This window comes from Sturnus vulgaris, chromosome 5 (genome assembly GCF_052056855.1).
Source record: "Sturnus vulgaris isolate bStuVul1 chromosome 5, bStuVul1.hap1, whole genome shotgun sequence".
Classification (NCBI taxonomy): Eukaryota; Metazoa; Chordata; class Aves; order Passeriformes; family Sturnidae; genus Sturnus; species Sturnus vulgaris.
Genome location: NC_142247.1, coordinates 41,317,318 through 41,605,675, shown reverse-complemented (window position 1 = coordinate 41,605,675; position 288,358 = coordinate 41,317,318). Strand labels below are relative to the sequence as shown.

The window sequence follows — 288,358 nt, the reverse complement described above, 5'->3', positions numbered from 1 at the left end:
TAATTAATGTTCTTTCACATCTTTACATAAAGCCAGACTCTGGCAGATGTGAGATAGATTATTACATGCAACATAAACAATATTTGGTCTTTTATCCTGACAGCCAGGAGCATACATCTCTGTACTTGAGCAAAAGGCCATTTCTAGCTCAGCAGAGGATGTAAACAACCCTGGTCACTAGTTGCACTCCAGGAACCCAGAGGAATACCTGGGCAATATTCCCACCAAACCCTGAAAGCCAAGCTAAGGGGGAGGCAAGGGGAAGCACAGCAGCAAGCCTGGAGCAGGATTTGGACTGAACAGCAGGATTCATCAGCAATGTTTGCTTTTGTGCAGGCTGAGGACTGCCAGCCCCTGCCCAGCTGAGCTCTTCAAGCTGTAGCTAGGAGACTGCCTCCAACACTCTAAAAATACATCCCCTGCACCAGTCAGTGACAGCCTGTTTGCAAGTGCTGGGGGTGACCTTGGATGTTGCTGGACGTGATTTCAGGAAAGCAGGGAGGTTGGCTGACAGCTGAGCCCAGGCACCCAGCAGCAGTGCACACTGGCCCACTCACAGTGTCCCACCTCAGCCAGGGCTGGCAGGCTTGGTCCCACTCATGCCACACACCACTGCCATCACACAGGTGCTGCTGACCCACCTGCCACCAGCAGACTGGTGACACCCTGTCCTGATGAGAGGCCACCTCTCCTCCTGGCCTCCAGTCAAGGGGGCAGAGAGATCGTGGCCCCATGCACCCACCTGTCAGGACAAGGAACGTGAGGCAGGACCTAAGGGCTCTTCCTCATAGGGAGAACAGAGGAGGGACACAAAGATGATCAGAGGGATGGAACACCTCTCCTATGAAGATGGGCTGAGAGAGTTGGGATTGTTCAGCCTGGAGAAGACTCTGGGGAAAACTTAGAGCAGCCTGAAAAGGGGTCTGTAAAAAAGATTGGGATACACATTTTAGTAGGGCCTATTGGCATAGGACACTGGGTAATGGTTTTAAACTAAAAGATGGTATATTCAGACTAGATATAAGGAACAAATTTTTTATGGTAAATGTGATGAAACACTGGCTCAGATTGTTAAGAGAGGCGGTGGTTGTCCCATCTCTGGAAACATCAAAGGTCAAGTTCAATGGAGCTCTGAGCAACCTGATCTTGTTCTAGATGTCTCTGGTCACTACAAAAAGGCTGGACTAGATGATATCTAAAGGTCCCTCCCAACCCAACCCATTGAACAATTCTATGAAAACTCACTTGGTACTAAACCAACATTTCCATAGAACCCTAGCTTTGCTCCTCATAAAGCCAGTCCCCAGTTCTCTTTTCTGAACTCTGGGTCACCTGGACTGAACACTGGGAGACCACAGGGGACATTCATCCCTGCCATCAGCACTGCCAGCACGCTTCAGGCAATGCAGGACCTCTGTCCTTCCATTAGAAGGCTGCAAACAGTGCCCTGGGAAGCCCTGGGGCAGCCATATGTCCCATTTTCAGACAGTTAAAATTGTGGTTGAATAGATGGCTGAAGCTGACATTTGTGTTCAAATTAACTTGCGCAAAGCAATATGGTGCTGGGAGTTGGACTGTGTGGTCAGGAGTTGGAAGATTGGTTCATCTGAGTCATCAGCCAGTGAGATGTGCCTTGCTCACACTGAAAACACAATTCTGGGGTGAAAACAGTGATAAAATGTACAGCAGAAGAGAAACGTCTTTTAATATCAATTCTCTGCTAGTGCTGCCATGCACATTGTGCCACGCAATGGAAAACCTAGAGTAAACAATTATGAGATTCTGCACAGAGATTTCACTGTCTCAAATTTCTGCAGATATCTGTGGCTTTTTCTAAATTCCCATGCGCATACCAAGAGCACACCTTTGCAACACAGGAATATTTGGTTTTGAGAACTGTGCTTTCATAGTTCAGCAGGAGCCTTGGGCAGAGAAGCTACGAGGAGCTCTGTGGGCTGCAAGAACAAAGGTACCTTTGATGAACTGGATCTCATGCATTTGCAGATTTATGATTAAACTTAGAAAAAATGCCATTTTCTTTAACTAGAAAAATCTATATCTCCTGGGTGTCGCTAGTATCTATGGAGATACTGCACAAAAAAAAAGCTATTCTAGTATTGGTTTAAGACATATTAGTTCAAAATAGCAGAGAAATACAAGCACCAATACTAGTTTAGTTGCTTGGAAATTAACAGATTTACCTACCACACTACTCTGGGCACATGGATGCATGGAGTCACACATGCACCTTCCCTTCCTTCTGTCTATCCTCATGATTTTCTTCTGTACTTAATTCTCTTTTGTATGTATTAGTATCAATAATTCTTAACATGTTACCTTACAGTAATCAATGGAAGTTTAACATCAATCTTTTTTAGCATTTCAGGTATTGCTACACCCTGGCATGAGTCTAGCAGAATTTGGGTGGGATCTGGGTTTGCAGGAGCACAAAAAACAAGCTTGCAAAGAGGGACTAGGTAATGGAATACCAGGTAATTATTTAAAAGATCACAGATTTATTTGAGACAGAGCACTGAAACAAGGGAGAGGCCTATTAGTGTTGTCTTCTCCTTTTTATTTTCCCTAATATCCTGATTCAAGCTGTTAATCATAAGAGCCTTATTAAAGTCACAGAAAATATAATAAAGGAAAAACAGAGGGACCTGATACAGCAGGAATTACCAGAAGTTTGAAAGGCCTGGTTGTTTTGCCTTTGAAATCTTGCAGATATGTTGAGTGCTCAAACCTGCTTCTGCAGCCAAGTTGTCATCCCCCATCCCGCAGTGGCTACCTTTATGATACTCCAGGTATGGCCCAGAAGTTTTGAGTTTCGCAAATGTCTTGCAGAACCTGGAGACAAAACTTAAAAAGAACACATTAGCTCTTGTAGACAGTTTAGCAGATGGCAGCATGACTGTTTACAGCAAATGGGATCGCCTGTTAATCAGGTATTCACTTGTGTCAAGGCTGGAGGCAGCATCCTTAGTTCAGAACCTTCTGACTGCACCAGCTCTGTGGCTAGCTTCTCCCTACTGATGAGTTCCTGTTTAAATATTGTATTCAAATGTATTGAAAATATTTCTTTAATTCTTTGTATTTGGGAATAAATAAAGAGTCCAAAAAGCACATTTGGATTTTATCTAGAAATCTAACTAGTTGGTACTTTCAGCCATTTTTTCCAGGGTGACAAATGCAGCTCCTCCTGCCCTTGCTGTCAGTGTTGAATTCAGTAGTCCTCCTTGTATGGTCAGGTCGACCAAGTTCAGCACCATTACAGAACCTGGTAATCAGCTTTGTGTTTGTGCAGCTGCTCAAGGTTTGTTCTCCAGCATTTTGGGGATCAGGCACTCTTCCACAATGAACTGTGAGTGCTAGCACCCTGTCCTTGTCAGGGAGGGTGGGAGGATGCTACATGCACACTCCTGAAGATGCACTTACCCAGCGGGCCGTGCACAGCTGCTGACACTAGTATGTGTGGTAATTATATCAAGACAGACATGACCAGCATCAACACCAGTCTTTTATTTAAAAACTTCCATGCCTTCTCTCCTCTCTGCAAGTTTCCTTCTTTCTTCTGCATGACTGGCTAACCCCAACCTCTGCCTATCCCAGCCGCCTAACCCAGTCTGTTCCTCACACATCATCATCTTACCTTATCTGTCCCTTGCATGACCACATGTCCCTTACCTCTCCCTTACCTCCTCACTCTTTTATAACACCCATCCTCATTGGGCAGGCAAGGCTGTTTCAACTCCTCGTAATCAGTAAAACTGTAATTCATTGGGAAAGATTGCCTTCTGCACTATCCTTAGAACTTATCTTCCCACAGGAATGTCAGGAAACCTGAAGGGTCACCTGGCATTATTGCACAAGTCTAACTGCAGAATACAGATGCAGAACAGCAGTTTCTCCAAATGCTCAGACAACATTTATAGCAGCACTGTATAGCATTTTCTTTTGTACACTCCATATTCATATCTGTGTACACTTGAAAGTGTATTTTAATGCATTATCTTTAGAATAAGTATCATAAAGACATATTAATTTAAAAACACAGTTTTTCATATATTGCTGATTCCTCCACTTTCTCATTCCTAAATTATTCACAGATATATATGTTTCTCACAGTCTTTTCTCTACTTTTTAATTTGAGCCCTTCCCATGCTGATGTCACTCCTGTTTTCTTTTTCTCTTTCGGCACTGTTCTCTGCTATCCAGCTGAAACACAAATCTTCCTCTTCCCAAATACTTTCAGAGCACTTTGTATTGTGGGCATGTTTGGAGGGTTTTGTGTTTTTTCTCAACGTATTCATAAGGAATCCTGAGTACACTCTGAGCTTCCTTGGTAACACTTATGAAAATCTGTGAAGCTGGTTGGGGTGGATCCATCCCAGGCAGTGGAGGGATTGCCTTTTCATCCACTCTGTGATGGAAAACCTGACATACATTGTAAAAGTAGTGACCCTTTCTGCAGCCATATGCCCATAAGCAGTATCTCCTTAAGGAAGAAAAGGCAAGGGCTGATCCAATGCAATTCCTGAACAGCTGGGCAATGCATTTTCTGTGAGTTCAGGGACTGAACACCCTTGGTAAATCTGGTAAATCACACTAATGTCTCCTAGGCAAACACTCTTCTTGTAAAGTTAAACACAAAACCAGCTTTCCTTTGACACACAGCACATATATTTTCAGTGTAATTTGTGAAATCCATAGTCATCCATGCCTCAAAGAAAGACTAAGAAGTCTTTGTAGGACAAACATTTGAGTGACCAGAATATTGTCTACACACTCTTAAAAAACAACAACGACAAACAAAAAAAACCAACAACAATCAAACAAAAATCAACAAAACAAACAAAAATTAAAACAAGCAATAAAAAAAATCCCCAAACAGACCCCAAAGAAAAGATAAACTAAAAAAACGCTCCAAACATTTAGGATGGACAAGCATCCAAATGATGCTTTTATTTACCCATATTAGATAAAACAACATTCAGGACAACAATGAATACCTTGCACTGCTAGTCCCCGCAGAGAAATCCACATTTCTCCTGGCAAGAGAGGCCCCACATCTATGTCTTGGGGATGTGATGGAAAGAGGGATATATTACACACCATGACAGCCACAGCGAAGTGGTGTTGGCCATGACTGATTAGGAAAGGAACTGTGTCATTCCTTATCTTGAATAACTTCTCTTATCTCACGTATATGCTGCTTTATTCTTGAAAAAAAACCAGTGGAGTTTGGCAGATGGGCTGGAATGCAGTTTGCTATCCTACTTCAAACAGCTGCAATTTCTCGTGGTCTAATTTTAACTGAATCACAGTCTGTGTTTGTAATTGAAACCAGTCATTTTACTTTTAGGATATCCTACCCTGTCAGGACTGAACATCTGCTATTATGACCTTAAAAATTATCTTCAAATCTATGTAAAAACCATCTTTTCCTGTGCCTGTAACTTTCCTTGTTACCATGTCTTTCCAGAAGAAACCACTGGTTTCCAATCCACAGCCTTACTCAAAAATATCTCAAACAATGCATAGATTTTTGATTCATATGGCTCTCCTTATTGCCAAATATTTGTATTACAAATCTGTACCATTTCATTAAAGGAATATGAGTAATTCAACAGGTTATCTCCAACATCTGTCATATGAAAAATTAATTGATGAACTCCCCCATATTTTTCGTGCTTTTCAGATACACAAGCCAAGTTCCAGCTCTCAAATTAGAGACATGCCAAACATAATTTAAGTGTGATCAGTGGTATGTACACAAGAATTTACACTTTCTTTTTTCCCACACTCTATTCATAACATTAAGTGATTGACTCAAAAACTCAGTTCACTGGCCTTCAGTTTCTCACTGGCTATTTATAAGGAGGCTCCAATAGGCGTTCAAGTTCTTCACCTCGACTAAAGATTGCAGATGGCTCTGTTGGTGTTTATGAAACACCAGTATATGATTTGGATGTTCTTGGAAGTAGCATGACCCAAATCATCATCAGCTTTTGCCTAAACAACCAGATTTTCAAAATGAAGTATTCTTTCTTTACTTTTAATAGCAAAAACTGCAAAATGTGGAAAAAAAATCCTAAAATACTCAAGTTGAAACTTTCAAGCTTAGGTGTTCGCCATGTACCTTCTCTTGTTAACATGCAATTTAGTACAAACCAAGAGTATTTGCACACAAAGTCCATGACAGCCTATATCTTTAAAACTGGTCATACCATTTTGGATTTATAGGTTATTTTTCAGGTACAGAACTTTCAAAGAGGGCAAGAAAAATACAAAATTAATAGAAAAGTAACAAAAATAATAAAAATCAACTATTGGGTAATTTGAAATTCTGTTGAATTCATGTTAGTTAATTAAAGTTAATTAAAATTGTGATAAAGACATTTAGCTGGCAAAGATTACTGTATGTTGTTCTACACTATACTTCTGGACAGAACTGTTCTCAAATAAAGCTAATGGTATTTAAATTAAGAACTTGTAGAAGCAGCAGGAACTTTAGGAAAAACAGCACATCGAATTTCCATTTGCACTTTTAATCACAGATTTCAGCAGAGTCCATGTAGTGACAATGATGTTACCCTGAGAAATTCTTACTAGAATTTAGAAAATCAGCAGTGCTTCAGTTAAAACACTTCAGTCAAAACAAAAACTGAAGTTTTACTTTGCTCACCACAGCAAGAAAGGGTTAGAAAAGCCCCAAGGAAAGTATATGTTTATTCATAAATCCAAATTATATTAACTGAAACAATTAAATGGTAGTTTAGAAGCACTAACTTCAAGCCAAAGTGCTACAATGGTGTTGCACTGCAAATTCATTAGCTGGCACTAGGCTTTGAATAATTGTGCTGAGGGGCCAGCCTTCGTCAATTAAAAATGATGTATGTCCCTTTGTCTGAATTACTGCTTGTTTTAGGCACAATCCATCCATCCAGAGGGAAACTTATCCATCTAGCTTTTGACAAGAGTCCGTAATCTGATTGGTCAGCTTCAGGCAGGAATGTTCAATAATTAAATAATAAGTAAATGTGTATTGATTGGTATAACCTTGGCTACATTTGTTGCCCTCTGCTGTGCTATGGTTAAAGGTGGGAAAGCCTTCTTATTATTCTTTTGGACATCTTTCACTCCCTGGCAGAGTACTCTAACATCCTCTGCTACCTGCTGCTTTCTTGGTAATTGAAATGGGCAAGGCTGCAATTAATGCTGTTTTTCAGCAGATACTGGAAAGTTGGGATTAAAATTTCTATCCGTTGCTGTCTTTCTACATGTTTATGTGGAGGGAAGGGCAGACAGACTTGCAGGTCTGGGTGTCACAGAACAAGCAGTGACACAAAAACGAATGGAGCATGAAATTAAATTTTAGAACTTGTGCAGTGTTTTCTACAACAGTGATAGTCAGGTAATGAAACTCCCCAGGTTCAAGATATCAAATGAATTCTACAACCCCACGTACTTAGCCCTGGAACTCAGCCAGGTAATGATTAAACCTGCCAAAAGAAGATCCAGGAGAATGTATTTAGATTCAACAAACGAGTCAGGGGTTGGAAGACATTTCAGACCTTGAAATAGACTGGAAATATCTTGTCCCAAAACAAAGAAGCATCATTCTTTACCAAAGAGATAGGAAGAGTATTTGCTGAGCAGAGAAAACTTCTGTTTAACACCATCAGTGGAGGAGCTTGAAGAGGGCTTTTGAAAAAAATGAATGGGCACTCATTTCAAAGTCCACACAATAATTTTGAAATTCTGGTTTGCATAAGTAAGACTGAGTGAGGACTTCTTTTTTCTTTCATCAAAAAAAACCAAAATACTTCCAAGAGCTTTTACACATCTCTCACTTTTACACTCTCTTCATTTTCCAGACAGTAAGGATGAATGCATTTCAGAAGCAGAAAGCTTTTAGTGTTTAAGTGGTCTTCTACGAGAATATTTAATAAAGCTGGAACTTTTCCCTTTTGCTCAGTTTCAGGTCAGGTAATCTTTTGCAGGAAAACTTCTAGTTCTGTGATCTAGTCAGGTACTTTTCAATAGACACAGAGCTTTCACTCTCTTGAACTTCTTTTTTAATTTATTTTTTACTAATGATAAACAGAACCCTTAAAGGCATCTTTATTAAATAAATTTTGACACTAATGTAAAAAGTTTAAAAGCAAGAAAATATAACAGAGCTAATCTGGGATAGAACACAGTTTTCTTGAATTAGTCATCTTGTTCATATGAAGTCTCAGGCTTTATTTGTTTAATCTGTTTGGACAAATTTTACCTCAAATAGCTGCAATGTTACTCCAGCAGGTAGTAAATCAAAACATTTTTCTTAATTCTCTTGTCTGACCACTCCTAGTCTGCTATTTATTCCTGCAACTGCAGTGATTAAATACACACATTGCCTAAAATCATGAAACTGAAATTTCACCCTTGTTTGTCATTACTGAAAATTGTAACAGTAAGTAGATTTAAAATAGTGACTTTTTCTCTTCATGCAGTTTCCAAAACATATCCAGCAAGCTTGCAGTGATGTAAAGCAATGCAAAATTAACTTGTGATCTGGATTCCCTCATATGCCATATTTACTGTCACCAGGGGATTAGATGCCAAAAAAAACTCAGTGAAATTTGTAGCATTTCAACACCACATAGCATGCATGTCAGTGAAATGAAAGGCCAGTGCATCCAGTGGTGCCACAGCTAAAAAAGCCTTCTGTGGCACACATTTCAATTCTCTGAAAGCCATGCCAAATGTTATAAAATGCTGAAACCCTTTGGTCAGATTTACCAAGCCATCCCCATTCAGAAGTGTTTTTGACAAGGGACACTATGAAAAAGGTAAACAAAATGCAGAGTTCTATACAGAACACAAGTGGCTAACTGTTGCCACTTCTGTTTCTTTTATACCTTTCCTGACTTGTTCAACATGCTAAGTAGGCTGGCACTGCCTGGATCTCTGAATGGATATGCTCCAGACATTGATCTGAAAACCTAAAATTTGACAAGGAAGGTTTCAAAATGGCAAAATGCTCCAAGTGTTAGAGTTTGGGTTTCGTAAATAGCTAGTTGAAACTGGAGTTTGACATCTCCTTGCTAATACTATTCTGAGGAAATGAGTGAGCCATCTGAATGATGCACATTGTTCCCTTAAACTAGTTATGGTTTTTTACTCATCTGGGTACATGTTCATATGTGCATTTCTGGCAGATGTGCTCAGAAGGGGTTGTCCATAAATGAAACATGGACTTTAGAGTCTGTGCTCTTCAGAGGAGGAACTGTGAATCCCTGAGGGATTGCAGAGCAGTATCTTTGAGCAAGAGCCTCTGACTAAAAGGATAAGGCTTCTGCAATAAAATTTTTTAAAAGTAATAAAGGAAAATTTACAGCGGTGACATGATTTAGAAGTTCTTTGGGAAAGGCGTAACTCTGCCTGCCAGAAAGTGCAAGCAGGTCCACATGGCACAGCACAGCCAAGCTTTGCAGCAAGGATAAACCCAGAGAAAGGAAGGGCGGTGTCTCCCAGCAGCACGTTAAAATAAGATCCTCTGAGCTGCAGATTTGTCCAGGAAGAAGGAGGTTTGGATTGTATCACATCCAAGTCTGTTATTGGTTTAATCCCTCACTGTCAGGACCCTGTCTCTGGCCATCTCTTCCTGGACAAGGTGGTGCTTCTCACCACTGCCAGCTCCTCACAGAACAAGGGGGATTCAGCCTCGCACTGTAAATCACATCCCCAGGCAGCTCCTTTTGCAGGCGTGCCTTGGGAGATAACGGGGTCTGGAAGCTGCACTGCCTTTCAGGAGCTCACCAGCCCACTGCCTGGCCTCTGCTGCTGAAAGAATTGCATTTGCAGCCATTAGTAGGGGAAGGACCTGGCATGGCTGGCAATGCCTGGGTCAAGGCTAATGGCTGCTCCATTTCAGCCCTTGCTGAAGGCTGAGATCCATGATGATGGCAGAGTGACCATCATGTACTTGTGTCAAGCAGAGGATATTTTGGTCTTAGCAATTGCAATAGCCAGTCTCCTCAGGGCTGGCTCTTTCTTCCATTCAGCTTCAAGGTTTTGCTTACTCAAAGAGAATATTTCCTGTTGTGGTGTTGCTTCAGACAGGAATTCCCTCATTTTGCCTTATCTGTATCCAAGCTATAGGGAGGTGGCAGACAGGGTCAGTCTGACATTTTTCAACACAAAACCTCTTGTTTTGATGACCCGTTTACATTCTCCGTGGATTCTTTGCCACCAGGACAATCATCTCTGCCATGTAGAGAGCAGGAACCCTCTGTGGAGACTGGCAGGCTTCACAATCGCTTCTGAATTAAGCCTCCTGACACCCTTGCTAAACACTGTTATCCCGCATCTTTGGAGGAACATTCAACCAGAAAGAGATTAAATAACTTCTCAAGGTCACATATCAAGTGTGTAACAAAGCTGGGAAAACAACATAAATTACTGCAAGTCACCATCCTTTGTCTCCATGAGCTTCCACCTTTTGTTGTTACTGTTATTATATATACTGTTAAGTACAGACAGTATTACAGCAGGCATGGTTCACAATGAGGAGCAGACACCATTGCCCCAAATATTGTGAAGGTGAAGGGATGGGCTTTGACTTGAAGAGGTTGAAATCCAAAAGCAAGCCTTTCAGTTCCTCATGTTACTGGGATCTTCTCAAGGTACAGCCTTGAAACTTTCACTGGACAGTCACTCAACATTTTAAAAGTGCAGGTGTCTGTGTAAGAAAAACTACATTGCCCTCTTAGGTAAGGATGCAGAGCTCCAGGAACATGAGGGGCACTGAATTTCAGCTCTTTTTCTGTCTTATATTGAAAAGTATTTAAAACAGACAGGATTTTTTCTGATTTCCTGCAAATGGACCTGAGAGGAAAAGTTACTGATTGCACTGACTGACCTACAAGAAGCAGCCCACAGCATGCTCAAAATTCAACTCAATAGCATTCCCTATACCAGCCAAGCCTGGCCTAACACCAGGATTACAATGTGTGGTGCTGCCAGGTTCAGGCCTGGCTGACTTTATAGATTGGTCACAGATTTCTCTTTAGTTATGAAACAGCTTCCAAACTTCAGATGTGAATGCAATGCGCTGACTCACTGCCAGGTATGTCATGCACAGGACAATAATGTCCAGGAAGTACAGGAATGTGGATTTATTTTTACACTTGTTTTTATTTAACACTTCTTAAATGCAACAGCAATTAGTTTCTGCTTTTTCAGTTCTTCCTTTTTCCTGAGCTACAGACTAAGTGATCAGACAATAAGTAACTCCAGGCACTGAATTTACAGGGAAATTGTTGCACTTCTCAGGTGGTTAAAGTCATTAACTCATACTTTATTACAGCAGCTGAGGCATGCAATAATCGGCCCCAAATGTACTGCTCTTTGGGTCTTAATGCTCAATTAATTTTCTGGAATCCACATCAAGAAACAAAGGAATGAAACCACAATACGAAGAAGCAAGGGAAGAGTTATTGTTTCCTTTATTCTTTAATTTCAGTCTTGGTTTATCAGAATTATAAATACTTCAACCAAACCCCATGCTGGTCAAGCCTCGCTGCCAGTCCAAATTGTTCTACTGTTTCTGTTGTCTCAAAGAGGATTAATTGCAGAGGGCAGCCATGTGGGTCAGACCAAAAGTCAATCGACTCCAGCATGAACCTCCAGAAGTGCCCAGCAGTGGATGCCCAGGAAATCTCCCACAGACAGGATAAGAAGAAAGTGAAGCTTTCTCTGGGATATTCCCAGTGTTTAGACTCTCTGTGAATGAGAGATGGTTTCATTCTAATAGCCCTCATTAGACTTGTATTCCATGAATCTAGCAAATCTTTTTTTGAACAGGTCTATTATATTATTGTCCACAGCATTCTGTGGCATGAAGACATATGAAATAATCTTTCAGGAAACACATCAAAAGATGAGTCCTTCATTTGTTCTGGATTTGGCAATTGCCATTTTTCCTTGACATCATGACTTTCCCTTCAGCTGTATATTACTGGGGCATAGCTGAGAAAAATGATATTATATTCATCCAGCCTCCAAAGATCAATAGCATTCCTTCTTGAAAAGTAAAAAATGCTGTTTTCGGGGTAAGAGTTATAAACATTTATTTACAGAAGGAAAATAAATAAAACAAAGCACACCCAAGCATTTTGCACAGGCTTACAGAAGAGGTTTTATGTCTGAAACACTTAACAGAAATCCTTTACCAACAAACTACACTTCAAAGCAGTGCAGGCATGAAGTTTCTGGACAAGGCTCAGCCTCCTTTACTAGAACAGCTGTAGAGGAATGTTATCCATGCAAGCTCAGGAAACAAATATGCAACTCTATATTCATGACCCAAGTGCAGTACTCCTGAATTTTCCTACTGCTTGCAAGGCCAAAGTGTGCCTTTCTGATTGTGTAGTTTGATCCCATGGCTATGAATCTTAAAACAGTACTACTGCCACCAAGCCCACATTTTCTTTTGGAGATAAAATACATATGCTAATTGAGAATTTAAGAACACTCTTGGGTGCCAGCAATCTGCAGTTGAGAGAGATAATGTTCTGTATTTTTTTTTTAAATAGACAAATAATTTAAAATAAAAATTATTAAAACAAATGGAAAAACAAGAAAGTCAGCATCAAATGTCATCATACAGTGGGAAGTGAATAAGGCAGGAAACAGGACATGATAATATCTATGGGAAAAGAAAGATTAATGACAAAAGATATTTAAGCATAATTAAAATAAAAGAGCTCCTAACAATGGTTTTAGTACAGAGGGCAGGAGTACTGAAACATTTCTGGCCTTCTGGTTGGGAGAAAGACAGATTTATATATATGATAAAATATTTTGCATACCATTATACCATTTCTAAAGAGGATGCTAGGCAGCAGATTCCAAATGAAGATTTAATAGCAACAAAATCAGACCATTCCCATGTAAGGATTTTAAAAGAGCCAGACAAGGATCTCTTTAGTATTCATCATCATTTCAGGAAAGTTTTGAAACACCCAGTAACTGCAGAGAATAAAAGGAAGCTGAGTTTGTGACAAAACATTAGAAGTGTAAGCAGACATCCTGAGCAATTACACTCTGAGCAGCCTGCTAGCAAAGGCAGTGGAATAGTTACTCTTGGTTTCTATTAATAACAAACTTTCAAAGGTAATAAAAGAAATGCCAATCAATATGCATTTGTGAAAAATACATTTTACCAAGTTAACCTGGGTACATTTTCACAGGATTACACATTTGGTCACATTTGGGTCACCTTTCACACATCATAGGTAGCTTAGTTTAGTATCAGCACCTGAGACAGACCTGAGCATGAGGACACGGCCCCTCCTAGGGAAAGCAGCGCACACTGTGGGAGCAGGGGCCAGGGGCAACATGCAGAGGGACAAGGGCTCCTCAAACCCTCTTCTGTCAGAGGGATGTGCCAATGGCCTACAAAAGCTGCTTAAAGATCATTAGAAAAAGCAAAAGGCCACCATTAGAGTACAAGTCAGAAGAAAGGTCCATCTAGCATAGTACCAGGTCCCCATGTGTTCATCCCAAGCCGGGCACAGTCTTCAATACAACTTTGTGAAGGGTATCGAGGGAAATCAATATTAAGACTATATTTGCAAATATGGTATCAGTTGCCCTAAGGTTTTTGTTCCTTTTAGTTCAGCACATACAGCTGATATTTGCACATGGTTAACAAATACTGATTAAACCTATAAACTCTCCTTTTGACCAGCTGCGAGAAAATGTTACGGTTTGTGTATCCCATGGTGAACAGCAAGGAACACTATTTAATGAGATCCAGTCTAAGCAGTTTCTGAAAAATTAATTCAGCAAATACAGTGCCAAATAAATATATATACCTGGTTTTTACACTGCTCGTGTACATAAAATGTGAGTTAACTGTGTTTATGTTGTAACATTGAAAATTTGCTTTTCATTTTCTACCCACTAGCAGATGACCAGTTTAGCAAATTATTCACTTACTATTTTCTAAAACATTCATTTGCTGTATTTATTCAACTCTTTGTTCATTGTTACTTTTCTAATAAAACGCAGTCTTTAAAATCTGGTTTTAAAATAAACCTTATTTCTCTAAAATGTGAAAAGCCTTTCATATTCGCAGTGAAGTAACCCATGGATATACCTTCACCATTTCCCTTCTTTCAGAAAGACTCATAATCTTTTTTATATAATTATACACGACAGAAGGAAAATTACACTTCAGGTGGCCAGTCTTATAAAAGTCTTCTGCAATAAAACAGGTTTTATTTTAGCAAATACTTGTATTTTCTAGATGTCACTAGTGATGCAAGTATTTCTCCTCCTTTAGTCCCTGGATGTTTTTACATCCATATTACAGAATAATGAGGATTTTGGACTGTTTCAGATGTGCAGAAGGAATGTATATAAGAGTCACTGGGCAGGATATGTCAGGTACACAGACAGGAGATTTAAGATGCAAGGCAATGCAACTTCAGCTGTTGATATCAATTGAGGAAGTATTATCCTAGGAAATGCAGGGCAATGAATCTATCAGCTGCTTCTGACACTCAGTTTCTCCCTCCATTTCCTGCTCACTCCCGCTCCGCTGACCTCCAAATCCCCTTGTTTCCTATCTTGCTGATTTCTTTTTCAGCATCCTCAGCACTGTTATCTTCAAGCATTCTGTTGCTGGCCCTCCTTCCTTATTTTCTTTGTGTTGTTTCTAAGAGACCAGTTCTCAGTGAGAGCCTAATAACTATTCTGTAAAGTAGGAGGCAGCAAAGGGTGAATGACTATAAGATATTAATAATTTAAATAAAAATCATGAAAAACATACATGTTGGACTGATTCCTGCAAATTCCCAAAGATAAAAATATCTTTACAACCACTTAGAATGAACTTTGTGGGAACAGCATTTTAGCAAAGACTGAAGAAATAAACTGTGCTTAAAAATGCAGATGGCTGAATTAATTTCTTCAACTCTTTTAGTAGTTAAAATAGCTACTGAAAAATTCAGATGTTGGAAGCTTTTATAAAGGCAGATCTTATTCCGTGGATATTTTGCATGACTCAAAATGGAACTGGCTAAAATGCTTTATATGTTAAGAACTTTTATTTTAAAATTTGGCCATTTTAAGGCAGAAATAACTTAGAAATTAAATACCTGGTGAAATCTTCACCCAATCTAAAACAAAGCTTAAACTTTGAGCAGGAACACTGCCCAGCTACAAAACGAAATAAACTCAATGTATGCCTGGCACTAACGACAAACACACTCTGTGTTGCTGAAATACAAAAGAATTCTGCAGATTTAAAAAGGACACAATTTGACATAGTTTACTGCCATAGCAACTGGTACCTAAACCTCATACAAATGGAAGAGATCAGCTGAACTGTTTAGTTCTTTTCATTTGAACAGTCACTGTCACTTTCCTTCATTGCAAGGACTCGATTGGGCTGGGATGTCTCCCATTTTTATGCTTCTTTTCTTAAACAGCAGCATAGAGATGTGCTGCTCCAAATGGGACATATGTGCTTACAAAGCCCAGAAATGTCCAGCAGGAGTGTGAAATGATGGCTGCTTTGCTGTATTCTGGCACTGACAGTGCAAGATAGAAATATTTCTTTATTTTCTTAGGAGCATTTTGAGACTGTTTAACAGATAATTTTATCCCGCCCTCTGGATAGTGCTTGAAGAGCTCCCCCCCCAAAAAAAAGCATAAAGTGCAGCCCACTTCCATCCATCATCAGTGCCCAAGGAAACCAATCTGTCCCCAAATCTGAGTTACAAGTGTCCCATCCCTCTACATCCTCCTTCTTCCCCCACACCAAAGTAGGGAAATATTTTGTGTCATGCCTGGTTTGCAAATATGGTCTCTAGGGCACAGCACAGCCCAGACGTGATGGACTGACAGGGTAGCTTCCTTTCAGCAGCCCCTACACTTGGGCATCCAGACAAATGTTGTGGCTGGGAAGTAGAAGAAAAGCTGTCTCTTGAAAAGGTGACTCAAACTTTTCTTAACCTTTCCAATAAATGAAAAATTAACTGCTCACAGTTCAAGCTGTGGCCAGAGCAATGTATGCATTTATTCAGTCTCATAGTAAGTATGCAACCAGACTGATGCACCATTTTTACCTCTTTCTTACCACATATTTGGTTTAGTTAAATGTCATAAACTTACTCTGAATTTTAGGAAGCATTGCTGTAGGAAAATAAGACATTCCAGCCTTGCACCTGCTCTGACTAGCAAACCTGCTAATCTGGGATCCAGCCTCTGAAGGGGGAAAATACCAAACTAATGAGGGAGAAAAGTGCAAGAACATTTTCTATTTCGCCAAGATGTTTTCTTTTCCTCTCAAAGATTGGTGTTCTAAGTTTCTCTTCAAATTTCCCCACTATTAAATCCTTCTAGTCCCATTTTTGTCCTTTTAGCACCTGAGTGCTAAGACCATGGTGTAGCTGTGTCCACAAATTCATTCCCTGTCATGTGAAAAAGTGCAGCTTCTTCTCAGCTTTAAACTTCTTGCTGCCTTCTCATGAAGTGTCCTGATTACGTTGCCTGGTGCAGCCAATCTTTCATACGCAGCAGACACATTCCCTATTTTCTCCTTCCTGAGTCAAGCCATTTTGCAGCACCAAGGGCTGCCCAGAAGCACAAGCAGCAGCTTCTCAGCTGACCACAGTTCTGAGGTGCCTCTGGTGCTGCTGCAACTTCTCTTCGAGAAGAGATGTCTCTAAAGTTTCCCCAAGGTCCATTTTCTCAACAGGAACTGGTCCTTTGTATGCATATGTTAGCCAGAAAACAGTTAAATAGTGCAGCAGAAGGAAGGAATTCCGCTTCTCCCCAGAAGAGGAGAAAAGGCAATGCTCTGCAGTGCGTGGACCCTGGGCCAAGGCTCTGAAATAGCCATTTCCAGGCTCTGAGAGCATTGACAGTAACTCAGGGTTCTCACAGAATATTCCCGGAAGAAGTATCCATTCACACTGAGAAAAGCATCTGATAAATGGGTATTTTCCAAATTAAATTTTTTTGCTTAGAGTCCACTACTTCTCTCTCTAAATTGTTCCAATATAATTTTAACCTGTTCGAACACTGGACCATGCCATGTGGTATCAGAGGCACTAGAATCAGGGATCATCAGCTATCTGTGGCTGAAAATCAGGAGTGTGTGAATTACTTAAGGAATTTTTATGAGATTTTGGGATTAATTAGGACTCCAAAACTCTACCTCTGTGATCAATTGCATTGGTAATTTGATTTAAATCTGGACCATAAAGATATACAATCTGAGGGGTCTTTTTAACTGAATCAGATAACTTTGAAAGAGAGTTTTACCTGGCTTTCACTTCAATTTTGAAAAACATTAAGAGAAGAAGTTGGATTTCTCTTGTTCCCTGGCTGATTGTCAATTGTTCTTTTTAAACATAAGGTAAATAAGGTATTTCTCAAATGAGTGACAATAGCAAGGGAGTGAAACGAGTCCAGCTAGCTGGCACTCACTGCCATCTGTTTGCTGTGTATGCTGACCGGTGACATTGAGTATCAACTATTAAAAGCTTTAAGCCATGTGTGGATAAATCCTGGATTTTGAACTGCAGACTAAGTGTTCTCTGTCCCTGTGCTCATGCTATAAGAAGTCTATTAGTACTTAAAATCAGGTTTGAATAGAAAATAGAAGAATCTCGATACAAATATTTGTACATTCGTTTCATATCACAGAAAAAAGTCTTTCTTAGTTTGATTCAGAAAGAGCTATCTTCACAAATCCAACAGCTCCTGTTTCTAGGAAATTCCTATTGACTAAGTCATGTGAACTTCTATTAGCATTAAGAAAGTTTCCAGAATTTTTCTCAGATTGGTCCATAACTTTAAACCCAGGTTGTCTCATGGGCAGACATCTTCTGGATGCTACTGTCAGTCACAAAGTCTTTGTAGAAATTGCCTCTCCTCACTATGGAAAGAGTGTGAGGAGAGACTATGCTAAGAATGTACTGAATGTAACTCTTGATTCTTGTGGCTGCAATTTGGTGGCTGGAAAGAATGAAGAGGAGCCATTAGCATGTGACCAGCCAGCTCTCCAGAGGCTATTGTCAAATGCTCTGGGAAACACAGCTTGGCAACCCTGCAACCCCCAATAAATCCCAAATCCCCAGTTTTCCCAAAGATCCTCATTTCAGAGCACAGCAAAGAGCTATGAGACATTCTTTTTTCATTTATATATTTACGTGTATTTCTGGGGTTTTTTTAATTATTTTTGTTTATGCAGTCATGCAGTACTACGGAACCGGTGTTGTTTAGTTAGTGCTGGGTATGGCTGCTGAGGGTTCTTAGTTGATGTGGTCAAGGCAGTCAGTCCCTAGAGTTCTTCAGTGAGGGATTCTCTCTCCTGTTTTCTCTGGCATCAATGTGTATTCTGCTCTATTTTACTCTTAAATACAGAGCCAGGCACAAGCCTACCTGCAGTGTAGTCACAGCAGGCGCAGTTCTGCCAGGAGTTCCTTTGTTGGGTTCTAAGAGACTGGCCATGTATTCCATAAGGGCTCAGGCCATCATCTGGGGCTGGGGCAAGGAAGACAAATCAGAGATATCTCCCTAGCTGAGTCTCAGGTGTGCAGCAGCACGCCTGGGAGGAGGCTCCTGCCTGATCTCCATTGCTATGAGAATGGTGGGGGACCACAGCTGCTGCAATGGTAGTGCCCCAGAGCTGGCAATGTGAGCGTATGAAGTGCGGACTATAAAAGTATTTCGTTTGACTAAAATGTCTAGAAAGCCTTGATCAGGGAGAAAGGTGAAGGAAGCTTCAAACTGTCATCCAGTCTCATTAAATTTGAGACCGGGCTGCAGACACATAGGAGGATGTCTGAGAGAGCAACGCCATATGTTTGCCTTTCTTTTATACTCTTCCCAAGCATACATTTTTCAGCAGACAAGTAGCCTACATGGGCCCCTGGTTGAACTCGCCATGGCCACTCATACCCCCATAGGAGGGGACACCACTATGGGAAGGTCTGCTAGGCAGCCCTCTGGTGCTCCATGTCCCTGTCTTCTGCAGCCCATCACCCTAAAGATCCTTTTGTTCCATGTATGCCTGGGTTTCATTTGAAAGGATCTCAGCTTTGGAGAGGCATGGTATGCAGGCCCATGTCCTTCCAGCATAGTGCCAGGACACAAGGAGGGACTGCTCAGGAGGGGGTCTCACACCACAGAGAAGCTGTAGTACAGACACAGATGCGGAAGCTGAGCAAATGATATCAATATGAGAAAGATCAGATTCTGGTTCCTAAAATTGCTTTCAGTTAATGTCAAACATATTGCCAAAGCATCTTACACAATTTCAATTATGTACTAAAAGAATCTGCATTGTGAAGTTAAAGTTTAATTATATTATCATTTACTCTGAGGAATGTTTGTGGTTTAATCACTGTTTATGTTTATTATCTTTTGGTTTACATTTTTTCCCACATTAATAGATCATAAGATACACTGCATCAAGATTTCACATTAAGGCAAGATACTAGTTTAACATTACATGATAACTCTTTCAAAGCCAAACAATTGTCAACCTTGTGCCACTGAAATAACTGTCTGTTCCAAATTAATGTCCCTGGAAACGATAGAATGTCCTCATGGTGAGGTGGCCTGTCAAATCAATAAACAAGGGCTGGGGTCAGCTGTCCTGCTGGTGCAACACTAATGGCTCCATGGAACTGTGCCAATGGGGATTTTGGACCTCCAAAAAACCACTCACAGGATGTTCATTATTTGATGATATGGAACATGCACATGCAGTGGACATGTAATGTCCTTCAAATAATCCACCTCAGAAAAATGACTTTGGGAGATTGGATACATACAGAAAGTATGTATGTTAACCCTATGAATGTGGTCCCAAGTGGCTGCAGGACTCTGCGGTGTAACCAGTAATTTCCATCACAAACCAGCCATGTAATTACAGTATAACTGCAGAACTAATGCTAATCTCACAACAGCTCGATTGTGCTTTGAGCCCTGATCGTGTTGTCAGATACCAGGTGCCTTCCCAGACTATCTAAAGGTCAGCCCTGACCTATAAATGTTGGAGCACATACGGAAGGTACTTGCACACGCTGGCATTCATGCATAAAGAAGGGGTAGTCAGCAGGAATTGGATCACCAGATAAGAGAGTCCTGCACTATTAGATCAAGACTTGGTTTATACACATTTATCAATAATGTCAATATCAATAATATCATTGTAGAAACTGCAGAAAAAGAATTGAAAGTGTCATGTAAAGTATTGTAGTCACAATATTTCACAATTTCTAAATGGTGAGTAAGTTATAAAAGAGAGGAAGAAAATGAAGACATTTCCTTCACTGCTTCCTACCTAGCTTATTTGTGAAAGACTTTTGATTTCAGATTACAATGTAGGTAGGACAAAATCTCCTCAAGATACTTTCAGACTACATGAACACCAGATTTCTCTTGGAGAAAATGTGTGTCATCCAGCGCACTCTCAAGTGGAGAAGAAAAATGCTGTACAGTCAGAGAAAATGTATAATCATAAAATAATACACACACTGCACTGTACTGAAATATAATACATAATAGAACAAGTATAAATATGCATATATTCATTAATATGCATGAACACAAAAGTACACATATGTGTCTCTTTTTCTGTACTTAACCCTACCCCATACCAACAAAAACATACATGAAGTTATCTTGAGCTTTAATACAGAGCATGCATTTATAAGGACTGCAGAATCTGGTCATATTAGAAGTAGTAATAATAATGTCAGAGTTTTCCCACATTCCTCAGATAAGTTACATGCTCAAACAATGTGTAGAAGGTTGTCATGTCTGCTACGACCTTACCAAAATCCACATAGCTTGATCAAATCTATATAGTGAATCCATATTTCCTTTTTTAAATTAAATGACAGACGTGCCCAGTAAAAACCATGAATTTGTGTGGAGACTTAAATCACTCATAAATGCAGACATTTCTGCAGTCACTGAATCACTTGCAAATAAATTCTGATTTCATTCTAATGCATTCTGCATACTGAAGGTTCCAGCAAATATTTTCTGTGACAAACTCTCAGCTGATGGGTGCTACTCAGCATTCACTGAGCACAGCTAGCAACCCAATGTTTAGCCCTCTCTTTGATTGGATAAGAAGGAGGACTTTGTCAACAAGAAAATAAGGAAGAATGATTAATTCTTTTCCCATATGAATTTTAAGACATTCAGAAACATTCATACTAAAATTCATGAGACTTTGGGGATTTATTCATACTGGGAAATGAATTTAAACTCATTTTTATAGAGACAGACTTGGCGCATCACAGACTAGTGACCAGCTCAATTCTTTCATGATTTTTAAGTCAAAATCCTTTCCTCTATTGTTTTTTATTTTTAGTATTTGGTGAGACCTTTTGGTAGTTATGTATGTATGTATGTATGTATGTATGTAATGTATGTATATGTACATGAGAAATACATTTCTATGCAAATAAAGAAGACCAGGAAAAATCATGCCAGGGATAGGAAATACCATAATGGTCATTTCCTTGGAAATTTGTAAGGGAGGGGATGATCTTGTGACCAATATTGCAGTCTTTTCTGGTACTCTGCCGCCTGAGCTTTCCTAAATGGAAAGCTGAAGTAACCGGAGAATGAATCAGACAAAACTTTAGCCATCCAAGATGGAGGCACCAGTTAGGCTGATCAGCTGGATGGTCCTTTGCACCCAGAGATGGCCCTTCCACAATGCAAGTCAGCCCAGCAGTCCCAGAAAGGGACAAAACCTATCTGGACTGTTTATCTCCATCTATGGGGAGATGGAACTGTGGGGCCAACTTAGGCAAATAGATTAGTGAGAAATTTAAATTTCATGTACTTCAGAATAAGTTAGATGAATCTCAGCCTTTTGTCTGAACTTGGGAAATTAACCAAGTAAAGTAAGGAAGTCATAAGAGATTCAATTGGGTTTTTTATTACACTCCACAAAGCTTCATATAAATGCTGGCTAAGGCATTTCTTTATACAGTACAATAACACGAACTGACATTGCTGGTTGCAATTTTTTTCTCCTTTCATTCTGCAGAGGCTGAACATGGAAAACAAGTCACTTGTTTTTGAGGGAGGAAAGCGTGAAAAATGTGTCTCTGTCTGCAACTGCAACCTTTTGCTTATTAATTCTCAAAGGACTCAAAGCAGAATCTCATGGAAGTTTAAAATCTGACAGTTTAAAAAAAAGGCAAGTCTTAAAACTTTTAAGGTAATAAATCATAGTCTTAAGATCGGCCATTTTTTAGAATGTCAGTTAAGATGAAAGAGCCTGAGAAGGAATAAAATACTTGGTCTTTTTTGATTATTCTTCTTCCTAATCATCATTCCTGTGTTTCTCTTTATTTTGCCTGCAGAAAATCTATTTCTCTCTGTGTAACTTACAGTTAAATTGCAGGGGGTTAAACCTTTCCACAGCTTTTTGCATGGAATATAGAAAAATTTTGGAATGGGCTGTTGTCCTAATGTACGACACTGAAAAACGACCTCACCTTTATCTCCTATTAGACAGGAGAAAGATGCATCAGATCACACATCTCTTACTCAAATCAGAGTATCATTCTACTAAAAATGCCTCTGTAATTACAGAAAAAGACCACTGAGGTTGCAAAGTACAAAATGCAGATACTAAAAAGTCCCAAAATTAAGGACCTCACTGGGACTTTGTTTCACATCAGATCCAAAGAACAATTTAACATTCCCAAACTGTGCAACTAAATGGATGTGGGCAACAGGAAAGCAAGACATAGTGATGTTTCTTCTGTAGCTTATGCGGTTAAGACTACATATATATATATATATATATTACTATTATTATTATTATTACTATTTTATCCACTTGGGACTTAATATTCAGCGTTTACTCTAGCCAGTAGATAGCTACCTGTGCACAGTGGGGGAGGAACTGTCATCACCTGGCTTATGATGAGAAAACAAGTGAATAGGTGAAGTACTGGACCAAGAGGGAATACAAGCTTAACTAACTCTGAAACTCTGCTGACCTGTGGGAGGGTCAGCTGGAGATGGAAGTGCAAAGCCACACCCTTGTCTTTGGAAAGCACACTGCACTGCTGAGCATGGAAGTACCATGCCACCAAAAAAGCAAGAAGTGAGAAGCAGCTTCAGGCAAGCCTGGCAGACTGGCCTCTCCAGGGAGTTAGGTGACACTTAGGGACCCTCTCCACCCACCTATCTGGGGCATGGTGTGAGAAACCAGACAGTTCACTCATGGACAGGCAGCTGGCCTGCCCAGCCTGCTGTCCTGCCTGCAGCAGTAAGGCAGTGGTCGTCAGCTGATGCCTGAGGAGGATTTGGAGAAGAGGGCAAGCCCATGCTTCCCCTGCTCCTGCCCCATCTTGTGATGTAATTGCTGCTGTCTTTGCGCCTGATAGCCCTTGATGGCTTTTCCTTCTGTGGCCTCCCCCTCTAGCATCATGAACAAAGCCAATCTCCTGCAGCAGCAGGGATATTTGTGCCTCTAAAGGGACCAGCAGGTCCAGAGTGAGGGGCCAGCCAGCAGCAGTGTGGGACAGGCTTTCTGCAGGGCTCCCAGCAACCAGGTGCCTCGGCTCCACTCCAGCCTGACAGAGGTGCCCAAAATAGCTAGACTCAGTCTGGCCTCAGGACTTTAATGTTCCTTTTATTGCTGAAGCAATAGCATAAAACATCTGAACAACAGTTTCAGAATGTAATCTAACACATTGTTTTGTTTGCATCTTTTTAAAATAAAATTACTAAGGTGTAAAGGCATTCCGTGAATTATGCTGGCTTTCATGTTCACTGGAATATGATGTTTGAATAAGAAAATTCAGAATAATAGTCTGCTGTGTCAGATACTATGTTCACACAGTTAATATAGTGTTATCTTATGATCTGAGAGAGGACATTGCCAGAGCAGACAATCCTTAGTTTGTTTTTTAATTAATCTCCTTAACTGTGAGCTATGCCATGGATGTTACAGATTAAGCAGAGATGTTCGTTCAGGATACTTTAGACATTCCATGGGGGTTCCGGAGACTCTCTCTCAGCAGCCACCTTCACAGGACACCAGGACACACTTGACTTCACAGGACATACTTGACTTGGTCCCTCTCATCACTCCTCCAGGAGCTCAAAGCAGATGGTGCAGATACCCCAGGGAAAGCTGGATTTTTCAAAATACTTCAGCTCCCACAAAACCTGAGTGCATTTAAAGTTTCATCACCTCATTTAGCTGCCTACATGGGAACTAGTGGGTGCTGAACTCTTTGGAAACACTTGCCCTGTGAAACGAGCCTCCAAGCGTTTTACATCACAGCTGACAGTGTCAGTGTTGACTTCTACATGTTGAGTAAGAAAGGTCCTGACATAATACACTGTAATGACTCCCTGTGCAGCCCTTTAAGGCTTTTATGTAAAGACATACTTAGACGTCTTAATAGCTCAGAGTTGTTACTTTTACTACTCATAGCTGTCTTACACATGTGGGTTTATATATTGATGCACGTCACTGTAGCTGCTAGGTGAACATATTCACGTAAGCCTTGGAATTTTTCTTGGAAAATTCACCAAAGCTTTTCCCCCTCCCTGTGAAATAAATTATGTCCATTTGATGAAGTGCTTTCTCTGGTATTCAGAAAAGGCCATTGCTATAAGAGTTATACAATTATCTGCCAAAAAATCAGTCGCAAACATATGCCTGTCTGTGTACCCACTATAGTAAGAGTTTTACAGTCTGGTAAACTAAGCACAAGTCTGCAGTTAAGTCTCAGGTTCTTTAATTAATCATTCTTTCTTTTCAGCTTTGGAGAGGTTTCTTCATCTAACTGTTGAATTCTTGGGAAAAAAAAGGAGTTTATGTCTGGAGCTGTATGGTAACAAGAGAACCTTTAAATTGCATGTACATTTTAGACAACACATGTACTTTACAAACACGCTCCATGTGGCTATGTTTAACAATTTAAAGTATATCACAATGAATGAACATTTAAAAGTAATCACATAAAGGACAGGGTAGACCTCTGGATTAATCACTACAACTTTTGGGTGGTCCAGGATATGCTTGTAAAATTTTATACTAAGCAAATTTAATCTTATGTAGAAAAATCATCTTTGCAGGATATTTCACCTCTGCATTCCTGGGTCTGCCTTTCTCCCTAGCAGAGCCAACATGGCCTCAGGCACTAGCAGGAGTTCAGCTCCTGGGAGTGGAACTGCTCTGCAGACCCTTCACGGCTGTAGGACCGACTGTGCAAGCATGTATTTGTTGGTAGATGATGGATTTTTCCACTGGTACTTGCCAGACTGAGAAACCAGACCAGCTCCTCTTCTTTCAAATGGATTCCTGATGCTTCTGAGACTTTGAGAAGGCCTGTATATTAATATGTTTGGCTTCATTTTTGGCAAAGCAGACTCTCTGAACTCAACTCTGGATGAATGCTTTTATCTTCCCTTACCCTCTAGCAATATGCAAATAGGAAAAATCACCTCTTACATTTGAAAAATAATTAAAAAGGTAGAATACTATCTAGCTAAATCTACTTTTTCAGATCTGGCATTTATTTCATTCTCTATTTATAAAAACTAGGTCACAATGTGTGTTCATTTCAAAGAAAAAAAATTTAAATATACTTTTCAAGCACAAATTAATGCTTCCCAATTATGCCTTCCTGTAGTGTTCAAAAAAAGTTTTTCAAAACAACAAATTTAGCATATACAAAATGAAAACATTTCTATTAAAAGAGAAAGGCTATCATAATTTGCTGACTAAAGCTGTAAAATTATCAGGTTAAAAGTAAAGTAAGGTTAAAAACAAAATAATAAGGCTAGCAGCATCTCTCAAAGGATAGATTTATTGGTTATGATCATAGCTATTACATCATTCACTGACAGTACTGGTTTTGCTACAAACGCGGAGCTATTAAAGCAACATTATATTTTTTTAAAAACAACTGTTCATGAACAAAGAATGAATGATGGGGGAAAAAATGCTTTTCTATAGAAGAATATGCTAATTGTCCTTGTTATAGATGTCTCTCTATCTATAGATGTCTTCTTTTCAAGCAATAGAATAATCCAAAATCAAAACTTGCTTGCCACTGATAGTAAATCTTCCAGGACCTTCTTCAGCTGGCAAGAGAGGAAAGAAGGAAAAGGCAAGATCTTTGTCTGTCTCTTTGGTGTGCTTCCCAGGTGTCATAAGCTGCATGTACAGTTCAGCACTCCAGCACTCCTTTCATACCAGCACAACAGCACTGGGATGGCAGAAAACACAATTTCCTCCAGATTATTATTAATTTTCCAGTGATCATAGAATTAAGAATAATAGAATGGTTTGGGTTTGAATAGACCTTAAAGATCATCTAGTTCCTAACTCCCTGCCATGGGCAGGGACAGTTTCCACTAGATTGGCTTGCTCGATCCCCATCCAACCTTGTCTTGAACATTTTTAGGGATGGGGCATCCACAACTTCTCTGGGCAGCCCATTCCAGTGCCTCACTACCCTCTGAGTAAATAATTTTTTCCTAGTGTCTAACCTAAACCTTCCATCTTTCAGCTTAAAGCTCTTCCCTCTTGCCCTATCACTGCACAGCTTTGTAATGTGTCAGGTCAGAGAAAAACTCTGAGCAGAGATCAATGAGAACTGTTTCCTTTACAATGCTTGATACAGCTGTGGTTTTCCTTAGGGCCCAAGGAAGGGGAGATATGCTGATTGCTACCAGCAGAAGTTCTTGTCACCTTCAGGAAAATACGAGTTTATTCTCTGTTCAGCTGAGCCCTCTTGGCTGGATGCAAACACAGGGAGAGGCAGTGACAGAACAAAGCATGCACACACCTCTGTTTGCTGTGGTCTGTGGCCAAATATGCACCAGCGTTTAGTTAACATCTGAAGGAAGGAGTGACTGTAACAAGACATCAGCTCTGGCATGCCTGTTGGTGGTCCTGCCAGACTGAGTCTTCACCCAGGAGTGGGTCCAGTGCAAAACTGCCCTGTGAGGGTCAAGGCTGCACAGAAATTGGAGGAAAACTTGGCCAAGAGACCAAGAGAGAAACTTGCACTGCTGCTGCTCATATTGACTTGACTGCATGGATAAAAAGCTTGCCCTTACAAATAAGCACATTAAAGCTTTTTTTTTTTTTTTTCTCTCTCGCTCTGTCTAGCTCCAATCCCATTGTCTTTTATCTGTCATGGTTTGACCCCAGATGGCAACTCAGTTCAATGCAGCCACTTGGTCAGCCCTCCCTCACCCCTGGTGGAACAGGGAGGAAAATCATAGGAGGAAAAAAAAACCCCACAAATGTTGAAATAGGAACAGTTTAGTAATTGAAACAAAGTAAAATAATATAATACTAATAATGGAAATAATAACAATAATTGTAATAAAAGGGGGAGAGAGCTAAACCCCAAGAAAAACATGTGATGCACAATACAATTACTCACCACCCATTGACTGAGGCTGGCACGTCACCAAGTAGCGACTGGCCCCCTCCAGACAGCTCTCCTCAGTTTATAAACTGGAAATGCCATTCTATGGCATGGAATACCCTTTTGGCCAGGTCAGATCAGCTGTCCTGGCCATGCTTTCCCAGCTTCTTGTGCAGTTCCTCCCTAGCAGAGCATGGGAAACTGGAAAGTCCTTGACTCGGGATGAGCATTACTTAGCAACAACCTAAACATCACTTGGTATCAGTATTACTCTCATTCTGAATCAAAACAAAGCATTCTACCAGCTACTAAGAAAAAAATTAATTTTATCTCAGATAAAACTAGGACATTATCACCAAAAAATGAAATAAAAAGAAAAAGAAAAATAAAATAAAATAAATAAGAAAAAAAATAAAAATTCAACTCAATATTAAAATGCTCTTCATTTCTCTGGCTAAGGAAGGTATTAAAAGAGGATAGATACTGAAGAAAACTGTTCCAGGCAACACTGCTGGTAGCACAGATGAAATCAGTGAGGTTTTCACACAGGAAAACCTGCTCCAGACTATCTTCATTTTGAGATAGCTCTGTGCAATTCATTTTCCAGCTCACATTCAACATGTAGCAAGACTAACAAGTCATCCTCTAATCCACTGGCTGCAGAGGATACCTCTGCATTTATGTCCACAGGCAATAATATAAGTATCAAATAAGTACAAACAAAGCTGGTGTTCCTGGCCCCTATTGTTTAGAGCTGGCAGCAGAAATAAAGCAATAAAACTGTTAATAAACATTTTGAAATACCTACTCAGTCACTCAGCTAAACCAGACCTCAACCCAGTATTTTTTGGAAACAGGAAAGAAACAGACACTTCATTTCTGTGCCTCAGCTACACATGAGCACAGCCCTTGTTTGCAAACCTGGCAGGCTCAGGCTTATGGACCTATGATGTGCAGAAAGCTGTTTCCATTCGCCCTCAGCAATACCTAATTGTGTGTCTTCTTTTGGCTTGTTCCACATTACACACAAGGAATGCTAAGACAAAAATGCAAAATGTCTGAGATATTGATGGAGAGGTGAGAACCCAGAAGACTTTTTCCCTCAGCCTGGAAGATTTTTTCAGGAAAGTAAATTCTCCGAGAACTGACATAATTTAGGATCTATTGCAGCTGTAATTGCAGATTAAATTGTTTTCACCAAATACAGGGTAAACTGGATCAGGCTTCATTTAAGATGATCTACAGATATTTATTTGGGCTTTGCCTCTCCTTTGCAATGGAATCATCCCTAATAATCACTCTCTAGAGGATCCAAGCCCCACTGATCAAGGGACTGTACACACAATAAAAAGACTGTCTAAGGGAGTTTAGTCTATCTAATGTACTGACAATCAGAGAATCAGCTGAATGCCAGCTGTATTTACTTAGCTGTTTTTTTCTATCTTAAATATACACAATATGTGGAATTTCTTTTAATATCAGCTGAATATTGGTTAAAAATTGACCTAATAAATAAAATGGTTAAAATATATTACAAATACATTCATTCACTGATTTTGTCCACTGGTTATTTAAAATAATAGTGCATGATTAAAAATTGTTTTGGCTAAACTGAAATATCAGTTGTCCCAACCATTAAAATGTCCTGGCTGTGCTCCTAGGTGATGACAGTACTATATTTAGTCACTGAGTACCACCAGCTGTCTTGCTAACAGAAGTCTGGCATTTTCCTTAATTGAGAGATGCAGTATGTGTGAAATGATACCACTCACACTCACTCATGATAATACTAGCATGACCTAGTTGAAAGCATTTGATTTTTTTTACTTCTTTGTTCAGAAGAATAACAGTTGGTTCAGTAAAATGTTAAAAACTGAAACCTATCCAAGGGTTTATACGGAATTCTCTGCAGATTATGATCTAGAAACCTCATTTTTCTGAGTCCCCTGGCAGAGAAGGGCAGGTGAGGGGGGTGAAATGGAAAATATAGCCTTCAATATTTGACAATTACCTTCCCAGTCACCCATATTTTGCAAGTCTGGGTGATGTTTTCTTGGGTTTTTTCCTGGCTGGACACTGGGGAAGAGCTAGGTCAGAGTGTTACATTCTGGTGGACATTTCTGTCAGCCTTCTAATTTTACAAGCAGTGGTATAGGTGGACATGGATGATGGCTTTTGTTGCTGTATAGTTAGACTGTCCCAAAAATTTATTTGTGAATTCTGATTTGAATTCCTAGAGCGTAAATTTCAGAGATGAGCCAGTGGTCCTTTTCGCCACTCTCATTCCAAACTGTATTTCTCAGTAGATAGGACAAACACCAGGTCAGAAAGGTAACTAAATGCACTGCTTCCCAGGAGAGCTCCTTGGCATTGGGGGAGGGTAACATGGGTCATTTATTCTCTCTTGTTGAAATGCTTCCACTCACATTTATAAACATCCACTGAAGCAGCAACCAAAAATCTGAAGTTCCCTTCGTCAAATGACCCAGTCATCAACTTAGAGAGATGTATATTATTTTTTTTATCCAGTAAGTATTTAACTTTTCATTGTTAAGTGGTCCAGGCAAAACAGAAGAGCCATGAGACCCCTGCCTCAGCACACACTGCAGTTTAGCACTTGTGGTATTTTCTGAGCGGGTCAACCTGAGGTTAAAATTCCTGCAGTTGACCAGACGAAAAGGGAATTGGACCCAAGGTTTCCCACATATGATATGAATGTCCAGCGTGGACTGGGATCTAGGGCATGGGAGGAAGGAACAGCTTTAATACCAGTTTCTCTGGATTACCTCATTCCTCTTGTGAATCTGGCCCTTGGGTTATTTTTATGAAGTCCCAAAGTGAAACCAAATGATTCAAGGTGAATTAAATGTTGTAAGCAGTCCAGAACTGCTTTTTTTTTTTGATTCAGTGAAAATGTTGAAAATCCTTGTCTGGGGGAGCAGTCATCTACAACAGTCAAAAAGGATGGAAGAATGGTTGTTGAGCAGGAAACATTCTCATTTCATTGTGCCTGCTCCTGAAGGGTCAGCTGGAGCACCATCCTTACTGAGAGTGTGATGGCTTGTGAATGGGCAAAAAAAATATTTAATAGTATTTGCAGGCACTGCAGGCAGGTGAGGAGGCCAATCCTGAGCCAGAGATTCAGACATGAATTCAGTTCCCAGCTGGGTCACAGAACTTCTGTGCAGCCTCAGGTGAGTTTTTACTCCCTGGATGTGCAAATGTAAATTCTTGTAGCTCTGTAGGGTTCTCTGCTTCAGTGGACCAGTTATACCAGCTGGAGATCTTGGCACTGACACCTCATGGCCTTTGGTATAATAAGGTGAATAATGCTTTCCTAGATCTTAAGACCAGAGACTAATGATAAAGTCACTAATGAGTCTCATGTGTGCCTATTGTGATAGGCTCACAAAGGCCTAAAAAGCCAGAATGAGTAAAACAAATAACATGGGAATGCATTAACAGCAATTTACTGTATGCTACACAACAATTTGCTGTATATCATTTTACACGGTGATCGTAGGCTTTAAAATCTTTAAATACAGGATGTTTTCCTGTTCTCACACACTCGATGCTTCCTTCAAATGGGGAACTTCTGGTGCATATGACAGATCAGTCATTCACATATTCATCGTCCTGTCAATTTTAAGGAATGAAATTGTGAGTTTTTGCTTTAGAGGTGATTAAGAAGACAGCTGAACCCACGTGGCTTAGCAAAACCATGTAGTTGGTCAGAATTTCTCACCATGTGAAATGTACTTGAAAATTGAGATTTTAATTAAAAATTGAAAGTGTTCTTACCTGACATCACTGGATGGTCACTGAGCAACAGAAGAATGCAAATGAGTTCTGACCTGCTTCAGCAGTGGTTAACAAGCCAAAGGAGATTACAAGGTTTCACAGAAAGCCCAAAGAGCTGAAGAGGAAATGTACAGTGTTTCCCAGCCTGTCAATAAGTAAAGATCATCAGATCTGTTTTTCTGCTCCACGCTTTTATCTGCCTGGGGAAAAAATATGAAAGGGATGAGCAGGCTCTCAGTGACCGTTTAATTACCTTGCTTTTCACAAAATCATGAAACAGAAGTGTTTTGTTTTTCATTGCAATTCACAGCTTCTGCACACTAAATGCCTACAGATTCCTGCAGAGAGCTAATTCTGGTGTGCAGGCTGCAGCAGGTAAACAAAGTATATCTTAATGAACCGCCAAGTAATAACATGAGGGAGCTTTTTAACATGGCTTTACTTTCATTACTCATGCTATACTCCATGAGTGCTCCTATAATCTCTAAGCCCTGAAAAAAGTTTGTCCCTGTGATTCCTGACGTAACATGACTAGGAGGCACAAACCTGACCATAATTTAGCACGGCTGAGTCACATGCCTTTACAAAAAGGCTAGGTTAAATTTTTAAAATTTTTTGGTAAAAGAGGGAAAGCAAAAAAGCTGAAGATCTACATTAGATCTACAAAGATGTTTGGTTTCAGGGTGGCATTTTAGTAACAGCACTGTCTCTTCTAAGAGTAGCTGCTCAGAGTAGAGGCATCCAGTTCTATCTGCTATACAAACTTGATCTGAGAAATAGGTCCTTTCCAGAATATTTTAAGATCTCAAAATAAAATGTGACAAAATAAAAAACTGGTGCAAGCAAAGAGGTCCTGGAAGGGAAAGAGATCAGGGAAAAAGGAAGGTCCTATAACAGGACAGTTTGGCTTACTGCAACCTGGGCACGCACTCTTTTAAGAAGAGAAACAAGGGATCTCAGTAACATCAGTAAATGTAGGTGTAGAAGAAGAGATCGCAAGAGACCTGATAAGTCTGATAAGTCACAGTTGTACTAATTACCAAAGACGAGGAATAGCCTTGCCCTTAATGGGTCACAGCTGTGACTAATAAAGATAAGTGTGATAAAAGGGGTGGGTTGGCTGGTCAGGGGGATCTTAGAGGACGAGGAGCTTGAGGAGTCCCGAGGAAGAAAGAATGAGCTAGAGAGACACAAAGAAAAATGAAAGAAGGAAGAGAGTTGCTGCAGTAAAAGATCTGCTGTGAGGTCAGTCTGGGTCTGATGGAGTCAGAGGCTGCTGTTGGAGCCTGCAGTCACAGCTGAGCTGGGTGAAAGCTGTGTTCAGTCTGCAAACCAATACTTGCAGCCATGGTCCAGCAGGAAATAGCCACAGCCAGAGTCTGCAGCTGGACCCTGCAGTAGGAGCTTGCTGTAGTCAGAGTCAGGATGGCAGAGCTATAAAGAAGAATCAACCAGGAGCCTTTTCACGTTGAATGAAGTCTGTGTCTTGGATCATTTCTGCCCCTAATGAGAGGTCTGCTGCAACAAGTAAGCACCTCCCATCAGCCAGCACTTTAGCATGGACAGCGTGGTAATAAGGGGTTTTGAAATCAGCCTAACAGACAAGATAGAATCTCAGTGTCATGGAATGGTTGGGGCTGAAGGGGATCTCGGGGGGGGATCATCTGGTCCAATCCCCCATGCATAGGTAGGGACACCTAAAGCAGGTTGCTCACGATGATGTCCTGAGCAAAAGATAACTTTTGAGTATGTCCAAGGATGGAGACTCCATAACATCCTAGGGCAACCTGTGCCAGTGCTCAGTCACCATCACAGTGAAAAAATGTCTTCTGATGTTCAGAGGAAACCTCCCATGTTTCAGTTTGTGCCCATTGCCTCTGTTCCTCTCACCAGGCAACCAGCAATAAGTAGGATGTTCTCTAGAAAACAGTTTTCACTCATAGTCTGCAAGACTCCAGGTTTCTGTGTTCATAAAGCATGCGATAGATGACTTGATAAAATTCTTACCAGATTATTCACAAAACACAGCATTTAAGAAACAACAGGTCTGCTGCTGACACTAAATTGAAGACCTTTCTTGAAAAACAAACAAATTCAGCCATGTTTTTATTCAGTATCTTACTACCTCATAGTAAGCCGGGGGCTGCGTGTTCCATTTGAAATTGCTTTGCTTCTTAGCATTTCTATCAGGGTTGCTAATAATGCTACATTATTACTTCATATGCTTCAGCATAATTGTTCTCTTTTATAAATCAGTACTTTATTATTGCTCCAGAAATCTCTAAGCTTTCATTTTGAGCATATTAAAATCATTAGTGTAATTAACATTAAAAGAAAATGCCAAGTAGCCAATATAAGTTCTCTGATGTTGCAAACACTGAAAACAACAGCTTTGTTATGTGACCTACACTCACTCATCTCAATGCAATATTAATAATGGAATATTAATTACAAGCAGAAGGCTACTTCTTACATCAACATTTTAGTCTATTTTAGAGGTCACTATTGTGAGAACATCACCTGCAATAGCAGTTGCTTGCTGTTGTCATTGATGCTGTAGATCTCAATTATTCTTTGCTAAGGCATAAATTATTTACCAGAAGGAGAATGCTCTCTAGATTCTGCACTAAAGAAATCTGCTGCCTTCTATTCCCAAAAATCACAACCAGGTTATGTATATCTGTCTCTCAACACAGTGGTTCTCTGAAGTCCACTTCCACTGTGCATCCACAGTACAAAATTGGCCAAATGACCAATAGCTCATTTAGCATTGATTATATTGTTTCAAGTGATGGTACTTAGCTCACTCCTGTCCAGCTGCTTTCACCTGGCCCTGGATTATTTGCTGACTCAAAATGGTCTGTTTCTTAATAAGTATTGCAAATGATTGCTAGCAATCAAAGTAGACCTCCACAGCAGAACATCTGTATTATGTTCTTGACACAGAAACCAGATGTCCAATACCACATACTAATGGAGAAAACTGAGGTTGTGGTTTTTCTTCCCTTATGTGAAGACCTAGCTTAAAAAAAACAAATATCTGATGGAATTTTCTCAGGAACCTTCTAGAACTGACAAGCTATCAGGAGTACTGCTTAGGCAATGCAAAGCCCACAAGGGTATGTCTGCAGTATCTGAACTTGCCTAAAATGCCTTAAGGACTTGAAAATATTTCAAGAATTGAATACCTTTAAAGACCTGAATCTTAACACTGGAAGCTACATTTCCGAAGGGTGCAATTTGTGAGGTGATTGTTGTCCAACTCAAAGGGCCACAAACTACAAAAGATGAAGGTTTTTGATGCCTTTGGGGTCAGGACACAAAGTAATTCGGGAACTTCAAGGTTAAGCAGCACCTTACCATCTTCTATTTATTCCATGTCTTCAAGCTTCAGAAACCCAGCTGTGAAGGGCCTCAGATTGGGAAATAGGGGAGCAGCAGGAAAAGTGGAAGTGAAAAAAAATTACTGTTTGGCAAGGTCCTCCATCACATCAGAAATTGGACAGCTGAATGTAATGAACGATGCCAGAAATTGCTTTGAGCCTGCATCTTTGCCAAACATGGTGACTGTGCAAAGAGACCAGCCACATTTCTGTGAGGTGTGGACTTATAGGGACTCTGGTAACACATCTTAATGACCAAGGCTGGAAACTTTTGCAGGAAAGCCAAGGTTGGAAGTTCTGTGTGAATCTGAGGGTGTTAAGCCCTCCTAACTAAAGGTAATTGGGAGAAGCAAGTGGGCTCCTCCCCTTTTCCATATTCTGCCATGAGGTGAAAACAGGCCAGTTTCAAGCTAGACATTTTTTCTGACTTTGCTCTTTCATGACTAAACTAAGCACAAATGGGAAAGCATAAAAAAATCACATGACAGATTAGACTCAATAACTGAAGCAGAAATCAGAAAAATAAATAAATCTGAAAATACAGAAGGATCCAGCTATAAAAGTGTATGTCTCTTTTGCATTGTTCATTTTTCACTTCTGTATGTAAATTGCATTGGGATGTCTTCAATATTTTCCATGCCCATTTGTCTTATGATATTTTCCTGTTCATGCCTCTTTTTTCCTCTCTGAGACTTTTCTAGCACTGTGGTTGGAGAGTGCAGCTGGGATACAGCTGTGTGCTGTCCAGCTTTGATGAGCTATAAATGTTTTCCCTTGTGCTAACGTTATGACATTCCCTACTGCTTTGGTTTCTTGAATGCTGATGCTTAAAAGGCAGATTTGAAAACCCCAAAACTGCTCTCTTTAGCCAGCAATTGCTCTCTCTTTGTATCAGCAGTTTCTAATTAAACACACTAGAAGACCTAAAGATCATTAAAGGTGCACTCAGGGTGTCTAAGAATAGCAACACAATGCAGGTGTTGTTCCCTCAGTTCAAAATGGACTGGTCAGTCCCCTCATTGTTTAGCAATTGTGCTAAATGTCATATAAAAGCCTGACCCTAACTGCTAATACTTATGGTCAGCCAAATAAATTCTTTCAAACTTTCACAGTGGAAAAAACTTTCTATTTTATGATTTTATAACCCTGTCATTAGCAATCTTTGAAACAGCATTCCACCCCCAGGTTGCATTCTGTGGTTATGAACTTCATTTGATCACTGCCCCATCAATTTGACATTAACTGCTACAATTTACAACTGCTCTGGCTTTCCCTCTATTATTGCTGTACCTCTGCAAGTGCAAAAAACTGCTGCCCAGGGGAAGTCTGAAAGAATGCAATGTCTTGTTAAAACCTGAAAGGCAGCAGGGGTGGGGGAACAGCCTGCTAGAAGAGGAAAACCAAAGGTTGATAATGAATAATGCTTCATTCTCCGCTTGAACACGGGTGACCTGGCATGTAGACCACAGCAAAGTAGTGAATAATTCACTGAGAGAGTCATAGACCCCCTGGCAGACCACAGCATTGCTTTGTCTCACAAATATGTTCTCCCACAGAACAAGGCTTGACAGGATGTTTCAGTCTACAAATGTTTAAACAAAGGCGGGTGTGACAGGGTATGCAAGGGGAGCACTGTGCATGGAGCAGGCCTGCATGTGTGGATGTTTCCCCACTAGGGATTGATAATTCCCTGAGCATAAAGGTGATGGAGAGAAGAATGGCTCCGATGGAGATGAGACACACAGCTCATGTCCACTTTCTAACCCAGACGAGAAACCAACTGCACTCTCAAAGAGCGATATTTAAGCAGCATTAACTCTCTGAGCTGAAGAACTAGGAGCATTAATATTTTGAGCAGCAGCTGGAATCCAGGCTGATTTCCTGACCTCTGTGCTCATAAAAGGAAAATCATCCAAAGGAACCACTGGGGCTGGAATATGGTTCCAGTTTCCATGTGAATTTCTTTCTTTGCTTTTGTGGGTTTCTCAGCCTGAGAGACACATCTGAGGCCAGGTTTGTTTCTGGTTCAGTTTGTAAATGTTCATGTTGCTGAACACTATTCAGTTTCTGCCTCCTGTCTCTGAGCCCAAGGCTGTGAATGTGGGCCTGGGTCCTGGGGGCTGTGCCAGGGACGGAAAAGTGAAGCTAAAACCCCCAAATCCCACCACTGCATTGCATTACTGTTGTGTTTGGGAGCAAAGCTAGCAGGCGCTTTTTGTTAACTTGGATATCAAACTGTTTATAGAAGCTAACATTTTAACAGTTTTAGCCATTTGTCTAGCTTTTCCATCTTTGTAGCCAGAAATAGGCTAATCTTATGGAATATCTGAAGTTTAAATTGTTTGATCTGAGGGGCTACTGAGTGAGTCACTTTATATCCATATCCTCTCATGTTACCTTACACTAAAAAAGACCTTTTGATTTAATTGTGGTCATTTCCTGCATATAAGGTAGTTAATGTCTAGCCAGTGCTCTTTTCTCTTATCCTGACACACTGAGATAGTCTCAGGCTCTGTAATTTGCCAAAATATCAAATAATTATTCCTGCACTCTTCTTCCTGATTATCTTCCCATGTTACACAACCTTCTATAGATCTTTTTTTCTATCATACCAGGCAGTGCCTTATTCTCTCACCTGGTGAAGGATTTGTCTGGTCTGTCAGCTCATGTGACAGGAGGAGGATGTCCAGATGCTAAAACTTCAGTTTGGGACCATGTGCTTTCGGCATGGGGCGGTGAAGCAGAGGACAAGAGTGCCAATGACCTGGTGACTGCTGTACCTGCCTCAGGAAGTCACTGACAGAAAAAATACTTCAGGTTGTCACCATGCTTCAGAAACGAGCAGGGTGCAATCACCAGTGCATGGGCAGGGAATGCAGGGACCAAATGCAGGACTCTCATGCTGTGCATGGAGCCTCCAAAGGAAGGAAATATCATGTTCTGTGTGAGATGTCTTTCAGTTTCCTTCCCTCTTGGCACTTTTTCTTCAGCCTCACTGGTACTGACTGATACTCAACTATGACTCAGTTCCACTCAGCATCAAACCACAGAGGAAAAGAGACACTGATGTTGTGATTCTATGTCAAAAACTTTCTGACTTTTCTCTTTATAGATCACAGGCTGGGAAAAGTGTGACAACTCATTCTGAAAATCACTTTTCCAATCCATGCAGTTTTGCTCATGCTTGAAGAGTCTCTTTACTGGAATGCTCAGAATAACCTGGTTTAACAACTAATGAGAAAATAATTCCAATTGTTTTTCAAAATAGTTGATTTTCTCGCTGTACTCCAGATCTGTATAAAAATTTAATTTTTACTAACGAAGCCATTTTGGTGTAAGTGACTGCAGAAAGATGACTATTCCACCTTTTTTATGGTGCTTTTAACTTTCACATCAGACTGGTTCTTTCCTACTTAGCAAAGCCATAAATGCTCTGTAATAGCTGATATCTTTATTGCAGATTCTCAGAATTATTTAGTCACCTGTTTTTACTGGTTCAAATGTATTTGAAAAGCTACACCTAATATTTACAAGCTTCCAGTGTAATCTTTTTATTTTTCCAACCATCAAAGTCATATGGTCTCCTGCAAATTAGCTTATGGAACGCCACTTTCTTAGTGTCTTTTTCATTATTTCCATCTATTATATAGTACTCTCAAGCTGAAAATAAACTTTAAAAGCACACAACTAAAGAATCTTTGTTTATTATTTGGAAAAGTTTGGATGAATTTCCTTTGGCCAGATTTTACTGACTATGACCGGAGAACTAAATGTTCCTGTTGTTTCCAGTAAATACGCTTTAAAATACAATTTTCTGACTTGTGGATGAAGCAGAAAATAAAGCTATTGGTATCAAATGACGCCTCATATTTTTCCATTTGATGGATGCCTGGCAACTTCTATGAGAATATTGTCTGAGAACAGACTTACTTATTGTAAAGCTTCCAAACAACAGGATTCACAGATGGGATGCTGCCCCTCACTGTCTCCTGTTTTCCTGCTTTCTAGGGGGCCTGATTGAGCTTCCAGGTCCCAGTGGCATCCAGGGGAGCCTGGAGCACTTTCAGCCTCTGAGAAGTCACTCAGGGCCTTCAGGGGAATGAGTCCATCATTTTCAAGGATGGCTTAGACAATCTGAATGCACCACAGATGTAAGAGAGCCGCAATGCCATTTCAAGCAGGGATGCTCTGATAGTCACTGCACAATGCCTCCTGCAGCTTCTAATAAGTGTCCCACCTCGTTCAAGAGAGACCATTACCAATATAGGACAATTCCAACAGTTACTACACTGCTATTTCAATCTGCTTCTTTATCAAGGTGTTGCCCTTGCCCTTTTGGCATCGCTCGTTATTACCAACCTGTTAATGAGACTTTATGTACTGACAGTACAGATCAGGTACTGTTCCCATGGTGAGAACTGAGAAGAGTTTCCTTCTCCAATTACACCTTAGAAACAGGACAGACAGAATCTAACCTTTTGCCCTATAAAAATTGCATGTTGTTCTGAAAGTCAAAATGCAAATTACTCATTGATTTTGTTACCATGTCTAAGGGAAGAGGAAAATAGTAGGCAAAATAGGAGTCTTCTATTTTTACCTCTGTGTCTAGTTGATTGCATGTCATTCTTCTCACACAGAACTAAATATCTTAAATGCAAATAGCCAGAGGTTTTTGTACATTTTTTCCGTTTCCACAGCTGTTCATTACAGAGCTCAACAACAGCTGACAGCAGGTGAATGTGTGGATGATGGGCCATGGATATATCCTGTTATATAGAATGAATAAACCATTAAATTATCTTGTTTCTTGATATGCCTAAATGCAAGGTGCACCTTCAAGCAAAGCAACATTAAATTCTGTATAGCAAATCCCTCTTGTATTTTGCAGCACATAAGTCATGCAAATTTTATGCTATAATCTTTTAAGCAATTATAACCTCCATTTATTTTTAATGATATAGTGTATCCTTTGCTTTTAGTTCTAGACAATTGAAATAAGGATGCATGAACCTGGAATACTAGACTACTTGTATCTGGTTCATTTTGTAATCTATATTTGGTGTTTTATATAACTTGTTTGACCTGGGTAGAAATGAGGGACAATGTATCTTCCCTTTTTGAGAATCAGTATCTTTGAAATTCACTAATATGTTAATTTAGCTGTATGTCTGTATGCCATTGCTGTCATAGGAATTGAGAATGATTTGGAGTGTTATTTTAGAGGGAATGCATATTGCATGTATATAATATATATGCATGCATACAAAGTAGACATAAATTGTATGTTTTAAGCAAAAGGAATTAAAATGAGAAAGAAATTATAAAATTATTCCCAAATCATCATCTCAAAAAAATAACCACAAAGTTTTGGCCACTTTTTGATTTAGAAATCAGATGCTGGATTTGGAAGTGTCTCTCTTCAATTAAAGGTTTATATTTTCTATATAAATATTACTTCAGATATAGCTCTGCTCTCCATTTGCTCAAGAAGGGATTTCTTTTCCCATGGCTCTGGGAATGAAGGACCTCCAGCTCTTTCCATGACACACCATCCACACAGACATGCTCTCCTCCAGCCCAAAGGCTATTTGACCCGATCCACAAGACCATGGGTTTTTGGAAGGTCAGATGTACCAGAGCATTCTTCTGTATGAGGAAGAATTAAGGAGGAGAAGTATAGGACCAGACTGGGCTGGTGAGTTCATCTGAGGGATGGTGTTGCTGCACAGCTATTACTCTACCTCCAAATGTGAGGCTTGGGAAAAAAAGTGACCAAAGACGATTAAAATGTTAATCATCTCTGCTCTTGTGCTTTCTTGCTTACTCTCCCCACCTTGCTAACACAATAGAGGTTTTCTCTGGATTCCAAAAGCTGGGAAGAAGCCTTGAACCTTCAGAGACCAGCACTGCATTATACACTCCAGGAAACACAGGTGAAGACATTTGTCTTGGATTAGTAACACCTGCATCTGTAAGATTTGCATGAGCGGTGTGCAAAACTGCACAAATGAGCAGTTCCAATAGCACTAAAGGTCGGGCAGAGGAGACAGTATTTGATATAATTAGGATTTTTCACATTCCTTCCTTTTATACAAGCAGAAAGCAGTGTGAATTTCTTCTTCCATTCAGTAAGCTCAGGTAGAGCAAGATTTACTAAAATCAAAACTATAAGGCATATGACTTACAAGCTTTAGTCAACCTGAGATATCTTATCCTACCAGCCCACAAGAAAGTCAGACTCAAACCCTCCATAGCCTTCTATTGTATTTTGTGTGGAATAGGTTGCATTGTACAGCTGGCCTAATGCTTTTTCTTTGCAGCCAACTGTGGACTAAAAGAAGGAGAGATATTTAGTTAAATTTAATCCTTTTCTGCCAGCTCCTGGAAGTATGTTGTGTGCTCTGTATTTGGAGTTTTCTTTCTTTAGAAAATTCCTCTGTAACCAGTTTCCAGAGAACACTTTTTTCCTGTCATACTGCTGCCATTTGGCCCTGTTCTGCTTTCAGAGACTGCTGTATCATTTCTCTTAAATACTTGAAATCCATGAAAAAGTGTGATGCAGTTATCTGCAGAATTGTCACAGGTTTAGAGGAGTGGGTTTTGCCACTAGCAGAATTAAAGAAGCCTGGCAACAGAAGCATATAAAAGATGGTAATAAGAAGATAAGGAGACAAAGAGCAAAAATAAAAAGTTGCATGTTGGCTACAAAAGCACAAACTAGATAAAGATTTATATATTAAAACATACTTTAGTAACATTTGGAGAAGTTGCATAATAATGAAAAGCAGATAGAGAACTGTCTAGCTATGTACAATAGCTAGATTTGTGCATGTAAAACTATCATAAAAAATGAACATTGAAATAAACCCAGATGAACAGACCAGAAAACAAAGAGCAGCCCTGTCAACATACCAAGTTGCAGTAAGATTAATATGTGGTGCAAGTGTTGTTCCCAATGTATCTATTTGCATTCATCCATCATCTCCCTCCATGAAGCCAACATGAGCTTGTGGCCTTTTTGCTGCCTAAGGCAGCCTGGTGTATATGTGCTTGGGAGTAAATAAAGATTATTTGTCCAGTCCTCTAACCAACAGTGCTCACATGTTGTTAGCCAGTAGAGCATCTTTCTGTCCCCTTACTGAGGATACCCTGGCTTTCTCCTGTTCTCACATTTACCCCAACTATGCAGTGCTATTCAAAAATATGGTCTTTCAGAGTCTCACACTAAAATTGGTGTGAAAACCTGGACACTTCTAAAGTCAGGAAGTATTTAGACACTTATTTTAAAACTGTGAAAGGCATCATATTAACTGTAGAGGAAGCTTAAGTGTCTAGCTCAAGCTAGGCACCCACTTGTTAACATTAAGTGAATTTGGTGCTTAGAAAGATGCATCCAAAGCCCACTGCATATACAAGTAGCTGCTACAGTCCAGCTGAACCAGTCCATAGCTCAAATTGGACCAACAACTGAAAACCGCCATAGGCCCACCAGAAGTTTCTTTCTCTCCAGCACATGCTGGTTGTACTTTGAAATTAGCTCAGATTAACTTGCTCTCTTCTTTTTAATAAGAACAGTAGCTCATAGGGATACTTTCACAAGCCCTTACACACAGCATTAGCATCAGCTCCCAATTCCCCTGTCTGTGTATACAGAGCCCATAGCATGCCCCATGTTCACAGCAGAGATGAGGAAGAAGTGGGAATTCTCAGAGTCCTGTCCCTGTGTGGTGCCATCTTTTTCCTCCCTCCCCAGATTTCCTCTGGTGTCATCTCTGAGGTCATTACTAGCACAGAGTGGGGCCAACACATATCTCACAGGAATGTTGTGGGTGTTAATTAATAAATGCTCATAAAATGCTTGGAAACCTTCAGGCTGAAAAATGTATTAAAACTTTCGTAGAAATATTGTTCTTATTTTCTGTATCCAGATAGTATGTCTCCTGAGGTTTCTGCAATCTGAAAGTAGGTCAAAACTTGGCTCTTAATAAGTTGAATTGGGAACTCTGAAATTTTCCTCCAGACACAATTTTGTACTACTTAAATTAAGAAACATGAGGCTCTCTTCCCTGTACCCAGATTCTGCTGTACAACAGCTGAGGACAGCAATGAAGAGATCAGCAGACGGGCTTCTCTCACCCAGCCAAGGTGCATTTGCAAGTGAAATGTTGACCTCAAAGAGTCAACCAACCCCATGCTAACATGCAACTTGGTTTCCATGAACTTATAGGTTTTTAGGTTTTGGCTCCCCCAAAAAAGTCATCCATGCAGCATATCATTTAGAGCATGAAATGCTTCCTTTTGGAGGAGCCATGTGGATGCACACATTTGTTTCATGTCATTTAACCAGGTAGAACGTGGGCTGTTAAAATTCTCAGTGTGTACCAACTGGAATGCTGTTAACCCCTACAAGAAATACACGGCATTGCGCTTTTCATTTCCACTCTGTAGGAACAGACACGGCTGAGACACAGGGTGTTTCCTGAGGTTAATGATAACCTGAGGTTAATGGTTTCTGGCTGAACTTTAGGCCCTTGGCTTCCCCTAACCTGTCATTAATCCCCAGGAAATGCCTGAAACCAAGCGTATTATTTAAATCTGGCAGCAATTAATTTATCTCTGGACCTTACAGATGCTCATATTAAATTAAAAAGAGGATGATTTATGGAGAGCACCAATAATGTCCAGATCTAGGCAAAGATAGATGTTACCCTTAATATTTAAAATTCAGGTTTCCTTTTTCACTGAGTCATTGACTATCAGCTGTATAAAAGGTTTTATTTAATTATTCTATCAAATAGGATCTTTTCCTTAATTATTCCTTTTAAAAAACACTTTATCTTGTATATTCTGCCAGCTGCATCAAGATTTTATCTCTTTCCCTCTTTGGGAGTGTTTCATGAACATTGTTCACTGTTGCTTTGAATCAGAAAATAAATGTATTTTTAGCAACTTAGTTTAAAAAGAAGCAATCAGAAGAAATGCAGTGGCATATGTAAGAAACCAGAATTATTTTCTCATTCAGCAGTAGACCTATAAGTCTCAGACAAAATAACAGCCGTGGTTTCTACGTATTTCTTCGTATTAAGATAAACACCAAAACACAAAAACACAGTATAAGGTTGTTGGTTTCTACAGAGCCAGAAGGTAAAGCTTTACATGGGTTTCTATTTTGTTTATCTCTAGATTTTAGGCTGAGGCTGCCAACAGTGTGCACACTCTCTGTTAAGGCTTCTGAAGCCTTACCAGAGCTCTCAGTGATGTGGTTTGGCAATACTGGTACTACTAAATCACCATCAGAGGCGTCAGTGCAGTTGGCTCCATAATTGCAAACAACAGCCATAAATCCATTGAAACTAATCCATGTACCAACTGAAATGAAATCCTTAATCTCATCTCCTTTCTGTTTTTCAGCTTTCACTTTCAAGTCTTATCACAGTATAGTGCCATTAGCTCTACAGATAAAATGGGGTCTTTCAGACTCCTCAAAATCTGAAATTCTGCTGTAAAAACAGCTTAAGAAAAATAGACCTTCTGAGTTAAAGGTGACCTTCAAGGGGAAAAAATCAGTTGTGGATTTTTTCCTTCTTTGCAGAGAATTCATTCAGTAATATGTTTCATGAAAAAATGGTTTCTGAAATACCACAGTTTATGCTTTAATATTTCTGTAAACTGATTAAACCAATTCCCTACAGAAAAATTACTGCCTGTATTGCAGTATGAGCTCTACTGATATACAGGATTATTCCACTCTTAGAGAACAAGAGGAACAATCTCATATGTGTATATGTGGTCACACATCTGGCTTTGTGCAGCATTAGTACTCCCTTTCCTGAAATCAATCTCTGCTGAATATTTTTTTCCTTAACAGCCTCTTCTCACATGTTGGTTCTGCTGCCTCTCAGCAGTTTCTCGTATAACCCACCCGTGGAGAAGAAGACGGGGCAGGTGAAGTGGTTGTGTTATTCTGGTAAGGCTCCTCCTTGCCAAGGAGGGTCTCAGCCTCAGCACTGCCCTCCCGGGAGCAGCCCCTGCCCCTGCTAACGCCAGTCTGTACATGCAGAGAGGACACTTGCACTGCTGTACACATCTGGCCATGAATACTGCCACGAACGTTTTTGTGAGAAATGGAAGACTTCAGCCTTCTCCAGCAACGTGTGGCTCCTTCATGTTTGAAGAAAATTATCTTTCTCAGGATTCAGTTCAGAAAGTATTTTTTAACCCCCTCTTTTCTACAAGCTTAGCTTCATATGGCAGAACTTCAGCATCTCTTTTTGTTACAACATTTTGTCTTCATTTTGAAAATACAACCATATGTGTTCCAGCTACAGGTGTTGCCCTGTTTCATAACAACTCATTAAAACAGATGGTCATTTTCTAAGTTCATTTTCTAATGGCTAAGAAGGGATTACAGAAATATGTCTATAAAATATTAGTCAGAGAAGAGCAGGGCAGTTTATGTCGCAGCTGTACCTGCCCCCTTCCTGCAGTCATGTGTCCATTTCTTCTAGCATGCAATCAAGCAGCTATGGAGATTCATCAGTGCACTGGAGCCTCCTGTTCCAGCTGGTACAAGTAATTTTGGACTTTTTGCCTTGAAGTAATAAAAACATTTTAATCATGACAGAATAACTGAAGTTTACACAAATTTTAATGAGCTAAAGAAAATATATTTTGAATGTTCCTCTAAACACTTAGGATCCAAACTGTATCCTACATAATTTAGGAAGGATTTGCTATGCACTTCACTAAACTTTACAGTGAAAGATAAGAGTGTGTTATCATGCACACTTTGTGGAAATCTTTGTGGCAAGAGTCAGATTCAGTGATGTTTACATGCTGCTTGGCAAATAAATGCTATTCCAAGGAAAAAGAAGCCAGCTATCAATACACAGCCACATTTCTTATGGTTTCCTGATTTTCTGCCTTTTGGTATACCTAAATCCTCTAAATATGAGCTACTGAATCAGCATTTTGTATGCTCAGATGTAATTAAAGCTGTTCAGAGGACATGGATTCCATTTTGCTCTGAATTTCAAGGTTTCAGAATTTGTTTTCACTATTCAGAGGAATGAAAATAACCTTAAACATTTTTGCAAATGGAAATTGTTATGAAATATCTGTTTCTAGATATAAAACCTGATCTTTTCGACTCAAGTTCTTCCTCCTCTGGCTGTAAGTGACAAGGGAACCCCAGGCAAAAACTTTCTCAAGAAATGTTTGTCAAAACTGATATGTTGATACAACATTTTGGCTTTGATGAAGTGACATATTTTATTTCACTGAAAATATTCTGACCAGCTCCAGATGGGATTGACTTATTTAAGCTAAGAAAATGATTAATTGTGAGAGTCTGAATAACCCAATAAAATAATAGAGTAATGCATGGGGGAGTCTAAATAAGCTAATAAAATAACAGAATAAGCAGTATTCTTCAAACCAACATCATTGGATCTGAACCCCTGTCTTTATGTCTGAGATAAACTCATAAAGCATAAATATAAATAGTAGATTTAAATAGTAGAAAGTATGTTTATGTCTATCCAATATAGACTCCTGGATAATATTGGCCTTTTCCTTTAGAATCCTGAAGCCATAAGAAAGTAAGGTCTGAATCCAGCATTCACCTGTGCTGAAGAACTAATATACAGAGAAGACATCTGGGAAAAATTGTGAAATGTGTTTCTAACATTTTTTATTAGAGGAGAGTCTAAAACTTACCCAGATATTCTTTTACTATTAGGATATGCTGATAATTGAAAATGTTTTCCTACAATGTAATATACATTCTCCTGATGAAGCCTCAGATAATTAGTTTAAGCAAACATTTAGAGGATCATCAATCCACTTAGAGGATAATCAATAATTGTAGCAGTTCCAGGTGTATATCAAATATGGTAAAACTTCACAAGGTCCTCACTTGTAATTAATTTTTCTTAAGTAAATAGAATATTTACTGACATTTCCCAACTACCTGTGTTTTCTGCACTTTTTAACTTTTAGAAAAGAGCAAATCAATAAATTTTATTCAATGATTTCTGAATCATCTTCATATTATTCATTTCAATACATAACCATATATTCAAGTATTTGAGTAGTATGTTCTATATCAGCTACAGCTACTACACCACATCTAGTAAGGGGCCTCAGCCTCCTTTTCCACAAGAGAAGAGTAGTCGAATTGTCCACCAGTTCCCCACTCATACTGTCATAATGATGTCTGGATTGAAGCAGAGCTCTGATCACCAGAATATGCCATGAAAGCCTTGACACAGCCACCAGATGCAGAAAACGTAGGGTGGCTGACTCCTCTCGAACTTCACACTTATCAGGGATTGGAAATCCCTGCCTGAACTAGAGCTTTGAGTGTTGGCCGTGGAATTTCCCGAGCCATCTGACAAAGTGCAGGCATCACATCAATAGCTCCTGCCAAGCCAGAGCAGTGATCCAAATACCTTTCTCCCTTAGTGTGTCAAGAAGATTGGTGTGCTATCAGCTCAAGCTAGAATTAAATCATAGAGATAATTTCGCTGTGAATAGGAAAGAGGCGCTAAATAATGATTTGCTTTGTTTTCAGAACCAGGGAAGACCAAGACTTGCCACATTGATTTTCAATGAAAATGTGACTGCCTAAGCAAGGCTCTATGACTGTTGATCAAAGAAGAAAACTTTAAAAATCAATTTGGGATGTTTGCCTAATTAATATAATTGCAGTATCTATTGGATCCAGAATTAAGGCAATTTGGGTGGGGTTCGAGTGCCAATAGGGAACAAAGCCCAATTCCTAGTCTTGTCTCTTGGGATCAGGCAGGCCAAGCCCACATAGACCAGGAAATCTAACTCACACTATTTTCCTTTCAAGAAAATTCCTGGGGCCAATGGAAATATATGAGGTTTTATATCAGGTCATTAAATTGTCATGCTTTGTCCTTTGATTTAATTAAAATCTTCTTAGTTATTCAGACTTCTGTGCTGCAAGCAGAAATGTAAATGAATGATAAGATGAATGGTTTAATATAACATCTACAACTCTGTATTTCTTCCTACCTGAGAAGTTAAAATTTGATAATGTATTTCTAACTCCATACAATCATCACTTCTCAGTGTTCAGAGTAACTGCTTGTGCTAGAAAACTAGAAAATATGTTATAGTTTCTATGTTACAAATACTAAAAAAAATTATCTTCTCTTTTTCTATCCAACAAATGCTTAAAATTCTGTGAAGGAACTGAACAACATCATACAGACTATTTTGATGTTTTCCTATTTTGACTAAATAAGTACACAATTGGATTGATATAGACCATAATTTAATATCTTCAAATTTTATTCCTTTGTTGAATAGGAAAAGCACTTATTCCCATGACTATAACCTATTTTTTAATATAGAACTAATGATTTATTATAGATGTCTCTCAGGAAGAAAAATGAGCTTCTTCTACATTCTTCTGATGACTTCAGTGATGTAATTATATATTTTATTTTATTTTCACTGATACCACTAAGTTCTAAAGTCTAAGAAAAATGTGTATTCCTCAATACCACTGGAAACATTCAATACATTATTTGCATTCTGCATAGTTGCATTGTCCATACGTATTCTGTTTTAAAAATCTCTGCTTAGTGTAAATGGCAAATTACTCCATTACTTTCAAAGTATTTTACTCTTCTAGACATAACATCTGCAATTCAATTAAATGTTTCATTTATTTTCTTCCCGTCATTCCAGGGTATAGACCTTGATTCCGTTAATCCAGTGTTGATGCTTGCTGTGGAAAGGACATTTTGAAACTCTTTAAAATAATGCAATACTTAACAAATGAGAAGAAAACAGAGTGTTTTGACTTAGGAAAAGCTGCTATGGGATCATACCAGTGATTGCTTCATAACCACAGCTTTGCCCTGGCAGGAAATTAGAGTAGATCATACATGCTGGATTTCTCTGAGGGCACTGAAATGCTTTGTTTCTGTTCCAGCTTCAACTAAGAAAAGAATTAACAGTTCTACAGATTAAAATTCTGTGAACAGGCCCTGTTCTTCACCTGCTTTTTAGATAATATTGCAATAATTTCTGCAAGAACAAGTCATAACTTTCAAACGGGGATTTGCAGGAAGAGAACTCACATGGATTACTTTGGAGTAGATCAATACTAGACAACCTGCAAAAATAGCAAATATTTTTACAGATAGGATAAGAAATGCCTACTTGTCCCAGATAAATGCATTTGCAGGCTATTCTGCATTGCACTGACTTTTGTAAGACCTTTTCACTATGGTATCTGAGCACATCTAGGTATAATTGAGTGAAAGCATTAATAACTTTTTTGCATTTTCTTTCATTCTCTATAATTTTTTCCTTGTAGGGACAGTAGAGGACATTTATCTGCTTAGGTCCATTCACTTATTTTGTGTCCTGCACTTGCATGAGCCCAGTTACTTTGGAAAGTCAATCCACTGTCTCCAAGGATGTCCCTCTGCTCCACGAGGTCATATTGAGGTGCTTGGCTGCCACTCACCACTCCGCTGGGACATTCCTGGGGGTGTCACCCTGCGGCTGATGGAGAGTGCAGGGGAGGGTGGGGCACAGCTGGCAGCCCCGGGGGCCTCTCCTGTGGGAGGTTTCCCAGTGCTTCTCTGGTCACCCCCTCCGTGCTGCTGCTTGCTGCCTTCCCTGGGGACCCTCAGTTCCTTTTTTGAGGGATCTCGAAGGCTGACTAAACACTGGTCTTTGTCTTATATCAAGAAGACTGAATTTTGGAACTCACTATCTGTATATCTGCCCACACCCAGACTCCCTCACCAAGCTAAACTCGGACACAGAGTGAGTTAGAAGAGTTCTGCACCCCAAAATTGTGTCCTTTGTTTGGAGTATGTGCTCCTTTCTCAGCCTCATCTTTTTCCTTCTCCTTACTTACGTCATACTTTTAGCTTGCTAGACCACTGCACTTTATGCTCAATCTACAAAAGACAAATTACTCAACCAAATAGCACACAGAGGAGACAGCTTATGACAATAGCATCAAGTGTTGATACTCAGGGATTATTACTTTATAATAGAAGCTAGAAGCTAGAACAAATTGTTTTTTGTGAAAGGAAGTCTGCTTTCTCAAATGCATGAAGTTTATATAATAGTCAGAAAATGGCCAGTTCAGCAGATTTTATACGCATAAATATTATATGTAATATTTTATGTATAAATGTTCCAAGTTTACTCCAGTGTAAAGCTTTCCTTTAAAGAGTAATTCTCACCCCATAATTCACTTTTATGATTTTCTTAGGGCTTTAAGTGTAAAAGCTCAATCTGGTTTTGTTTTATCCTTCCTCAAAAGAAAAAAAAAAAAGGAAAGAAAAGCACAGAACAAGTTAATTTTTACATTGAATCTGCCAAAGGCATGTTGTCACATATGAAGCTAAACATGTCACTTTTGCAAACACATGCGTATACACATGTGCACATCCAGATACACAATGACTTTTTAAGACTCAATGACAATAGAAATAGTTTCATGTGGAAAAAGGGAGGCCCTGACCAGAGCTGTTGACTGCAGCAGGCTGTGCTCATTCTTGGGCTCCTCTCCAAACCTCCCTCCAGCCCTCCTGTTTCACATCTAGTGTAAAGATATTTCTCTCCCCCAGACAGTTTCTCACAAATCTGAAACTTGGGCTTTCTGCCAGATGCTGGATCTTAGGCTGAGTCTTTTTCTTTACTGTGACCCTTTCCATGTCCTGTCCCTTCCCTTTGGTCTCAGAGAGCAGCAGCAGACAGCAATACTCAGGTTCTTTCTTTGTCCTCTTTCTCTCCTGCCCTGTATGAACAGAGGAGAGCACTGATTCCTGCTCAGCCATGGGCACAGATTCTCAGGTGTTTTAATAAGACCTCAAAAGAGATGATTTGATGAAGCTGAGGAAATCACATGTGTTTGGGCTGGAGTGTTATCAGTTTTGAACCACCATGGCTTCATAAGGGGAAAGTTTATCTGCTTATCAAGCCAGATTTCCTTTTATGACAAGGTAACCCACCTAATTGTTGATGATGTTGAAACCAATTGATGTAATCTTTTTAGAATTCGGCAAAGTTTTGGATAGTGTCTCTCACAAGATCCTTCTGAACAAAATGTGTAGCACACGGCTGAATAAACACATCATGTAATGGGTGAGCAACTGGCTCACAGGTTGGGCCCAGAGGGTTAAGAGAGACCTCAACAAATGAGAGGGCTAGGCAATCACAAAACATATGAAGTTCAACAAGGGAAAGTGCCAGATTCTGCATCTGGGACAAGGCACCCAGATGTATGGACAGGCTGGGGAATGAGAGGCTGAGAAACAATGCCATGGAAAGAGGCATGGGGGTCGAGGGAAAGCTGAGTATGAATCAGCAGTGCCCTGGGGCCCTAGGGAAGCAGTCACAGCACCAAACCTGACAGAGTCCAAGAAGCATTGGGAAAACACTCTGAGGCACATGGTGTGATTTTTGGGAGTGCTGCTGTGAAGGGCCAGGAGTTGGACTCGATGATCCTTGTGGGTTCCTTCCAACTCAGCTCATTCTGTGATTCTGTAATTCGTCAAAGTCAAGGATGATGCTGGAGGGGTGTCTGCTTTTTCAATCTCCTTCTTTATTTGACAACAGTTCAACTTTCAGACATACCATGTAACCACACTCTTTTTGCCCCAAAATATTCTATTTAAGACAGAAATTATGGCCAGTATATTCTAGAATCTAAATTATAACTGCCAGAATTACAAAACCAAAGCCATGTGTGGTTTGCTTTACCAGAACTGACTCCCTTAGGATCTGAAATCCTAATACATTTTCTCCCTATGTGGACTGTGCTGTACTTGGGAGTTGCAAGGATTCCCTTTGCATTCCACTTCATATTTTAACACTTTTTAACTCGTGTACTTGCTGCATGGAAATGTTTTTACCATGAGGATGCCCTATAAAAGTGTTTAAATCTCCTGCTCATCCACACAGGAGTTACAGCACAAGTAATGGCAAAGACACTCTACTGCCAGTATCTCCTGAGTCACTACCATATTATTTCTATGGAAATTTCATAAGGATGATGCTTAGTGAAGTAATACTGTAGGGTCAGACACTAATGTGGACACTAATGGTTCCAAGGTTTATGGCATAGTACATGGAGCAACTTACAGGATTCCTGATGCTCTTGAGTAGCTTACAGTTTTTGCTGTGAATATTCCTCAGTTATTTTACCATTGTTTTTAACAACCACATTTTTAGAGATGGCTCCTGTTGTGTAAAAGTTCATTTTCTAAGATAACAGATTTTTCCAGTCAAAGGAGATATATCCAACTCATTGGGGCAGTTCATTCAGACCAGAAATGAGAAATAAGAATTGGTCTCACAGGATTGCAGAAGATTGCTCAACTCACTTAGTCGTGCTTATCCATGGTGTTCCCATGCTGTTTTACTTTTCAAGCGAAAGAATTACACTCCCCAAGGCAAAAGATGGGTGCAGTTTCAGAGATAGTTTAGTCCAGGAGCTACTCTTCACTGTGATAAGCTTGGTTCCCAGCAAACCATGTGGTACATGCTCACACATAGGCATTCAACTGATACTCTCAGTATCAATACTCTCAAAAAAACACCAACCTGCAACATTACCTCATGTTTCATGCACCTTACACTGAAAATTTACTAGCAAAAATAGACATTTATGTATACACAACTGCACACACACATACACACTTTATGGTCACAGAGATGCTACTGGTACTTCTATGCACTCAGCAGCTCTGCTACAGAGAAACTTTCTCAAAAGGGTGCAAGGCAGATTACTCTATCTGTACTGTTTAGGCACTCTTTGGTCTCATCCTTCACTATTCTTGTTGTACTGGAAGAGACATCTTTCCTTGATGTGATATCACTCATTTAACAATTTTTGCATAACTGCTACATGAGGTGAGTATGATCCTGTAAAGGAAAACATACAAAGAGCACAGCAAAGGAAGATAACCATATTTGCACAAGCATTTTAAATTTGGCATTTCCTATCCTATGAGTGACTTCAACGTAGATTTTGTATTGTGCTTTACTGTGAAAATTCTCATCCTTATTGTAAGGATATTTTTCCACTACAAATCACAGAAAGCTTGATTTGAAGTGCTCCAAAATGGGAGCTCACCATCCTTACATCTCTAACGCTTTTTGGATCCAAGCCCAAATTGACTAGTTTAATGTGTCACCATAACAACTGCTGAGCACTTCAGTTTAAGCATATTTTCTCTACTCTTTAGTTCAAAGAACCAGTAGCTGAGCCATAGATTTTGCACTCTTATTCTGAAACAGGCTCAAGCAGAGCAAGACAACATTTTCAACTGTTTGTCCTTGACACACAATCGACCACAGGACACGTTTCCTTGGCCCCAAGGGGTAAAGCCATTGAAGAACAAACTTTAAATGCATTATTATTGTTGTGTGATCAGAAGAAATTAATACTTCTGACAAAATGCTGGTTTTTATTTAGTTAACATTTTTCAAATATTTCATTTCCATTCCAAGCAAATCTTGACTCAACATAAATATATCTAAGCAACAGATTTCACACATCAATACTTTCAAGTAGATTTACTTATTTAGTGAGCACACAGATTTTCAGATGAGCTTTAAAGTGTTGGTTTCTTTACAAAAAAATTCCTTTACTGGAATCAAATACTGGAAAATGCTTGATAACAAAAATTTTACCTAAAAGAGCTCATAGTAGTTAAAGTAACAGACATGTTTCATCTCTGAAGCATCTACACTTAGCAGGATTCTTAGTTTTAGAAATATTAAAATAAAAGGTATATGTTTAAAAACCAAGATTTTTTCATATATAAAAGATATGAAAATAGTCATAAACTTCCATAACAGATTTCCTATAGAACTCTCTTTGCTTTACTCACCTGTTGGGGCTGCAGACAGCAGACACTGAGACACATGTGGAGACCAAGCTTCTACTTGCTTCTGCAGCTCAGGTATTGAACTATGCAAATAATGTTGGAACAATGTGAAGAAAAAAAGTCTCAAATATACATGATGCAACATAATTTGGAAGAGGTTTCCAGCTTTGTCAGACATAAACATCAGGATTAATGTAATGAAGGAGGCAGTTCTGCCCTAGCCGTAGTGCTATGCACACGTGAATAGCTACACGTGTCAGAAGGTTGGGATGCAAGACAAAACATTGGCCAATATCAAACAAAAGCAAATGTGTATCACACCCTTGGTTTTACACCACTCCTTTTGAGTGGCTGCATAACGTGAATACTTTCTTATTTTCACGTTAGAGATGTCCCTGGTGGTATAAAAAGCCAGAATAACATTCTGAGTGCTGGAATCACAAATTCAAATATCAGGTGTAGATACCAGTCAGTGTACTTCTTAAGGATGCTCTCTAGCATGCTGTGAATGGATATGATGTAGACCAGCTCAAGGCAAATCCTTCTCTGGTCTTTCTACAGTTGGAAGCACAACTGAACACATGTGGGACAGATTATGGATAGATGAGTCTATAAAGACCCAAAAAAAAAGAAGAGCATTAAGGAAAATAAGGTCCTCTGAATTCAAGAAACTATATTTGGATCACTACAGTCACCAAAGCACTGCAGAAGTCAGACTAATTTGTCATCTAGAAAACCACAAAAGCTAGATCTGTCAAATAAATGTGAACCTCCACCAGCCCCTATCCTGTTCCAAGGCTAGAAATAGCGTTTGATTAAGTAGCTGAGAAAATTAATTAATTTAAAAGTAATAAAGCAGCTTGCAATAGCAGTGTTCTATCTCAAGACTGTCTAGATCTAGAATTTATTTACACGTGTATGGATCATTCATTGCCATTTTTCAGGGTTAAGACACAAACTTCCAAACAACACACGGTAGCATATTCACAAGCATTTTCTCAGACAGATGAAATTTCTCAGCTCTTGATTTTGAAAAAGCAAATAGATTTCTAGAGTCTTTAATGGTGAACCTAAACTCAGTTTCAGAATGAATGTTATCATGTGCCTACACTACCCAGACAGAGGTGTCTGGTTGTGCCACTAACACTCATTTATCTCCACATTTTGGTATTATTACCTACTGACTTATGGAGAAGAAAGCTCACATGTTATTGTTCCAAAAAACATAGATTTATTGGCAATTCAATAAGAAAGATTTCATCTCAAATGCAGTTCTCTTGTAAATTAGTTGAAAATATAGGACAAGTTTGTCTGGATGAGGCAGAGATTAAATCATCGGAACATGTTGAAGAATGCTCTACAGATCTTTAGAAATTCTGGCAAAATTTCCATAGAGTTAATAGATTGTTGTCTTCTCCATAACTAAGCAGGATAAAACAATGCAAGGAAAACCAATCCAATTTCAAAATAGGACACTCCAGGTAATCTTTTCTAACAATCTAACTACAAATTCCTGCCCTGCATCTGATTCCATATTCATAAAATAGTTTCCCTCATTGCACAGGATGTTATGAGGCTGTCCACTCTAAACAGTGTGATTGGTTCAGTAGCACAACAGTGGAGTCATCCAAAATCCTAAAATAAACAACAAAAAAGAAGATGAAGTCTATGAAATCCATTCTTCCATGAGAGAAACAAAGTTCTTAAGGAAGGATTGCTATTAATTGGGAACAGAGGAGGACACACCCTGTTTCTGAGGAGAAAAATACATGGCTTAAGCTGTATATGCGTTGTTTGCCCTCAGTGTGCCAAGGACCATTCACTACTCACTGCCCTCAGCCCACGGTCCATATTATTCATCAGGATAACCATAAATTACAACCCCAGACTAAACACCTTCCACAGCTGCTGAAAGACAAATTCAGCATCTTGTGTGTTATTGTTGATGTTTGTGGTTAATATGCAGGGAAGCACAGGGCATAATAGGGAAATTTTTCCTACTATGCCCTATTCCCACAGCCTTCTTCAAATTTTCTTTAAATCCCAGGCATGAATTTCTTTCATTATGGAAAATATATGCTTAATTTAAGGCCCAAAACTGAAATACTGCTTACAGTAATGCTTTCTTGAGTCTTATTAACTTATGAACTTTTGGTGGAATGCCCAACACTCGGAGCAGCTTTTCTGTTATTTTCCAAGCTACATCAAAGTGTTTGTCTCAAGGGCCTAAGGGTTTTTTTATCATTTTTAGTGAGGGAAAGTCTCAAGAATAATTTTCTAATGTTAGTCATGTCAGCTATAATTGCATCTCTCTCTTTTTTCTAAGCTTAGCCGTCCTTGTATACTTAACACAGAAGGGAAGCATTACTCCAGCTCTAGACAAGTGATGTACAGGTTACCTGATGTGTTGTTCCTTCTAGCAGACTTGTGAGTCAGAAGAGGGCCTCATCCACACGGTGGGAATCTATACCCAAAACTGCTTCTATTTCAATGACTCAGGATATTACACAAAGGTCTCAGCAGACTTCAGGTGAACTGCAAGGCAGTGCAACAAGTACAACAAAAGCTTTTGCTTACAACACCTATCATTCCTATATACACTAGATCTGCATCCATGAACAGCATGTATAAATCCAAATAATGGTGTCTAGCTAGCAGCATTCACAGCTAAAGATGAATCATAGACAATATGGATTATTCATGTGTGCATGCTTGGACAGTGACAGACCTTCCTTCTTCTCCTATAAAGCCCATTTGTATAAACAGTACATTTTGCCCCTGAACTACATGAAGTGAGGCCTGCAAAGAAAACACATTGCTGATGGGATGGGAAATGCTTAGATTAGCTTATTTTACAGATTACAACCTCTACTTCAGCATATACTGGACAATATTTAGGTGCTTAATATCCATACATGTCCTGAACCATGCAGGGCAAAATTCATTTAATAACAATCTCTGACCTGTGAAAAGAGTCACAAGCTTCCCCTGATGCCTGAAGAAGCAGCTGCAGTGTCAGTCAGTCAGAGATGCAGGAGCATCAGCAAGCCCCCCTGCCTTGGTGCCGATGAAGTTGGACTACCATGCACACGGCTGAGCAACACGAAGGTCCGTGCTCAGATTCAGCTCCTGCTCACACCCTGAGCTAGCAGCTGCTGTATATTTTGCCACTGTGTTTTGCCTCACCAGTTTCTGGAAAACTTGAGAGCAGGATGGCAGATTTTAATTCTTTCTACCCTTTATCCTTTTCCCTGCTGGAAGCAAAACTCTTTTGTGTTATCCTTTTCAGACGCCTTGCACGGCTACTGATACAGTAACTTCAAGCCACAGCATCACATAATGGTGCCAGGAGTCCTAAACATTTATTGCCTCAGTAGGACACTGAAAACCAACACGGCAAACCAGCAGCTCTCCTTTCAGCAAACAAATATCCTGAATTTGCTTCCCAGGGATCAGAGCTTCTCATCCTCCAGCGTCTGCTTCTTACAGAAGAAAACTACCTACATCTATAAACTCCAGAGATCTGCTTGACTAGAAGTGGTCCTTAAGAGCAACCTGGAGTGGACCTAAGTCCACAATATGATTGCTTTATGTTGCTATGTGAGATAAAGTCACAGTAACCTTCTAATGCAATTCCAAGATTAGGGGCAAATTTGTGTTAGCAATAATCACTATGGGCATGGATCTGCAAAGAGCAGCCAGGCTTGCTTTTTAATACATACACGAAATGGACATAGACATATGCTTGAGAGGACAGAAAGAAGAAATGGAATAATGTCTTGCTTGTTTTTTTCCTGTGGAGCAAGGAGTGGGGGGATTAATCAACATGTCTGGAGCATGGATGAAGACCTCGGCTCCCGTGGAACAGGGAGAGAACCAGCCAGAGTGTGCAGCCCTGTGCTGAGGCAGCTGCATGCCACTGTCCCCTGCTGCCCTGGAAACCTGCACAAGAAAATCCAGAGATGTCATCTCTCGAGCCTCCCTTGTGTACCTGGCAATTTGCTCATGGATGGAGGAGCTGAGATTAGCTGTTCCTGACTTTTCCCCAGGCTGAGCCTCCTGCACAACGCTCAACAGCAACACAACACCAAATCAGTCCTCTCAGCTCTGACACTACCCAGACTGGGTAAGCTTTAAGTCTCAGGCTGAGCTTTGCAGTTTACAGATAGTTCTTTTAGTATGTGCTGGGTGATTTTATGCTATGTGTAGTGTATTGTAATTTACTATACATATCCTCCTTGTCACTGCAGCTTCAAAGAAACAAACTTCTTATTTAAAAGGAATAAATTCATTTCGGATACAGGCAACCTTAAGTGACCCCAAAGGCAGAGACAGGTAACAAAGACAAGACGTAACTTTGAGCATGTTAATGGTGAGTTTTGGTGGGAATTTTGCCAGAGCTGGGATATGAGGAACTGGCTGCAAAGAATTTCTGGAAGCACAACTCTCTCAGAAAATAGAACCTATTGAACTTTTCCTAATTAGCAATCAGGCTCCTTTCATTCATCTGAATTACAAACATCAGCAAGAGAGGGAGGGGAAAATCCACACTGATGCTTTACATCAATTAATTCTAACAGAATGTCAGAGTTTTTATATTATTAAACCTCCTATATAATTATACCTCTTTCAGTTGTTTGTTAGGTATGTAAAGTTATCCCTTTTTTTCCTGTATCACTTGTTTAATTTCTTTCAAAATTTTAGCTGTCATTAAATAATTCTTTTTTTTCTTTCTTTTTTTTTTAAATGTAACGGTCCTTTGGTTCTGATTAGCCATATTTCATTGCTAACATTGATCTAACATCAGCAGCAATGCAGGACCAGACTCTGGTCTCCTTACTCACAATAGCCAAAAGTTGTGTGAACCTCTGCTGACTTCAGTGTAACCTCTTGTGTATCTGTTCACCAGTGGAAGAGCTTCACAATCTGGCATGTGCTGCTCTGTTGGTCACTGGCACACTGAAACTTCTAAGTTCAGCCAGCTTTCAAAAAAATAGTGACTTATCGTTATTCTGGCATTGATTTAAATCTTGACAGTCTTGTAAATAAGCACAGGTAAAATAAAAATATTCCTGTTTGTCCCATTTTATAGACTAGAAAAGGTGCACAGAGGGATGATGCACCACATCTAAAACTTGTTTTATATGTATTTTAGAAATAAGATGGAAAGTGACTGCAGCACTCAGTACTGTGGCTCATGGGCCATAAGACAGATTGTCAGGAGACTACTGTCTGCAGCTCCTGGGCTCATGCCTTCTGAGGCCAGGATGAAATCCAGACCTAAGTTGTTCCTATCTATTATTTGTGTATTTATAGGGTGTCAGTCGCTGAAGTACTGAAATGCCAGACTAGCCCAAGGCCACAAATTCAGCATCCAACTGGAATTCAGATCTCAGGGATTCCTCTGTCCCACTCCCATGCTCTGTTGCCTCCTCTGTGCCACATAGAAATAAACATAAAAATAAAGTTCAGGCCACCTTTATCTCCAGGACTATTTAATTTCATATAATAGATACAAGAACACCATCACTGCTGCCAGAAAATGTTTATCCATTTTGGCCACATTTCTATAGGAATTTTACGATGCAAAAGTGCAGTGCTGCAATCACATAAATTAGGAGACTTATTTCAGTACTGTGATAATAAGCCAAGGCGTTCCCCTTGCTTGGAGCACACATGAAGGAGTAAGAGAAACAGTGGTGATAGAAAATAGATGTTAACATTCAGTCATATCTCCAGTGTGCTCAGCAAAGTGCTTGTTCATTGTCTTAATTCACTCTCACGTTCTTTTTTGCCCTGTTCAAGACCACAGAAAAAAAATGCAACAGGAAAACAGTGAGGCACTGCAAGAAAGGATCAGTTGCTTTTCAAAAATTCTTTTGTTGCCTTAACTTATTATTTTTTTCTAGTAATAAAAATCATGTTATGAGCAGGGAAGGTGACCTTTTATACAAGTTTTGCAAGCTACAGGGACTTGGGTACCTCAAATCTAAATCTGCTGAGGAATCTAGAGAAGTTAACTCCTTTATTCTCCTCTTGCCTAAACCAAGTCAAATCAAAGAGAACAGAACATTTCACCTAATGAAACATATCTGACTGTATCTGAGTTAGTTTTCCAGTTAACAGTTAGTTCCCTTCACTGTTAACAGAAAGAAACAGGCAACTCAGCTAAGGAAGGCCAGGTAAATCTTACTGTACTTCTTTTTCTTCAGTAGTTATGTGGGAGTTTGTTGGCCACCTTAAACATGGCTATTTGTACTAGGGTCCTATGAAACAAATCCCAGATTGAGTCACCACAGTTTAATCAGCTTCATCTTTATTGTTTCTGGATGATGAAAAGTTAAACACAAGGCATGAACTGTATAACCATTTATTTCATCTGCTTGAAAAAAATATTGTAGCTTATCATTTCCCTGTTCTCTCTGAATGACTCAACCCTAAGGGCCCAACTCACTAGGTACCACTGAACTACAACTTCTCTTTAAGGAGTAAGAAACAAGAGCCAAAGACTTGAGCTCACAGAGCTTCTCTGTCCTCCTGTCTTATAACTTCTCTCTGTATTCTTCTCTCTCACCTCAGCTCTCATCACCATCTACAACTTTTAGCAGCTGGTGGCCATGATAAAGCAGGTCAGCTGCTGAAATTCTTCAGATAGCTTTTGACAGTCAATTTGGATCAACAGTCTACAGGAATAGCGCATTTCTGAAAGCCACACTCATTTTATACATGAGTGCAAATGGCTAATGTTCAAATATGTCAAACGGCTCAGGATTAAGTGTACTGGAAAGTATGAATTTAATTTCCTCTGTTTAAGAATTAGGAGAGAAGCTTGTTTTTAAATTTCCCAGTTGCAAAATAGTCATCTCGTTTTATTTCAGGGTTGTTCTCTGTGAGGTGGGGTGGTTGGTACCAGGTACAGCACTAATTCAAAAACATGCTTAAGCACACACAGTTTTAAACAAGCAAGTAGCCCTAATGAAGTAAAGAAATTAATATTGCACCTTCCTTCAGTAGTCAAGACCTGAAAGTCTGAAAAAATAATTTCTATTTTCATCCCCACAGGAAAAGCAATAGAAAAACATTTATTTTTTTAAAACCTATTCATGCCGTAACTAATGGCTTGACTTTGGACTGTGGCATTGCCTTGATAAACGTTCTTTCCAAGGCACTTCTTAGTTTACTCCGGACCAGGGAGAAAGTGAGCAAGTGAGAAGGATTGACACAAGGTTGTGTCTGAGGCCAGATTACCCAGAGGCAGAAAGTGGCAGGCAGCCTTCCTTGGGACCCTGTTCCAGTGACAAAGTATGTCTTTTCATTAGAGAAAAGCTGCTTTCAAAGGCATCATAGCAACTCCTGAAGGACATTCTGACATTCAATACGGGACAGAGAGTTACTGTTTAACACTGACATACTGTTTATTAGATAAACATTACATTTAAGTAGCAAGAAAACACATGAAACTATTGCAAAAGTTAATGTATTTTCTTTGCTTCAGCTTTTGTCTTTCATGCTATTTTTCTTGAAGAAAGAGTTTAGAATTGAAGAAAAGGTTCAAAAAGCAACAGTTGTATAAACCAAAATTTACTTCCTCAGTAATACTGTGTATTCACCAAACTGTTCCATCACTGCTTTCAATGTTTATTCCTGAGTAATAGTCTTCTTTTTCACAACTCAAGGATCTTCTCAGTGGTTCAGAAAGAAAGTAAAAACTTCTCTGTGTGTGACAACAATCTGCTGCCACAGCAGTGAATGTCATCCTACATGCAACCTTTCAGGCTAAATTCTGCTCTTAATTGTACTTGATTCCTTGATTGCTGTTGGCTTGCATACTTTTACAGGAATTTAAGAGAGAGATCTCTTGCACAACTATTATGAGTACAGCTCTGCTCCTATGCTAATCTTACTTCACTGGTCCCAACCAAGTTGCTCCTGATTTATATTAATTTACCAGAGATCAAGTTCAAGCATGAAAATCATCAGGATGTTATAGACCTTTATTCAAAATAAAAATATCTTTTCTCATTAATCAGGAAAGGCTATGGAAAAAGTAAAGAAGTGGCTTTACATTTTGTTGATATGTGAGAACATTTGTCCAAGTACTAAATCCCCCTTTAAAGAGAAATAACGTGCTAAAGCTTTAAAAGGAGTCCAAGCAGAGGATTAATTGAGGAGATAGATTTCAGTTCTCCCCACCCTGGTTTATTAGGCTTTTTCTCAACTGGATTTTGGGGAGTTTGGTCTTTTAGACGATTTATTCTTAAGAAGAAATTGATTTATTATGAGGATTTTCCATTGAACTCAATGGACATTCTGTGCTGCCTTGTTTCTTGCTTTTTGTGGGGTTTTGGTTTTGGTTTGGGGGTTGGGGTTGGCCTATTTTCTAGCAAATATGAATCTGTTAGGGTTTACACTCTGCCTCTACTATTGAGATATTATTGTACCACAATACCAGCTCTTATTTTCAGGTTGCTTGGCATTGAGAACTTGCTGATACACTGCTGTGATTTAGAACTGCTGTGTTAGCTGAGGAGACTAGAGTTAGGTCAAACCTGAGAACAAAATACCTCCCAGAACAAATGTAGCATTTGACCAAAGACCAAATCCTGGTTTGGTTTTGGGTCATAAAGGTGCAAGCCCCTCATCAATCAAGTTATTTTTTGAACTGATCTTATTCCAGGACATTAACTCTTAAGAGCCCCAGGAGCCAAAACAGAGAGGAAATTGCTCCTTTTAACAGAGGATGCTCTTGTAACTGCAGCACCGCGACACACCGACAAAGGCGGCTGTGTCCGTGTTCCAGGAGCCAGCTCTGCTCAGGGGCCTGCACTGACTGTGGTCGTGTTACGGGTGGGGACACGCACTCAGAGGAAGCTATTTCTCCTATTTCTCCTTGTTGCTCTAACCTCCTGCTGTTGGAATCCCTGGCACAGAGCAGGGATGCAGCTTTAGTGCAGCTCCGCAAGCAGATTGGGTCTGTTCCGCCTGCACCAGTGTAACTCGGAGCAGGCAGACTCGCCAGGCCAGACCCTTGGCTGCATTCACAGACCACACACCAGCAGGCTTAGCCTCACAGCAGCTAGTCACAGCTCCAGCTGCTCAGAAACCAGGAGGTGAGGGCTCCTGGATTTTTAACAGCACGGCTTTTAACTGTGAAAATGCTCTTCCGGGTTTATTTAAGCCACAAGAGATGAGAATGGCCGGCAGGGGATCAGCTCCCCTGGACAGTATTCGAGGCCAGGTTGGATGGGGGTTTTAGCGACCTGGCCTAGTGCATGGTGCTTCTGCCCATAGCAGGGGGGTAGGAACTAGATCTTTAAGGCTTTTTCCAACCCAAACCATTCTGTGATTCTCTGAAGAGTATCTCAGGCACGCCTCTTTCTCTCTAGGAACAGATATGTCCATACCATGGCCAGAAATTGCTGACTCTGTGATGCAAAGCACATGATCTGGCTCCCGTACTACATTTCCTGTCAAAGCTGTACCTAGAATTTATGAAACTCTGGTGATTTTTTTTCCCCTCTGTTCTGTTTTAGATCAGGCTGAGAATACATCTGAGCATTCAAAGATTTTTAATATTATCTTTTTCTGGCTAAACAGATGTAATGTTTTATTATTTTCCCACACTTCAGGCTTTCCAAAATGTTCTGCTCTTATACGTATAAATGTAGAGGAGGAGAGAAAATGGGTAATTATATCTCCTATCCTTTCTTATCAAAGCTGCGTGTTGGAAGAGAGAGAGAAACTGAGAAAAAAAATGAGAATAAAATTTATTGCAGACATTTCTTAGCTGAATGTCTTCCAACTAAGCTTCCTCTCCCAAATTTTATAATTTTGAAGATGGTGTATGATATATCATATATACAAGGATTTAAATGTGGGGGGTTTTGCAGTTCAAGAAAATAATGTTTTCCGTCTAACTCAAACACCAGGGGAAAAAAGTGTTTTCAGTGATATCTCCTAAAACTACATCTGCATTGTGATTGTATAGAGATTTTTAAATGCCTGGTCTGTCTATAGAAACCAGCTGAGGAAAAAATCCAAACCCTGTTACTACAGGAATCTGAAGGAGAGCACAATTAGTAGGTGTTCTCACTTGCTCTCCAAACACTGTAGCATGTGCTTCTTTCCCCAGGACATATATTAGTGCTCAAAGGAGCATTTGCCTGTCACATTATACCCTGGAGCTTTGAATCAGTATTTGCCACCTCCTGTCAACCTCAAGCACTTAAAAGTCGTGACTCCTACCCTAGGCCAATGTATGATGATCTCCCAAATATGTGGATGCTTTTTTCTGACTCTCGTTTTTCATTAGAAAGTTCGGATCTTATTTTTAGATCATATCTTTCCTTGCCATATATCCATGTAGTGTTTACAGCACTGCCAGATCCAAAATATTGAGAATATTGAGAAGTACTTTTGGAAGTTCTTTACAAGACTCCCACTTGGGAGTCATAGCTGTAGTCAGCTCACCATGGTTTTGTTTGGGAGTATGTCTCCCTCACTTCCACACACGTTCAGGGATATTCATTCCCACATCTACAACTTAACTTTCCAATCAGCTCAACCCAGAGAGCAAAAGCAGACGCACACTCTCCAGTTATAGATCAGTTCAGCCCCCAGACTCACATCTGTTTCTTGACCTAGCATCACCCCTGCTCCTTTTGCAGCACTGGAGGCATCTCATGGGGTCAGTCTAGGGAGGGTTTTGTCCCTTCCCATCCTTTTTGACCTGGAGAGGGAGATGCCTTCTTCTGAGATAGTAAGATGAGGTGGGAGTGGACAGCAAGGCCCACAGTCCTTCTGAACTGCTGGGTTAATGTGGGGTTCTCCTTCCACATTCCCAAAGAAAATTCTGCCTGCTCATGCACAAGTGGGAATGAGTTCTTTTTGCTATCCCCAGCAGCTCTGCTGTCTTCCCTGTGGCTGCTGGGGACATGGCAGAGGCAGCCAAGTGAGGACTGCAAAGCATGCCAGGACTGCAACCTGTCACTCACCCGCCTGGGACCTCAGTGTTTGCTGCACATGCTCTTAATACCAAGTCCTAAAATGGGACAGTGCTATTTCTTTCCTCCTGTCCCTTAAGAGTCCCAGTCAGGCTGGTTATAGTCAACCATGCCTGCAGGAAAGATGAGATGTTGTGTCTAAAGCTGCTTTCCAGTGACTTCTTTTATTTCTTCAACTAGAAATTTCCTGGGACTCCATTTCATAAAATATCCAGTTTACCACATTTCTTATTACTTTTAGTGACCAAGCTGTACTTAAACATGCAGCTATCAGTTACACTCACATTTCAACACTCCAGTAGGAAAATTGGCTAATCAATCACTCACATGAGAGACAAGCTTCTGGTTTGGCCTCAGTTTCTGAGGCAGATTTTTGCAGTTCTTAGCATAAATTGTCATTATACTATTCAGTTATAACCAGCTATTGGAGTTACCACTAGTACTAGTGAGAAAATGAGGAAATCCTAATGCAAAACAATGTTTTTTCACCCTGCATATAGGCATAGAGCATGCATTAAATTCCTTGAATGGAAACTGTACGGAATGACATTGGTGTTACGAGTTAAGACAAGCCACAGGGTTCATATGAAAGATCATGTATATCATGGGAATTCAGGTTTGAAGTGAATGTTGGCTTTGGGTTTGAAGTAAACATGGGGTTAGACTTTTCACATTTCCCAATGCACCCTTCCTCCTCTACATCTATTTTATGGTGATCTGTTTGCTTTCTGAAACTACAGCACTGCACAGGTAAGAAAGAAAAATGGTTAGCTGTTTATGAGTATAAATTCTACCGAGTCAATGTGATGAAGCACAATGAATACTTCCACACAACATAAAGTATCTTTAAAAATAGGTTCTTACAAGTAAGACTGAAGAGGAAATATCTGAGGAAGAGTGTTGTTGCATCCCAAATCATTATACTTTAGTCTCTGGGAAGTTATGAAAAACATGTAGGCAGAGGAGGTTCCCATAAGATTTAGAAGAAAGAATATAGAACATATGGAATCAGATTGAAACACTCAGCAGAATTAGTAAGCCTAACAATATAGAGACAGCTGCCTGGAAAATGGCAGGGAGAGGAAATAGTGAAGGTTTTCTATGAACTATGATGGTTAAAAAGTTTGCTATTGCTGAATTGAGTAGCAATTGGACAAGATAGGATGTTGTTGAGAAACTCAGGAGGCTCTGGTTACTCATTTTGTGTTGGAGGTTAATCTTTATATATCTTCTTCAATCACGTGGTCCTAGGGGCTGGATTAACAGCCTTACATCTTTCATTACTACTATACTTGTCAAAGGAATTGTATTTAAATTATTTATATTTTTTCATTTTTAAAACTCCTCTTAAAGGACCCCTCTGTGACTTGGATCTTGCATGCAGGACTTGAAGACTTGCATGCATCTCAGAGTTTCAGGGCGAGAGTCATGGAGAGCAGAGCTCTCTGTAATATTGATATATAACAGGGAATCAGTCAAAGGAATTGAGTGAAGTACACCACCTCCAACAATATCCACAATGGGACTGATTTCAATGTTTGTGTCAAGATTTATCTTCACTGTTTGATATTTCCCTCTTGAATGTATTTACTAGCACACTCTCTCACCCTCCACTACACCTTCTGCAAGCCTGCTGCATTGAAGAAGTATAATTTTGCACACTGATAGTAACTCGGCCTCTCAAAGGCACAAAGACAACTTTTTCCATATGAATTGGGAGGGAAGGCAGGTAAAGAAAGCAATGTCAGCAAATGTATAGCAGTGAAGAGAGTGGTATAGTCTCTACTAGATTCTGTTTTCCAAGAAAAATTCTGCTTTTAGAGTAAAGCAGCCACTTTCCACTGACCTCAGCAAAAGTCATGGGTGAGTGTCTGAGGGTGGAGTTTGTCCCCTTGACATTTTTGTGAATCAAGGAGAAACTAGTTATATCAGGATTTCCAGGTCCAACCAGTACACCAAACATACCCATTACTTCATATACATTTAATACACGTTCACCCTCACAGTATCCTGCACCTTGTATTTCACTTTTGTTTGTGAAACAAAATAAAAAAGGAGGATGTTTCTCGTGTAATACATTTCTGTGAATAATAAATCAAACTCTAAAGAGATCATAAATTTTGCTTATAGGAGTCAGATTGATAAAAACCTTGGTGGTTGATAAAACCTTTTGTGGACACAGTGTTGCACCCCGCATTTTTGAATGCTCTCTTCCTGAAGAGGAACGTGATAAACAAGTACCCTGGCCCCCAACAAGGGAATAAGGGAGGCGAAAGCCCTTCACTGCTGCTGTCAAAGCTGTATCACCACCCAAGAACTCTGTGCCCTGTTTCTCCAGTACAGTTTTCAAGTAATTCTTCTGCAAGGTAGGAGACATCCATTTTAGCCCTTAAGCTGTGAATGGAGCAGAGTCTTGAGTACTCAGGTTACTGTTCTGGTGACCAGACTGATGTATGAAATATGGGAATCACACTCTCCACCATCGATTATGTGAATCTGAGCCTAAACTTCTTACAATTGGTATGCACACTCTTGATTTTCCAAGCCAGGACCACCTTTTAGGAAGTACCAATACAGGTACAAATTTTCAAAAGAGAGTGCTCTCCTCACTGTCATGGCCTTGTCTACAGTGTCTTTGACCAAGTCTTAAATTCAAAAATATATTAATTAGAAAAGAAAATACTTTCACTTAATGAAGGCAATTTCTTCTCTCCGCCTCTTAGAATCTGTTTTCATTTTGTGTGTATTTTAGCTACATTTGACAAATCATGAGCTAGAGGTCAGTGAGATTTTGCTATGGTTTGACATTGCTTTGACAAGTACTGACTAATCCTGACAGATATCCCACTGATTACATTTCAAGTTTTGCCACTGAATCAAAGAATAGAGACTTTGTAAGGTATCTCTGTGAGTGAGCAAATTTCTCAGATTAGGACAGTGAGAAGAATGAAAGGGATCTGAGCTAACAGGCACAAGAAAATACTGTTTTCTAAGTATGAAGGAAATGTACTGAAAGATTTTACAAAATGTTTTTATTCTGTATTTTTCGTACCAAATTTTAAGCACATTGGCTCAAATGTTTTCCTTTGATGAAAATAAACAATGCCGTATTACAGAGAATCTCAAAACAATCTTCTGGGTTCAAATTGAAAGAGGGTAAATTTAGGTTAGTATATGCAAGAACTTCTTTACAGTGAGGGTGGTGAGACACACGTTGCCCATCCCTGTAAGTGTTCATGACCAGTTTAGATGGGGCATTGAGTAACCTGGTCTAGTGGGACATGTCCCTGCCCATGGTAGGGGGAGTGGAACTGGATACCTTTGAGGTTCCTTCCAACCCAAACCGTGCTATGATTCTATAATGTGAAGAGTACAGTCAGTCCTGAGAAATTTTCTTCCCAATTAGCACATAAAACTGGCTAATTCAGTAATTCAGTGTGGTTTGCCAAATCCTGCTTTGCTGACCCCTTTGTTCTGACTTTCTGGAGTTTCCATTATATCACATTTAACTATGTAAAAGGAAAGCAAAGAAATCTAAGGCATATTTAACTGATAGATCAGGTGGCTTGACATATTTTCACGTCAGCTTTGACAAATAGATAGGCAGAGCCTGAGAAAATTACATCTCCAAATGAACAAGGATGCCTTTTTATATCCAGTACCTCAGCTTACTTAACTGTTGACATCTCAGAAAGGCAACTAACATACAATGAACCTTACAGGATGGAGAATGAAAAAGTACAAAAATTTGGCAATGCTCCCCTCTGACTAGATCTAGATCTAGAGAGAGATTTAGTGTTAAAGGGAGCTGTCACGGTGATAGCAAATTGTGTTGTGACACTCCATGGAAGAGAGGAAAACTGAAATACGGATTAGTGCTTAATTACCAAAAACTGTGGGAAAAACCATCAAGTGTTCAAATTTTGTAGACATTTCTGATTTTTAGAAATGCTGCCCACTCATTATTCTCTTTCCCTTCTGTTGGAATTCTGGCTCTTACCCATCTCCAAAGTGCATCCTTTGAGTAATATACTCGTGGCTTTTATGTTTCTGTGAACTCCTGTGTTACCAAGCTTTTGAACTCAAATATTTTCTGGAAATGCATTTCAAAATAATTTCAAATTGCTAAAGAAAGCAGAATCCTAAATTTGTCTATATACACACTAGCAGCATAGTGTCTTCAGCCAGTGAGTAAATAAAAATAATGTAATATTGCCTGATACATGAGAATACAAATAGTTTAAATAAAGAACATCAAATTCTGAAAACAAGATATGCATTTAAAACACAGAAAGCAGATTTGTTACATGGTTTCAATAATATAAATCTTAGGATTTTTAAATTTTGTTCGAGGTCTGGTTTTTTTCACATCTATTTTTCAAAGTAAATTTCAACAAATTGTGAAAATAATTGATTTGTTGATACTAAAAGACACAATAAAATGCATTTTGTCTGAAAGAGAAGTAATTACCATTTCTGCCTCACTGCACAGGTCTAGCTAAAATGCTATTTAAATCTGATTGAATTCTGTTTGTCCTTTTCATTTTCCAAACCAATGGCCATTTAGGTAATGGAATACATTTGCCCATGTGCATGTATGTCACCTGCAAACTCTGCATTTATGGCTCCGAAATGGTTGTTATAATGCATGTCGTTGAGGCAAAAAGACCTTAAAAACTGTGAGACAGCTCATATCTAAATCATAGTCCTAATCATAACAGAAAGTGTATTCCCAGTACTTGAATTTCAAATCTACCTATATATTTGTGGTCTGTGTATCAGGGTACTCATCCTATCAGCATCAAAACAATGTCATGTGAGGTTATTATTCGAAACTAATAGCTGCATTCAGTTACATAGGCTGAATAATGATAACTTCCAGAGAAGAGTTCATCTCTGGTGTTAAATATCCTCTGATTTTATCAATCCTTGTGAAGTATTTATCTTTTAATTTGAAAAAGGAGCATAATCTGGTACATTAGTGACCTCTCAGTTTACTTCTTTGGGTAGAAGACGATTTCATTCCTTTCACTTTAGCACAATGATCAAAAAATCCTGCATACTTGAAGAAAGTTTCGACATCTGCTGAGGGCTGCTCTCAAGGTCAGACTTCACTTTATCTGAGTCCAGCTGACTGACAAGTTATTTTATTAACAGTGGTTATATTTAAGACTAATGCTGAGGTTTTTATTGCTTCTTGGAGAATCTTTTTTCTAGGTATGTTGCATTACTGAACACAAAAGGATACTTTCCATTAAATTAAATGTCCAACAAGTCAGTTCCTTCATTCATGGAAATAACAAATCAATTAGTAAATTTAAAAATCCACACGACTTGTAAAATAAATCCTTACCGCAATTCAAATCCATGCTCATTTTTGCACTTATAATGAAAAACACAAATTAGGCTAAAGATAAATTTAGCACAGGAATTAAATGTTTGTTTTTAAGAATGTGCTTTATGTTTTGCAACTGTTGCATTGGTCACATAATAATGGAGGAAATTAAAATCTGCATTAGATTACTTCTGCATTAGACAGAAGTAATGCATGGGAAAAATAGAAAATATTTCAGGCATCAAATGTCATGTCTGTCCCCATACATGAATAGGTTCTTTCAGATTACACTTTTGTACAATCATTACTCAGTTCCTCAATCAGGCTACTCACATTTTAATTTCAATTTGATTTAATTGCAAGAATTGTAATTTCAAAAGAAATTATCAGTACAGAATCCAGTAGTTTTTTATCTTAATTACAGCTTACTTTTCATGTCATCTATTCTTCTCTAAGAATAATGAATAATTGAGTACAAGATTTGCCACAATTATTTGATGAAAAATCAATGGTATTCAATCATTTTGTTTAGAGATTGTACTTTGCAATTTACATTTGAGTAAAAGATTAAGATCTCTGCATAGTTAAATAACGAAGTACTTTTAAATAATATTAAAACTGTAATACAGTGAAACAAAAGTTAATCAAGTTAGGGTTGTGATTTACACTTTTGCCATTATAGAGAAGGAAAAGGACAAGTAGTGTGGCATATTATCCCTAACTTCTAACACCCTGGCTTCCCAAAGTGCCATTTTTAAGCAAATTGAATTTATTAAGAACAAAAGATACTTTAAATAATAATTGTTATTTATCTAAAATAATATTTATTGCCTTCTGTGAAACACTTTTGGTTTTTTTCTGTGTAGCACCTACAAAACTGGATCAATCTTAAAAAAAGTTTAATCATCAAGTGTCTTACTGCACAAGGGATTGGACATGTGCTCTCAAAGATATTTTATCTCTCAAAGGAAGAACAACAGAAGGTTGTCATTGTCTCCTGTTCAAACACAAACACCTCCATGCAGTGAAAGGGGAAAACGCTGTGAAAAATCCATTGTAGTCCCATGCAGAGAGGAGACTGGTGGGATATGCAAAGAACCAGTGGGTTTCTGAGTATTCTTTCAAAACTAGAGAAATGCAGGGAATTCTGCCATTGTTTCTTGAATGCAACCAGATTCATCTGAGACCACTCACAAGGCAGAATACAATCATCCATGGCTGGAATAGTTACAGAAATGTTGGGATGTTTTCCAAGAGCTGCTCCAAACCTCACTGTAGCTCACAGGACTGACTCCAGCTCTGGCAGAAGGGAGCAAAGCACTGCAGCAGATCTTGGAAACAGGACTGGCATTACTTATATGTATTGTAAACTAAACGTTGCTTTTTTCATCTCAGACAAATTGCCCATTTTCTCCTAATCCACAGGAAACAACTCAGCTAGAAGAACCAATGGAATAGTCTGTGATCAAAGGCAGGGCATGAAGCCTTCATATGAGGATAACAGTTTAGCCCAGGAAGGACATAAAGAGTTAAACATCCAGGGAAGGTGCCTGTGAAAGAAATCCATAAGAAATGTTTTTGTAGCTGGCCATGCAAGGATTCAGCTGGCTTTTAAACAGAGATTAGGCAGGACTATACAGCTGAAAAAGTTATGGAGCCATAGGATAAGGCCAAAACAAACAAAACAGACAAAAATCAGCAGGAGAGATCTTATACAAAAATGAAGGACTATTGCAAAAATAAATCAAAAAAAGGAGATACAGTAAACTGGAACAATACTTGAACTGGAAAGCCTGAGTAGTCATTCCCTCTCCGAAACGCATGCCCTCCTGCTTTGTCCTGACCCTGTGGCAGGATGCAATTCCCTCCGTCCTTGCATGCTTCACCCAAGTTTACATGGGAAATCAAACCTGGACATTGTGATGGGACTCATAGTACTCCTCAGTCTATCCCTGCTTCAACTCACCAGTGACCAGGTTTCCAACTACCCTGCAAAACTGCACTCAGAGAAGGTTTGGTGTAGATTTTTAGGTTCATGCAGATACAGAAGACAAAAGTGGTACATCTGCCAAGGTTAAGGGGAAAACAACTCTCTTAATGTCAATTTGAAAACAACTCCAGAGTTTTCAAGACTAGGGCTTTTTTAACCCAATTTTATACAACTGATAAAGAACATATTGCTGGGTACAAGCCAAAGAAAAGAGTTGGGTTTATAGGAATCAGCATTTGCAAGCTGATGCCTAATTGCTTTGGCCAGTCCACATTACTTGATTCCCGTTAAAGTGTCCCAAAACCAGCAAAACACCTAACACAGAGTTTGAACAAGCTGCTCTTGTTAATATTAATAATTTATGTGCTTCCATACAGTTTTTTTTCTAAAAAACTCTGCATAAAGATTAACTAAGCCTCATATGACCAATGTGGTGTAAGACAGTTTTATTCTTAGAAGGCAAACTGGGAAACTGAGGCATTTCTACTACTGTTTAGAGACATATATATGAAAGGAATGGCCATTATATCCATTATGATGTCCCTTCCTGAAGAAAGACTTAGTAATAGAAAGAGAAAGAAAAAATCCAATGTACAGTGTCATAAAAAGCAAGCAGCAGAAATTAAAGCACCATTTCTCTCCCAAAATCCCCAAATGAAGTGGGTCTATGCTAAAAAAAAAAAAAAAAAGCTAAACCAAAACAAAACCGTACAATTGGAACTTGCATGACATTCAAATCTTGCCCCCAGTTTAACAAAAAATTTGTTTTAATACACAGGAAACCCATCACAGACATCTGAGGGGTGGCCAAAAGTCAGTGTAAAGATTGCTATGTTTCACTCAAAACTCTCCATCTCTGGGCATGGCCTTTTTCTCTTCCCCATACTTAAATGGCTTTAGTAATTAGACAACGTAGTCAGACCTGTATTGGCTGAATCCAACAGCTCTAGATCACAGGATCAGGGTTGGAAGGCACCTCTGAGTGCCGTCTGGTCCAGCCACCTCTTCCAGGCCAGCCTCAAAGCTACATCAGTGCTAGATTACAAGTTTGTTACACAAGGAGCAACTCGTGTTTGCTTACCTGCAGTTGCAGCTGCAACTCTGTATGTACAGTTTCCATATGTAAACACGGGATACTTTAAAGATAATAAGAAATATTTAAAGTATTCACTGGAAGAAGTAGGATTGGAAAAGAAGGTCTGATGGATTGCTCTAGGCATTTCCTTCCAGGGTACCTGTATGAATCTCTACAGAGACTTTCCTCCTACTTCAAAATCACAGAAAAACGTCTCATACCTCACATTTTAAAATTCGGACCTCCTGCAAAGTGGGCCAAAACCTACATTCCTCACATGAAATTAATGATAACTGTCAGCAATACTTTTTACAGAAAAATTCTAAATATAGAACATATTTTAGAAAATATTTTTCATAAAGTGGGCCACAGTCTCATGGAATTTGGGGTTTCTACTGTGTTACAGTACCAAAGGTGAGACTCAAGCCCCCTTTAAACTTGCTGATAAGCAGTTTATTTTTTTTCTTGCATAGATATTTTTGAAATTTTTAACAGAATTTTAAGATATACAAATAGATATTCTGGGCCTTTTTTATGTGTAAGCTTTCCTTATACCATCTTGCAACCTACTCCAGCAGCAGACAAGACCCCATCCTCAAATTATCCACACTTCAAGTGAATGAAAAGTGCATGCAATTAAAACCTGTGAACAGCACCTGAGGAGAGAATGCAACAAAAGCACAAGTGTGCAAGAATGCAGCCAAGTAGCTCCCACAGAAAGTGAAAAAAAATTAATGGAAATATTATTGTCCCTTCCTCACTAATTGCATTTGCAGGTTGCAATTTTTCATCTTTCCTGCTGTTTGCAGTAGGTGTGTTTTCTCTTGGATACAAAGTCCTGCAGGTCCAAAGAGAAAAGTGTCTGTACTGTTTCAGGAATTACAGTTGGTAACTTGGACATGCTTTATTTCCATGTTGTGAAAAACAGAGCAGGTTATAACACTTTCTAAACAGCCATGATGGATTTGCATTGCAGACATGGCCTTAGAATGGGTAAATTACATTACTGTAGCAAACTTCCCAGGCTACCCATATGGTTAAGTAGAAACTGGGAGTTTATAGCTTAATTAGAGGCACTTGTAAGTGAGGATCAGATAAACAGATATACAACTTAAAAGAGTGCATTGGCCATAAATTCTTTCATTCCAGATTCAGATCTGCTAATATATGACTTCAAACACCTTTGACAAGGTTATTTAAAAGCCAAGCAATCTTATTTCCTATGTCTTTGGAACATGAAGTGGGAAGAAGTAAATGACAGAAATCATGCAGTGCTGCCAGCAGAACCTAAGAGTATTTAGATCTTTGTGATAAGTGATATAGAAATGCTTGAATAGGTGGCAGGGAAAAACACAAGACAAAGGACAAACAGCTCTAAGGCAGCAGATGGCTCCTTTGCCGTATTTGCCACTCTTTTATTCTCATTCCTTTTACAATTAATTTTACATTATTATATAATGTTATATTATATATTTTACAATATATTTAATTTTTTTCACACTCCTGCTTCATCTTCTGTGTTTTTTTCTTAAATTAAAGGAGAAATACAAATTTATTCTGATGCAAAGAGTGAGAGAGGCTGACTCTTCTGAGATTTCCCCTGTCTGTACAAGCGTCTATTCTTTTTTTCTGAAAACTTCCATGATGTAATTTGGAAATATTTATTTTCAGACTTGGTTAACATTTAAAAGGAATTGAAAAATTAACATTTAAAAAATTGAAAAATTAAGATTTAAAAGAGCACCCAGGGCTTGAATTGCAGTGGAAGCTTATAAGGTGAGAAGTAGTTTTAATAAGTTTTTCGTAAGTTGTAGCTTATGGTTGTAGTCTGAAGTTGTTTCTTGTGAGTTTTCATTTTTTCAGACGGAGAAAGATGATTTTGACCAGACTGGAATGCAGATAAACTTATTCTGCTAACAGAGGAAAGCCAAATGTGCTTCAAAACACTAAGAAAACTCTCATTTTCATTTCCTCATGTAATTCCTTATTTACAGAATCAAGAGAGACACAGCTTTAATATAAAGCAACTTTAGAGTTTCCAAACACATTTGTTTCACCAAGTGGGGGGAGAGTTTGTGACTGCCTAGAAGTCACTCCGGCAAAATGACTCTCGCTTTCCAATTTACACCTATAGAAGTATAACATTGAGTTAAATGCCATGTTACTCATCCTTTGATGTTTCCATGGAGGGTTTAAACACTGAGACCACTAGAGAACCAGGAGCTCAATCCACGTTGCTTAAAGAGTATTAGGTGCGAGTAACAGGATCAAGGGCTGCAGACTCCAGCAGCTTAACAGATACCAAAAGCGCCGGTAACGACAAAAGGAAAGGGACTTATACGTGTGCCTGGCTACTTCATTGTCTCTTAAATGCCGATCGCCTTCGTTTTGCCGGCTCTTCAGTGTTGAGACCGCAGCCGCTTCTGCCTTGGGGCGCGCCCAGCCCCGCCATCCCCCTGAGGCGGCTGCGGGCCCCGCACCGCCTTTTCTCCAGCAGTGCCCGGGTGCCAGCCAGACTGTGCGCAGCCCACCGGGAACACGGTGGACCTCAAACCCAGCCGGAACGAGCTCCATCGCACCCCTCTGCACAGACCAGCGGGAGAAGTTTTTAATTAACTTTTCCCATCCCGCTCCCTCGGCGAGAGCTGCTGCTTCAGAGCTCCGTCTGACCGAGAGAAAGGGAGCTTAGAACCCGCCCGTGCCCCGCCTGCTCCCCGGCCTTCCAGGGCCCACTCCGCGCTCCCCACACGCTCTGCCGAGCCCCCCGAGCTCTTCCCGGCCGCGCCCCCCGCGCGCCGCCGGCGGGCCCCGCCCTGAGCCCCGCCCCGCCGGGCCCCGCGCGCCGCCGGCCGCACTTCGATTGGCGGGCGCGGTGGGCGGCAGCCAATGGGCGCGGGGGAGCGCGGCCGGCGCCGTCCCGGGCGCGGGGAGGCTGAGTCCCATTAGGGCGGGGAGCGCGCCGGGGTTTGGGCAGTCGCGGAGGGGCGGCTGAGTAGGCTCCGGGCTGTCGTTCCGCGACGCTGCCGGAGATGAGCGTCTCCTGTCGGCGCTGACTCCGTGGGACAGAGCCGGGTATCGGCCTCCCCTATCGTCTGTGTGACGGACCACACCGCCTCCCGGGAATACATCGCCGTGGTCCGGCCGCGCTGCGGGGAAGGTAAGTGGAGGCTCCTCGGGGTGACGACTGACGGGCACCCTGCGGCGGCGCGGCGAAACGCCCGGCGGGTTTGGCGGAGCGCCGTCCGCAGCCGGCACCGTGCCACTGGCGGCGGAGCGCTTGCCGCGGTGCGGCGGGGGTCCTGCGCCCTGCCCGGGGCTTGCGTCGCCGGGCCGGTGAGGAGCCGTCCGAGCCTGGAGCCGGCGTTCGTCAGCGCCGCTGGCGCTGCGCCGTCCTGTGCGGAGTTGTCGGACGGGGCTGCGGGCTTGGGAGACCGGGTGAGGCAGTGGGGAGCGCAGGGTGTCCCGCCGAGCCCCGCGGCGGCTGTCGGGGAAAGGCGTCGCGGCGCCGCCGCCGTGCCAGCTCGCTGCGCCCGGCGAGGCGAGCGGCGCGCCGCGGTCGCCGGTCTGAGTGAGGGTCCAGATGCGGGAGCTCAGCTGTTGCCTGTCAGTGCGTGACAACTGGCCCCTTCCAGGCAGCCGCCGCCCTCTCCCTTTTCCTGAGCGAAGCGTCCGCCTCTGGGCGCCCTCCTGCCCCGAGCGGGGACCCCGGCGGGGTGGGAGCCCCGGTCTGCCATCCCGGCAGCACCTTCCGCACTGCCCGCTTTAACTGTGGGGTAATCCCCACACCCACCCCTGCAGCCACGCACCTCGCTGAAAGTATGTGTGTGTGCTTTCCTCTCGTAAAGAAGAGAGCTCTGGAAGGGCGATGGACCGTCCGCGAGTCCCTGCTCCCAGAATATTTATGCTCACCGCGGGATTTCAAACTCCAGCAGCCACCATTTATCAGTCGGTCGGGCTGGGCTGAGTCCAGACGCCTTCGCTGTGGTCCGAGCCCGGGGCGGCTGGGTCTGGCCTTTGACAGGAATCTCTCACTGTACCCCAGCGGGGGTGGCCCAGGGAGCCAAAATAAAGCACCCGCCAGTACCAGTGTTTCTAAATGCTGTCAGCTGGAGAGTGAGGAAACGCAGCGGGGAGTATTTTACAGGCTCTCTGAGAAGTGTTTATACAGCGAAATTTAATGGTTAACAATGCGTATTCCCAACAAGCTAAAACCTAAAAAATTGCACAAATGAATTGCTAGTGTTATTGTGGTGAAATTCCCTGCGATCATTGTTTAGCTGGTAACTGAGATTTTTAAACTATGTTTTGCACAGCAAACTCTAAAGTACTGAGATTTTTCTAGCAGATGGAGTTTTCTCCCCTTTAGCTGTAGTTCTTACTATTTCTAGGGGGAATTAGGGTAATTTGTACTATTTTTTTGCAAGACAGGTATATCACAACGGCCAGGTTTTCACGCCAAGCTGTGAGTAGGTCAGAATGAGTGTGGACAGGGAGTGGAAAGGCGATGGATGGAGAGAGCCGTTACTCTGATGCAGTGACAGATCCTTTCATTTCTCCCTGCAGAGCCCCGGATGAGCCGGGCTGCTGCAGTTCTGCCAACAGCACAGTTAATTGTGTCCTGTAAATCAAGGTCCATGGAGCTGCTCTCTTTCTGTACAACAAAAGGTTTTGTAATGAGTAAGCCCAGATCAGTCATATAAAAATTTTAACGTCAACTGGGCAAGGTGTGTGTGTGTGTAAGGACCTTACAGGGTTAATAGCTAAACTATTAAGATTGGAGTCAGATGTGGGTAAAAGCAACAGGAGAGTCTGGTTTTTCCTAATATCCTGTAGTATGATAACTCTCAAAAAGGTAATTGTTTAAAAAAATCTGTTTCAATTTAAGATTTATTAAGCAAGGAGAAACTTATGTAAACATAAGAATCCCTTTCTTGTTTGGAAAAGCAAGAAATGGCTAGAAATGTCATCTGAACTTAAAGGCTACAAACTATGTGTGGATTTTCTTGCATATGTGCAAGAATGTTATTAATCTCATTTTCAGCTAGCTTATTCTATGTCTTAGGGGGACTGGGGTGTTTAACTCAGGCCTTTGGCAAAATGGCTTCTGTGCTTTTAGGGTTTGTTTGTTTTGGTTTTTTTTTTTCCTAGAAAATGAGTTATTTCTAGCATTTAAGAAGACTTTAAAATATAAGAACAAGAGATAGCAAGTGCCTAAGTGCCTTCCAAAGAAGGAGAAATGGAGGGGGTGGGAGGGAGAGTCAAATTTTACTTACATATGCTATAAGTTGAGAATGTAAATTTGTATATAAGGAGAAGATCTGAAGAATGACTTGGCACACTAATGACCTGGCCATTTGGAACTTCAAGAGTTTGGTCTGTCTCCCCCTATGGTTATAATAAGAGATTAAATGCATTTGGCATATTTAATTAATTAGCATATGAAAATAGGATGACTTTTTTACTTTGTCATTGTTTTCCCATGAAACTTTTCTATGCTAATGAATGTCTACGTTTTACGAGTAATTTAAATGGCTTTGCTTCATATTATGCTTTTGCAGATTGGTTTGACCCTTTCTAATGCTGAAAGCCTTTGTGTCATAGCCTAAAAGTCCTTCCCCTTTGTCGTATGAATCTTACATAATAAATACGTTGCCAATTATTGCTATACACAGCTTCTAACAGAGCAGACTGAAAGTTGCTGTTAAATTTAAAGCCTCTATTTGCTTGGGTGCTGTGTCTTATGCATTCCAGAGTTAATTGGATGTGCAGTGACGAATTTCATTTAAAACAAACAAACATACTGGGTTGTGTTTCTGTTTTCTGTGACTGTTATCCTAAAGTAAAAAGATCCCTACTGCTGGGGTATAAAACCATGCTCTGAAACATTAGTTTTTATTTTTTAATAGTTGAGAAATATCACTTGTGTTTCTGGGAAGACTGTTGCATGATAAGAATATTGCACTAAGAATGCTGGATTGAGATGGGTCCCTAGTGACCAAGTGGCTTATATCAATATTCAGTTTACCCCCTTGTATTAGGCCTTAAGCTTTAGTTTGGCTAGCAGTGGTTTTTGCTTATGCTGTTTAAACAGAAGTAAACTTGAGGTTAGCTCTAGCCATTAGTTTATGCTTGGTGTAAGCCATGCAAGCTTAGGTCCTGCTCCTGGAAGTGTTTACAGAAAAGAGTAGCTTTTACTTGTGTGCTTAAATTGTTTGGATTAGGAGTTGTATAATGGGAAGAACCAGCTTGAAAGGATACAGCGCAGCTATTGCTCATCTTTTCCTCCTCCCACCTTATGGCTGAAGAATGATGGGAAGAAACATGTTTTGCAAGTAATAGCACACTGAAGTCGTGGCATTTCTGGCAGAAATTCCCAGATAGACTATCAGATCAGTTCGCCGAAATTGCATGCTTTTTTCAGAAACAGCTCTTTGGCTGCTGGTTCATTGACAGAAGATATTTCCAGCTACTGAAGAAAATTTCACAGGGGGTCTGCTACAACTCTTCCTCTGTGTATTTGTATTTTACGTATTTATAATAGTCACAAAATACATTATATATTTTTAGCAGAACTAAAAGAGCATTTGACTTCTCAGCACAAACTGACAATACTCCTCAAGCATGTTCTTGTGCAAGGAGGGTTTTTTAATTGTACAAAATGAGTGAAGTGCTCATATGCGAGAGGTAAGAGCCAACACAAACACTTCGAGTATTTTTAAAATGTCTGTAAATGACAGTTTTTTTGCTAGTTTACCTTTTCTTGGAACACTGCCTGGAAGGCTTCTTAAAGTTCTTAAATATGACTGTAAGGTTGCTGAGTTGCTCTTCAAGATCATTATGAACCTATCAAGCCCAATGTTTTGCTAGCTAGTAAACCTGGTGTAGATGGTCTCTCAGGTAGGCCTTTCATTTCCGGTGGATTGCACATCAACAAATGCTGGAACTGTGTAATTTCAGTTGTTCTGTACCAACGTCATGTACTCCTGTCTAAGGTCTGTATTTGAAACATTGATTTATAGCACCTGATAGCTCTTGTTGTTCTGTCTTGTGTACTTCTTTCTTTCATTTTCTCTCTCTTCCCCTTTCTCCCGTCCTTAAGATATGAGAGTGTGCTTATAGGTTTTTATCTATAACAGATATAACAAGTTTTATTCAGTTTCCCCCCCTTTTATCTAAGGACAGATCCCATAGTTCACAATTACAGTCTTTGACTTTAGTAAGAATTTTTTTAAACGTTTCCAGTTACACACAATATTAGCTTCGTGGAGTGGTTGCATGCAAAAAAAAAGCATTTTCAAATGCCATCCAAATACTAAGATATAATTGCTTGCATTTATTTAAAATAACTTTGTTTCCTGTGATGTTTTTGTAACCACCTTTTTGAGCTTGTTGCCTTGTAATCTTGCATCAAGTAACCCCAGACTTAATATTACATGATTCCAGAGGTAGCCTTCTCTGTCGGCAGCATGCCAAATCCTGTCTAATGTCTGTGTTAATGTTGTGTATGTGAAAACTGACTTCTCTGTGGGTTGGAACACTGATTTGTATAATTGCAACCAGCATGATTAAAAATCTGCTGTCAGTGTCATGATGCTTATAATAAAACTTAGATTTTAATTATTTTTTTTTTAAGCAGGGTGGTGTTATTCCCTTAAATTTTCTTTGAGGGTCTTCGTTGTCCAAATATCTTTATTTCTGAATGTGTTTGAGTGTATAAAAAAGAAGGTAATAACATGTATGCAGTTACAAATATAATAATGTAGGCCTTAGATTGTGCGGTATCGTAGGACTGCACCCTCTTGTTTTGTAGGAAAGCTGCATCTTCTCTCACTGAAAGGACCGATGTAAAAGACTTGTCTCTGAATCTTTAAACGTATCTAGACAACTGCTTCTATGCTGTTGCCCAAAGCACACATCCCTTCTGTGATCCCTGCTGGAGCCATGTAACCCAGCTCTGGCACAGGCTGTAATTGTTCAGCTTTACCTGTTTTGCTGTTCCCTGATCTGGTCCTTAGCAAAGTATTCCTGTGACAGTGGTAGTGCTGGCTCAGCAGGAGGCACTGCCAAGGCACCCAGGCACTCTTGCTCAACCCGTTGAGCACTTGGACTTTTCGGACACTGCCCTCACCCATGGCCCATTTGGGTAGCAACAAAGACACACAATAACCATGGCACAAATTGAAAACCATCTTGTGCTTTCAGGTGTGGATCAACTTGTCTAACAGCAGTAAAACCTGACTTGTTTTCAAGTATGTTAAAAATTAGTGCATAATTAGTGAAGCTACTTTTTAAAGATCTCTTTTTGTAATCAAGCGTTAATCACCCAGAAGTTCAGAAGTGTTTATGTAAAGAAATTGCATGTGTTTGTGTGCATACTTTAGGATTAATACATTTTTACTTTATTTCAGACTCTTTGCAGGAATTGGTATTTTCATATAAAAATAAAAGCATCACATGCTGAGATGACTATTCAAAATACGAATATTTTTATACTTTAAAATTAATTTTATGGAGGCGCTAAAGAAATGTCTGAACCTTGCATATTTGCATCTCTGTATCCAGACTGCTAAATAAATTATGCTAGGTCTAGAACCTTACTGGTGAATTGCAGATGTCTTTTGTAAAAGTATACATATGGCTTTCCAAGAGCTTTGAACTGTTTCCTCTTGCTTTGCTCATCAGAAAGATGGTATGGATAAGGTCATTGTGAGACGGCATTTTTCCAGTCTTGTTTGCAAAGCATAGTGGATCTGTGTGGTAAATATTGAGTTTTCATTCATCCTCGGGCTGAAATGAGCTCATTCTGTGCATATGGAATATGAAAAAAATATATACAAAGGATATGTTTATATTTAATAAAATTAATAGCATAAAGCAAGCGCAAAGAGCCTTACAACCCTAAACAGCTTGGCAAGGCCAACAGCCAGCAAATGTCTTAGAGTACTGCCAAACATGTAGAAAGCAAACCAGGCTCTCATCTGTTACGAGGTACCAAAAAACTTCCAGCCTCATAAGGATGTTGTTTACTCAGGATGCAGCTTTGTTCTGTTCTCTCAGCAGCTCGGGGTAGGTTTGGATTTCAGCAGGTATTTGCTAGGAAGTGTACCACTACTATTCGGGGGAAATGTGGCTGACTAAAAAAACAAGCAGTTGTGTTACAGCAGTTCTCCACAGACAGATCCCAGAGTCTGGGTCCCTTTTTACAGGGTGTTGGCCTCTCCTTGGGAGGCTCTGGGAAAGGAAGCACTGTACCATAGTAAGGCTGGAGAGAAGGTGTGCAGGGTAAGAGGGAGACCTATGTATTGCTGTTGTTCTCAACCATGACCTGCCAAAAAGCTGTAGAAGCACTCTCAGCAAAGGATGCTGCAGAGTAGATTACTGAGCTCAGTGGTTTCTTTAGCTGTCTGTGAATCCAGTAAATGCCAGCCTTTCATACAGCCCATCTGCTTGGATAGTAATTCACAGGGGATTTCAGGTGTTGTGAAGCTGAAGTTCAGTGGTCCAGGCTAATACCCCATTTTGTTCTCAATATATGATTTTCCAGTTATATTAAACTGTTGATTTCATGCAAGAAAAGTTTGCATGTTTTTAGAGTAGCTGTTAATATACTGAAATTGAACAATGCACGTATTTGATTGAACTGAAGTGACCACAGTGATAAATAGGCACCTGTTTCATTGCTACAGATTTATTGCTTTTCAGATTTCTTTGCAAAATGTCCCCCAATGCTTAGACCTCTATCGTCTAGTTCTCAGTCTGCCCCCTTTTAGGCTGTAATTTTGGAATATTACTTTTTTTAATGTTTCCTTGTCTGTCTTGTATTGTGCTATAGCTGTTTATAAACATTTCTGACCTATTAGTGGATGTCTTATTAGCCTGGAGCTGATGCTGTCAAGAGGTACTGATAGTATGATGGCTCTTTGACAAAGGTGAAAGTGGCTTTAGGTATTTCTACTTAGTGGCTTTATTCTAGGAACTGGGATGATACCAAGCTCCTGTTCATTTACAACTTTTTTTTTTTTTTTTTTGCTTTGATGTATAAGTCAGTGGTCAACATCTAAATCCTAAGTGAAAACAAAGTTGGATATTCAAGGACATATTTGTTCTTGGGTCTCTTTCCACCTTCTGAGGGCCTCTGGAAGGAGACTTAAGCTTTGAAAGAACGTGTCTCATGAAGATCAGCAAGTACACCTTCAGTTATGCAACATTTTTTTCTGCCAATGGAAGGCATCCTCCTTTGTGCCATTCTCTGCATTTAGCTTCATCCTGCATTCTTGTGTACTAAATCAGCTGATATCTAATACAATTTTGAGTAGATAATGTAGAATTGTTTTTAAAAGGAAACTGTTGGCACCCTGTCCTGCTGGAGTGCTGGGGGGTGACTTAAATCTGCTGTGTGAGCACAGGGGTTGCGCACATGAGTGAAAGTGGGGAAAAAGCATTTCCAAACAGTTACAGTACTATTCTACCAATGTTGGACTCTGAAAAAATATGAATTACTTCAATCTTGCATTTCTACGGTATATAAAACAATGAATTAAGTCTGTATTCCCTCTGTAAAACACTCAAGCTGTTTCCCTTGCATTTTCACATAGTTGTGCAGGTGTACCTCAAAATAGGTTGAAAATATTTCGGGGTTTTTTTGCTTTTTTGTTTTAAGTGAGCTTCCCAAATCAGCCCAATCAGTACAGAACAGTACAAGGATTGTTTGTGCACAGTGGGGTGGTGAAAGAGGAGCTTCCTAACCACATGCTGCTACCAAGAAAAAAAGAAAAGCCTAAAAATATAGGCTATAAAACTATAGCTTCTGTTCTGCTATACCTCCAAACCATGAAATTATTTTTGTCGCCCGTGTCACATATAGGACTTTGTCTGACTTGAATTCCAGTCTCAAGTGTTACTCTTTCTAACCACTGTAATATTAGTTGTCCAGATGAATCTGAAGAGTTTTGGAAGATCATCTGCTTGGGCTTGCGTATAAGTGATCATTGGGCATGGTTTCTGGTGATGCAAATACGTCAGATCTCTGCTTTCTAGGAAGAGTCTGTGTCTTCCACAAACAAAATTGCATGCTCCTCATTTTATAGAATAACTGTAGGAAAATATAAATCAATGCTGTCTGTCTGAAAAAAATGCAACTTTTCTCTAAACCTTTTTTGGTTTTTTTAGAAGCCTGTATACTTACTGGGCTTCTGACTTAATATCGGTACCAAGTCTTTAAACACACACAAAAAAAAAAAAACAACCAAAACCCTTGGGTAAGCTGCAAGTTCTCTTCTTCCCCACCCCCAGCTAGAGCCTCTTTGCCTGCCTTTGCTTGTGTACTCTATCGGTTTCACAGTTCATATACTTGTGTTTTTTTTAAATCTCCCCCTGCACTCTGGTGGGAAACATGTCTGCTGTTTCCTTTCAAGCACACAAGGCTTGATTCTCCTCTCACAATAGCATAAATTGTGAAGAACTCCACTTGAAATCAATGGAAGTAAAGACATGTAAAATGGGGTGAGAGAAGAGCCCAGCCTCTGGTTTCTATTTTTAAGTGAATCTGGTTAACCTAAAATTGTTCAATATGCCACTGTGACTTCAGTTTGTAGATATCAGTTACTATGCTTGTTACTTTTTGTACATAATGTTTCATATTCATGTATAATACATCACAGCTAGTACCCTTAATCAGGACACACGTCTTTAATTTAATACCTTGGTACTACTACGTCAATTTTGGTACATAATAAGTAATATGTATGGTGAAGTACTTACCTTACTAGATTCAGATCCTGCAAAAATTCTGGAGTATAGCTGTGTTCCTATGCAGGCCCCAAAGGAAACAAGGCTGGATTGGCTCTATCTCTACAACTTAAACTTTCTTTGTGGTTTTCCCTTGCTTCAGTAGTTCTAATCTGTGAATCTTGTTCCTCGTTATCCAGGTTCAAAATACTAATTCTATATAAACAATACTTTCTCAGTTACTGCTGGTTTTTTGTGCTTGTGAAGTGTTCCACTCCATTCTTACATTTTGTACATGCTTAAGAACATATTATAACTTAAATTTTTCTCCGAACAGTGAAGTACTTTGCAAGCAACTTGGAATATCTGCATACAATTTCTTCTGTTGCCCAAGTTTCGGTGGTTGTTCACATTTGTTTATTTTTTGGCAATGGATTACGGTCCTTAATATACCATCAGTAGTCAAATAACTGAATGAGATTATACAGCAGTGCTCTAAAAACTGTTCATGGTAGCTGTGATCTGTATATGTGTGGATACCTTTGAGAACAGTCACCTCATTCATTAACCAGTGCAACAGACTCCAACTTTACCTCTGTTTAGTTTTTGAAATTAATGCAACCTTCTCTGCCTAACTGAAACCTTGCTTTGACTGCCTCTTTCTATAGTTTAAAAAATGCCCATTAAATAATTGGCTCTTGTAATGTATTCAGACTTGGAGCAAATTTATTGGCTTATTTGAATTTTTGTTTTCTGCTTGAATAGCAAATAACAGGTGTCCACAGGAGTGTATCTTTAAATCTGGAGTAGACTTCGTATATCCCTTTAATTTTATCTCCAGTTTTATTATGATATGGGTAAATACCCTGTGGTGTTTAGCTGCTGAGCTTCTCCCTTCCATTGCAGTCCACCAGCCCCCCAAAAAGTCAAGAGGTTGCCTAGCTAGTTATGTGGTGGCCTTATGTATCAGGGACAGCAGATGTCACAGAAGTTAGCTGTGCTGCGCTGGGTTGGAGTGATGAAGATCTCAGCATTAGTGTGGCTTCCTGGGCACAGAAGCAGTGTGGAACTGGCTTCTGATCCCTTGACTACAGTTATTAAATCCAGTAGTAAATTCTTCCTTGTCCTGATAGGTTTTGCATGACTTTTCCCTGACCACGGGGAAAATGATTTATCATAGTAAGTTAATTTTAGCTTTAACTATGGTTTTTTTGAAGTGTAGCTGTCAGACAGTGAGGTGGCATGGTAGAGACAAAGAAATGGTGTGAGCTGCTGTAGTCGTGGGCAGTGGTGCTTGTCTACAACTGATGTGAGGAGTGGTGAGGGCAGAGAAAAGTGATAGCAATACGTGTGCTTGTCAATTAAATATGCTTTTCCTAGCTAGAAGCTGGATGCTTCTCAGCTTTGTTAGATAGGGCTGTCCTTGTGGGTTGGGGAACTGACAGCCTTCCAAGTGCAGAGATGTGCAAGTGATCTTCCTGGTGGCAGGCTTTACTCATGTTTATCCTTACGTTTTTAAGACTCATTCTGTTATACCATTTTGGAGGCATTTTTAAGCTCTTCTGAAAGTTACAGTTGTGGAGGCTGCAATGCATGTCTGGAACAGAAACTGCTTTTGGTAGTATTTTGAAAGCGTGAGATCTGGTGTGCAAAAGTAATTTTGGGGTATAAGGGAAGCAAAAGGTGATGTGGTTAGAATATGAGACTCTGTAGGAAAATTAATCTTTAATACGGATTGGTATATACAGCAAGCTTGCAGAAAGACTGGAATCTTATGAAGCACCTTACCAGGTTTATGGATGATGTGATTTCTATTGGAAAAGATATGGGAATAGAAGAGTGTGCTTCTGGCTCTGTCACTAGTTGTAGTGGTTAACAACAAATCAAAGATAATAGTGTGTAATCAAGTTGATGGCTTAAAGGCTCTGAAGAAACTTAAGACTTTCTGCCTGTTGTGAAACTGGTGATGTAAGACTTGACCTCAGGAAATGGAGATGGTTTTGGGGATCCAGAGCTTGAATCTGTTTATAGGTACTTTTGAAGAGTTGTCACCACAAAATACAATGCAATGCTTCTGCAAGACAGAAATCTGTTCTGGAAGCAGTAATAAACCCAGGGTAAGCCTTAAAAATCAGTCCTTGTAAATAATTGCAATCTTGATTTGTATGTAAGTATGCTAAATGCTATGACTACTGTATAGCTTGCTACCTATTCCAGGCATCTTTAAAACCTATCTTTTTGCACAGAGAAGTTTTCTGACAAGAGGCCTCAGATGGATGCTTGGCACCTATGTCTTTCGTGGCAGAAAACAAAAATGTATGGGATCAGAAGTCTCAGTAGATTAATCCTTCTATTCACTTACAGGTCCATGTTGTGGCATACACTATAAGAATGTGTTTAAAGCTCTAAGAATATTTGTGTGTTAAGGACGGAACTGTGTGTGGTGGGGAAGTAAAGCAATATTCTAAGTAATGCCAGCAGGGTTTAAGTTTTTTATCTCTGTCCTGTTTAAGGAAAGTAAAAATGACTAAAAATTGGTGTGCTGTGGAAGACTTCATAGAAAATATCTATTTCTTGACATCCTTCCAAAAGTTCTATTTAAAGACAGTTTTGTAACACTGGTGTCTTAGCAGCATTCTGGTAGCCTCAGTTTTCTTTCCTATGGAACAGTTCCAGCTCTCACTGTCAAATTAGCCTGTTGTGTGATACCTTATGAAACAAAGTAGATATCAGGTGGACACACTGCAACGCTTATGTCTGAATTTGACCCCAGTCTGCACACAGTTTGGTACAGCTAATGGATTTTGTCCTTTAGAGACAATTGGGAAAGCACCTGACCATGTATGCACATGCTACACCCGTACCACCATAGATGTACACCAGGCACACTGATATGGAAGCCTGAGATCCACATCTCCAAAGCTGAAATGTTTGTGTTTGTTAGGTTCTTTACCAGCATGGAGGGCAAAGCATACCAACCTGAGGTGCACATGGTTATCAAGTCAGTGCTGTGACAGCTTTCTGCAGGACAAATGCTTGAGAAAAGTCACCTTGAAAACGTACAGATGAAATATATGCAGAATTAATGTACAATCCTGGACACCTTCATTTAAACACTAAAATATGGGCCTTGGGTTCTAACTGCACTTCTGGCTCTGCAAAGAAAACCAGACTGGTCTGATAGTGCCTGCCTCACCTCTCTTGTAGCTGGTGACTCCAGGGAAAAGTAGGGTGTTGCAGCTGGGAGGGTAGCAGCTACGGCTGGTCAGGCAACCACCAAGTTCAGATTCAAAGGTGGCAGAAGATGTACTAGTTAACTGGTGGGATGTGGAAGGCTCAGCTGTTGGTTTTAGGGTCTGGCTGCTATTAATGTCCAGTGTGGGCCTCATAGTTCCGGTGGAAAAAAGGCCGTATGCTGTTATCTCCTTCCCAGGGGGAAGTGCAGTGGAGTTGCAACCATGAGGTTGGTGTTGACTTGTGATGGTGGCATAATGTAGAGCTGAACAAAAAGTTGATGAATTGTTGAGAGGCACCTTAAAAATTATCTTGTTCCAAACCCCTGCCATGGGGCAGGGACATCTCCCACTGGACCAGCTGCTCAAAGGCCACTCCATACAGGCCTGGACCATTTTTGGGGATGAGGCATCCGTGGCTTTTCTGGGCAACTTGTTCTGGTGTCTCAGTAACTTCACAATAATGGCTTTCTTCCTGATACTTAATCTAAAGCTACCCTTGTTCATTCCAAATCCAATACTGCTTGTCCTATCACTGCATGCCCTGGTAGGAAGTCCCTTTCAGCTTGCTTGTAGGCACTGGAAGGCTGGTGCAAGGTTTCCCTCAAGGCTTCTCTGTTCCAGGCTGAATAATCCCAGTGCTCTCAGCCTGTCTTCATAGAAGAGGTGCTCTAGGCCTCTCATCTTCCTGGCCTTCCTCTGGACTCTCTCCAAGAGGTCCATGTCCTTTCAGTGCTGAGGACCCTGGAGCTGGATGCAGCGTTCCAGGTGGGTCTCACCAGAGTGGAGCAGGGGGCAGAATCGCCTCCCCTCGCCCTGCTGCCCCCACTGCTTTCATGCAGCCCAGGACACGTTTGGCTTTCTGGGCTGGGAGTGGCCATTGCCAGGTCACGTTGAGCTTCTCAACACACCCAAGACCTTCTCTTCAGGCCTGCTCTCAGTCCATTCTCTGCCCAGCCTGAACTGTGCTTGGGATTGCCCTGACCCAGGACCTTGCACTTGGCCTTGTTGAGCTTCATGAGGTTTCCACAGACCCACCCCTCAAGCCTGTGAAGGTCCCTCTGGGTGTCATCCCTTCCCTCCAGCATGTTGACCACAGCACACAGCAAACCTGCCGAGGTGCCTCCGATGGCAGTGTCCGTGTCAGTGACACAGATGTGACACAGCGCCTGTCCCAGCTCCCAGCACTGACCCCTGAGCAGGACCGGCCCATCCCGCTCCCAGCGCCCGGCTGTGCCCCGCCCGCGCCCACCAGATGGCGCCCGTGCTCCGGGCCGCGGCGGCTCCGGGCCCTCAATCCCCGCGCCGGCGATTCCCGGGAGATGATGCTAGCTAGCATTGCCGGGTGCGAGTCAGGGAGATCGCTCGTGCTTTTCTTCCTATGCTTGTGGCACTGGGAGCGCATTTGCCTGGCTGTGTTTTCAAGGCTGATATTTCAGTGGCTGGTTCGCAGCGACACCAAAAGCAAAGCTTTTAAATTTCTCTCCAGTTGCTTTATATGAGTGATGTTTAAATGATTTTATAGGACAGAAAGCAACCTGTCCATGCAGAAAACCCAGAGAATTGGCTGTTTTTTCTGTTCCTCTGCTTGCTTTGTCTCTGTTAATTTGCCGGTGTTCGAAATCATACTGAAACCCCAAGCAGAAGGGAACAAGCCTGAAGGTTCCAGCCCATATGCTAAAAGATCTGCATAGACGTTCATCTTGTGGCATGACATGCTGCTTCATGTTTTCTGTCAAGAGGAGATGGACATGACTTTCTAGGTAGAGCTGGAGAACAGGGATGCAGCCCCTCTGGTTGCCCCACATGGCTGGAGGGTATGGCAGGAGCCTGTCAGGCTGTGGCACTCCATGCTTGGGGAATGAGCTCTTCCTCACCAGGTTTTCGCTCTCCAGAAGACCCTCTGGCAGGGCAAGGATGTGTGTTGCCTGTTGTTGTGGTGCAGCTCCATAAGCGTGCAAGTGGTCCGAGCATGTAGGTGGAGGCAGGAGCCTTCTCCACAAACACCAGAGACAACAGAAGAAAGCCAAGCGTTTGATGTGTTCTCTAGGCCCCTGGTAAGCTGACCAAACTAGTTTAACCAGGCCCAGAGGCAGAAGAGGTAGGAAGAAACGGGCTCTGCTGGAGAGCCAAAGGAGCACTTCCTTATCAGCCTCATTCCTGGGGAGCTTTTGTGCTGAAGTGAGCCTGTCCTGAAGGTACAGGAGTGAGATAGGCCTGTCTGAGACTGAAGGACAAATGTGTTTTCTTATTAATTGTGAGGAGGCTTTCCGGAGTCAGTAACTGTTGGTTCTTCTCTTGAAAGAAGGATGCGCAGGTGCTAAATTCAAGTCTGCAGAGTAATCCTGCTTGGGATGCAGCCTGTCACTGCCACTACATCCCACTAATGGCCGAACCTGAGGAGGTCACTGAGACTTCAGATGGACTGGGCCTTCAAACAACAGTATCCATATCTTTCTGTGGAAGCAGGGTGACATCAAATAAGGAAGGGATGTTACTCACCTGAGAAACAAGAAAGGCAGCCTGTGCAGCCTGTAGGCAAATGTGTGGATCAAAGCTGTCAAGCACCCTGAGCTATGTGTGTGGTGAGCTCCTCCACCTTGGTTAAGCTAGTCTAATAGCAAAATGGATGAAATATTCAGTATTGAGAATATCTTCTGCAGAAAAGAAATGGGGAGGAATTGCTGGCACTGCAGAACTTTGGCATCTGGCCAACTTGACCAAAGTAGTCTTTAAAAATAAGATGGTGGTTTCTCAAAATTTTAGGCATATGGTTTGAGAGTTTTGAGCTGAATCCTTGTAAACATTATCCTGTTAACATGAAATGTTTGTAGTTTTATGGACTTTCTGATGGGGCTGTGAGACAGCTGCTAATAGTGAATCACCTGAATGGCAGATGTTGAAGTCATTCTCAAATAGACCAGAAGGCTTTTTTTTTTTTTTTCCCCTAATCTTCTACAAATACTGATTAGTGCTACAACAAACAAGACCTGTCTCCTTTTGTACCCATCTTCCCACAGGAGAAAGAAAACATTCTTTCAGGAGTGGTGGGTTTTTTGGTTTTTTTTTTCTTCTTTTGATTGCTTGATTTCAGTCTTGGGAAAGGAAACCCTTGGTGGTAAATAATTGCTTTAGGAACTAGCAGGATTGGTTTAAATGAAAGTGCATTGTTCAGCAATTCATTACTTAATTGTACAATGGACTTTCTCAGCACTGCTTCCTGGTATTCATCCAAGTCCTTCAGCTCTGATACCTGTAAACAATTAGCATTCTCCCACATGGCACACAAACACTTGATCAGTGTTAAACTGCTGCCACACACAAATATCCCATTAACCCTCCTGAAGGAATCTTCCTATCCTCCTGCTGCCTTTCTCTTCCATGTTTTTTCCTCCCAGTTACTGACGTATTCAATTTATATACAGATTCTAAATATGGCTGTTTATATATGTGATGCTGTTGTCTTCTCTGTCCTAAGAGCTGTAATTGCACAAAAAATATCAGATTTTAATTGTTTATCTCTAGTAGTCCTCTAATGTTCACACCTGCTTTTCAGTTCATTATAGCAGTAAGCTGCTGATGGGAACATGATATTCCCCTCTCTCATACTGGAAAAAATGAAGTGGTTCCTGGGCCTTTTGTGCAGCTCGTTTTATTTAAGGCTGTCCTCCTCTTGGGTTTGAACAGATTACAATGCTGGTTACCTCTTGACTGGCCAAAAGCACAATACGTGGAAGCAAGAAGTACTGTAAAATGTACATTACCCACCGTGTAGCTTGGCCATTGGGTGACATGGAGTTCGACCAGTGGTGCTGAATCTCTTATAAGGTATTGAAATGGATTGAAAATCAACTTGTAATGAAAGACTCTTAAAAGTACATTTCTGAATCACAGGACCTACTGGTACGGAATACAAAGAAATGAACAAAGTCTGGGAGCTACTTCTTAGCCACTGGTGAAGGGAAAATAAGTAAAAACAACCTCCTAGCTGAAGAGTAGAAGTGGTTGACTCTTATGTGCTTCTACAAAATAGAAAGTGTCCTAAACAACAGCTTTCTTTGACTGAAACATTATCCAGCCCTGATGCTAGTTTTATTGTGGATGATGAGGCATGAAAATTGCCATAGAAAAGTTCTGTGCTGCAGTGCTGCTTTGAAAAAGAACCAAGCCCCAAATTTGTGAATGTTATTGTGTTAGCTTCCAGTTTTCATCAGATAACGCACAGCCTGAATGATACGCTTACAAAAACCTTTTTTTAAATATATTGAAGTAATAGAAAGTGTAGTGGCATCTGAGATGCCAGTCCTTTGAACATCAGTTGCAGTTGAAGCACTTCGGGGTTCAATGTGTGATGCTTGTAATTCTCTTGGTCTTCAGCAAACTCTGCAAGAAACGGACTTCAAGGATCAAAGTTACCCATATTTTACACCAAAAGATTGTGAATAAGAACTAGCTAGCAATTTACTCATCAGCAGTCAATAAAGACCTTCAGAACAAGGGAGAAATAGAACTAGCTCTTTTTTAAGAGCTTTTTTTCTTATAATGACTAAGGCTTTGTAATAACTATGCTTTGCACTTGAAAGTAGAGATACTTTTATTTGAAATTTGGAATATGCAATTCTTACTGCAAGTACTACCTGTATGTTTTGTCTGACTGACCATTTCTTATTAATTATGAAGCTAGAAGTAGATTGGGTTGATAAGGTATAACCCTGAAGCTGCTTCCTGTACATGATCCTTAGTGTTCTTTAAATTCTTTCCTTATCACATTCTAATCATGTCTGGCATCATGACACATGCCTTCAGGGGATGACAGGCTGTGGTCCTGTGGGATTTTTGTTTAAATCTTCTAGTGTAAATTGTAGGAAGCTTCTATTGCCTAGGTAACACTTTCAGCTTGTGGACAGCATGCTGTCTGTACCCTGGCATGTAAAGACTAGTACAGGAATACAAAACATTGACGTCACAGGCAACAGTCTGAAGTTGACATTCCAAGGTTCAATGTTTGTGCTGTGACCAGAACAAGCTAAGATTTGGCAGGATTGTTAGCTCAAGGAAAGCCTAGTGAAGTAAATAAAATTCTCAGTGTTGCTTCAGTCTTAAAAAAATCCCTCTAAAAGGTAGACATCTCTTGCCTTTTGCTGAAGCCTGTAGTAATTATCATAGAAATTTCTTGAAATAAGACAAAATGCACTGAAAAACAAGTGCAGAGTGTTTTTGTTTTTTCTGGAAGCTCAAGTAAGTTCACTGAAGGGCTGATATTTCATCAGTGAATACTGCTGTTTGCTGTCTCCACGCAGCACCTCTTTTCATCATAAAACTATTCTAATGAAAACCTGAAATCTCCTATCTCTTACTGTAGAATGTGTAGCTCTGGTGCCACTAGCTGGGTGGGTTTTTTAAGTTTTGGGGGTTTTTTTTAAATAGAACTGAATTCATTTCATGGGCCAAGTTTGTGAATTTCTTCTGTAAAGCCACCATGTGGTGCATTGGGGTAGCATCTGAACAAAATGCTTCACCAGAGGTATATAGTATCACTGGGGAACCTATCTCATAAAGCAAAATGAAGATCTAAAACACTGAAAAAGACCATCCTCTGTAGCATGTCCAGCTCACAGTTTCTTAACTCTTCTAAGCTGATGTTTCATGAAGGCAACTCTTGGGCATTAATTCATCCTGTACAAAAATAATCAGTTAACAGTTCTGTGCTGCTGCTGCCAGGTTTTGGGAAGCTTTTCCTTTCAGACCAAAACAACGTTTAATCAACCATCTGTACACAAACAAGGCAAAAAATGTCACTTCAGGGGTTTTTTTAAGTGTTCATACTCAATTTAGAGTTAATGCTTAAGCTGTATCTGTTCATCTGACTTTTTTTGCTTATTCAATAAAATGTTACTGCACTATTGCTATGGAATACCTTAAGTTGGAATAGTGACATCTGGCAAATATTGATTACTTTGTCAGATTTACATAAGATTGTTTATTCTATCAAAAGCACATTTTTTCATCCATACTTTCAATTTTTAAAAAATGAAGAATGTCAAGTTATTTGTTTTTATCAGCAGAGTCTGTCAGGAGGACATTTAGAAAATTACACTTCTTATATAACAAGTTTCATTTCCGTTTAAAGTATTACATATGTTCTTTCCTATTACTGGTGAACTTGGTCTATGCGTGGGTCTACTCTTCTCTCCCACGCAGTGTCTTGAGTCCTTGATGATTAGAGTGTGAATAGAGAAGGAAAATTGTACTCAGGGGAACACAGGAAGAATGCAAGAGGTAAAGAATCTGGAGAGACAGAAAAAAGGAAGTAATTACCATCTCTTTTTCAAACAGTTCCTCCTTTCATTTGACTAGTAAGAAGCTCATAGTGACCCACTCTAGCTGGTAATGAAATTGCAGTATAGCTCTGACCTGAGTGGGAGTTATTAACTTAAAATAATAACTTAAGTAGAGTGTTGTACTCATCAGGAGACAAAGTTATTATATGAACAGTGCATGCACATTTCTACCACCTACTAGTTTGCTTAGAACAGCAAATATAAGGACATCATGCTCAAAAATGTAAAAAATTCATTTTAATGGAGAATGACAGTGCTGTAGTGCTTCAAGTATGTTCTCACCAAACTAAAGCAGCCACCACATTAGGTGGGAGAGTTTAGTGATGGTTGTAAAACATTAGTCTTCACACCCACAGACCACTGGAAAACTCAGGCTTGTCAATCATCAATCATGCTTGTGTCAGGTCAAATGAATGCAAATCCTGTGAGAGAACTGGTGCAGTTACTGTGTTACCCATGTAGGAGGAAATACAGGTGTACAAATTTCTAAAATCATTCTGGTTGGAAACAGCCTCTGAAGGTCAGTTGATCTAATCTTCTTTCCAAGCAGGGTCAGATGAATTCAGACCACACTGTATCAATGCAGCATTTGGATTTCTGCAGCGTGGAGTGGGTCTCTTAATAAATAAACCAGTAATTCTGAGAATTGTATTTTCATAAATCAGAATGTCTTTAGTAAATCACATCTTCCAAGTGGAAGAGTGGGGATAATAGAAAAACACAAGTTTTTCCTGTGTGTACAGTTATTCTTTGAAGCTGCTGTACTGCATCATGATCAGTTGCAGATTATGTTGACCTGTTTGGCTGGCTTCATTCTTGGATGCCTGGTTTCTGTAGTAGCTGGCTTCAGGGTGACTTAGTGGCACTTGAGTTACTATTTCCTCCAGTGCTGTTAGGTGAGATTAAGTTTCAAGTAACCACTAAGTTGGTTTTCTTTTAAAATGCCTTTTAAATTATTAATTTTGAATCACTAATCATATTAATGAAATATAGACTTTGTGTTGCTGTTTAGGGACGTGATATAAGCAATAGGCCTTTGGGCTTTGTTGTGTTAAAGCATCTTGCTTGTTATGTGGGACAGCAGACCCTACTCATTCATGGCCCATGAATGGTCAGGGATTTGTTCTTGAAATGTTTACAAGAGCTTTGGGAAATTCTTCAGAAACAACTGCTTGTGAGTATACCAGTCCAGGGTACTTCTGGAGGAATACATAAATAAAAGGCAATTAAGATTTTCATATTTTAAATCAATGTGGTATCGAATAAGGTTGATAAACTGGTCATTCTGGATGAGTAGCAATCTTACAGCAGAGCTTGGACCTCTGAGTTTGTTTTGTTTTCATATTCAGTACGTTTGCATTGTGCTCCCTTGTAAGTAGCCAAACTTGCATGGTTTTGGACTCTTTCAGACAAAATTTTTATGAGTGTGGATTCCTTCCAGGTAATTTGGTAGTAAAGGAAAAGTTTGATAAGTCATAGTTGTAATTAAAAGAACAACTCTGCATTTTTGGGTGCCCAAAGATATGTTTAATGATTTAGTAGAAATTGGATTTGGGTTGGAGATTGTTGTGGAGGCTGTCATTTGATTCCTGTTGGTTTTCTGGGCATCTGAGGACCTCTGAGGATGTTTAGGGAACCCTTTGAGGTATCTGAGCATAACAAGCTTATTGCCAGTGGGTGCCAGTGGCACTGGTATGTGAGTTGACCATGCAGGAAAAGCATGTCTTTCTAAGGAATTGCACTGCTCTGCACTGATGCTCAGATTCACACTCTAAAGGGACCGTTATATTTTGGTTTTTTTTATGGTACTGTCTTCCATGTTAGTCTGTTACTGTTCAGTCAGTCTGCAGTGTTCTATGTACGTAAGTAAACCTTCTTTATTCTTTATGTAAGCTGGTGATCATTCTTAATTCTGTTTGTATAAAGTATTCAGATACTTCAGCCATAGACATTCATATATCATGCTCTAAACCTCCTGTTGTCTTTGCTAATACAAACAGCTACTTCCTACCCAACAGAAATTTGTCTTGTGTTCTCCCTTGCCTACCCCAGTGTGCAAATGCAAAAGAAGAGAAAAGTTAAGGGTGTCCTGCTGAATGTGACACTGAAATCACCCAGCATGGATACAGCAATAATGGTTTGAGAACAGCAAAGGGAAAAATGGTCACCGAGGGCCTGGATCCACTGGCTTAGAGCACTATTTATTTTGTGATAGACTGTGGGATGGAATGAATTCCAATTAAAAACAAACAAAAATTTGTATGTAACTAATTGTGTTTGGTTTTTAGTTTAACATCAGTCTTCTGAGTCTTTCTCTAGGTTACTGTAACTTATTTTGGTTTGTGGTTATTTGGTTAGTGTTTTGGTGTGGGGTTTTTCATTTGGTTTGAAGCATCAGGAAAAGAATCCAAAACTTGAGTTCTCATTTTTCAGATGAAGGGGTCTGTGTGTCACAGTTTTGTCATAGAGATCCTCATGCTGATAAGGAGAGCAGTGATAAGAGATTTAAGAATGCTTTACAGTAATTGTCAACCTCTAAACATCTCTGGAACTTGCCAGTTCTTGAATGCTAACTTTATTCTGCAGTGTAATTATGCTATATGCTTTTGTAAACATCTCCTGATATTCTGTTTTTAGTTTGATTGTTTGGTCTCCATTGCACCCATGAAGAAGGCTTAACAAAAAAAAAAAAAAAATGAAACGAGCAAACCCAAACAAAAACACCAGGCATTTTTAATGCATTTCTTCTGTGTGTTTACTTCTCTGCCTTTAATGAGGACTTCAGAGGTCCCACATTTAAGGGCTTGTAGAGGAGTGCTGTGCCAGATTCTGTGATGCTTCTTCATTAAGTTTTACATCAGTAAATGGATTTTGGTGTTGCCAGAGATGAGTTCCTTGAGGAGAGGAAATCTTAGAGTATTAAAGTTAATTTACTGTTATTTTAGAGATTGTACATTGACATGAGTGTCTATTTTTATAGATATCAGCTTTGTGATCTAATGATTAAGTTACCAAAAATAATCATACAGTAAGTTCAACGTTTTTAAATTGTGATCACAACTAAATCTTTTAAATATTGCTGCAGAGAGCAAACTTTTGATTGTAGTATGTTATTGTGAGTATCAAAAATTGATGATAATAAACTTCACAAATTTTTGAACTAAGGAGTGATTAAGCTTGATCCATGCAAGTTTGTGGCTATGAAATATTTACCAAAATTTGTTGGTTTGTTATATTCTAGCCATAGGGAAGGGGGATCCTGAGTGCAGCTATGTGCTAAGTAGGCCACATCATGCTTTAGCAAAGAAGACAAGAATACAATGTACAGAAATAAGTTCATTTGAGGTGTCACCTACAGTTAAGTGATAAATTGATGTTAAAACTCTACGTTGCCAGCAATCTTTGCTGTGCTAACTGTGGTTAAATTTTCTTGTATATTCTTGTAAATGTAGATCTTAAAAGAAAAAAAGTATCAGAACAATTAATGTAATTAAAAAAACCACAGAACATGTCATGCATCTTCACACAGCCCATTGAGCTGTTACATGGTCTCTTCTACTGTTATGCTATGTGCAGAAAGTCTGGATGTTTAAAGAAACTGATTGGACAAAAGAGAGCAGGCAAGAAGTGGAAAATAAAGTTGTCAGATCCTCCAGCTGCAGTAAAAAGCAAACTCAAATGCTAGTTGCTGAGGTTTCTACAGCACTTGGCTAATAATGCATTATCTTGCTGTCTTCTTGACTTTGAGCAGCTATTGTGCTAAAGTCTGGGTCCTGGCTGTCAAAGTCTTTCCCACTTTGTGTCCAGGAATGGCTGGAGCTCTGAGGGAACAGATTGTCTGGCTCTTTTTTTCTTTTTTTTTTTTTTTTTTAGCCAACCTTGCTTCCAATCTGGTCTGAATGCAATCAGTTATCTGTAGATAGCAAGCAGTGACTGACTATGAATAATGTCTGTGTTACTTAGAAGTGACATCTGTGACTTGCCAGACTGCCTACGTGAAATGCCTCCAATGATCTTGCTGTTGCTCTTGCACCCATGTAGGAGGGGACAGCAGCCTTAGTGCAGGACCAGACTGCTCTGCTTCACTCTGACCTAGATCATGCACTGCTCTAGCCCGAGTTCCCAAATCCTGGTGTATGTGATCCACTTTGAAATGGCACCAAGGCTGGAGCAGGATCACATGCCACTTCTGTTGTTGATGGCTGTGCCCTCTTTTGCTGTTGTACAAGTGGTAGTACACAGGAAGAACAGGACTTCAGAAACTCTTGTGTTCTGACACTTCAGAACATTTCATTTTCTGGAAGAGCTTATGTATTGAGCTTGGCTCATGAGAATTTTGCAGAGAAAGTGGAATTTTCACTTCAAGGGTCAAAACATAAATCTTTTGAAAGTGATAATATGAACAGAGATCAACCTGGTGGTAGCCGAAGAGTATATTTTAAGAGACTTCTAAGCTTCATCTGCCTCTAAGAAGGGAACAGAAGGGTATTTGCTCAACTGTAATTAAAACTAGAATCTAAAGGCTTTAGTTCCTCTGAGGTGCAGGTGTACCTAGTGCAGTATAGAAGTCTGATTCAAAGGGCTGCAGTGCCAACTGCTTGCACTTACAGCCTGGAGAAGATGACAGATTGCTCTTGCTGCCATGGTAAGTTCTTTACCCCGCTATATTTCATGGTGCTATTAGGCTTCAGCCAAGTGTTCATGGCATCTTTCCCTATCTGCCCTGTAGTGTGTGCAGCATTTGTTCTGTTTATGTTTACAGGCGGATCAGTGTTTGCAGCCATTCAGAAGATACGGAAATACCCTTTATAGGGAAGAAAACTAACAAAGACAGTTAATTTTTTTATCAGTAACCTCTCACATCTGTTAGCTGTTCTGAGTGTTGATTTAACAAGGAATCCAGAGATATGCATAAGTGCAGAAGAAGGCTTGTTTGTCATGCTCACATCTTTCTTCCTGGTTGGTACAAAGAGGAAAATGACTCTCACGTATAAGCTGTAACATGTTGTGCAGACAAGTGGTTTTAGAACAAGTTCCAATAGTGAATTCTGTCTAAGGAGCAATAGTTCCAGTTTTGAAACCTACTGAAGCAAATGATTGAATGCTGTCTGAGAGTGTTATTATTTTGAGTTGGACTTTGATTGTTGTGGGTCACTACCAACGCAGGATGTTCTAAGATTTTTTTAAAAGCAAATTCACAAACACAAGATACTAAGAAACTCCATTAGGGTTAAACTCATCAACACCAAGTAAGGGTTTTTTTAACCTTTTTATCTCAGTTCCTGTTGAGTTGTGTGTAATTAAAATACCTTATAATTTGGGTCATGTTAACTTAATCCTGAACAAGATCTCCAAAGCATAACTATTACTTGTTTGTATCAATTGATGGTGAAAAGTTAAGGTAACTGAGTTTAATTATGCCTAAGAAAATCAGACAGGGTTGCAGGTTAGGATGCCTCACAGTTCTGACCAAGTTTTTGTGTGATTTGTCTCCTGGACCCTGGATGTTCTTTGGGACTTCTGTTATGGACAGATGAATAAAGCTTTGCTGCTGTGTCACTATTTCTCAAGCCAGCAGGAGAGGCTTTGGGCTTGCTGTTAACTTTACATCTATACTCTCCAAAAACCTGATATCAAACAGGATGAGTTGTTCTCCATCATCTGTGTATTTATTGACTGGCTGATGCGAGGAACTATGGTATGCAGATATGAAGACTATCCTTTGAAACCAACCCTTGAATCGGCACACAGGTCTTCTCTTGCAGCAGATGAGTAACTTGTTCACACATGTTAAGGTGTGAATTTACAGAAGTTCTGTTTCCTGTCTAGCCAGGAGATGGCTCTGTGTAGCCATTCCCAAAGCACATGAAGATTTCTGAAGCTAGAGATAATTGGTATTCTTTGGGAGAAGTGCTTTTAAAATTGGCATTTTATACATCTGTTTCATGAGTTGCAGGATAACTGTAGGGAAAAGCTTGAATGGGAAGGAATTCTGAACGCAATTACAGTAAGAAAAATGGATGTATACTGACATGCTTGCCTGTAATTGGAGATCTGTTTGTAGAAGGTCAAGATAAAGGCCTTATAATAACCAGAACATGGCTAAAATAGCCTGCCAAGCAGTCACAGCGTTGTCTGGCTGCTGCAAACACAACCTTTGGGCTGAAGTACAAGCAGATGTGAAGCATGGTTTTCTTATTTCTTAACAGTTGTTGTTACACCTAGTAGCTGCTTCCACTGATCTTAAAATAAAGTAACAATGGTGCATGCTGAGTGGCCTCATGCTGTTAAGCCACTGATATTTCAGCCCATGTCAGTCACAGGAAGAAATGGGAAGGCTACTGACGCAGTCTCTGGTACTTAGTGGTCTAGTACAAGATTGGGGGACTCAAGAAGTTTGAAAAAACAGACTGTTTTACTAAATTGAAACACCAAGGCAAATACTTAGGAACACCATCAAGAGCAGTCGTCCTCTGCTGCAAAAAGCAAGGAAAGCGCATGTTGAGAGTCTTATGTGCTGCACTGAGGGAAATAGCATATGAAGGAAGTGTTATATGTACATAGATCTTATGGTTAAAGAACTCAGGTAAAGGAGCAGATGCAGTGTGAACATGAGCTGTATTTTTGACCTATTAATGCAGGTGGTGAGGATCATAATTAATACTTTTGTATCGTCTAAATGTGCACAAGTGAATCCTTGATGATTAGGTCATGTGGAGTAACTACTGAGTATCTTGTCTACTGATGTAGCTTCTTAGGTCAAAGAAAACAGGAGTGTTTTTTTTTATGGGTAGTAGGTTATTAACAGTTGGTTTTTTCTTAAAGTCAAATTAAAACCGAGTATTTGGGTAGTATAAAGCTCGCTATTGTTTTTGTGGTGTCTTCTGTTACATTGCAGATGACTGGTTGAATTTAGACACACGTTGATAAATGTATAGACTATTCACCAAACATAGATCTCTTAAGGTAGAAGATTTTAGTCTAGTTGTACTTTCTGCTGGTAACAAACGTTGTTAAGACTTTATATAAGCAAACATTACTGAAAAGGAGGAAACTGCAATTTCCATCTAGTAAATATTAGAACGTTTGACATTATTGTCCCAACTTCTAGACAGCTAAACTGCTCTGTGAGTTTTCACTATGATTGGTTTTGTTTCAGCTGGGAGAAATAAGAATGTATTTGCTTTTCTTTTCCCTCGTGGTTTTGTTGGAAATGAGTAGTTTTTGGGCACCCAAGGCTGACTTGTTTGGATGTGTTGTTTTTGGGGTTTCTTTACCTGATATTTATAGAATAATGCTCAAGTATTTCTGACCAGTTACAAAATCTGTATGGCTGAATGGTCTTGTGTAAGTGTTTTGCAGTGTGACAACATATGAAAAGCTAATCAGTAGAGGGAGCTCTGTGGAAGATCAGTGTTTTTTACTTTCTGGGGTCCAAGCTCTGCAAGGCAAGACAAGAAAAGGTTTGGTTGATTTGCTATAAAATACCACTGGCTGTTTACTTGAGACACTGGTGTAAACTGATCTAAATGCATTTCTATACAAAAAGTATAACTGCGGTTATCCTTTTTCAGATATTCATGAAGTCAAAGGCCTGATCATAGAAAAGTTAATTTTGAGATGCAGATCCCAACTTGGGCTGTACTTATTTTGAGCAACAAGTTGCAAAAGAGAATGAAAAGCACTCGTTTTTTAAGCCCTTGAGTGTCTGTGAGGCTCCTCAGTATAGGGAACGTCCTTGTCTTAATTTTTCAGAGCTGATTCACAACTGTACAAACACCCACTAAGAAAATAATTGTACTTGATTTTTCCCTCACGCTCTTTAATCCTTGTACTTTTTTTCACTCTAAAGTAGGATGACTTGACAACTGCCTCATGGACAGCTGAGACATCTTTATTACCACTCATCTTGGAGAAGGGTGGAACAAGGCAGGTGGGGAAGGAATATTTACTACAATAGTGTAAAAAGAAGTTATTCCAAACTCTAGGTACATCTAAGATCAAGAGGATCTAGAAAGCAGACTTGAGCTTTTCGTGATTTTGATTTACTTTTTCTGCATCTTCTAAATCTATGAGAATTAATGTGAGGTTTTTAGTGCAGCACTATGAAATAGAAGGTTTGCATTAGTAAGCTCTTCACTTCTGATGCACAACAGCTGGTTGTTGAAGATGTAATTTTGCAAAAGTTAAAATAAGTGATTTAAGAAAGAAGCTTTTGCTTGTAACTTATGTATGCATGTAATTAGTAGGTTTAAACTTTTCCATCTTCATGATTGTTCTTTTGCATTACATAAGTCTTCAAGAACAGGTTTAATTACCTAATTAAGGCTATGGTTATTATTTCCTGTGGAACATTTTAATTACAAATAAAATCTGAGGTGAAGTGTCTAAGTTGAAGGAGAAGGTTTGTTCTGAAATTTTACAGCCATTTATGCTGGTGTAACTTAGTAAATGTTTCCATATGAAACCTAGGGAGTGGGAACACTTATTTACATATATCCACCCACAAGAGCAATTCCTCTAAAGGTAGCCTGCAGAAGACATTTTTGAAGGTGCTCTCAAGACACCTTTGCTTTGTACCTCGAAGTAGGAGGCCTAGAAATGGTTGCAGCTAAGTGGTATATATTCTTAAATAATTGTTTCTTGTACATGTGCTGGATTCGTTACCTACGTCTTGATGGACTGGTGGTCAGGTTCTTCACAGCATGTGTTTTTGAAGGTTTGCAAGGTACAGGACAACAAGTGGAATTTCTTCAAAATTTACATCCCTGAAGTATTAGAGGGTGTTACTTAGTTCTTTGATGACTAAAAAGAAATTTTCTATTTAATACATCAGATTTTTCTTTGTGATGAGAAGACATTAGAGAAAATACCTACTTAGACTTTAAGTCCTGAATGCTCAAAAATAGTGATCTTTTGAATTAAATGTTGAAACTTGGAAGCAGATTGACTAAACTCTTATTTGTTTCTTCAGATTTTATTCTTTCCAAGAAGGCATTTTATGTGAGAAGATACTCTCTTCTCTATCCCTCAACTGTCAAGAAAATGCAAGCCAAAACCTCTATTCTTCCAGCTATTTTTTCTACAAAAGCAACAAAAAGCAGATAACCCTACGTGTATGGCAATGGCTCAAGAACTAATGCTTGTACAATTACCTGAGTTTTCTGTTAGCAAAGACCTGAAGCTTTAGTGTGAAAATTATCTGCAAGTAAGAAAGACTTACTTGGAAAAAGACACTATAAAGATCAAGTCCACAGACTTCTTTTGTGGAGGAAGCCACGTTCTCCTTTCTACAGGAAAGAAAGTGAAACAGATGGACCAAGTGGTTTGGCAGAAGCAGAAAGTTTTATTGTTGGAAAGGATTAGAGTTTAGGAATTTTGGTTTAGTGGCTTGCACACACCCTTCTGACTAACTACTTATTAAATTTTTTTTAATAAGGATGTGGTTTGAGATGCCGAATTTCTTGAGGGGTTTTGTTGAGAGGTAGGGGAGGTAGTCTTTCTTGACAGTTTAATTCATATGTGCTTAATGCTGTGCACTGGAAGTGCAGCACAGACAAGGCTCCAAAGATGAGCTCCAGAAATCTCTCTCTTGCTGGGGAAAAAATATCCATGATTTGTTTGCCCTAGTGAAGTGAAATGTGGCCACAGATACGTGCTTCCATTCAGGTTTTCCAGTGACTGGAAGAGTCGTGCTGGAAACAAACCAGATTTTCATGCCACTTCTCAGAACAAGTGTAAGCCTCTTTTGGGACTGGCGAGTGAGAGAGGTTAACCTATTTCTTTTCTGTTGGTGAAGCTTTATGAAATGTACTGTGGATGGTTCTTGTTCCCAGTGGATTTCTTTCTCCTTCAGCAATCCATGTCTGGCTCAGGGCCCTGGAGTGCAGCAAACCAGGTAGATGGAAGAGATGTGTCTCCTGGCTGTTAGCCTAGTGCTTTAGATGGCTTTACACAAACTAAAGCAAAGCTATTCAGGCTCTAGCCATAGAATGAAATTAAGGAAAAAATCCCCAGCAATTTCAGGCTTGTTAAGCTTGTTGGGGATTTCAAGTTAACATATTTCAGGGCAAATGCCTCTTGTACCCACACAAATAATTAAGAAAGTTCTGAAGTCAGTTTGCATTAATTACTCTGGAAACAAATTTTACTGAATACAAAATGAATTATTCCACTATAAGATAAATGGAGGTACTTCTTAGAATAAACTACTTTGCATCTTTTAGCTGTCAGCGTGCTCTTTAAATTGTGCTATTACTTGCTTGTATCAACCTGTCTACTGTTGTGTCCTTAAGTGCTCTGGAATCATCTTGCTTGCTTATAGCCTTGCCAGTGTGTGTGTATACATACATATGCACACATGTAGTGTGTATCATGTTTGTAAGTACAGCTAGAGCCTGCAGCCCAGCCTGTCTTCGTTGTAGCTCACAATCTCCGGGCTCTGCTTCCCTGTTGTCTTGGTTCAAGATCTTTCCCTCCCTGCCCTTCAGAGTCCTGTTCTGAGAATAGCAGCGAAAATGTTGAGAGAGGGAGGGAATGTCTGGATCAGTACTGCAGTGAAGTTGTCAAAACTGAGGTGGCCCTGAGGAGAGAAATCCCAAGGCCTGTATTGTGTCACTTCAGATCGTAAGACAGATGATGGGGCAGCTCCTCCTTTTTGCTAAGCAAACTACCCATGGATATTTTTGCCATCAGAAAATAGTTGAAACCTGAAGCCCCATTAAGATCTTAAGCAGAAAAAAATCTGATGCAAAATCCAGTCATAGTGCTGGGACATCATTATTCCTGGGCAGAGGAATGAGCAGGAGAGGAGTGTAAAGCAGAGTGCATTCTGCACTGAGCAGATCGTCCTCTCTAACTGTGGCTTTAATGGCTTTCTGGCTTGCTCTTCTGAAAACTCTGCTTTTTCAGGAAAGGCAGCTCTACACCTGCAGTGTCTTTGCTGCAAGGGCAACCTCTGGAAGTGCAGATGCTGTTACTGAGCCTGACAGTTCCTGCTGTCCCTTTCCTCTTCCCTGAGATCTCCTGGCACTGCTGTAGCCTGGTGACCAAGATCCAGTCTCAAACAGCCTCCAGTGCATAGTCATTCCTCTCATCCCAATACTCTTCCCTCCCTGTAAGCAGTTCCAGTGATTTATGTGACTTAGTGGAAGTTGTCTTCTCTTACCCTTCCCTTCCCTGACCTGCACAGCAGTGCCTTGTGTTTTGGCCTAAGGCTATGGGCCTCCCTAAGCAGCTTTCCTCCCAATTTCTGAGTCCCACTCAATCTGCTGCATTGGTGTTGGCCATTTCTCAACATTGCCATTGTGACTATGCTGCTTATTTATCCCATGGGACATTGTTAAAATAAAGCTTCAGTGTAATTTTCAGGCTATTTGGTAGATGAGTGCTGTTTGTACCTCAGCTGTCATAGTTTCACTGATATTCAGAGATTTAACTGAAAGTAACAATCTTTTCTGCGTTCTGTCAAGTCCTATCTGAAACTTGCCTTTAAACAGCTTTGCACTTAGAACGTTTTTCTTTGGAGTATTTTTTTTTTCCCTTCATGAGCATCTATTTCCATATCCAGACTGTTGGTTTTTGCACTCCTGTTCACCTGAATCACCCCTTCTGCTCCTGGGTATTACAGCTCCTAGTTAGGATGGGAGATGAGAATGGGGAAGGAGATTGGTTCTTAAACGTCTTCCCGTCCTTCAGCTGGCAGGAAGAGGGTGATTCATCCTGTCAGCTTTCACTTGGAGCATTTCTAGACCCCAGATGTATGTTCTCAGCATTCCCAGATTGGCTCTACTTCCTTGGAAGCAGAAGCTATGGGGGAATGCAAGAGACTTCCAATTATAGCGACACAAGAGCTATGTAAATGCAGCTATATCATTGCTGGGCCAAGCTGGGTATCCAGCTGCACTGCATCGTGTGGCTTTATGAGCCTGTGTCTCCAGCAGCTCATGAGTCTCTGTTTCTGATCTGTTTCTGGGTGTCAGCACGCACGTCTTTGCAGATGTGTGAGCCCAGGGGTCTAGCCCGAGACAGCTGTAATTCTTTATCTTACCATTTCCAAGCACTGACTCTTGAGCTGTGATTGGCAGGGAGCCCAGCAGCCATATGGTAAAGGACGTATTGCCCAATGCTGAATTCTCTTCACTGACTCCATTTGGAGTCATATCTTAAGTTTTGAGCCCTCCAAACTTTTGGATGGACTAGACTGTTCTTCCTCTCTGGAGCACTCTGACCGGAAGCAAGTGAGCAATTGTGATCCTTAAACTCGGGTGTAGCCCCGTCCAGGTTCTTGCACTGCCCAAGGTGTATCCTTTCAATAAATACCTGTTTTATTCTTTTTGCTCTGTCTAGTCTCTGTTCCATGTCGGCCTTTCCAGGCATCACTACAAAGGAGAATTTTAATTTTTTCTTACCAACCCCATGAAATGAACTCTCCAGCAGGATTTTTCCTAGGGAGGTATGTTTAGAACGTGATAAACAGCATGAGCAAACCCAAAAGGGTGGTGGAGTGACTTAAGACATAATAGCATTAATGATGAGATCAGATCTTCTAGATCAGTAGTAACTATTTCAGAAAACCTAGTCCATCAGTTTCTGATAAAACTTTACATACTGAATCTTGCTTTCTTTGACTCCCAGGGCTGTCCTGGGTTGCTTGTGTGCTACACTATAAAGTTAGACATGTTGTGTTTTTAATAAATTCTTATTCCTGTATCTCGGTCTAATGAAGAGATGTTTCAGGATAAGATGAACATTGCAAAACCTTATTTCAGTGCTTATTTTTCCTCAAATTATGTTACAAAATGACAGGTTGCACAGCAGCAAAAGCAGGGTTGTCAAGGGAAGCCATCTAGATATTAACTGATTAAATTTTAACTAAGCTTTTCATGATAGAGCTATTTTTGTCAGTCAGGTCCCTGCTTATGTATGCATTTGAAGAGTGGCATTAAATTAACTGTTCTCCTTGAGTTAAAACGTACAAAGGCATTTTAGCCTGCTGTTCCATAGTTTTCTACTATAAAATTTGCAAAAATCAGTGCAGAATGGCATGATTGTTGAATCTGCTATAAACTATTTTTTTAAATAAATGTGTGCCATATAGGTAGTAGAAATTCATGTCTTATTGCTAAACTTGAAATCTTAACTCTGCCCTTTTTTCTTCCTGTAAAGCCTACTAAATGTTGTTAGATACCTGAGGATCATGGATCATTTTTCAGTAATATTGGCTTCAGATTTCTTCTAAAGGGAGAAATTAATATGCTGAATCTAATTACTAATAGAATAAAATACCTGGATGGTCCCTGGCAACCACTGGAGTAATAAAATTCTTCTCTGGGCACAGGTTTAGAGCATCCTCTGTCAAGAGTACTGTACATGACTTGATGTTGAAATGCTTTCTATTTCAGCGTGTACACCTAAAGCAGTGTGTTTACAGAGGCATAAAAGCTTTGTCTGTACAGATGCTCAAGTTTGAGGTCTAAAGAAAGTGAGCAGCTCCAGCAACTCCATGCTAGTTGTGTAAGCAGACCAGTACACACCTGGAAGACTCGGGCACAACTGCTTGGTTTAAACTTTTGAGGGAATCTTTTCTGAATGTATTTGATAGAAACAAGCATAGAGATTACTAGCATAAATATTTAAAACATCTACTAAATTCCTCCAATTTTGTCTTCTCTAAAAAGCAAGTTCTTGTTGAAAAGATTGCTCATTCTAGAAAGAAGGCAAGTACTAAATGTTTATAGATAAAAGACCACTTAAGATCAGAGAACTGTGTGTTTTGCTGTACTTCAGTGACTAATTGAAAGGTAGTGCATTAGAAGGGAGGTGGGAGGCAGAGGACAAAAGAAAGGAAGAGAAAGACTACAGTGTGCAAGTCACAACCACAAACTGCTACTTTGCTGCCGCGGGCATGGAAGGAGAGGGCACATGAGTGTACATTAGCTAAGATGGAACAAAGCCGTGAGACAAAACTCTTTATAACTTGTGTGTTACCACACCTCAGCCTGTCAGCTGTGGAGGTTAGGGTTTTATTTTGCTTTGTTCAGTTTTACTAAAACTAAAACGTTGCCCTGTGTTGTCGTTGTGCCCTGCGAGGTGTCATATATTGGCATAAACTGCTCTTGCAGCTTTGCTGCTGGGACAGGTGGAAAGTATGTGGGTCTCTGCTGGTATAGTGTATCTTAGTGCATGTGATAATAAAATAGTGTTTGCATGTGTTCTTTGTAATCATGCTTGCAGAAGCTGATATGGGACATCTAAGTGAAAGGGCTTTTTCCCATTAGAAAGGAAGTATAGTAACTGGAAAAAGGATAATTCCTTCAGTGAAGATTGAATCTAACCCTTATCTGAGTTTAAACTGCTCTTAAGAATTAAAATTTAATTTAGTCAGGGGTTTTTTTTTGTGATATCAACAGGCATATTTTAGAGGAGATTACCTTGGTTTGCTGTGGGTCACAATAGGTTTTACTCCTATGTGTAAATTGTGGCCTGTTGATCAGACAGGAAACGTTTCGGGTTGAAAGCTTCCTGTCATGTCCTCATTCATATGAAAATGAAGCTTCTTGCTGTTACAATCCTTTCTGCCACATCTTCTTACCTGTGTCCCAAGGGTTGCAAGCTAACAGGTTGAAGGAACTGCACTGCAGACATTCGAAAGAGACTGCAGCACTCTTTGCAAAGGATGCTGCTCTATCCAGGCAGATGGTTAGCCTGAAAAAAACAAGGCTAGGACTCAGGGCTGTTGCTCCAAAGAAAGTGGGGAGAGAGTTAAGTGAAAAGGAATTTTAAAAATATGAATGATGTGCATACTTCTTGTGCTCAGAGCAGCAGACCTTTACTTAAAAAACATGGTTTATGTGTGAAGGAAGGTCACACTGAAGGAAGATGGAATACTGGGAAAGGTCTGAAGCAAGTCATCCAAGATCTCGATACAGGTATGTGCATCCAGTGCTGATGCAAACTGGCAGGTGTGGGATGACCACAAATGCACCCTAACAAGCGTGACCTACATCACATGATCCTGTGATAATTAGAGAGTGACCACGCTGACTGTGCCCAGTCTCCTCACTGTATAGCAAGCTAGAAAACAAACAAATCCAATGTCTCTTTAATCATCCAAGGGAGTACCGGCTGTCCTGCCTATATAGAGCCTGCTTAAAATGAATCCAGGTTGGTATGTCAGACATCAGCTAATCAACAGATCTGCTCTTGCAAGTGTCTGCTCTGCTAAGTCCTCCTCAGTAATTCTACTGTCTGCATGTTTACTCCTGTGGGAAGGAAAGTTGGAGGTTTGTGGGATATACACAAGTCCTGCTGGACCTGCTGCAGCAGATTCACTGAGCCTTATCTTGTGGTAGCCCTATTTCTCTCTTGGCCGGGTATGGGCTTCTCTGTACCTAAGAAAACAAGGGGACCTACTTTGGGTATAGAGGCATGTGATGGATTTGCTGCATTTCACATGACTTATTTTATTATCTGTTTTTCATTTGCTTAGTAAGGGCTCTGACCTCTACATGAAAAAGTCTGTTGGATAGTGATGGCATAGAGAACTTGGCAAAATCAAAGCATTTACAACCTCTGTATCTTTGAAGTGCCTGTTTAATAGTGCCATTGTCATGCCAGTTGGAGGCAACACTTCTCTCTGCAATTGAAAGGCTCAGCAGAGCTAGCTGATAAGCACTGGTGCCCTGCTGGGAAATTGACCCTTTGAACTGGGAAGAATCTCTGCAGATAAGCAAGTAATGGAATTTTTACCAGGTCTTGCTTTTTATTGTAGCTTGTTGAGAATTATCAGGTTTTCTATGTAGCAAAGAAGCTACATAGCTTTCTATGTGTTTTCTCTCTAGTCTAGTAGGTGAGTGAGTAATATAATATTCACTAGCTAAAGATGCTGCTTCCAGTTGCTTGGAAGGAATAGCCATGCCATGGTGTCTCAGAAAAGAAACAATCACAGTATAACTTAAATAACACACATATGTTGATTTAAGAGCCAAACTTGCTGAGCATCCTAACTCCCAAGGGAAAGGAGAGAAGTTTTAAGGATACTCTTAGGATCTTCATAGACCAGATGTAAAGTTTTTCCACTGTTTCCTTTTTTTAAAGCCAGTAAGTTTGTTAAATAAACTTCAGTTTTAATTTCGCAATAGAAATAAATTAAATTAAATAAATTCCTCTACGTTAAACCTCAAAGAAACATTTGTTTCAACAACATAACAATGCTTGAGAGCAAAGCGCTGTTAAACACTGAGCTTTTTCTGTGCGGGTGAGAATCTGCTTTCATTTAAAACAGGGATCGAGCTTTTCAAGTCTTCTCTTTCTAAGCCATAAAACGGAACCATTAGACTTCTTGTCTCAAATCCCAGTAACAAAAAAGCAATGAGAAAGAAACTAAAATTCAGACTTGACTTGGTTTTGAGTCATGTTGTGTCCCTGTCCTGAACTCTTGATATTTCCAGTCTGACCACTCCAGGAAAGCCCAGCATGGGTCTTGTGGAAGAGTTGCTGTCTCTGGAGTGTTTGAGTCGGCTTTGCACGTTCTGAACTGGGACGTTGCCTGTTCAGCCCACGCAATCTGTTTGGCAAAGCAGCCATTTCTGGGAGCCTACACATCCAATACAGATGGTTTGAGTTGTGACGTTTGAGACAATAGCAGAGAAGATATGACTCTATTAAAGATGTCAATTTGCACAAATCCATCTCGTGGATGACCTACAGATCAGAAGAAAGCTCTAAGGGAGAATATAGCAAAGCGAAGTGAGAAGCTGCTGCCATTGCAGTGGGGGGGTGGGATGTGTTGCTCTGAGTACAAATTAATCAAGTTCAGGCTGACATTCCTTCGTGTCAGGTTTCCCCTTTCTTCTCCCTAAGACACTGCTGCAGTGGAAAACCTTTCTCTCCGAGTAGTTTTATACCACTTAATTGCTCTTTAAAATGTGCTTTATTCCTTACTAATGATGTAGCACTGCTGTGCTATATTAATGAATTTGTAATTTAAAGAAGGGGGGCAGGGGCTGACATATGGCAAATACATGCTTTAGTTCTGGTAAGCACATGATTTTGAAGATAAACAAAGCTGTTTCCTTATCCTCAGCATGTACTTCTTTTGTTTTGCTGATAATGAGAAAAAATTAATAGTGTTAAACTTGATTGAAAACAGCAGAATCTTCTGAAATTACTATCTGTGTGAATGACATTGAAAGTCCCTTTGCTTTTTTGCATTTACTCTAGGGTTCTTTTGTAAGTGTGATATCCATTAAAAATCATCCAAACCTTAAAAAGGAGTTTCAAATTTCTTTAATTTTTTTTTCAGTCTAGTAACAATGGTGTCTCTGCATTTGCTTCTCAAATGTATATAACTAAAAGCTATTTTTATTAAAAATTGGATCTATCAAAAAGTTTCCAAATGATGGAAGAGTTTCTGAAAGTATTTTATAACATAGATGTTTTGCATTGAAGTTTATAACTACTTCCAGCACTCAGGCTGGAGTAAATCATAGTTCCAAAATTTATTTTTATAAGGACGTGTTTAAAAGACATGTAGATGCCGCACTTGGGGGACATGGTTTAGTGGTAGACTTGGCAGAGTTAACTGTTGGACTTGATGATTTTAAAGGTGTTTTCCAATCTAAATGATTCTGTTATTCTAAGGAAACTTATATAAGCCTAAAAACTGTGGGAAGGCAGCAGCTACACTGCTATTTCACATTTTTAACTATGTTCATTAAAGTCAGTGGAAGATTTCTCAAAAGCCAACACTGTTTTCTATCTGGGCAGTGTTTCATTTAGCAGTAACTGATCCTCTGACCCTGGGACCAGATGCTAGACTGTCCAAACTGCCCAGTTTCCCTGCACTGTGCACTGCAGCACACATGCACAGCCCTTTTCACAGACATTGCTCTTTAGTGGATTGTCTTTTTTCACATTCAGTATGTCTGAAATAGTCAGCAGGGAGCTGAGTGGGTGTTGCATGTGTTGGGGTACTACATGAAAGCATGGGCTCAAAGACTCTTTGAGGTGGCACTGGAGGTCTGTGGAGGGAGGGAGGATGGAGAAACCCAAGCCCAACCTTGTCCTGGCCCACATGGTAGGAACAGTCCATGGCCTTTCCTGTATGCTACTCACTGTGCCCAGCAGTGCTAGTTACTCAAAAACTACCCCATGAAGCATACCACCAGTGAAAGGGTGTGAGTGACTGCAGGCTGGGGCTCGCACTTAGGCTCTGTTCCTGTTTAATTTTACTAGTGTGGAGATGGTTGGAGTGTCCTGTCCTTTAAAGGAGGGCCAAGGTTCTTGAAGTGCTGGTATTTGGGGTACCGAGGGTATTTGACACTGTGCAGGCTGCAGCTGCATGAAAAGCTCATGGCTTGTGTCTCACTGGTCCTCCCAGACCATGCTCTGACATAAATGTTCTCCAGAGCCTCCGGGGCTGTGGGCTGAAGGCTTTCAGCACTGTTCTCAGCAGAAGTGCACAGTGTGACCTCCTCACCCAGTCTGCCACTGTGGCTTCCCTTTTAGTGATTGCCTGTCTCCAGGGAGACAGTGGGCCAGGAGTCCCCAGAACATCACTCTGCACCTACAAGATACAGGTGCAGTTAGTTTATTCTGCATATGCAGTACATGAGAAGTTAATTTAAGGTGTAAGAAAAGGAGTGGGGTTGAAGAAATGTTATGATGGGTCCCTTCCTGAGATGGAACTGTGATCAGTAGTCTGTCCAGAAAAAAAGTTTGGCACTGCTGCCTTGCAGTAGTGTTGCAGAGGTAGCATCATCTCTATTTTCTGGAGCATTCTAGCAGCAGGTCTCATTGAGTTTACTGGGAGAGAGGCAGGTGCCATCAAAAATAGGAACTACTTTATAAAAATCTCTGGTATAACCTAAGTCTGTTCTCAGTTTCTAAAATAACACCCCTTTTAATATAAAGCCCGCCTCTGAAGTGCCTTCTCTCTGCCAAATCTGGAAAATGTCTTTGTGCCCTTGAGTTGTGGGAGGAAAAAAGAAGAGAGCATGCAATTTGGGGTCATCCTGTGATCTTTTTCTCTCCTTTATCTTTTGAAATAGAGAAGTGATCTATCCCTTCTTAGCTGTTCCTATGGACTGAGCTGTAAGTGTAAATTTTTTTTTAATCCCTTGTTTTTTATGCTATTATGTTCTCCTACAAATTGACTGTATTGTGAACAGCACAGTGGATTATTTTATGTTTCTTCACAATTCTGATTAATTATGTCTGATTTCTTCAAACACCTCTCACACAAGGGTTTTAGCTCTGCTCTTTGAAGCAGATGTACACCTATGATGGCAATTAGATAAACTCCAGGGACTGAACTTGGTGTGCTCCCCCTAGAGGGTTTCTCCTCAGGGTCCATAAGCAAGAGCCCTCCATGCAGATCAAAACATGTTATTTAGCTGGAAAAGTGGATTCTGTTGCTGCAGTGGTCTTCTAGATAAAAGATGTGCATTTTCCTGTAAAGATGATACCTTTATTAATCAAAGGGCAAAGTTCCAGTCATTCAGAACAAACTATGCTAATTGTTGCCAGTATTTCATGTATGCTCCTTTGCAGCTGAGTTGAGGCAGCTGTGCTTTCAACATTCTTGTATTGTTACCCCTTATGGTGAAGCATGTTTTCTTGTAACATAACCAGAGTTTGAACAGTGTGACATTAATTTCTCCATTGTTGTGAAAAGCTTTTATTTGCCTTCATTTAACTGCATCAAAGTAGCAAAATGTTGATGATACAGTGATGCACTATTTTACAGTATTGTCAAAGCAGCATTCATATAAGTAACGAATCTGTGCAAGAAAAGGGTGGTATCAGCCCATCTTTCAGATGAGGAAAGCTGATAAAGAATGCTGGTGATGTATTAGTAGTCACAGGAAGTCAATACTTACCTTGATCTGTATTTGAGGAGTTGGGTTTATAAAGGGCACTCTGTTTTCATAGCTGTTATGTCTTCCTTTAAATGTTCTGTATGGGTCTAATACAGAAACTTCATTCTGTCTCACCGATCAGAATTGCAAGTGTAATACATGAATATCTTCCTGTACTACTATTTGGGTATAGTTGCTGCTGCTTGGGATAACTAAGAAAATGTACAGTTCTGCCTCGGGTAGTCAGTATTGTTCCAAAACGAATGCCCACTGTTCAACAGATTCAGTCTTTCCCAGGGCAACCTATGTGCTTAATTATTGCCTTGGTGTTTAGAGCAGAGTCTGGCTTTTTAACCGTGGGGTTTGCTTTGGGTTCTCATTAAATGTTGTATGCTGTAGTGTGACACACAATATGCCCTGCAGTGCGTCATGTGCTGTGATGCTAATCAACATTCAATACCAAAGGAGGAGAGCAGCTGCTCCACAGTCAGCATGTCTGAACACTCCTGCACTCAGCAGGGTATCACTTAATTCGTGCTAATGGATAAAAAACTGGCCTCATAACACTTGTGTAAATGAGGCTAATGATCAGGGAAAAAATGCAAACTAGCTTTCATTTATTCATAGAGATACGTGTAATTAGAGGTAATAGCTAGATCCAAAAACTTGCTCTCCAGCGTTTATTTGTTGATAATACAAAATGTGAATGACTTGTTCCACTGTTTCTCTCTCATGAAGTTATTAACTTCACACAGGACTTGAAAAATGTATGCTCTTAAATTCTCATTGAGAGAGTTACAAGACTTAATGGGAAAAAGCTACAGATAATTGCATCTCATAAACTTACCTCAGTCATTTTCAGTATGGTAACGGATTTCTATTGTAAATCCACTGCTGGCGGGATCACCATATTGCTTCAGGTTTTTGACCTTTTTCCCATTAGCCTCACTGTCTTCTGTAGATTAGAGAAATCAAGAGGAGGCAGCTTGTCCATTGCAGTGATGGCAGCTGAGTAATAAGGTTGTAATTAGGTGAAAAAGTCTTATTTTAGCATCTAAGCTGTAGTGTACCCTCTAGAATGCCCTCTTCTATTTCCTCAGCATTGTTCATTTTCCTCATTCAGGAAGTCTGATATTCCCCTCACAGGTGTGTTGTCCCAGTGGCACCACTGATGCTGTTTGTTCATACACGTCTTGAAGGATCAATCAGTCGCATTGTGACATAGTCTAATGGTATCAAGCAGAAGTTGATCTACCTGAAATTTTAATAAGTCATCATCTAGTTGGATTTGCTAAGAAGTGCTGAGTGCATGCTTCTCACCCTGTTCTACACGCTGGTTTTGACTGCAGATTTCCCCAAGTGTAATCTTACCTGTGTGATGTTCAGGGAAGAAGTAAATCCAGCCTTAATCTAATTTACAGGAGGAAGCTGATCAACACTTGAGGCTCTGTGGTCCCAGCACAGAGCCAGTCTGGGTTTATGTGGGCATTCCTTATTTTCTGTAGCCTAATGTTGTGCAAACCAGCTACATAAAATTCCACGAGAGTGGGTTTTGCTCCTGCTAAGCAGGACCCTCTCCAGATCTTTGCACAGTAACTAAGTCATGAAAAGTTTTAGGTTTTTTTACCTTAGCAGTACACCAAGAATTGATCGAGGAAGGACATTTTTAATTCAGCTGTATAATGGCACCATGTTGGTTGTCAGTATTCTCCATTCTTGATTCATCCATTTCTTAATGAAACTGTAGCTAATTTAACTAGATGGTCTTTTCAAACCTTTTATCTTTTTTTCTTTTTTTCTTTTCTTTGATGTGCCCATCAGGCACATCTATTAAGTTCCTCTTTCTGTGCATGGAGCTTACACAGCAGTCTGAAGGTGTGTGTGGGATATTTGCTGATGAAAGCAAATCATCCAAACCTAAAAAGTGATTCTTGCCCAAATCCCCACACTGCTCTTTGTTGGAAAAAGTGGTTCTTGCTCTAAAACTTAGTGGTAGGTTGAGAGTAGCTTCAGAAGACTCACTCTTGTTATCAGGTGGAAGTGAAGTCCAGGCTAGCTGTCAGTTGCATTTACAAAAACAATATTATTATCACTGACTCATTAGTTCTGCATAACAGAGAAGCATTATGAAGGAGTACCACTGATGAGAAAGTAGCTGTTGACTGAGGAGGGAGGGATGGGTGTCTAACACAAAAATCCAAAGATTACATTAAGCTGGAGAGTCACTTATATGTGGCTGTTGTGAAACATTGATTCTCATCTTTCCTCTGCTTACTGATTGTCTGAGAGTTGATCTTGTCCTAGCAATAATTTTTGTAGACAAGGAAGAAACTTGGGAAAATATGAAAGTATAAAGCAACTAAATTGTTGAAAACTTAAAATAATACTCAACATAAATTAATGTTCTCAAGACTTTTTAAACAGACTGTATATGTGATGCATACCATTTTTCAGATCTCTAAAAATGCCATGTCTTGACAAATAATCTGTGATGCATATCTGAAGTCATATCAAGCAGTTCTGATATTCACAGGTTTTACTTAACCAAAAACCTGGTTTGTTGAAATTTGAGTTCATATTGCTATTTTAAATACATGTTTTCAAAACCTATTTAAAAAAAATAAAAAATATTATGTAGTGGAAGGGTTCCATTCTTTTCTCCTGTCTCCTGCTGAAAGTAGTTGAACTTTTTTAAGAAACCACAGAATTTCAGAAATTAATCTTGAACTATCTTTGTGCAAGTGGCCTGACACTTAAGATGAGCTCAGCCTCTATTGGAACTGGTAGTAGTGGTCAAATGGTTCACTTTAAAATGGCTGAATATAAATATATTCTAATATTCAAAAAAATGGGGGCGAAAGTTGTCAGTTCTAGAAGCATGCATTGCCTATGGCCATAGATTGCATTAACACTTACTTCCATTGAATTCTGGTACTATTTCAAAGCTAGGCATTATTATTTCAAGGCTGTGCACCCGAAGGAGTTCATCCTCCTGGGCAAGCTGTTAAAAAAAGCCAGGACATGCTGGCAAGCCCAGGTGGGTGTAGCTTAAAGCTCAGAAGCTGCCAACTGAGTACCAGGTGTCAGGTTTTGTCAAGCAGTTGCTGTTTCAGCAGCTGACAGTACCATGAGGGCTTAGGGATCAATGGATGTTGCACAAAGGTCACCTGTGTCAAGGGTACCAGTTGAATGTCTTGAAACAATTTCATTTGTATTGTTTGCTTCATACATAAGAATTTTCCATACCATAAATAATAAAAAAATATTTTGCTCCTAAAATGGCCTTATATATTCTTAAGAGTCCATAAACATTTCTGTAAACACAGTTAAGGAAATACATATATGTTGGAGGCTCTAGAATTTTCTATAGTAACGTTGTGTTGATGAGATGAAGCTTGATATTTACGGGGTTTAAACTGATTTTCCCTGTTGTAGTTAAAATTTATTGTCTTACCACTTGGTGTGGAAAAGATAATGACTTCTAGCTAAGAAACATAATTAACTGGATTTCTACTTGAATGTTTGTTTAACTACAATCTTCAATATTTTCCTACAGAACAAATAGATCTAACTTGCATCTTGAACAGAACTGCCTGCCCACTTGGCCTTTAGATTCCAGTGCAATGGAGATGAAGAGAAGGAAAGGGGGCACTTTTACATTTCCAACCACCCAATCCTAAGCATCTAGCTCTGTGGAGAAGAGAATGCTATTTCATAGTATCTTCATAAAACCATAGAATGGTTTGGGTTGGAAGGAACCTTAAAGATCATCTAGCTCCAAACCCCTGCTGTGGGCAGGGATACCTTCCACTAGGCCAGGTTGCTGAAAGCCCCATCCAGCCTGGCCTTGAACACTCTCAGGGATGGGGTATATCAAGCCATTATTTGTATGCCACTGTCCAGCCAATTCCTTATCCTTTCAAATGCCTGTGGATGGTGACACTGCTAGGCCTGAGGTTTCTATTGAACTAGCACTTCTTGCCTAATCTTTCTGCTCAGTTTATATATGAGTATCCATAATCACAAGGATATTTGGCATGCACCTGGGAAAAGTGCTCTTGAAGCCATCTTCCTGACTGCCTTTTGATGTGGTTTGGATGTGTCAGTGTAGTTACGATAGCTAGCTGCTGATCAGGAGTGGGACCATCCCTCTTGGTGTTCTTCCCGTTCCACTTCTAACAAAACTGGCCTCAACTCATCCTGCAATAAGCTAGTTCTGGGAACTAAACCAGAAGAGAAAAACTAATCATGCTTAGAGGAAAAAAAATTTAAAAGAAAGAAGCAAAAGTGGGGGGAGAAAAAAAAAGTATGTAGCCTCCAGATCAGCATTCTTCACTCCGTTAAGCAGAAAGCCTCTTTGGGGTTCCCAAAAACTGTGCTCGGTTGTATCATTGCCCCCTGGCCCCCAGGAAAAGAAACAGCAAGCTTCAACATCCATGTTTACCCCGCTTTGTCATACAGTTAGATTCATGTCAGTGAGGGGAAGTTTGTACTAAGGGCAAAAGCCCCTTAACACTGATTTTTATTTTCCCAGGCATGTAAGTGGGGGATGGTTTGTTGCCCATTTTGGAGTAGTGGGTTGCATTACAGTATTTCCATTGCAAAACAAGAGATTGGATTTGTTTTTACCAAAATGCCAGCATATGGAGTTTCACAGTGCATTTAGGAAAGACATAGGAATGAAACCTTTGTGGCTCTCATTGAAGGAACTTCAGTTAGGTGGATGACTTTTTTTTATATTCTCTTTTTTTTTCCTTCCTTTTTTTTTTTTTTTTTTTTTTTTTCTTCCAGGGCTGGAGAGAATAAGAGGAAGGGGGAGAGACAAGTATCATGTCTATTTTAAGGCAGCAATTCTAAGGCTTTGCAAAACTGTGTGTCAGTTCTGGAGTCAGGATTTTCATTTGGATGCTGCCTAGCCCACTCCAAGCCTTAAGTGTGAGGAAAAAGAAACCTTCTACAAATCAAACTACAGTAACAGTAGTGGCAGACTAGATAGAAGTGCAGCAAACCTCTGGTGAGGTAGAAGCCTGCCCAACTTTGGTTGCTGAGTAATAGAGGACTGTTCTCAGGCTCACCTGGCTCAGATGATTTATTTAGCCATTGATCTTTCTATGCAAAATACTGAAATACTTAGCATATTTTGGTGATGCCTTTTCATAGAGTTTCATGGTCTTCAGTCTTGGCAGCTCATCAATCAGGTACTGTCTCTTGCAGCTGCTGTACTAAGGATAGCTAATAAAGGTGCAGTGCATCTCATGATCCACCTGACATTTTTGCATCCTTCTTGCATCACTATCTGCCTTGAGGTTGACCTGTAACATTAATTTGGTAAAATAAACTATTAATCTAAGCATTGTCTTCTCCCTTGTAGTGTGCCATGCATATAGCTGGTGGAAAATGGCAGTGTAGAACTGTGCAGGATATCTATTTCAGTGGCAGCTGGATTTCCCTTCTGCAGATTTTAACCAAGAGGAGGTTATCACAAACCTTTGCATATCTTATCTTTGGCTTCAAATTCAGTTTTGTTTTCTCTGGATATAATGCTTCAGGAGCAATGGTAATCCTCCATGTCAAATTTTGCCTTTACCTAAAGTCAGTCACTTGTGTTTTTTCTGAAGGTCAGACTATTGAAAAGCATTGCCAGCAACAGGGAAGACTGAGTGTAACTGGAGCATCACTCACACAACAAAATTGCACTCAAAAAATGTTTTAAATTTGTTTTGAAACACTAGTTCAAATATTTGCTTAAATTATTAGCTTATAATATTACTACTGTATTATTTTTATTATTATAGTATTACTAGTATTTTTACATGGGTGGCACCTCCTCGGTTAAATGTCCCTTTGTCTGCAGGTATGAATGTTGACCACAGTAGAAGATTCACTGAGTTCATACCATTTCCTTTTATAATCTAAATCAATTTTCAAACAAATTTAGATAAATTGGAGGAGTTCTTCAGACTACAAGGCCTGGGAACACAGCTTGACACAGAAGATGACATCATTCACCATCCACACAGGCTTTGGCACAATACTTGATTGAAATTCCCTCAATAAGCAAACAGTGCATTAGCACAGGCTCTGCAACACCTTCCCCATTGCATAATGGTGTTTGTGCTGGGGTGTTATTAAAAACCCAGGCAGTGACTCCACCTTTGTCAGCCTCTGCTACTGGCAAAGCATTGCAGGCATCATTGCAATGCCCTTTGTTGTGCCTTGTGCAGCCTGGGAACAGGGCACTGACCATCCCAGTGTGCTGGTGTGGTAGGGGAGCCCCACTCACACCCCACAGCTGGTAGTTGCAGTGGTGCTGTGGGCACCTGGGAGTTTACCTGTGCCCTGTGTGACTGTGGGCTGCGCTGAGCCAATTATGATAAAATCAAGATTGCTGTCTTCGGAGGAGCCTGTGGGGTTAAGAGTTTCCAGATGCAGCAACAGACCTGTTAGTTCAGGAGCAAGTCCTAGCCCGATCTGACAAGGAAGGGCATTTTAATGAAATTTTAATTCTTTGCTGCTGAAGCAAAGTAGGATCGTGGTTTTAGAATGTGTGTTGGTCTTCACCTCTGAGAGCATTAAGAAAAGGAAATAAATAAACCTCCCTTAGTCAAGCATTTCCAACACACAGCAGCTTATGCCAGCCAGTCCTCAGGCCATTTATAGCTGGTGCAGCTCTCCAAAGCAAGCAGTAGGCACTGTTGCCCACCTTGATGCCTGACTTCTTGATGCCTCAGCAGATCTATGTACCATTGGCAGGTGAAAATAAAAATGAGCTGGTAGTAGTAGTAGTAGTGCTACTTGACTGTCTCCTGATCTGTTACCGATGTTAGTATTTGCATTGCCTGTATTGACTTACTGAGGCAGGCAGAGAGAGGGCAGGCTGTTAGAATGACAGAGAATGCAGCAAAGAGTGGAAACCAAGCACCACTTCCTTTTAATCCCTGTATCTCTTTGCTGCAGATAATCTCTGGTGTTTTACACGTATGTCTCTTTCAGAGGTGCTTTTCTCCGGATTTTAAATGCTATCTAAATGTTATTTTTAAACATTATTTAAAGATTGGCAAAGAGTCAGACTTTGGAGCCTTGAGAAGTCATAAGATGCTGCCTCCACGCCCTTTCTCTGCAACCTCAAAAAAGAAAATAAGGAAGACACCAGTCAGTGGCACAGTTCAGAGGCCTCAATGCATTGGTAACACCCCTGTTTTGCCTCTGCTCCCAGCAGCACATGGTGATCCACTGCTGGTGCCAAACTCCTCAATTTGAGGGGGCGGGCAGGAGGAAGCAGGATTGAACAGGGAGAAGTTTCACCTATGGCTGTAGGCGTGGAGTGGCACAGAAAGGGGTGGCCTTTGCCTGGTGGCCCATTGTAGTCCTTCAAGGTTCTTGCTTTGCTTCAAGGATGTGCCATGTGTCCAGGTGTCTACCAGGTGTGACCGTGTATAGTGATAGATGGGAACAGTTTGCACAATTTCTATGAAGGCATACTTCCACACTCATAACCTGGGAGAGGAAACCTAGGGCTAGGTTCAGCAAGATGTTTAAGTATCTAGAGGTGTAGGTGAATGTCCATCAGGGTTTCTGAATACACCAAGGCAAACACACTTTACTTAAAGTGCCCTTGGAGGTCAGGCCATTTTTACACACCAGCTAAGCAAGTGTGCATAAACAGCTAGTTTTTCCAGAAGAGAGAGGGAGAGGCTGGCAATTCCATCTCCACAATGGTCCAGCTTCACAGGAATCAGTCATGGTTTTTCCTTGTGCTAACAGTGGCAGGTCTAGGGAATTAGACCAGTATTCTTCAGGTTTTCTAGCAGATCATCTCAGATCATGATGAAGCTGCTTCCCTTATTCTGGCCTTTTTGCTCCCTAGGGGCATAGACCCAGGGCCACTGGAGGTGGAAAGGACCTTGGTGCTGTAAATACATCCTAGAGTTCCCTGTGCTGTAGCCTTCAGCCAGGACTATATATGGTCGAGTCAACATCGTTCCTAAAACTCCTGAAGGGCATAACTGCCTGCATCAGACATTGCTTTGATTTGTGCATAACCAATGCTTGGGGAGTAGTTGTAATTCCTGCTCCATGGACTCCTCTTGTGCTGTCAGATACATGGAAAACCTTTCCTGCTTTATTTAAAAATGCATAACCTGGCTTATTTTTGGGAGTTTTATCATTGATTTCTCTGAAATAATTACTACTGAAATTTTGTTGTTTTTTGTCTTAGTTTCCATTCCCTTTTCTGCATGCTTTCACTTTTCATAGCTGAATTGTGTCTTTTTATTTTAAATGAACACATGGGATGACAATTAGAAGTCTTGGGATGGAGATGGTGATCATTAAAGAGTGGTGATGTAGATGGTGAACTCGTCTGTTTATCCACAGAACTGAATGAGGCTTGAGAGGTGTGTGTTGTGCCGCTCTCCTACCTGGAGAAGCTGCCTCTGAAGAGGCACAAGAGGTTAATTCGTCTTCTGCTGCTTGGTCTCTCTTCTGTGATTGCCAACAAAGGTAGCAATTACCAGTGTTATCTCAGGGGATGTTCCCTGATCTGGGTAATTTGGAACTGGGAAATCACACTGACGACTCAGCAAATTTCTTACAGGCCAGATCAGTAGTACAAGAAAGTTGTTAACCTGGACTAAATTTGTGCTAATATTAGGGCAAAAGGTTCCATATCCACTACAGGTCCTTGAAGTATTTGGTTGTTTGAAGGATCAGCTCTACCCAGACACAGTCAAGAATGCTGTACATGCTGTAAAGAGCAAGACAGTTTGTGCCTGTATTTTTGGCTTTCTTTTATTTTTTTAAGGCAACTTCTGTGGCACAGTTTGTACTTCACATAATGAGTATGTATGCTGTCATATTTGTTGTGTGAAAATAAAGAAGAAATCATAGCAACACGTTCTTATGGAAGCAACTGAAATCAAAGGAGATAGTAGTTCAGGAATGACTTTCACAATTTGCAAATGCCTAAGGGGAGTTATGATAGCTGTTTCTTTAGCCTGACATTCAAGGGTACCATAGTGTTTGAGCACTGAAACACAGCAGTCTGAGGTTAAAAAAAAAAAAAGGAAAATAATGTACTGTAAAATAATTGACTACCTGAAATAATTTAACGGGGGCTGTAAATGGATTTAACAGAAGTTGTAGAGGGTTTTTCACGGCTGGTACTTCTAAATCAATATAAAATGTTTTGTTCATGCAGACAAGAAATGTAGGAAAATCTTACGACCACATTAGTTCAGAGTACAAGATCATAATGGCTGGTTTTGGCCTGGTAATGTGTAAGTGCATTGTCCAGAACAATATAGTAGTTTCTGTACTCAAGTCACAAAAGTCCAGGAAAATAAAAGCCATGTAGCCAATCGTCTGACACTTCAGTGTCAAGGAAAACGTTAGGAAAATGGAGGACAGCTTGATTTTCCAGCAAAGTAAATGAACCTGTCGTCTTTGGCTTCGGTAGACTCATGATCATGAAACTTTGGAAACTTATCTGCAGCCATTGAACTGGTTGTGCTGCAGAAGTTCCCAAAGGAGATTCCCGTTTTTGCAGTTTGCTGTGCAGAGGTGTTAAGCCCTCAGTGTGGGGAGCTGCTGAGAAAAATGTCAGGCACTTCTGGAAAAGGAGTAGACAATATATGCAAATCGTTGGTATTTATTCAGTCATGTAGTGGGGGAGAATAAACATTATTCCTGACATTTCCATTTTTGATTAATGATGAATGGAGCTGGCAGATGTTCAGCTGGCCGCCAGATGGGGTCTGCTCAGTCCAACAAACAGAATAGGAACAGTCTGGGTCTGGTAAAGCCAGCATTGACAAAAGCTCTGACAAAATCTTTAGTTCATCCAAATAATACGCCAATTTTGACCTCTAAACGACTAAGCTGTATAAGAATAGAGGTAGTACAACCAGCGAAACTGCTTATGGAAGTGAAATGGGGTGTGGAAGGATGGGAGCTGGTTAGTTTGCTGGAGTTTAGCAGGTTTTTCCCTGCCGCAGGAGCCACAGACTGCGGCTTTGATTCCCCGTGGCTGGAGCCGCGCGGGGCTTTCTGCATTTACCCACGGTTCCAGATCGTGTCTCTGGGCACATCTCCTCGGCTGGTGGTGGGGACGACTGGATGTTAGCCCAGGATGGGCTGTACCTCTCGGGATCAGATAGCCCGGCGGTGGTCCTGGTCCCTCTGCCGGCCTGGCTGCCTGCCCCTAGCGATGGAGAATCAGCCCGCGGGAGTTGTGGAAGCTTCTCCCGGCTTACCGTGAGACTGGCGTGTGCCCAGCCCCCGGGGAGGGGGTGATAGGGCTGAGGACAGGACGCTGCTCCGAGCACCTCAGCCCGCACCTGGACCCGTCAGGGCCAGCTTCCTTCAGCGCACTGCCGGCAAAGCCATTCAAATTTACAGAAGTGAATTTAAACCCATGCAAATTCGGTTCCTGGGGGAAGCGCTAAGTGTCTGAGAAGTGCCCCGTGGCCATCCCGCACGGCGGCCCGGGTAGATAAGCCGCCCCCGGCGGGGAGCTCGGTCTGGGATGCGAGGGCGCTGGGTGGCCGCTGCCCCTCGCAGCGCTGGGGCGCGTCGGGGCCGTATGTGCAGCCGCTCTGAGCCCGAGATGCAGTGCGAATAAATTCCCTTTGATAATGACTTCCCTAGGGAGACAAAGAGCGGGAGGGAAGAGGAAATTTGACCGCGGTGTTCACGGTTACATTGGCGGTGCCGGGAGGAAGCCGTCTGCCTGCCTTTGAAGCCGAACCACCCGCCTCTCGGGGCTTTTTATGCCTACGGGGGTGGGGGAAGTGGTAAAAGCGGGGACTGGCAGCCTGTTAGAAAATGCCCAAGTGCTACTTCTCTGTGCATAAGCTGGGGCTCGGACGCCTCTTTCCCACTTGGAATGTGCCAAGGGAGGCACTGATGGACGGCTGCTCTCTGAGATCCTCGACTTCAGATACGGTTCATTATTTTTATTATATTTTTATTATTCATGTACAGAGACATAGAACAAATGTCTTCCCGTCCTGAACCGAGTCCTTCCCGTCCGGGTGTGCGGGGCGGCGGTGGCCGGGCCGGGTCGGGTCAGCCCGGGGCGGCCGGAGCGCGTCCAGGGTGGGGTGGGAAATCTATTTTGGACGTAAACACGAACAAAAGCAGTGTCGCCAAACCGTGTGTCCGTCGTGTCCTGAGCGCAGAATTTATTGCTTCTGCAGGCGGTCGGTCCCCTGGGTGGGCAGGAGGCCGGGACGGCGACCCTTCCTGCCTCGGGGGCGGTGGCAGGACACGCTCTCCCTTCCCACGCTCCTTTCCTCGCCTTGGGCACCACTTTGAACGAAGATCGCTGGTGGCAGAGATTCCTCCCGCCGCCTGACGGAGGAGCGGTGAGGGGCACGGGGGTTGGTCGGGGGTCCCCCGGGGAGCAGCGGGGGGCTGTGGTGCCGGGCAGGGGCGAGTTCGGGGAGGAGCGCGGGGAGGCTGCTCCCTCCCCGGGCCCGGGACGGGGGGCGGCGCAGGGACCGCTCCCGCTGCGCTCCCAGCAGGCAGGACGGGGAAAGGAAGCGGCGGCGTCGCCGGGCAGGGACAGGGCTGGAGGAGCCCTCGGCGGGGCCGTGCCTGGCTCTGGCCGCTGCTCCGGGCCTGCCGGGACCGGAGGCAGCCGCGGGGAGCTGCCGGCGCCGGCCCGGCTGTGCGGGTCTGTGCAGCCCCGGGCGCGGGGTCGGGTCTGCAGCCGGCATCGCCTCTCCTGCGCCAGCCTGGCCGCTGGTTCGGTGCCGCACAGAGGTAATTTGCGGTAACTTATATCCGCTCTCCCTCCGGCTGCTCCGCCGGAGGGGCAGGGTAGACGGGTGGCTGCCGGTGCCTTTGCGCATCCGGCTCTAGAGCGTGGGGACCCGGGGGACTGGGGGTGCCTCTGACCTCCCTTAACGTCTCTGAAACTTGGTCAGGATGGAAAACCTCCCACCTGTCCTTCAGGGATCTCTGCCTGCTGAGGAAGGTACTGTCCCGGCTCCTCCGAGGTGGGGGCGCAGGGCTGTCAAGGGTGCACGGGGCTAGGCGCATAAGTTTTTTACTTCCCTATTTTTTTACAATTCCTGTCTTGTGACTTATTGAACACTTTCTTCAAGTGTTTTCTCTGGAAACTTGTCTCAAATGAGGGCTGTGAGCCCTAACAAAGAAGGGTGTTGTTCGACAGCCAACAGGTGATGGGGTGAAACCTGAGTATATGTGTACATTGGAGTAAAGTCTGGCTGCTGTTGAAAATAGAATTTTAAAAATCAATGGGAGGCTGTAAAAGGCAAGATTTCCTTCTTTCTAAATTTGTACACCCTCTTAAGGAGGGGGGGGAGCATCCATGAGAATACCTCTTTCTCGGCTGGAGGTTTGGGTCTTGCCTCACTGCAGTGTGATTGAGTTTCCATCAGGGATGTGCAGAGCCAAGGATAACACGACCGAATCAGATGTGTTGGCATGGGGCGATGCTTTGTTACAGGGCTTCCTTCTTTTGCTAAATGCAGGTAGCCTGCCTTTGCAGTATGGCTCGTCAAAAGAAAATACTCTGAAAAGGATCGTCTGACTTCCAGTTGGAAGAGTGATCTTTGTGCTAGGATGCTAGAGGAAGAAAGCAGTTAACTCCTCTGTTGGTCCTTGTATATTGGCTAACAAAAAGGAAAATAGTTCTTCTAGGGTCCATTTAGAGGTCTTTTGAATGAACAAGTGGTCTGCCTCTATTCCTTCTCGACTGCTCTGGGTAGTTCCTTCCTCAAAAGGACCTAGCAGCTGTGTGCTGATGCAGATTCGCCTTATCAGTTCTGGATCCGGATTTGCCACACAAGAGAGCTATAGAGCTCACTGTAGATGTGTTATTTGTACTGGAGTTAGGGATGAGACTTCCTCATCATGTGCGTAATGCATATTATAAATAGGCTTTGAATTATTAATAGTTATTTTATGGTGGTTTATTGCTGTTATATTGTGCTCTTCCTCTTCTAATGTAGTTATCTCGCACCAGAGATTAAATAAGCAGGTGAATGGGCTGACCATGCTAATCTTAGGTCGTTGAGCCTTCATTGTGAATGGATGCATGTGATATGCATCTTGTATCCCCTATAGCCTTGTTAACAAGCCTTCTAACAAAAAAGTTGTTAAAACAATTTGCCCTGCAGGACAGAGTAAAACAGCAGGGGGTGGGCAAGGAGATGTTTGTCTAACTTTGCTTACAAATCATGACCTTTTCTATCTGGTCGGGGGAACATAATCAGTGAGCTGGAAATCCTAGCATGGGGATAACCTTCATATGGGCTTCAGCAACAGCTTTGTTCTAAGTTTGATATCCTAGTATTTTGTGTACCCATAGCTTTGTAATTAGGAGTGTAGTTTGTCTTTGCCTCTAAGGAATTTGTCATACGACTGCTTTAATTCATCAGTGGAAAAAACACAGTAACTACTTTTCTTTTCAAATCAAATTTAGCTGTGTAACTCAATTATGTTACTCATAGTTGTCAACCTGCCAGTGAAAAACCTCCTTGTAGGCTATAAAGCCTTTTTTGAGGGGCAGTATTTGAACAGAGCTGAAACCTCAATATGCTCCATGGACTTTAGGAAAGCAAAGCAAAGCAACACATCCTTGTCGTGTTTTGTAGGTGTCATGGCAGGAATAGAAAGACCACCTTTCTAGTCATCCCTTGGAAAGCACTTATTTTTTCAGCTGTTGTTTATATTCATTTGAATCCTCCTTAGGATGTAATCATTTTAAACAGATCACTTTGAAGAATGAGTGAGGCTGGGGGGCAGGGAGGAAGAACCCTGTAGTTTTAAAATGCAAACCAAATTGCACTTGAACAGGAGAGGAAGAAGAACTCCTAAACAAGCAATTGCTAAAATAGTTCTTCAGATAGCCTGTTGTTAAGATAGGCTAGATTAGAAACCTTGTTCTGAGCAACCCCACAGTATTTGTGATGTGGTGTATTGTCAATCATTTTATAGCCAGCTTCACATTCGCCCTATGGGAGCGTTTTTCTTTTAAAATGAATGTCCTTTGAGCTGTCCTAATCTCAGTTCATTGAGGTTTGTGGACCTTGCTTTGAACGTTTCTAATCACCTTATCTGGTGAGGAGAACCACGATTGTAAAGTTGCATTTTACATTTGGAGGTAAGATGTATTTTTCTTTTATTCTCTATCAGCCAAACTTTCAAACTGGCCTGTATGACTGGAAAGTGGGCCTGTGGGTCTGTGGTTTCCTCTTGTTGGAGCTGGTGTGTGTGCTGTCTGAAATAGATGTGTCAGAGGGGGCCCAGGCAGAACCAGTCTCTGCAGAAAAGCAGCCTTGTCTCTCTCTCACCAGTGCCTTGTCTTCCTTAGGAATTCGGCAACACTCCTACACTTAGGCACCTTTGCTGTGCTTAAGATCCTGACGTTGCCCTGTGCTGCTTTGTTCATTGTGGGAGTAGGATGTAGCCTTAGTGTTCAGAATACTCAGAAAAGTTAGTAAGTCATCATGCATTCAGATTTTGGGTTGTTTCGTTGTCTTTCAAGAGAAGTTGGAGAAGTTAATCTTGTATCTTGTGGAGAGAGGGTTTTGAACAATCAATATAAAGTAATTACTCAGTAACCTGGTGTGCTTGTAAGTGTTGGGTATTGTGAGAAAAGGCAGGAGTACACTCTGCACAAGTGCCCAGGCACTGCCAGAGCTGTTTCTCGCCTAAGTTATGTTTCAAATCTGCTTCCTGTGGGATATGGTTGAGGTCGTGCTGCCTAATGAAATATTGTCAAAGATGTTTAACCTACTGACTCCTTTTATTCCTGGGATATTGGGCAGGAGTCAGTTCTTGAAAAGGGACCATTTGTCCAATACAAGTTCTTGCAATGCCCTAAGAATTGGAAATACCTGCTTAGGTGTCAGTGAGCGACACATTATTGCAAACCAGGCATCTGCCCCTTTCTAAAAGGAATGATAAAATAGTTCATCTGCTGCTAAGGACATCTTGGAAGGAATTCAGCTTCTCAATGATACTCCTAGTGACTTTAAGAATTACTTGGATATAGATGATGTGTGATACAAGATGCCAAACTGAGCATCCCTATCCATCAGCAACAGTGAACACTTGTATTTTTTTCCTAGCGTGATTTCCTAACTGCATCACATTATTCCTCTGTCCCTCCTTCCTCGCACCTCAGTTTTATAAACAAAAACATACCTGATTCATGACTTTACTTCCACCAGTACGTGGGAAGGGGAAACAATTCTGTATTCCTTGTCTTACCATTTGTTTCTGAGTTCAACTAATTCAAGGGATACAGTATGTACCAGGCAGCCTGTCTTTCTATTTTGCATATATAGAATTGAGGTTTTAGGATTGAGTTTGGTTATACTTACCTTCTTTGAGAAAGATTGTAATATGGCAATGTTAAGCTCAGAAACTGTTGTGCTAACCTTTAGTTGTTCAACTTGATTAGGATTTCAGACATGTGCCTGACAGCTCATCAGCTTTCCAGAAATAGCCTGTTCTCAGAGGGGAAGTTAGCAGGTTTGCTTGCCCCATCAACTATTAAATTAATCTTCTACTACAGTGCAGCTGTGAAGCGTGCTGGCATCTTAGCAGTGCACCAAAAATAGTGTGTCTGTTTTTGAATCAGAAGTTTTTGAAGTAGAGTTAAACAACTTAATTTTTTGGAGCACTGGCCCAGTGGAAGAGTTAAGTAATCCCATCTCTTTTTAAGGGCTATGGGAATGTATAGACGTATTGAAAATAGGGCTAGATAAGGCTATATATTGGATATTATAATTTCTCTGAGTTTGTTGCTTTTGGATGCATATGGTCACTTTTTATGGAGCAAGTTTGGGTTTATGTGCTGAATTATCAGAACTGAGCACTAGCCAGTGTCTCATGCTTGAAGGAGAAACTCCTGTTGAGTAATCAGCAGAATATTTAGGTAAGCAGTCTTAAATCTTCTACCTTAAATCTTCATCCAGGGGGAACTTATTTTCTCTAAAATAGTGGTGATGAAACTGGAAATGTAACATATGACCCACCAGAAGTTTTTAGCTTGCTCTTCTAATTAGACCCACCAGCAAGGTTTATGTCAAAGAGATTAAAATTTTCTACAGCTTGGATGTAGCACTGACAAAATTGGATCTGTGTTTAGATTAACAGGATGAAAGAATGTCCTAAAACAGGGAAGGCACAGCTCATGTGTAACGTGGTACTGTAAAAGCAGGCTTGTCCCTACCTCAAGTGGTCAAGGTATCTGTTGTGTTAGAACAAATCCTCTGTGATTTTGGTTATCTGTATTTCATTGAAATGCCTTGTATGAATTTCCTGAGAACTTCTGCTAGAATTAATACAAGACCTATATCTTCTTAATCTTTTTACTGCAGACTGCTATGGATCTTGGTGAGAGCCTTCTTTGCCAGTTATGACTCAAAACAATCCCACTGATATTAAGCTTTGCAGGCTTCATGAATCAACAAAATCATCTCCCTGTAGGGTTTTAAATTGACAGAACAATCATGATGTATTTTACAGAGACTAATCTGGCATAATTGGATTTCAGATATTTAACAGGACCAACGCCCTTCCGCTCCCATACAGCTCAACCAAATTTCTCAGAGGAATTCAGCAGATGCTTTCTGCTTGTGCCTGCCTTGTGAACAACAGGATGCTACTTGAACAACTGTCTTTCTCCAATAATTTCTTTAGCTTTTGACAAGTGTTTGTCACGTCTTTTGTTTCACTAGGTTAGTGGTAGTAATAACTTCAGGAAGAGCTTGTCATTCCTATTGTTAGTATCTGCTCAATGAGTCTTTCCTAGATTTACTTAAATATATATCCTGTGATGTGAAACAAGTAGAACTGTAAAAGGTGACAAGTGTTAGTACTGAAATACGTTGTCGTTGCCAGAAGTGGTAATCTGTGCCTAGGTTTCTGGGTTTTTTTTTCTTCAATAGTTTCATTTTTATAACTTTTTTGAACACTTTTGAATTGCTTGTAGCAAGTTGTAACCAACCAACACTAATTTATTGTTCTGGGCAGCACAAAGAATACTAAACTGTTGTAAGATCATTTATACTGATAATTAGTTGTTCATGTTCAAGTCTATTAAAGCTCTATTAATCTTTTTCTCCAGATCACTGCTTGATGAGCTGCAGCTGAAATATTTAACACTTCACACTTATGCCATTGGAGATGGAGCCCAAAGCCAACAACCTCGTTTATGGGTGTCAGCGGAGCTCAACCTCTGACGATGACTCTGGCTGTGCCTTGGAGGAATATGCCTGGGTCCCCCCAGGCCTCAGACCAGAGCAGGTAGCAACCATCTTTCTGCATTTTAAAAATAAGCCTTGTAAGGACTGTCTGAGGGAGTGATCTGATGCCTCTGTAAGTCTAATTAAATTCTTATAATGTATAAAACTTTAATTCATGGAGAACTTTTCACTTCTTTTTTGTTTCCTGTCCAATGAGGCTGTGTGTAGGGAGCTTAAAGCTCTCAACCCTGAGGAATTTTATGTGCCAAAAAAGTTCCTGGTCAAGGTTTTTTAAAAAGTATGTGCTGCAGAGGTATATATTGCCAAGTAAAAGCAGCATAGAAGTTTGCTTTTTTTTTGGAAAGAAGTTATTAGGTTAAGTTAAAGCTCATGGCATACCTCATGACATTGTGCTCCCTGGCCAAGTATTTGATTGCACTTGTATGACTCTTTAAATAATTAGGCGTTTGACATTTAGAACATGGATGGTTCAGCAGTGCATATAAACCAAAGCGTTCAGTCATTGTGACAGGTAATAATGTATTTTACGCTTGTTTAAATAGTTGTATGGCTGCCATTTGTTCATGGCAGGATTTCTCTTGTCGGTGTCTGGAGCTGACACTTGTAGGTTGGTTGGGCTGTCCTTTCCCCTCTCTTCAGTCCCCCTTTTTTTGTGTAACATCACATGGCAATGGGAATGGAATAAAAGTGAAATTATTGATGACCAAGTTGCTATAGGAATTGCAGAATGAACTGCTTATGGTATCCGTTCATGGTGTTTATGGTATTGCAACTGCGCTGAAGCTGTGTACTCAGTAATACTCAGAACTAAAGACTTCAGTGTTAAATGGCCAGGATGGCTTTGCAACATCTCCTAAAGGAGGCAGAGCAATCCCGGCAAGCTTATACAGTCCATAGTTTAAAAGAGTGCAGATGTCTCTTTTTTTGCAATGCAGAGATTTTCTTAATCATGAGTAAAGTAACAAGTCAGTAGGAATGGCAATTAACAGGCTATTTTTAGGGCAACTCTTTTTTATCACTTACTTAAGTATCTGTAAGAATCCTGATGAATCAGACCTTAAGGCAAACGATGAGCTAACATTCTGCCAGAACAATTAAATGCCCTAAAACATCCTCATAATCCCAGCTAGCCCAAACTCAATAAAGATGGGAGGGTTTTTTCCCCCAGGATTGCTTATTTTCAGAACAGTGCAATAAGCTTGAGAAAAGGACATAAACTATTTTTAAAACTTCACTTCTTGCTGCATGTTATCTTTTTCTGGAGCATCCTGAAATATAGTCAGTAGCAAGTGGGCTTACAGTAGACTTCATTTCTTTAAATTTTGGTTAAATGAAGACCAAGTCATGTTTTGTACAACCTGTCTCACAATTTCGATTGCTTCCTGACTTAAATGACTGATTAATGCCTTTTTTTCATCTGTCTTGCACAGTAATAAGCTGTTGACCTGAGCATTATTTAAATCTGTATGGCAAGTAATATTTTTGCCAATAGTCAGCTCTTACAGCCCCAGGCCTCGTGACAAGCTGGAAACTGCATAGGAAAAACAATAAATCTGTAGCTGTTCCACAAAAATATTTTTTGCCATTGGGCTTTGTTGTAGTGTTCATTACAGCTTTCCTGTCATAATATTCTTCTGAAGAAAAAAAAAAAAAGAGTGAAGACTGATACAAAAACATTCATCCCATGGAAATTTCCTGGTTAATTTGCATCTGATTGAAATGTGACTGGATCCAGCCTTCTCCCAAGGGAAGGATGTTTCCACCTTCTTACCAAAGCCCACATGGAAGCAATGAAAGCTGATGCTTCGGGTGAACCTGATCAGCAGGAGACTACAAAACAGCTTTTGTCTCAACAATGTGTAAAATGCAGAGAGCAAATTAAAGTTGTTTATGTAGTGGCTGTTTTCTGGAAAGCTTCATGCCTTGTGTGGTAAATTGCAGAGGGAAACTTAGAATTTCCATGGAGTTGTTGACCAGCCCTGAAGGGGGTGGGAATAATGAGAACATTAAATGTGCATAATTTATGATACCCCCCCTAATTGTAGCTGCAAATTGCATTCCAGAAAAGCAATTCAGCATCTGGGTGCTAGTTTTATCAGAGAATTCAGGTTTGCTGAGCTGGTTCATCTGGGTCTTGTATTTTCAGCACAAACCCTGTCACAGTCTAATGTAGCGTGACCTCTTCTTCCTTTGTAAATGAGACCTGAGATAAAACAGTAGCCAAAGGACACTGGCAGTGCTTGGGGCCTGGGTGTCCTGGGTCTGAACTCTGCATTTCTCTTGGTCAGGTCCAGCTGTATTTTGCCTGCTTGCCAGAGGAGAAGGTCCCTTACGTTAACAGCCCTGGAGAGAAACACCGGATTAAACAACTTCTCTACCAGCTGCCACCCCACGATAACGAGGTAAATACAGAATTTAGGATGAACCGTCAGGGCTTGGGTCTCCCTGGTAGCTTTTCCGTGGAGAATTACCTGCCTGTGTATTTATTACAAGCCCAAACCATGGCCTGCAGTGGCATCTGAGCTATAAAGCAGCACGGTGTGTACACTGAGTCCATTGTTCAGCTGTCCACTTGGCTTGTGTGCAGATAAGAGCTGTCTGGAAGGACACTGCCTTTGCTTGTTAGGGAGGCTGGTGTCACTGCAATAAACTTAACACAAGTTAGTTTTATAGTGTTTGCAGCCACCCACCAATTACCAGGAACCTACAAATTCCTGGAATTGCATTGTGGTGCACAAAAAGGATGCTTTGTGATAGTAAAAGGCTTGCATCTCAGTTATGCGGTGTAATTTAGAGTAGAAGTGGAAATAACAAACAAGCTCTTTGTAAGGAAAGGGGCGGGGGTGTCAGTACTTAAGGTCTTGTGTATACTGCAACACTTAGTCGTGGGCACTTAACCATAAATCTAAAGGACAATGTTATGGCTGGTTTAGGTTCATTCCGTTATTTTAGGTTAGCAGCAGATTATGAGTTAGCTTCTAAAAATCTTGCCTAAACAACTCCTCAGTTTAGCATGGTGGGTTTTTCCTGTAATGAAAAAAAATCTCTCTCCATACATTTTTGCGTTATGCCTTATTACCTAAATATTAAGATGGCAGAGAAGGCAAGCAGGAAAAGTTTAATGATGATTGGCAGCATGCCTGATAAATTCCGTATATGCACTTAGTTACTCATCTGTTACATTAAAAGCTCAGTCTCTAATATAAGTTCTCCTGTGTTTTCTCACTGGAAGGTGAGATACTGCCAGTCGTTAAGTGAAGAGGAAAAGAAGGAGCTGCAGATGTTCAGTTCTCAGCGCAAAAAGGAGGCACTGGGACGAGGCACGATTAAACTCCTCTCCAGAGCAGTGATGCACGCTGTTTGTGAGCAGGTAACACGCTGGTGCCATAAGCCAGCTACAGGGCTGAATTATGTACAACTACAGTATCTCTATATTAATATTTAAACTTACCTCTGTCTGTGTCTGAAACAACAACAAAAGATTATTTTTGAAACTGCATGGAGGAAGAAAGAAAGTAGTGCTTGCTTAAGCAAAATGTAACCTTTGATATTACTGGGAATGAGCTGAGTCTTTGATGTATTCCCTACTCAATAAAAAAACCCTAATGCTGACTCATACTAAAGTAATGACAAATAGAAAGCAGACATACTTTAAAATGTTATTTTGTAGAAAATAAACTTATATTCACAGAAGGTTCACTGAGATGCAGTTCATCTAGACCAAAACTGATCATATCTTTTTCCTCTTGTCAGAATTTTGGAATAAAATCTCATATTTGGTTTGGTATTTTAACTTAGAATAAGCTACTAGTTTTGGATGGGAAGTGTATTCACTATCTGGGTTTGTTCCTAGTGTGGTACAAAAGTAAATGGCGGTGAAGTTGCAGTTTTTGCCTCAAGAGCTGGGCCTGGTGTGTGCTGGCATCCCTCCTGTTTTGTGTGCTTCACATGCAACGAGCTTCTTGTTGACCTTATCTACTTCTACCAAGATGGAAAAATTCACTGTGGCAGACACCACGCTGAACTTCTCAAACCTCGATGTTCAGCCTGTGATGAGGTAAATAATTAATATTTTACAGCCAAGCTACAAGTCCTGTTGTTCTGTTGACAAACTGCATCATTTTGGAAATTCCTGTCTCCAGTCCTAACTCAACTAGGAAGTCAGGACTCTGCTGCATAGATGTGTTGGAAAACTGAGAGATATTTAATTTCTTGTCAAACTGGAAATATTACAAGCAATAAGATGGTATTTAGAAAGCAAACACCTGTTTGTGTTTAAAAATTAACATTCTCGAATATTACAAAATACTATCCTTATAGAAGCTTCCTTAAAGCTTGAGTTCCTAGGTTCCTTTATTTTTTGGCTTTAAAATGTACTGTTTTTCTTTATTTTTGTTGTGGGAGATTGTTGTTTCTATCTTTGTATTCAAAAGGGAGCAAAATAAAAATAAATTTTGGATGTGAACTGCAGAGTTAGGATATTTTTTATGCACTAACTCCCAACGTGAGATTTTTGCCACTTAACTAAAAGTATCCTTTTTATCTCTGAAAAGATAATTTTTGCTGATGAATGTACAGAAGCTGAAGGTCGCCACTGGCACATGAAGCACTTCTGTTGCCTCGAGTGTGAAACAATCCTGGGTGGACAGAGGTACATCATGAAGGACGGGCGGCCGTTCTGCTGTAACTGCTTTGAATCTCTCTATGCAGAATACTGTGAGACCTGTGGGGAACACATTGGTAAGTGTGTCCTTTTCAAGCATTAAACTTACAGATTAAGGGAAAACCAAATGATGAAATGATTTCACATTTCAGAAGTATGAATTCTGCAAGTAATTTTTTAGAGAGATCCAGAGCGTTGCTTTTTCTGTCTTCCCAGGTGTTGACCATGCTCAGATGACCTATGATGGACAGCACTGGCATGCCACAGAAACTTGCTTTTCTTGTGCTCAGTGCAAGACCTCTTTGCTTGGCTGCCCATTCCTTCCAAAGCAAGGGCAGATTTACTGTTCAAAGACCTGCAGTCTGGGAGAGGATGTTCACGCCTCCGACTCTTCTGATTCTGCATTTCAGTCTGCTCGATCAAGAGATTCCAGGAGAAGTGTCCGTATGGGAAAAAGCAGCCGGTCAGCTGACCAGTGCCGCCAGTCTCTCCTCCTGTCACCAGCCCTCAATTACAAATTTCCTGGCCTTTCAGACAATGCTGATGATACTCTCTCTCGTAAGCTGGATGATTTAAGCCTTTCAAGGGAAGAGGCGGGCTTTGTTAATGAAGACTTCTGGAAAGGAAGAGTAGAGCAAGAAATGCCTGAAGACCCTGAAGAATGGGCTGAACATGAAGACTACATGACTCAACTTCTTCTGAAGTTTGGTGATAAAAGCCTCTTCCAGCAACCCACTGAAGTAGACATTAGATCAAGTGAACATTGGATTTCTGATAGCATGGTCAAGAGCAAGTTGGACTTGAAAAAAAATAATCCAAGCTTAGCAAGTAAGAAGTATCAATCAGACATGTACTGGGCCCAGTCACAAGATGGTTTGGGAGACTCTGCATATGGCAGCCACCCAGGCCCTGCCAGCAGCAGGAAAATCCAGGAGCTAGACTTGGAACATGGGGCCTCAGGATACAAACATGACCAAACACCATGGTATGGAGGTTCACTTGAATGTTTGTCTGACCTGAAACAGCAAGAACAAAGTGTTCGAGACTCAATGGATTCCTTGGCTTTGTCTAACATAACAGGTAATGGGGAAATAAATGAATGGCTTTGATGGAGAGGTCAGCAAAAGCATGTGCATTGGAGTATTTTGAAGGAAAATTTTTCATTTCAGTGATTTCTAAAAAGCTTTAGTATCAAGAGATGCATGTAAAGTAGGCAGCAGCTTTTATCAAGCACATAATCCTTTGCAGGGTATGTTTCTGCTACTTAAATCCTATTAGATTCTTCTCCTTTGCTTTTGAATTCTGAACACAAACCACTGCTTTAAGCAAATTACTATTTTTCCATACCTTATGTATAAGAAGTTGCATTATATATTAGGATGATATTAAAGATAATCTACAAAACACTTCAGATAACTTCCTGATATGCTTGTAAAAATATGTAGGAAATCTGAAAGGATGGTAGCCTTCTTAGCCTTAGGCAATTAGGTTTATGAGGTTATTTTTCCCCCTTGACTAAAGGGAAACTGATAATCCACTTTTGTGAACCTCCTCATCAAACATGACTGAAATTACCCAAAGGGATAAAGCGTGTGCTAACCTTCCTTTCTTATTTCTGCACAAAAAGCCCAAACCTGGCAGTTAAGACCCATTTCAAAAGTTGTCCAATCCTCGTCTCCTTTCCGTTCCTCGTGTAACCCCAATTACTGCAGCTGCCTGCCTAGGTGAGGCCCTGGCCAAGCAGCAGTGAAGGAGCTGAGGAGGGGAGCTTGGTTCAGGGGGCATGGGAGGAGGGGGCACTGCAGGTACTGCACCTGGGACCATCACAGCACACGTGACACTGTTGTTGTGGGAATGAAGGGTCAGTGGACACAAAGGTAGAGGACAGCAGGCCAGCTTCCTTTTGATCACTTTTTGAGAGTAAGGATCCTTCTTTGCAAGGCGGTAAGCTCAGCTTCCCTGCTGCAACAGCTGGAACATGAATTTGGCAGTAGTAGAAATGTGAAATATTTCAGCCTTAAGAATGGCAAGCACAGACTGCAGAAAAATTTTAAGTAATCCTTTTTTCTTAAAAGGCATACCTGTATGTATGTTTCAAAATTTTCGACCCATTGAACTTCTGCTCGTGATGTCCTCATGATGGCTAATTCTTTGGTCATCAGAGCTAATACTTAAATGTATTAAGTCAAAACAAAGCTTATTCTACTATGAAGGGAGTCTTTTTTGGTAATAGTTAAAAAAACACTTGATGACAAGAAATGTTTCATATTTTATTATAATACTTTTCTCTTTGGTATTCCTCTCATTTTCTTTTTCCTCCTTTCTCCATTCCCACCACAGGGGCTTCAATGGATGGAGAAGGCAAGCCACGGCCATCTCTCTACTCTTTGCAAACTTTCCAAGAACTAGAGGTGGAGGACTGTGAGAAGATGAGCAACATGGGAACTCTGAATTCTTCAATGCTCCATCGGAGCACTGAGTCCTTGAAGAGTCTGAGCTCAGAGTTGTGTCAGGAAAAAGTGTTGCCAGAGGAAAAGCCAGTGCATGTGCCTGTACTGAGACGATCTAAATCCCAGTCTAGACCACAACAAGTGAAGTTTTCAGATGATGTTATTGATAATGGAAGTTATGAGAATCTTGAAATACGTCAGCCCCCAATGAGTGAAAGGACTCGTAGGCGTGTTTACCATTTCGAAGAGCGTGGAAATCGGCCTCACCATCGCAGAAGAAGCAGGAAGTCTCGTTCAGATAACGCACTTAATCTGGCCACAGAAAGAAGATGCTCTCCAAGAGATAGATTTCGTTATTATTCCCCTCAGGATCATGAAAAATTTATTCAGAATAGAAGCTCACGTGAGCTTCGGGCCTATATTCAAAACGCGGAGCTGTATGGACCATATGCCCATACCAGGTCTGACTATGCACTGCGGAATCAGGTGGTTGATAAGTTTTTTGGATTGTATGGTGAGGAAGATGACTCCTGGTGTTCAACTTCATCCTCATCATCTGATTCTGAAGAGGAAGGATATTTTCTAGGACAGCCAATTCCACAGCCACGGTCACTGAGATACCCATACTATACAGATGATCTTTCTGGTCCAACTACTGCATTATCTAGTTCTCAGTTTGGACAGAGGACAACCAAATCAAAGAAGAAGAGGGGACACAAAGGAAAAAATTGTATTATATCTTAATTAATTACTAGTATTTCTTAATTGGGAGGACCAGTCAATTCTGTAGCTACAGTTTGAACCACATCTTTTTATATTAATAACTGTACTTAGGCAAGTTGCTAAAGTTCATAATGCTTTGACTGTAAATGATAACCGTGCCAGAGTTTACATTGCAAAAGTAACATTCAGAAATGTCACCACGCCAAATGATCTACTCAGATACTGCTAGGTTTACATACTATGTTTCAGCTGTCAAAATACTGTTACTGCAGTTCCTAATACAGACTTTTTGTAGACATTTTATTTGATGCTCACTATACACCTACGCTGAATTATCTGAGAGAGGATTCAACAAAGATGAATAAATAAAAATACCAGTCCTGTGCTTTAGCTATAGACACACAGGGTGATCTTTGAGTTCTTCCTCTTGCTGCCAAGAAAAAGAAGGCTCTATACTGTGCCCTTTCTTCATTGATAAAGCTCACTCTTCCTCATTCAGGTTTCCATACAAAAACTGGATTCTTTCATTTGGGAAAATGCTCCTTAAGAAAGCAAAAATCATAATGTGGGAGCTGAAATGCTTAAAGCCTTGATGTATCCTAAAGCAGCAGTGAATGTTTTGTACATTTAACTTCCATGGTTTTTCCTCTACAATTTTTTTGAGAACGTGTGAGGTGATTGGTTTTGGTTTGGGTTTTTTTCATGCCTGTTTAAAGGAAGATATTAATTCAGCTTCTGGAACTGGATTTACCAATGAGTGGTGATGTTTTTTCTGCCATGCCCCCCACTCCTCAGCAGCAAGAGAGGTACAACTGCTGGAGCCCTTTGCTCAGGCATGTAACCCCATTTAAGTCAGTGGCTCTACTTACGTAACAAATATTTTCATATGGGCTTAAAGGATTAGGCTCCAGAATTGTGTCTTTTCACATGCATTATCCAGGTTTTAAAATGTATTAGCTGCAATTCTAAGACAAAAAAATATTGATATTTATAATGTAGTATTTCATAGGCTTAAATGTATTCATAATTTAACAGTGCAAATACTAATGTACATATTGTACAGTTAAAATTTTAAAATCTGAGTATTTTTATATCCCTGAATTTGAAGAAGTTTGTTACAATATCAAACTAGATTTGTTAGGGGTTTAACAGCAGTGTTATGAATGAAATATTGCTTGTATTTTAGTCAGGGGGTTTAAGTTGAAAAATGTTCAGTGCAAAACAGCTTAATTTTGTCTACTAGGTATTAAAAGCTCTATATGCATGGTGGGGCTATGTAAATAATCTCTCTGGCCCTCTTAATCTTGCAAGTATAATTTATGGGTCAAGCAAAATGTAAACTAAATATAAATGTAAAAACCACACAAGCTTGGAATATATCATTACAACCAGTATGCAACTCCTGTGGATGTGGATTTTTTTTATTATTGTTCTCCCTTCTTCCCCAAAAATAATTTCTGAAGTTTGCTTACCTAAAGGAAGAGAGATACTGAGTGGTTCTAGAAGTCAAGCTGGCAAAAACTGTAAAGCAGGAGGTAATCACAGTAGTTGCCTTGAACTCAGATATGGAGCAGGAGCTATTTTAAGTTGTAATAAACTTCCACTGTTTAAGTAAACGGCAGGAATTTCTTACCAGTGATATCCACTAATGATGATGGTAAATGTTAAAGCCATTGGCTTTCTGATCACCTGAAGAAAGGAAACTAATGAAATAATAGATGCTTCTTACCTAAAAGCCTGTCAAATGGAACTAAGCTTGCCCTTCTTGAGGATAGAGCAGCTATGGAAACAAAAGCAGCTAGAAGTAAGGGAGGGAATGAACACAAGCACTGGTTTACACCAAAGAAAATTAGGCTATTGCTAAGGGTAATCAGACTAGCAGTTACTTGAATTTTTCAGGGTAAAATGAGCAGCAGATCCTTTTCTCCCAGAGGTGGTTTCACCCTACAGGTCACTTTGCTCGTACCCATAGGTCTTGTGGAGGTGAAAGCTGATCAAATCCATGCCTGGTCCTCATGGGGTGCTTCCATCTGGCTGCTGCAGGGCTCAGGCAGCCGTGTGCCTGCTGGGCTCAAGTATGTTACAGCCACCAGACTGGTGGGGCTTATGGGGCTGCAGATGCTGAGTTGTTCATAACCTTCCCCAGGATGCTCCAACAATGATTAGGAGCGTCCATTCTCACCTGCATTTCCAAAACCAGGATCCTCAGAAACAAAATGTTATGCCAGTAACTCTGTGTCCTGTGTTGGACCAAGTAACTGTCTCATGGAGAAATGTCGCCACAAGTGGTTCTGATGCTACACCATCTCCTGAGATGCAGCAGATGTACTCTCCCAAACTGCAGGACCTTATGGAATATTACAGTTCTAGATTGTTAATTTTTTTTTAAAGTTTAAAGATTACTATACAACTTTATTTTCCTTCAGCTTGACATAAACAATATTGTACTATTTTTGACAGCTTCTTATGAGAAATATTTCTAATTTCTAGTATTTCTCCACCTTGAAGAGAATCGTAGTATGGGATATAGTGTCTGTGACCAGCACAAGGCTCAGATACAGTCACAAAAGTGCTAAAGTGTGGTTTGTGTTATTGGAAGTAGTACCTATATTCCTAGTGGAGCATATACCCTGGTGGGCACCTAACCCTGACACAGCTGCTTACTCACTATTCCCCAGTGAGATGGGGGAGACAATAAAAATATGAAAAATAAAATAACTTACTGGCTGAGTTAGACCATTTAATAGATAAAAACAAGCAAAAAACCCCAAACAGAAACCCCTGAAGTGATACCAAAAAACCCCCTAGCTCAGCACTAGCCAATTAATACCCAGCCTGTCCTTGAACAGCAGCAGTCCTGGAAAACTCCTTGCCCCCATCCCTAGTTTTAGATGCCCCTATCACCTGTGGTCAGCTGGGGTCAGCTGTCCTATGTTCCCTCCCAACATCCCGTGTACTGCCAGCCTCCTCACTGGTGGGGTGGGCTGAGAGGCAGAAGAAGCCTTGACCTCTGGGTAAGCTCTGCTCAGCAACAACTGAAACATCCCAGTGTTATCACCATGTTTCCAGGAAAAACCTGAAGCACAAGCACCACTGCACCAGCCACTATGAAGAACATTTAAGTCCATCCCAGCCACACCCAGTACAATCTTCATGACAGTAAAAAGTACTAAGGCAAAACTTTATCCTCATCAAAATTGAAAATCCTTGCAGACGAGAGAGTGACAAGGGTTTGGTCCTTCTCTGATACCTGGCATTCCCTTCTTTCATATCAGTAGTGGTTTTGTTGATGATTTTCACCTTTACTGCTTACATTGTCACTCAGAGCTGCCAACTTGCCCAAGTGAGATTACAGACATAACCACTTCAGTCTCGGCAGACAGCAATGAATTTCCACCTTCTTTTTAATTTTTAAGGGTATCTGCAACATTAACAAGTGCTAGGAGTAATTTCTGTTTTCAGGAGCTCTGAAGGTGACAAATTAAATTTGTCCAGCACAGCACGTTTCCTTTCCCCAGTGCTCTTCCAGAGCCTCACTGAGGCCCACTAGACCAATTTTTTTTACACGATGTGAAACTAATCCAAAATACATACTTGTAAAGCAAGCAAGACTAAAAGCCGTGTTTCTTCCTTAAGTTAAGGAACTGCCATAGTATATTTTACTTTTATCAGCTGAAAGCATATATCAGAAAAGGTTAAATGCAAACATTCAACACAATGCCAAATATTAGATGGAAAATCAATTACTTATCACTTAAAATGTGAATTAAACTTGTCACAGAAATAGCACTTATAAAAACTCAAAAGACTCCCTAGTTCACAAGTAAAGTTTAATCAATGAAAAAAAGATTAAATAAATGATTAGGCATAGTGAACGGGGTTACCTCAGGCTGGCAGCTGGTCACCAGTGGGATTCCACGGGGCTTAATTTTAAGGCCAGTGCTCGTTAATGGAGAGAGACATTTGCTGACGGTACTAAATTGAGAGGAGCTGTGAACTCCCTCAAGAGTAGAGAAGTCCTGCAGAGAGACCTGAACAGACTAAGGACCTGGGGGACAATGACCAGCTGCATGGAGTTTAACAAGGACAAGTGCCAGATTCTCCACCTGGGACAGGACAGTCCTGATTATCCTAAAACTTGGGGAATGAGGAGTTGGATATCAGCCCTGCAGAAAGAAAGTTGGGGGTCCCAGGTGATAGCAAATTATACAGGAATCAGCAATGCCCTGGCAGCCAGGAGGGCCACTCCTGTCCTGTAGGGCATCAGGTGCAGCATCACCAGCTGGGCAAGGGAGGGGATTGTCCCACTCTGCTCTGCACTGAGAGGCCTCACCTCGAGTGCTGGGGGCAGTTTTGGGTGCCACAATATAAGGATATAAATCTACTTGTGTGCCCAGAGTATGGTGATCAAGGTGGTGAAAGGAGGAACCTGGATGAAACTGAGGAGTGACCTCACTGCATTCTACAGCTTCCTCAAAGTGGGCAGCAGAGGGGCAGGCAATGAATTCTCTTGTGACGCGGACTCAAGGAAATGGAATGAAGCTGCACTGGGGAAGTTCAGATTGGACTTGAGAAGGTGGTTAGTCATTGGAACAGGCTCCCTAGGGAAGTGATAGAGCCCCAAGCCTGCCAGAGAAGCATCTACACAATGCTTCCAGTGGTTCCAAGAGGAGCAGGGAGTTGGACTCAAGCAACACTGCAGGTCCCTTCCAACTTGAGATATTCTATGATATTCTATGTAAACTTAGGTCTTACTTTACAGAAAAGCACTTGAAAACTTGGATACTTTTATAATAGTAAACTTAATCAGGCTTCTAATAAAGGAAACTCCAAACAAATTGTACAGTAACAACGGAGATTTTTAATAAAAAATATATTACACACAATTTTATTATTTTTCCATTAGCATTTCTAACCCAAAGTAGAAGCTCCGATGTAACATCCTGAAGGCTCTCAGTCCTGTAGGCAAGTAGTGAAATGTTGTAGTTATGCTTCTGCATCTCAGAAGACTTTGATCTCAGTAAAGCAGGTTGTTGCCAGAAGGGGTGGGCCATGTCTCACTACTATGTTAACAGCTTGCCTCTCTTCCCCTCTCTCCCAACCCAAATTAGTATCCTGTAGGATCCATGAGCTGATTCCCACTCACTGTGCAGCCCACACAATCTCAGGTGCTAACAAGGGTAGTTGCAGGTCATCTCCCTGGAGTAATGTGAACTCTTGGAAAACAAGAAAAGCTAACTGCAAAACTCCCCTTACTGACATGAGGGGGGTCATGTCATTAACCAGGCATCTCAGGAATCTGATGCAATACATATTTAATATACCATATCAAGATCTGCATGTGTAAGATGCTGTAATACATACAGTACCTTGTACATGCAAAATCATTGCTACTGCATTTGTGTTTCTGCACACCATTCTGATGAAATCTGGAAATAGTGAGCTTAGTTATAAGTCCTTTTACACAGTTTCCCACGTTCTAGATGCAAATGTATACAAAACGATCATGCTTATATGTACCTCTTTACGATTATGACTCAAATTATCCCTTTCCTAAAATGTTCATATAAAACTAGTACCTCAATAAATGTATTCATCAGAATTCCAGTGAATCCTAAATATTTTTCACTGGGAACCTCTTGGCTTTCCTCGACCACTGTTCCCAAGTTGTTCTATCAGGTAAAATGTGGTGCCAGACACTAACCAGAATCACCTAGGTTTGAAATGATAATGAATTTGAAGACTTAGGGATAAACTTTGTATTATACCTAATCCAAAGCAACCTGGTTTTACTGGAGAGATGGTCCTGCTCACTTTCCTTGCTCATCCTTGACACCCCAATTCCTGCTCCTTTTTGAAACTGGAAATAAAGATTACACACAGCCTCCTTATTGTTAAAACTGATGGATGAAAATGCTTGAGAAGTTGTAAAGTGGAGAGAAGGACAGAGTAGAAAAAGCAACCTTTCCCTGCTCAGTGGCTGCCTACAGCTACATTCTGTACAGTGTAGTCAAAAACAGGGCAAACACTACCAAAAAATTGAATCCATCCTACATAATAATACTGTGTACTAGTAATGTGTCATGATATGGAAAACACCAACATTTTAAAGGCATTTGTAAAACCTGCAATTAGAACAAAAATACAACACTTCTTACATCAAGTGGTCAATTGCTCTGGCAGGTAGAGATTAGAGATAACCCCTAATGTAATTTTACAAATTAATCTGAATTTTTAAATTAAACCAGAATAAATAATTTAAATCATAATTGTGACCAATTTTGCAAGTTTTCTCTTCCTGCAGTACGTATGATAATAAGACATATTTGTGCATAACATGAGGAATGAGAGTGGCTTCATGGAATTTTAATAAAAAAGACAATGTTTCAAGTTACACTTATAAGCATCAAAACGTAAGTGTACAGACATCAGACTGACCATTTTTTCCAAAGTAACTGTGTAAGGTTTCAAAAACAGCTCATTGCTTTACAGCATTTTTGAAAAGAACATCCTTTCAAAGGAATATATGTCAACAAGAACAGGTAGGATGAATACAATTGTGGAGACCACAGAGGACAAGGAACAGCCACCTGAGCTATTTTACAAAGGAGCAGAGGCCTTGGGTTCAAACCTTGAACAAGAGCTCCTCTTTCCCCACAAAAAGCAGATTTATGTACTATGCCAGACACAATGCAGGGGATCTAAAAGCATATTTTTGTCCTTAGTATGCGCCCTCTTTGAAGGACTCTGAAACATCTTGGTTGGCAGCATCGTACTGAGCAATGAAATGTTTGAGTTCTTCAATGCATCGCTCACCTATTTCATGCAAATTCTGCCGCAGGGCAAACTGAATGGACTTCTCTAATGATGGATCTTTATCAATGAGCATCTTCACTACCATGCCAAAGGTTTCACAGTCTTGTCTGTAGACCTAGAAACAACACATTTTAGAAAATTAATAAATGCAAAATTCTTTACATTAGCACACCAACAGCCCTTATGGAGTTAGATCCAAATGTAACAAAGGATATTGGATTTAACACGAGTTTCAGCTGTAAAACTTACTGGCCATTTCCTCTCTTCTGACCTGTGCTAATAAAAATATAACTAGCTCAGCACTATCTGGATACAAAAAAAAACTTTCATGGGATGAAATACCATAATAGAGAAATGAAGTTTCCGTTGCAGCAATATTTAATAAGTAATAGTAGAGCAAAGTACAAATGCTAAACCAGATTTTCTTTTTGTTTCAATATATTTAAAATTAAACTGTGAAATGCCTAGCAATCTCAATCTTCATACAAAGTATCAATTTTTCAAATACTTTATATACAAGTTGTGTTTAAATAATTTCATCAAATTTTGTTTGTTTGTTGGATATCTGTTTCTTGTAGAAGTCCTTGAAAATTATTACTTTAATTAGTTTGGATGCATTGGTGATTCAATCACTAAGGATTAAAGAAGTCCTGGCAGTGGTTTACCTGAACCCATCTGACCTTCTCCCACAAAGAATGAAGAGTTTGCAAGTCAGTCACGCACCACATTTGAGATGAAGTTAAGTTTTCATCATCACTGCAACTGTTTTTCAGCAACAAACATATGGACCATGCTCTTATGCAGTTTTCAAAGCAAGTCAGTGACATTTAAATTTTTTTCCCAGATTCCAGCTAAGTTTATTAATCTGAACACCCAGCAAAAAAGGAACTTCTCAAAGTCTTCCAACTGCCAGATGCAGCTCATTTTCAAAGCTCTTAGGCCAATTTCCCTTTAGAAAATACATTAAGCTTTTTGACTGAAGATAAATAAGTTTTCTATCTCCATACATCTTTTTTTGAGGAAAGAAAGGTAAAAAGGTGATATTCTTCCAATTATAATTATCTTTTGGTATTGTCTGCTTGTCTTAGAACTTGTTTTTTACAGGGATGTGTAACCCTTTCCTTTCACATTTATCTGTATTGTCGACAGAAACGATACAACTGCATGTAACAATTCCCCTTTACTAAAAACAAAAGGAAAAAAAAACAAACAAAACACACCCATCCTTCTCCCAGTGAAAACCTACCTAAGAACCCATTCATAAGAACTAGTTCGAGGTCAGCTCAAGCATCTTCATGTCAGAAAAAACAGCAGAAAACTGCAACATTCTGTTCAAAACTAAACTATTCTTAGAAACACAATGATTATCATGATACTTTAATGAAGACAATTCTCAAATGCTTAATAGCATAGTCTAGGAAAACAGTTTACAACAGACCCACTTTTCAAATACTGGTTGGCAAATAAAAGAGAACTTTTTGGAAGGAACTAATCTTCAGTGGAGAGTAACAAGTCAAAAAGAAGAGTGTAGCTCAAACAGAGCTCGAGCTAAACATTTTTAAGTGTGGAAATGCACATGGCATTTTTTCAGAGACAAGTTTGTTTCCTGCTTTGTAGTTCTTTGGTAGTAAATAACAGCACAAAACCCAGACTCTGAGCTCGTGCTCCACAGCAAGTAAAACATGGTAAAAGAACTTCAAACAGAGAAAATCTGCATTACTTTTTTCTCTCTTCCTAATGAAAAACTCAAAGAGCTGCATGGGGAGGCACCCAAGGCTACAACTGAAGGAAATGCTCTACTTTTCACAGGCCTGCAAACTAATGGCAGACCTAATGCCATTAGGCAAACTAATGCTACCTGCTACTTCTCCCACACACCACAAAGAATTAACCCCAGATTAAACTGTCTGACTCTTACCATTTACATACTAGCTTGATCTAAGCACATTTTTCTTCCAAACTTTCACAAAAGACTTGGAGGAGAATCAAGAGAGCCCTTGTCATTGCTGAATCTGAAGTCAGAAGTCACTTTGCCGTCACAACAATCTGGAAACTAAACACCTTCATCCAAGAGATGAACGTTTTCAACACTTTGTAACAGAAGACTTTAAAAAAATAGAATTTATTTAAATTAGGGGAAGAGGGCAAAGATGGAGCAGGAGGGCACTTTTAATAACAAAAAAAGGAAACAGCTCAGGTCCTCTAACAATAATTGAGCAATTTTCTCTCAACAAGCTTTCTGCCCCAGCTGCTAATTCTGATCCTCCTGGTACAATCTGCCTCCTTCACAATTGTGCTGATAAATCTATTTGTATAGCTGCAATGTAAATTGCATCACTGAGGTGCTCCCTTTTAAAATTACTTCCCCCCAATTAATGTGATTCAGTGATTCAGTTCTAAAACCAGATGCATCAGCACAACTGAAAGAACTGTGAGCCATGGTCTTAAAGTGAAAACTTCACAAACCAGTTTACATGGCACAATTACCAACTTTCAGAGATATGTTACTATGCTTTACAGAAGGAAATGGAGATTATCAATCACAAGAATATCAATACAGAATATGCTAATTAATTACAGCTTAATGGTACAATCAACTATTTGAAAAATTTGTGAAAGCACTGAAAACTGTTGAAAGAGGAGGAACAGTGGCATGACATTAATATCTATCTTTAGACAGAATAAAAGGCGGCTATTTCTGAAAAATGAGAATGTGATGTTTGAGGAAGAAAAAGAAAACTGCAGAAAAGATTCCAACTATGCAAAAAAAGCTCTCTGATGGAGAAAAATCCTGGAAGAACTTGTGACCCAACAACATATGAAAATAACCCTATCTTTAAAATTCCAGCTGATACTGATTTTGAGCTCAGACAAAAGGAAAGCTCATCTGTAAACATCTGGAACTAAAAACTGAAAATGATTCCATGTGTGGAGAGAGAAGAAATAACATTTTTAAAATTAAAAACAAGAAAGGGAATGATACCAATGACATGATTATTCTGTCTGACATATAAATCAAATAATCCTGAAAACAGCTAGAGCCACAGGGTGATCATTTACCAAGGCCCTAGCATACATTCATTCTCTGACCTAAGCTACAGCACCAGTATAATGGAAATAGCATGTAAAACTTTAGTAAGAAAATGAAGAAGTAGAAACAGCTGTTCTACTTCCAAATACGTAAATATAATTTTATATATACACACTGTATATATCTAGATAGATAGATGCATTCTTGCTTCTCCTATGTATGGCAAGTATTTGAGCTGAATTTCTTTGAAGTGTTTTCCAAAATCAACACATCTGGCATCTGTGAGGTCACAGGATCACAAATATGCATACTTTTTTATTATTCTCATGGAATTTTAGAATGTTACATGATAAGGGCATAGAGATTCTGGCTGAGATCAGCCCTTTGTTGTGCCATTCTCCATCTAAGTACTTGATGCAAATATAAAGTTGTGATGCATCTGCATGCAATATGGTAGTGAACAAACCTCATTTATTTGAGAAAGCTATACCAAAATTTGCACTTAGAACTGTTTAAATATAGCTAAAAGACATTTATTCCAGACCTAGTTAGAGAAATGGAGATGTCAGTCATCCAGGTTGGAGGCAATCAAGCCCTAGAACTCCCCAGCAGAATGAAACTTTTGAGAACTCCCTCATCTACATCTATGCCAAGTTTTCACAGTGAACTTCAAAGTGCCATCAACACTGTCTTGAATTACATACTGTCTTGTATGACACTGACATGGAAAAAATTACAGATACCACACACTCTCTTCTTCCAGCTCAGCTGTGGAATGTTAACCTCTGAACAGGAAGAAAGAGGAGAAGAAGCAAGTACATGGGGACTGCTCGTGTCTTTAACTGCTATACCCCTTGATAATCTAAAAATGGTCTTGGCTTAAACCAAAGAAAAACATATTGAATGCCTTTGCTGATGGGTGAAATTACACATGGCTAGGGAATACTTTGACAACATGCCTACTACTCACTGATGAAGTCCATATAATTTTCTGATTAGCACAGCACATTGTTTTTCTTCAAAACTGTTCCAGAGCCGCATATACACTTTGTGCAAAAGAGCTGTTGGACAATATAAACAGTAATGACAATGCAAACTAGAATTTAGGATGTCCTCCCCTGCAAAAAACTACAGGTGCAGAAGAATCATAAGAGCAATCTTGATCTCAAAATCTTGCATACCTGGCCAGCTTTATTTCAACAGCAAGAGCAATTTCAACCCATGCACCAAGTTTCCCCTGCTTAGCTCCACAGTCTGTGCAAAGATTGGGTTTTTTTAACTTCTCAAGGTGACTCAGAACAGCTAAAACCACAGTATCTATTCCAAACAGGCTTTAAGGAAAAGAGAAATAAGAGAAGTTCTCTGATAATTGGAATGACTCTCTTCAAGACTGGTCCCACCAGGATACAAAAGTTAGCCTCTGTATGTCTCATGTCCACAGCTAGTAGAAAGTAGAACTGAGTAGCAAATGGGAGATGCAAATTTCTCCTGACTCAAAAAGGACTCAAGTGAATCTCCACTTCTCATTTCTGGGAGAACTGTTTTAATGGATGGGCTTTATTTTATATGCAGGTATTAAAACACTTTCCTCTCCAAATACAGTTTTGAATGAATATGACACTGTGGCAGTTGTTTTGAATGCTCTTGGCTTCATGCACACATGAAAGCCTCTTAAATAGAATTCATCCAGAGAGTTGCATATACCAGGCTTGAGCAGCTATATGCAGGAGATGGGCAAACTCCAGTGCAAAAGGGGGTACTTCTGCTCACAAAGACAAGCAGGACCAGCAAATATGATAAAGACCACATCCATTATGTAGATATGATGATTTAGCAAGTGAAATTGATGCCCATGAATTAATCTGTAATTTCCAACACCTTGCTCTTTTTCCTCACAGCCTTTCCTGGACTTTTTGGAATACTTTTAGCATTCCATACATTTCAAGATTCATATAACACTCTCTCGCCTCCACCAGAAAACTCCTTCAGATCAACACAATGCAAGTCTAGATTCTCTGAGCAGCTCTGCACCACAGCCCACCATCAGTGCCTGTGAGTCAGTACTCACCTTCAGAGATGTCTGTTCTCAGCTCCTCATCCAAAGGCCAAAGACCCCCAAGGCTCAGTTAACACAGGGGAAAGATCTAGGGTTGTGCCTCACAAACCACGTTAAATAGCCTGCAACCTTTAGATACTCACTTTGAGAAGACCTAACATGCCCAGCAATCACAATCTTGCATCTGTGATTCAGGCAAGTACTCATTTAATATATCATCTTTCAGAAGACAGAAGCTTTTCAATTACTATAGGCTTATTTCCCACAAGTATCAAATATTCCATGCAAGGAAGAAAGCAGCAAAATGCTCACTGGTAGTTGTTTGATTTCTCACTGAAAGGCAGAGGAGAATCAATGTGCAGAGCACAAGTACAGCACCAATTTGAAAGCCATACCGTGTCCATTCCAGACACTCCATGAGCAAACTGCTGGAAATTTCCCTCACTTCAATGATGCCCCAGGGCCCCCCTACAGCAGACAGAGATAACAGCTTTTGTTCCTTCACCTAAACTATCATAGCTGGTTTGGTATAGCCCTCTGGTGGTATAAACCAGCTTCTTATTTCATCTCCTCAGCAGACCTAAAATAAGTCTGACAAACCACTCTTCTATTAACCAAGCAATGTCTATGCCAGATTTTCCCAGCGTGGGTGAGACAGACTAAGAGGTACAATTTTTCTTCTACTCCTAACTAAAAACAATACTGAATTTTTCTGAAATGTAGACCTAACTCCAGGCTGATTGCATATGCAGTCAAATTTGCATTTTAATTGTGCATGTAAGCTTAAGCAAATTGGGAAACTACTAAACATTGAATTGCCACTATCACAGCTTTTTCCTTGTCAATGGCAACTTTTAAAAGGAATTATTACCTCTCCCCAAATCTCTTCTTTTTAATTTATTTTTATGTTATCTTGGATTTTTTTTAACCATGTACATTAGATTTCATTAATTTTCCAAAAATTTACTCTTCCAAACTAGAATAAGTTAATCCTCTACTGAAAGAGTATACAGAAATTTTCATCTCTGCAGTGGCAATGTAACTGTACTGTTACGTTTATGAGTACAAAATAGAAGTTTATAGCTCCATAGTGCAAAGAATGCTCAGAACTTGCAGATAATTTTCATGAGCAAGACATTTAAAACTGATTTTTAACCAAGATGAACTATTTTTACAGCTACAAAAAACTAAATCAACATAGAACAAATTCAATGCTTGGTTATGATAGCATAGCGTTAACAATGGCATATAATTTTTAATCATAAAATATCAAGAAGTGTACTCTATTCCTTTCTTAAAAACACACTAACACTAGTCTTGCCTTGTATTTTGTAATATTTTCTGCACCCATTAACCAATGTGTTTATAGACCAATTAGATACTCATTGAAATGCAAATTGGGGGAAACAAGTTATTTAATCTATTGTGTAATAATGAATAATTTAATGTTTATTTGCTTCTTACTGAAGATATGCAAAATATTAAAGTTATTTGCTGTTAAATGTAATTCTGCCTCCCTTTCCAATGAAACTTTCAAGTTCCTTTTTAGGAAGTTCAATAGATTTAATCAACGTTTAGAATGAACACCCACCATTTTTGGCATCTAAATATCTGACTGAAAAGCCCCTTGTGTGGAAGAGATGTCGATAGAGCCCTCACTTTAAAAGTGATAGGAATTCAGATTTGAACTCCACTTTGTCCTCAAGGACAAGGATTGGCAATAGGTGGGGGCAGCAGGTGAGCAAAGTGCAGCAGGGGTAGGTGCTGGGAGCCATAGTCTTTCTTTTCAGCTGGTTTACAGCACTTTGCTTCCAGGTCACAGCATCATTCATCTCTTGGACTAAACTAATCTGCTAGAGGACATGCATTCTAAAGCATGCCACCAGAAGGCTTCCCCCCCTTCATTTAAAAGTAGAATTCGAGTTTGAAAAGAGATGGAAAGGGCTCTGTAAAACTGAGGGGTGGGTATCTGTGTCAACAGTGACCACTCTGCTGAGTTTACAAATACATTTTCAAGGCTGAAAATCCTGAAGGGTTGGCTTGGGTCCTGAGACACAACCCCGGTCTTTTACATGCACTGGGCAGAAAACATGCGGGCACAATTATTTACTGTGTGAATCCTTCACCTGCAGTTTAAGATCAAGACACCAGCTAGATACCACTTTGCTTCATACCATGCCTCTCTTGACACCTGTGCAATTACAGCAATTACCACAGGGTTTGAATGGAGTGGAGCCCAGCACTGCTCAGGAAAGCCCACGGCCAGTCCAGCATTCCATGGCTGCCCACGAGGCCACCTGTGCCCATGGCTTCTGCCGTGCAGGGCTCAGCCCCTCGGCTGCCATCATACCTCTGATCATCTCTGCAGAGAGCCTGCACACCGCCTCAGCTCCCTTCTTCTTCCCCTCACCATCCAAACAAAAAGTTACACGCTTTTGTGCATTTGCTCAATGCTTATAGAGCAATCTAAAAATGAACATACAGCTTTTGTATGACACTGTTAAGGAGACCTAAAGAATACTGTAATTAAAAAGCAATAAAAAGTGAAGTCCCTTAGCAAGTACAGTACCTGTTTACAGCTGAGGTTACCCAAGGACAGATCTGCAGAGCTGCATAATTCAGAACAGTCGTAGCAAAAGTTGGTACTATTTAGAAAACAGAGTTTTCATTTATGAAAATTTACAAATTCCAAATAGTTACTCATTGCTTTAAAACTACTACACACAAGTTTTCAACAAGAAGCAAGAATTGATTTTAAATATATTGTTAGGCAATCCATGTGTTTACTTAACTTTTTTTAATACTGTGATGGAGGATTAGACACAAACTTTAAACACATGTTTAAATGAACAAGAACCGGTACACAACAGAAATGGACATGATGATACACTTCATTTAATGTTACATTTTGGCAAGAACAAGTGTATTATTTCTTCTTCAAGAAATGTCTTGCTCAGTCAAGCAGAAGTAGCTCCCATGTGGGCAAGCAAGGACTATTATGTTACATGGTTTTACTGGAGATAATTCTTTACTAAACCAATCAGACCACATAATAACAGCATTTTAACACCAACTACAGGCCCTTGGAGACCAGTTTGTGTGTGGCCTAGATTTCACAGGCTTCTTTACAACAGATGTGTTGGATGAGGGTAGAGTTACTTCATTACCTTGTGTGTTCCTTAGGTAAAATAGCAATAGAAGTTTAAATTCTGCCTCTTACATATTCTTCTTATAGAAAGTGTGTGCCTTGTGCAAGGAGATGATAAATATGAAATCAAAATATCCATTGCAATCACAATTGATCAGTTTCTAAATCTCACTGGAAGTAATGGTGATCTCTTGAAGATGTGACAATGACAACTTTTCAGCTCATGTATAAGAATATGCAGCTGTATGTTTAAGAATGCCAAGGTACAAACAACTGTGCAGCCAAGTCCAAAAGTTGTAAAAGGACAACTACTTGTATATTTAATAATTTCTCTTTGTTCTATAATAATATGCAAACACAGAAACTGTATTTTTGTAGGAGCATAAATGAAAACAAAGTCCTAAAAACTCTCCTCTCCAACAGATGCTAGAAAACTCCCATTGGTTGAAATGCACCAGTTCAGGATTAAACAGGAAATAATCAGCTTTCTGCCAAAGGAAGGGCCTCACCCTACAACTTTTTATTTATAAAATACTGAATTGATGGAAAGCCACTTCCTAAATCTGATCCACAGTAAAGTTATTGCTCCATCCAAAACAGGAAGGGTGAAGTTTGTCTACAAAAGACTCTATGTTAAGTGTCCTGTTAAAAATGCTTTAAATAATTTACAGTTACGTCCACTGACCATAAAGGAAAGTGATAATCATTTAAGCTTCAGCAGAATGGGCTGTATATTAAGAGCAATAATAATATGACAAAATCTTTCTTGTCATAAAACCAGACAAATATTTTGTATTAAATGTACAGCAGTTCAATATCCACACAGATTGACTGTTGAAGTCAAGATCAAAAATGATGCACTTGATTTTTCCGAAAACTGACTTGTGATGACTTAGTTCTCCCTCAGCAGATGTCATCCCACTTCCAATTTCAACAAATATCCTCAGCTACAAATATTCTCACATTCAACAACATCCTGCATTAAGTGGGCTCATTTTTGTTAATGGGAAGACAGCATTTCATCCTGAGGTGTGGACTGCCTGAATTTTCTCCAATTGCATAATGAAAATAAGCAGTTATGGAAAAAAACAACAACAACAAAATCCTTTCGTTACAATTAAGAGCAATTCTGAGCAGTTTAGCAGCACAATTATCTGGCAGCAGCATTGCTAATACAAATTCAAAGCTGGTGGATCTACGAGTTTAAGAACTAGTCCTTACAAGAGAAGATTTCCTCCCCATCACTATATAAAGAGCAACTTAGGTTTTTTTTCTTTAATGGTTAAAAATATGCTAAAGCAAGTTTGAAATTGCATGCCAAAGGGTAGATTTTTTCATCACATATGCAGCATAAAGAAAATATTACACAAAACAAGTAAACTACTGTATGTAATGGACAGCTTTTCAGAAAAGCAAAGCAACAGCTGCAAGAAAAACAATTACTTCGATTACCAACATTTTATGGCTTAGTTTATGTTAAACCTTACTGCTTCTGAAGGTTTAGAATTACTTCACACATTATATTAGCCTCACAAATCAGTTTTATTAGCGCCTCAATAATTAATCAAATTTTTTCCAAGTCACTGTCCTGCCTTTACCCTTGAAATAGTCACTCAATACTTTAAGTACTCATTTCAAATCTAAAACCAAATAAACGAAAAAGTAAATTATTTTGGAAGACTTCTGTAATCTTTCCTTAGGTTGTGGATAGATATATTTTTCCATATGGAGCTGTGAGGACTGAAAAGGCTATTCCCCCTTTCCAGCTGTCAGCATCCCTATGCCAGAAACCATCACCCCACTTGTTTGTGTGAGCCAGTGATATAGAGGACTACTCCTAAAAAGAATCCTTAGGCACAACCAGTCTGATTAGGTCACATGCTAGGACATCAGTTGGGCTGCAGGGAGGAATCACCTGTGCTGGGTGAGGAAATGATGAGCAGCTATGAAACACATCTAAAAAGGACATTTATCTATAGCTTTACACTAGTGCATCCATCTTGAGCTAATCTGGAAACACTCACAGAACTTCCACCTAGCCCAGACAGACAAAGCACACTGGATCTGTGTTTAAATGTTTGCATATCTTAGTATGTAACTTCGATCAAATACAAAATATATAAACAGAGCATGAAGCTGGCACAATGGCTGGGGTTGGAGCAGGTCAAAGAACCCGTATGACGAAGCCTCATTTCTAATTACAAATATGTTTATTTCTTCTGTGTTTTTAGCATTCAACACATAAACTATCTCTCTTTCTAAATCTGTTCCCACAATTCTAGTTATTTCCACATCAATTTGGAAGCAGAAATCTGATCCAAAAATCGGTAAAAACAGAAAGTATGTCTCTCCCGAAAGAGAAAGCCACAAGGAGTAGAGATTGTCTTTTATGGTTAGTAAATGATATGTCTTAGGGCAGCAATTACCAACTGTGGTTCCAAGGGAATGTAGTACAAGTTCTGCATTTACTGAGTAAATGTATCACTGACTGTATCCCACAGTACTTGGAATTAATTATTCGGTAAGTTTGGGTTATAGTCATAAGTAATACTGAAGAATCACAGATATTAGCTGGTTCCAAATAGCTTGGAAATCACTGGTCTTTTTCATTGTGAAAAACAAGCCAATTTTGTACTTCAAAACATCTTCTAAGAACACTGGCTTTCTACAGTCTCTTTTCAAGCTCTTCTTAATGAGATAGTTACACAAGGCTGCAGCATTTCAGCACAAGAACTGTTACCTATCAAACTCACTAAAGGAATGTCTGCCCTATTCAATCCAGTGTCACTGAACATTTTCCAGAAGTTGTCTGATGGGATGGGTGAATTGACAGAGGACTGATTGGGAGCAAACTTGGCAAGATATGTGAACATGCTTATGACTTTCTGAAGTGTTTGCCTGTCTTCAGATTCTGGCATACACTGAAAAGCTTTGATTCTTTTTGAGTCTGGCTTCAGTCTGTCCTTATAAAAAAGAGAAGAAACTGGGATCATCAAATACTATTCTGTACTGGGGTTTCTTTTTGAGAGCTTTAGCTCTGTATTCTTCAGACAGCTTAGAGCAGGTTTCTATGATCCCTGACACCTACAAATTTTGGTAGCAGCATGATGCAACAAATCCACCAAGTCAAAAAGTAACAGAGATATTTCCAGTACTCAAGAGATAAAACTCAGAATCGCAGAATCATTAAGGTTGACTTGTAAGACATTTAAGATTAAATCCAGCTGTAAACATAACACTGTCAAGTGCACCACTAAACCTTGTTCCTAAGTGCCACATCTACATATCTTTCAAATACCCCCACAGACAGCGATTCCACCACTCTACTGGGCACCCTGTTCCAATGTTTGACAACTGTTTTGGCGAATTTTTCCTAGTATCAAATCCAAACCTCCTCTGGTGCAACTTGGGGCCATCTCCTCTTGTCCTGTCACTTGCTACCTGTGAGAAGAGACTGATCCCCACCTGGCTACAACTTCCTTTCAGGTGTTTGTAGAGTGATAAGGTCTCCTCGAGCCTCCTTTTCGCCAAGAGAAACATCCCTAGCTCCTTCAGCTGCTGCTCGTAAGAACTGAGTTTCAGCCCCTTCAGCAGCTCTGTTGCCCTTCTCCAGACAAGCTCCAGCACCTCAATGTCCTTCTTGTAGTGAGGGGCCCAGAACTGGACACAGGATTCACCTCACCAGTGCCCAGTACAGGACAATCACTGCCCTGGTCGTGCCAGACACTCTAATGCTGACACAAGGATACAAGCAGTCTAGCCTCAGTCTTCTTGGATTTATTTCATGAAATAGCCTATTTACTCCAATTATAAACAGGGAGGCTGATTATGGTACCAGTATTTGTTTACTAGTAACAACAGTAAAGCATCAGGTAAATTAACAAGTCAATGAAAAAAAAATAGCTAGAACAAACTAGTGGCTGCCCTCAAACTCTGTCAGCTTCCTGCAGGTAACAGATTTGTTGAGTATCACCAGCAGCATTATGAATTATGGTCACTCCAGAGATACAGCAAATTCTGCCTCTGGGCAATACTCAAATGTGTAGAACTTCACTTTGGTAAATCACAGACAACTGAAGAAGGTATGGGGGACTTGTTTAACTAAACACTTCATCAAATTTCAAATTACTACCACCATGTTGATCATTTAAAGGGATCCCCAAACAATTAGAAAATCTGGCAAAAATCTGCAAAGATACTTATTTTGCCATTTTAACCTTACCTTTAGACAGACATAGGATATAGTGTGAATAGTTTCAAATAACCTACTTTACAGTGACACCAAACAAAGTTGGTCAATTTCAAACAGCTAAAACTGGGGGAAAGAGTAAGGTAATAAGGAGGTAATACAAAAGATCTAATCTAGATAATGAAACTGGAAACCACTGAACTACAAATGAAAATATTTATTGAATAAAATGTACTGTTACAACATAAATATTTTATGCCTAATCTCTAAACACAATAATAGCTGCTGCTGATAAAGTCTACTGATGCTGGATTGATACAGTGTGTTTTGGATGAGAACAGCATGGAAAGAGAGCAGTGAAGTCTCTTTTGATAAGCAGAACTAAACAGTTTACTGCCTAAGATAAAGACAGGTTGCTAAAGGTCAAACACTTTAATGCAATAGCCAAAAGAAACAGTACCATACCATTTACCTTTTAACCTTACTTCATTCAAAATTACCACATGTTCTCAAAGATACAGAATACACCGAGGTTATTCATATAAACATATCCTGAAAAATAAGGCATTCCTTCCTTCACACAGCCTTCCAGAACTTTAAAAAAAAACCCAACCAAAACCAAACAAAAACAACGAAAAACCACAAAACAACAAAACAGAAACACCCCCCCAATAACACCAAAAAAAACCAGACAACTAAAAAATCCCAACTAAAGACAACTAACCAAACAAAAAAAGAAAGAAAAAAAAAAGAAAAAAAAAAAACACGAAAAAAAAAAATCCCGAACAGCTCATGCTAATAAAGACTGAACTATACTGTCTGGAATCAAAATTAAATTAGGAAAAAATGTTTAATTATTTAGAACAGAGCAAGCTAAATTAAATAAAAAACAATAATAAAAATGAATGACATTTTCACATTTAAATTAGAAAGTCCAGTGGGCTTGTTGTTCCTTCAAATCACATAAAGGCATAAACATCGCAAATTTCTATTATTAAATCAGCTGGTAAGGAATTTTGCTATTTCAAGGATAAGTACACAAAGAATTGATTTACATTCTAAACAAATAATTATTTATTTTATTTATGTATTTAAGAGTACGATGGACTGTGTAAAATAGTAACAGCAACTGTTCATGGGAAAAAAAAGTTGCCTTCTCTAGGGTAAGGCAACATCTTACACTCTTGATAAAGAAACTACAACTAACACTTTCCATTTGTTGGCTGCAATGCACCTAGACCTGATTTTAGAACTATTGCTTAGTTTTAGCATCATGAGTTTACTCTCTTTATATTACTTTAACTTAGTAATAATATTTTTCACGTGTTTACCTCTTTTCTTTGTTCTCCTTAGTTCATCAATTCTCAGCAAGCTGCACTGTGGACAAAGCCAAATCACTCTTCCTGCTCCAAAGACTCTGCAGTTGGCCAATAAATACCTAACAAAGGAAGCACTACTATCTCTGACTACCTTCACTTCTCTCACAATTTTATCTGAGAACTCCCTGACCCCTTAGCAAGTATTTACTCAAGCTCTCATATAACCCTAGCACCCTGAAAAATGAAAAATTCATTGAAAAATATTTTAAATCATTTGAATTATATGAACTTCTTTGTATCACCTTGTGACAGAAATGCATTTACATTTCCTGCATTTCTACCAAACAGGAAGTATAAACTAAAGGCATGTTCCATAACTGCATGGAAATATTATCTAAAGAATGGAAACACAGCCCACTGTGTACCTACATGTACATATATTATGTACACATGCACACATGTTCTTTCAGAGCTCTAATGTAAAATGTAATACAACAGCTTTAAGGAATACAGTAAAAAACTGCTTGCTCACTAGTTACACCTACCTGCTGAGTTATACATAGTGAAATAAATTGCAAACATACCAGGGGAAATTATCCTTACACCCATGAAACCTTACCTGACACCAGACACTGAGTATTCATACTCAGGTAACATGCTAAATGTCCTTGCCTCTTTTAAAATCTTAGTTGAGCCACAACAGACAAAACCAAGCTCAGCACTTTATCCCCAACAAACCCCTGCATATCTCAATATACTTCTCAGAAATATGCACATATGTTTTGTTAGGAATAGCTAGAACTACCTTTACAGTAGATGAGGCCTTTCTCTTTGAGAGATCACTGCTCTGGCTGGTTACTGCGACATGAATAACACCTACAAACATTAAAAAGCTTCAGAGCCAGCTCAATATAATGATACATGCTTTTCTGGGCAGCAAAAAGTCCATCCATCTTAAAGCAGAAAGGAACATTCCTAACATACAGGGTTTTTTAGTAACTTATCTGGGTCATGAGACACCAGATAATTGCTTGCTTATCTCTGCTTCTGATTTTAGCAAAAATATAGTTGCAAGAAATCGCCGTCCACATCAACATAAGAAAAATGAAAACTGTATAGTGAGCTCTAGTGATGCCTAAGAGTAAATTTGACAAAAAAAAAAGAAAATAATTTAAAAAAAATTGCCAGGGCAATTCTGAGTTATGGTTAGACCTACATGTGGGTAAGCAGATTAATAATTTCATTTAAAAACTCATTTTTACATTAAATTACATTACATTTACATCCTAGTTGATGACAAATACAGTAAAGTGAACCAAACAGAAAACAGAACAGCAGTGAATGGCAAGTTTATCGAATTTCTTAGTAAGCAGTTTCAGGTACTTGATGCAGGAACGCTGCATTTCCTGCCTCACAATTGTAGCTTCCTGCAGACGCCTCGAGGGCATCCAGAGAGGAAGACACCAAGCTGGAAGCACCTGACTGCTCCCCACTTGTTTCTGGCACCAGAAATAGCAGCAGGTTTTCTTGCATGATGTAGCGTCTCCACCCTCCAGCCAGGGAGAAACTCCACCGTATTTGCCCATGGGCTTTAGAGCTTCTGTGGAACTAATTCCCATCTCCACCCATGTTCCCCATCTCATTCCTTCCCCCACCCTCTTGGCTGCAGTTCCTGATCTTGGAAAACATCTCTTTTTTTTTTTTTTTTAACTGTAAGTCCAGTCCCACCCTTGTTCACTGCTTCCCACACTCAGTTACTAACCCTACCTCTCCCATCACCATAAATCCTTTCATCTCTTCCAGTTATCCTCCACCCTACAATTTCAAGGTCACCTCATTCCTCAGCTAGAAATAGTTCCAAGAACGTAGGGGCCTGCTTGTTTCACAATAAATCAAAGTCTGGCTCCAAGAGGCCAGGTGAAAGGGGCTCTTCTGAGGGTGTCTAGCAATGCACTAGTGCTTCCAAGTGAGTTAATTCTCAAAACTGTGAAGAACCAATCCTGTCAATGTTTGAAGATGGTGAGGTGTCTTAAAGGAAGATTACAGTTCTGGTCATGGCAGCTTTAGAAACAGAACAAAAATTTTTTAAGTTTTATCTTCCTCGTGATAAGAATAAAGAGTTACTATGCAAATACCATCAAAGACTACAGCTTTCTATAGATTTCTGCCTGTTGATGAAATAACTGTGTCTAGAACAGTACTTTCAGAATATTGAATGTTCAGAAACAGTTGTGGCTTGACACACAACACAGGGTGGCTACTCCCTTGTAGCAGTAGGCACATTTAAGGAAGCACACTGTGCTTAAGAGACTAGTTAAATAAGCATCTGCAGATGTATCTTTCTTTTTCTTGATCTGATTCATGGTCAGGCCCCACCAAGACTACTGTGCCAGCACAGGGAACGGTACAATACAGGGATGAAATTCCTCAAACTATGGTTGCCACCAAATTCTGCAATGTGCAGCTGAGGTCTGCACTGCTACAGGTTGGTTTTAACTGCAGCATTTGCTTAAGGGGACTTCTTGATGTATAATGGGATGTAATCATAATATAGTCTCCACTGGAACTCATACAGTTTCTGTTACTGCCTATTTTCATAAAGCTTGTAACAACTAATCATCTTGGTTTATGCCTAAATTGAATTTAGTTGAAATCAGACAATAGAGTAGAAAGATACACAGCACAGATACCGAGATTGCACAAGATAGTTTCTCCAGGAAGCCAAGTGAAGAAGAAACATAATAAAATGGGCAAATTTCCAGCTGGAGGTAATCACTGAAAAGCTTGTGTCAGCATATCCTAATCTATTTATGATTTTGTGTTTAAAAATGCTTATGTGGATTTTTATTATTATTATTTAGGTAGCATGTGACCAAAAACGTTAATATAACAATTATTTATTATACTACGGTGGTGAACTGCTTGTGAGGTGTGTAATTATGGTCAAGTAAGCACACACAGTACCCATGCAAGTAGAACATTTCATGTTGCAATGAAATCAAGTATTTAAGATATCTGAAGTAAAAAGAAGGGGAAAGATTGCTAACAAGAAATTAAACCTTGGAGAAACAATATCAAACCCATCTATTACAGGTTATTAGTGTCATTCAGAGCAGAACCTGAATTTCAATAGTTCACAAAATTAATGTATGAACACTTCTTCTCAAGAAGCATGAGAAGGTAAAGAACGAGGAACAACCCACTCAATTTTGTCAGTATTCTCTTTGTGTTTTTTTCAATTCAGGCTGACTCTATTAGCCTTTCCAAGTCAAAGCAGCCAGGTAAAACAGGCACACCATAAACTTTGTCCTCTGGGGAATCTTGGCCCTTGTTTTTGTGCGTTATTTTGTAAAGCATGCAATTGGGATATCCATACAAATGGACGTCCAGACAACCACTGAAGACTTAAGTCACCACACCAACGCAAATAAGAATCAAACAAAGCAGGAAAGTGATCTTTTGTGGGTCAGCAACAAATGGTGATGTGCATTAGTCATTTATACCACAAGATAAAAATCTAATGTTTTCATAATCTTAACTCAAAGAAGCAGCACACGCAAAACAAACTTATGCAACTATAGATTTTTTCCCCACATAATTTAGGAAATTAAACTTTAGAAAAGTTCCCAATTCTGATGCCTTTTAGAACTATAATATTACCTTGTATTTTAAAGGTCAGATAAAATGAATAGGCATAGCTTACCCATATTTAAACATATGTGAACATATGGAACAACTGCCAAAAGAAAGAACACATCAGGCTAAGTGAGACACTGAGATACAGCACATAAATTTAAGAACCAGGTGACAAACACAACTTGTCACTAAAGTGTCTTTGGTCACGATGATCCTATATTTATACATGAGTCAGTGTTGTATATAAATCAGATTACAACTGGATTAGAAGATTAAACTACAAGCACCAGGAAAGCCGTCATCTACAAAACAAGTTTCTGTTGCATACATAACAGTCTGTAAAAGACACAAAAAAACCCAGAAAACTGTAGATTCACACTTCAGGTTTTCCCTACCTAGAGGTTTTGTGTGTGACACTCTTCTGTTGATGTCTATTTCAAACTCCTGAGGCCTGAAAGTGCCTGTCAGTGCAGGAGAAATGGAAACCAGCTTCCATGCCAAAGATCAAGTCCTTCCAGTCACCCACCTTTCTGCCACTGCCTTTCATCTGCCACTTTCCATGGGTTTTTACATGTTTGCCATCATCCCATCATCACATATGAAACTTTTCTTCATGACATTGTTCTCTGTTTGCCATATATATATGTATATCTCGTTTTAAGCACCACTTGGACTCCTGCATCCTCTCTAAGTCTTTCAGAAGATCAATGCTCAGACTGTATCAGGAACACTATAGAGCTAATACATAATCAGTGTTTGGGGGGTAGAGATGCTACACAGTAGTTCTTTGAGCTTGGGCTATTTCTGGGGGAATTAAAATTTCAGGATCTAATTGCTAGGTACACAGAACTGATTCTGTTCTTATTCTGTTTCAATCCAGGAAGCAGCAAGTTTCCCTAGATACCACGCTGAAGAGACAGTAGGTTGTAAGAATAAAAATACTTAAAACTTTAATCCTCAGTGCATTGAGCTACTAAGAGATAAAATTATCTTTAATCCTTAAAACAGTTAAAAAATAAAAAAACACCACTGCTAACCTACTTCTTAAATCCACCAATGCCCTTCTGTTAAAGTAAGAATAAGCTGGAGACCAAGTTGGAGAGAAGGATCTATCCTCTGAATTAAATCCAAGTTATTGAAACCAACAACAAAAGCCCACCATCAAAAAAAAACCCGCAAGAAGCAAACCCAAACAAAAAACCCAACCCACAAAACCAATAACCCACACTCCCACAGAAACTACTGCCTTTATCAAGGTTCAGACAATTCCTTTCTGGTTTTATCCTTCATCATTCCCAGGAGGTTTGCCAATGTCAATTCTGCTTATCCTTCCAAGCATCTCAACTTTCGACAGTTTTTTCAGTAGGCAATTTCTCAAAATTAATTCCTAATTATATATCAAGGCCCACACATTTTTAGTGAGTTTCTTCTCTTCCTAACACCTTTTCCAATCCTGTTGACACTCATCATCTCTTGAAACTAATCCTTCTTCTTTCCAGCCCACTCACTGTTGTAGTTTCCAAGTCTTTTATCTTGCTTTCGCTCTTTGGGTTTCTCACAACAGAACTAAAAATTTTAAGTCAAACAATCACTACCAGCCTGTGATTGAAAAAATGCTATTTAATGAATAACTCCTTAGATTTTCACTTTATCTGACTAAGAAGTCGATCATGTCTTTCAGACTTGAACAATCTTTTTTCACATTTCTTTTGGTTTCAACCAAGTCCAGCAATTTCATCAAGTACCTAATTACTAGCCCTCTCCCATTTAAGTCTTCCAGAGATCTGCCACCAAATTGTAACACCCATAAACAATGTCCTTTAAGAATGTCTGTAAGCAAACAATCCTCTGAGATCTTGCAGTCTGCAGTGCTGCTTGATCACATAATGAAGTGCCACTACATCCTAAACTCTGCATTTGTCAACAGACTGAACAGCCAGCACTTGGCAACTTCAAAATAATGTGATCAGCACAGGCCTAAAACTGTTTACATGAAAACACATAAGGCAAACATGATCTTCAGTAAATGAGGGTGAAAGCTAAAGGTGAGTTATATTTAATTCAAACCTCTAAAAAATACCCCATTATTGGATAAATGCATAAATTTCTGGTATTAAATTCTCTCAAAAGTATTTCCCTATGAGCGCTCCATATTAAATAATATTCACATTTTATCAGCTTTCCAATGAAAAAAGCTTCTGGCAAAAATCTAAAATGTGGTAATATATTTCCTTATTAAACCATACCTTCAGGTGGTGAGTAAAATTAGTTGCACTGCTTTTGCATATGCAGCAGTTTGTAATTACAAACAGAGCAGTGCACACCAAATAACCCATTAATGTCCATAGGAAGGGAACAGAATACAGCTGAACAAATGGAACATGCAGGATTACAACTTCTAAAGCATGGTAACCCAAACACAAGAAAAGGAAAGCAGCCAAAGTTTTCATGTCCTCTTACGAGTATCCTGCTTTAAATAAATTATTTGTAAGAAGAATAAAACATACAATGAAGAAACTCACCAAAAGCTTTTATATTCTCCATCTTGTAGTTTCACAAACATGAAAAAACTAATTTCTAACAAATAGGTCATATTTGTAAAATCGAAAGACCCCAGCACAAAAAAAAAACCAAAACCCAAAAAAAAGAAAAAAAAAAAAACACAAAAAACCCAAACAACAACAACAAAACACCTTACAGCAAGCGTGAAATCTAGAGATCAAATAAGCATTACAATGTGACTGATTTGATTTTGTAACGGTAAAAAGGAAATGTAGAATAAATTCTAAAAGATAGCAGAAAAATTAGCAGATCAGAATTAATATGAAAGAAAAGGTGTCTAAGAACATGCAGAAAGAAATAAATCACTTGACGTTTATACATAAGGAGAGGGATACTTATACAAGGAAACTAAGAAACCACATAGGTAGATGATATAATTAAGTAAAAGAGTTATCATCTTTTTTTCTGAGAAGCTTAAGGCAAAATAACAAAACCTGACAAATGTTTTCCTGATTAGGAAAAAATAAATTAACACACTTAAATATAAGTTGTAATCAAGTAAAATAAACATAAGCTCAGAGAAGGCATGATACATACTATGCTACCAACCAAATTAGACTGATGATGATGAGTCCATTATTAAAGCCTTGTCATTGTGTATTAAGTACAGAAGGTTTGAAGGACAACAGCAAAGCTAGGAAGGAGTGAGACTCTACAGCCTCCCCATCTTTTACTCTTATCTGGCCTGTTACTCTTGTCTGGTCAACTCCCGTCAGAAACAAAGCATGTCTGACCTCATCCACAACCAGAAATAATCCTTTAATGTGTTTTTAGCTTCTGTTCCAGTTTCTTCAGCTTCTTAATTTAACTCACCTACTTCTTAACTTATATTTTAATTAGGGGATTTTTCTAACCTAGATAATTTTGCCTGAAATGAGTAACAGCACAAGCAGACCAACAAGCTAATCTAAGGAAATGGTAACCAGTTTCCCTGGCTCAGCTGAAGTGAGCTTTTCAGAAGAAAAGGTGCATCCAAGGCCAGCTCTGACATCCTCCTTCATTCCTTCCTGGTTTCCCACTACTCCAATTTATTAATTTACTTATTTTACTAAAACTGTTAGAACTTAAGACATCTAATCTGTCACATCCAAGCCTTACAGAACTTTTCCAGTGCATTTACCATGAGCTTATCCCTAGCCAAGATGCAGAAGCTACTTCGTGTTTACATCCTCTTTCAGTTTTATACTGTTGAAGAACTGCAAAAGAGTTTTGCTTGAAGCAAAACAAAACTAGCAAAGGACACAGGAGAGGTTGGGGGCAGGGAGGAAGGCATACAGTAAACTCCCATACACTACACAAAATGTAACTATTCTATTATGACAGAAATGCCTGTATAGTTTTCTTCACGTTTTGTTGATATTAAAACCAAATTTTTTTAACAAAGTCCTTTCAATGAAAAGTATGACTTTGTGAGAGGTCAGTCTTCTCTCAGAGCATCATCTCCAGAGTCCCATTAACAATTGTTAAGTATACACAAAGACAATTCAGTTATTGCTATATAGATCTCACCAGAGCAAGAGCTATGATAAAGAAGGGGAACAAGAAACGGTTCTTCTCAAACTACACACACACACCCTGTAACTGCTAAAACCTGTTTTTGTTTCTTAATTGTAACTTCTGGGTCAGAGATGTCAGTAATTTACCTAAAAAAGAAAAGGAGTTAGACAGCAGATCTGGAAACAGAATTTGGACAGTCTGGATGTAGCCACACCCCCATTTTTCCTTCTTTCTATGTATCATAGCTATGAAGTTTCAAACACAAGCTTTAGAATGATCTCTGATTTTCAGCACCTTCCAGCAAGAAGGCTGTCCGATTAGGGTAACAGTTCATTAATTCTACTGAGGACTCTTAACAAGCAGTATTAATTTAGAATGTCAACTAAAGAAGCAAACTAAATGCTTAAACATTGAAGAATATTGTTCTGCTGAACATTTTAAAATACTGGTGAACTGAAAGCATACAGTCAGCTAGTGATTCCATTAAGAATAAAAAAGCATTCATGAATGTATTAATTCCTGTACTTACTTAATTCCTTAGATGCCAGAACTCTGCGGTACTAGCCAAATTGAGACAGAAACTCACAGGTTTGATTTTTTTTGCCAGAATCAAGGAGGGTACTTGGTAAAACTGTCATTTGTTAAAATCTGTCTTCAGAAAAGGACAGATTTTCAGAGGTAATACATATCACTCCAACTCGAATATGCAACACTAAGAAAAGTGGACACATAATAATGGACTAATTAACACAGTGTTACAGACTTGATGTCTAGACAAGATAAGACATTTCAAGAATCCCTGCTACCCGTGCTCATGAAGGAAGAACAAAGAGATAGCGTTTCGTGTAACACTGATGCTGAATAGCTCCAATTATGAATTTAACACCAGGGACATATTTGTCATCACTTCCGAAAAAAACCCCAGACTTCAGCACATTATATGCAAAAAAGCATAAATTGATCCTTAACTACATAAAACCAGAAGCTAAACAACTCCAAAATATTACCTTAATGCATAATGCATGCTATTAAATGCAAAGATATTTTAAAAGTCCATTAAATGGTTACATTAGCAAACTATAGACATTCATTGATCCTGATATGCAGATGCAAAATTCACTACTATGCTGTTTTCAAGTAACCAGACCAAACTTTTAAGCATGTGTTTAATGGGGATCTACCTCACCATGCTCAGACAAATGCTCAGACATTTAACACCTTATTTCAAAATTGTAAAAGCAAAGAAATGAGGGAAATGCATGTTCAAAGATCTAAGGAAACACCTAACTTAAAAAAAAAAACCCAAAGAAACAATCGAAAAACATTCCCAACTCAGAAAGCTAATTATCTCAGTATTTAAAAAAAAACAACCTCTCCAAGTCTTTTTATTATAGACAGAACATTAAAAAATACATCATGGGATATATTAAAATATGAGAGACAGAATTTCCACTCCATGCAGAAACACAAAGATTGAAAAGACTATGCACCTGGATTGAAGGGAAAAGTTTTCACAGTACCTGCCATACAAAAGTGCCAGAAAAAACCCTATTCTTCCAAACATGAAGTGTCAGAGCCAGAGAATTCTAGGAAACCAACCCTTCCCTGAGAGCTGCAGAGCCCACTCCTAGTGGAGCAGGTCCCAAAAGCAGGGAAGCACACCAAGGAGCTGGGATTCTGCAGTTCGAGAATGCAGACAGAAAGCTGTCAAGAGAAGTGAGCATAAACCGGGTCCTTGGTTTCTTTCCGAGGAAGAAACCAGGCTCTGGAATGCAAGGGCAGCTGAGCTCAAGTCACTGGAAGAGGCTGCCCAGGGAAACAGCAGAGCCTCCTTCACCGCCAGAACGCAGGGCTCAATCTGACAGAGAATGACCTGATCTAGGCCCTGTCTCGAGGAGATTGGCTCAGGTAAGTCCTGTGCAACCCTAGGTGCTTCCACAATAATGTCACTATGTGTGTTGTGTCAAAGATGAGACCAAAAATGTACAGGATCTGCAGTCCCAGTTCAGAAATGTTTTCAAGCAACTGTACATCTGCAACCATATCTTTCCTTTCCAAGTAATATTGGCACACTTCAAATGAAATACATACTTCAAAGTTTTTCTAGTTTGGGAGTGACACAGATAATTCTTTGCTCGGTTTAAACAGTGTCTGGATTTTTCCAAACCTTTATCCGTGAGCAGTACTTCCAGTTTCCACTTTTTGTGTCAGCTTCAGTTAATATCTGCAAAGCAACTGCAGACTCCTAATAGATAGTCACTATATAGCAAACAGCAACTAGCCCTTCGTTTGACACATTTTGCCGTCATCATCAGCACACAGGGAATTTAGTTTTTTTCAAACAACATGATTTTACATGAATGTTCGCAAGTCCCCCATCAAATAAATAACAGACAACTATTTTCTTGATAAGCCAGGGTGATCACTTATAATCATGCTTCATTTAAAATTCTGAAATTGGCAACTGTGTTATTGCAGCTTAGACAAAAAGCAGAGGCAACTTTACAAAAGAGTGATACCAGCGATACACAAGATACTAAGATGGACTAATTTAAAACAGAACACCTGTATGAATATTTCATTCAATTGCTCAAGGGATATTTCTGCTTGTTTTTCTTATGAGAAAAAGCAGACTATATCACAAGCTGCCACCTCCCTCCTGCCCAGGGCATCAGACTGCCTGTTTTTGTGCTGCACAGCAATGGATTTGCTCATTGCGACATCATGCATGTTCTGTCAGCAGTTTTTTGCCTCTGAGTTTTCCTGAAATAGTACCATCCTATGAAGTAAAAGTACATATTTGGAAATTTTTCCTCCTTTTCCAGGTTAGTGATTTGGAGATAAATGGATATGGAGAGGGCAAAGCAAAGAATGCTTTTTCAGAAGTTTGGAACAGCCAAGAAATACTTGGCAATCAGGTTGAGAATAAACATGAACCAAAAAGCAAACATTATCAGATCTAGTGCTCCAAGAGAAAGAAAAGTTTAGGAGACAGAAGTAGAAGAGGTTCAATGGGTCAAGCCTCACTTCCTCAAACATTAGCTGGGCCCTCTCCAGTTCTTTAACACATACTCAATGGCACATGCCCTGTCTGACTTCATTTCTTACTTTCTTTAAATACCTTAATAGCTGTCCAGTGTATACTGAAAAACAACCTCTTGAAAATCTTGCTTTGCAGAAAGATTACAGCTTCACCATTCTTGCAGCATTCCTTGTAATAAGCACGTTATTTTAGTAATCCTTCCATAAAATTACATTCCAGAAATACTACATTAAACACTTGAATTAAATTTAACTGAAAAGAAATCCACAGAACCAAATAATTTTTCTACTAGTACTTGAGTCTTCAAGACAAATAATCAGAAATAATGAAAAAGCTTTCTTATAATTTTAGTAGCTTACAGTTCACTTTACAGATTTAAATGTTAAGCTAAATTTACTTTTAGATGCTGAGAACTCAAAGTAAACAGAATAGTGTACAAAATTCTACAGACTGATTCCATATATAGTAGGAAGATTCACAGTATTTTATTATGATGACATTATGATATTCATGATGATTATGAAAATCATCAGGTCTATCACAACAATTTTTTAAAAATCCAGAAAATTTAATTGCAAACCCAGAAGTTAATTTTAAATATTTACGTGAAAAATATGTAGATAATTTTCCAGTGATTAAATAAATAACTTGTCTTAATTCTTAACAAATTCATAGTATCTGGTTCATAAGAAAATAATCATCTTGTTCAGTAAAATACTTCTGGCATCACTCTAGAATCTTATTATCTTCTGCAGAAGCTGACAGCTTCAATATTAAAATCAACAACAGGAGAAACTGGTTGTGCGAAATCCAAATCTAAGTTATTCCTCAGGCTTTTTTGAGCTAAAAAGTATTCGAATTTTATAGACCATAACCTAGATTTCCCTACAATTAAGTGCAAACTCTACCAAACATAGTAGCATTAGATCATGTGGAAAACAGTATTTGGATTTTATGATCAAATTTTCACCCATTTTCACTATAACCCTGTCCTTAGGGCCTAGGGAAATTTAACCAACTTGAGGCTAACTCAGCAAAACAGCTATTCTTTAAAAATCTGTTCCTAAGCTGTGTATTTTTTTCAGTTCGTCATTTTTAAAAGGTCCTAAGTTTATGCATTTAGTCTTTTAGGCCATTTGTGACCCTGCAATCAGACACACGGGGATAAACCAACTGCATCATGGCTCTCACAGTTACAGCACACTCCATCCCAGTCAGACCCCGCATGTATGGAAAGTTGTGCTCACCAGGAACATGATTATGTAAAGTCTATATTAACAGAAGAAAAACAATTGAGTAGAAAGCTGGTTTTCAAGTGTCAATGAAAAGGAACAGTGTTGCAGATCAAGAAGTGGCCTCACAGGCAAGTAGAATTAAGAGGCAGTCATGGTCTTAGCTTGCAAAACAGCAGCTGTTGCATGTAAGTTGCAGAAAACTAACGTTGATTCCCATGTGCAGATAAATGCCATGGTTCTTCAGAGTTAAACAGCTGGAGAGGTTACCACATCATCTTGAAAAAGCAAATTACATTCATATGGCACTCCAAAGAGCAAAAATTAATCAAGGTAATTTTAGCAGAGCAAACCATTACTGTATTAGTGACAAAAGGCCAAGAAGACTCACCTGTTCAATCTCCTTTGTCTTAGCTGCAATTGCTTTTGAACGACTAAGAAGCTGGCTGTCCTCATATAATTCTGTACTATCTGTTAGATTTGCTTCTGTTTCCTCTGTTTGCTCAATGTATAATGGAGCTGAAGATCCAGCCTTAAAAAAAAAAAACAAAAAACCAATAAATTCAGTTTTCAGAGAAAAATAAAAAACACAGTGTGCGGAAAAAACCCCAAAACCCCAAACACAGTCATAAGAGATATGAGTTTGCTCCTCAAGACTATTAGTGAAGTATTATTGCTACAATTCTAACATATGCAGAAATACAGATTTTAAAAATGTAGAAATTTTAAAAACGTAGAAAATATGACACGATAAAATCCCCTGTAGCACAGCTTTAACTGTGTAAAGGCAACGATGTCAGATAACCTCTACCTGACCATCTAATGAGAAGAAATTTGTGTACATGGTATTACATTATTATATACAGTATTATATTATTGTGGTACACGGTGGTATTTACAACACCATTAAGCAAGAAAAATCCACCATGAAAATGTGATTAGTCTTCTGGGAAAGATAAAAGTAACAAAATAAAAATGCTGTCAGGAAGAACTCTTGAAGGATTCAGGGCCACAGGTCTGTTAATAAAGGAATTGCAATATCTATCATACAACTAAATCAATGTGTGATTTGAGGATTTCTAGTAACATGAAAAATCAAACTAGTAAACTTCCCTGCAAAATTGAAATTGAGACAGTATTCCTGCTCCAAAGAAAACAGATGCCAGGTCCAAGGATTTAATATAGAAATATGTAGTAATTCTGTTTTATGGCATTATTTACACAGACTATTATGGAAGAATTTCTAATTTTTTTTTTTAATAGGATTTGAAAATTGAAGAAGATGAAAACTAGTTCCTCTTATTCAAAAACAGAGGTGAAGAATCTTAAGACTTAACTAACATGAAAGAGAAGAGCTTTAGACAGAAAAAGGAGGTAAAAAAGCTTTAGTGGTCCTGTGAACATACTGTCAAACCTTAACAGCAACACAAACCATTACGATTGAATCCCATATCTTGCTATCCCAGTAAAGAATGAAATGCCTGAGAGTGAGTGAAGGCTATTAAAAAGCTCTGTGCAACACAAAGTTCAACTATTAAGCACTATGTCAGATAAACAGGAAAAAGTTAAGAATTCCTGCAATTCATATGTGACACTAATATCACTAATGTGATACTAATCAAGGTTTGAAGTCCTTTCTTCTAAGACTCAGAACGAAATGCCTCACCTCCTTCATTAGCATTTATACAGTCCACTTTCTTACTCAATAAATCATCTACATACCATAATCAACTACAATTGTTTCACTTGGATTCTATATATTTCATCTTTTTGCCACTGCAACTTTCTTTGAGCTGTGGAGGACGCTTTAAACAACTCTTCTCTATATGGTGCACTCTGTTCTTTCCTCCCTTGGATTATCTTTCCCTCATCAAGAACCACAGTGATATTTCTCTGCTGAGCCTCTCAGAAATGTCCATATGTTTATTCTCCGTCATATGGTATTCATCCTTGGATCAGTTATTGCTGTTTCTTCACTCTAACACTTCCTCCCTTTATTTTTTTCTTAAATTGCTTTCCATTTTTAATTGCTTTTTCCAGTTTATTTATCTAACTGTATCTAATAGTTTTTGTATCTAACTGTATCTACCTGACCACTACTGAGGAGCTGCTAATGCATTCACTCATTACATCAATGGACAGGACTTGAAAGTTCACATTCGTATGGATTCAGTGAGTTTATTTTTCTAACCTAGCCCTTACATTCTACACGTGGAAATGTGATACTTCCCAAGACACCTTAATTTTCCCTAAAATTATTTACAAACAAATTTTTCTTTACAAGTCAAACCTATTAATTGGAAAGGTTAAAACATGACTTTGTGAAGCAGATACTATTTTGCTTTTTTTAAGAATGCCTCTGAAGCTGAAACAAAGTGAAAGTTAAGGAGAAAATTATCACAGAATTAAAACAAATTATTTTAAATTACATAATATTTGGGTTGTTTTAAATGAAGAATACATTTTCCACTAACATTACAGAACCCAAAAAAGACATCCTATCCAAAAGCAGTATAACAAATGACTGAGAAGAGCTAGAATCACACTTCAATACACCCAGGAGTATAAGACAAGGAGGGGTGAAAACAAAAGGGGATAAATTGGCAAATAATTAACATTGATTAATAATGAAATAAGGATTCTGGGGAAAATAAAAAATATACCCACTGCAGTAACAAGGTAAGCTTTATTTTTAATTTAATGGAGGACTGCTTTCTGAAAAAGAATGCATGACATGGTAGGCTGACACAGCTTGAAACAGAACACAACAAATCAGAGTTTCTCTCCTCAAGTCTTATGTTTTACATGTACACTCATGTTTTGCCTCCCAAGCTCCCTCCTAATTTAAGGAGCTCAGTAGGCATACAGACCTACATTACTACAAGAACTCATTGGAGAATGCTTGGGAGAGCTGAAACTTTATTGTGTCAGTCGTAGCTCAACATCAATTCAAATCATACTAACAAAATGGACTGTGGCTTTGTGTATTTTTTCAAAATAAATTGCAAGGTTTTAGTCTCCCTCTCATTCCCTTTCAACAAATATTTAATAGCAAAGGCAGAAAAATTCAGGATTAAGTTACAAAATGTGCCTTTATGAAGAGTACAGAAAAGCAAGAGCCTATTGCTGTAAGACTTTGAAATTAGTGGATTAATAATCCTATCTTACATCATATTCTGTTATTTCAGGTAAATTGCTTTCCTCGGCTTTCTCTGACTTTTCAGCTGCCCACTTGCTTGCAGCTTCTGCAAGTTCCTTTTCTGATAGTCTGCTGCTCTTCTCCAAGGCCTGTACAAAAACATTATAGTCAAGGTTTAACATGAAATACACTTACACATGGCAAAAATCTTCAAAATTAAAATAAACAGTTATTCCAATACTTAAAGTATTTTAAAATAGAAAATTCAAAAGTTGAAATTATTTTATATGATGTCCAATTTCTTTAAAAAGAAAAGGGGGTGGGCAGAGAGCAGATAATAAAGAAACAAGAGAAGAAAAAAAGATAAATCAATGAAGGTCAGTGGACAACTACAGAATCACTATACTTTCTGAATAAGGTTTATTAAATTCACAGGTCAGAGATAACAGAAAACAATTTTGAGACCTGTTGGGCATTGAAAGAAGTCAGATACAAGAGTGGAGTGAACTAATAATTCAGTGTGATTTTCAGACATAAAAGATCGCAAAAAATTTCAAATAAACTGTTAAATACCAGGCAGGATATAAAACCTGAGCTAATTAGGGACAAAAAAAAAAGGTTTATACACACTAAGTGATCACAGTTGGTTCCATTGAATTTCATTATTTTTTATTTGGGGGAATACTAATCATTTATAATAGAATCAGTCATGGTTCTATGTTCTTTTAAATCTACTTCTTCAAGTAGAAATTCTCACATAAATAACATGTAAAAATTGATTTCTCTCTAAGAATATTATTTGGCCTTTACTGTCACAGAAGCAAACAGACAACGACAAATATCAGTTTAAGAACAGCTAGTTTATAAGTCTTGTTACCACTATGCAGATATTTAACTTAAATCAACTGTATGTATAGAAGCATCCAGAGAATCTCTATCACTCTAGCATTAAAAACTGCAATACTAAGATGGGTATCTGAAAAAGAGATACAAAAATTCTACCGTTTCTAACAATTTCTAACAATTCTACAATTTCTGAAACAATTTCTACCCAATGCCTGTTCCATCTCTGCAAACAGGTAAAAAAAAGCAAACGAAATCCCAAACGAAAGAAACCAACACTCTGCCTCTTATCATGAGTTCATTCTAAGTTACATAAATGGCCAGTATCAAAACTCCTTTGTCTTCACATCTTTTATGCACACCTCAAGCAAAGTATTATCCAAATAGCTAAGTACTGTAGCATGGCATATACATGTAATTCACAGAACACTTCTAGGATTCTGTGTCATAAGGACACGACATTTGTCTGAATCCAGACGAGAAGTGCAACACGATGTTACAATAGGAATCCCTGTTTATTATAACTGCAAATTAAAGAATCACGACCAGTGAAGTCAGGAGGTGACAAAGTTCATTATGCAGGGATATTAAGAGGGCTCTTAAAAGAAAGGAGTAATATAATTCATAGACCATCTCACATGACCTGCTATATTTCTACAAACCATAAAAGAAATTAACTAATATCTACTGGAATACAGAAAAAAAAATCTGTTAAATTTAATCTCACTAAATTTAATTCTATAGATTAAATATTGATATGTTGAATATTGATAAATACTTATTAAATCCCGAGTTAATTTTATGGAATAAAGGAATGGTATTTGCACAGGTACACTTCAGCTGAAGAGACAGAACAGGAATATATTTTCCAGCTGAAAATAGCAGCAGCTATTTAGGATGCAAACTTGCAAGAAACAACCAACCTAATAGATCTCATAAAACTAAATTGCCTTCCTCCCCCCCAAAAAACCAGAAGTCTCTTTTTTTTATTATTTTTTTATCTCATCAATAACACAGAAAAGCAAAAGCCTGTCACTTTGCTCAGCAGCTGTCCTCGTCTCACACATCTGCCTTTTGCTCTACGCTGGAAACAGCCTCCAAGGCTTACAGTCCATACAACTAATAAAGAAAAACAGAAGATTTCATGCCATAGTCAAACAGGTGGCTAAGATCAGGTAACATCAACATGCATTAATTCACACGTAAGAATATGCAAAAAATAATTATAGATAAAAATACCTTTTTATTTTACAAATAGATATTACAGTGAAAAGAGTTATTGTTATGGAAACATACACCTTTGTAATAATTTCAAAGTTAAATTATAACTTAGAGTGTTGAAAATAATCTCCTTTAATCACTATTATATAGAATATAACTAATTTCTCAAGCCTTGATAAATTGTAAGATTCTGGTTCTGGAGATATTCATGTTTTGCCAAGACTACTTCTGTCGCTACTTCTGAGTCAGTGAAGCACTTGAGTAACTTAACTGCTCAGAGCACTTCCAGTCAAGAGGCTGATTCCAAAAGGCTCCACTGACACAGGGCAGTTACATTATAAGCAGATTTGGAGACTCAAGAGAAAAATCAATAAACAGTCATGGAAATATTTCCATTTCTGCAGTTGATGCATATTCAATAAATATGCACACTGTCTGGAGAAATGATTTCCATCAAACAAAGTTTCATTTTGCATAGCCTATATCAAGTGGATAGCCACTGCCAGCAGATACTTGTAAACTGATGGCAAGAAACCAATACAGCATAGATCAGACCTGACTGAAGAAGAAACCACAATACTTACAGAATACACAGTTCAAGCTCACACTACATATTAACAAAAATGCAAGAGATTTTGCAATGCCTCCTTGTTCTCAAAGGTGTGTATTAAGTAAGCATTTGATATTAAGCTGTGGTGTGCTAAGTCTATAAACAAAGTAAGTGAACTAATCATAAAGTATATTTTATGATCCAAATCAGTATAACTTGTGCATATAGCTTTTATCATATTTTCCCTATTTACATCACTTGCCTCCCCACTTAAGGAGAATGGCAATCAGCTGGCACAGCAGCTCTAAAAAAGATGTGTAAGAGATAAGTACTTAGAATGACAAAGCACAACCAAAGCCTATTTTTTTCCCCATTGAATAACATGGCAGGTGTGTCTGTGTCAAAATGAGTGGTAATACCAACATACTCACAACGACACAGCTCTAAGACCAAGTCCTATTCCTATTGTAAGGAATAGGAAGTAGTATTGTAAAGAATATGCACTTTTACAGGTGTATGCAGTATCTCCTTCCAACTGAGGAAAAAAATAGAACAATGAGCCATCTAAAACTATGGTGTGAAGTACTCAAAAAGAAAATTCACCTTTGATGAAGGTACTGCTGTGGACCCTGAAGGTGATGCATCTCTTGACGTTTTCAGTGACTGAACTGTCCTCTCTTTACCTACAATTAAGAAAAAAAATAATGACTGAGAAATTAAAGATATATATTGCAAATATGCTTACTGGCTTAGAAAAATTGCAGTGAAATTTTGTCATGTCAGACATGAACCATATCACCCTCAACAACTACTTGACAGGAGGCTGTAGCAAGATGGGAGTTGGGAGTCTTCTCCCAGGCAACTACTGACAAGAGGAAATGGCCTCGAGCTGTGCTAGGGAAGGCTCAGGCTGAACATCAGGAAGAATCTTTTCACTGAAGGAGTGGTTAAGCTTTGGAACAGTTGTTCAGGGAGGTGGTGGAGCCACTGTCCCTAGCAGTGCTCAAGACACGATATGTGATTTCACTTTTTAATATTCCTGCAATAATACAAAAAGTTGAAATATCAGACACCAGTCAAACACTCAAGGTAACCAGGTAGTGCATGAACTAGTTTAGCAGGCTCAGTATGTTGAAAAGACCTGCCACAGGAAACAGTCCTGTATTGTATCAGCCACAGAGTAGATGCTTCTTGTAAGATCACTGTCTTTCTTACAGAAGTTAATATTAGCAAATGTCAAATAAAACTCACAGTGTTAATCACAATCTGTGCACAGTTTTGCCACAGACCAGTTACAGGCAGCCCACAGCAACAGAACTGGTTGCAGTGTAAACTACTAGTTTTCAAGGTGTGGTCCACAGATTACATTTAAGAGGTCTGGAAAAGGTAAGTGCAAAAACCAAATGTTGTTGGTAGGCCTAAATTAACCAGACTATTCACACTCACTGGGAAACAGCTGACTGATCACAAAGAAGCCAAGGTAATGTAAACTTACCTTGGCTTCCATTAAATTTTTATAAATAAAATTAAAGGGATTAATTTAAAAATCTATCAAAGAGTTATGAAAATTGGTATAGAAATCATTTTTGTAGAACTATAAATTTGATTGTTCATTATGGCTTTAAATATGGATTTAATTTAATGAGCAACAAAGCACAGAACATCTCCCTTGTCACCACTAAGTAACACAAGTTTCGTTCCTGTGATATCTGCTTTTCAAACCGGTAGATGAGCCACCTCCTTTTAAATTCGTGGATTACTCTAACTCTGCCTCCCACATGCCTCCTTTGTCAGACTGGATTCTTTAAAGATTATCTCAGTTGAACGGATTATATGCTTGCACCTGAAGAGATGAAATTAATTGATACAAATGGCAGTTAAGCAAAGTGAAAATACACCATTTAATTAGAAGACATTATTAGGCCATTTTGTTCAGAATGCGTGTGGCTATTTTGAGCCCCAAAGCCCAACATGTAATTAAACATGACACTCTCCAAGTACCAGTATTTGCTTTCTTGCATTTCCTCAGCATACCATTCTCCTGACCCCTTACTGCCTTGGCCCATGAAGGAATGCCATTCTGCTTCTCTCCGTGCTCTCCCATCACACATAAATGCTTGCCCTTCCCATTAGCCCTTTCCCTCCCTTTACCAAGCTTCTTCATGTCCCTGCACTTTTCTTTGTTTAAATTCTGTATTTATCCTAATGTAGAGCAGGAGATACTCCTTCTTCAGTGGAAGTCATGTGGCCAAACCAATTCAGATAGCATGATTTTAAATAGCATTATAGTATTTCAGAAAGATGACAAATTCCACGTGAAATAGTATCTACTTTGCATGTTGTAAATCCATTTAAATGCTGGCATATGAGATGTCTCACGTGATGCTTCTTTTGCAATATCGCATCCTCCTTGATGCAATACACGAGCTTACCTAAGGCAAAACACATTCAAAAATTATTCTAAAACTATTATTTAAACCATTTATATCTTGCAAATAGGTATTTCAATTCAGTCATCTAGAGGGACATTTTAGTAGTCCTCCTTTCCAGGGAAAGGAATAAAGAAATAGTCCAGTGTACAACTCAGCTTGTCTCTTAAAACTTATCTAAAGGTGATTGGGAAAGGTATTTCACCAGGCAAATGAGAGAAAATATCAACACCCGTAGACTAGATGTAAGCTTCTCTCTTGATCAGCATCTTTTCTGGCTTGTGAACGTATCTGGTTCTACATCACCATCTCCACTACTGTCAGAGTCATTCTATATATAGTATATACATATATGATTAAAGTCAAAATTTAAAAAAAAAAGTGAAACATTCCAAAATTTTGTATGGTTTCTCACATTGTTTTCCTGCCCCTAGTAATTACAAGCTTCTAGATAATTAATTATCTTTTCTTCCTCTCCTACACATAGAAGAATTTATGTTCACTAAGTATTGCTATAAAATGTTAAAAACACTGTAATGCCCAAATAGAAAGACCAACTCTACTCTGCAAGGACTGAAATTATTCCTCAATATTTAAACAATATTAACTAAACTACAAAGATCTTTTTTGACAAGAAGTGTCACTCTGGAAACACAACATGCCTTCTTAGTGAGTAAAAAAAAAAAAAAATCTAATTCATTTTTTTAAAAGCTGCCAAAATGCATAGGTTTGCATAGCTCACTAGAAAGCATTTGTGGAAAAGGAAATCAAATTGGATCAATTTACATAAGTTGCACAAATAGAGTGGCTAAGATTGTAGTATACTAAAAAAGCAATTTCTTTTTTTTCCACCAAAATAATTTAAATATGAAACCTCAAATATTTTTAAAACAGATGATTCGCTAAAAAACAGGAAGTTTCCAAAGCCTAGTAAAATTTGGAGAAAATGCAACAAGTAGAAGTAGGTACTTTCATTTCTCCATTTTTTAAATCCTTGTTTTATTCTGTTTGCAGGAAGAAATGTCTTCATCTGCTGTAGATGAAGCAAACTTTCTTGTCAGGGAATCCAATGAAGCAGAAAAAGAAGTAACAGGAGCTGATGTTAAAAAGAATATAAAATACTAGTTTCAGCTGTGCAGCTGAAACTCCTACAGTCAGTCTAGACCGGATACCAAAATAACACCTACCATCTCCCACATGGAATACATAAGGGAACAGAGAGTACAATGAAACAACCAGAGCAGACAGCACATAGACAGTACAAAATGTCAGCTTTTCCCATTTCAAAAAGAGCATGTAAGGAAAAAAGGCTGATACAGTGAGCTGCAGTTTCACCTCACTAACCAGTTCACATCATTAATCCAGCATTACCTTGCTGAGAAGAAACATTTCTTTTATGTAAAGATGACATACTTCTGCTATGCTGGTGGAAAGGATAGGCTTTGCTTCTTTCAGGAGAGTAGCTCCTGCTGCTGACACTAGAGCCAGATCTGCTGTGCGGAGAATCCCTTCGGCTCCCTGGCGATTCCCTGAAGAAAGGAGAGTCCCTCTTGTGAGGGGATCGATCTCTCACATAATGAGAAGAATAGAAGCTTTTTCTTCTGAAGCCATCTCTGACATCCCTTGGAAGACAAAAGAAAAATACAAGTCACTTGGTTATCCTTCCAACGTTTATGGAACAGCACATATACAACGGCAACAGTTCATGCTTGGCAAACACAAAGAGGTTAACTGTCATCTGCAGAACACATCCAAAATCCTCACTGTTTTTAAGAGTACTAGGCAAGGAATGAAAAACAAGTAAAAAAAGCTTTTAAAAAACATAATTTTTTCAGATTTCCTTTGAGGTACTTCATTGCTAGAAGCTAATTCCTTTCTATTTCTTGATAATACAGCTAAAATGTAAGAAAAAGACATTGACAAAATTAGAGCTCTCACAATTTATTTCCAATTCAGTACACTTACTCTGGAAATTAAGCTGTAATTTACAATAGCTAAAAATGCATATGCAAATATTGCTTACACTATTTGGCATTTTTCAGCTATGTTTTTCTCTTATTTTCAAGAGACTATATTCCTCTGATTTCACACACTTTGCTACATGAAATATCACTGAGAGATTTCAGCTTATATCCAGCAAAGACAGAACTGCAGAATACCTATTCTCTCGCCTATGAATCCACTCAAGGTCAACTCTTGAATGAAAATATGACTACTTATATCTCCTAAATATGTTTCTCACAAGACACAATATTTATTTTGAACTTTAATGTAAAATGTCACAAACCCAACTGATTTAAAACCATAATTTAACAAGCACCAATACTAAATTTGATACTAAATTTAAATATTGTTACTCCAGACCACAGCACCAATGTGTTGGTTATTTGTAAATCACATAATGTACATATAAGTGCAAAGGTGGAAAAAATCCCCTAGGATCATTTCGCACTTGTCCTAAAGAATCTCATAGTTAAAGGACATATGAGGCAACTGAATCTTGACTTGTCACTTTTGCTTTGGTCATAAGATGCACTGGTAAGAGTAGCAAGTACTTCTCAGCTTCTTCATAGAAATCTCCAAGATTTCACAACATTTCTAGTAAATCAGAATGTATGTCCTTTCCTATTTCGCATCAGAGTCCAGTATTTTAAATAGGGGAATGTCTCACAAAAATCTCATTTATCATGAGAGTGGTCCCATTTAGCACAATGTACCTATCACTAATTTTATGTTAGTGGAGAAGAAGATGTGCAATTCCCACAGCATGGCACAGGCCCGTATTTGTAACAGATAACAAAGGATTTCCATGTGCAAAGGTGTCTTGGGCTACAGAAGCTTCACAGGTAGCACCACAGAACAAAAACCCTGTGATACTGATGTGTTTACACAGCACACGTTTACTTTTAACATGGCAGGCACATCTTCATTATATGCGTGACTTTCATGGAGCAACAGGCATGAAGTGTGCTTGAAGAATATTAGATTAACTCAGCACTGAACTACTTTTTCTAGCTAAGTAGAGGGTTACTTATTTATTAAAGAACATATTGATCAAATATTTATCAGGAATCAGTTAGGCACAGCCCACTTTCTCTTCCATTTCTATCTTAATCGCTCTCTTTAAATACTGTTATTTATTTTTAAAGCATAAACTGTCTGGCAGACCAGTACACCGCTTTTGTGTGTAAAACTTTTATGACCACGTTATTAAACCCTCATATACAGAGCAGTTTATTACAGTAATGTTTACAGAGCCGCAGCTATTGCACAAATATAATAAATGCTCTAATATCTACCTAAGAATTTTTAAAAATATAATTGAAATGCACTTTTAAACAGGAAAACATTTGAAAGCCACATTGTGCAATAATATTATGCACCCTAAAATAGAATCTCACTTTCAGTTTTTGAATTTTTATTTCATCACTCCGTGTTAATTCTTAACTGGACCATATCTCATACAGAACATTCAAGCCATTAACTATATTAAATCTGTTTGGGACAGCACAGCAACAGAACAGCACTTCTGATGTTTTCCATTAATGTAACACGCTGAACAGAACAAAGAAAGTATTGTTTTACGGTTATTTTTTTCCTTAAAGACTTAAGCTAACATACACCTGCAATTTGGTAATGAAGGCCCCAATTCAGCAAAGCAGTTAAGCATATGCTTCAGATTCCAACACATACTCAAAAGGTTTATTGAGCAGGGACAATATTTAGTAGAGATGCAAAATAAACTTTAAAATAGAGCTACTGCCCTTAACAATAAACAGAGAATTAATCCCTTTTATACAGCATCCATCAAATCTTTGGATTTTGTGTTCATAATTCATATCTTAATCCTAAAAGCACAATTTGTTCTCTCAGTAGTGTTGCAACAGGAAGCAGTATCACTGTTAACCTCGATGAAACCTGACCGTTAAGTTCTCACTAAAGCTGACAGTCTTGGAGGAGCTTCTGAAATGTTACAGAAACAGCCACACTGTGATATACCATTCACCAAGGGCAGCTGGGGGAAGAGCTCCAGCCTGACAGTTACTTCAGTTCACCATCAGTTCCAGTTTCCTCAAGGATAAAACACAACTAGAGAACAGATGAAGGTATGACTTTCTGCATAACAGAAAACCTAGGGAATACAACACTGGGGAAATTTTCAGTTGGCTACGGATCAGAAACAACACAATGGTATAGCTTAAGCTCTGTGAAACAAAGATTAACACAAAACAGTGAGTCAGGTTTATCTCTTAAGAGTACTTAAAGGTAACTCCCTGGATGTGAAATGCCCAGTAATAGACAGATACTTGGGTACAAATAGCACATCACATGCAATAAAGGAAAAAGCTTTAATGTAAGAGGACTCTTGGATCACCCTCATTGAATTTGTGCTACTGGGCAACAGCCTACAATACTTCATGATCACAACTCTCTGGGACTTCTACATCCCATTACATTCAACTTTGCAACTAGAACATTAATCTACATTATGGTCCAGCCACAGTGAACATAACTCTCATTTTTGACACTGAGCTGAACTCTGGCAAGAAAACAAGCATATTGCTGTGGAACAGAAACAGGAGGGTCTTCCAGTAATTCACAGGTGAGTGCTGTCTATAACCTAGATAAAAAAGCCAGTGATGTTTGCATGATCCCTTCCACCTGAGAAAGATTACTGCTATTGCCAAAGGGATTAAACACTCCATTTACAGGCTTGTGCTTAATTACTAACGTTGCCTAGAAAGAACTCACACTTTTATAAATAAATTGAAGGAGCTATAAATAGCTTCTGCAACACCAGACTTCAGTGCAAAGAGATAAAACAGTCAAGATCTGAATTGAATCCTTAGCTGAATATACTTTTTTTGTCTCATAACACAGACGCAAGGGAGGGAGGAAAAGTTAAACTAAAATTCCTTTCACCTGCCTTTTTAGGACATTGCAAGAACTACCAATATGAACCAGATGATGTAGAAAATATTTAATAAAATACACAACATCCCTAGCCTCTAAAAAAAGAGGCAAGAACACTTCCACTTTTAACATCTTCAAAGTAAACATAGGTGGTGCAAGATTCCAGCCACCCCTCTCTCAAAACTCATTATATTTCTTTACAAATTACACAATACACAGTTGTGCAACAAATCAACAACTTACTCAGGTCCTGCTTTGGAGATTTGTTATAATCTCTTGTTATTACCCAAAGATCATTATGCAGGGTTATCCTAAGCTAAAATAATACAGTGAATTACACCGTCATAGATAGAAGAAATTGCATCTGGTTCCAACGGCTTTCATTTGAACACCTGAAATGATGACATGATTTCTTATTGACAACTGCTATTCAACATTTTATGACTAAGCAAGTAACTAGAGCACTTGTGACATCTGCATTTTGCTCTAAATGAAATTAACATAATTAGGACCAGCCAGCACAATCTCATTAACAGCTTTTTCGATGAAGGAAAGAGGAAATAGCATTATGAAACTCTGTTTCAAGGATAAAAGGATACCCAAAAATATCAAATGTACAAAAAAATCTGAAAATGTATAAATGTTTCATGATTTTTATGCTGCATGCAGTACTTCTGAAGTTATCATAAGTAAACACTGAATCTCCACACTGATGCCATTTGTCCACCTCACACAGTATGAAAGTGTGTTGGTTTGAAAGTAAAACCAGTGCGAGACTCCAAGTCAGTAATACAATTTAATAGGAGAAAAGAGAAAAAATAAAATACATGCAATAATATAAAAGAAACAACCACCAACACAGTCAGAAATACAACCTGACATCCTGTCAGTCAGGGTGTTGGTAGCAGTCCCATTAAATGGTGGCTGCAGTCCTCCTGGATGACAGATGTGATTCAGGTGAAGCAGTGCTCCTGTAGAAGGTGCACTTTCCTCTGAAGGTCCAGCAATGATGTGGAAAAGGTCCAACTTTCCTCTGGGATCCCATGGAAGGGGCTGCCTTCGGGTCCCAAACCCCAGTTTTTTATCTAGGTAGGAAAGGCTTGGCTCCTGCCCCTGGCTGGGGCATCTCCCAATGGGATGATGTAATCTTATCAGTCACACAATAGGACTTAATGGCCCATTAACAGAAGATATCTTCTGGAGGAAGGATGGGTTGTGAAAAGACAACGATGATCATCCCCCTGATCTTATCAGATGGCACATCAGCAGAGGATATGTCCCACAGAGATAAGGATCACCACCCCTCCCACATTTTAACAGATGGTGATAGAATACACATTTTTGCATTGTACCCCAGGACAGAAAGCTACTCAACTCCTCTCTCCCTACCACCACCTCAGGATGTCACAAAAGGTAAGAAAATAAAAAACAAGACAATCTGATTATAGCAACATTAGACAGAAATGCTTCTATGACCTTTAATTGAATAGTAAAGCTATGCACTTTGATGGCACTGGAAATCCCACTACATTGTTCTTTCTCCTTAGTACCCTTCTCCTTTTCACTGTCATTGATAATGCACCATTAGACTTGCTGCAAGATAAGCCTACATAATAGAAGTATATTTAAACCAAAACTCTTTATTATCTGACATGGAGAAATTATGGTCAATCACAGGTAAGGACAGAGAAACAAAGTAACAAAGAGTCCACAAAAACACAGATTTAAGTACCAAAGAATTAAGAGCAAGCCGCTTTAAAAAATTCGTTGCAGAGTAAAGACAAAATATATTATTTAGACAAATTAAGATCAAATTAGACAAAATAGCTGTGTTCAAACGCATGTGACCTTGGTTTTTCTTCTTTTTAAATACAAGGGCTTAGTAAGGCCCTCCAATTTCTCTGAAATAGAAAACAATACACAGGTCTTAAGTTCCAGAGGGAGTATGTGCTTAAAGTGATGGACCAAATTAGCTTCTATAAACAGCTACAGTATTTACATCTGCACTCTGAGCAGCCTATCACCCCAGAAGAGTAAAACAGTTCAGACAACTAGCTCAGGGAATAAACCTCTCCCATTTTATGACTCTACACAGTAGCAGCTAAATCAAGTGCTAAACAGACTTAATTCAAAATGGAAACAACTGAAATCTTCTATCTCAATACAACCTTCGCAATCGGAAAAAAGCCGGGAAACACAATATGGTACTTTACATACTTTTTTTTTTTTCCTAATGCCCCAACACACCAGAGAAACTGATCACCATTTTAGCCTCTAGACAAAGTTCTAATGGACAGAGATTCCTAAGTAAGTGCTTGCACTTTTACTGCTGTCCTGCTTCAGGCAGAGACCAGCAACAGGAAAGCGTTGTAAAACATTTCCCTGAGGTACCAAAGCACACTAAAAGTGTCTTTTCTTTGAGGGCTTTGAATTTATTTTGTCTTTTACTTCACACTTAGTACATGCCAAACAATTTAATGTAGACAAGTACTTGTCTTATATACACAGTAAGCCCCAGAAAGAAATACTTTTGCACTTTATTTTAGGGACATAAGTGAGTTTTATGTTCAGCAAGCTACTACTCTTTTCCCCAAAAGCTGTCTTTAAAATCCTTCCATAGAAGAACCCAGAAACCATGAAATAGCTGCTGGAAGAGCACTTAAGCTTTTCATCAGTGTGCTGCAGAACGCCATTAGTTCATTGACCGAAGAATGCAACAAGCAGTGCTAGGATATGCTGATTTGATCAACTCTTGGGGTTGACTTTCTAACACTATCAATAAAAAGCTGCAAAGGAAAGAGCAAGTTGTGGAACAGGTTTGTTAGCAGTAATGCCTTATGTCAGTAATATTTACAGAGAATACCCTTACTATAGTTACTTTTTTTTCCTATTTCCAAATCCCTTAATGAGATCTATAAATCAGAAAAACACTCAATTTTTCCCATGCAGAGAAAAATGCTTCACAAATCTCTATGTTTTCATTCTTAAATTAAAGTGAGACTTGAAGCAATTAGGTCAAATAGGTTTTACTTGCTTATATGTCTTAAAGCATTGTAATAGTGGTATGGACTTCTGCATAGCAAATTCCAGTAAAGTTAGCACACTACTACCTCTGCTGCTGGATTTCTCAAAATAAAAGACATTATACATATATGAAGAAAAAAAAAACATTGCACATAATGGAATTTTTTTCTATGTGATCTCATTCCTTCCTGTCAGGTATATTGTTTGTTCAAAACCAGAAAGTTTAGACATTTCCTCTTATAATTATTCAGCCATGTAGCTTTATCTTTTTTATTTCCAGTTTGCTTTTTCCCTTCACTTTCATGACAATTTCCAGTCTCTATAATAAAAATGAATATCTCTTGCATCTTTTTGTAGGCCACTTCCTATATATTATAAATATAATTTGTTTGAACATATTTAACCCATAGGCAAGCTATGCTGCTTGGGTAAATTCCTTATTAAAAATCGTTTTGCAACTCTTGTACGCCCTCAGTTATTTCAGTGATTTAATAACAGTTAACTTTGGAGCTCCGTGACAGCTTATACTGATTGAAACTGGTGCTGCTGCAATCCTGAACTCTGCAACCTTCCTTGGATCCATATTTCGATTCTGTGCCTTAGCTGGCATTGATATTTTCTCTCAGACAACAAAACTGGCAGATAAATATTTAATTCATTGTGGTGGGTTAGCACACAGAACCAACTACATGAGATGTACAAACACCTGAAACAGAACTAGGGAGAGGGGAAGGACCGCAGGGGTACCTGCTTAGATAGTTAAAACTGCTGTGGAAATATACTTCTACTGCAGGAAAAATCAGTCTCTTTACTGCATTCATGACTTTTAATTAATTATGATAAATAGGTTCCTTGACACAATTCTAGAGCAGTTGAAGTTAGAATCAATAAGGCTCAAAGAAGTAATACTCTTTTTTTTTCCCTAAAAGTAACAGGCATACATATCTAGCAACACTGACTGGCTGTGAGTAATAAATATAAATTCAATGATAAATTTTAAAGCAGAATGCTGTTTAACACACACAAGTTTTAGTAAGTATTAATAAATTAACAGTAGCTGAAAAGAGGTTTTAAAGAAGGCAATTCATTGCTTTATACTTCAGTCTCCTCTGTTAACACAATCTTTCACCTTACTTAGATAATCCTTGTATAAAATGCTTCAAAAGCTGCATCTAACCAGATAAATATTGTAGAATGCATACTGAGTCTAGTAACTCATCAAACATGAATTAGTTTGCCCATCTACTCTACTCTGACGAGATCCCACCTGGTACACTGCACCCAGCTCCAAAGTCCTGGAAAGACAGGGATGAACAGTTGGACCAGGTACAAAGGAGAGCAACAAAAATTATCAAGTGGGATGGAACATACCTAAGAGGAAGGGTTGCTAGAAGTTAGTGGTGTTCAGGCTGGAGAAGAAAAGGCTCCACCAGAAAATGTTTATGACAAGGATGCTGAAACACCGGAACAGGCTGCCCAGAGAGATAGGGGAGATAGGAGAGATAGGTTATTAAACCTATCCCTGGAAAAACATTCAGGGTCAGGCTGGATGGGGCTCTCAGCAACCTGGTCTACTTGAAGATGTCCCTGCTTAGTGCAGGGAGTTGGCTAGGTGACCTTTGAAGGTATCTTCCAACTCAAATCATTCTGTTATTCTTTACGTCAACACATTAAAACATTTTTTCCATTTTATTTCCAAATTTCATAATGAAGCTCTCAAGCATAATTTTCAAAAATAATTAGGCATACTAGGCTAGATAAGATATTACTTAATTTAACACATATGCAACTGTTAAAAGTCAGACTTCAGAAGGGAAAGACATTCCCACAGCTGGCTGACCCAACCCTGTTGTCTGTAATGACATCAATATTCAGTTTCACTCAGACAAAAGCATTTATTGTCAGCTCATAAACAAGTTCTACAGAACTTCATAGCTCTGTAAAAGGAAAGAACCTTTAAGGTTATGCAAATATATATCATGAACTAATGTCAAGACTAATTGAGAATACTTTATTACCACGCAAAAATAGTATCATCTTTTAAAAATAACACTAATAGCATGAGATCATGGAATGGCTTTATTGGTGAACTTTTCCTCAGATGTAGATCATAACACTCTAAACACAAGAGTAGATGGAAATGGCACACCAAAAATTTTCTTTTTGAAGCAAAATGCTTAACAAAAGGATGCCTAAACTACCAGTAACACTAAACCTTTTCCTCTCCTGTCCTGTATCCTAATATTCCCACCATCTCTCAATGGAAATTGAATCTAAAATGTTTAGTATATTCAAATTAAACAACTCCTTGGAACCTAACCTAGATGATGAAGAAGAATTTACCTTCCTAAGGAAAATTATGTCGAAGTCTTCTGTGATAGTACACCTCAAAAAGCCATGCCTACATTCATCAGTCCAATGCATTGGCTTTCATTGAGATGATTTAGTTAGATGCCATCCTAACAGAAGTTGTCTGGATGCGAAGGGAGACACCCTTCTCTTTCCCTCTCCCACTGTCTTTCAGTAGCTAGCTGTTTTTCAACAAAGTAGTTAGGAAACTTTTTTGAATAACCAAGCACTACCCACAGGAGTTTGCCTCATTATTTCCCAACCCAGCATTAACCTGCTGGTTTGATATGTTCTATAGTGCTTGCTTTAAGAGTGGACCAAGCAATCTCACTTTTCAAAGACTTCCTTTAAGAGATATGTTAACAGAGATCTTACAATGTAAAGGTACATAATCTTATCTTTAGGCACGTTACTCTATCATAGATTGCAAACAGAGGAGCTCCTTACAGTTTATTAGCAATATGTAAACAACATTTATTAGAAGGAAATCATAATTTTCCCAAGATGCGACCTAGTTTTAAACAATGAATCCATGCTATTACAAATTTTAACCGTGTTTGCACAGACTACTGAAATTTCCTTATAGGTGTATCATAACACATCAACACCTGTAGTAAACAGTTCTCACACAATAGCCCCTGTTAAAAAAGATAATGATGACATCAAATTTTTACAACAATTTAAAACCTTACAAAAACTACAGTGGGAAACAGCCACAAAAAGCCACAAATCCTTAAATGTAACACAGCTTTAGATCAAAAGCAAGTCAAATTAACATGACTGCAGTTGAGAATTGACATGATGAGGACTTCCACGGTTTGTTTTTTTTACCAAATTTGGTGTGTTTGTTTCAATTTTGTCAAATAAATACGTACAACTCAATTTACTACCTGGCCATTCCTTATTCAACAACAATTTTTAAGAATATAAAAATGTTCTTTGCAAAGTTTATAAATAACTGTCTTTATCTTTTCCCAATGCCTGAGAGTCACAGCAGAGAAGCTGTATTTAAATGTAACTGATACATTTAAAAGAACCAAAGTATAACAAATACCATACACACAGAATCAGACTGAAATACCTATTATAATTATGCTTTCCAAAACAAGCTGACCCAATTTTCTCGTAGGGCTTTTAGAGAAGTTCAACCTAAGATTTAGAACTGTTCCACATTTCATATAGCAGGCCAGCTCTACTGTATGAGACTTTTTCTTTACAAGCTCAGGAGAAAAAAAAAAAATCAGGTAGAAGCAAGTCCTGCTAATTTGATAGTTTAAACTCCTTTCTCTCATCCCGAGATGGAAACAGCATAATCAATTAGAATTCTGCAAGACCCTCTAAAAGGAACAAAATTACGAGTAAGCAATTTCTGAAAGCAAATCTGTTTTTTAGCATCGGATAGATAAATTTTGCAAAGAAAATCAGACAGCCTTCAATAAACATCACGGTCAATTGTTAAGCAAAGAAAAATATTTAAAATATTCATCTCTCAGCAACTAAAACTAGCTGCCACTAAAAGCAACATTCACCTTCCAATTTAGCCACACAATTAGGTAAAACATGTAAAAACATCCCAGTTGAAAATAAGGGCAATTTCTTCCTCCTCCCCATATTTTTTTCATTATAGGATGGGGGCAAAAGAATTCTACAGTTGAAACCCTGTCTACTAATCTCTCCTTTTGCTACCATTCTCAAGTGACAAGCATTTCAGAAGTGGAACGACAGCAGTCTTGCTTTGAATGAGGCTTCCAGAATAATTCTAGATATATGCACACAGGGCCCATATGCAGAAGAAATTCAGTTTGACAAAATTCCTATTAAGAAAACAGGCAGTGTTCACATACACAGTCAGTGGGTTCCAAGTTAAATTAGAAGAAATATTCATCACTGCAATAAAACCAAACTTGTCCAAATTGAAACTCTTTTACTTTCAGTTGACTTGCAACAGTGGACATTTCTGAACAGTCCTTAATTATACTAAGTCTTCAGTACAGGGCATTTTTAAAATGCTATGTGGTATTTGCATAAGGAGATTCAAGTTCTTAAAATCCACTCTAAATAAAAACTTATAGACCTACAGAACATAAAATACTAGCATACAATCAGATATATTTAACTTTTACTGAGTAGTGCCAATCAAATTATGAAACATAAATCTCAGTTTGCAAACAAATTGGTTGTCACAAGCATAAAAGAGCTACATCCAGCGGAGCACAAAAAAGTTCTTAAAGAAAACGTAGCAACAAGTGAATCACTAAGACTGCTGCATAAAGCATGAACTGAATATGAAGTCATTAAATATTTAGTGTAAACCAGAATCAACTTTTAAGTTGTATATTACCTATTATCTTCTTCCAAAAGGTTTTAATTTTCCCCCTCCACCCTCCAAATTATCATAAGCCAAGATAAACTAATTTAGCTAGCAGCTTAACACAATGGATTTTCTGAGCAAAAGATTTCAACAGACAAGTCCTTGCCTGGAGTTGTAGACAGGTATAACGAATCTACCACAATGATCTATTATAAGGAAACTGTAATTTTGTGTATGAATAAACAAGCTACTCTACTCAGCCATGTGAATACCTGAGAGGTTCAATGTTCTGGCAGAGATTCTATTTATTCATTAAAAGAAAAAAGCATGTGCTAATCAGTACGATTACAACTCTGCTTATCTATGTTGAAAGCAAGACCATTTTCTTCGGGTGACTGACATATTTATTTCCTTCCACACATGTTTTTTAATAAATAATGAGGTTCTTGTATGGTGTCCCTTAAGAGACATCAAATACCGCAACAGAACAGCAAACTTATGTACATTTATAGCACCATCTCATAGATCCCTTTGGCTAAGTTCATCTTCTGTAAGCAAAACACAGATCAGTTTACATCACAAAAAAGTTTAGATCCAAAGCCTAAAGGCCTCCCACAAAAGAATACACTGCTTTAAAATATTATACAATTTAAATAATTTGTTATTCCATTTATTAAAGAATACATACGGGGAGGAGGAAAAAACCCCAAAAAACAACTGTCCACCATAATTCAAAGGTGACTGCACAGTGACAGTGTAAAGATAATTGCCTTGGCCTATGACACATTTGGACTCTCAATGAGAAAAGAGTCGCAACTTCCATCTGGAGACTCTCTCATCAAAGGTTTTCATTTAAAATAACCATTCTTACCAAAGAAGAATTTTCTTTTCAATGTACAATCTTCAGGCCACAACTCTACAACATCATGTTATCACTTTGTGCACTTACAAAGGGTTAATCACTAAATAGAAGGGTAGTTCAAGCAGAGATCAAAAAGCCAACATTGCTGGGCTTCTATCCCCCATTTTGCTACCTATTCACTCCATGGCCTTCAGTAAATGCATTCTCACTGTGAAGGTGCATGCATCTAGAAAAATCAAGATATATTATGCCTTACCACTCTAAAGCGGTAATTGCAAGTTTAGTGTTTAGAAAACCATATAAATTTTTCAGAGGAAAGACAATAAGCCATTGATTTAAAATACTTCCAAAACAAAACATAGAACTGACTGATGAATCTCAATTGTTCATAAGTCTGTTTACAATTAAGTTTCTATATTTTGCCAGACGGTTTTCTCTCATTTGTAGCACCAAAATTAATTCACCATTTCCAATTATTACAAAGTATTTCCTAAGCACTCCAGGAAATAAGCAGATCTGTTTTTGATGAACAAAGGCATTAGTATTAAAGACTGGACTACTAAGACTACTCCCTAATTTCACTTAGAACATGGAAGAAAAACCCAACACACAATAAAGAAAACAACATACATAGTAGCAACAAGTTTCCTCCATTAACAAAGGAAAAATTATTCATCTATACAACTGAAGAGGGGATATTAAAAATGTCCTATGTAAGCTGCTTCTCAGGAGTCTACTTAAAAAAATATGGCAATCCTTATTTTACAAAAATCTGGGCCTCAGATAATTCTAAGGATCAAATTTAATGCATGTGTAGCTGGGATTTACAAGTGCGTCATTTTGTAATTTCTCTTTGAAGATGAGTCTTACCCATCTTAACTTGCCAAGTTTCGTCTATTTCACATCTTGTGAACTCAGTTTGGTTGGTTAAAAAAAAAAGAAAAAGAATGAAGTAATGCTCTGTGCACTCAAAAGGATTAAAATTTGGCATGACTAAAGTGAACAGCAGCTAACAATCTTCCAAAGCATTTCACACTGAAAAGTTCATCTGACCTTATAAAAATGAACTTGGATGCAAAACCCATTGCTATGAGGCCCATAGAGAAGTACTGCAAAACTAGAATCCTTCAACATATATAAGCATAGTTCCCTGAAACTTTTTTAAAAGTCTGACCTGCATGAGTGCTTTGCATAAATGAGCCTAATATATTGCTGAAGACAAGCACTAACACGGCTCCAGAAATGATCAACATCAGTACAAGATAAATATCCAAAGTCACATCTTTATTGATCTCTACTCCTTTGAACTGCTAAGTCTCACAATTCTCATAGCATCAGCAACCAAGACATTAATGTGTGCAGAAAACTTCCTCCAACTTATGATGTACAATTCTTTATATGTGCCAATTACACTTGAACCAAAATGCACTTCAAATCAAGCTAAAACAAAATTCACATCACTTCCTAGAGTTCAGAATTCCTTAGGAGATAAAGACCTGGTAACTCATTTTGAAATCTATGCCCTGCACATCCTCTGAATTACTTTATTTTTACATATAAAATATGTATCTTCACCATAAAAAAAGTCATGGTCAGGATGACAGCTGTTCACTACACATAGTATAAAACAGGGCTAAAAACTCTCAAAAAGCATGTAGAAGGAATAGTAATGCTCCACTCAGTGCCAGACATGATAATGTCTACCATGTAAATGACAGCTGCTTGGAAACTGGAGCATAACCCTATAAGGAGGAAGGCAAGAACAAAAAAAAAAGACAGTGAGCCAAGTGCTAGAAGCTCTGAAATCCTCTTGTGACTCATGGAGAACTGCTGCTGGTCATTAGACACATCACAGCTGAAGCTGCAGCTCTACAAATGCTAAGTAAGCAAGCATGTTCTATTTTTAAGAAAAAGGCAAGAAGCTTAAAAAAACCCCAACAAAATATCATCGAAGAAACAAAAGGAAAAAATACAAAAAATCCCTAACTGGTGGTTTCTTCAACAGCAAAGCTGAAGAGAATTAACTAATGATAGAACGTGAGGAGTTTGAAGAGACCCACAGGGATCACTGAAGCCCAACGCCTGGCCCTGCACAGGACAGCCCCAAGAGTTACACCATGGTGCCTGAGAATTGTCCAAACAGTTTTTGAACTCTGCCAGGCTGTGCTGTGACCACTTCTCTGGGGAGCCTATTCCAGTGCCCAACCACCCTCTAGGTGAAGAAACTTCTCCTAATTTCCAACCTAAACCTCTCCTGACACAACTTCAGGCCATTCTCTTGGGTCCTGTCACTGTCACCACAGAGCAGAGAACAGTGCCTGCCCCTCCTCTTCCTCTCATGAGGAAGTTGGAGACAACAACGAGGTGTCCATTTCTCCAGGCTGAACAGACCGAGCTACCTCAGCTGCTCCACATAATGCTTCTCCTCAAGGCCTTTCACCATCTTTGTTGCCCTCCTTTGGACACTTTCTAACAGATTAATATTTTTCTCATATTGTAGTACCCAAAACTGCACACAGGACTCACTTAAGGACACATGATATTGCAGATAAGCAGCATTTTACTTTGGGAGAATCGCAAGTAATGTTTTTCAGCACTCCAAATCAAGATAGGAGCAAGAAAAATGCAAAGAGTAAGAGATCAGAAAGTACTTTTTGACAGGTATGTTTTTAAAAACCACAACAGGAAAATGTGAATGATGAACACTCAAAAGGAAATGCTAACATTATATTGATAACAACTTCTTACAGCACATTTTTAGCTGCTAATTGCAATTTCAAAAATAGTCAAGAAAGTCATTATTTCTGTCAATAAACCAGCTATTATTTTTATGAATTTATAGTCACTGTACTAACTATGAAAACCCATCAACCATACAAGTCTCCTGATTGTCTAGCTTCTCACTATGCTTTAGCCATGTTCCATGAAATTTTAAAAAAAAAAAAATCCTTCTGGTTAAAATAATTTTAAACCTCTTATTTCCTCAAAGAAAAAAAATAAAATTATGTGTACTCCAAAGAACTTACCTAAATAATTTAAAGCATATCAAAAAAGAAGGCATTTTTGCATAAAAAAATCTTTTTAATATCATATTTTGTGGAGAAAATGTCTTTGAAATAGAAAGTAATTAGCATTTCACCACAGGAGACAATATATACCATGAAATGTACTTTGATTTCCTCCTTGAGATCCACTACATTGCTCAATAGTGGGCAATATGCAAAAAAATCGTAATTAAGTTTATTACAAACATGGAACACTACAAATGTTTAGCAATCTCATCATAAGAATTTACTTTCAAGATTGCTTACTACATTTCTATAATGAATCAGTAGGATTTCATTCAATCTCAAATATACTTGAACCACAGATCCTTATGAAGTTCTTCCACAGCATTATTGCAGTTGTCTAACAGTTACATAGTCTGAAGTATATAATAAATATTCAGATGGGACTATCATATACCATGCAACACACTTATAAAATCTTCCACAAAATGAGCTGACATTTTAACCTTACATTTTGAAAGGAAGAAATCAGGATGCATTTAAGACAATATTTTTGACCACTGGGTGCCACTCTTGTTCTGTGTACAATAAGCTTCCTGACACTAACTCAGTTTTCTCAGCCTTTTTGTTTTTTTAACTCAGCTTTAAACAACACTGATTCTTCCAAATTGAGAGGAAAAGTTGGAAAAACTTTTACCAAAATTTTTATTAAGCACTTCTTTTCAAAACCCTTTATTATTGCTTCTAACCCCAAGAATGCAGTTCTGAAAGAAGTCTATTACACAGACCCTTATGATTTATGAAGGATTTCCTTTATGGTAAGGTTCTAGAATAACCCATCCATGTTACGTCTAAATCATCCCATCCAATGGAAGAGATATCGACTGTAACTGTGTGGCCCTGTATGGATATTGCTACTAACAGCTTCATATTGAATTTACAACATCCTAAGACTAAGGCCTTGAGCAAGCCTGTCAGGCTTGCCCTGTCTGAGCTTTTTCTGACCTGCTTGCAGTCTTTTTTTTTTTTTTTAAATGCTGCTGGTTTAACAGTAATTTTTCCAACTGGCCAGGTATCTATAGCTAACTTGGTTTACTTCTGTTGACCTTTGTATGGAATAACCATAGCTGTAAATATATAGTAACAAGGAGTTATTCTATGGTATTACAACCAACACCATAGTGCTGGTTTCACCTGAGGAGAAGAGACTCAGAGAGAAGTTGTAGGATTGTAAGGATGAACTGATGTTTCACTGAATATTACTATAAACCATGGAAAAAGACATGGGGGTTGGAGATGTTCCATTTGATAGACTGTTAATCAAAACATCTGTGTTGAGAATCCTTCGCCCCGAGGAGAAAAGGGGATCTCTTTTTCTGGAGATAAAGCATGAACAGAGAGAGAGATGAAGAGAACTTTTGGTTTGCAACAGTTCATTCTTAAAAATAAATACCCCATAAGTTTAACATGGCCCATAAGCACAGCTTTGGGAAAGCTGTGAAAAAGGGAGGAGCCTCATGATTTGCAAGTTCTTTTCCCAGGCAGATGTGAATCATGAAAAGTGAAGCCACGAGAGAACTGGGTTTTTTTCCCCTCCTTGTGGAGAAGTCCCTATGGCCTGACAAGAGGAAATTTCTCTCTCCAAAGTAAACTGAAAAAAGGACTATTTACGTTGGGAACTGACTGAAGTAGTTTTTTGTATGTTTGTCTTGTTATGAAGGTTAGGAGAGAGGAGGAAAGAGTGGTCTGAAGATCTTATTCTGAATTTACTTCTCTTTCTTTGTGTAGTTAATAAAGTTTTTTATACCCTTTAAGTTTTAAGTCTGCCTTGCTCTTTTGCTCCTGGTTCTGTCTCAGAAGAGAAAAATGAGTATATTTAAATTGGAAAGTCAAAACTATAACATTATTTAGTGTGTTGGCCGGGAAATTCAAATTAAAACCAAGACAACAATGATGCAGTATCTACAAATACAGGCCTGGTATAACAGACATTTTGAGAAGTGGAAATGCAGGATGTGGCATATAAAAGCATAGCCATCAGATGACATTCTTAGATCAGACTGCTAATATTTCACCTATACTAACAATCAATTCTTGCCTAAATAAGGTGACTTTCATTCTTGTCCATAAATTTTGAGTGCAACACTATCCTGTGCACTTTATTTGCTAACTCAAATAATCCATGTCAAACATCATTGCAGGCAGATGTATATTACAGCCCTATGATTTACTACTCGTCCTTAAGATTTCATAAATGGGAATCTGAGGTACAGTCTGAGAAGGGTTCATAGAAATTAATACAACACACGATGGAAATATATACTCATCAGTCCAACTGAGAAAACAGGGAGCTCAGAAGGCTGTAGTGAACTTCATAATCCCATTATCTAGCCCACCAGCCTTTAAAATCGCACAGGCATTATTATATTGTAGCCCCAATGTACCACAGTTGCAGAATCAAATAATAGACCAAACAAATCTCTGAAGTCATGTGACAAGTGTGACTGATCAGAGATGCATTCAATTACTTACACTTCCAGGTTACCATCCTAAAGATGTTACCATTATTCCTCCCATCTTTACCAAACAAATACTAAAATAGAGACTTTCATGTCATATAATTTCTTTAATTTCTATTTCAAATAATACAGCTAAAATCCATTTTTCTACTATTGTCTTTTACTTCAACAGATGTTCTTTCCCTGTTATTTCACTGGTCTGCTCTACCAACCAAGTAAAATGCCCTAAATATTCGCAGTCTATGCATTGGACTACTAGGAAAAAAAATACCTGTATTCAGGTCTTGTAGGATGATCATCCCTTGCCCATCTGTATCCTGATTCATCCTGCAAAACACACACGCAAAACGACTGCATGACATGTATCACAGCACCAGATGTCAAGTACAGTTAGCTGCCAAACGGTACTTAATTACTGCAAAACCAATGCATTTAATGAGCTTAAAAATATTAACCCCCATAGCAAGTATCTTCTCAATTTATTCACTGTATCACTTTACTTTTTATTTTCTTCCTCTGTCAGTATTGATGAGAGCAACTTTGCAATGCCATACAAAATACAAAAACTACAGAAGTTTCCAAAGCATATACATATATATATACCCTGACTAAAAGAAGAATTTCCTCTTTGAAATATAAATTACCATCAACACCTTGAAATTACAGAACTTCAAACAGCTGGGTTGCAGGAGGCAACAATAATGTCCTTTCCAGTATTTTAATTACCTCGTATTCAAGCCTTAGCAGGAAAATAAACATCATAAACACGTGAGAAGAATCACCTTACGTACACCTCGGTGTGGGGGGCCACTTCTGCGGTCATGGGCAAAACTACGACCCTCGTCATAGTCTCTGTACTCAGCGTGACCATAATCGTCATAGCGACTGTAACTCCCGTCCCCAGGTCTCTCCAGCAGTGGTGGCTTCTTGGGCACAATGTTTACTATTCTATGGTAATCACCCTAAGCCAAAAAACAAACAAAATCATATTGCTTTTAACAGCTGAAAATCTGTAATGAATTAACAAGAGTAGAACCAAGTAATTTCTAAATGTGGGACTTAGAAGAAGAAATTGCATAGGGAAACATCAAACATTAAAAATCATACCAGTCTGACAGTGGAATAACTTAGTAAATCTAATTGGACTCTGCTCATTCAATCCTTAGGCATTACAAGTTTAATTATTGAGGGAAAATTTCAAACATGGTTTGTCTTTTGAAAGTTTATAAGCAGTAGCATTAGCTACTTCATGAGCATCGGTTAGCTACGTGTATTTCTCTTTTACATTAACTTTAGAATGCAACAAAGAAAGTCACACCTGTAATGCCTATTAAAAAAAGTCCATTTGAAAATGCTAACAATTTTCCTTACATCCATAATATCCTCCACACTTGAGATAGACCTTGCTTCATAATGTGAATAGATAAGCACACACTGAATATAATGCAGTAGGTGATCTAAAGATTCAAGTGACAGAATTTTACAGTCTTGGTTTTAGTGCAAATTTCAGGCAGCTTTTTGCTAGAACACAAAATTAATTTATTTCCTTCAAATAATATGTCTTACAGCATCTGTCAACTAAAGAAATTCTTTGTTTATTAAGTACAAATTGCACCACTGCAAAAGATGCAAATTAAATTTTACTAGAACTAAGTTTTATATAAGTTAACTGCAAATAAAAAGCAAATGAAAACATGAATGCAAGATTTAGTATTTTAAATCTTCTTCCTTTAGCAAAACATTTTTTTCATGGGCCTTAAACAAAAGCTACAAATAAGCAGACTTGAATTAGCATATGCAATTTGGTGGGGGGAAGGCACTCAAGTTATTTTTTTAAGAGTAAAAAGTCGCAATCTAATGCATTGATAATTTTAATATTGCATTCACAAGCTGCTAAATACTATCATGCAAAAAAAAAGTTCGTTTTGATTTCAGAGACCATCCAACAAACAGACTAGAGGGCAATCCAAAGCCAGCCTACAGTCATACTGGTGGAAAGTGGAGACTACATACACAGTCACAACACTTGATCTACCCTTACCTCATCGAACGTCCTCCACAAGTAATCATTATTTTTTTTTTAGTTTGATGTCTTAGAAAGATGTGCTGCGCAACTTAAATAAAACTGGTCCATGCTTTAACCTCACCCAGAAGACCCCACCATATAACTATAATGACACACAGAAGAACAGTTACATGAAAGCTCGATGAGTATCCTAGTGTCAAGTGCTTGTAATTTTATGTTCTTTACCAGTATCTGTGTTTCTACTACAATCTATACTTGATACACAATTAGCACCCAGTTTAGATGAGGACGTTTCTCTTGCTCTCTTCAAAAAAAGGTACTTCATTCTGTATCATTGGACATCTCATTTCCAACCTACTAATCTATCAGCAAACACTAAGCATATTAACAGATTGAACAAATTAATTTCATTTCACTTGTCTAACCAAAATTAAGTCAGACTTCTATATGTGGACACAAATACAATGGCACAGGCTTACAAGGAGAGAAAGTACCTTCTAACTATCTTGACTCTGCAGAGCTGTATGAGAAGGAACTCCATATCCATCTTTCAGTATGGCAGAGAGACACCATATCTTGGTTTGCCCAGCTACTGGGGATGTTGTTTTGGTAAAGATGGATAATATTAATTGTGATGATTGTACTCTGCTACTCCCTTCAACTCCAGTTCCAAACACACGTAATACAAAGCTAGCATTGAACTACCTAGTTAATTTTTGCATCAAAATGAGTGCATCACATCTTTTAGACTGTAAATTTTCATAATGCCTGATACATATTGTTCCGTGGAGAGCCTCAAAGACTACAGGAATTTAGAAATATCAGTGATGCAACGGTTAAATTAAATTGGCAACGTGTTAGTCAAATGAATGAAAAAAAAATCTGTGAAAATACATTCTGCCTTTCCTCTTGTCCTAGGTTATTTTAGAGAAGGAGGTAGCTAAACATCCTGTGAATATCAATCTGATTTCCAGCTTGCTGAAAATGCAGAAATGTTACTGTTGCCTGTAAAGAGAATTTAAAATGTCACAAAGCAGCCAAACACTAATAAACTACTCAATAGAGAAGCCTAGGTAACTAGTTACCAACTTATTACCATTGGTAAGTTTCCAAAGAGACAAGCTGAAAAAGTAACAGGGGGAACCCAGAAGACAGATTAAATCAGCTCTGCTCTTATTTTAACATTTCCAATAAGTAAAAGGGAACAAGACAAGAGGCACTGGTACCTCAAATTTTATTTTGCCAAAAGCACATTACGCAGGATGTAAATAGAAATATCAAGAACTATTCTTAAAATTCTATTTACGGTGAAATACCTCCAAAGACAAAGCTACAACCTGTTTTATTTCTTTGTTAGAGACTTCAGACAAGGGAGGAAAAAAATTACCCAACTCTGTGGAAGAGAGAATTCCTTAAAGAATTCTGAAGTTATTCTCTAGCACAGCAAGCACAGCTTCTGCACTTGCTTTTACAAGAACAACATATGTACATACATAGCACACAAGACTCTGTATCTAAAAAGCAGATTTCTGTTGATACCCTTTTTGTAAATTGTTTCCCCTTACAGGACTTCAAAGCACAACTCTAGCAAAGATGTACTTTCAACACTTGCTAAAAACATCTTCTCCTATATTTTAACCATCATTAAAAAAAAACTATGTTGGTGACAAGAACAACCATGAAAGAAGTTCCTTTACCACCTCAAGTTACTTAAAAGAAATATTAATGTAAAAAGACTATGGAAAATTATAACATAATATGGGCTTTTGTTACCCAGAATTCATTAAAAATTCTGCATCTAATTACACCAAAAAAACTAGTTTACCAAAATACAAATGTTCTAAAACACTTCCAATAGATTTGAACATTGAGAAAAAGAAACCAAGACTTAATTCTGTAGGCAGCCTATTATTTCTGTGCAGATGCATGTGCCAGATTGCTGACTTCAAAGAACAGGGAGAAAAAAAGAACTTGGGGCATACTAGGAACTTACACAGGTCCATAAATCCAGCCCCTATGGTACAAATCATTGTATAAAGGTATAGTATAATGTGATAATGCTACAGACACAATGCTTACTTACATCACCATGCATCCTTGGAGGGAGACGTTCTCTTGGAACTCTTCCATAGTCATATCGCCCTTCAGACCACATTTCATCTCTCCGATATGCCACTAAAGACAATAAAAATACAATTAGTGAAAACCAGACTCATTATGAATAGACAAAAGGACAGTGAGCAAAAAAATAAAGGTTCCAGGATTTCTTCCAATATAATGTATTATGTGCAAGCCCCATACATACACTTTTTATTATTAGCCCTTTAAAATAGGTCTTTCTAGTTATGGAAAGTATGTAATGTACTTGGAACAAAAATAACTCATATTATGGTCAAAAACATAGAACTGGAAATTAGTTCAGTAAAACCAGTAAAATTACATGACTTAGAGATAATAGCTCTTGAAACATATACGCATTGCAAATACTAGATGTACATACAAATACCTTACAGTAGTTTTAATACTGTTCTGCTAAAAATACTGAAACTTTTAAAAAAGTATTTCAACATCTATTTATTAAATAATTTCTACTTTTTAATAAAATATAATAACTTTGAATTATTTCGTCAACTCAACCATCTGGAAAGAGATCAAAATGCAGCACATTTCTTAGTATAAAGTCCCACATTTTGATTATATGGATACAATACATTCTTCCCATGCATATACTTCTTGTTTTAAATTGGGAGCCAGCAGAACAAAAAAATATCTCTTTCCAGAGGAAAGTGACTTTCAAAGCTGTTAGTCATTAAAGACAGGTGGAAATAAGCTTTTTCAACTTGTCTCTTTGGAAGCTTACCAATGGTAGTAACTTGGTAACTAGTTACATAGGCTTCTCTCCTGAGTAGTTTAAGAGAAAGAGATTCTAGAGAAATAGATTCTAGTCATGCTGTGCTAGACAACACAAACTTGAGGAGTTCAAACCTTTCTCTTGATTATAAAGGGGCAATTATTTACTATATAGTACTGAAAGTAGATATGCAACTACTAGAATTGTATTTTTCAAATCTTCCCTTCACAACAGTAGCTCTAGCTGTTACAAACAGTCAATGCAGAAAAGTAGCAGCAGGTCACATTCAGAAGGAGAAATATGTCACTTTACCTACTTGCACAAAGTAAAAACATTTTACTGGAACTAGACTTAGGAGGCTATATAAAATTATTGATTAACACAGATGATAAGAATCAATATAACAAAAGGGTTTATTAACTGTAAACAGAGGTAGCACTAGTTCTGATATACACTTTTGCAAAATACAACAAACACATACTTTTCTGTCAGTTTTAGCAAATCTGTTTCTGAAGATCCATTTACTTACCTACAAAAAAAGAAACTGAGGTTAGCAAAAAATACAAATATATTCACCATAAGTACATTTTTTCCTGTTAAGTAAACCAGTCAGGTACAATCTAAATGTTTTAAGCACCTGTATCCTGTGATCCGTCTTTGTAAAGAAAAATAAGATCCAGTTGCATGTGATGAGAGGTTAATGAAAAGCTTGATTTAACAAAGGCTTTTCATTTGGTAAAAGAGAGTGAATCCTGATAAAGAAGCTCTTTCTTCAACTACAAGATGCATCTATGTTCATAGATGAATCAGATTACCTTCATAAAATATAGTCCCATTTTATAACAGACTTGACCTTAAATTTGTTCTCCAATCAAGACAGAGAACTAGTCTGATGTAGCTACAGGTTATAAATCAAAAGCTGACTAAATCAACCAGCTGATCCTAGCTTTGGTAAGGACAAAAGCAAAAAGGATCCACTTATCGCATTTTATCTTCTTTTCCTGCCAGTTGCAATTAAAAGCTCGAGACAGTATTTCTTGTTTGGACTCAGATGTTTATTAATTCCTATCTATACAGCATTCTCACAAACCGTGAGTTCTACAGCACTTCAAGCTAACAAGCTAAAAATGGAGTCATATCTCTCTCTCTACAAGGCCTTTTAAGGCCAAGCTGTCCAATTAAGAACGGACACCTAAATTATTTTTATTTTTAACCCAATAACCAACCACCCGTGGCCCGCAATGCAGATTTTTCCATCCAATTAAACAAGATCATCCAGACCCAAGAAGAAGAAGGACAAAACCTCTGCCCTAAAACCTCCATCTTGCTTTCTATATATTGCTATATTCTAAAACCTTAAATTCTAAGTTTTCCACCATGTGACATTACACACTTTTATTCAAACTACACACCCATAATCTCAGTTCCACTATTCAATTTTGGAAGCCTTCTCCATGGCCTCAGGTCAAAAGCAGTGGTTTTTTGGGAGTCAGTGCCTGTCAGCACAGAAAGTCTAAAATTCTCAGTTTCCAGAGTTCCAACACCTCTGGCCTCACCCTTTCCAGTAAGCTCAATGTAAGAGTTACTAATTCTGAAACCACTGCTCAAATTGCTGCATTGGATGGTCAAGTGCATCATCAGAAGCACCTTCCTGGCACCTTCACAGTAACTGCCTCAGCTTTTCTTTATTTTGTACTTCACTGACTTTTTCTAGAGCCTTAAAAATGCACACCAGCGCATGTGCATGAAGAGCTCTTAGGCCAATCCCATGCCTTCCTTACCACATTACCAGGAGGATGCTCTATCTGTTCTTATGCTGTCCCTACTGTCCTCTTTTCTTTGTGCCCAGAACAGTACTTGAACATTTCTGTATTTTTATGTACCAGCAGGGACAGAATTAGCTAGACAAGACAAAATCATTATGCTGAAAAGGCATCACATGCTCTGCCTTAAAACACTTCACTGCTGGTCCTTCATGCCCAGCCCTTGCCCCAGGGTGGACCATTCCTTCTGTCTATACTTGCCCACAGCTGGGAAGTACCTGAACTGCCCACAGCACCCACTCCCTCCTCTGCTCATCCACAGCCCACCCACCTCTCACATGAACAGAGAGCTGGATACTTGATGGCAACCCTCAGTCTTTTAGACAAATAGCAAAATACCAGAAGTTGAATTCAGATGAGGTTTTCAAGTGGGCTGCTTTTTTTTCTATTTTGACAAATGCAGTAGTGACACTGTCCTTTTGCCTGCAGAAGTTATTGAAACTGTTAACTGAACACAATGTTCAGAAAGCAACACATCTCAGACAAGTGCTACTGAAGCTGAGTGCAAACTTATACCTCATTCTGCTTTGTCAGTCAAACCACCTCCAACATCCCAACACACATCACTGGCAGTAGGCACCAACATTCACATACACATCCCATTATACTACCAGGCAGCAAGGCTGACAAAAATACTCCCTTTTTTAATCACTATTGGACCTCACTGAAATGAGTAAGAATTAAAAACAAAAACACAAGCTAGAAAAAAGTAGGGATGCACTATCACAAAAGTCAACAGACTGACAAAAAAATATACACTAGACAACAAGTAACTATGCATGTGGAAGAAAAATCTCATTTGAATTTAGAGGAATTAAAAGAAGAAAGTTAATCAGGCAGAATCAACCATCAAGTACATTGGTTAAAACGCTGGTAAGGTAAACAAGTAGAAGACCAATTTTATACAGAAAACAAACAAATTTTAGCTGAGACCAATCAGACAAAATAAATATGTATTTGAAAATACCAAAAGCAAAAAAATGTTTGAAGGGAAGAAAATGTAATTCCCAGCATCTTGAGCACCTTTTATCTGTTTCTATAGAAAAAGAAAAAAACCTATTTCTTAAGTGATGTGACCTTACACAGCTTTAATAACAATCATGGACAGTCTAAACTCTTAGGATCAATATCAGAAGATTCCATTAACAATGACTCAAGAACTAAAATCTCAAGTTTATGATGATGCATTTAGATTCATCTGTTCTCTCAGTCGGTACAAAGTTGTCATAGAACAAAGAATGAGAAAAAATCTGGTTTTGTTTCACACCTAATATTACAATTCATCCTGATTAACTATTTTCTATCAGCACATACAACAAAAGTAGTTGATATTTAATATTGTGATATATAATCACTTGCTATATTAATTTAAACAATCTCTTCCTATTTTTGCTCAGAGGTGACTATCTTACCTAAAGCAAAATCTTCTCTCAAACAAACACATTCTGTAAGTGTAGAGGTCACTCTATTAACACAACACAAGCTGCTCTGTTGTAGCCAGCCACCACGAATTGCTTTACTCCAATTAGCACTATGCTGTGCTCTATGCTAATATGGGTTTTTTCATCAGGCTGACTACACAGGTCTTTTAAGATTTTTTGCACCACTAGGCTTTCTTTATCTAACAATCAAGCGTTATTTTTTTATTTTTGTTTGCTTTCTAAATAATATGCTATGTTAAAAACGTCTGATGCGTTTTCTAAAACACTCCAGTACTTTGAAACATTTTGTACACAATTCTTGTCTGCTTACACTTACTTGAGACATCAATTTTCATAAAGGCTAGAAGTACCTACTTCTCCAGGATTTGTAATTTTCTAGCATGTGCTATCATCCTTCTGTAGAAGTTACATTTTTGCTTTCAACACATACAGCTTCCTAATCCAGATAGCTCCATCTTGCTATATGTGAACAAAGCATAAAAAATGCTGTGCTGCAAATACAGAGACAGGCAGCTGAAGCGTCTCCCACACCACTGGGATATATCTGGTTTTACAATGTTACTTTGATAAGCAGCAGAGACTGACAGATGTGAGCCACTTCTGTCTCTACTTTGGAAAGCTCTCAAAAAAACCTCAAATGCTTTTGCACAAGGTGTAGGAAAGATGTAACTTATTAGCCATATCACTATAAAACTTGCAATGATTTCTACTGTGAGGATATAAAGACAGACAGAAAACATTGTTTTGTTTTCCAACAATTAGACTCTGTACTGATAATCTTCAAAGATATCCCAGTATCTCTTACCTAGACAGAAGGCAAGACAGATAAAAATGGATTTGGGGGAGAAAGTAACTTTCTCATCTTCCCCTCATATTTGGGATAGGTAGAACACACTGAATAGACACAGTCCTACTGGTAAAATGAAAAAACAGAAGACCAGAGGGAAAAATCCATCATATCAGGAAAAAAAAAAACATGAGAGAAGCACTAAGAAAAAACAGACATTTAAAGACCATCTTTCTCTGCCTAATAGCAAATATTAAGCTGTAGGAGTTTCGTAAGCAATTATGACTGCAACAAATCTAGAGATATTCACCTAGATATCAAGGAGGCTTTTTTCCAATCTTTTTCAACCCATTCACAGTAATTTTGACTTAAAATAGCATGTGTAAACTGACTATAACCAATAACAGCAGCAGCATTCCAATGAGGATTTACAATCCCACTAGTTCCACTTCCTTACTACATCATTCTAATATGCCACTGGGACAAGAGAAAGGGAAGCAATACATTCGGGGTTATATTAATAGAATCACTGATACATCAGCACTCATTTTTGCCTGACCACCTGTCCATCATCAGTGCCAGTGCCATGAAAAGCATATTCTACCAGGCTCTGATGCAGCTGCTCCATCAGCAATGTCACTGCAAACAATTGCATGGATCACCAAAGCTCCCCTGGCTTTCCATCCTGCAGCACAAGCACTCTGGCAACAAAATAAGGCAGCTTTCCATACTGCTGCCATAACCATAATGCTCTCAAAAATTACTCTTGAAAGTCCCAACCAACCCATAGCACTTCACTTAGGGAAAATCACTCTGTCAAACTGTCCTCACTGGCTGTGTAGGTTTCCACACATTTTTGTTTATTTCTGACTGTCTTTGTTCCCTTGAAGTCACAGATATCCCAGATAAATAATTTATAGACTATCCTTGAAAACTCTAATAGAAGGGAAAGACCCTACTTCAAGAGTAGGAGTGAGAATAAAGAACCATAAAGAGTAGATTCGAGATGCTTAAATACTAGTAGGGACTTAAACTATTATAGCATACCGTATGGTTAAACTAGTCACACATTTATTCTGAAAAACTTATTCTAGTACTTATTAGGAAATCAGCTAAATGACACACTCCTCTCTTATTTATCCCTCTAGAAACAACAAGGATACTGATCCTGCACCAACATACCACACACGTCAATTAAAGTATTTACAATGGGATTTATATAGCCTCCAAACATTCATTACGAATTATTGTTTAAAACTACTTTCAGATGTATGTACAAGTAGCATGATCCTTCCCTTCAAAACAAATACACAAATTAAACCGAGAATCGAAGTCTTCTGTCCCATGTGGGTTTTAAAAAGGATTAAATGATAAGGCTTACAAGCCATCTCGGGTGCTAACCCAGCAGCCGCCTGCCCAGAGATGCCGTCCTTCCCACCGCTCCCGTCCCGCCACTGAAATTCACCCCAACTCGCGGGCAGTCCCGCTCCACAGAGCCCCCGCCGCACCTCGGGCTGCCCCCGGCGCGGGGCGGGACGCGCTCCCCAAGCCGACCCTCGACGGTGCCGCTGCCCAGCACGGACGCTCCGCGACCCCCGAGCACGTGCGCACAGAGGGTGAAGGAAGGCGGCCCCGGGGCGCCCCACAAGGAGCCGAGCGCGGCCCCCCGCAGCTGCGGGCTAGAAGATCGGCTCCAGCTCCGGCTCCGGCTCCGGCTCCGGCTCCGGCTCCAGCCCCTCTGGTCCCGCGGAGGAAGGCAGCCACCCCGGCTCGGCTCGGCTAGGCCCCGCGCCCGGCACCACCGCTCACCCACTTCCGCGGCACAGCAGCTCCGCGGCCGCTCCGCACTCCGCCGCCGCTTCCGGCGCGCCCGAGTCGTCGGCGGAAACTCCCGCCCTCCTTGGCGGAACGGCCGCCCATTGGCCGCAGCTGCGCCGGGAGCTGCGCGTCGGCGGAAGCGCGACGGGCCAGGGCGGAGAGAGCCGTGAGTCCCGGGCTGTGCCGAGCTGTCCCGTCCTCCCGGGACTGCAGCTGCGCTTCTCCGGGCCGCGTCGCACGATGGGCTCCCGCGTGGGCTGAGCCCCGCCGTGACGGGTACGCCGGGGCGGGGGCACCACGCGTGTCGCGAGCGCTCGGTCACAGCTCTCTCGCTTCGGGCCTTTACGGCATAGGAAGGGACGAAATAAGCGGCTGGTCGAGGCCGCGTTGTGGTAGAAGAGCCGCAGGGTGACGTTATGGCCAAAAGTGTTGATGCAGCGTGTGGAAGTTCCTGAGCAGTCTGTGGTTCTGTTGCTCTAATGTCGCTTTGCTCGCACTGAGCTCCGAAATAGATAAGGTGTCTCGTGATCACGAAGTGAGTTACCCAGATCTGCCCCTCCTGGGTGATGTTCTGGGTGAAACCAGATGCGATTAAGTCAAACAGCTCTTATCTCATCTTGGCTGTGCTGAGAACCCCTTTAAAAAGATACTGTTGAAAAAGCTTTTATGGGCTTTCCTTTTGTAGAGTGGAGGAAATGGTAGCATAGAAATGATGAACTTCTGAGGGCCCTGAGTTTCTCCAAGTGGAGGCGAAAGAAGTCCAGGCCCTGGCCTCCAGAGCTCTCCTTACTGACAATGGGCAAAAGAGTTGAAGTGGTGGCAAGCATCAGCAGCTTATTATCCGACAGTACAACCTTTTATATTTTTTCTCTGTGTCACACACACACACACATAACTCCTTTTCGTATTGTAATTGCCTAATAACTAATGTGCACAAGCTTTCTACCTTTTTGTAATTGGTCATAAATTTCTTTGATTCTTATTGTAAATGTCAACACGCATCCGCATTCCACACTGCTTCTCCCTCAAAATTGTTTACTTGTCTTGTTCAAGGACACAGCTGTAACTCATCAAGGCTGAGGCTGCCTGCAGCCCCGTTCCTACATCTTACTTCTGTACGTATTGTACATTTGTTGTCGAGTAAAGCACTTACTGCTGTATTATCTTCGTTCACAATAAAGTGTCAGTAAATGCTGAGTACTGGGGATGAAAATGGAACCATGTCGCTATATCTGTCTGGGGCAAAATTCTACTGGTTTTGACCGAGGTCAATGGGACACCTATATGTAATCTGGAAAAGGAACAGATATAAATTAAATATATTTGATAAATAGTCCCATCTGATGATCTGGCTGCCCAGTCTTACTGTCCCTAAGCTTTTGTAGTTAGGTCAGTATGTAAAAGTAGTTTGATTAAAACTACAGGTCCTTTTTATGTTGCTCTTTGATCCTGTTTAATATTTGCTTGGTACTATTTAGGTGAGTATAAGATAAAACAGATTGTTCTCTTACAGCTTGTTCCATGCCCCTTGGGTGGGGCAGAATTGTAGCGAGTGGTTGATACCCTTGTCAGGGAACAAGGAGAACATGAATTTGGTTTCATCCGTTACCACTGACACTTGACTGTAAGCCTGAGCCATGCTCCTGCCACAACTAATGGTTGTTGATATGGGTCTAAAATCTGTTGACATTATTAAATTAGGAAGAAAATACTGTGTTTTAAGGATCAAGATAGAAAAACTCTAATTGGCTGAATGGGAGTGTCTTGAGAAACTTGCTCACCAATCATTTGTACATACTCCAGCTGGTTAAGTAAATCTGACCTTGCTGCCCTGCACTTCTAAACAAACATATGAGTTTGTGCTTTTAAGTTGAAATAGCAAAGTTAAGTCATGAAAGTATCAGTAAATTTAGGCTCCACTTGATGATTCAGAGGCATCTGAAGTGTTTAGGTGGTGTCCTCATGTTCTGGGATAGAGTAGAAAAGCCAGTTACTGAAATTAATCATTGTCTTTTTGTGATATCCCCAATGCTAATGACAGATGCTGCATTAAGAATATTAGATTGAAGCAAAACATATTTGTGTACCTGATCTGTTTTTCAGGAGATTTAATCATCGCTGGCAAATGGCTCTTGTCAAAAAATGGCTTATTTTAGTTAGAGTTGTTAGAAAAGACAAAAAAGCTTGAATTCAAGAAGTCATTGTAATGAGACATAACTCTATTGTCAAAGTTAATATGTGAAAGTGATAAATGAAGAAGGCATTAATACTACAGAGAGACCATACATTAATGGGAATTGTGTTCAGTTCTGTGGAGGTATTGTAAAGGCTTTCAGCCAATGCTTTAAAATTAAGTAATGAAGGTAATACCTTGCAAATCAAGAAAGCCCCAGAAAAGCATCCAGGATAAAATAGAAATGTTTTGATTTGTTGAAAAGCTGTAGCAGAATAGAGCCTTGAAGCCAGGCTGTACCTGACTTTCAGGTAAGTCCGCTGCAGCAAGAAGAAAGTTTAGATGATGTTGTTTGGTTCATCTGGAGATTTTTGTGAGGGAAAGGGATTTTTTTTTCTTGTCAGCTGAGCTGAGAGACTGGTAATCATGAAGAAAGAATATGATGAAAATGTTAAACTTATATTGGACGGTTCTGTGAAGTTAGAAAAGTCCTGAAGTAGCAGGACTCTGAACCTTGCAACGATGAGCATCCTAATGACATATCTTGTCTGGAGAGTTAGCTTAAAGTTGGAACTGGCGTTTTTTACTCCTCCAACTAAAAAACATCGTTATAATAAATGGTGATAACCATACAGTTACTCCTTCTTGTATTAAAGTTGTTTCTGTATAGTTAGTCAGACATTAAAAATAAGAAGCACTTGCACAACAGTCCTAAACAATACAAATTGCTAAGAATATTTGGGCAGTTGGAGCAGCAAAACTGCTTAAATTTGTCCAGGGAGTCGAAACAACTTTAAGCCTCAGCTGTCTGGCAGCCAGTGCTCTCAGGGTGCAACTCTTTCAGCTTCTTCCAGAAAAAGCAGTGTGCAGCTGAAAGTGGTGATTCTATAGGCTGCTTTAGTTAATAATTTCCTAACAACTGAGCTGTTAGGCCAGTATTAATCTCTGCCTGATGTCTCACCTTCTCTGTGGAGGTTTGCACTATGGCATTGTGGCATATGCAGGCTGACTGCTCTCTGGTCATGCTGTCCTCCCCAGTGCCTGCCCATTAGAATGGAGGCTGCTTTGTCTGCTGTTACGAGGTGCTCCGGCTTCTCTTACCTTTCAGACAGAGTGAATTTGTTGTATTCGGACACTTAAGGTTCACCTCCTGTGTTTTCCCATCCACTGCTGCAATATATTAGCATTGGCAATATACCATAGTGCAGTGTTGAGATTGCTCTTCCTGCGTCCTTCTATCCACTGTACATCTGGATAACCGCACTTCAGGCCATCTAGTCACATGGCATGTTGCCAAGTCAGTCTGGTTAGGCTTGTCAAGGATACTAATGCCAAGCAGAAAGGAATTTGGGATAATGAACCCAATCTGCCTAACACCAGATGCAATGTGTGGCCTTTATTGCAAATTTATTCTTTTTTCATTTGCTTAACCTTTGTGTTGCCATTTTTGCTCATGCCAGAAAACATTCTCTGAACATGGAAAACCTCAAAATTCAATCAACTGGAAGCTTCCACTCAAATGAATTGTGATACAGTAGGCATGTCAGGAAAGAAAAGCAAAGCACTTGGATATCAGTGTCTACTGGGAATATCAGGCCTTCAGATAACTGAATCATGAAATGCCAGAAAGTATCAGCCGGATTAGAGTGTGATATTAGTTACTTTGTTGGCACTCGGCCAAGCAATCTGTTCAGACTACCCAAGAAGTCCCCTAAGAAACTGTAACATAGCAGATGCTGATTTTAATACTTAGGTTTTTTATCCTTCCATCAGCTTTTGTCTGCATTTTTAAAATGAATTGGTCATGCTGAAGAAGTGGCTTGATCCTCAGTTGGGAATTAGCTGGAGGTGCCAGGAAGCAGTAATAAGGCTGTAGGAAAATGGGCAAGGAGGTAGAAATTGGACTGTAGGGAATGGGTTTGCTTTACTATTTGGTGTGGCCTTTCATAAGGAGTATGTTCTGATCTTAAATTTTACTCACACAGCTTTTGGTCTGAACCTTGGCTACAGAATGGATCAAAGAGAGTGTTTTGCACAGACTTTACACCACTAAAAAATTTTTGGGAAATGTCCAAATGTGAAGAAGAACATTGGCTCATCATTCTCAAGTTAATTCAGATACTCTTCACCTAGTATTAGATGATGTGTATGTGGTTATAACAGTATTTTAACTTATTGTTTCCAGACATACTCAATTTCAAGAGCATAGAAAAGATTGGAAACTAGAATGGAAAGATTGGACATTTTCCTGATTCCTACCAGGAAAAATCTGCCTAATCGAAGGGGGAAGGGGAGTGCTTCTACAGAGATGCTGCTTTATGGTCAGCTCTGGACACATGCAGTTCTAGAAGAGTGCAGAAACTTGAGCAGTAATTAAGAGAGGAAATGAGACCATGCCCCTTTAGCATCGTACTAAATTGACTTTAAAATGTATTTATCTCCCTCCCCACTATAATTAAGACTGTGCTTTAGGGAAACATTTTTTTTCCTCTTAACCAATTGTATTTTATTGTATATTGAATGCAGCTGAACTGGTTCTTGTATAAAGAATCAGATCATGCTGGTACTGGTACAAAGGTCAGTGGTTTGACACGTTGGCCATAACGTTTAATAAATGGACATCTCTTGTTTCTTTTGGCCCCCAACCTTTCCAATTGCACAGATCAGCAGAGGATTATTGTAAGTACACTAAAAAACCGTTTTTTCTTGACTACAAATCAACTCGCATAGAACAAAAATATGTTTGGATCCAGGAGAGGAGGAAGGAATGTATGTCTTCTGTAGTCCCTGAAGGCAAACACTAATTTTCATGTAAAATGATGCAAGGGAAATGAAAGCTATGCTCTCCTGCAACTTTATCATGGCTGTCTGGGCTAGGTTTGAAATAAAATTGAAAGTCTTGAAACTGTTTTTTTAATTGATTTCTTTGTTCACTACAGTTTAACTCTTCTCTCTTTTTCCTCTCATCAGAAAAATGAGTGGTGGGTTGGCACCAAGCAAAAGCACAGTGTATGTGTCCAATTTACCTTTTGCTTTGACCAACAATGATCTCTACAGGGTAAGTTTTAAGAGTTGCATGGTTTAGATTAAATTTGTTGACAACAATTTTGACTGTGAAATCAATACTGATATATGTTTGTCATGATAAATTTATTATTAGTGAAATGCACTGGTCTGTTGTTAAATCTTTTTGTTTTATGTTTCAGATATTTTCAAAGTATGGGAAAGTTGTCAAGTAAGTGACCTGATATGGCCTTCTATTTTTGTACCTCTCATTTTAAATATTTTACGTCTTTCCTTCATTTGAAAGTCTTGAGCTTTCTGTAATTAAAGTATGTTATGGAACTGTATTGAAGTTCTGTTCATTTTTAATAAAGTATAAATTTAATTTAACAGCTGGAAGTTCTTGCAGTTTTATACATAATACAAGCATATTTGTGTTGGGGACAGGTTTTGCTAATCGTTTCTTAAGAGCAAGTAGAATGTTATTACATACCATCAGTCCTTTATCTGATATAGTTGAAACAGTGTATTTCTAGTATTATTCCCCTTTCATTGAACACTGGGGCACAGTGGGTGAGTGTGAAAGTGGAAGCTTCTTCTTACATGAGCTAGATAGCACAGTTCCCACAACTGCACTGTACTGTTCTCTGTGATTCTGGAGGGGCTTACTATTGTGACTACCTAGTATTTTACTTAAAGCTAGATGTAGGGCTGCATGAATGGCTTTCAGTATGTAGGGTATTCATGAACAATATATGTGAATATCTGCCTTTGTGTTCAAATGATAGAAAGAAATGCCACGGAAAGGAACTGAATGGTTTAAATTTTTTTGCCAGCAAGTATCTTCTCTAATTTCTAGTAGCTGTTGCAATAATTTGTGAGATAGAGAGTTTCAAAGTTTTTGAAGTCTCAGAAGTGTGTTTCAGGTGACAAATAGCAGGAAAAGCAAATATATCCTATCATGGCTTCAGCTGAGTTAGTTCAGTAAGAAATCAGACTTTCTATGGCTCCAAGAAGTTCCTGGCTTTTAAAAGATTTGTCACACTAAATTCTTTCTATTATTAACTGATATGTTCAATATCTTGATTAGAATATCTTGATTAGAAGCCTGACAGTCATACCAGGCTTCTATTGGAATTCTTCAGAGTAGCTTGGCAGAAAAATTAATAGAATTGTTTTAAAGTCAGTTTTATTGACACTTGAACTTAATGCATTTGGGCATGTCGTATCCAAGAGGCTTTGGTAGTAAATCGGTTAAGCTCAACCTTTTTGTGCATGTATTTGGGGAAATTTGAGCTATCTTTACTGTGGTTTTATTTTATAAACTTTTTACCATGTAGGTTATGTATTACTTATATAGGTTGTATGGTAGGCCTTCTGTAATGAAGTGAGGTTTGGGTTTTTTGATTACTTCTTAGAATTTTGCCTTGCCCTATGGCTGAACCTTGTTCTGCCTGTGGTGGACATAGGGAGGAGTATTCCCTGCCTTTTTACATGTTTTTTGATTTTTATGTACATGCAGCCTGACATTCTGGTTCTCACTGTTGTTGTTTTGTTAGGTCTTTTTCAGGACTAAATACAACTGATACTAAGACTGAAAGAATTGAGGCTGTGTGGGTTCTGGCCATATATACACAACCCGGCCTTGTCTTGTAAATTTTTATCTTCAGGTCTTGTTTTACTGTTTCTAGATTTTTGTAGCTTCTTCTTTGTAGATTTTTTTCTAGCTTCTCAATGTGCTATTGAAGCTGTTGATTTCAATGTTAGACTGAAGATTTAACTTTGTATGTGAAATAACACATGCATCCATGATCTTTGGATTTCAGTTGGAGATATTTGTAGAACAGTACTGCATATAGTTTGTGTTTCCAATTGTGAACCTGTTTAGCTGATTAGTCCTACACAAACACAGATTTCTCAGTTTGGAGGCAGTTCACACTGTGCTTTTCATCAATAATAGCAATGGTAAGATTACTCATCAATTTTCCTTTCACCTCCAGTGTGCATAGTTCCTTCCAGTTAGGTTGCTTGTAAATCTAAAGATTATGTTCTCTGTTCTTCAAGTCACCCAGGGGAATTAAAAGTGATACTGGTCCCAGAAAGACCCCACATGCTTTTTAAAATCACTTCCACTCTACCTCTAAGTATGTGGCCAGGTTAGCTGCTCCTTAAACTTTCTGTTTGATGAGTATTTTTATTGTTAAATATACTTTATCCTTTTGCTGTATAACAAAGGTACGATCCCGTTGAGATCTTTGAGGAAAAAATATCTCTGAAGCAATTTCAGTGTGGTTTACTAAAATCAATAACATGATTATATATTTCCAGAGTTACCATTATGAAAGACAAAGACACCAGAAAGAGCAAAGGAGTTGCCTTTATCTTGTTTTTGGATAAAGAATCTGCACAAAACTGTTCTCGGGCACTTAATAACAAACAGGTAAGTTGTGGAAAGTTTTTATGGCAGGAGGACTGGGCTTTCAGTCCCAAAACATTTACCTTCTCTTTCCAATTTTCTGTAGTTGTTTGGAAGAGTAATAAAAGCAAGTATTGCCATTGATAATGGAAGAGCAGCAGAATTCATTCGCAGGCGTAACTACTTTGATAAGTCTAAGTGTTACGAATGTGGGGTGAGTAAAACCAAAAATGTAGAGAAATGGACAAAAGTCATGGGTTGAGATAAGAAAAACTTAATTATTAAAATAATACTAAATAGTAGTAGTGATAGTAGATGGTAATGAAAGTAACAAAGAAAAAACCCAAGAAAGATAAGTAACGCACATGAAAACTATTGCAATGACAACCTCCTACTCTTTGCTTCAAAATATCTGCTTTTGCTGTATCTTTAAAAGTTCATTATTTAGTTGGCAGTAAAATAAATATAGGAAACAACTGTTTTATATAGAAGTGAGTTTTAAGTTATAATTAATGCCTGACTTTTTCTGAACATAGTAATAGTAGGACAATGATATTTGGATAGTATTTAATGTCTAATACAAACTTGATTTATATTTATAACACTTCTTACAGCAAAAATGTTGCCTCCCTCCTGTGTCTTAAATTAATTCTGAGGTTTCTATCTTGTCTTGAATATAAACTATGTGTAGTGTATTCAGTTATTGCAATAAACAAAAAAACTACTGTACTTGTAGCTTGTTCTCAGTTTGCAGTTAAGCATGCATATCACCACCAATCTCTTCATTTCTATGGCAAGCTTAGAGAAGAGTTTGTCTTCTGTGTGCTAATTCAGCATTCCATTTATCTTACTAATTGCTTCCATGTGTTTTCCCCCACAAACTTAATTCATGGTACATTTTAACATACAGTTGTTTGTAGTGGCATCTGTTAAGCAGTATTTCTTTTTCTTTTTCTCCAAGGAAGCAGGACACTTAAGTTATGCTTGTCCTAAAAATATGCTAGGGGAGCGGGAGCCACCAAAAAAAAAAGAAAAGAAGAAGAGAAAGAAAATAGTGGAGCCAGAAGAAATGTATGTATATTGAGTTACTTCTTTTTTTTAGAAAGCTTTTTCATACTAAATGCTTAAATTAAAGAGCTATATTTTTTTCTATCTCTCTCTGCACAATAAAGTGAGGAGGAAGAAGAAAGTGAAGAGGAAGGAGAAGACCCTGCTCTAGATAGCCTCAGCCAAGCCATAGCGTTTCAGGTACAAAATTGAAGCATGGCATATTTATTATTATTTTTTAAATTCAACTCCCTTCTTTAGCTCCTTTTCAGAAGCTCTGATATACTTGCATAGGTCTGTCTGCTCTATGGCACTTAGTGGGCTCTGGTTTGGTAGCAGTAGTTAGTAACTATAGTTGGTACTTTACATTGCAGACATGTTCAGTGGAATTATGTTTGGGTTTCTTGCTATTTCACTACTGCTGTGTTTGCAGCCTTTTTTTCCCTTCAAGCTCCTTTACTATTTGCTTGTATCATCTCTGCTGTGAAGGCCTGCTAGGTTTTTGCCCACAAATCCCTCTTTATTTTGTTAACTGAGAAGACAGAAAAACAGTCATGTATAAGTGACTAGACACATCCTCTGTCCTCACTGGAATGTCCTTGAACATTTATAACTGGGACACTTCCTTTGGCTAATACAGACCATTGAATGCTCTAATAGACCTCATCTCCCAAAACATGTTGAATGCATATTTTTTAATCTAGCTAGATTTTCTAACATCTGTATTACTGTCTTCATTACTTCTTTATCTCTACACCCTTTTGCTTCACAAAACAAAATAAACCTGACCTGATACTCAGATTTCTTGGCTCCTTGGTCATTGTTGCCTATGTGCCTTCCCCCCGAAAAAAACCTCAAGAGTTAATAACTTTGTTCTGAATATGACTGTAATGAATGCAGAACTTTTACATGATGTAGTCCAAAAAAGTGATTCAAATATTCACAATGTTCCTCCCTTTCCCAAAAAGCTCCACAATTGCAAATAAAACCTATAAAGCCAGGAAACATTCTCATTTCTATCACCATCTAAAGATTTTAACCGGTAAAAAATAGGAAGCTTCTACTTAAACTATTAATTGAATAACCTTCCGTAATAATCCCCAAAGGCACTCATTATGTGAATGAACAACTGCAAATGACAATGGCTAGAAGACTTATTAGTGGAACAAAGCTGATTAAATAACATCAGTTTAAAACATGAGGCATTTTTTACTTTAGATCTCAGCTAAAGAGATCTGCTTAGATTTTTTGCTTTAGATCTCTATATTTTTAGAAGTTTGCCATGGGCAAAATTCCTCTTTTTGAGAATACAGGATGGTCCAGGCAGCTGCTGTGTTGTAGAAGACAGCTTACATGTGAGAACTACTTGATTGAAATGTTTCCTAGTGCTTTGAGCACACAGTTTACCTGGAAATAAACCCTTTTAATTCTTTAACTTATTTAATAATTCAATGCATATTAATAGTTAGCATTATTATTTGTAGTGCACCTTAATTTTTCTTAATCTCAGCTAATACTTCTCTTTTCTTCATTATAGCAAGCCAAAATTGAGGAAGAACAACAAAGATGGACACAGACTGCAGGGGAATCTTCAATTTCAGATGATTCAAAACGTCCACGGATTAAGAAAAGTGCTTATTTCAGTGATGAGGAAGAACTTAGCGACTGAAATAGTACTGTTCTAAATGCATATATAAGATATATATATATAGTGTACAGTTTGTAAAGTGCTACAAAGTGATCTCTAATACAAGTTTGTTTTGGTGTTGAAAATCATGGGGTTTTTTATTCTGTCCCCTGACTCTTCCATATTTTTATATCTGTGTCTCAAAACCTTACCTTTCAAGGCAACTTTTTAAGAAAGTGAAGTAATTATACACTTAAATCCTGCCAAGTGTCTTGCACTTACTATCTAGACCCAAGTCCTAGCAGTGAAGCGTTTCATGAGAAAATTTCCCAATGCTTTTTTCCTAAGAGGATTTCCTCCTAGGATTACTGTTAACACCACTTACACTTTATGTATTGGTCTGTTTGGAAGCAGTGCTTTAGTAGTACCTAAGTAGAATATGAAATTTGCATTAGTTCCTCTGCACAGAGTTGAATTTCAGCTTTAAACATTATCCTTTTATTCTTCATGAAGTACTATAATAAATTATTGTCACATCCACACTGTATCTCCTGACTGCAGTTTGAGTGCCTACCAGTAATTAGGGTTATCCACAGGATTTTAAATACACGTAGATCTAACCTGCATCACAGCCATCTGAACCTGTTGCCAAAATCCAAAGGTCTGATTTCCTACATGCCTAAAAAAACAGCTTTCATATGTACTTGGAACTGTCATGGTCTGTTAGCAAAGTGTGTTGCCACATATTTTGCACATAAAGCTTTTCAGACTTTTCTGTCCATAGATATCTCTAGGGTTCTAGGCATGTTCTCCTGTAGCTGTGATCATTCCCAAAACCATAGACACTTGGTGGTGGTTCTGGTACCCGTTTTATATTGGTGTGTAGTCTAAACTCTTCACTTTTAGGAAGCACAATATAAAATACACTCACAATTTCGCATTTGGAAGAAGAGACCAACTCGCCTCTTTCTATTTTGAGTTCTTCCTGTGTGCTCATCAGGACCTGATTTTCTTCCAAATATAGAAAATGCAAATCCAAATATACCATTATGTGTTTGTACTGGTTTGAAAGCAAAACCAGTAAGCAACTCCAAGTCAGTAATACAATTTAATAGGAAAAAAGAGGATAAAATATAATACTTGCAATTATACAACAGAAAAACCACTGACGGAATACAACCTGACACCCTGTCAGTCAGGGTGTTGGTAGCAGTCCCATTAAATGGTGGCTGCAGTCCTCCTGGATGACAGATGTGGTTCAGGTGAAGCAGTGCTCCTGTAGAAGGTGCAGTTTTCCTCTGAAGATCGAGCGTGATGTGGAAAAGGTCCAACTTTTCCTCTGGGATCCCATGGAAAGGGCTGCCTTCGCGTCCCAAAGCCCAGTTTTTTATCTAGGTAGGAAAGGCTTGGCTCCTGCCCCTGGCTGGGGCATCTCCCAATGGGATGATGTAATCTTATCAGTCACACAATAGGACTTAATGGCCCATTAACAGAAGATATCTTCTGGAGGAAGGATGGGTTGTGAAAAGATAACGATGATCATCCCCCTGATCTTATCAGATGGCACATCAGCAGAGGATATGTCCCACAGAGATAAGGATCACCACATTTTAACAGATGGTGATAGAATACACATTTTTGCATTGTACCCCAGGACAGTATTCTTAATTAATACCAATTTACATTCAAATATGTAACTGAGTGCAAAGCAAAGATATATGCACACCCACCCTCTAAGCTAATATAAAGTAGTGACATTCAGAACGTCATTCTGGTGCCTTCCATTGCTCCTTAAACACAAGAATTCAGAAACAAAAATGAAGTAATACAAGGTTTTTCTGTGCAAGCTTCTTAAGTCAGCAGAATAGGAAGGAATATTGTGCTCTAGATATAGGAAAATCTTGGACTCAGTAATCCAAGGGATGTTTTTAAGACTGACTTTGACTTCTTGCTGAAAGTACGGTATATTAAATCTGAAGCTTTCTTCACTGAATTTCAAGAAGATCTCTTAATACTGAATAGCTGAGAGCTAGACTGCCAGGCATAACTTGCTGTTAATAAATGCAAATCACTTTACATCATGTATGTGTCCAAAAAAAAAACCGCAAAACAAAAATATTATGCCACTACGTAAAATCAGAGTTTATCTTCTTCTCATACACTATATTCAATGCTGATTTAAAAAAAAGATAGAAAACTAGATTGTGACAGAGGACCAGTTTGACTTTGTCTATGACTTTGGTTTGGAAATATTCGATAGCTTGTAAGATTTCAATGAAGTGATTAGACAGCAAGCTTCAAATTTTTATTTCATTACACCATGTAATGTAGTAGTGGAACTCACTGTCATGAGACTTTTTTCAGGGTTGTGGCATCAAAAGGATTAGATTTACGTGTGGAACATTATATTTTAAAATGTTTAAGTCTCTACTCAGAAATATCCTCAAATAAAAAACAAAACTGACGATTGTTCTGACCTAATACAGTACTCTTTCCAGAGTTGCAGTAGTTGAAGCATATTGATGTATCTTTCTAGTCTGCTCTTTCTGCCTCACTGCGTTCCCCATAGGATTTGCTTTTTGTCAGCACAAAGCAGTAGAACAGTCCAGACTACTGCAACTTACTCAGTGTTGTTCTTCCATGCTCTTTTGTTCTGAGCATGAAGTCACTTGAGGTAGGTGACATTGGAAAAGAAACACGAAAATGAACCTGCTTCTGTGCAGAATTGACATTTAGAATTTTTTATCTTAAATCATCTTCCTTAGACAATTTTCTTAATTCTGAACTTCTGTTGATCAGCAGTGTGAGTAGCTTTTGCTTTAGAGGAATGCACCTAATGCCTAAAACACAGTCTAAAGGGACTTTCAGAAATAGAATTTTTGCACTTGGCTTCCTGAATTATTTTAAGTTTCACTTCTTTCTTGGCAAGATAAAGCATTTCTAGGTGAGAAATTCAGAACACCAGCATTAGATAACCATTACATTAGATAACATAAGTACCTGTTCTGCGTGCTTGAATACCAAGTTGTTTTCCACAGCACCCCCAATGCAGCTGTCTCATTCTGGAGAAGAACAACAACAACAAAAAAAAAAAAAAAAAAAAAAAAAAAAAAAAAAGGCCAAAATTTGTCAGTAAAGTCTCTTTATGACTTCCAGCACAGAGGGATTTGCTCCTGTTCATACCTACCCTCACCTACTCTAATCAGCATGGCTTCAGATTTCCACCTGAATCCCATCAGTGCTGAAGAGCAAGGGAGAGTGTTAACAAGGCCCCTAATTTAGAATAGGCCAAGAGGGTGCAATTAGTGTGCAAAGCTCAAGAACACGGTGTTGCTTTTCAGTTTGGTATCATAAAGCACCGATTGTGGAAGTAGGAAATGGTGTTGGTGGCTCTGGGCCAGACAGATGAGACTGTGTAGCCTAGTTATCAAAGGAGAGAAGAATAGAAAATGCCTTGTAGAACAACTTCCTGTTATTGTTGTAAAAACTACAGAGTTTTCTTCTGAGAAGTTCATGTTCAAGTTGTATGTTGGGTTTGGGGTTATTTTTAATACTTTTGAGACCCTACCTTAGGCTTGCAAGCTGAATTCTGATTTTAGAGTATAAATAATATGGCTCTGATTATAATGAAAATAACACTAAGTGGGAGGGTTGTTGTTTTGGGTTTTTTTAAATAATGTCAAAAATTTTCCATTTTTCTGCAAATATCCACTTACTAGATTCTGTCTTTGGTATTTTTGAAACAGCTTGAAAATAGTCAAAATGTGTTCTGGGTCATAGGACCCTCGTTTATTGAAGCGGCTAACAGAGTAGTGTCTGCAAAATCACTAGGAGGTGCCTTTTATCTGTCTTTGGGGAAGAAGGGGTATGGAAGTGGGATAAGGATGATTAGCTTAATTGTTTATGAATGGTATTACTTATACTGTGCCTGTGCAGCACTTGTTAAAACCATTGCAGCTATTACAAGAGTAATTTTAGTCCGTGTTTAGCAGGCTCCCACTATGTTTTTGGCACATTCAGGTTCCTATCTCAGCAGAGCAATAGAAAGGACTGTAAATATAAAGAGCTAGATGTAGATAAATAGATGATCTCTGGAAGACATTGTAAACACTTTATCTTTGGCTTCTGGATCACTGTGTTAGCTGGGATAGCTGTAGTCTTCTGAGATAAAAAAATAATGCCATCTTAAAATATCATGGTTTACATCTAGCTTTTCTAAGCAATTTAATAAGTGCCACTGTGAATGTTTCTATTCTGTTTTGCATCTGCAGTATCAATATGATGATATATTCCATCACTCTTCTGCTATTGCTCTCCTATAAAAATATTTCAAATAATATTCTTTCAAATGTACTATCTTAAAATAACTGGTATTAGATTGCATCTTTTTAGTATAGATTGCAAAACTATTTTTAGATGTCCTTAAAATGCTCATCTTCAGCAGCTTTGTTTATCTTACAGATCTTAACAGGTTGAGGGTTTTTTTCTGTAGCTGTTGAAGATGATATTAAAAAATTACTGCACTGCTCCATTACAGAAAAAGGTCTAAAGTGGAGGATTTAATCACTTTTCATGTAGATGACCTTACTTCTTGTATCTATGCTAGTATCTGTAAAACATATCCTGAAAGGAGTAAGCAGAGGAGATTGTCCATGTAAAGAAAGCAATGTTTTTGAAGTTGAAGGACTGTACAGGTTTGAGAAACAACATTCCATCACTCTCAGGCTAACCCTGACCCTGCTGTGTATTCAGACAGACAAGATGTGTGCTTATGCATGCATTTAATGGATGTGACAGGTAATGCAGCAAGTAAAGAGTTGCAGAAATTGTGGCAGTAGAATGTGATAAAAGTTCGTGAAACATTTAACCAACCCGGTTAGGGAATGTAGGTCACAGTGGCTTGAAGAAATAACACAGTTACTAAGATGAGAAGTTTCCTCTCTGATGAATAGGATGCTCCAGAGAATCAAAAGTAACTCTGGGGTTTCAAGTTCATGAAAGGCAACAGCTATGAGCCTACATCAAGGTGAGCTGATCCATGAAAATTCAGTTTTATCAATAATCAGTTAAAGAGAACTAGAAGGCATCCGAATTTAGATACTGCATCAAGATCAGTGCAGTACAGCAAAAACTGTCACTTGGTTGCAGGAGTGAAGATACATTATTTTAACTGTTCATGTGGAGGCAGAGGATGTAGATGTGTCCTGTTCAAAGAAGAGATGTGGCTATGGAAGGAGAGATGCCAAGTAAAACCAAAAGGCATATTAAGGACTCTGTGGGTATACTGGGAAGTTCCAAGGCACTGAACTGTATTTTTAGAGTGGAAGAGAACTGCTTGTACCATGTTTGCTTAATTGAAGAATGAGTGTCTTATATCTGAAAATTATGAACTTTTTCGTAGTACAAGTTTATACTGATGTTCAAATGCTCAAGAAAGGAAGAGAAATTAAAGGAAGATACAGTTCTACAAAAGACCTCACTTGAGATGTATTTGATATGTGAATTTGATTAGGTGGCAAAGATCCATCTGCCCACGAAGCCTGGAGCCATGAGGGTGCATTTAAAATGAAACGTCTGAGCAGCATATGGCAGCTAGAAAAGACGAGAACATGCAGTTCTTGGATGCACTGCTTTTGAGTTCATGAACCGTGTATCTGGAATGAATGATTGTAGTCCTTGAAATTATGGTCTTTCCAAGAAAGTTTTTCAAAATCCGTCAGCTAGGTTTATTTTCATCTGCTGCAGCATAACATTTTTAAAGAGTTTTGTTACTGTGGGAGGATTTCACAGGAAAAGCTTAACTGAGGAAACTTGGTTAATTAAAATCTGGAACACAGTTCTGTAGCAAGGGTGGATTCTCTGCGAGTCCCAAGCCTGTGGCATCCCAGAGAATGCAGGGCCCCAGGGCCTTATTCATGTTCATATCTAATTTAGCTGAAGCTGCTGGAGAATGTCCAGAATTCTCTTCATTCACTGCAAAATTTAGGTCAAGCCCATGATTAAGTACTTGAGTTGAGGATAAAGTAGCTCTTGAAAATTTTTCACCTTTTTCGCTGTTATTTGTGCTAGGATGGTGGATTTTGTACTGTATTGCACACTTTTGAAATGGCAAACTGGTTGACAGGAAGGTTCTTGGCTCTCCTGATCTGAATGTGGTAGGACCATTGCACAGAGACCCTTTACTCCTTGCCCCTTCATTAAAGGTGCAATTATTATAACAGCATTGTCTGGATGCAATTTCAGTGCTTTCAGGTACTCAGAGCTGGTGGAGAAGGGAAGAAGACAGGCAGGGCAAAGGATGAGTAACTCAAATATCCATCCAGAATAAGTGTATGTTAGTTATGCTAAACATTTTCAATTTTCCTTCCACAGATTCTCTTCTACACTGTACTTTAGATCAGAGTTCATGTGGATTAAATTTATGTGGTTGTCTGGAGTACATAGATGTAATATGTCCAACTGCCCAGACTTCATTTCAGTATAGAAGTATAACATGGATTATAATAATGCAAATGAGGTTCACTACATCTTCATGTTGTCTTCATGCTTTAACTGGCTTTTCCTGTCTGTTAGAAGAACTATTTTTTGTGAACTTTCTACATAGGTAGATTCTGACATAAGAGACTTGAATGTAGGCAGCACAGTGGATTTGTGGAAATTAAGATAATCTATTCTGGGTAGGAAAGGAAGGACAGCTTCAGATGTGTGAAGAAAATAAGTAAGAAAAATGGCAGGTGAGACTGAGAATTTTGGTATAGCAGAGTTCAGCATCAGAATAAGGGACAAAAAGGAGCAAAATAGGTTGACAAAAATAAACACACACACCAACACACATGCCTGTAGCATTAATTCTCCTCTACTTAAAGAAGGCCTTTGTGGGAAATGAGTGATTTTTGCGTATTGCATGAAGGTTTGTTTTTCACATTCAACTCTGAACTCAGTTATCTGATTTTTCTCAGGTGCTAGACTTCACAGCAATGTGGTAAACATGGATGCAACTCGGCATTTTTTTGAAAAATAAGGTCACAAATGACTTCTCAGTCTATTCTTTGTGTCACCAGTTATTGTTGAAGAGTGCTTTAGAAGATCTAATGATATATCTGAAAGCCAGTGGCTCTTAAACTCACTTCACTGATGTCCTGTCCCTCCTTCCCCCATGCGGTTGTACTATTCAGAGCTTTCTCCAGCTTTTCCAGCTGTTGGGATGACAAAGTCTTCTGTCTATCTTCACCATTGATATGATTTATGTTGAGGGTGTTTTTTATTTTTTCATAACATACTAGTAATGAACATTTCCTCCTTAGATTTCTGACTCTCAGATGTATAGATTTCTGTTCTATGTTTTTTTTATGTGTGATAGCCAGTCTGCAGATGAGCTTCAGGATGTCTCATTGTAACTATACTTTACTAGCAAGATGCTTTTTTTTAAAAAAATTGCTTTCTAGCTATGCCCTTCATTTAGTTATTCTGTCCATTTTTATTGTCATCGATTAAATTCAGTGTTTAAATAAAGGCCTAGGTTTCCAACTGAAGGTGACTTTACTTGTTCATTTTTTCCTTCAGTAAGCTGCTGGTAATGTGAGTGGTTCTGTTATCTTCTGTCTTACTTAGCTCACCTATTTTTTAATTAATCAGAAAAATACAAAATGTTTAAAAATGGAAACAACCCTAGCAAGCTGAAGTGAACAACTAATAAAAAAGGTGATCTTATGTTTTGTTCTAAAGTTACTTGTATTAATAATGAATAAGGCACAAGAATTTAATTCCAAAATCTGCTGACTGGGAATTTTCCTGACATCTCTGTTTCTCTCTCTTCCTGCAGTTTATTTGGTGTAGTTCCTTCACATAGTATGAATGAGTTAAATTGAATTCATTGAGATTATTAAAACATACATGGTCATTATTAAATGAATTGTAGCAAAATCAGCAATGAATCACACAGGTTAATGTTTTCTGTCATGTTTGTTGACAGATATATCATACTTGGGCTTTAGCTGATGAGAGGCCAAGAAACTATATTTCAAATGTGTGGATATATTCCTTTGGAGAATACTCAAGTATGAGTTTCATACATGCCTGCAGTCTAAATGATAAGTGCGTTGTTCATTCATAATTGGTTTTAAAATATTTTTTATTTTGTGCAACAGTATTATGATAGGCAGTATTTTTTATGTTGCTATCTTAAAAGGCTTATTAGATGTTCCACTGTTTTTTTTTTCTTTCTTTTTTTCCCTCCTCCTTTTTAAGGGTTTCAGAGTTCATTGTGGAAATCTGCTGATGCTTGGCAGAAAATACTTTAGAATCATATCTTCATTTCTAAAATAGATAGCAGTGTGGTGAGGAATCTCTGTACTATTTGTACATGCCTTCAAAAATACTGTCTTAAGCTTATGCATTTCATCTATTGTACTGCAATTCACATAGAAACAAAAATAAGCTCAATGTCCGTTTTAGTAAGAATAAGCAGATGGTTATTTCATATTTTGGTTTATATTTCTATAGGTCTATAGTAAGGCTGTTTCCCAAATGTCCATATTTTTTACTAGCACTACTACTGCTGAATAGTGGTTTAGGGAAACTGCATTTCAACTTAAATTTCAGTTACAGGAGGGAACTGAGAGACTAGGAGGAGCCTTAGTAGACTCTTATCATTTACATAGCATGAGTATTTTGTTAAGAAGCCGCCTTGCTGAGGAAAAATACCAGATAACTGGTCATTCACTAGTAGTGGTTTAGCAGCCTACTTGTCTCATCCAGAAACAGTAGCTCATGTTTCACTTAGTAAAACTGTAATTGATATCATTAATTTTCAAATAGTCACATCAGAACTGAAGCAGTGAGAAATGAGAAGTTGGAGCTCATGAGAAGTGGTCAAGAGCAAAACAGGCAGTTCTTTTAAGAAACAGTGGTAAAGGTACTATTGCCATTATTATTATTTCAAAGTGGAATAAAATTAGGAGTGAGGTAAGAGCCCAACTTATGAAATCTTCAACGATGGTTAAAAAAAGAGGGGCGGAACCTTGACCAGTTTGCAAAGTGTAATTAGAACAAGAATAGAGGCAAAATCAAAAGATCAGCCAGTCAAACAAGAAAAAATTATGTGTGTTGTATAAAGATTAAAAAGCAAGAAGTATGTTCATAAGGTCAAGCCAGGGAGCAAATTGATCCACCCTTCAACAGGGAGGAGTCTTCAGTGCAGCAGTTGGAAAGGCTGAAGTGTTTCATCCTTGCCAGAATGGGTCCTCACTATCAAAGCCAACTGCAATGCTAGTAACAACCCATCAGAGTGAAAGCTACAGCGGGGAAAGAAAGGGGTAGGGGATGCTTCAGTTGGTTAGATGTTGTTAAAGAGGTTGGGCCTTGCAAAGTACATAGAGAACCTTGGCAATTTTAGGAGCTGTCTTTGAGAATTTCCATTTACAAGTATACACTCAGATTTGGTTTTAAAAAGCGGGAGCTGAGGAATTTCAGGCTCAAGGTTTAAAAAAAATCTGGGAACAAAATTATCAAGCAAAGATGTGAGATGTAAAACAAAATTAATATAGACTCTAATCAATCTAATGTCTTTCTGTACAAGGCTGTAGCTCTCACACATAAAAGAGAGGTGGTAGATGTCGTTTATCTTGACTTCATTAATATTTGTGTTATTGTGACATAGTAACAATATAAATGCTACTACTGCAACTCAAGTGAAAATTTTGGGGGAAAATTGCTTTTACCACTTGACAGACAAAGTGATGAGATGTACTGAGAGGGGGTTTGCAGAGATCTGTCATGAATGAGATACTGTTTTATCATCTCTTTAAAACCTTGGATGGTGGAATAGAAAATATGCTTGTGAAAACTTGTGAATAATGAGCATCATAGGACACCAGCTGTCTTGGCTTTTCATCTGATACTGCTGAATATTGAATGGGCACAAGAATAGCAAGAATAGCTCTTCCTTTCCTGATTGTTCCTGAGCTAATCCATTACCTCAGATGACCTCTATGAGTACCTTCTGCTCAGCCCGTACTTCTTCCATGCTTGTGTCTTTGTCCTATGGGGACAGTAACAAGACGATTGATAGCTAGACAGAATATTTTAATAAAGGCTTTCCAGATAAAAATGAGACTGAAACCCCTAAATCTGGTTTTACATACCTGAACCTTTTTTTCCTGTGTAATCTAAGTGTTCAAGAGATTCTCTTTCCCAGAAAATGGTAGAACTGATATTTGGCTCATGAACACTTTAAGAAAGTGAGCCTTTAAAGCTGAGTGGGGTGGGTTGCTTTGGTTTGTGGAGAGGGGCTGGTTGTTTAGAGGGAGTGTTTTGTTTGTGGGTTTGTTTTTGGTTTTTTTCAAACTCCTGTCTAACAAAACAAGACTCTTTTCCTTGGAGGCAAGTTACAAGATCTTCAAAGGTCATAACTGTCCTCTGTCTTTCAAGGCTTTGAAGCTTGGGGCCAATAGACTGTATTTCCCACAACCCCAAAAAGTTCCATTATGCCTCTAGCTGTGATGCTCCACTAAGTATCAATATCCTGCCATCACTATAAATACCATATTTATAAAACACTTCAGTGTTTTCAGATTGAGGACAACCTTATCTTTGCCTGGGTTTATACTCCTTTACAGCAGGCCACTGGTGCTCTGGTGGAATGGTTGGGGAAGACATCTGTTGCCAGTGTAGTAAATACCAAAGCTGAAATCCATACTTTCAGGGCTTGTTTGTGTTCAGCTCCTTCAGTCTGTCGGCATGAAGTTTATCAGTATGTGGGAGAAAGAAAAAATGAGAAACATACTCTTGAGCACAAATAAGTGACAAAACTGAAAAAAGGGGCTCTTTAAGTACGTTCTTACATTTCAAAACTTTTCTTTAGTTGGAAAGAGAGTCATGTGTGGGATCATAATTTAAAGAAGAGGAAACTGCAAGCAGTTTCCATCAGATACCAAGAGACAGTAAACCTGGGTGAAGTGTTGAACATGTTCATTACATTTCTTATCTAATTGTGTGATGACTATCGAGCCCTACTCACTGGCAAACGAGACACTCATTATGTCCAGAATCATGGTGCTAAATAACAATGTGCTAAAATGAGAAGAGTTGAATCTTTTAGTTGAATCTCTGTTTGAAGAGAAATAAGATTAAAATTTCGAGGTCCTGCTTTGATAGATTACAGCTTATAATTATAGTCACGTTGCATGGGAACATGGGCACACTGCTGGCTAAACTAGAGAAAGAGACAGACAAGAGTGAAGCATCCCTGTTGTATTTTCTCCCGAAGTGCACTAATTTCTAAATTTTAGAAATTCTGAAGATAATGCGTTTATGCTTTTTCTCATTTCCTCATTTGAAAGTGCCAGTGCTTTGTTTCACGTCTAGTAAATTCCTCTTTTGCTTGTACTTTATTTGCTCAGTGATCATTTTACTGTAGGGTATCCCTTTCCTCCCTTTGCCTCAATGTGAGCTCTCCACCCCCTTCAGTGCCGTCTCCACCTCCCTGCCTGGAGGCAGCGCCTGTCATTATCACCTCTCCTTCGCTCCTCTCTTCCTGACACAAGCGAGAAGCTCGATGACACACAGTTTCCTGCTCAAAAGCAGGCTGTTCACCGCCAGCTTTTATTTCTTTAATAGCCCTCTTTGGCAGTGCTCTGAGGCCTGTGGTTGAAGGTACCGGGAGGACAATGCGGGAGCGGTGTAGAGAGCAGAGCTGCGACTTTGCCTGGTCCTGCAAGGGCGCTGGGCCAGGCTCAGGGCCAGGCTTTTGCATGCCTTGCTCCTCACAGAATGTTGCAGCTACATACTGCACCACCCTGGTAGGCTGTACAGTCCCTCCAGAAGGTGAAGTGCTCGCAAAAAGGGTGACGTGCTTGTTGACGGGTCTCATGAGAGCAGCCTAGCTGCCCGTTTTTTCCAGTTTTCAATGATCACTTATATTTGACTTTACCAGAAATTAGGTAACTGTTTTGAAGTACAAACTACGCATATTGAGGCACCTTCGTGGCCAAGATGTTTTCTCGTTAATTACTTCTTTTAGTTATGTGTTTAATTTGACCCAGAACATAGTTTAGTTACCTAATAGATTTACTTATTTGGGTTTAGACATGATCATAAACTCAAAAGTAAGAACTACACAGTTTACCTCTTACAGAGCTACTGAGCTCCTTAGAGAGCTCCATTCATTTTAATTTCACCGTAGACCACATGTTCTTTCCCAAATGCTGAACTCAGTTTTGAATCTGCCAGGCCTTTTCCAGATGATAGGCAAATGCACCCAACGATGCAGATAACAACAATTACCCACAAAAAGACCAGCTAACATGCTGCCTCCCAAGCAATTTTGCTTTTATCCCTAACTTCCTCGCAGAGAATGAGAAAAATTAAAACATACTGCAATTTCACCCAGGTGTTCTACTCCATACCTGATATTACCCAAGACAACAAGAAATAAACGGGGGAATTGCTGAATATGCACTTCTGAGTGATGAATGCCCTGGAGCAACAGAAATGCAAGGCAGGTCCCACAGGAGAAGAGTAGGATTAATGATCTTGATTGTTTTATAATGATCTCTGGTATGTTTTTCCTGTCATAAGGGGGGAAAAAAGCTGTTTGCTACCATAAAAATGTTGTAAAGCCTACCTCGTGCTAAAAGGCAAGGGTATGAAGTATAAATAACTTAGTGAGAAAATAAGTACAAAAATAGCTCTCCATACTTTCATTCAGGAATGTGTTCATGATAGTTTAAGAAAATTTTTTTTAATCCCAGCAAAACAAATTCACATTTAATTTGAAGGAATCCTCACATATATTTCGTTTCTCAAGTGCATAGACCGTGTCTCCAGCTGAGAAATGCAAAGTAAACTAAAGAACTCCAAAAGAGTAGGAAGTAGCTTATGTTACCTTACAAAAATATATTTTCTTTCAGTAGAGAAATCGTGGTCAACACATTCTTCTCTAGGAGTGGTTCATGCTGCTCATATTCTTGTACAAATGTGGGCTGCCACCAAAGATGGCAGCCTTTCTGTCTTCATGTCCTCACTATCATGTGTGTCCCTGTTCTTTTCCTTGCCTCACATCAAGGGATGCTGAAACTTCAGAGTGAATCAGCTTCCCTGATCCAACAGAAAATTAACATGTTTTTAGTGGGGTAGTTAGCTTTGGGGTTGCCCAAGAGATCTGAGGTAGGTGGGGAGGATGGAAATAAACTGGTGGGTGTGTGTGGGTGACCTCATTGCTTCCATCAGCTTTAGCTGGAGCAGCATTTTTGACTGCATTCTTAGGCAGCTTCAAAACTGGAAAAGCACACAGGGAGAGTTGTTCTCTATCAATATGCCACTCTCTATCAATATGCTGCTGGACCAGCAGTAAAGATTTGGGGGAGGAGAAGGTGACAGTAAATGTGATGGAAGAAGCAGAATTCTGAAAGGTTTGAATGCTAAATCATATGGGAAATTTGGAGAATGGGAAACCTCCAGCTCAGCTCTTTTTGAAGAACAAAAGGAACCAGGCTCATGTACCTTCCATTATCTAGTGACTGATGAGAGTTTTTACTGAAGAAATTAAAATCTCACTCAGGTTCAACCAAAAAATATTGTTTTCTCATTTGCTTCTGTTCAGATATTTGCTACTGATCACAATCTGGTGGATGATGTGCTATGAAAGGTGGAGGCAGCATAAAATGCCATGCTGAATAATTGATCACCGCCCCTCCAGGCTATGTCTATGGATGAATGCATATGCATGCCAGTTAGAATGACTGTGTCCCTAGTTAATGCTCTTAATTGACAAACACCTGATCTGAATTAAAATAGTATTTTTAAAGACATCTTATTTATGTCAGAAGGTCCTTCATATTTTACAGTGTTTCTCTTTTGTGTATGTTTTTCTAATTAAATGCAAGCACCTTTTGGCCCTTTAATTGTAGGGGCATTTAGAAATTAATTATGTATTTTTTTAAAACAGTAGTGTGAATCTCGATCACACAAAATCAATGGAAAACATCCTGTTCACCTTCCCACTGTACTTCTTTGTCCAATGTCTGTTGCTACCAAATAGTTATAATTCCCTCATCTTCTTAATAGGAATTAGGAGATGAAATAAAAGCCAATATATCAAGTTTCTGTATTTCATACACAAAGGCAACACAAAACAGTAAAGAGACAGAAGGTTAGACAAGAGTGTTGCTGAACTCAGTATGTGGCAGAGATTTCCGACCTTTGAGTCCATTCTACAGATTTATTGGCCTTTCACAAGAATCACAGGAGGATAAGAAATTTTATCTGAAAACAGCTCCGAGTCCTAAACAATTAAAAATTTTAATGCAGCTGATATTATGCACATAGTGCCTTCTGGAATTTACTTGAGACATTGGAAGAAGGGGAAAAAAAACAAAGGAAAATTTAAAAAGCAAACAAAGAAAACAAAAACAACAAAAACCTGAAGGAGTTAAGAGGGAGGAGTTGAAAAGGGCAGAATTAGTATCAAAAGATGCCACTGTATATGAGCTCTCCTCTCAGCTTTCTCAATGTTGCACCTTCTGAAGTGCAGAGGGTCTGGCTCTTAGTGGCCTTAGGCCATTCTCTTACCTCTTTGCCTTTGGGACAATAATGGTTATTTGAAGGCAGCTGCTAGATTTTCTCCCCATGTGACTGTCACATCCAAACTTGATTATGTTTGTTTTATATTTGCTATGATAAACTGAAAATTGTTTAAGATGACCTTGTAAATCTAGAGTTAACATGAATTATAGAAAGAGATTAAGTCAAATTTAATCAGTAATAATTTTCTTCTGTCTTCTTCAAAGACATTTTTATTTTTCTTTCAGGTAAGAGCTTTCTCCAAAGTGTACATGTGTCTACACATCATGCAAGTACTGCATGTTATCCTCTGCATTACAGACATAGGGCCAAGGTGAAGGTTTTGAATGTTAGAAAGTAGCAAGTTTAAGATCCCCTTGTTAGTCTTTTTTCATCTGTATGCAGCACTGAAGCAGATGGAGATCCCACGGAGGAACAACACATGCTGATACTGCATAATGCACTTTGCACAGGGGACTGAGTCAAGGTCGTGTAGTCACCTGGCATCTCATGATTTTTGGGTGGCTGCCTTTGCTACCTATGTAACAGACTTTCTAAGTAGGTTTCTTGCTTCTTTTAAAACAAAACAAAAAAAAAATTAAAGAAGATACAACCATGTATGTGCGTCCCATATTATGGACAGGTGTCCTTTTCCAGATCCAGCTGTGCTGGGGTGAGGAGTTATTCTCCCTGTAGTTCATAGTCACCCACCCCTTCCCCAGGGAATATTCTTGCTTCCCGGTACCCACTGGTTGAGCCTGCTGTCCACCTCGAAGGTTGGAATGAAATTGTTCCAGGTTAGACAGGGTTAGCAGGAGGCTTCATTCACCAGCTTCATTCAGGTTGAAATGATTAGAGGAAAGTAAAGCTTCCCAGGGGGTTCATAATTCTCTCATCAGACCCTGAGAAACACTACCCTTGAACTGATTCCTCCTGAGAGAGGAGGATAAAAGTGTGCCAGTGTGCTGTTTGCAAAGAGGCGTTTCCAGAGTGCTCTTCTGCCAACACCTGAGCAGCCTAAACAGAAGGACAGTGGACATTTTGTTCTCTCCTAAAGCTGTATTAGATGTTCTTGTGACAGAGGAAAAGCCTTTCCCTGGAAAACACAACAAACTTTACATAAATGGTGCATCTTCTCAAATAAAGAGAACGATTTTTGAGGGCAAAAAAGAACAAAAACCTAAGCAAACTAGTCTGAATTCTCTGCTTTGATCAGGAGATTGAGCCAGAGACCTCTTGAGAGCCTTCTAACTTGAATTATCTTGTGATTTTTTTTTTTAAGTAAAAAATAACTACCTGTAGCTGGTTATAGTTGTCACTAATGCTATCAATTGAATGCACATAATTAGTGCTTTGGGGGACTTTGGGCAGGATTCCCATTACAACTGAGACAATAGGATGCCTAGCTGTTCACAGAGGGTTGGTTTCCACTCTGCTAGTCTCTCTGGTTCTTCTGACTACTCACATGGTCCCACAATTCTTGGGATCTGCTGGCTGAGCTGCTAGAAAACTACCTCAAGTGTTGACCTGGCTCACCCCTGGATCAGACAGTGACAGAGGCAAAAAGAATGGGGAAAGGTGGGGCCACCTAGCCAAAAAAATGCCCTGCAAAAGCAGGGCCTTAGCTTCTAGCATTAGCAAACTATAAGATAGTACAGTTTCTTTCTTGTAAGTTAATGTAGTTGCATCTACTCACTGTCTGGGTCAGCTCTCCCATCATCATGTTCAATTATTTAATACAGCATCTGATCCTTTCGGACTGCAACCCCATGATGTAAGTTGGTCTCTGTGCCTCTGTCTTGCAATGCACAGGCTGAGAGCTTCAGTTGTGAGTGCCAGGAATCAAGTCATGTCTCTGTAAAATACCACTTATGTCTCTGCTATTAAATAAGTGATAAACTACAAAGAGCTTTTCACTTCCCAGTAAGTTGCCTGCTTGGAGACTTTTCTGTCTTTTGAACATAGGTCAGATTCATCCTTTCTCTTTTTTTTGGTAGAACAATTTGGGTTTTTTGACTGATTTTTCAGTGCAACCTCCAATGCTATACTTTTGCTGAGGTTACCTATATTTATGCTGCTGACTTGTGTGCAATGAAGCTTGAGCTGCTGCAGCCTAGGAAGAACAGGCCAGTTCTCTCCTCCTTGCCTCTGGTTGCAAGCTCCTGCTGTTTCCAATCAAACAGCTGTGGGCTGAGCTGGACTAGCTCACAGATCAAAGCAGAGAAAATGAACTCTGCAGCAAACCCAGCAGAGGGGTTACAGTCAGCCTGGCAAGGTGATCCAGCTCCCCCATGCCCTTCCCTGTCCCTAAGGCAACCAATGCTTGAGGGAGACAGGAACAGACCACTTGGGCAACAGCCTACAATTAGCTTGCAAAAAGGGATTGTGAAACGGCATGATTAGTTACCATTTGCTCTTCAGAAGTACTTGCACTAAAATTTTTCTTCACGTAGTTTTGCACCTAAAAATATTCTATGAGAAATTTCCTGTGAAGCTGCAGAGCCAGTAAGACACACTATCATAACTTCTTCATCAAACAAATCTAACAGGAAAGAATGATTATTTAAAAATATTATTTCATTTGACAGAGAATAAAACCAAGCCAGAGAATATTTTATACTTCATCAGTTAAATATTTACAATAGTAAAGTTAAGTGGTGGTTTTCTTTTTAGCTTTCAGCAACAAATGCAGTGATTAGCTACACATGAAGTCAGTGTGAGTGAATAACAGTATTTTTAAGAAGCTGTCAGAGGCTTATCTCACAGCTGGCATCTATTAATACAGTGAGTGATTTCTAACACAGATAGACTCCAAATTTAACACTATCCATTATGGAAGACTCTGAAGTGCTATAATTATGTCAGAATACTTTGGCTGTCAATAAACAAGTCTCTCTTAATGTATATATTCATATCCATTGACACATGTTTCTAAAGAGAGAGGCTGTAAATTTAGGGGATTTTGATACAACTTAATCTATACATCATTTAACATAATCCAGAAAAATAACAATTTGTCTATTATTTCCACATCAGCAATTTTTGTGGAAACTGACCAGTTTGATGTGGCTCTTTTTTTTAACAAAGTTTTCATGTTAATATGTGCTTTCCCCTAGCCTCCTTCAGCTTCTCAGAAGTGGCCCAATTACTCCAGACTCAGCAGCAATAAATTCCAAATTATCTTCTAGCTTGTTTTTGCACACCCACGGAAAACAAATTCCCTGCAGTTATTCTCAGAAGACTTGAGATTCCATCTGCTTACTTTATTTCAGGTAGAAAAGGAAACCCAAAGAAGATAAAACTGACAAGTCTGCATCCATTTAAATCTCTTCAAAATCCAGAGTGAACGCTTGGATTTAAGCAGAGTCACTGAAGATTTACAGTGGCAGGCAGACAAGAACTCAGAGAACTCCAGGGTTGAGTTGGGAACACATGTAAGCAACCTCAAAGTAAGTTTAAAGAAGAGTGAACTCGTGCCCACTGTTTATTTCAGTGTAAACACATAATGCTACCTTGAAATACAGTCTGTGAATCAATTCAGGCAGTAAATTTGACCCAGTCAACTAACAAAGGAAGGGTTCTCAGCTGGCTCACTGAAGGAATATAGCAGACTAAGGTCCAGTGATCAGCTCCTAGCTGAGTGTCAAACCAGGCAGGAGTAAAGGAGAATGTTGCCACGATTCTGGGAATTTACATGTTGCTAGGACAGCATTCTTTGACCTCTATTTAATTTCAAACATGAAGAATGACTCTGTATAAAATATTTCATGTGCAAGAGGAAAAAGGATATAGCTGCTATACCCTCTGTATAATATTCATGTTTTTGGGGTTTTTTTTTTGTTCTTTTGGGTTTTTTTTTAAGTATCTACTAAAGGAACTCAGAAGCTTGTAGTTTTTCCAAGAAAATAAAAAACTAAACTGATATTCTTTGTACATAAAATATCTTGGATTATGGAAGACTCATGTCATCCCGAAATGTGTAGGAGGTCTGAAACAGAGGTCTGCAGTACTGTAGGAGGCCGAGATTACAAACGTGAAGTAAGCAATGTTGGCACAGTGATGGGCTCTCCTTAGAATGCCTTTTCCACTCCCTCTGTCCCTGGAGAGGACATGAACCCGTAACTCTAAACCTAAGGGAGACTTGGGGTTAAAACTGAGGTCCCAGCACCATGGGTGGTTGTCATAATAAAGATGTGGAGAGACCCATGCTGGTGCATTGCTGTGCTCCCCTTGCTATGCCTTTTACAGCCCCAGTGTCCATAGAGCTATAAACATTCTCTAAAACCGAACTCTACCCCTTGACCCTAACAGTGTTTCTGGGTATAGGCTGAGACCTCATATACCATGGATGACTGAGTTAAGAAACATGTAAGAAGTGTCAATGTTTGTGCTGTCCTGTGCTCTCCTTGGCATGCCTTTTCAGCCACAGTGTCCTTATTGTGGTAGGCTTTGTGGTTCTCTGAACCCTTATCCTAACCCTAATTATGGCTTTTGGTTGAGACTGAGGTCCCAGGTGCCATGGCTAGCCCAGACCAGAAAGATGTGGAGAGAGCAATGGTGGTGCAATGCATGTTCTCCTTGCCTCACCTTTTTCAGACCTAGAGTCCCTGGGACCTTTCTTTTGGTTCTCTGAACCCTAACCCTACCCCTTGACCCTAATGGCACTTTGGGGTTGAGGCCAATGTACCAGATACTATGAGTGGCCCAGATTAGAAAATGTGGCAGGAGCAGTGTAAGTGCAGTGTCCTGCTCACCATGGGATCCCTTTTCAAGCTCCAGTGTCTGTGGAGCTGTATGTCTGCTGAACCCCAACCCTAATTATTTAGGTTAAACCTTGGAGTTTAGTATGAAAACTACAGGTTCCACGGGTGGCCTAGGTAAGAATGATTCCTTGAGGAAGAAGGAATATTTCTGTAATGCTGTATTCTCCTTGGCATGCTTTTTCCAGGCCCAATGTCCCTGGAGCTGTAGGCTCTGGGGCTTTCTGAACCTTCTTCCTTGCTAATTAAAAATGAAACATACCACACAGTAAAAGTAAAGTTTCACCCAGACCATCTTATGGAACTTTTTGTCTCTTGCTTTTAATTCCCTGGATTTCCCACTGTCTAGGTACAGCTGTGACATGGTCATATGATCACTGATGTTCCTGCCATTCATCTTTATATGGGTAACGTTAGCTTTACAATACTTCCCATCTTTGATAACACTGGAAACAGACATTTTAAGGTTGCTTCTGAACTCAGAGGTTTTGTATAGCAACACCATTCATCAGCACATCTAAGACACTGTGATTCAACTGGCCAGAAATAATTCTTCCAAGCTCTTTACTGAGGACTTCCTACTGAAATGGCAGCATGCTGTTAGAGATCATCCTAACTATGCCTACTATGACAACCCTTTCTTACAACTTTTGAACATCAGAGAAAGCTTATATAAAATCTGTAAAATCATCTCCACAGGTGAATTATTTTTTCCTCCAGTTCCAGACTTTCAATGTACTGTAAGGAACATAGAGTACTGGTGTGATTCTAGTATGTGTCTTCATATAGAGATCTGAGAGAATGATTCAAAACTTCTTTGCTTTGTACATATCAAAGTTCAAGATCCTTTTGTACGGATTGTAGGATGCATCACCAAGGATATGTCATAGGCTGCATCACCTATCCTTCAAGTACAGCACTTTGTCTGGTAATGTACTGACAAAATGTTTTAACTAATTTTTAACTTAAAATAGAAAGCATAAAAACCTAGATCAGTCACTTCAGAAATTTGTCATTTGCTATTCTTTTATCCCACATCTCTGCTATAATCATACAACCATTAAGGCTGGAAAAAACCTCCAAGATCATTAAGTTCAACCATCACATAGCACCACAACAAATTCACTACCAACCCACGTCTTCAAGAGCTGTATCCACATGGGTTTTTGAAAATTTCCAGGTGATTTACCTTCCTGGCCAACCTGTTCCAATGCTTGACAACCATTTTTGTGAAGGAATTTCTCCAAATAGCTATTCTAAACCTTCCCTGTTGCAACTCGAGGCCATTTCCTCTTGTTCTATTGCCTGTTAGAGGGGAAGAGAGGCTGAGCCCCCCACATCACCACAGCCTCCTTTTCAGGCAGCTGTAGAGTAACAAGGTTTCCCCTGAGCCTCCTTTTCTCTAGGATAAACACCCCTACCTCCCTCAGCTGCTCCTCATTTGAGTTGAGTTCCAGACTCTTCACCAGCTCCATGGGCAAGATCCAGCCCCTCAATCTCCTTCTTGTAGTGAGGAGCCCAGAACTGGACACAGCACTCGAGGTGTGGCTTCACCAGTGCCCAGTACAGAGGGACAATCACTGCCCTGCTCCTGCTGGCCACACTATTGCTGATACAGGTCAGGTGCCATTGGCCTTCTTGGCCACCTGAGCACATGCTGGCTCATATTCAGCTGCCATCAACCAGCAGCCCCAGGTCCTTTTCCTATGAGCAGATTTCTACCCACTCTTCCCTCAGCTTGTAGCACTGTGTGAGGTTGTTGTGACCCAAGTAAAGGGCCAAGCACTTTTCCTTGTTGAGTCTTATCCTTAAGGCTTTGGCCTGTTGATCCAGCCTGTCCTGATCCCATGGCAGGGCCCTCTTACCCTCCAGCAGATCAACACTCCCCCTCAGCTTCATGTTATCTGCAAACCGATTAAAAATGTACTTGATCCCCTCGTCCAGATCATCACTGAAGATATTAAACAGGACTGACCCCAGTACTGAGCCCTGGGGAACCCCACTGGTGCCCAGCTGCCAGCTGGATGTAACTCCATTCACCACCACTCTCTGGGCCTGGCCATCCAGTTTTTTACCCAGCACCTATCCACACCATGGGAAGCCAATTTCCTCAAGAGAATGCCATGAGAAATGGTGTCAGAGGCTTTACTAAAAGTTTAGATAGACAACATCTGCAGCCTAAGACCTGGCTGCATGTTTTCGTGGAGCTTTGTCTAAGTTGCCACATCCTTTCTGGAACATGCAGAGGATGCAACTTTTTTGTTCATTATTTTGTTCAATAATATAAAAACATAGGAGCATTCAAACTTTCTTCAGTGTTAAATCTCCTGAAATGTCACTTGTAGGCTTCATATGGCTTCATACATTGATAGTATGGTATTAATGGCTGCTTTAGAAGTGGCTCTAAGCAATAAGCAGGTGCAGATCTATACCTTGTATATATAGGTGTATATATATGTATATCTATATAGATGTATCTATACACCTGTACCTGGAGATAGCAGTCAAGTGTCATGCTTCCTCACTCACTGATTTGCATGATCAGCTCAGCTGGGCAAAAGCAACTGGGGACACTGGCCTCATCTGTTAATAGCTTTCCCTGACAATACACATAATTACCACCTGGTCCCCAATGTCACTCTTGTAAGCATGTCTGTGCCTGCCTGCTGGTCAATTGATGATCAGTCTCTTTCACTGGTGTTAGTTCACTCAGTAATGCAAAGCAGCTGATCAGTAATCCTGGCCTAATTTGTATCTCCCTTTGCCTTGGTACGTAGAAGCACAAAGCAACCACTGCCCACTTATGAATCTGGCTCAAAACTTCAGGTGTTTTTCAGCCCAGCCAAGACTCCGCATGTATATCTTCAGTTTCTGTGAGGTATTATGGTACCTTTATTGTGGCTTATTGGGTTTCCTCACAGGCTTTCTGGTAAAATATTCACATGTAAAAACTTTTTTAAAGAAATTCTCAGACAACAATCAATGTTAAATTGGAGTCAATATTAAGAATCTGTATCACTAATTTAACTGAACATAATCCTGGAAAAGACACCAGCTGCAGCCACTAGCTACTTGTTGGATCTCAAGAATCTGAAGTTTTTGAGCTTTCTGTGCTTCCTGACACAGACTCCCTTGAAAACACTACTCTGGACCTGGAACCTTGGAGAAGATTTGTAAATGTAAAAAATGAGTTAGAAATCACAAATGTGTAGTGGGTTAGATGAGTGTATTTTCACTGGGTGATGGGTTTTAAATTTGAAGGTTTTACAGTATAGTGGTAGTTATGAGACAAGATGGAGAATTTTGGGTGGTGTCTTTTCTTCTTGTTCATCTTCTTCTCTTACTTCTTCACAGAACTTAGGTAGTAACCTTTGGTTGGTCAGTCAAAATGTCACTCTAAGGATGGTGGGAATCTATTATTGGATCAAAAGTACAAATAATATAGGTGTAAAACTTTTATTGGTGTGTTTAGCTTTAAAAGGCCTTGTAGCAATCTCAGCTGGAGCCATTTTTCCTACTTCTAGCAAGCAGCTAGAGGTACTGATGTACTTTCTGTAATTTTTGATCAGATATAATCAACATCCAAGTCTGTACACGAGAAACCGTCTCAATTGCCTTTCTAATAATCCTGGCTCTGAACAGAAACAGACGAGACTGAGACAAACCACTAATTAGTGGTGCAAAGCCCAGCACGATCCTACAGCTACTCTTGTCAAAATCAGATTCTACTTTTTCCCAGATTTGATCATATTTGCAACCAGTGAACTGGATGTCAGGTCCTTAATGAACACTCCCAATGAGATAACAAGTAAATGCATATTCCTGCACTGAAGTCTGACAGATATTTTATTATCGTGAGATCTCAAATGTAAGAATGCTTTGAATTCTAAACTGAATAGTCTGCTTTGTTTCTATACTATCCTTTGATCAATGGATTACAAAAATTGTTAAGATATACAAATCTAAAAACCTTTTAGATTGCATTTGTCTTTTTTATTGGTCTAAATAAAGCAGGCATTTAGTTGGCAATTACAAACTGTTTATTTTAACTAAGCCTATATTCAGTCATGCATATCAAGGTCATCTGATGAGTGAAGACTCCTGTATGTGCATCCCTTGTCCCAGTCAAGCCAACTTAAAAATTCCAGTGCTTTGTCTGTTATCAGCATGCTAAATTGAACTTCAGCCTATGTCTTATTACTCTTTGAAGTTGTATGACCCTTTGATTGCTACAATGTCTAAAATACAAATCCTAAAGATGATACTTACTGTGGAACCCAACCAATTCTATAGCTTCAAAGATGATAAATTATATAGATTTGTTTTGGAAGATTGGCTTATCTATAATGTTAGCATTAATGAAAATGCTAACATTATTAATGAAAAATGCATTAATTACCCTTCTGCCTTATAATGGACTTTCTTCTATGTCTAGTCTGCTGTCCTTCTTCCTCATACCTAAGAAAAAGGCTCCAAACATCAAGAATTCTATATTCTAAATTCCATTTAAATAATTTATTATCAATGCTATTTTGAATGCTTGTTTTTGAAGCATTCCACATTTTCTCTACCTTGACTGTTACAGTGACCTTTATTCTTTTAGAACTAGTTCAAAGAGCTCACTCAATATACTTAAGTGCTGTGCTCTGTCAGAGTGATATCTCATCCTGGCAAATATCCAGCTGGTATTTCATATAAATTTACACAACAGAAACCATTACAATTTGAACTCCCTTCACCCAGTTCTCATCACACAAGCCCACGTTTGTACCCTAGTGCCAATACACAACCTTCTCACAACACCATTTGAAATTAAGGGACAGTTAGCTTCAGGACATGCCATCAAACTGTAATCCATCTTAAAGCTACAAATTGAATAAAGCTCAGTTTGGCAGACCAGAGAGATTATGATTCATGCTTTAATTTTATCTGTCAGGTGCTGTTGCAGTGCTGTTCTGGCTAGTGTCCCAGAAAGACTCTAAAAAGACAGAACAAACAGCTCTTAGAATATACACAATTTTTGTATATGACATGTATTTTGTATATAAACATGACTTCTCTTGTATTTGACCTCCTGAAGTTACCAAATGAAGACAAAATCAATCAATTTTTTCCTGACACTTTCTTGTGGAACTGCTTCTTTCCTATGTCTGCTATACAGTTAGTTATCTTCTAGTTACACAGGGACAGAGTCTTACCCTGAGTTACCTACACTTTGAATGGCTCGTATAAAGTTGTGATGGTTAACCCAAGCACATTATCTACTGCATTATACTGCACATTAATGAGAGACATGGCTAAAGAGTTTCAGATACATGTCTCTCTTCTTAACTGTGCAATAGCTTTTTTCCAATGAATAAATCCAATTATAGGATTTTTTTTCTTTCAAACAATTCCAGTACATCTAAAATACCTGAATTTGTTTAAAGTCTTCTTACATGTGCAGCTAACAAACATGCTGTTGTTGATGTATGAGCTAGTATCTCGCATTATTAATTACTTTATCTGCTTAAGTATACTTCCTTAAGGATAAGGGAAATGCCTTTACTATATATTCTACTGGTATGATAAAAAGGACATTCAACACTTCATTCTTAGCAATATTTATCAAGGTTTATATGAAAATGGTAGTAGCTATATAGATTTGATGAGAACAAATTTGGACATTAGAGTTGTCTGGAATGCTGCAGAATTTGCAATCAATTAAAAATAAAAGATTCTAGATAGTCTTTCCATAAATCCAGTCTTCAGGAAAGATCAGTTTTTCTCTGAAATATATAATTTAATAGGTTATATATAAAGACTTTATTCTGGAAGAGATTCATTAAGGCAATGAATGTCCTTATTTATTTTGCAAGTGGTAATGAACAAACTGAGACAGAGATCTGCTTGGTATGTTTGAAAACATAAATCAGAAACTGTCAGTCAAAGCTGACTTAAGGCTTGTGGCTTACACTGCCTTGATCTCAGGGTTTCTTTGAAGATTTCTTTGTAGGACTGTAAGAGAGCATTCTGAGGGTTAGTCAAGTGTGTGTAACAACTACAGATGATGATAACTGATGCAGAATTAATCATAGAATCATAGAATATGAGGATTTGTAAGGGAGCCATCAGGATGATCGAGTCCAACTCCTGGCCCTGCACAGGACACCTCAAGGATCACACCAGATGTCTGAGAATGTTGCCTAAACGCTTCTTGTGCTCTGCCAGGCTGTGCTGTGACCACTTCTCTGGGGAGCCTGTTCCAGTGCCCAACCACCCTGTGGGTGAGAAACCTTTTCCTTATATGCAGCCTAAACCTACCCTGACTCAGCTTCAGGCCATGGTCACAAGAGTGAAGAGATCAGTGTCTGCTGCTCCTCTTCCCCTCACAAGGAAGCTGTAACTGCAGTGAGGTCTCCCCTCAGTCTCCTACAGGCTGAACAGACCAAGTGACCACAGCTGTTCCTCAAATGGTTTCCCCTCAAGGCCCTTTGCCATCTTTGTTGCCCTCCTTTGGACACTCTCCAAGAGCTTTATATTTTCCTTACATTGTAGCACCCAAAACTGCCCCCAGAACCCAAGGTGAGGCCCCCGGCAGTGCAGAACAGAGCAGGACAATCCCCTCCTTTGTCCTGGCTGGTGATGCTGCATCCCAGAACATGGTTGGCTCTCCTGGCTGCCAGTGCACACTGCTGACTCATATTCAACTTGTAACAAAATGTGTCACTTTTCAAACTCCCTTTCGTGTAATTATGTGGGGTTTCTGTTTGTTTGTTTGGGGTTTTGGGGTGGTTGTTTGTTTGTTTGTTTGTTTGTTTGAAATAACCAGAGGGCAGCAGTTAACTTGGGAGCTGAGCTTTTGCATCAGTGATGTGCCTTTGCAGCATTAGCCATGCAGCCTCACAGTCACTTGCTGGTTTGGCAGCCCTAGTCAAACCCCGTGGAGCAGCTGCATTGTGAAGAAGTCATCTCATCTCAGTGTTCAACTTCCAGTGATGGTGATCTATGATGATCATCTTGATAATTGCAGTATATTTTTCCATTGCATTTTTAAAGGTTTGAGCTATCTTAAAAAGAGAAGCACTGCAAGATTCAATAGGCTTTTATTTTGATGTGTTTTTCTTGAATTCTGAACAATTTAGAGAATCTTCTACTTGAGCAATTACCTAACAGGAGGAACCAACACTGATCCATGGCAACTGACAGGTTCCTCTGGGAGATTTCTGCTTCTTCCAGCCCTAGACCACCTGTCAGTGCAGTAGGCTCACTTTAAATAGTGCTCTAAACCAACAGGAAAAGCCTGAGGATACACTCCACATTAATTTAAGAACCTCATATTTCTGTCTTTCTCTCATTTATATACTAATTTTGAAATTAATATTTCAACTTTATTTTGAAAAAGAAGCTCTGTGTAAAACACTTTTATGTAATATTGAGTCTATACAGTCCAGCCCTGCACATGGCAACAGTACAAGTCCAAGCAAAAGGATGGGAAGAGAGACAAAAGGGTGGTAAGATGCAGTGCATGGTTATTTAGGGATGTTGGCATTGCAATAACCTTAGCACAGTGGCAAGGAAATTGTCTTTTCCTCAGGGAAGAGGCTTCCCCACCTGGCCTTGATTCTGTATCCACACAGACATGTTCTACTGGCTGGATCTGATCCCTGTTCATTTTTTTCTTCTTTTTTGTTTTTTTTATTCTATATTTTGTATTCAATTTAATTAAATATAGGAGGGAAAACCAACAAAGAAATGGAAAAGTAACGCTGGAGCTGGAGGCAGAAGATACTGATGAAGACTATGTCACAGAGGGGTTAAGCTTTGGCAAACTGAGACCAAGAAAATAATTCCAAGCCAAAAAAGAAAAGTGAGATCGCTTACCAGCACTCCTGCATGTTGCACTTCTATGACATTCATCATTATCTTCCTTACCTAGAGTAATGTGGAAATTAGGGGAAAAGGGACTCATGAGGTTTCTCATGGAGATCTCTTGCCTCAGAATATTTCATAATGAAAATGTAGTGAGCTGATATGGAATATCTTTCAAGAAGAATTTGCAATTCTTTTGAATGTTTAAGTACCCATGTCTCTGTGTTTGTATGCATGTATGTATAATTACAAGCAGTGAAATATGCTTTTTACTACACATAGGAAAGGTATTCTCAAAGACTAATCATCTTTGTGTGGTTTTTTTCTGACAGAAAGTTGTTTTGTTCATTCATTACTTCTATTACATCTGAAAAATCAGTACATCTGCAGTGTCTTTTTTCCCTACTGATCCCACATTGCAGACACATTCACCCTTTTCCCATCATTAGTCAAAGATAATGCCTGTAAGTCAAATTGTGATCTCAGAGTAAATCTGAAGGAATTCATAAAAGAGATTTACAGTGAGAAAAATTGAACAGCACTTTTGATCCAAAGGCAGCTTATGGCACTTGTGAATCCAGCCATTGCAGTAGGTGTTTGTGTGCTGTCTTGAAATTATGTTGGAGCACTGAACTGAGCATAGAACTGACTTAGAGGCTTTAGTTTCAGTATTTCATTTCTTTCTCTGACAGCCTTTAAAAATGCTATGTAAGACCAAGAAGCTATGTGACTTTCAGCCATATTCCCTAATCAGATTCAGAATGCTTTAAATATTGCTGTAAACTGTGAAATCTCCTTTGGGCTGCTGTTCTTCCTTTGGCACTAATTCCGTGGGAAGCCTGCCACCTGCGTGACACAAAAATAGGAAACTCAACCTCCTGTCAAATTTTAACACTTTAAAACAACTTCTAAAAGGGAGAGCATCAGTGAAACTGAAAATCAGGCAAGAGAAGAGTGACAGAAAAGGAACTTGAAGGATGGAGCAGGCAGAATTACTAATACAGAAGACCAGTTATAAAGGCAAATCTCAGACATAAAAACAAGGAAGAAAAGAAAACAGGAAGGAGACTGAACGAATACATAAAGAGGAGGAGAAAAAACACAACCAGGAAGATGACAAATAGCAGAAATTACGAAGGATCAAGGCACATGATGAAATCAAGGAGCAGACATGAACAGATAGCATTGAGAGTGGGATTTTTCTCCCTCCTGTAGTCCCAAGGGAGCTTGGCTTGCTAATTGAAGTATCTATTTGTTCACCCCTGTAACCAGCTAGATCTTATGCTGATGTCAGCAAGAAGTGGCAGCTGAGATTTTTTTTCTGCTTAAAGGAGCCTCAGCAATATATACCTATTCCTCCTCAGGAAATTGGCTTTGCCCAAATAAATTTCCCCTTGGCATAGGATGTATGGGACACTATCTCAATTCACCTTGATGGGAGCAGATAGGGAAAGATTCAGCCCCAAATTCAAATAGTTGATAAGGGCAGCTTCACACAGAGTTTCTTTAACAATGGAGATCCAAATTCACAGATGCTAGTGAGCCTTGTCTCTCTCTACTTCCTTTATAGATAGTTCAAAGTAAAATCCGGCTTTACCACTTTGTAAGATTTGCCCTGGAGGAGCCATTCTTTCACCATTTGAAAACTTCCGCTGGTTCCTCAAGTCCAGACAAAAGGTGAGAACTCCTTTTCAGGGTCTGAAGCTATCACCTAGCATACGTTCAATTAAACATTCACAGGCAGTTTTTTGCAAACCTCTTCTGTATGAGGTATGATAGAATTAAGTATCAGTATTATTTATTAGCAATCTGAACTATCCAAAATAATTTTTCTTCAGCCTAAAAGAAGACTGAAGTGTGTGCCACCAAATCCTAGCAAAAGGATCAGAAATATTTAGTGAATTTTGAGAATATTCTTTCATTCCTACCAGTGATCCTTCACATCTTAGATTACCTCAGGGAGAGGCTAAAGGGAAAAAGTAGGGAAACTTCTACTTTAAGCGTTTTCTTTGATGAAGCAGAGGATTTAAAGGAACTATATAGCTGAACAACTTTAAAATTCACTACAAAAGCTGAAAGGGTAAGGGCTGAGGCCAAACCAGGACAGTGAATGACAAGTAAGCAGTTACTGAAATAATTACCTAATAATTACCAAGTACCTGAAAATAAGAGGTAATTTAATTCCATTTCACAGAGGACAAATATAAAAAATAACCACTATGATCAGATTTTTATTGATCTTACACACAAAGCTACTGCTGCTGTGCTGTAATCTGCAAGAATTCTGTGTAAAATCCTCTGTCTTATGAATTTGGAGCCAAATTTGCATGAACATACAGTCAAATTATGACACTAGAAAGACTCCTGGACTTAATTACCACCATGTTACTCAAAGATCACGACAGCATATCCCTGCTGATGTCAGGGCCACTCTAACTGTGTGAAACCTGAAGGATGAATCGACTCTTGTAAGTGCTACAGCTCCCTAAAAGATACACAATATGTTTAGGTCAGGCTTGTACATGCAAGGAAGTGACAAGTCTTTTAAAACAGCTTTTAGGCTCTCTGATGTTATGAAGTATTCTAGGTGTGGTCCCTCTCCGTTCTGGCCCTTTCTAAAGCAGAATTGCCTCCACAGACTAGTAAGAGGAGCATGAGCTGTCAGGAGCCACTGTTACTTCTTTTGATAGCTTGGGCTGCTCCCGAGGCTGAACAAACAAATGCTGGAGGGGCAGTGCTCGCTGTCACCAATCTTATTGTCTTCATTATAGGGTCTGCAAGCAGCTTTCCCTTTTCACTGTCTCTGATTTTTAATTTCCCCCCTCTACCAGTATGACATAGAAACCCAGCCAGGATTCAGGCGTTATTATACCTAACATGGCTAAAAAAACCCTTGCCAGTAAAATTCCCATTAATTGATTTAATTGTATTAATTTTATTATGTCAGTGCAATCCAAGCAAAACAGATATAACACCATGCTGGAATAGCATGCATTTGTTCTAGTACAATTTTATACTAATGTAGTACTCCTTTTTATGAAAAGGGGTTAAAATGTGGTTTATCTACAACATAACGATAATCATCTTTATGGAGAGTTTTTTAAGCTCAAGCAGTGACAAAGTGATTACTTAATTGCTCAAGATGCTGATAATGCAGCAACTGGCATAGGTTTGATGTGCACAGCGATGGTTCAAGTATTGACTAAATGGCAAGCCTTTGTATGGATTTACATAGCACTGGCTTATTCTAATAACCTTGTATGTGAACACCTTTTTTTGGGAACAACTGTAATTTTCTCTGCAGTAAGAATTTTCACACAATAGGTTCTTAAAGATTGCTACTATCCTCTTTCACATCTTTATCTCTTTATTATGAATAAACTTTTAGCTGAGAAGTCATGAATGCCTGAACATTTTATACCACATATTGAAATATATAACTTCCAAAGAGCTGTCAGCATATAAGATTTTCAACATCATAATCATACTATGAGCATTTCCCTTGTACAATGCTACTAAAAAGGTAAATTTTAAGATAATAAGAGACCAAACACTAGCTAGAGAGTGATACCTGATGTAAAAAGATACAATTATATTGCCCATTCCTTCTGTCTTAAATATGTGTTTACTTTAGCTCAGCTGAATTAAAACAGGGGGCAAATAATTGCTCTGGAACACCTGTACTAGACAAAGTCAAAATCTAAGCATATTCCAAATGATGGTTCATTCCTCCCTTTTCTTTCCCAGAAACGTTTTTAAAAGACTGCTAATTTTTTTTAACATTTTTTAAAAGACTGATGCCATCAATTTTGTCATTCAAACTTCCTAGGTCGTGTGCCATGCAAATATTTAGCAAAGACAGATGAGTTTTCTGGGTTCACATGAATACCACTGGGTGACAAAATATCTGACTATGGAATTCTCGACTTTTTCCATTTATCAAAGTCCCCCTGAATCTCTTCAGTATCTATTACACACACTTCTTATTTGTGCTTTCCAGCATTGCTGCTAAATAATGCCTTTCATCACTGTTTCAATTGCAGAGATAATGTGGGATGGCTTGATGCTTTCAGTGGTCTCCTCTTGTGTTCCTATTTAAGGACAGAAGAAGGATGCAAGGAAAATAGTCTTTATTTCACTTTCAGCATTATTCAAGAATAAGAGCCACACTTGCACAAACCCATGACCACTGTGAGTTGCATCATGACCCACACACCTGTATGTACCATTCAAATCACATTTCAGCTCTCAAAATAAGGGTTAGTTGGAGCTCAGGGGAAACATGCCCAATGCTGCTGGGAAAACATGATGAATTTTAGGCATGGTCATTTGGGTGATGACATGATGACCTTGAAGCGGAAGGTCTGGAACGCAACAGCCAGAAAGATTACTCTTCTGTTAGGGGTAACATTTATGGCTGGCAGTTCTGTTTCCTCCTCCTGATTAGAAATGGTCCTCTCCAAGAATGGTTCCTGAGGGATTACAACATATCTCGGTGTTTTGTAACCATCAGTGGAAGTTCTGTTTCCCACAATTGGTATGGAGAAAGTAGGCTGTGACAGAGGAAAGGTCAAGAGAAAGCAGTTGTTTCAAAATAATTACTTTCCAAAAGTGGGGAAATAATGTTTATTTATACAGTAGAAAGAGTGTGCTGTGGAAAAGGGCACAAGGAGACAGGTTTCCCCACTGCTTCCCATCAAGAGATTGCTACATAATGTCAGGTTCAAGCACAAGTGAGACACCTCACATAATTCTGTAATTTTGAACATCCACTTCTGGACTACTGGTGCAAAGCACTCTTTATAGTCAATGGGAAGAAATAGCCCCCATAAGAGAGAAAAATGTATTCCTGTCTTAGCATCAGATCAACCACCTTCAACATGAGCTTTTTTCTCCTGCTGAGAGCTGGGTCTGGGCTCCTAGTTCATGTAGATGTCTAACTAAATGCAAATGAACACAGGCCAGCTGTCTGTGTGTGGCATGTGTCACCCTCAGATGTGCAATCCGTACATTTTATTCATAATTTGCAGAAGACTGCCTGAGAAGCATAAAGAGATAAGGAAAAAAGGAATTGCAATAGAGAAAGAAAGGGAAAGGTCAGGCAAATACAGAAAGAGAACCATGAGGTGAGGAAAATAGCAATGCTGGAAACTGGATGTGAATGCAGAAGGAATTCAGGATAAATGGCCAACCACAAGTAAATCCTATACAGGTTTCCAATTGCTGACACAGCATTCCTATAGAGTCAGAGAAAACTGTTCTTTTGCATAAATGTTACATTCCAATTAAGGGGTTTTTAATTGCTTCCCTAATGTGCCAAGTACTTTACCTACATTTTCCCTTTCTATCCCAGTATTTCTAGCTGAAATTTGTCTTGACAACTTTGCCTTCAGAATCAGAAAGTTTCTCTGTTGTCCACTTGCTTAATTTTTAAACACATCTATGTTTTCATACACTTCAGTAGAACTCCCCTTGGGCGTATTTTGTTCTCGAAATCCCATAATTTCTTGGCAATGCATCAGTAATAGCTTTGGCCGCTGAGATGCTGACCGGTATAATTTCATTGTCTGCTTGCATTCTGCTCTCTACCTGTATCTAACTGCAGTCTTTGTTATGTACTTAGGACATGTGCTCTTTGTTCTGTTTGCACAGCATCCTGCAAAATGGCATCCTAGTCTGTGACTGGGCTCTGCTGCACTCTGATAATAGAGGCGATAAATACCCGTGTCCTGTCTGAGGCTGCTATGATGCATGAGAACCACGCTGTACTTAACAAGCTTTTAAGTGCAAAAGTAGCACTCTGCACACGGGTACAAGGTAACATCACTCTCTCCTGGTTTTGTATTGGGACCCACGGTGTTCTCCCTTGGCCTCAGGCCAACGGGATGCTTTAGACCAAGACTTCTAAGCAGAAGTTCGTATTCACTTTATTCCCGTTTGTTTCTTACTGTAAACCACGGCCTCAAGCAGTTTCTGTGGGAAGAAGCACAAGACAAACTAGAGGCTAGTGCGAGCAACCCTGGGCGATAAGAGGGGCGGCTTTAGGCGAGAGCCGCGCAGGCCGCCCGCCGTCACTCGTACTGCCGCTCTGCCCGTTCAGCCCAGCACCGCCTCCCGCATCCCTGCCGGGGCCGTCCCCCGGCGCCGGTACCGCCCCCGCTCCGCCCGCCGCCCCCAGCAGCCCCCGCGTTGCCCCGGCCCCGCCGCCGCTCGCAGCGCCCGAGCCGCCGGCGAAGCGAAGGTGCCGCCGTGCGCGGCCCGCCGGGCGCCGCGGCCTGCGGGCGCCGCTGGTTGGCGGCGGGGGGACACGTGAGCGGGGAGGCGGTGGCAGCGGCGGCAGCGGCGGCGGCGGTGGCAGCGGGAGTTTCCCCGACAGCTGGAGGTTGCGGCGGCGGCTCCTCCTCCCCGGGTCCCAGCTAGAGCCCAGAGACCCCCCACGCTCCTCCTTATTGACAAACGCACAAAGGGCCGCGCCGGGGCCGGGCCGGGACGCGTCTGGAGCCGGCATGGGAGACAAGAAGAGCCCGACCAGGTAGGGGCAGCGGCGGCGCTTTCTCGTTTCCCCGGGCCCTCCGGGAGCGCGGGGCCGGCGGCGATGGCGGCGGGGGCGCCCCGAGGGCGGCGGGGGCGTCGCGGCCGGTGCTGCCCCTGGCGCGCGTGTGTCTCCGCAGGCCGAAGCGGCAGCCGAAACCCTCCTCGGACGAGGGGTACTGGGACTGCAGCGTCTGCACCTTCCGCAACAGCGCCGAGGCCTTCAAGTGCTTGATGTGCGACGTGAGGAAGGGCACCTCCACACGGTGGGTCGCCGGCGGAGGGGGAGCGGGGGCGGCGGGGGAGCGGCTGTGCGGCCGTGACAGGAACTGGGGCCGGGGGAGCCGCAGTGCATCCCCAGGGTGTGAGGGAGGGCGGCCGTGACAGGAATCGGGTCTCGTTTAGCAGGGTGGGGGCGGAAACACACAGCCTCCCCCGGGCCAGGGCTCCTCGGTGAACCTGACCCAGCGGTGCGCCAGCGTGCGTAGAAACAGAAAGAATAAATACCAGGAAGGGCATAATTGCCTGCACAGCCTAACCCTGGAGAGATTGTGCCCCTCTCACGAAGAAGAGCTGTCGCCTATGATGTGCCTGCTAAGACGCTCACACTTTCAATTTTTTTAATTTTAAATTATTTTTTCTATGAATTTAACTTTGCCTCATACGTAACTCCTTTGTTTGATTATTATTGGTCTTACTAGTATTTTTTAAATTCGCTTTTCATCACAGAGCATCACCGTGCAGGCTTCCAAGGGCTATGGGGGGTGGATTATAACCCTTCAGTGTTTAGGGAGGAATTGTTAGCTGAATTGCACTTTATGGAATTGCCTCCCTGTGTAACTGTGACTTCCCAGGAGGACCTTTTCTCTGTACACCAGTCACAAAGCTCGCGGTGGAGTAACTGGTTCCTGTGTCTGCCGGTGGCCTAAACGCGTGTGCCTGGGGAAAGGAGGCTTTTTACAGACGAACTTGAGTGCACTTGTAGCCACGCATGCTAACGGAAGAGAACGTTGCTCAAGAATCCTTTCTTGGCGTTGCCATACCTATGGGTTAATCCCATAGTAAGAGAACTTTAAATGGCAATCAAGTTGCAATCCTATCAAAAGCCGCAATTACATTGTAGATACTGGTCAAAGCAATGCTGAGTATGACTTGCAATAAATGTTACATGTTTGTAATTGCACGGTTAGGTCCAATTACTTGGCAAAAATGATTTTTCTTTATTTCTGGAGTTGGTTTCCCGGACTTCTGAAAAACAGAATGAGTATTGGAAGGCCTTCTCATAACTTCAGTTGTGAATATGAGTTGAATGTGGGTTTTTGTTTGTTTTTGTTGGAGTGTTTTTTTGGTTTTTTTTTGTTTTGTTTTTTAACAAAGGAAATCAATAAGGTAAATGTGACAAGAGGGAATTGCATCTGTCACATATATTATGGTTTCCAGTTACAACAATGGCATTATGTTTATATCACAGAGAGATGTGTACAGATTGGTAATGTTCAGCAAAATAAGACCGCTGAATTAATGCAAAGTCTATTAAAAAATCATGAAAAAAGCGTCTTTAACATCCAGTCAGTTTGATCAGAAAAGTCAGTTTAGAATTATGTTTTGTTGTATTGGAAACTCAGCTGGATAAAAGCATTGAAACTTAACAAACAAACAAAAAATGGAGCTCCTGAGAAACAAAATGCTTTCATTGTCTTCTAGTTTCCCTATTTGAATATTTCATCTTTTAAATAATTTTGCAACAAAATGTCATTTTTCTTGCTTTGGTTTCCACTTTCTCCCTGACAGTGACCTGGTATGTGAACTGTAGTTGATAGGTTGATTTTTTATTTCTCTATTTTAGCTCTGTAACAATGTGTCCCTGAGCAGGTTTATGGGACTCTTTTTCCTGAAAGGTTTAGATGGATTGCTTCTTCATATGATAGCAAAATCCAGGTTTTACACATAGCATGAGGTAGATAAAAGTTGAGGTTTTAGGCCAGGCAGCTTTTGTCTCCAGTTCTGATATATGATTTGAGCTAGTAAGTAGACCTTTGTGTCCATGAAGAGAATCATTAGGGTGCCAAAGAAACACAAAAGGCCAGCTGGGTGGTTGTTTTTTTGGGTTGGCTTTTTGTTGGTTTTTTTTTTTTTTTTTTTTCCTCCCAAGGACCTGGAGTCCAAGTGACCAAATTTTTACCTTGTTAAAACATTTGTTAGTGTTGCCTATAGAACAAAATGGTTTTCATCAACATGGGGCAGGATAACAATATTACCATGTTTTGATGACGCTGAGAATGCATTATTTATTTAATTTAGTCTTCCATTTTGAAGCTTGATGTTAGATTAAGTTGATGCATCAGCATGGTTGTTGCTGTGCAATGGTTCTTACTTAGAAGCTTTAACTGTATTTTTTTTCTGATTAGAACTTTGTCTATAAGATCTTGTAAAACACTACTTTTTTTAAAATTCAGAGAAATCTCTTTCTTTGCGTTGAAATGTGTCATACATGATTCTGCACGCTGCATGTTAAACTTCATTAAAGGTGACCAGATTTGCAGCTGGAAAAACAGATAATTGTATTGAAGCTAAGTGGGTTTGAAGGCCACTGGAAATGAGGTGCAAAGTTGATTAATATATATATTTTTTAAAATACTGGTTATGCACATTTACCTTTACAGAAATGTTTTCAGGTACGGGTAGAGTTTGTGGGTATTCTCACTGTTGAATAATTTCTTCACTCTGAAAGAGTAACCTTTTATGCCAGAGGCTAGAAGTGGATTATGTTCTTTAGTAACTGATAGAATTGTTAAGATTGGTGCAAATTATTTTTACAATTTTTTATTATATTTTATTTCTAGACTGAATTTTCAAAGCAGATTAGATCATGGAATTAAATTAACTTTTTGTCTATGGCAGCATTGCATTGAATGGTTAAACTAGGCTGTCCTTGAAGGGGGATGTCCCAAGGGAAATCCTGGATGCTGCAGGAAGTGGTGTAACTGATTCCCAAGGTGGTGCTCTTTGGTTTAGTACTAAAGCAGTGCTCCAGCATGGTGCCAGTTAGATGTGCCACAAGTCAGATGTAAAACTAAGATCCTACCTGCCAGATGGAGATCCCTGTACCTTTTACTCTGCAACTATTGGCAGATGTTAGTTTGGTAATGTCATTGAGCGTCTAAACTCTCCATGTACACATGGCTTTAGTATTTACTTTCTAACCTAAATTGTTCTGTTTTGTTGCTTGAGTACTGAGAAATTGCTCTGTTCCTCTTGATAGGAGACTGCACTGAGTATAGTAATTTTCTACATGTGACCTTTTAGACATTTTGAAATCTTTCTAGATGAAAGATATTATAAAAATATAAGAACATAGGACTGTAACAATTACTCATTTCTTGAGCAAATCTCCTGCTGAAGTTCATTAGAAGCACAAGTAAGTAATACTGAATAGAACCCTAGTGTACTGGGTTATAGAGGGAACTGGTAGCAACCTCTATATTTAGGTTGCCTAATAGTTTCCATTATAAAGAAATAGTATGACCTTTTTGAGGTTTGTTGTTTGCAAAAGTCGTTGTAGTTTGGCAAGAGGAAAAGTCCTTAGGCTAAATAAGTGGTCTGATTTCCTTGCTCCATGAAATTGTTTAAGTTTTCCTGAGACTAAATCACTTGAAAAATCTTAATTCCCCCTCTGTCACTTATGTTGTACAGGAAGGTCTTTGCTAGAACACTGAAAAAGCCCAGACTGGAACTGTGTAAAAGCAACAGAGGCAATGATGGTATGCTGAAAACACGGAAGGGAATTATATGACTCCTGGAGAAGTTATAATGGCGTTGCTGAATTTGGTTTGATTCTCACAGTTACTGCTTTGTCAAAAGAAAGTTGCCTCCATTGGAAAGCTACCATTTCCTTCTTTCCTTCTGTTCTTCATGGCACTATCTGAATCAGGAGTGTACCAATACTGGTTGACCTTCAAGAATTGGGCTGGATCTTTGGACAGACCTTATTGCTGCGAGTATTTGCTCCCAGTTTGTCTGTCCTTCAATAGATGTTTGGATTTTGCTTTCCTTACCAGCTAACACCATTAGTCACTGTGATTTAGATGTGTTGTGAAGCTGAAGATTAAGAGTTTGTGTTGCTGGGAAGAAGTACATGAGAGGATTGGCATTCCCTCTAGAGGAGTGCATGTCTCCTACTCTCTGCTGCCTTCTAGGAGGCTGCATTACTGCCCTGTTATCACCTCTCTGCATCAACTTCCTCAGAAGTGTTATTAATGCTCTTGTTATTCAGTTAGCAATAGCATCCAGATTTAAAATTACCTTTCACTTTGCTTTCCTTCATGTAGTTTTTATGCATGTGGTCTGATCTCTAGTTGCAGATCCTGTTCTTTTTTCCATGCTTTAACAAACCGCTTCTCCTTTCTGTGTGAATGATGAGCATCCAGGGCGGTGTAGTAAAACCTAGAGGAGGAACAGCAAATACTGGCTTTTAAAAATTTGAAGTGCTTGGAATTATATTCTACTATGTAAATAAAGGGAAAAAAAGGATGCAGGGACATGCGAGCAATTCCCCCTTTTCAGACTTGATAACTGTCTTTGATTTTTACATTAGGAAAAAGGGCCGAACTCCAAAGGATATTTTCACTAATAGTATTCTCTCAGCTAGTAATAGGGCAAGATTTGTTATACAGACATATATTTTATGATTGTTATGCTTTTATTTTATTTTTTAGAACTACTTTCATTACTTGCTTTGAATTCAGTAAGAATTTAATATCTTGCCAGTAAATCTGAGTCTTTGTAAATTTTTTTTTTATTTGACTGGGGGTAAAGGAGAATAAGGAGATGAAACAGCTACAGATGACTTTGTGAAGTTTTGTGGGTGTCTGTTTTTTTTTTTTTAACTTGGACTTAGGATTTTTTTTTTAAGGGATTAGTCTTTGATATACATGTTGAGTGAGATCTTGTATGCAATATCATTTATAAAATAGCCCCTGAAATCTGTAGCCAGAATGAGAAAGTCATGTTTAGTCAGGATGAACTTTTGTGGATTTGAGATCTACACCTCTTAATGTCCTTTACTGCTGAAGTACAGATAATATATAGCCAGCCAAATGGGGGCATGGCTTCTGTGATGACTATGATCTATTGATCTTCATCACTGAATTGTTCCTTTTCTCACAGGCTAAGGTATGAAAAGCCAAATTGAAATCCCACCAGACACCTAAGAGTGTGAGATATAAGGAACTGGGATAGAATCTTTGTACACTTCCTTGGTATTTGGTCTGTGTTCCTTGACTGTGCCTGAGAGTTTGGGCATCTAATGTATTTTATAATCATATCTGATGATCTCCTAAATATAAGATACAGGTCTCTACTTGGAACTCCCATGAGTTTGTTTTGTGCTTTAAGACTCATAAATAAAATGTTTAATTTTTTAGCTTGGATATCAAGGTCATTTTTCTTCAGAAAACATGTGCAATGTGTTTAGTCATGTACCATCTGGATGTTTATAAGCACAAATCAGTTACATTTAATCAAATCTGGTATTTGTATTTCTGTTGAAATGCAGTACTGCTGAGGAGAGTTGGTACTTCTGTTGTATATCTGGTTTAACGTGTCTGTTTCACAACAGCTTGTTAAGGACTCTTCTGCCTTCCAGCCTCTGTGTGTGCACATGCGTGTGCGTGTCAGGGGGAAGGTTGGGAAGGAGAAAAAGAGGAAGAACTGCCTGTCATGCTGATTTTACAAATACATGACTGAATCAAGCTCAACAGACTCAAGAGCTGTTTGTTACTTGTGGTAGTTTAGAGAAGGAAATATTTGCAGGAATGAAGTGAGTGGAAAAGTCATGTAGAGCTTGGTGAAATATGGATTATATATTACAAGTTTTATGGTTTAGTGTTAATATTAAACTATGAAGAGGAGCAAGAATAAATAGTTCTCTTTTGCTCTGTAGGTAGCCATTGAGTAATCCAGTCATTCTGGACTTCCAGTCTTACTTTTAAAAACTCTTTTAGAAAATAACCTTTGAAATTATTTAGGATTTTATTTAGGAATTGTTTTCCGTGAAAAATGCAGTGAAACTTACGAATCTGCACACATCAATTTCAATATTGTTATATAACAATGAATGAATTTTTATTGATTGGGTGGCTCTGTTAGATGCTCCTCATGGGTGTAGATTGTATGGGCAACAGAGAATGCAATAGGCAGCCAAACAAATGAAAATCAAGTCTGTATTTTAAAAAGAAATAGTGAGAGTGTTGTTGGGGTTTTTTTTAAGGTTAAATCTCACATTAAATCTTTGTAGTTTTGAACCTGACAGTTATTTTAATTTGTTACTCTAAGAAGCTCATAAAAAATCGTAATCTGCTTGATCCACTACAATCTGGTATCCTTTTGTATCTTGTTACTACTTAAGTAGGTCTTTCTTTCATGTAGTTGTGGAGCCTGCTGTGCTTTGTGCTGTCTTTTTTGGAATTCAAAATTTTCATTTTGAGTCACCTTCATGCAGGATTGTCTTGTCAGATAGTATTCACCATCTCTCAGCTTGATTCTTGTTCTATTCCTTATACTTTTGCCCAAAGTATAATTAAAAATATTAAATAGCATGCCTGTAGAACCTCACTATAAATTCTACCCCATAGATAAATGTAAATATACCTAGTGGTGGTTGTTGGGAACTATTAAACAAGAAAACCCAACTTTTGAACTTTATTCTGCACAATTTTGTCCTCATCATAGTTTAGCTTAAGCAGGAGAATATATTTTTGACTGAGTTGCAAGTCAAGACTGTGTTTCTTTTCTCCTAGTCAGCAGGGCTACTAGTCTGTGAAAGAAAGAAACTAGACTGTCAAGCTGATTTGCTTTATCCTTTAATGCTCCCAGTTCTTTAATAATTTCATTGTAGTAACCTTCTGAGATTTGAGTTAGATAGAGATTATTTGCCCATCTTATAATTTTTTTCTTTTTTTTTGTTCTGCAGTACCTGATGACTTTTTTCGCCTTTCCAGTAGTTCTCTAAATATTTTTTGCTGAGGGTGAATTTTATTAGAAGCTGTTCACTGCCATAAATAACATTCAGCGGTCTATTTCTTATTCTAACTTGAACTCACACTCTCTTGTTTAATTTGATTATATGGAATTAAATTTTTGTGTGGGTACTGAAGCAAAGAAGACTTTATCCGTCCAGTATTTGCTTTTTTTCCCTGATTAAGTACTTACCTTTGGGGCATAAGTAGTGTGTGTTTTGATATATGTAGCTTTGCTTGCTGGTTTTTCTTTCGTTTTTTGGGGTTTTTTTTCATAGAAATGTCATCTTTGTTTTTAGTTACACCAGTGGTATTCTTATTCTATGTTTTCTAGGGAAAATTGTCTGTCCTAGACTAAAAGCTACCAGGATTTGAATAAACACCTAAAAGAAATTGAAGTATGTTAAAAGAGAAGATTAGCTGGTAAAAAGAAAGCTCTTGTACCACTTGTAAAGTGATGAGAATTTACGTTTTCTGCCCCTAACTTATTACCTAATTTTTCCTTGATTGCTATAACAGCCCACTATGCCTGTTCCTGTTTAAAACTTGATAGAAATATTTGTACTTTTCATCTTGAAAGTCAGGTTAGGACAGTATGCTTTACAGAACATTTCCTTGGAGTATCAAATGATGTCTTTTTGGCTCATACAGTCAGCTACAAGATACTTTTGAAGTAGGCTAGTTAGAACAAAATACTAAGTGTTCAAATCACACAGTAGCTTATCCTGATTTAAGTAGGAGAGAGAGATCCTGAGGATTGTCTGTTCTCTGAAGTGCATTCCACTGGTATGTGGTTCGCTGATGTAGAACCGGCTTCAACTTGGAGAGTTCAGCTGCAGAATGTTGTTGGAAGGCTTTTGGCTGGCAAACTTTCCATCAAAAGTCAGATTGAAGACTAGAAGATATGACCTTGACATCTGCTACAAGTTTTTTCTTGTTTTCTTAGGAGTTGAGGGGTGGGGAGGAAACAAGTAATTGAAAGTTTTCCCATTCCAACTTACTCAAGATTTGGAACCTATCTTTAAACTTTTCCAAAATGCTTAAATATACTTTCTCTGTACTATACAGCTCATATGACAGTGCCTAGTAGAAAAAAAAAAAAGTGAGTGAGCAGGGGTTTGAGTTGGTTTGGCACATGCTGTGAAAGGAAGGTTGTTTGTTACTGCTGTTGTTGAAATCTGTGATTAGGTTCATGCACTAGAAATTCTGTAATTGAATAGGAAGGATAAAAGAGAATGTGAGGACTCATTCTGTGGCATCTTTTAATGAAGAACATTATGGAGACCTGAATTTTTTAGGGAAAGTGTGGAACCTTTTCCTCTACTTAAGGTGGACATCTTTATGGGTCTGGCTCTGAATGGAAGAAGTTTCTAGCTTGATGCCAGCTTTTGACAAGATGACACCTGCAGTGCAGAACAAATAAGATAGGTCAGAAGCAAGCTCCTTCCAGTTTGATCACAAAACTAGCTGTACCAAGTATTGGCCCTATTCAGTGCAACAATGACTGTGCTGCTGCATCAGTGTGATCCTCATATTTTGCATGGTTTTTTGCATAGGTGCAAGAGGGTTTCATAGTTTCTGCAGGAAAGGGCTAGAGGAGTAACGTGAAGGATCCAATCCTTTGTGGGATTGGCATTTGGAAGAGGTCACTTCCCCATGAATCCCAAGGGTCTAGGGGTCTAGGAGACTGTAACCACTCCTATTTCTGTAGACTCCCAAATACTGCCTCCTCAGAGGATGTTGTTAGAGAAAATTGAGATTCCTGACCCTTGCTCATATGTAGCTCATCATCATCTAGGAAACATAAATTAATTGATACCAATATGTTTCTTGAGCAGGGTATTTTCAATATAGCTATCACACTGAGCATTGGTATACCACAGCCTGTGGCAAATGGGAAAGAATTCTAACAACAATATGCAAGAGGTTGGAGACTTTTAACAGGTTGTTGGAGAAGTAACGTTTGATGGCTGCTTTGAAAACTATCCATGAAGATGAACTTTGTCTTTCTAAAGGTCCTGAAACAGATATTTCTTATAGCAGGCTGTTGTGCACTGTACCAGTTGTCTTCAGGAGACTTGCTGGCCTCATCTTTTAAATGTCATCTGGAAAATAGGGCATTCCCTTTAAGGGAATGATAAAATAGGGACACTGCCTCAAGGGGTAGTTTTCTGCACATTTTTACAAGGACTGATAAAACCATATGGGTCATGTGAGTCTACTCTAATTGAATCAGCTTTTATTGAAAGACGGAATTGCTAGAAGTGCACTGAATGGATGAATTCCAAGTAAATGATTCATGATGTAAAATAGTTAGGAATGTGAAAGCACAAGTCAGAGCTGTCTGAAAGTTAGAATTCAAATATACATAGGATGTGTAGAAATTACATTGCTACTCTGCTATATGCAGATGGATCTATATCACGTTTTCTCATACAGACCACTAGCTCCATTGTTTGCACTGTCATAATTATTCAGTGGCGTTATTTGTGGAGGCAGTGAAATGGCCTTTTAACACTCTAGGATATGACAGAAGTAATGGTAATGAGAAAAAATAATTTTGGATAGCAAAGTGTTGAAGATGCATTTAATCATGAACTGCTTCAACATAGCAATAAAGACTAGTTTCTCACAGGATGGCTTTGTGTGGTGATTAGTGATGGCATATTCATGTGACATGGCAAGCTAAACATAGTTTAATCTGATAGTTTTTATTCTATGAATAGCTTAATAGAGTACTGATGACTGAGGGAGAGTGAGCTGATCTGTGTCAGAACCCAAAGACTGCTTCTCCTGGTAGTGATTTAATTTAATTGCTAGCAACTTGTACTTATATTACAAGAACTGGCAGTAGGAAATACTTTTTCGTGTTCATAGGACTTAAACTGTTGAAAATCAGGAGTGGCATGATTACGTGACCTGCTTGCTTCTGTGTAGAGCACAGTTTGTAAGAGCTAACTGGCCACAGCATTTGTAATGCTACTTAGTATGCAGTGTCCCTGATGTTTTCCTGTTTGCTTTAAATAATATCACTGATGTGCTTAATAGTCACTGATGTGGTTTTTGGGGTTTGTTTATTTTGTTTGTTTGGTTGGTTTGGTTTTTTTTTTTAGGAGGTAAGTTGTGGGTTACTGGAACTTGATCTCAAAAGCCAACAATAGTATTGGAACAAAGATTTGCGCTTAATTTATAGTGAAGTTGAAAAAACAGCTTCTTTTGTTATGGAATATTGTTTGGCAGAACCTAAAAGCTCTTGTACAAGGTGCTGCAGAAAGAGATTGTGGAGTAGATATGACAGTTAATAAAAAGTTAAATGTAATTTTAAAAAGCAAAGTTTGTTTATATATCAAATCTAGAAGAAAATGTTTAGTTGAAAAATTGCCTGATAGAAGAAAATAAAGTCTGAAAACATTGTAGCTACTAGTCTGCAAATATAGGGAAGGATATATTAAAAAGCTGTTCATTTTGTGTGGACAAATGCTTGACAATTCTCTAATTATTTGGGAATTAGTGTTTTACATTTGACAAAAACAGTCCCTCTACTTATTGAAGCTTAAAAAATATTGCATGCTTTTAATTGTTTACTTTCAAACTAACACTTGAAAATTTCATTGTCTTGAAGCCCAAAGAAAGATCAGTAAAAAGGTGGAGAAATTTTGCTTGGCTCCTGTGCAGTCAGATTGCCTATACTTACACCTTAATGGTACAGATTCAAGCATAAAACTGGAATGAACGGCCTAAAATGTAACAGTTAAAGTTTTGCCTTGTTACTCAGAATACCATTTCAACGTCTATAGAAATGTAGGCCTCAGCCTTCCAACGTTTTTTGTGAATTCCTAGTCTTGAAAAGAAGAGCCGTCTCTTTGAAGTGAAGCTCTTCAGAGGTAGAGGTTAGCTCAATGCAAGGAGGAGTCAGGTAGCTGTGTATATGCTTAATTTTTAGGTGAATGTTTAGGTGAAATTGCTTAGATTTTTTTGTTCTTAAGACCAGTTACATTGGGAGGGAAAAGAGACTCTGGAAGGGGCATAGATACAAAAATCACTAGTGTCAGTGTTACCTGTTTTGCAGAAAGACTTCTGAAAAAGAGTGAAAACATGCCTGAAGAATCAGGAGTGTTAATTCTTTTCTTGATACAGTAACTTATCAGTATATGTAGGTGGGAAAGGGGGGGTAATCCTCAGAAAAAACCTAGGTAATGGGTGGGAGGAAAGTTTATTGACTTTTTAGCAAGGTTTACTTCAAGGTAATGTGTTACTTGTTGCAGAAACAGAATTTGCAATACCTTTCTTTCATTCTGGAACCATTTAGGTGTTCTGCCATCTAAATCTACATCATTGATCATCATGGAAAGTCACATTCCAGAGCTGCTGGTTGCAACCTGTTCTGTTATCTGCTGAGTGAAAAGCTGTCTAAGCTCTATTAAAGAGTTAGATCTTTACATAATGCTGTAAATGCTGTAAGAATTGCTCAAAACATTCATATCTATGTGAAAGTGTTCTAAGATATGTTACAGGAGTATTCATTCCTTAGAAAAACTTCTGCTTAAAACCACCTCTTCACATCCTTTGCTTTGTTTAAAAAGCTGTTTACTGTAAAATCATGCCGCTCTTTCTATTGTCTGTCTGTATATATCTGCTTGCTTTCAAGATTAGTACCAACCTTTTATTTTTGAATTAACTTCTCTAGTTACTATGTTAAGAGATATTTAAGAATGTGGACCTTAGAGAAATGAGGACATGTGGTAGAGGAGATTGGAGTAGAGACTAACTGGAATATGATGATGAAGTAGAAAGTATGTGAAGATAAGCTTTTCTTGAGATTCCAGTAATGACTGGAAAAATGAAGATTAGAGTATTACTGTGCATATCAGCTTTCTATTAGCTTCTTGAGACATTAATATTTATGATAGATGTGAGTGGAAAAGGATCTTCAAATAAATTATAAGATATTTAAAGCCTGTACATTTGTATTGCAAGATGGCCCAGTGTAGTAATGAAAGAACAGTAGAATTGGAATGATTCAACTTCATTCTCAACGAGATTTTAATGCCCTTAACTGTGTTCTGTTTAGACTTTAAAAAGAGATGTATGAAACAAGCATCAGCAAATCAGGATTTTTATCAGAGTTTGGAATGTTTACAAGGCATTTTTGAAGTCATTGCTAGATGAGGGAATAGCAAAAGCTGGTGGAGGAGGAATACTAGTACATGAATGATGCTGGAATTCCATTTGAAAAAAATATTATCTGAGTCAGCTCAGTTAGAAACACAGGAACGAATGGAAAGGAGATAGAAAAGTCTGCAGGGCATGAATGAGAGAGGGCTACAATCATCTCTTCTGTTTACAGAAGGTTGATTTTTAAGCAAGTGTCCTTCATAAGCAGTAAATGAAATGGAAGGTGGGATTCAGAAAAACTTGGCTGGTTAGTTGGAGGAGCTGACTGACTTTCTCTGAAGCCCAGGGAGTAGTTCTAGATATTTTTTCCTACAGGTTGGTTGACCTTGTTCTTTTATGCTTTGCACAAAGATATTTGAGAATGCCTGATTTTGATTTTAGAGTTTCTACTATGTTAGTCAGAACTGTGACGAGGTTCTAGGTTTAATTCATAATGCATTTAGTATATCTTGTGTTTACAATGCAGGTTTTGGAATGATCTCCAAGACTTTCCCAAGGAGACACCATAAAAAAGTCGTATGTGCAAACTGTAAAGGCAAAAGCGTTTCTTTTTTGTACTGATTCTATTCTGTAGCAGTCAGCTTTGTGAGTTTGACCAAAGATGGCATATAAATAGATTATTTACTACTTGTGAGATTTTTTGACTATAGCAATTTTACTGATTCCTGTAAAACCCTGGAGAGTAAAATTCAGGGTGCTAATTGTCTAGACTACAGGTTTCCAAAGAATGAGCCCTGTCATACCATGCTGGTGGGACAGAAAGAAGCTGATGTTCAGAAACATGCTGAACTCATTGCCTAAGCCCTGTGAAGTGAGGGCCTAAAAGCAGCAAGAAGTTGAGTGGAAGATGTGGGAACTTGAATTAGCTTGGAAGCATTTATTCTGTCTTCCTGAATCATCTGAAAGGGAAGATACTTTAAATATAAATATTTTTCAGTTTTGAGGAAAGAATCCTATGATCAAGGGTAAGATGAATCAGTCAGATTTCTGTTCCAGATATTTCTAACTTCTCTTTCCTAAGGAATAAATCTGCTGTCTTGAACAAAAAGTCAATGTCTCCCTGCAGGGAAGAAAAGTGTAGATAAATGGTACTGCTTAAGGATTAGGGGTGCCTTTGAATAAAAACTCTTTAAGTCTCTGAAGCCAGATTTGATTTGGTGATGGTGTTTTTTTCCTAAGAAGTGGAGAATAGGATGAAATTAATTTGCAAAGTTGAAATTTTGAAACGTATGTGATACCATGTGGAGATTTTACATTTAAAAGGTGAAAAATTATGTAGAAATACCACAGGCTTTGTTTTTCTTGAGAGCTTTTTTTTTTTTTTCTGAGAAGGAAAACATGGTAGGAGATAAGATATTGCTGGTCAGTCTTGAACTGTTCTGATAAATAGACAATTCCAGGTATATAGTACTTGCCTCTTCTGTTTGATATTGTCGTCCTGATCATAGAGGTCTTTTCCAATCTAAACGATTCTTTGATTCCACAATATTACCTCTCTCATTGAATCCTGCTGTCATTCAAAAGGTAACTGATTAGTATTTAGAAGAGAAACTTAAGTCCATGAACCCCGAATCAATCAATACTATCTTGGGCAGCTAGGACATAGCATCCTTCTGTAGGAACAGGTTTTCACAGACAATATCTTCCTGATTTTTAAGATGGGACAAGATGAGTTTAATAGGAAACCAGGAAGTAAGAGGAATTTGTGATTAAAATTGTATCAGCTTTTTGATAGCTAAGTAAAACTGGACTAGATTTTTCTCTATTCATTGGAGGAAAAGTTTGGCTAGTAAGTTGACCAGAGCCCAGCAGCAGACTTAAGTATCAGGCCTAATGCAGTATTCTAAAATTTTTAGATAAACTGTGTGTGTCCTTAGCTTTAGAAAACAAATAATTTGCCACTTGAGACAGGATAAGGCTCTGACAAGAGCCATTGGCCTGAATTGAAGCCAGGAGGTGGTTGGACTTGAGAAGAGGAAAGAGAAGGAAAGGGTCATATTAAAATGGAAGCTCTGCTTGACTGATACTCTGGATCTGTTGAAGAACATCTTTCAGCTTGGTTGAATGCTGAGGTGTGACAGCATTTCCTTAATCTAGACCCATTTTGTTTCAATTGGGAAACTAATTTTAATATTTCTGTAGTAGTAAAATACACAAAACAGGAGATACTCAAAGGCACAGAGCTTCAGGAATGAGTAAGTTGCCCGTTCTTCAGGATGTCTGAAGCCTCTAAACTGCACATTATAAATGACAATACACTTCCCTCAACAGGTTGGAAAAAGCACTGAGATTTAATTATAGCATCTAGATTTCTGTATAGAAAAGTATAAGTTTTGTTCTGAGATCTGTGCATATTTGGGCGGATATGGGTACTGGTTCTATGTGGACCACTTCAAGTCCTGGATGGCTTCCACTTAATCGAAGTTAATGTGTTGTCTGCTCTGTTGGACTGTTGATGTCTCTTCACTGTGCTTTCAGCAGTCTCACCTGGTGGCACTGTGTGCTGCTTGGCACACTTGTGTGGCTCTGGCCATTCAGGGTATGTGGCACCAAATGGACAAATCTGCTCCCAACTTTACATGCAGGAATGCCTCATGCTAATGCAGGACTCTCTTGAGATGTAGTAGATTTGGGGTTGGTTCATGGAAAAACTGTCACAGTTGGCCCCATCATGCTCCTTGTTTCCAGACTGTAGCAGATGAACCCTAAAGCTGATTGACAGATAAGTAGTTCAGGCCTATTGGAATGGAGCTTATCCTCTGGGTGGTGCAGAAGACATTAAATGCTTTACAGACTTGTGATTGTGATGGCTGCAGAAGCAGCACTGTGCAAATGTAATTGTGCTCTATATAAAGTAAATTCAGCTAAACACCAAGATGCTTCAGCATTAAGCCAGTTTGATTGTCTGCTTGTTTGATGGACAACTCGGGTAACTGAGAGTTTACAGTATCTCTGGTTTATGTGTTGGTCATCGATATTGTATAGATATTTTTTATTTTGGTTCTCAAAATGGATCTGCTTTGCTGTAATGAGACCAAGTTATTCATTGTATCAAATTGATCAAAATACTATTAACATAGGTTATTGGTGAATACTAGGTGAGGGAAATCAAGGAAGAATGTACTGCTGTGAGACATCCAAAATTATTTATGGGCAGGAAGGTATTGTGTTGAGCTCTGGGTCATGGAAATGACTCAGGGAAACAGTTCCAGATATTATGTGGTCTTGAATATTTTTCATCTCTACACATGTAAATTGCTGTGCTGTAAAGATTTTTTTTTTTTTAAAGAATGTCGACAATGAAAGCCAGTCCACCGTTTGCAGTATTAAATATTTTCTTCGAGTATGTCAGTACTGAATGAGTTTCTGCACACAGGTGCTAAAGCAAAGACAAGTTGCTGCAGTCTCTATAAATATGCTTTCTAAACCAGCAGCTAGGTCAAACCTGATAAGATAAAATGTAGTCACACCCTGCAGCAAGAAGACTAGAGTTAAAATGATGACTTCCTTGTTTTTGAGCATTTATGGCAATTTTAGGGAAGACGGAAAATTTATCTTTTTATGTTTGTCTTAATGACTGTTGGCTATTTAAAGACCAAAAATGTTAGTTTTCCTAATTTTTTAAAGGAGCCTATGAAGTGCCTATCAAGTAGGACCTTGAAAACAACATTGGAATTAGATAATTAATAAAACTAATGGATGAGTTTGGAATAGAAATGAAGGTAGATGTACGGCTGAAGTCAACTTCGAAGAAAGATAACGCTGTCTGAAAAGGAAAACTAGGTAGTAGAGAAGGAAAGGTGTAATATTCAGAGATATGATGTTTAGAGATCTCATGGAAGATCAGTAAATCAGTTTTTTGGTATGTCTACAGTGCTTAAACCATAAAGTTCACCTCTGGAAAGAATTGCTAGCTCTTTTCTTCTGTAATAGTGTATACCTTTCTCAGTGTTCTTCTTCAAATGACTAAAGTGGAATTACTAGGTAAAAAGCACAAAGTTTTTAGGGGCTGGTTAAATAATAGGTATTGTTTTTATGAACATTTCTGCTTGTAGTTCTGGATTATTCAGTTGTGGTGGTCCAATAGTGGTCCAGTGATAGAGGCAAAAATGCTTGTAATCCTAATGCAGAAGATTATAGAGCTACTTTCTAAACACCAGTTAGCTCAGGTACTCTTGAATATTCTTAAAGAGCAAATTACCATAAATATAAACAAAAAGGGGTGTTAACATCATATCTACTTAATCTGTAGTAGCGTATTACAAGGAGTCTTTAACTGGTTTTGAAAATGAATAATTTAAAATGTTGCATTTTGGCAAATTGTCAAAATCAATTCCCTGTTACAGGGATAGTTTCTCTTATCTTCTCTGAAATAGCCTTTTCTCTGTGAATTTATTCATGCTTGAATGACATGATTCAGCTACTACTAAGCAGGAACAATTCTATCAGGTTCAAGCTTCATGAGTGTAGTAGAGTTATCTCCTGACACCTGCATGGCTTGTGAAGTGCTTGGTTGCAGTTCATTAGTTCCTTTTGAGTACCTAGGGATAAAAATTGAGCACTTGGAAGGCATTCCTAGTGTTGAGAGATGAATTACATTTTTTTCAATGTTTTTAATATAGCAACCTTGAATGCCTCATTTAATAAATCGGGACATGAGAAAGCAGATAATAAAATTTAGAACAGAGATATAACTGATAGTTATAGAAAAAATTGACAACAAAAAAGATGACCGTTTAATGGAAGGAATATCTTGTCATAGCAAAGCCACATATAACCTCTTGATTAATTTTTAGTGCATCTTCCAAAATATGATTTCTGTGGGTTTTTTTTTTTTTTTTTTTTTGTCTTTACTGACTTCTGTTCCTCGTTAAAAGGATTATTTTTTCAGTCTCATTTGTTTTATGTTATTAGGAAAAAAGTTCTAAGCCTAGGACTTAGAACGAAGTTTAATTTCCCAGCTGTACTTTAATAGAAATTATTTAGTTTGCCCTCAGGAACTGAAACTGTTAAAAATTGAAAACTTACTTGGCTAAGATTTGTTTTTTTCCGCTCTCTACCCCTTTTTAACAAGTTTCCATAATCATGGTGTTGTCCACACTCCTGGGAAACAATTCATTGTGTGTCAAGTTCACTAGTGTCTTAGTTCATAAGTAACATGTCCGATCATTCAGGTCACTGTGTAGCAATGATGGGATTGTCACTTGACTGTTATGAAAAACTGTATCCCTGTCTCCTGGAGCAATCTTCAAGACAGATCATCAGTTTTCTTCATATATCACAACTGTTTTCCACCTGAAATTATAAGGTCGTGCATCAATTACACCTTGGTGGTTCTTACTGTGGCAAAATTCTGAAACAAGTTTGCTTAAAAATGTTTTTTTGTACTCTGTTAACCTACACCTTTGTAGTCCATTGAGTCCATTTGAGTTGTTCACAGTGGGCTCAATACAGTGTGTGCTTTGCAAGGTCCTAGTTCTATAAGCTGGGTAGTTTTCACTAAAGGGATTTGTTCCTGCTCTTTGTCCCTCCGTGAGTCAGTGTAGGCTCAGTTCATGCACAGGTAAGCGGTAGTCTAGTTTTTATCCCTAAGTTCTATCGTGTTGATCATTTATTCATAGTCTTTCTTTTAATTTATTTTAATTCATTAAGAACTTACTGTGAAGACTCATGAAATCTCAGCTGATTTATATTAATTGTCTTTCCCACACTTTATGAATTCTTGTAATTTGGCTTTCACTCTGTAACTTGAACTATTGCAGTCATTACTGAAAATATAACTTGTTAATGGGAGCTGCCTTGATTTCCTGCATTTGTTATTTTTCTCAACTCTTCACCCAAGCAAGAAGAGCCAGTAGTGTGATCCTGTGGGTTGGGATAAATAAGTATGTGTGTGAGCTGATAGCTTCTGTTGCTTTAATAATGGTTTTGTATTTTCAGAGTATCACAGTGCATATAATTTGTGCTTTTTCTATTTTAAAAAAACCTAACATCACAATCCAACTAACTATAACCCAGAGCTTGGCATGGTAAGCATTCTTTTGGAGAAGAAATTTATATCTTCAAAGTCTTAATAACAGAAACTTTTCTATATACTATGACTTGAAATTTCCTAGTTACAAAACTGTAGAACAAGTAAATAAACTTGCAATGGAATGAATATAATGTTTCATTTCAAACTAGGTTCATTGTATTCCAGTACAAAACAGAATAAAAATTTAATCTATTTCAAAATAATATTTTGGAAAATATAAAAATAATCAACTGTTGACATTGTTTTGCCTGCCATTGCTCTTCTCACACTGGTTTTTAGTTTGGATTAAACTTGGAAATTAAACCTGCACTGTGTATACTGATGGAATGTGGTCTTATGTTTCTCTTGCCAGCTTCCAAAGTATATGTATTCTGACAGCTATATCCTACTAATATTAATTAGCAGTGTACAATATGATAAAAATGATACACAACTGGATTTATTATTGCCTCCAATAAATTTGATTGAGCTGAAAACACTTAAGTTTTATTCTGTAAGGCCAACAATGGCTTTAGCTCTGATACCTCAAAGGTCAGCTTTTTTGTTTTTGTGATATGGATTGTCTACTTCTGTATTGGAATAGAATCAAACCAGACCATTTCAGCATTTGAAGGGGCTGAGAGTGGATGGTAAAGTAACTTCTGTAAGAATTGTCTTTTGGAGCTCACTCTGAGCTCTGTCTGGATATGACAGATGCAAGAAGAGGGCACATTGCAAATATGGTCTCTAAATCCTGTAAAACAAAAAAAGGAATCTCATTTGTTGATAAGGCAAGTAAGTGAAACAAAAGGCTGTAATGGGTTTAAATTTTATATGCTATCTTAATGAAGTATTCACAGCAAGATACGTTTGAACAATATGTCTTCTTACAACGATGGTTAATGTTAATTCAAGTGTAGATAGTTTGAAACTTGCAAAGTCTAAGCATTATACATGTCTATATATATGTGCACACAGGAAACCTCGACCTGTCTCTCAGCTGGTTGCACAACAGGTTCCTCAGCAATTTGTGCCCCCTACACAATCAAAGAAAGAGAAAAAAGACAAAGTAGAAAAGGAAAAAAGTGAAAAGGAAGCAACAAGCAAAAAGAACAGTCATAAGAAAACCAGGTAAAAAATTTAGAAACTTTTGCAGTATTGGTAAAATGTAATTTGCAAACAAAAATAAGAAAATGTTCTTTGATTTTACTGCTTTATAAGTGCTGTGGCAAACAGGTTATATATTGGTGGGCATTTTTATTGGTTTAGGCTGTCTATAAAATATGAAGAAGACCTGCAGTGTGTAGTTGTGGCCAGAAGATGGAGATCAGCTGAATAGAGAAAGAAAGAAAAAAAGAAAGATTTTTCATTTAAGAGTTATTTAGGATATTCTTTTAAGGGTTTATTGAAGTATTTTTCATAGCATACAAAACTGTTGATAGGCAAATTGATGATATCAATCTCTTGGAAAAAAGAGGGGATGGGAGTGATTAGTTTTCATGCAAAATAGTAGTGGAACAAGAGAGAACCAGTACCAGACTGCAGATGAGTAGGGAAAATAACTTAATTATTGATAGCCTTGTAAAATGCTTCAGCTTTGAAGGGCTGAACTAGGGCCCATATAAATTAATGTGACAAGATAAGGTATATGTATTACTTAGTGATAGAAGTATCTCTGCCACATCTGGGATGCTGAAGGACTCTTAAACTGAAAACATGAAATATTGCAGTACAGACAAGCAGTTGTAAGAGCCTTGATCTTGCTGTAAGGAAGGAGGGTGCAAACTGCAAAACAAAAGCAGCAGGTTTAACCCCTAATTCTTTGTAATCTAAGCGTAAAGTTACTGTGGCAAGAATGCTGTGTCAAAAAAAACTGAGAAGTGTATAAGACATGTAGTCTAAGCAAATATAGGAGGAAGTATTGATTTATTTTTTTCTTTTTTTGGAAGCACTCCAAAATAGCTCAGCCAAGAAATGTCCTTTGGGATTAGTTATACAGAGAAGTAGCAGATGCTTCTGTTGTCCTGAAATAGGATCATTAGGATCAGAGCAGTGGAGGGACTGAGAGTCAGTAGAGAGCAGTCATGCAGTCATTAGGAAAGTCATGGTTAGGATTAAGGACATTGAAGTGTTGTTTCCTTTCCTTTTTTTTCTTTTTTAAATACTCAAATTTACAAGCTTACCTTATGCAGCTGAAGTACTTCAGTTATGAAACATTTGATGTTAGCATAGTGAGCTTTAGTTAAGCCAATTAAAAATTACAAATTGAAATATTAATGGGTAAATTACAATAATACAGTAAAAATGCAAAATGTGAGATAGGGAAAGAGTAAGGAAATTTGAAAAGTAACTAAAATAAAATCTTGGACCAAAATACCAGAATTGCATTAAGAATTTTTTTTTAATGCTTCAAACAGTTAATTTTTTCCAAGAATTATTTCACTAGGTATCATAGTACCTGATGCCTGATTACTTTAGGCAGATTTCTTCAGTATTCTTTGAGAAATTGATCTCCTTTACTTTTTGCTTTAAAATGTGTATATTACTGCTGGAAACAATTCTAAAAATCTTCATGCACACTCAATATAATTAATAAGCTTCAGGTACACAACACTTGCACGAGGTGATAATTCTGAAGTTTTTCTCTCTATTCCCATGATGCAGATCAGCAGATTTTTAGTTTTTTCTGAGATGCTTCAGTCATGCTGCTTCAGCCTCAGGGGAGCATGATGTCAAAGCCCATCTCAGTCCTAGCGGAGAAAAGGCACGAGTTGTTTCAGCTGAAGTGAATTGGAACAATTCTGCTTCAAAGTTGATGATAGGGTAAAGGTTAGAGCTTTGCTGTTATCACATCTGCAAACGTGATGTCCTTATTTTATTGCAGCTTGAGCCAGTGCTAGCTGTGGAGTCAGTTAAATGCACAAACTGTGCTGTTCATAACTGCTTGTATGAATTCAGCTTTCTGGTACCAGTTTTTCATGGTGATTGTGGGAAAGGACTAAATTGAAAGTACTTTATGCATGTCAGTAGCAAAAATATGATTGCAAAATATAAGTCAAAATACTCTTTAGTTCTTTTTGTTGGGAAAAATCAAACAATTGAAAGATTGAATGAAGAGACTTCATTCATCTTTAAATTATGCTTTAAATTATGCAGAGATGAATGTTACATACAGTGTTGACAGAATGAGCCCATGCCAGGAATACCAGAGTTCTACTGTGAACACAAAGTCCAATTCAAATAGTTTACTAGTGGTCCTAGTGAGGTTTTGAAATGAGGTAACACCTGCTGCAAGTTAACACTGTCTATGCTGTTGAATTCAAAAGACAGACACCAACATCTTCATTACTGAGTATAATTTTCTATTTAGAATTGTTGCTTCAGGCTGCTGCAGAGATGGATGTTTCCCTGGATCAAATTCATAACTTTGTGTAGTCAAAATAAAGAAAGTTGTGGGTTTTAAAAGTGATAACCTTCACATATGCAGCACATAGACATTGCTGCACAGTGACATTATTCAAAATATCAACTTCTAAATAGTTTTAGGCGATGGTAATGTGTTATATTCAACTATTTCAATGTAAAACATACTAGGAAACACTCCCCCATTAATACTTCTGGTACATTGTTTTCCTACATATTACGTGTTGCAAAAAGAAGTCTTATATATGCATTTGTTCTCCAGAGCTCCTGAAAAGTAAGAGGGAGACAAGATAATAAGATGGTGTGTGTGCTTTTAATATGATTATTTGCTTTATTTAGGCCAAGGTTGAAAAATGTGGATCGAAGTAGTGCTCAACATTTGGAAGTTACAGTTGGAGATCTGACAGTCATTATTACAGACTTTAAGGAGAAAACTAAGTCACCACCTGCTTCCAGTGCTGCTTCTGCAGATCAACATAGTCAGAGTGGTTCTAGCTCTGACAACACAGAGAGGGGAATGTCCAGGTCATCTTCACCCAGAGGAGAAGCATCATCACTGAACGGGGAATCTCATTAAAGTTTATTTCTTCCAGTTTCTTCAGTCTCTTCAAAACATGCAAATACATAAGTTCTGTCACCTGTTACCACATTTTCATGACAGATTAGTCATGCATAATTGATATGTTGACTGGAACATAATGCAATTCAAAAAAAAGAAAAAAGTGCAGTGGTAGAAACAATAACAGCATGAAGCTGAGTCAGGGGAGGTTTAGGTTAGATACCACAAAAGGTTTCTCACCCAGAGGGTGGCTGGGCACTGGAACAGGCTCCCCAGGGAAGTGGTCACAGCACCAGCCTGACAGAGTTCAAGTATTTGGACAATGCTGTCAGGCACATGGTGTGACTCTTGGGGCTGTCTTGTGCAGGGCCAGAATTTGACCTCAATGATCCTTTTGGGTCCCTTCCAACTCAGCTTATTCTATGAATCTATAGGAATTTAAATGCTATCTACAAATGCTTATGAAGCATCTTCAGACCAACTTTTTAATCTACATGTGTAAGGGTGCCATGAAAATGTGGTTTGAATGTTCATTATGCAGTGTTATTGGTATGCCCATTTTCACTTTTAGTTTAGTGAATTCTAACACAACTCTTGGAGCCTCTACTATTGGCATGTACTGAATTTAAATTTTTATAACATAGTTCAAGCTGCCTAAATATGTATTATTTGAGAATTGTGAAACATAGTTATATGTATGCAAGTCAAAGATCAACTTAATCAATTATTGCTGCAACAGAATTTTCATAATAATTATCTTCTTAAAAACACCTGCTGGTACTTGGTGTGGTTAAATAGGAAAAATGTTATTAAAGAAAACATTTGTATGGAATTTTGCCAATGTTTGACACATTTTACTAGATTACTGTTACTGAATTATGTTGATGGTTTTACCAATATTTTTTGACACTTAAAACACTTATTGTAATGTTTACAAGCAAAATAGAAAACACATTCTAATCATTGATTAGTTAACCTTGCAATTCAGGTAAAGTACTGCATTGTCGCTGTACACTGGTATTTTGTGTTGTGTAACAAATACTGAACCTCAGATGGTGATGCATTTGGCAAAAACTATTTGGAAATATGAAAGTTTGGAAAAGCTTTAAAAAGAACAGAACCGCAGTTCTCACTTCTGCTGTTTCCTTGCCCCAGATTTTTCTAGTGTCACATAGTCGCTTATCATTTCAGTACAGGAATATCAGATGTTGCACAAGAATAAGGAAATAATTTTTTTTTTGTTCTTGAATCAATTTCTTTTATATTGAATTGGCCTATTAGAATATATTATGTCATAAATCATTTGAAAAAGACTCAGTATCCTACTTTATGGCATAAGCTGTCAACATTTACGCACTTAGCAATATAGTGATAAAGAGCAAAACTATTTACAATACCATCTGGTATTATGTAAAATTACCAATAAAATATTTTTGTGAATACAGATTTTGCATTTTTGTTTACAACCAATAAGTGTTTTGATACATACATACAATTAATGTGTAGATTTTAAATTATGTATTCTGGTTCAGTACAGAAGTCCATTTAGCTCCTTTTAGTGGTGTAGGGCACTTACACTCCCATGAGCCTTTTCTTTTTCATTCAAAGTAGGTATATTTTTAAGCCTATGTGAAAGTTGGATGGACCTTCTTGGTAGTGAATCCAGCCCCAAATTATTTCCCACATATGATATGTCTTCTGAACAGCTTAAAACAATGGATTTTTGTAGCCCCTGACAATTGTGATGTTTGGTGGTTTCTTGTAGTAATGTATTTTTCTGTTTTTAATGCAGTACTTCTACAGGCACAATGGTACTGTTCTATTTTGTAAGATGCTAGTTGTGAAATACAGTTAGTTGCATAAAATGGGAGTCTGATGTGATATCTGAGAACATACATACCTCATTCCTTGGTGTTGCTGTTTAAACTTTTTAGACATCAAATGTTAATTATAGACTATTTCAGATGGATAACTACTGACTTGTTTATTATGTATTCTGCTTTATCTTACTAAGTAGGATGTCTGTTCATTGCTGTTACCTGGCCAAATTTAGTATCTGTAAAACAATGCTTTTTAAGGTTCTTACATGTTTTTGGGGCCGGGCTAGTGTTCAGAATAACATACACTAGTTTTTAAAAGAAAAATACATGCTTCTCAACTTTATGTTTTTAATATTTTATTTTTAGATGGGATTACTTGCAGAATATACTGATGTAATGGATTACAAAAGAGCTGAAACTGTTTAAGCAGTTAAAGGGTAGTAAATCTCATTGCAAGAAGTTTTATGAAATGTGTTTCTAATTTGAAGTGTAATGAATGCTAACACATTTCAGAATTCCTTGCAAAGAAGTAATAATCTATTACCAGTAAGTCAGTAAATGGGAAATGTATTTTTATTTAAGTGTATGTGAATAAACCACCTAGCACTGCCAACAAAAATACTATCTTCAGAATTAAGTAGCCATTTGGTTTGAAAGGAAGGATGGAGTGGATTTTACTATGATTCAACTGTCTCTAGAGAAGAATCTCAAAATATGATACAAGTATGGTTACCAAAAAGAATGCAAAAAGTCTCTCTGTTCTTTATGGAACAAGACATTGAAGAGCAATTTCTACTACAGGTGCTACAGAAGTCAGCTAGGATTTAAAAGCTGTGGTGGTTTTAACTGAACTGTTAGGTTGCCAGAGTTTCATTGCAATGATGCTTGTTTTAGCATTAAGCAAAGTTAAGTTTTTGCCTGTTGGTGATTACAGGTATATGACAATACTGACAGCAGAGTAGACAAATTCTAAGCAAAATACTGCATTTTACTCTGTTCATAATATAATTTAAATGAACTTCACTTCCATAATTTCTAAATAATTTTGACTTGTAGTAATCCTAAGTACTTTTTTCTAACTGTAAATATATTTAAAAGCATCTTTACTCCATTTATAAAAAGTGAAAATTTAATGTTGTAATGTGTTCTGATTAGGTATTTTTCTCTGTGATTGCTCTCTGCATAAGAACTGTTATTTGTTAAATCTATATATGCACCAGTCTTTAACAGCCATACATCCTGGGATGTTCATGAAATGGTGGCCCCACAAAGACAAGTGTGATAGTGTTCCATGTAAATGAGTTCCTTTATGTGCTGATTGATTGTCTGGTTTCAGAAAGGAAAAGGGGGGAAAAATGGGAGAAAATTAAGTATAAATAGTTCATTGATAAAGTGTACAGTAATTCAGTTTCTTAGCTTCCTAATTTTGCTATTAATTATAGGTGGTATAAGAAAAATAACAGATATACAGTTGACTGATCTCTTTTTTTCATAAATTTAAATCTACATATTGGAGGTAAACAAAAATTCTTCTACTCAGTAGCAGGCTGAATTATACCATATAAAATCGTGATTCCAACAAAGAAGGTAGTAATAAATAAATTGCATTTAAAAATTTAGGGTTCTTGATATTAAGAGTCAATAATTAAGACTATGACTGAAGTTTTAACCTATTATGTGTTTATCTAGATATTTTATGTTTTGGGGCATAGATTGTAAAATCTCAAAAAAGGTTTGATTTTATAATTTGTGCACTTTACATTTTTTAAATGTTATAAATAGCACATTTTCAAGTAGCCATGCGAGACAGTACTTGCTAGAATTTGTTCTATTGGTTCATGGTACTGTTTAGGTAGGTCTTCTAAACCTAACATCTTGCATCTTAAATTCTTTACTTTTTTCCTCTTCTGTCTCAAAAACCTGACAGTTTCCTATGTTTTGCTGATTGATTTTACTTTATTAACAGAATTGATTTGGTATGCAACTGTGTATTGTGTACTTCTTATCCAGGGTTCTTTAATTGTATCTGTTTGGTGTTTTTTTTTCTGTGACATGCCTTTATTTGGCTCTTCTCCCTATTAGCGGGTCTGGGTATACTTCATTCAAAATCAGAAACCATAGGGAAATAGAAAGGCATTTACATTTAATTTCTCCAAAGGCAACAGCAAGTGCTATACTTGTAGTAAATTTAGCCTGTGCTTACTCAGGAATAAGACAGATAAGATAAAAAGTTAATGCTGGTTTTGACTAGTGGAACAGTCAGTCAAATATGGCATTTTGAAAATGCGTACTTCTATCTCAATGTTAAGATTTGGCTGTGCTGGAAACACAGTTTGAGCTTTCAGAGGTTTTCCTAACGTGAAATTATGCCCCAGCTTATGTTAGAGCAGTCTCAATTTAAAAGGTTGTAACTTCAAACTAGCAAAAACTGTACAATCAAACTGTAGAAACTCAGATAGCTTTCTTTTGTGCTGTCAAAGTTTTAAAAGGAGGAGAAATTGTTAAAAGAGACTTAGAAGATTTGTGTAAGACAACAGATATTGAGCTTAGCTTGGCATCTAAAGAACCCATGTTTTAACAAGAATTAATAGGATTTTACCTCTAATTAAACTTGGAAAAGTACTTCATAAGTTAATTACCAGTGGTCTATAGAAATTTTGTAACTTCCTATCTAGAATGGAATAAATGGTACAACAGCAGTGGAAAACTGCATGCTTGCTGGAAAATACTATTATCCAACAGCAAGTGATGTTTACGTGACTTTGCTAAGACGTTATGCCAAAAGATAGTGATATGTCTGTGAACAAGGCCCAGGAGTCCAGGTGTGTCCCCCTGCCTAAGCTGTACCATTAGATTCAAACAGTGAAAGAAAATGCAGTGAAAAAACAAATTAGTTTCAGATTCTAGAGTCTTGGTAATGCAGGAGCTGATTATAGCCTCTATTTAACAGTGTTGGTAAAAATTAATAAAAACAAACCACCATTGAATCACTCTGATGTATTCAATCCTAATCTTGCCCCTTTTATTATGAGAGACAGATAAAAGTAATCAGAATGAACTTGCTCTGTCTGCTGATGACAGATTTCAAGAGCAGACAGTTTAATGAGCACAGGACGTTTAGGTGTACTTTTAAGAAGATGAAGGGCAAAAGCATATTCCATAGCTCTTGATGATTATTACTAAGAATAATTACAAGAGATTGGTGTCCCATTTGGGGTTTTGTAAAAGACAAAATTGTAACCTTATCTAATCGCTCCTTGTCCCATATGTTTAAAAAGAAAATTACCACCAGAAAAAATATTGTTCAGTAACAAGATTCTAAAAAGTAGTTCCAAAATGGTAATTGTTTTGTAGAAAGTATGGCATATCTTGACAGATGGAGGACTGTTTGAGCAGGACTGTGTTTTCAGGATCTAGGCCACCTGGAAAAGTGTAGTCTTTGATTACACTGTTTTCTGTCATGGTTGAACCCCAGCTGGCAAGTAAGAACCATACAGCCCTTTGTGCATTTTCCCTCCGTGCAGTGGGGGAGAGAATTCGAAGAGTAAGAGTTAGAAAACTTACAGGTTGGGATAAAGACAATTTAACAGGTAAAGCAAAAGCTGCACATACAAGCAAAGTTCATTCACACTTCCCATGGACAGGCAGGTGTTCAGCAATCTCCAGGAAAGCAGAGCTCCATCACAGGTAACAGTGAGTGGAGCAGACACCATCCCTCCAAACATCTCCCTCATCCTTCTCCTTCCCCCAGCTCTGTATGCTGAGCACAAACCCTTTGGTCACTTGGGGTCAGGTATCCCCTCACAATTCCTTGTGCACCTCCTGCTGCCTCACTGGTGGGACAGTAGGAGAAGCAGAAAAGGCCTTGACTCTGTGTAACCTCTGCTCAGCAACAGTTGAACTATCTCTGTGTTATCAACACTGTTTCCAGCACAAATCTAAAACACAGCCCCATGCCAGTTACTATGAAGAAAATTAACTATCCCAGCCAAAACCAGCACATCTGTGTGTAAATACTAGTCTTGGTCAAAGCAAAGTGAGCGTGCTTCCTCAAGCTTTTAAGACATGTAGCTGTAGACCAATGGAGGTCTAATTTACAGTAGAGTTATTGAGAAGATAGCTGAGGAAAAGAGACTTAATGTATTTTTTGATAACCTGCAAACCAAGTGCATGTAATTTTCCTCTTCTGTATGAAGAATAAAAAGGATGCAGAAAAAGGAAATAAATGTAACCTAGGCAAATGAAATGTGGCTCTTTACCCTCTTCCCAAAATCACTGGATTCTACAAACTTCAAATTCTGTTTGGTTCAAAGATAGTCCAAGGTATTTGTCACTAAAGAAGGATGGAGTTGTTCAATCACTTTGCATCTGTTAAGACAAGTGAGGGGTCAGGCCAATTCTACTTTCTGAATACCCACTTTGGGAACACAGAGATCTAATTTGCCATTTAGATTCATCTAATATATAACTGCCATCCGTAAATGATCTATTTCAAGCTGACTCTTTGCACAGAATAAATAAAAATGCTTCAATGTGAAGCCCAGTTCCTGATGGCACAGATCTCTGAGCAGGAAAATCTGGCTTCTGACTGATCATCTTTCTCTGTAACAGCCTTCAGCTATGAATTAATCTAGGCAAGGGAAATATCTTCATGTAACATGTATTATCATTACTCTCACCTCTGAAGGAAACACATTCTGATTCCTGATTCCTTCTTCTCCCTTTTCTTTTGTTTCTCTTAAGTTGATCTGTAATATAAGTGGATGCAGTGAGTTTGAAGTAATTTATTATGCCTGCTTTTTTAAGTGGAGAATTTTATTGCTGTTCCCAGTTCTTCAACTATATTTTGGATTCTTTAAGATCAACATGGTCATTCAGAATAATCGTATGTGGGAGCTTAGAGGTCATTAATAATTTTATCACTGTTGTCTTTGTTTCTATATAATGGACTACCTGAACAGATTCTTGCTGAGCAAACTTAGTTATACTGATCCTGTACCATTCAAGCACTCTGTCTGAAATACCTGGGATTCTGGGATGCCAATTATCTGCAAATTTCTGTAGATGGTATTATTCTATGCTGGGAGGCTTCCAAATGTGGCAAAATAAGCAAAATTCTCTCCAGCTGATGGAGGCACATGTTGCCAAGAAAATGCTTTTAGTCCCCACTGGAGAAGGAGATCTGAGGAGCATGCACAGATACTGAATGCTTTCTCTGCTTTCCTACAGAAATTCCAAGTGGAAAGCTTCTGTTTCTAAAATGTCAAACACCTTCAAAAACCCTCAGTCCAATAAAAAGAGTAATAAGGAGGGGGGAAGGAAGAACAAAGAAAATGTATTTTCAGAATAGTCCCTAGGAGAGCCATATAATGGCTTGTCTTTTTTGTCTGTTTGATGTTCCCTTCTCTGTGTATTGGAAGTAGGCAACACACGCTTCTTAGAGGTGTGTCGTGCTTTCTAATTCTTGATGGCTGTTGGTTGAGTGACATTTGGCCTAATGATGTAGGGTTTTGTGAATTAAATAGTAAATACCATTAATATTTCACTCTTGCATACAAGTTATTTATTGAAAGGGCGGAAGTTTTAATGAAAGAGTTAGGAACAAAATTAATTCCTCTCATACAATTAGCTACTACACAATTTTAAAGGGTCTAATTCCTGGACTGCTAAGAAAAGGATAGCTTTATGTTGCAAGGGTGATAAATACCTAGACTAGAATGGATGTGGCTTCTGAAGAGTTTTGTGGCCAGTAATTCATATGGCTGTTTTCAGTGATTATTCCACACCTTAACCTGCTAATCTTGAAGTGTTGTTAGAGCATCCTCAAAAACAAATCAAAACTACCAACAGTACTGTCAGATGCTCTTCAAGTTTTCTAAGTGCCTTACATAGAGCATCACTGAGGCAATGATTCAATTGCAAGGAAGTTTGATAAGAGATTTACTACTCTAGTTGAAGTCACAGGTTGTTGATTGTAACCAAGGTGATGTTCCTGATTATACATATTAGAATCTTACATTTTATTGCTGATACAAGTACCTAATAAAAAACAGTCCAGAAATTTTTGAGGCTTTCAATTTGTAAAACATCCATTCTTTGGAGGAGACTTTTTCTTCTAGCCAATTGTGATGGTCTACTAGAATATCATGGAAGTGAATAAAACTTGTGAGTATTTTTGGATGCTTTCACATTTCTCAGTTTCTCAGTCAAGGATAGTATTACCTTTCTTGGAAAGGGGTACCTAAGTTGGTTTTGTTCATAGGGATTATGTTTATCCAACTAGTTTTTTAAGGGTTTTATTATTAGAAAAAGGGCTTGTTATTTTGAAAATAAAAATCTTACTTGCCAGGTGTCTTCCCCGAAATGAGTAAGTGCCTTTTCTGTTCTGACTCTTAGAAGTATTTACTTTGTCAGATTGAATCTGAATGTCCTGGATAAACCAACTATTGAGTACCGAGTGTTACCAATGGCTTGAAATCCTTTCACTGGAACAACAAGAGACAGATTGTAAGCCACTTGAATTGTTTTGAGACCTGATGTTATCAGAAGTTTTATAACTGCTACAGGTAGTATACTTCTAAGAACAATGTAACTTTTCAGGAACTTGATATTGATAGGAAATAAATATTTATTAAAAGAAGTATATTAAATAAATATTTATTTACCATTTTGAGTAAGAGAAAATGTTACACCATGGGGGCAACAGTCTTGCTGTTAGCAGTCCTGACTACTTAATGGAAAGTAAAACTGAGGCCCTGGACTCTAACTATTTAAAAAAGGGTAGTATTTGGTGAGAGATTGGGACTGTGAATCTTATGTCCACATTCTAATAAAGTAATTTTTCCTACCTAAGTTTTTACCAATTCTCAAGCAGAAAAGAAAGCATGAGCAGATGTCAGTAAGAGGCCCTCTGGTATAATTGGTGCTGCTTCCTATCTCTAGTGGATTTTTTTATTTAATTTTTTTTTTAAAACTTTGCTCAGGACTGGTACAGCTGAAAGTATATTTTCCCTTCATTCTTAAGCCTAGACTTTGAATGGAGTTTCTCTGAGACACTTTTGTAGTGAAATCGTATTCCCTACAAACATTGAAGACAAAAATAAACATCTCTGTGAATGAAAGAACTTGTGTGGTTGTAATTTTTTAATATACACAAATTAATTTAAAAAATCTAAAGGTACTCTAAGAAAAACAGTGTACTGATCTACTTAAATGGTCTCTGTGTAGCAGTCAGAAAGAACAACTTGCATCATGAGATGTTACGAATTTTCTGTCTGGCAAACTGTCTTCAATTCCAGCTTAGCACTCCTTTAAAGATGACCATACATTGCATTTAGACAAGCATATAGTAACCCATTGAGATACTGCCTCCAACTCACCTCTTCCTGACCTCAGTTCAAAGACTATATTAAACAATTTAAAATTCTGAAAGCTTGACATGAAAGCTGAGGGGAGGTGTCTGGAAAGAAAGAAACAGAAGGAATCACAGTGCAAAGACTATTTTTTAAATGATGTTACACGATTAATGATAATGAAATAGTTTAAAAATTTACATCCCTATAGTTATTTCACATTGATGACATGTTGTTGATTTCAGAGGAGCATAAATAGATGTTTTTGATGCCTAGAATAGTGACACATGTTGAAATGCCTTTCCCAGGAATAAATTAATACTTCTTGCCTGTGAACAATCTGACAAAAAAGTATTTTTGGTGAAAACTAATGTAAGTGGACTACAATCTTGACTGGCATTGGTGATGCTTAGGGTGTGTTATGATAAAATGGTAAATAAAATTATTAAATTGTTCAGAATCCCTTTCTGAATGTATTATTTCTACTGTCTAGGAGAAAGTGCAAGAAATACAAGTGGGCAATTCAGGGATAAACAGCAGACTTTGGGAATTTGATCTCAAAATGCAAAGAAGCCTCTGCTAATTTATTGGCAGAGATGATTCATTACTGCTTTTGGTTATGATTGAAGTTGAGATATTCCTGGAAGCAAGAAACTATGAAAGTATCCATGCTTGCAAATTAAAGTAACAAATGAGGTAAGAAACTTGAGAAGGGGGCTTTGTGTACAGCTTCATCTCATTGTATATAAAATCTGTACTTTGCTACTGAAGCAATTTATAAGACAGTGGTCTGTGTGGGTTCTCTCAATTTGTCTTCAATTCTACAGTTCCCGTGTTCAGTTCTCTGAATTATTTGTCATTTGTGTTGCTTTGCAGCATGAGGCAAAGGTCCTACAAGGCATTCTTGAAAGAAGCTGATTCTCTTGCAAAGACCTTCAGAGTTTCCCATTTGTGTAGCAGGTAACTGAAGTGTCAGCCATGAGTATGGGACCTCATCCCTGCTCCAAGGAGGCAGCATGTGAGGCTGACACCTCCTTGGATACAGAATGCTTTAAATGCCACCCTGCCATTGTTGGGCATAAATCCCCAAGTGCAGGCAGCAAGTGTTGGGAAACTGCTGACATAACGACCAAATTTGGTACTAGCAGAAATACTGACTAAATTGGCATCAGATACCGGAATAAGGCTATTGTCACTAATTAACAGGGTCTAATTTAGTCTTACTTACTCATCTATTTTGCAAGAACAGAAGGGATTCAAAGGAGGAGAGCCTTGTTAAGCCTTTCTATCACCCTTTTATTCATTTCTTTCCGCTATTGACTGTTCAGCAAGACTGCTACACAATTATGTGTCTGAAGATCAAAACAAATTTCTTAAATTCCACACAAATGTTTTGGCAGCCATAGGAGATCGCAGCATTCCCCTGCTGATATGGGCTTGGTGCCTGGAGATAGTTTAGGACAGTGTCCAATTTTATTTTACCCTTTCTTGTCCTAAAAAAAAAAAAAAAAAGCAAAGAGTAAAAACTAAACTTGTAAGTTACAGATTAAAGATGGGCAAAGGAAGGCTGAGTTATGCTTAAGTACAATCCTGAGTTAGCAGAACTTCAAATCATTTTGGGTGTTTCAGGCTCAGACTTAAGCACTACACAATATCCCGACTACTGGCTGGCTCTGCTGCCACTCGTGCAGCAGAATGGTCTGAAAACAATGCAATTGACATCACAGATAAGGCAGTGTAATGTCTGCACACTCCAGGGCTGCACAGGGTAGTGCAGGGCAGGCTGACTGCTCACAGTAGTTACCAAGGCTGCCACCAAGGGAGGGTGCTGGGTACCTTAGGCTCTTGTCTGTGATGTGGCTGTTCTATTCCAGTGTTAAAAGCAGTCAGTAAAAATGTCTTACGTCTTCTCCCTGATAATTCAAGTACTGAATGCTTTAAATTACCACATTTGACTGCTTTTGAACCAGTCATGGTTTTGAGTTTGTATTTATGAAAATTGAGCAACCCTTAAAAATGTGGAAAGAAAACAGTAGGATTTTATTTCTCTCTCTGATATTGTCTCTACATCAGTTTACATGTAAAATTCTACTTGAAGGGGGAGTAAAACCAGGATATAGATGAACAAAATAAAAAGGTAAATAAATTGGCAAAGTCAGTCAACACTTTACCTGGTTTGACTGACTTTCCAAAACACCTCCTTACTGAACAACCATCTGTTGTCTTTTTCATTTCGAAATAGGAGCTACTGGCTCCAGTGTATCATCTGGCTTGCACTGCTGAATGGCTTTTAGGGACCTGACAACTCTCCTATAGCTCTGTTACCACTTATAAGGGCAGCTGGCAGTTGTCATCTAATTTTTTTTCCATTTTAGCTGTTTGCTAGATGTAGTTTTGCTTTCTAAGACATGCAGCCTTTTTTGATTGGAAATAATAAAATGCATAAAATTTTTACATCAAATATGAAAAAAAACCCAAAACCCTAAAATAAAAGCAGAGCTTTTTTGTTAATCATCTGAATATTTCCCTGGTTAATGCATTCATTTTAAGGCTCTTCAAAAAAGTGAATAGGATAACATACTTAGGACAAGTAGTATAAGTTCCCTGTATGGAAACTGCACTGTTACTGTGAAATGGAAAAGGTAAAAAATACCTTATATAACTTCTTTGGTACATTTCATCTTAAAAATTGAACTTTCAAGGCATAATGCAAAGTTACTGTTGCGCATGGTTACTGCTAGTAAATATTTTTTTCTGTTAGAGATAAAAAAATATATTGTAGAAATTTAAAACCCTGATGCAAGTATCAGGACTCAAAATACCTGATGCTGTAGCAGACAATGGAAGAACACAATAAGGACTTTTAAACTTAAGTATTATTATGTGTAAATAAACAAGTAAAAACGAGCCCTGCTTGCCTTATTTCCATATTTTTTGTATACGGTACGGATTTGTGGAAGTAAGTAAGTTTGCTTTGACTCTTTGCAAAAGTACTTTAAACACAAATCATAGAATCACAGAACGGTTTGGGTTGGAAGGGACCTTAAAGGTCATCTAGTTCCAACCCCCCTGCCATGGGCAGGGACACCTTCCACTAGACCAGGTTGCTTAAAGCCCATCCAGCCTGGCTTTGAAAACTTCTAGTGATGGGGCATCCACAGCTTCTCTGGGCAGCTTGTTCTGGTGAGCTACATCTTCATAATGAGGTTTTTTTTTTCTTGTATCTAACCTAAACCTACCTTCTTTCAGATTAAGGCCATTCCCCCTTGTCTTACCAATTACATGCCCTTATAAGAAGTCCCTCTCCAGCTCTCTTTTTGGCCCCTTTATGTACTGGGAGGCAGCAGTTAAGTCTCCCCAGACCCTTCTCTTCTCCAGGCTGAACAAGCCCAGCTC

General features: G+C 38.9%; 4 protein-coding genes across 14 annotated transcripts; 3 read left to right on the top strand and 1 right to left on the bottom strand.

The window, feature by feature from the left end:
• Positions 1-75,887: 75,887 nt before the first annotated feature.
• On the top strand, positions 75,888-140,586 carry PRICKLE1 (prickle planar cell polarity protein 1). Of its 2 annotated transcripts, none has more exons than XM_088165547.1 (8): positions 75,888-76,101; positions 131,218-131,396; positions 133,645-133,758; positions 134,589-134,726; positions 135,210-135,413; positions 135,910-136,096; positions 136,236-137,099; positions 138,360-140,586. In XM_088165547.1, the coding sequence occupies exons 2-8, from the start codon at positions 131,265-131,267 to the stop codon at positions 139,211-139,213; spliced, it is 2,493 nt and encodes an 830-aa protein (XP_088021673.1). In that variant the 5' UTR covers positions 75,888-76,101; positions 131,218-131,264; the 3' UTR covers positions 139,214-140,586. The 2 variants fall into 2 exon arrangements, with proteins under 2 accessions (XP_088021673.1, XP_014726622.1); XM_014871136.2 differs by lacking the exon at positions 75,888-76,101 and adding an exon at positions 125,286-125,473.
• A 3,447-nt stretch (positions 140,587-144,033) lies between these two features.
• PPHLN1 (periphilin 1) lies at positions 144,034-209,711 on the bottom strand. Of its 9 annotated transcripts, none has more exons than XM_088165548.1 (10): positions 209,629-209,711; positions 204,249-204,296; positions 203,000-203,091; positions 199,673-199,852; positions 199,162-199,217; positions 181,275-181,525; positions 178,078-178,157; positions 174,890-175,009; positions 172,113-172,253; positions 144,034-146,123 (listed from the first exon to the last, which is right to left on the bottom strand). In XM_088165548.1, coding segments are annotated over exons 2-10 (1,131 nt in total). In that variant the 5' UTR covers positions 204,250-204,296; positions 209,629-209,711; the 3' UTR covers positions 144,034-145,913. The 9 variants fall into 9 exon arrangements, with proteins under 9 accessions (XP_088021674.1, XP_088021679.1, XP_088021677.1 ...); XM_088165553.1 differs by having other exon boundaries at positions 181,317-181,525; positions 209,629-209,710; XM_088165551.1 differs by having other exon boundaries at positions 199,682-199,852; positions 209,629-209,710.
• Positions 209,712-209,760: 49 nt separating this feature from the next.
• Positions 209,761-220,450, top strand: ZCRB1 (zinc finger CCHC-type and RNA binding motif containing 1). 2 transcript variants are annotated; one of them, XM_014871140.2, is made up of 8 exons: positions 209,761-209,913; positions 214,781-214,868; positions 215,017-215,045; positions 217,142-217,253; positions 217,336-217,443; positions 218,191-218,300; positions 218,402-218,477; positions 219,814-220,450. In XM_014871140.2, exons 2-8 carry the CDS (start codon positions 214,785-214,787, stop codon positions 219,943-219,945), a joined length of 651 nt encoding a protein of 216 aa, XP_014726626.1. In that variant the 5' UTR covers positions 209,761-209,913; positions 214,781-214,784; the 3' UTR covers positions 219,946-220,450. The 2 variants fall into 2 exon arrangements, with proteins under 2 accessions (XP_014726626.1, XP_088021672.1); XM_088165546.1 differs by lacking the exon at positions 217,336-217,443 and having other exon boundaries at positions 209,768-209,913.
• Positions 220,451-253,400: 32,950 nt separating this feature from the next.
• YAF2 (YY1 associated factor 2) lies at positions 253,401-284,734 on the top strand. Its single transcript, XM_014871141.2, has 4 exons — positions 253,401-253,605; positions 253,745-253,870; positions 272,787-272,939; positions 275,571-284,734. Exons 1-4 carry the CDS (start codon positions 253,580-253,582, stop codon positions 275,806-275,808), a joined length of 543 nt encoding a protein of 180 aa, XP_014726627.1. The 5' UTR covers positions 253,401-253,579; the 3' UTR covers positions 275,809-284,734.
• Positions 284,735-288,358: the final 3,624 nt, after the last annotated feature.

Excerpts from the sequence above, each read along its gene's own strand:
- PRICKLE1 (XM_088165547.1), top strand. The coding sequence starts at position 131,265 with ATGCCATTGGAGATGGAGCCCAAAGCCAACAACCTCGTTTATGGGTGT. Across the intron at positions 133,759-134,588 it reads TGCCACCCCACGATAACGAG|GTGAGATACTGCCAGTCGTT; the intron begins GTAAATACAGAA and ends TCTCACTGGAAG. Across the intron at positions 135,414-135,909 it reads GATGTTCAGCCTGTGATGAG|ATAATTTTTGCTGATGAATG; the intron begins GTAAATAATTAA and ends ATCTCTGAAAAG.
- PPHLN1 (XM_088165548.1), bottom strand. Across the intron at positions 199,853-202,999 it reads CTCCAAGGATGCATGGTGAT|GGTGATTACCATAGAATAGT; the intron begins GTAAGTAAGCAT and ends TTTTTGGCTTAG. Across the intron at positions 172,254-174,889 it reads CTGAAATAACAGAATATGAT|GCTGGATCTTCAGCTCCATT; the intron begins GTAAGATAGGAT and ends TTTTTTTTTAAG.
- ZCRB1 (XM_014871140.2), top strand. The coding sequence starts at position 214,785 with ATGAGTGGTGGGTTGGCACCAAGCAAAAGCACAGTGTATGTGTCCAAT. Across the intron at positions 215,046-217,141 it reads AAGTATGGGAAAGTTGTCAA|AGTTACCATTATGAAAGACA; the intron begins GTAAGTGACCTG and ends ATATATTTCCAG. Across the intron at positions 218,478-219,813 it reads GCCAAGCCATAGCGTTTCAG|CAAGCCAAAATTGAGGAAGA; the intron begins GTACAAAATTGA and ends TCTTCATTATAG.
- YAF2 (XM_014871141.2), top strand. The coding sequence starts at position 253,580 with ATGGGAGACAAGAAGAGCCCGACCAG. Across the intron at positions 253,606-253,744 it reads GACAAGAAGAGCCCGACCAG|GCCGAAGCGGCAGCCGAAAC; the intron begins GTAGGGGCAGCG and ends GTGTCTCCGCAG. Across the intron at positions 272,940-275,570 it reads AACAGTCATAAGAAAACCAG|GCCAAGGTTGAAAAATGTGG; the intron begins GTAAAAAATTTA and ends TGCTTTATTTAG.